This window comes from Caretta caretta, chromosome 9 (genome assembly GCF_965140235.1).
Source record: "Caretta caretta isolate rCarCar2 chromosome 9, rCarCar1.hap1, whole genome shotgun sequence".
In the NCBI taxonomy this organism is placed as follows: Eukaryota; Metazoa; Chordata; order Testudines; family Cheloniidae; genus Caretta; species Caretta caretta.
In genome coordinates this window covers 2,278,844-2,563,004 of record NC_134214.1, presented here as the reverse complement: position 1 = coordinate 2,563,004, position 284,161 = coordinate 2,278,844, and the positions used below count along the sequence as shown (strand labels likewise).

General features: G+C 49.1%; 6 protein-coding genes and 1 long non-coding RNA gene across 8 annotated transcripts; 6 read left to right on the top strand and 1 right to left on the bottom strand.

Moving 5' to 3' along the window:
* Positions 1-47,041: 47,041 nt before the first annotated feature.
* On the top strand, positions 47,042-51,549 carry LOC142073260 (zonadhesin-like). Its single transcript, XM_075132645.1, has 5 exons — positions 47,042-47,569; positions 48,598-49,162; positions 49,331-49,533; positions 49,641-50,021; positions 51,259-51,549. The coding sequence occupies exons 1-5, from the start codon at positions 47,042-47,044 to the stop codon at positions 51,547-51,549; spliced, it is 1,968 nt and encodes a 655-aa protein (XP_074988746.1).
* A 4,804-nt stretch (positions 51,550-56,353) lies between these two features.
* On the top strand, positions 56,354-63,889 carry LOC142073259 (IgGFc-binding protein-like). The gene is made up of 8 exons (XM_075132644.1): positions 56,354-56,562; positions 56,661-56,938; positions 57,303-57,901; positions 58,930-59,494; positions 59,663-59,865; positions 59,973-60,353; positions 61,591-61,877; positions 63,541-63,889. The coding sequence occupies exons 1-8, from the start codon at positions 56,354-56,356 to the stop codon at positions 63,887-63,889; spliced, it is 2,871 nt and encodes a 956-aa protein (XP_074988745.1).
* Positions 63,890-65,382: 1,493 nt separating this feature from the next.
* On the top strand, positions 65,383-66,378 carry LOC142073150 (uncharacterized). Its single transcript, XR_012669831.1, has 3 exons — positions 65,383-65,450; positions 65,581-65,670; positions 66,275-66,378. It is a non-coding gene; the product is annotated as an uncharacterized LOC142073150 (long non-coding RNA).
* Positions 66,379-66,685: 307 nt separating this feature from the next.
* On the top strand, positions 66,686-74,221 carry LOC142073258 (IgGFc-binding protein-like). Its single transcript, XM_075132643.1, has 8 exons — positions 66,686-66,894; positions 66,993-67,270; positions 67,635-68,233; positions 69,262-69,826; positions 69,995-70,197; positions 70,305-70,685; positions 71,923-72,209; positions 73,873-74,221. Exons 1-8 carry the CDS (start codon positions 66,686-66,688, stop codon positions 74,219-74,221), a joined length of 2,871 nt encoding a protein of 956 aa, XP_074988744.1.
* A 1,252-nt stretch (positions 74,222-75,473) lies between these two features.
* Positions 75,474-200,263, top strand: LOC125642702 (IgGFc-binding protein-like). Its single transcript, XM_075132642.1, has 100 exons — positions 75,474-75,596; positions 75,698-75,782; positions 75,913-76,002; positions 78,244-78,294; positions 78,875-78,925; positions 80,059-80,306; positions 80,649-80,826; positions 84,079-84,187; positions 84,748-84,839; positions 85,523-85,699; positions 87,360-87,562; positions 88,900-89,044; positions 89,750-89,800; positions 90,381-90,431; positions 91,672-91,919; positions 92,262-92,439; positions 95,692-95,800; positions 96,361-96,452; positions 97,136-97,312; positions 98,973-99,175; positions 100,506-100,650; positions 101,356-101,406; positions 101,987-102,037; positions 103,278-103,525; positions 103,868-104,045; positions 107,298-107,406; positions 107,967-108,058; positions 108,742-108,918; positions 110,575-110,777; positions 112,115-112,259; positions 112,965-113,015; positions 113,596-113,646; positions 114,884-115,131; positions 115,474-115,651; positions 118,902-119,010; positions 119,570-119,661; positions 120,335-120,511; positions 122,168-122,370; positions 123,708-123,852; positions 124,558-124,608; positions 125,189-125,239; positions 126,480-126,727; positions 127,070-127,247; positions 130,498-130,606; positions 131,166-131,257; positions 131,931-132,107; positions 133,764-133,966; positions 135,304-135,448; positions 136,154-136,204; positions 136,785-136,835; positions 138,074-138,321; positions 138,664-138,841; positions 142,092-142,200; positions 142,761-142,852; positions 143,536-143,712; positions 145,373-145,575; positions 146,913-147,057; positions 147,763-147,813; positions 148,394-148,444; positions 149,685-149,932; positions 150,275-150,452; positions 153,703-153,811; positions 154,371-154,462; positions 155,133-155,309; positions 156,966-157,168; positions 158,506-158,650; positions 159,356-159,406; positions 159,987-160,037; positions 161,276-161,523; positions 161,866-162,043; positions 165,295-165,403; positions 165,963-166,054; positions 166,728-166,904; positions 168,561-168,763; positions 170,101-170,245; positions 170,951-171,001; positions 171,582-171,632; positions 172,870-173,117; positions 173,460-173,637; positions 176,889-176,997; positions 177,557-177,648; positions 178,333-178,509; positions 179,692-179,894; positions 180,390-180,534; positions 181,267-181,508; positions 182,280-182,444; positions 183,385-183,512; positions 184,239-184,507; positions 185,458-185,666; positions 186,424-186,568; positions 188,377-188,627; positions 189,658-189,787; positions 190,829-190,997; positions 192,141-192,320; positions 195,074-195,204; positions 196,312-196,511; positions 197,634-197,772; positions 198,248-198,388; positions 199,411-199,522; positions 199,755-200,263. The coding sequence occupies exons 1-100, from the start codon at positions 75,474-75,476 to the stop codon at positions 199,882-199,884; spliced, it is 14,325 nt and encodes a 4,774-aa protein (XP_074988743.1). The 3' UTR covers positions 199,885-200,263.
* A 4,427-nt stretch (positions 200,264-204,690) lies between these two features.
* Positions 204,691-219,709, top strand: PLAAT1 (phospholipase A and acyltransferase 1). Of its 2 annotated transcripts, XM_048864900.2 has the most exons (4): positions 204,697-205,495; positions 210,226-210,364; positions 216,423-216,691; positions 217,990-219,709. In XM_048864900.2, the coding sequence occupies exons 2-4, from the start codon at positions 210,226-210,228 to the stop codon at positions 218,089-218,091; spliced, it is 510 nt and encodes a 169-aa protein (XP_048720857.2). In that variant the 5' UTR covers positions 204,697-205,495; the 3' UTR covers positions 218,092-219,709. The 2 variants fall into 2 exon arrangements, with proteins under 2 accessions (XP_048720856.2, XP_048720857.2); XM_048864899.2 differs by having other exon boundaries at positions 204,691-205,495; positions 216,423-218,083.
* Positions 219,710-220,499: 790 nt separating this feature from the next.
* On the bottom strand, positions 220,500-269,322 carry ATP13A5 (ATPase 13A5). Its single transcript, XM_048865482.2, has 30 exons — positions 269,260-269,322; positions 261,978-262,151; positions 260,705-260,851; positions 260,441-260,511; positions 260,270-260,350; positions 259,554-259,623; positions 257,590-257,724; positions 255,470-255,542; positions 254,552-254,683; positions 253,767-253,937; positions 252,868-253,025; positions 252,492-252,680; positions 251,181-251,242; positions 246,620-246,770; positions 242,829-242,915; positions 240,986-241,142; positions 239,195-239,312; positions 238,497-238,621; positions 238,006-238,169; positions 237,188-237,310; positions 235,787-235,866; positions 234,442-234,484; positions 232,250-232,359; positions 231,829-231,925; positions 230,434-230,506; positions 229,191-229,365; positions 227,790-227,992; positions 226,078-226,166; positions 223,997-224,077; positions 220,500-221,333 (listed from the first exon to the last, which is right to left on the bottom strand). The coding sequence occupies exons 1-30, from the start codon at positions 269,320-269,322 to the stop codon at positions 221,133-221,135; spliced, it is 3,603 nt and encodes a 1,200-aa protein (XP_048721439.2). The 3' UTR covers positions 220,500-221,132.
* Between the last annotated feature and the right edge of the window lie 14,839 nt (positions 269,323-284,161).

Sequence of the window (284,161 nt, the reverse complement as noted above, 5' to 3'; positions counted from 1 at the left end):
GGGAGAATGTGGGTCTGATAGGTGCCTCTCCCCCTGTTTTCCCCCAGTTCTCATGACACTCATCCCCGTGCCCCCCTTCCCAGTGTCCCATTGCTGCTACCCCACTATAATAGGCCAGTATAACTCCCCATCTGGACCAGATCCTGAAATAAAAGTTGTCATAAATATAAAGGGAAGGGTAATCACCTTTAAAATCCCTCCTGGCCAGAGGAAAAATCCTCTCACTGTAAAGGGTTAAGAAGCTAAAGGTAACCTCGCTGGCACCTGACCAAAATGACCAATGAGGAAACAAGATACTTTCAAAAGCTGGGAGGAGGGAGAAAAACAGAGGGTCTGTGTCTGTCTGTGTGATGCTTTTGCCGGGGCAGAACAGGAATGGAGTCTTAGAACTTAGAAACAGGTTTCAGAGTAGCAGCCGTGTTAGTCTGTCTTCGCAAAAAGAAAAGGAGTACTTGTGGCACCTTAGAGACTAACCAATTTATTTGAGCATGGGCTTTCGTGAGCTACAGCTCACTTCATCGGATGCATATTACCAGTAGGACAGTGGGGTGCGAGGAGGTATTGTTTCATGGTCTCTGTGTGTATATAATGTCTTCTGCAGTTTCCACAGTATGCATCCGATGAAGTGAGCTGTAGCTCACGAAAGCTCATGCTCAAATAAATTGGTTAGTCTCTAAGGTGCCACAAGTAGAACTTAGTAAGTAATCTGGCTAGGTATGTGTTAGATTATGATTTCTTTAAATGGCTGAGAAAATAGCTGTGCTGAATATAATGACTATTCCTGTCTGTGTATCTTTTTTGTAACTTAAGGTTTTGCCTAGAGGGATTCTCTATGTTTTGAATCTAATTAACCTGTAAGGTATTTACCATCCTGATTTTACAGAGGTGATTCTTTTTTACTTCTATTAAAAGTTTTCTTGTAAGAAAACGGAATGCTTTTTCATTGTTCTAAGATGCAAGGGTTTGGGTCTGTGGTCACCTATGCAAATTGGTGAGGATTTTTACCAAACCTTCCCCAGGAAGTGGGGTGCAAGGGTTGGGAGGATTTTGGGGGGAAAGACGTTTCCAAACAATGTTTTCTCAGGAACCCAGATAAAGTTTGGTGGTGGCAGTGGAAGTCCAAGGGCAAAGGGTAAAATAGTTTGTACCTTGGGGAAGTTTAACCTAAGCTGGTAAAAGTAAGCTTAGGAGGTTTTCATGCAGGTCCCCACATCTGTACCCTAGAGTTCAGAGTGGGGAAGGAACTTTAACAAACGTGATTTCATTCCATTTTGGAAGCAAATAGCTATGCCAGTCAGTTTACTTGTTTCACAAACCTTAAGCATGCAAACAGACAGACCAAAACAATAACTCTAAGGCTTACTGTCTAAACTGCTACTTATACCCATGCTAGGGAAGTATGCAGAGTATGTACTGTATATACTGCTAAAACTAGCGTGCTGTATCCATGTACCCAAAGACATCGGGATTGTACCCATTCATCTCAAAGGTGTATTAACACAGGAGTCTGATAGCATTCCACATTTCAGCATTGTTATCTTTTTTAGTTTCATAGATTCTAAGGCCAGAAGGGACCATAGAGATCATCTAGTCTGCATCCTCCTGCATAACACAGGCCAGAAAACTTCCCTAAAATAATTCCTACAGCAGAGCTTCTATACAAACATCCTATTGTTATTTAAAAATGATCAGTGATTGAGAATCCACCACAACCCTTGGTAAATTGTTCCAGTGATTAATTACTCTCCCTGTAAAACAATTTACCCCTTATTTCTAGTCTGAATTTGTCCAGATTTAACTTCCAGCCATTGGATTGTGTTATACCTTGCTCTGGTAGATTGAAGAGCCCATTATTAAATATTTGTTCATCATGTTGATACCAATAGACTAATCAAGTCACCCCTTAACCTTGTCTTTGTTAAGCTAAATAGATTGAACTTCTGGAGCCTGTCACTATAAGGCAGGTTTTCTAATCTTTTAATCATTCTCGTGGCTTTTCTGAATCCTCTCCGGTTTATCAACATCTTTCCTGAATTGTGACCACCAGAACTGAACACAGTATTCCAGCAGTGGTCACGCCAGAGCCAGATAGAGAGTTAAAATTACCTCTCTGGTTCTCCAAAATTCCCCTGTTTATGCATCTAAGGATTGCATTAGCTTTCTTGGCCACAGTGTCATGCTGGGAGCTCATATTCAGCTGATTACCCATCATAACCCCCTAGATATATATATTTACCCCTAGCTGTATTAAAAAGCATATTATTTGATTGCACCCAGTTTACCAAGCGATCCAGATTGCTCTAAACCAGTGACCTGTCCTCTTCATTATTTAACTCCCCAAATTTGTGTGTCATCTGCAAATGTTATCAGTGATGATTATGCTTTCTTCCAGGCCATTGATAAAAATGTTAAATAGCATAGGGTCAAGAACCAATCCCTGTGGGATCCCAAAGAAAATAGACCAGAATAATTAGTGATAATTCCCTGTTTACGGTTACACTGAGACCTGTCAGTTAGCCAGTTATCAATCCATTTAATGTGTGCCATGTTCATTTTATATCATTCTAGTTTTTTTTTAAATCAGAGTGTCACGTGTACCAAGTCAGATGCCTCACAGCAGTCAAGGGCTTGTCTATACTTAACATACTAGACTGATGACAACATAGCTGCTGGAGAGCTTTAGTGCAGACACCACCTATGCTGAGGGAGGGCTTCTCCCCTCGGCCCAGGTAATCCACCTCGCGGAGAGGAGGTAGGTCGGTCAACAGGAGACTTCTTCCATTGACCTAGCGCTATCTACACAGGGTCATAGGTCAGTTTAACTGCGTAGGGGTGTGGATTTTTCACATCCCTGACTGATGTAGTTAAACCACCCTAATTTTCTAGTGTAGACCAGGCTTTTATGTCAACACTGTAGGTTTTATCAGCCAAACTTGTAATCTTATCCAAAAAAGATCTCAAGTTGGTTTGACAGGATTTGTTTTCCATAAATCCATGATCAGATAAGGTGGGTAGAAAGCTGGCTAGATTGTCGGGCTCAACGGGTAGTTATCAATGGTTCCATGTCTAGTTGGCAGCTGGTATCAAGTGGAGTGCCCCAAGGGTCGGTCCTGGGGCCGGTTTTGTTCAATATCTTCATAAATGATCTGGAGGATGGTGTGGATTGCACTCTCAGCAAATTTGCGGATGATACTAAACTGGGAGGAGTGGTAGATACGCTGGAGGGGAGGGATAGGATACAGAAGGACCTAGACAAATTGGAGGATTGGGCCAAAAGAAATCTGATGAGGTTCAATAAGGATAAGTGCAGCGTCCTGCACTTAGGACGGAAGAACCCAATGCACAGCTACAGACTAGGGACCGAATGGCTAGGCAGCAGTTCTGCGGAAAAGGACCTAGGGGTGACAGTGGACGAGAAGCTGGATATGAGTCAGCAGTGTGCCCTTGTTGCCAAGAAGGCCAATGGCATTTTGGGATGTATAAGTAGGGGCATAGCGAGCAGATCGAGGGACGTGATCGTTCCCCTCTATTCGACATTGGTGAGGCCTCATCTGGAGTACTGTGTCCAGTTTTGGGCCCCACACTTCAAGAAGGATGTGGATAAATTGGAGAGAGTCCAGCGAAGGGCAACAAAAATGATTAGGGGTCTAGAACACATGAGTTATGAGGAGAGGCTGAGGGAGCTGGGATTGTTTAGCCTGCAGAAGAGAAGAATGAGGGGGGATTTGATAGCTGCTTTCAACTACCTGAAAGGGGGTTCCAAAGAGGATGGCTCTAGACTGTTCTCAATGGTAGCAGATGACAGAACGAGGAGTAATGGTCTCAAGTTGCAGTGGGGGAGGTTTAGATTGGATATTAGGAAAAACTTTTTCACTAAGAGGGTGGTGAAACACTGGAATGCGTTACCTAGGGAGGTGGTAGAATCTCCTTCCTTAGAGGTTTTTAAGGTCAGGCTTGACAAAGCCCTGGCTGGGATGATTTAACTGGGATTTGGTCCTGCTTCGAGCAGGGGGTTGGACTAGATGACCTTCTGGGGTCCCTTCCAACCCTTATATTCTATGATTCTATGATCATTTTAGCGGACACATCGAGCTTCCTGGGATCATGAGTGAAGTTTCAGCAGAATGGCAACTCACTTCTCTTTCTGAATCATGTGCATAATTACTCAGCTGTTCTTATCTGGATATCTAGGATTTCTCTTATCCAATGTGATAACCTAATAATAAAACAATAAACTACTGATATTGCATCCATTAGCTTTGTCTACATAATTCCATTGTTTCAAAACACTGCTTGTTCTGAAGGTGTCTGCCAGGCTGTCTCTGCAGGATTCAAGAGGGCCCCGTTGATGGGAAGGGAAAACCTGGAGGTAGATGAGGGTTGCAGTATTTGTACCAGCTTGTGCTGGTTTGTCTTTACCTCCTCTAGCGGGAGGTCTTGGGTTTGTGCAGCTCTCTTGAGACTGTTTAAAGTCACCCACCGTGGTTGGCAGTGGGGGCATAATTGCCTCATCTGGAGAGGAAGATGAATTGTGTACAGGAGATGTGTCCTGGTCTGTGCCCCTCTGTGTCCTCGCCCCCTTCCTGTGTCTCCCAGGGTCGTGGTGTGGGAGACTCTGGGTTAGAGCGCAGTTCATGTCTATGCACTGTGGACGGTCTAGAATGCTGACTCCTATATGAGCTCCATGGTTCCCAATGCAGCCATTGCATCCATGGGGGTCCACACCATGCTTGGGTCATCTGGTGATTTGGACCCATGTGGCTGAGGGGAGGAGTGACATGGAGATAGGGGGTATTGTCCCTGCATCACTGAAGAACCGTGCCATGTCTTGTGGGCTGTGAGCTCCTCTGGAGCCTGTGGGGGAGCCCTTGGCACCAAGTGTCATGGAGACCCTGGGCGATGCTCTCTATGAAGCCAGGCAGGACTCTGGTGAAGTCTCCTCTCTGTGAGCAGACTGTCTGCAGGGCAAGAAGCTCACACAGCTTCCACTTTCCTCGGCCTGACCTTGGAGCATTCAGCATCCTCTGCCCCGCCGTGCGCTTCCCACAGCGAGTCCGCCCAGGCGGGGTCCTGGGGAAGCCAGAGGGCCCTGTCCCCCAACTCCGCAGTCAGACGTGACTCTCAGCAGCCAGTAAAACAGAAGGTTTATTAGGTTACATGGGTTTGGTAATTAAATATTCATGGTAAATAGGCCCAATGGCCTGTGATGGGTTATTAGACGGGGTAAGATCTGAGTTACCCAGGAAAGAATTTTCTGTAGTATCTGACTGATGAATCTTGCCCATATGCTCAGGGTTTAGCTGATCGCCATATTTGGGGTCGGGAAGGAATTTTCCTCCAGGGCAGATTGGAAGGCCCTGGAGGTTTTTCGCCTTCCTCTGTAGCATGGGGCACGGGTCACTTGCTGGAGGATTCTCTGCTCCTTGAAGTCTTTAAACTACGATTTGAGGACTTCAATAGCCTAGATATAGGTGTGAGGTTTTTTTTTTTTTTGTAGGAGTGGTGGGTGAAATTCTGTGGCCTGCGTTGTGCAGGAGGTCAGACTAGATGATCATAATGGTCCCTTCTGACCTAAATATCTATGAATCTATGACAGGAACATGGTCTAACACAGAGCTTGTAGGTGCAGAGAACAGGACCCCTCAGCTGGGTCCATTTTGGGGGGGCAGTGAGCCAGACAACCACATCTGCCCTTCACTCCATGTCCCAGCCAGCCCCAAACTGAAACTCTCTCCAGCCCCTCCTCCTCTGGGCTTTGTCCCTTTCCCGGGCCAGGAGGTCACTGGATTCCTTTGTTCTCCAACCCTTTAACTCTCACCTTGCAGGCGGGAAGGGCCAGGCCATCAGTTGCCAGGGAACAGGGTGTTGGCCATTCTGTGTCCAGACCCCTGCACACACCTGCTCTCTAAGGCTCTGCAATGATCATACGCTCTTATCCCACCACCTAGATACTTAAGAACTGCATAGGGGAAACTGAGGCACCCCCACACTATTCAGAGGAAACATTAAGAACAGTCCCGCTTTGTCACAGTGAGTATCAGTGAATTTGGTGCCAATGAGATTTTAAGTCTCTCTGGTGCAGCAGAGACTGTCAGTGCCACTTTGACTAGTCAGTGCTGTGGGTGCCTTCCCTTTTGTCGACAGAGTTGGTGCCAACCAGTGTTGTTGTTTGGCAGGTGCCACTGGGGCTGATTTTGTGTTGTCCAACGGTGCCAACTGAGTTGTCAGTGCTGGGGGGGAGGCAAAAGTAAGATGGCATTGGGGGTAGCGACCTTTCAGGAGACCACCTCTGTTTTTGCAGACCTCTCTGCGGAGACGTTTGAGCCCTCTTTTTTGTTTTTTTCAGAGGGTAGGTCTCCTTTCCTATCTTGAGGAGTGCCCGGAGAGGTTGTTTGCTTGTCCGCTCAGGCTGGAGGGACTTCTCCATCAAGATCATTTTAAGTTGAAGATCCCTATCCCATCCAAACAGCCAAGTCCAATATAGAGAATTATTGAAAACCCATTCCACCATATGTGAGGTTCTTCCTAATCTCAAAGGATCAAACACTTACTCCCAGGTCAATATGAATCTCAAATCTTACCCAAATATCATCCTGTCAGCCAATCCTTAGGCAATTAAAGATTTAATTAAAAAAGGAGTTATAAATGGTTAATAGATCATATACATACAAATGATTGCACAGTCCTTATATCAGGTTTGTAGCAGTGGCGGAATAGACTGCTGGCTTGTAAAGTTTCTCTGGTAACATCCAAAAGATTGGAGGATCTTCAGTCCATAGTTCAAGATGCTCCTTTTAATTGTGAAGCCACAATCCACAGAATTTGAGCAAGAAAGAGGCAAAATGGAGGTGTCTCGTGGTCTTTTATATCCTCTGCCATATGCCTGAAAATTTACTGTCCCAAGATGGAGTCCAGGGTCACATGAGCATATCATATGCCCTTACAGGGTTTACTGTTTGACCCTGTGTCACAGGGAGTGGCCATTATCTCCTTGCTGTCTGAGACATCCTCAGGAAGAGATATCTGGGTGGGATGAGTTTATTCTATGGCCCATTGTGAGAGCTGAGTGGCTTTGATGGGCCACCAACACATAGGGTAACCAGATGTCTGGATTTTATAGGGACAGTCCCGATCTTTGGGTCTTTTTCTTATATAGGCTCCTATTACCCCCCAACCCCTGTCCCGATTTTTCACATTTGCTGTCTGGTCACGCTATCAACACATAGCTGTCTGGCCTGGATGTAAATGTATCTGGAGGATGGCACCAAGGAATACAACACAGGTTTAAAATTCAAGTACACAGCCAGTATTCATAACTTCAGACACAAAGCTAATACATGCATATAAACAGTATAATCATACTTATGAAATCATAATGTTTACATTGACACCTGACATGTGTCATCAGATGTTAGATGCGTGTGTGTGTTCTTTCTGTGTGCTGTCCCAGCTCTGCGCAGATAGTTGGCACAGCAGACCTGGATCAAACTGCCCAATAACCACAGACTCATTAGTAGTGAAGGAACTTTGTCAGGTTTATTGTTAACAAAGCACAATCCTAGTATCCCGTAGGCCAGCGGTTCTTAAACTTTAGCAACCTGAGGATCCCCATTTTGATTTAAAATTCTTCGTGGACCCCCAAGTCCCCAGGGCTAAGCCCCAGGCCCTGCCCCCACTCCACCCCTTCCCCCAAAGCCCTGCCCCACCTTTTCCTGCCCCCACTCTGCCCCTGTCTCTCCTCTTCCCTGCCTCTTTCCGCCCCCTCCCCAAGTGTGCCCCATCCCCACTCCTCCTCCTCCCTCCCAGCACCTCCTGCATGCCACTGAACAGCTGTTCTCCAGTGTGCAGGAGGTACTGGGAAGGAGTTAAGGGAGGGAGGGGGAGGAGTTGATCAGTCTGAGTCCCTCACGGACCCCCTGGAGTACGCTTGTGGACTCCCAGGTGTCCACAGACCCCAGTTTCAGAAACACTGCCATAGACTCTACCGGACCACTAACACGTGTGTGCCCGCCACAATGGACCAGCTCAGTCAGTTGTGGGACTTTCCACTGCCCCCTAGGCTGGCCAAAGACACTCCCTTTGAGACTTCATTTTATACACAAATAAAAACAAGTTATGTATTGCCCCTCTGACATGGTTAGTTGGCACCCTCTGACATGGTTAGTTGGCACCCATTCCTTGTACATGCTGGTTCAATCATGTATCCATCACACTGTCATCTGACCTTATCTTTAAGAGAAGTCAACAAGGTTATCTTTGAGGAATGTATTTGTACTAGGGCTGTCAAGAGATGAGAAAAATTGTGATTAATCACGCAGTTAATTGCACTGATAATAGAATACCATTTATTTAAATATTTGTGGCTGTTTTCTATATTTTCAAAAATATTGTATTGTGTTGTAATTGAAATCAAAGTGTACAGTGCTCACTTTATATTTATTTTTTATTACAAGTATTTGCACTGTAAAAAAACCCAAAAGAAATAGTATTTTTCAATTAACTTAATACAAGTACGGTAATGCAATCTTTATCATGAAAGTTGCACTTACAAATGTAGAATTATGTACAAAAAAGCTGCATTCAAAAACAAAACAATGTATAATTTTAGAGCCTGCAAATCCACTCAGTCCTACTTCTTGTTCAGCCAATCACTCAGATAAACAAGTGTGTTTACATTTACAGGAGATAATGCTGCCCGCTTCTTGTTTACAATGTCACCTGAAGGTGAGGACAGGCGTTCTTGTGGCACTGTTGTAGCCGGTGTCGCAAGATATTTTACGTGCCAGATGCACTAAAGATTCACATGTCCCTTCATGCTTCAACCACCATTTCAGGGGACGTGTTTCCATGCTGATGAGGGGTTCTGCTCGCTAACTATCCAAAGCAGTGCAGACTGAAGCATGTTAATTTTCGTTATCTGAGTCAGACGTCACCAGCAGAAGGTTGATTTTCTTTTTTTGGTGGTTTGGGTTCTGTATTTTCTGCATCGGAGCGTTGCTCTTTTAAGACTTCTGAAAGCAAGCTCCACACCTCATCCCTCTCAGATTTTGGAAGGCACTTCAGATTCTTAAACCTTGGGTTCAGTGCTGTAGCTATCTTTTTTGTGTTTTGTCAGATCTGCAGTGAAAGTGTTCTTAAAATGAACAACATGTGCTAGGTCATCATCTGAGACTGCTATAACAGGAAGTAGCAAGCAGAATGCAGGTAAAACAGAGCAGGGGACATAAATTTCTGACTGAACTCCTTGGGGGACAATTGTAATTAATGCTTTTTTTTTTTTAAATGAACGTCATCAGCATGGAAGCATGCCCTCTGGCATGGTGGCCGAAGCATGAAGGGGCATACGGATGTTTAGCAGATCTGGCATGTAAATACCTTGCAATGCCAGCTACAAAAGTGCCATGCAAATACCTGTTCTCACTTTCTGGTGAAATTTTAAATACAAAGCAGGCAGTATTATCTCCTATAAATGTAAACAAACTTGTTTGCCTTAGTGATTGGCTGAACAAGTAGTGGGATTGAGTGGACTTGTAGGCTCTGAAGTTTTACATTGTTTTGTTTTTGAGTGCAGTTATGTAACAAAAAAAATCTACATTTGTAAATTGCACTTTCACAACAAAGAGATTGCACTACAGTACTTGTACCAGGTGAACTGAAAAATACCATTTCTTTTGTTTATCCTTTTTATAGAGTGCAAATATTGTAAGCAAAAATAATATACCCTTTGATTTCAGTTACAACACAGAATATATACAAAAATGTAGAAAAACATCCAAAATATTTAATACATTTCAATTGGTATTCTATTATTCAACAGTGCTATTAAAACTGCAATTAATTTTTTGCGTTAATAGTGTGAGTTAACTGCAATTAATTGACAGCCCTAATTTGTACCAACTTGGCACTGATGTCTTCTGGTATCACCCTTCTGGAATGTATTTACGTGAGTGTCCTGTGCTTAGCACTTCTCAGGAATGTATGTGTTTTTGCAATACCATCCCTATTCTTGCCAGATTCTGTGAGCCTGGTCATAGCCTGTCTCTTGCTAACTTTGCTTTATATTAGCAAGGCTTGACCACTACTTTAGTATCAGAAGCCTGGCATGAGGCCTAGGCATGAACAAGTCCTTATGTCTCCGGCTCTCTTTCTACTACAACGTTATACACTTTGTATAAGATTTATGGAAATTGTGTAACAGTTGTAACAGTGATAGAAATGGTCACCTTTCTTACACAGCATCATGCTATCCCCTGTTCATTTGTGAAAATTTTGGCAAGCAGAAGATAGTAAGAAAGGGAAATTATCCGAGTGGTCACCAGGGTGTGATATAGCTTTTTCAGAGTTGAAGAAGGCTCTTGGGACTGAGCCTATCCATGTTTCAAAACCACTTTTATATTGGAAACAGATGCTGGTGCTTACAGTTGGGAAACAGAATTTCAGCTGCCCCCTGAATCAGAGAAGTTGAAGCTGGGAAAGTTGTGACAGTCATGAGTCCCCCACTTGAACAGAATGGGCTGGGTCTGCCTCAGCCAGCAAATTCCACAGAAGTAATAGGCATTTCACAGGGGCTGGCTGAAAGTGGCCTCTTCCTGGTGGGAGAAAGAAAAGTCCTAGAGAGATCTGGGTGGAAATAAAGTTCTTATGTTGGTGATGTGAAACAATCCTGGCAGAAAGACACCATATATATCTAAATAGTTAAGCTTGTATCATTTGTAATGTGTTAAATTGTATTTATTTTGTCTGCTTGGGATGGATTATGGGGTACCACCATTTTAGGTCTCCTCAGGATGATGGAGAAAGCTGGGGGGGGGCATTGTTGGGCACTTATTATGGGTTGAATTCAAGCCAATGTGTGAACAGAACCTAAAGACAGTTATAAGTAACACTTAACCACAGCACACCTAATAGAATCTGCATAGAAACTAGCACACAGAAGTAGGGGGTTCCACTGAGTATTGTGACCATGTGTGTGGATGGTGAGAGAGAACAGCCTAGGGACAGGCATGAACAGAGAGACAGAGGCAAAAAGCAAGAAAGCTGAACAGTAGCCTGTCAGCGCCATGTGACCCTAGAAAAACCTAGAGACTGAGTTTTGGGGTCTGTTGGCTACAGAGGTTGGAGCTGTAAACTTGGGGCTGCTCCTTTTGTTCAGTTCCTCCTGTGTTCGGAAGAGCAAGACTTTGTACATCCCTTGTTGGTAAACAAGATTGCTTCAAAGAAAATGTGAGACTCCATCAATTTATACTGCCATCAGGAACATCCCCAGGGCCCTAAAATTAGACTAACTGCTTGGGTCAGAAAGGGCTTGCATGAAACTTCACTAATGCAGAGCTCTGTGTAAATAAAAGTCTGCAAACATGGACAACTCAAGATCTCCGAATTCATGGAATTTTTCTTAAATGAGTTCCTCACCACTCACCTTGCTCAGCTCCTGAGACCAACGCCTTGTTTTCCTGAATATGACATAGCCCATACAATCTAAGATAAACATAAAGCCATGCAATGCAAACATCATGACACTGACTACTCCCTCTAAATTAGCCGATGAAACAAGTACACCCCATTTCAGTTCATTGGACATTGACTAGCTGTGATACTTGTAAAGCAAAGGCCAAATATCAACAGATTTTACAACCGTTTCCTAAATCCCAAGGTGAGTCTGCAGACTGAGCAAGTGGTTAATTCCCCCCCCACCTCTCAGTTTCTGCAGATACAGCATGCACGCTTGCAAAAAGTACAGCACCGCCTCACTTAAAGTCATCCCAGTTAATGTTGTTTACGTTGCTGATCAATTAGAGAACATGCTCGTTTAAAGTCACACAATGCCCCCTTATAGCATTGTTTGGCAGCCACCAGCTTTGTCCACTGCTTGCTGGAAGAGCAGCCCCTTGGAGTGAGCTGGTGGGGGCCTGGAGCCAGGGTGGACCGGCAGCCCTCACATCAGCTCCCCTAAGTTTCCTGTGCAGCAGCTGTCCAGCAGCCATCCAGCAGCTGATCAATTGCTGGGCGGTTCAGCTGTCTCTCCCCCACTGCCCTTGCTATTCCTGCCCTCTGCCTTGGAGCTGGTCCAGGGAGCATCCTGCTTCCTGTGCAGGGGGGGGAGGGGGAGAAGAGGAGGTGCTAATGTCAGGGTGTCATCCCCCCTGTTCATGTCCCCCCATCTCCATAGAGTGGGGAGCAGGAACACAACAGGGCTCAGGACAGAGGGAGCTTGCTGGCAGCAGCTGCTGTCTCAACTTGCCGATCTACTTAAAAAGGCAATATACTTAGAGTGGGGTCAGCATACTTAAAGGGGTAATGCATCTCTCTCTCTCACACAAGGTGTGTGTCTCTGTCGCTCTCTGCCATGCTGTATCCCCTCCCTCCATTTGTGCTGCCTTGTAGAGTGTGAGGCTACATTAACAACAATGTGTTAACCCTTAAGGGCTCAGCAAAGTGCTAGTTCATCATTTAGCAGTAAGGCATTCCCTGGGAAATATCCCACCCTCTTCCTTCACCACCTCAGCCAAGCTTCACAGCCATCATTGCTGTGCACAGTAATAAATTGTTTGTTTAAAACTTATACTTTGTGTGTATATATATATATATATAGTGACAACGTTTCTCCTCTATCTTGGTGGGTCCTGTGCTTATTGACGGATTTACTCACCTCAGAGATTCACAGAAGCCCTCATTTTGGCTGCTTTCATGGCTCAAATCTGCCATTCACTCAGATAACATCAACACGGGCCAGCATGGGGAAAAGGAGAAGAAAACCCCCACAGTCTCTGCTGATCCACCATGTGGGTCGGGGAACAGCCCAGAAACCTTCCCCTCTGGTGGAATCCACAGTCCAGGTCAACTCTACCTGGGTCTGATCAGGAGTTGGGAGGTTTGGGGGGAACCCAGGCCCACCCTCTTCTCCAGGGTCCAGCCCAGGGCCCTGTGGATTGCAGCTGTCTAGAGTGCTTCCTGGAACAGCTACAATTCCCTGGGCTACTTCCCCATGGCCTCCTCCCAACACATTCTTTATCCTCACCATAGGGCCTTCCTCCTGGTGTCCGATAACACTTGTCCTCCTCATTTCTCCAGCAGCACATCCTCTCACTCCCAGCTCCTTACATACCTCTCCCTAACTGAAGTAAGTTTCTTTTTAAACCCAGGTGCCCTGATTAGCCAGCCTGTCCTAATTGAGTCTAGCAGCTTCTTCTTAATTGGCTCCAGGTGTCCTAATTAGCCTGCCTGCCTTAACTGGTTCCAGCAAGTTCCTGCTTGTTCTGGAACTGTCCGTTACCTTACTGAGGAAACAGGGATATACTTAATCTGGGACTAATACATCTGCCTTCGATCATTAGTTGTCCCCCGTATTTATTTGGTGTCCAGGTCCTGTGGATCTCCCCCTTAGGCTGGGGGGGGATCCTTTAGCAGGATCCCAATAGGATCACTCTCCTGCAGCCATCTGGCCTGACCCTGTCACTGTAGCTTTAATCTAAAATGAAGGGAATTCTGGCTGGAGGTGTACTTTTTGTGGACAAAAAACAAAGACTGTTCACATTACAATTTTTCTTCCTTTGGCACTTTATGCGATATTAGATCTTAAAATTACAGCTCTGTGACTCATAGATGAGTTAACTTTCGATACATTATAGATGTTTGAAAATGTCTTGGTTGGAATTTTCTTTTACTTGAGGCTTGTCCTTGGCAGTTTAGCTAATCCTGACATTACAGAAAGGGTGATTTGGGGTGATATGTGCATGGAAGGTTACTGAAGGAAGTAACATTCAAACAATGATCAAAAGTAGAAATTAAGTTGGCAGCAAATTTGCCAATGAGCTGCATTCTCAGATTTCCTAGGAGAGTCCAGTACAGACCCATGCACAGAGTGAAAAACTCTAAGTTCATATAAAAATGTAAATCCTGCATAAATCCTGCTGTCTTGCTGGGTCAGTGTTGAAGCTCAGCTTCATGGATTACCCTGCTGTGAATGGAACATATTTCACAGCGTTTGCCTCTGAATTCAAATGTGCAGCAGAAAGGAGAGTTGAAATAAAGAGCTGAAAGCATTTTACAGTTGCAAAAAAACAAAAAACACCATTAGTTGTCCCCCGTATTTATTTGGCTTCCACGTCCTGTGGCTCCCCCACTTAGGCTGGGGTGGGAGGGGCAGGAATCCTTTAGCAGTGGGCGGGCAATTCCTGGATCCCAATAGGATCGCTCTTCTGAAGCCATCTGGCCTGACCCTGTCACAATATATATATATATATATATATACAGTCTTTTGTGTGGCGAAAAATTTTCCCTGGAACCTAACCTCCTGATTTACATTAATGCTTATGGGGAAATTGGATTTGCTTAACATCATTTCGCTTAAAGTGGCATTTTTCAGGAACATAACTACAACATTAAGTGAGGAGTTACTGTAATTCTCTTCTGCTCAGCACAGCCATATCTCAGCTGGGTTCCCTCCCAGACCTGAAAGTGAGGTGTGCAAAGCTGCGGCTGTTCTCCTTCAGGGTGAGATTTTAATTAGAAAGAAATCAAGTGAAATGGGACCCACAATGCCTCAGGAAGCAGCTGCAGTCAGTGTATGGCTGTAAGAGCTGCAATAGCAGTGGAAGTTTGAGGGGAGGGATTCCCCATTGCTGTAGAAATTAATATATCCTAGGGACCTGGGGGAGGCAAGCTTGTCCAAAAGATTGCAGATGGGAGAAGTGGCCCTCCCTGAGAAGATCCAGGAGGGGTAAGGAGGCACCTGGACTCCCACAGAGGATAAAGAATGCGGGAGGAGGCCAAACAGTCACCACCAGAAGATCTGGGATCGGCAGATGATGCCAGCTGTTCACAAAGATTTGTGCAGTTCAGGGCCCGGGTAAGTGAGGGGTCTCAGGGCCTTGGAGAGTAGAGGGACTACAGAGAGGAGGTACCAGGCAGGTTTAATCTGTTTCAGCAGAACTTACCCAACTTCAGAGATGAACTTGAAATTCAAAGCAAAACTCAGGAGTCATGAAACTGCAGAGCAAAGCCAGACTTGCTGAAATTACTGCAGCTCCACACAGAATGAACCCCTCTCACTTACACCAGGGTAAATCAAAAGCAACTCGCCTAAATTCTATGGTGTTACACTAACACATAAACGGTGTGAGATCAGAATCAGGCCCTGTGTGATAATCAATACACTGCTAGGGTGACCATATTTTCCCAAAGGGAAAACAGGAAACCCCACAGGGCCAATCTGAGGCCCCGCTTCCCCGCCGTGCATGGGACTGGCCTGAGCCTTCCCTGCCTCCAACCCACACAGGGCCAGCCTGAACCCTTTCTGCCTCCTGTTCACATGGGGCTGTCCTGAGGTCCCTCTTCCCCCGGCATATGGGGCCAGCCTGAGGCCCCTCTTTCCTCTGCACATATGGGGCTGGCCCACAACCCTGTTCTGCCCCACCTCGGGGGGCTAGCCCCACCCAAGCCACTCTCCTGAGCCCTCCCTCCCTCGCAGGGCTGGCATTGCCACTCCCCCCACCCACCCACCCACACTCATTCCTCCACACCCTGCTAGGGGTCACATCCCACTTTTTTAGCAAAACTGTGCATTTGTCTAGTTTGCTCTTGCCATCAGTTAACAAGAGCAAATAGGACAAATGCACAGTTTTGCCAAAAAAGTCAGGACGGCTGGCACAGGACTTAAAAAAAAAAGGGACTGTCCTGGCCAAAACAGGACATATGGTCACCCTAGCACTGCACCACACAACCGTTAGTACAAACTGACTTTACAAACCCTTTGAAAGAGAAAAAACAAGCAAACACACTGTCTGTGACTTTAAAGTGCAATTATGATTAGAGAAGCGACTGCTCAACAGTTTTGCTACCTAGGCATATTCAGGTTTCAGAGTAGCAGCCGCGTTAGTCTGTATCCGCAAAAGAGAAGGAGTACTTGTGGCACCTTAGAGACTAACAAATTTATTTGAGCATAAGCTTTCGTGAGCTATTTCTTGCATCCAATGAAGTGAGCTGTAGCTCATGAAAGCTTTTGCTCAAATAAATTTGTTAGTCTCTAAGGTGCCACAAGTCCTCCTTTTCTCTTTATGGATATTCAGTGTCTCATCTACTTATCTGAATGACCAAAAATAATTATGACTGCTTTTCTTTCCTGTTAGTTCTGCACAAGCCAAGACAGCTAAAAGAGAGCGCGCTAAATTCTATTCTGGTTCACATAGCTTCATCAGAACTGCTAAATTGCCATTGGAAAAATCTTTATTGCTGGCTAGTCAGAAAAAAAATCCAACTGGACTTCCCAGTCTCACCTTGAGTTTGGAGAGATGGAAGTTAGGGAAAAATCTTGTGTACTCATAAATTGAGCAAGTTTGTTCTGCAAGTCCTTGAGAGGCAGTAATCAGAAACTCCCAGAATCCCTCATTCACGGAAACCCTTTTCAGAGCAGAGCTGCACTTTATCTTTGCTGAGCAACAACATACATTTTATTCCATAGCAACAACATGCCTCTTTATGTTTTCCTTTGCCTGCCAACATGCATCTGTTCCATAGGGCAAAGGACAAGCTGGTGGCATCACTATCTTATCTAAATCTGGTGATAATGGATTTATGAGCACTGAAGGTTTATGTAATATCTAGTGCAGAGGTCTCAAACTCCAATGACCACGAGGGCCACATGAGGACTAGTACATTGGCCTGAGGGCCGCATCACTGATCCCCCACCCCCGCCCCCACTCCACCCCTTCCATGAGGCCCCGCTCCTGCCCCACCCCTTCCCTGCCCCTATTCCAACCCCTTCTCTGACAGGTGGGTTTTGCCCACATCCTCAAATTGCATAAGTTTTGGTTTTAAAAGACATAAGACAAATTGCATAAGACATTGGTTTTAAAAGCAATTTAGCTAAACAAGTGCAAACCTGTGTCTGAGCATACTTATATGGATTTAAAACTGGCTATATGAATTTAGGCCTGTTCTACACTACAGGGTTAGGTCGAATTTAGCCGCATTAGGTAGATTTAAAAATGACTGCATCCACACAACCAACCCCGTTCCGTCAACCTAAAGGGCTCTTAAAATTGACTTCTGTACTCCTCCCCGACAAGGGGAGAAGCGCTAAAATTGACCTTGCTGGGTTGAATTTGGGGTAGTGCGGACGCAAATCGACGGTATTGGCCTCCAGGAGCTATCCCAGAGTGCTCCATTGTGACCACTCTGGACAGCGCTTTGAACTCCGATGCACTAGCCAGGTACACAGGAAAAGCCCTGGGAACTTTTGAATTTCATTTCCTGTTTGGGTAGCAAGGCGAACTCAGCAGCACTGGTGACCATGCAGTCCCCCCAGAATCGCAAACGAGCTCCAGCATGGACCAAAAGAGAGACACTGGATCTGATCGCTCTATGGGGAGAAGCACCTGTGCAGGCAGAACTCCAATCAAAAAGAAGAAATGCAAATATATTTGCCAAAATCTCACAGGGCATGTTAGACAGAGGCTACAACAGGGACACACAGCAGTGCCGCATGAAAGTTAAGGAGCTCAGGCAAGCCTACCAAAAGACAACGGAGGCAAATGGTCGCTCCGGGTCAGAGCCCCATACATGCTGCTTCTATGATCAGCTGCATAGCATTCTAGGGCGGAGACCCTGCCACTATCCCACCACTGTCCATGGACATCTGCAAGGGGGAGTCTCACGCAACAGAAAGGAGGATTTTGGGGATGAGGAAGAGGAGTAGGAGAATGCGCAGCAGGCAAGCAGTGAATCCATTCTCCCTGGCAGTCAGGACCTTTTCATGACCCTGGAGCCAATGCCCTCCCAAGGCGGGATCCCCGACCCTGAAGCCGGAGAAGGCACCTCTGGTGAGTGCACATTTGTAACTACGGTACAGGGTTTAAAAACAATTGTGTTTAATGTTTTATTTGCCCTGAAGAATTGGGATGCTCTCCTGGTGGTACTCTGAAAGCCTTTGCAGAAGGTTTCTGGGGAGGGCTGCCTTATTTCATCCTCCATGGTAGGACACTTTACCACGCCAAGCCAGTAGCAAGTATTCTGGAATCACTGCAGCACAAAGCATGGCAATGAATAGTCCTGGGTTTTGGTCGTATTCAAGCAACATTCGGTCTATATCTTTCTGTGTCAGCCTCAGTAGAGTGATATTCATGGTCACCTGGTTGAAATGGGGGAATTTTTGTAAGGGAACAGTAAAAGGACCCCGTTCATGCTGGGCTGTTTGCGCTTGGCTAAAAGGGATCATCCCGGAGAAGAGCCATGCAGCGGGGTGAAGGGATCATCCCAGAGAATAGCCATGCGGCGGGGTGAAGGTAGGTGTGTGCTGCACATCCACCCGAAAACCGCAGCCCCTCCTTTTAAATGTGAAACCCAACCCATTGCTTGCTCTGGGAAAGGAGGGTGCTGCAGTTCGAAAACATTCCCACATGTTATGAAGATGTAAGAAGCCAACCCCGCATACCAAAAGACTTACCATGGCTGACTGGAAACTGAATTCTGTTGCCCAGCCATGTGTGATGTGTCACCATACCAGCAGATGCTCAATATAAAAGGCAAAATGCGACCTTGTACCTAAAGCACATGTGCTGTCTGCTGTGAATTGCTTGATTCACTGTGAAAGAATCTCCCTGTTGTTCTCAGAAATGTATAATCTTAAATTTTACTCTTCCTTTTTATCTCCCCCCAGGTGCAAATGTTTCTACGCTCCCCCTATCATCTCTGTCCCAGAGGTTATCGCAGATTAGAAGGCGGAAAAAAAACCCCCCACGCACTCGCGATGACATGTTTTCTGAGCTCATGCAGTCCTCCCGCACTGATAGGGCACAGCTTAATGCATGGAGGCATTCAGTGGCAGAGGCCAGGAAAAAATTAAGTGAGCACGAAGAGCGGAGGCAGGACGCGATGCTGAGGCTAATGGGGGAGCAAACGGACATGATGAAGCATCTGTTGGGGGAGCAAACGGAGATGATGAAGTGTCTGATGGAGCTGCAGGAAAGCCAACAAGAGCACAGACCCCCGCTGCACCCAGCCACTCCACTCCAGAGGATAGCCCAAGCAACAGAAGGCTGTCATTCAAAGAGTTTGATTTTTAGTTGTGTCTATAATAAACAATGTGGCGTTGTCCTTCCCTCCTCCCCCACCCCACCCGGGTTACCTTGTCCCTTATCTCATTTAAAAAAAATTAATAAGGAAAGAATGCATGGTTTCAAAACAATAGTTACTTTATTTCAAAGGCAGGATGGTGGTTGGCTTACAGGAAATTAAAATCAACAAAGGGGGCAGGTTTGCATCAAGGAGAAACACACACAACTGTCATACCGAAGCCTGGCCAGTCATGAAACTGGTTTTCAAAGCCTCTCTGATGCACAGCACGCCTTGCTGTGCTCTTCTAATCGCCCTTGTGTCTGGCTGCTCAAAATCGGACACCAGGTGATTTGCCTCAACCTCCCATCCCACCATAAACATCTCCCCCTTGCTCTCACAGATATTATGGAGCATACAGCAAGCAGCAACAATGGGAATGTTGGCTGTGCAGAGGTCTGACCTAGTCAGCAAACAGCGCCAGCGAGCTTTTAAATGTCCAAAGGCACATTCTACCACCATTCTGCACTTGCTCAGCCTATAGTTGAACTGCTCCTTACTACTGTCCAGGCTGCCTGTGTAAGGCTTCATGAGCCATGGGAGCAAGGGGTAGGCTGGGTCCCCAAGGATAACTATTGGCATTTCAACATCCCCAATGGTAATTTTCTGGTCTGGGAAGTAAGTCCCTTCTTGCAGCTGCTTGAACAGCCTGGAGTTCCTAAATATGTGAGCGTCATGCACCTTTCCCAGCCATCCCACACTGATGTTGGTGAAACATCCCTTGTGTTCCACCAGTGCTTGCAGCACCATTGAGAAGTACCCCTTGCAGTTCACATACTGGTTGGCAAGGTGGTCCGGTGCCAAGATGGGGATATGCGTTCCATCTATTGCCCCACTACAGTTAGGGAAACCCATTGCAGCAAAGCCACCCACTATGACCTGCATATTTCCCCAGACTCACTACCCTTGATAACAGATCATCCATGATTGCATTGGCTACTTGGATCACAGCAGCCCCCAGAGTAGACTTGCCCATTCCAAATTGATTCCTGACTGACCAGTAGCAGTCAGGCGTTGCAAGCTTCCATAGGGCTATCACCACTCGCTTCTCAACTGTCAGGGCAGCTCTCATCTTGGTATTCCTGCGCTTCAGGGTGCGGGAAAGCAACTCTCAGTTTCAGGAAAGTGGGCTTACACATGTGAAAGTTTCATAGCCACTGTGAATCATCCATACCTGCAACACTACGCAGTCCCACCAGTCTGTGCTTGTTTGCCTGGCCCAGAATCGGTGTTCCACTGTATCAACCAGCCCCACTGCCGCTATGATGTCCCAATTGCCACAGCCCGTGCTTTCAGGAACGTCTGTGTCCATGTCCTCATCAAAATCCTCCTCGTCCTGGCGTCTCTTAGCCCGGTTCTGCATATACTCCAGGATAATGCACGACATGTTTACAATGCTCACAACAGCAGCGGCAACGGTGAGCTGAGCGGGCTCCATGCTTGCCGTGGTACGGTATCTGCACAGGTAACCCAGGAAAAAAGGTGTGAAACGATTATCTGGCGTTGCTTTCATGGAGGGAGGGGAGACTGACAACATGTACCTGAAACCACCCGTGGCAGTGTTTTTGCCCCATCAGACATTGGGAGCTCAACCCAGAATTCCAATGGGCAGCAGAGACTGCAGGAACTGTGGGATAGCTACCCACAGTGCACCGCTCTGTAAGTCGATGCTAGCCACGGTAGTGAGGATGCACTCCGCCGACTTAATGCGCTTAGTGGGGACATATGCAATCGACTGTATAAAATTGATTTCTAAAAATCGACTTCTATAAAATTGACCTAATTTCATAGTGTAGACATACCTCCAGATTCCAACTTGTTGCTGAGAAGGAAGAAACTTCATAAACCATTGCTAATCCCCTGAGTCATCCAGTCTCCCCACTGTACCACTGGTTTTAGGGATATCACGTTTGGATACCATCATCACAGTTCAATGCATTTACCATTCATCAGTGATAACTTGCACTGAAGAAAATTAAAGACACAGAATTAGGTATTGGATACAATTATCAATTTTAACAGCCATTTAAAGTGTATGATAAAGTGTTAATGCATTAAAAGCATTTACTAGGATGAATAGACTGGATCTTATGTTTATTGCCTTTATTATTTTATTTTTTATTACCTGGGCCAGTTGTTTTATGCTAGCTTTTTAATTGCCCTATTTCTTTACAAGGCCTATTTGGTGAGGAAAAAAATCCTTTGAGTTTTTCACATTAGGCAACAAACAGTGATATTCTGTAAGCAGATGTATTCAAGAGCCATTTGAATATACAAATAATCCTTAGTTTACTTGTCTCTCCATTGTCCTAACTTTAAATAAAGGGTTAAACAAAAATAGCACTAGTGTCAAAATTTCAGCATATTGAGATGGACAGCCACAAGCAGATTAGACAGAACCTTCACATGTGTCACTGGTGGAACGGAAAAAATATATTGTATGTAGAGTTGGTCAAAAAGTGCTATAAATTCTCTGCAAAAGTTTTCCAATACAATGAAAATGGGCTCACATGTGGCACAAGTGCAGCCTAGGCCTCATGCTGATCCTCTGTACTATGTAAATTTCACCCAGAAAAAATATGGAACCCCTCAAATTACAGAGTCACTCTTCTGACTCCAACCAGAGGTGAGATTTATATATTTCTATATAGCCACTATCCCTTTATTCATTGTAAGGCCCTGGAATGGCTGGAACAGATGCAGATTTTATAACTTTGTTTTATTCTGTTTCAAGCAGAGGAGCTCGCATCTCCTTTGGTGCAGCTGATTGGGGAAATCTGTTTGAAATTCAATATAGGCAACTGACCCCTTTGAGCACCCCCATTGTTATAAGTGGTGTGCGCTCTGTCACCATTTTGGAGGAAAGGGGAATTTGTAATATAGGCTCCAGATGGTCTGAAATCTGTTGTCTAGTTAAAAAAACCCAAACCCAGCATGAGTTGTACTAGGTAATCATTCAGGGTAAAATTCATCCTGTGCAGAGGGCCAGGCACAAGGTCCGGACACCACTTACGTCCCTAGTTTGAGATGTAAGTGAGAAGTAGGTAGTTGATAGGCCTTTGTGCTGGCCCTCTGCGGTGGGGTGAATTTCAATTTCAGTGCATTGAAAAATCAAGCAGATTTAGGCTAAAGGCCTAACTACATTGTCTCCCAGGAAGCTTTACAAAATTATCAAGCATGCAGTAAGAGAAAGAAAATAAGAGGCGTGGCAAACTGATTGGTTAGATTCTCAGAGGTGCTGAGTACCCACAAATCCCACTGAAGTCACAGGCAGCTGCAGGTGATCAGAACGACTTCAAAAGCAGGCCAGATATTTATAGCTGGGGTTTGAAGACAGTTGGAGTCAATGAGCTGGCCTGTATTTTTCTATCTGTAAAATCTTTACAAAGACCTTTGAGACACAAGGATAAAAAGCTTTAAGTATTATTATAGTTCAGCAGAGAGCTACAGGGAGGCTGTTTCAGATGGAAGGAAGAGAAGGCTCTGAAACCAGCTGTGGCAATACAGAGGAAGAATAGGCCTATGTTATATCAGCAAAGGAAGAGCTAGATTACATGTGCCCAAATGGACTGATGGATTTACAACAGGGATAAATTTATTCAAGGAGGGTAATTTACCTTAACAAGGGAGGCCAGTGGAGCAGTTTGAGGTTAATATTGGACTCTGAAGGAAAACACTCACTGCAGGTGATGCTTCCTTGTCACTGCTCTGGGGATCAGCTTTTGCCTGGTCTGGCCCCCCTCTTCTGTCAGTTACTCAAGCTGTGACCCTTCTCTCTCTCTCTTCGTGACTAAGGGTGCTTCTTCTTCATGACTTAATCCTCTGGCCAGGTCACCATGGTCCTTCCCTTTCAGGGTAACAAAGTATTTGCAGACCAGCTGTCCGGTTGGCACCTCCAAATGCTCCTGTGCTGCTTCCTAATGGCTAGTAGGGGAACCCAGACCCACCCTTCACACTGGGTTCCAGCCCACAGACTCTATAACAAGGAGTCAAGATCTGCATAGTCCTACCCCTTGCTGCTGTTTCCCTTGGCTTCTTCTGACCTAGCCCTCTCAGGCTTCCTTTCCCCACAACTCCTCTGGGGTTGTCCCTTCTTTAAGGGCTACAATCTCAGGTTTTATTCCCCCTGTTGAGTTCTCTCCTCTCATCCTTTCTGCTCCCAGAGAGTTACTGTGGATTCTCTGCCTACAACCCCCTTCTGCTGCAAACTTCCTAGCTTTATAATCCAGCCCACTACTGCCCAGCTGGCCTTCTTGTTCAGTTAGGCCTGGCTCTCCCTCCAGGTGCAGCCAGGTGCCCTAATTAGCCCCTCAGCCACCCATTATCCCTTCAGGGCCTGTGTAGGGTACACATCCCATCAAAGGCTCAAATTGCCAATCTATTGGGACCATACTGAGTTGCTCAGCTGGCACAAAGCAGCCCTAAACAGGTTCCTGCAAGATTTTGCCTGCATAGGGGGATTTTTGGGTGGTATAGAGTTGCTTTCTTTCCTGGCTGCTGATACAGAGGCCCTGGTGAAAAGGAAATGGGGGGGCGGGCAGAGTGGGATCCTGGCACATAGCTGATACCTGGCAGCCATAATGGCCCTGAGGGTAGCTGACAGCCAATGTAGATTAAATTAATATTAGAGACTGGACCAGCATCTGGACAGCCCCCCAAAATTGGATGGAGGTTTAAGGCCACCTTTGCTCATACACCTTCCTCCTAACTTGCATTGAGTGCACCTCATCCATGCCGGAAAACTGGGGCTAATGCATTTCTCCAGTAAACAAGTCCCCTCTGTTTCTAAACCAAACAAACCCTCTTCCCAACTGGTTGGTTGATGCAAACTCAAATATTTGACATGGGAAATGACTTAGAATCATAGAATATCAGGGTTGGAAGGGACCCCAGGAGGTCATCTAGTCCAACCCCTGGCTCAAAGCAGGACCAATCCCCAATTAAATCATCCCAGCCAGGGCTTTGTCAAGCCTGACCTTAAAAACTTCTAAGGAAGGAGATTCTACCACCTCCCTGGGTAACGCATTCCAGTGTTTCACCACCCTCCTAGTGAAAAAGTTTTTCCTAATATCCAACCTAAACCTCCCCCACTGCAACTTGAGACCATTACTCCTTGTCCTGTCCTCTTCCACCACTGAGAATAGTCTAGAACCATCCTCTCTGGAACCACCTCTCAGGTAGTTGAAAGCAGCTATCAAATCCCCCCTCATTCTTCTCTTCTGCAGACTAAACAATCCCAGTTCCCTCAGCCTCTCCTCATAACTCATGTGTTCCAGACCCCTAATCATTTTTGTTGCCCTTCGCTGGACTCTCTCCAATTTATCCACATCCTTCTTGTAGTGTGGGGCCCAAAACTGGACACAGTACTCCAGATGAGGCCTCACCAATGTCGAATAGAGGGGGACGATCACGTCCCTCGATCTGCTCGCTATGCCCCTACTTATACACCCCAAAATGCCATTGGCCTTCTTGGCAACAAGGGCACACTGCTGACTCATATCCAGCTTCTCGTCCACTGTCACCCCTAGGTCTTTTTCCGCAGAACTGCTGCCTAGCCATTCGGTCCCTAGTCTGTAGCTGTGCATTGGGTTCTTCCGTCCTAAGTGCAGGACGCTGCACTTATCCTTATTGAACCTCATCAGATTTCTTTTGGCCCAATCCTCCAATTTGTCTAGGTCCCTCTGTATCCTATCCCTGCCCTCCAGCGTATCTACCACTCCTCCCAGTTTAGTATCATCCGCAAATTTGCTGAGAGTGCAATCCACACCATGCTCCAGATCATTTATGAAGATATTGAACAAAACCGGCCCCAGGACTGACCCCTGGGGCACTCCACTTGACACTTGACTTCCCAGGGAGGAGGAACAGATGTCCATTGACTGCATGTGAGCTTCAACCACTCAACCTGCTTCTGGCTGGCCTAATCCAAAGCAGATAAATGGGCTTGGAACAGTAATGGGTTGTGGCCCATCGTACACAGGTACACAGATTCATGCCTGACTGAAATGCAGTCACCACTACATTCCAGTGCAGAATCTGCTTACTCTTGCCTGTAATCCATCCATTTCTTTGGAGCAGTCTTCCTCATTACTTATTATATAAAATATCTTGTACTGAAGGGGGAAGAGGAAATAATTTCCTGTTTGGTAAAAGTACAAAGTCCAAATCACTTTAGGCATGGGAAATAACTACACAGGGAAAGTGGTCAAAAATGTGAGGTCAGGATTCCTCATAAACACCCACCATGTAATCTTCCTACAGTGTATATGCCCTAGGTTTTCCATCCAATACAGGAAACACTATACAAGTTATAGCAGACATAGACACCTGTCATGAAACCTACAAGCAGCAGCAGGAGCAGAGTGAAACTTGGCTGGCCCCAGTCAAATTAAAAGCTACAGAGAGATTACCCTGCAGCCTCCACTTAAGCAGATGCTGCAGAAAGATAATAAGGGGAGAGGCCAGGAGCCAGGGGACATGGCCTGCATGATTCATCACGCATAACCCATGTGAAGATTATTCATACAGCTCCATGTAAAAATTATTCATGCTATTGGCTCCAGTATAGCCTGTCACAGACTCAGGGCAATTGCACCTGTTTTCCCTCTCTGTGGTCCCTTGAGGGCATCCTCTGAAAAGTTTCCTGCTCCCAGCCATGACCCCCCTTGGGCATAAACCCCCATCTCACTCCTTCCTGATCAGGGATTTTAAGGCTACACAGCTCTCTCCTTACACTGGGATATCCCCAGCAAGCCAGACTGCTAAAAGGCCAGTGCCTGTGCTTTGCTTTCTTTCTGAGAGCTATGCCCAGTGTATTGCCTGTAGTTATATGTTGCCCCACAGCTCTTTCTAGGCAAGCACATTTATTCTTAGTGTAAAAGCACCATAGAGAAAATATTAAAACAATATTAAAACAATAGAACTGCTTTGAGCAGGGGGTTGGACTAGATGACCTGAGGTCCCTTCCAAGCCTGATATTCTATGATTCTAAGTTCCTACACACATACTAAAAAGCTTACCAAAGGTCACCCCCAGCTCCAACCTAGGGTTCAAAACCTACTACTGAGTTTTCCCCATGGTTACAAGTTCATCCATCTTAGATCCAAAACGTGAATAAAAGCTGGGCAGATCACCCATTTCTTTATACAGTTCAGGCCTTTGATCTTGACTTTCTGTAACAAGTGATCAGCAGACAAAAAGCCTCTCCTCAGGGTATAGCTGGGTTCTTGCACAACTGGAGTTGGATAATTTGCATTTACCTCTCCCTACGAATTCCCCAGGAAATCCACTTAACACTTACTGTTCCAAAATCCATACTTGTCTGGCACATTTTCAATATAGTCAAACTTCCAGGTCTCACATCTATGACATCTCCCCCCAGTAGAGAGGTTACATACAATCCTGACTTACAATAATAGATAAACTTAATACAGTGTCAACCTTATACTCCTATAATCCTATCCTACTTAAACCGAAAAGTCTGTCAAGGATATTGCAGGAAATTGCCCTATCTGTCACATAGGCACAGTGGTTTTGCAGCATATGCATGCCATTCCAGGAAGCTGTTGAATTTGATCCAGAAATTTCAGTAAACTGAAAGCTTGTGTTCTGGTCTGTACAATCCAAATTAATGGTTGAGAGAAAACCTGATAATCAACAGAAGCCATAGCTGTATACACTAAACATAGAAATTGGAGAGAATTTTCCTCCCATAAATGAAGAGAGAGAAAGTGGAGATGATTATCTCACCATAAAAGGAACAAGTCACCCTTTTAAAAAATATGAACCTGCTTTATCTAGAGCTCGGAACTTAATCAGGATCAGATTGCTTTCTTCACCAACCCACGGACCTAGAGGGCATGAAAGCAAGTGTTATAAAACAGAAAAGTCTCTGCTGATGTTGTAATTTGTGTTGACACCTGGCTGAAGAGACTTTTATGATTTGCTCCACCCATTACTCAATATATTCTTCCATTTTTCTCCCTTCATCCTCATTTGCTTCCTGCTAGTAAAGTTGGTGGATTAATATGTGGAGAGTATCACACAGAACATTTAACTCTCTCTTCTAGAATGTGGACACTCTGGCACTTACAATGCATTTTAATATTATTCTGTCTCTCTGTGCTGGATACCAAAGGGTAAGTAGCACAATACTGAGTGTACCTTCATGTACCTATTTTGGATAATGTTAAAGGCAAATATTCATTCTGTCCTTTTAAATGAAGGATATTATTCAAATGAATCATGTTATTTTAAAAATAATGCAATAATTTCCTTCTATTGAAACTTTTTTTGTGTTGGCTACTGGCCATGACAAAGCTCTGGGACACATCTGGATTGCTCCATGGCACATCTGGAGCGGAGGGACCTTGAACAAACCGTCCATAAAATTAACAATCTCTTTTTGACTGCTGTGAACATTAATCACCTGTCTGCCTGTCTTTCTAGCCAGATATTTCACCATGGAATCTAATTGCTATGCAACAAGTTAAAAACAGCACTGAGTGTGCTTTAACTGGCAATATTCTTCCAGCTTGGTCTTGGTCCTGGAGTTCATAGTTGGGTGGCTTTGTTTGCTTTGGTTTGTCCATCTTCAATCTTCTTCTTTCCTGCTTAGCTGTAAGGCAGCCTGCTTCAGGAAGCATCTTCCAGTTACCTTGTGTTTCTTTACTTCATGCGTCTCTGCTGAAATAGATTAAAATGAATGCCATTATTTGTTCCTATTTCTATGCATATCATTGCTTAGATTTTGATGGCAGGCAGTTTACTGCACATCTGTGGTGTATTCACTTGGGGAGAAATTCTCCACCCCACTTCAGGCCTGAATGAAGGGGCTTGAAGAAGGGGTACCATAGAGATTGGATGGAGGGAGCAGAATCCTGTCTCCCACTGGCTGTAGAGCACCAGAAGAGTCAGTTCAGAGCTGCTGTTGCAGCCTTAAGGTGTTTGCAGTCCATTTCTGCTTGTTCCACATTCCCACACTTATGTATGGGGTGTACAGCCAATGGATCTATTAATTGGAGATACAGCTTCCCTGCCGCTGCCCTGTTCTATGTTGGTGCTTGGAGCCCAGTTTTGGTTTAGGCCCATCTCTATCATGCACTGCGCTTTATTATTTCTGTAGTGCCGCCAGGCATGCATGGTACTTTATAGACAAATTGAAGGACAGGTCCCTGCCTGAAGGAGCTTTCAATGTAGTTTAGAGAAAGGGTTTCAAGTGCTGATAAACAAAGGTGATGGGACGTGTGGGGAAGGTGCAGGAAATACAAGCATTCTAGCAATAGCCATGAGATATATTCCGGCTACGTGCACATCAAAATGGTAGTATTTTACACCAGTTTGCATAGGTGTAAATGATGACACAAGGTGCGAGGTAGTGGTGAATCAGCCTGTTTATCTGAACTAAGCCTTATCCAGTTATCCCTCATCCAGATCCCAATCCTTAACCGTGAGTAGTATCCCCCACATAATGAAGATAACTCACCCCATCTCTGACACAGCCTCACAGCCTCACGACAATGAAAAAGTGAAGACACAAGGGAACTTTGTAGCACATATATGAGGGGGGCCTTTGTTCTGGCAAACAAATTAAAACGGTATATATGCAAGGAAAGGCCATCTGTTCTCCTAGTGCCATCTCCCAGGAGCACCGAGGGCTCTACCTTTCCCTTTTAATGTGTGTGGTTAAAACAATTGGTTTTTTGAATGTTTTTTAAAGTCCACAAGGATTTCACAGAGCATTTTCCTTGGCAGGCTCAAGCAAACAGATCCAACCAGTGGCTTTGGAACCTGGGATCCTGGAACAGGTACTTACCTCTCTCTCTCTCTCTTTCTTGTATTGTTAATGTCCCATAGAATCATAGGGTTAGAAGGGACTGCAAGGGTCATCTAGTCTCATCCCCTGCCAAGATGCAACATTTGTTGTGGTTAAACCATCCAAGATAGATGGCGATCCAGCCTCCTTTTGAAAACCTCCAGTGAAGGAGCTTCCCCAACTTCCATGTGAAGTTTGTTCCATTGTCCTGAGGTTTAATGTATCAGTGTTGCCCAGAAAATATTATCCTTTAATCCCACTGTGTTTCAGATTACATCACCAGATGTGATTTTAACAACAACTCGAGACCGTTTTGTGACTGGACCCAGCCCTGTACAGTGAACCAAGGAGCTTGGATAAGAACCAAACATGCCACTCCAACCAGTGGAACAGGTCCAGATGGAGACTACCCGGATGGAAGTAGGAGATCAATTATAACCTTGTTGATTTCCCTCTGAATGTAACATATGCTGGGCTTTTCTTCCTTTCTTAAAAAAATATGGTCCATTCAGCTTTTAAAAATGTTCCTTCTGCCACTAATTTGCTTTTCTATTGAGACCTGATTTTGCTAAGTGCAAAATTCTCTCACCCTGTCAATCACAGATAAATTAACCTGACTTGCCCCATGGCGGGATGGAAGTCACTGTCAATGCAGCAAAGCAGAAAAATGCTAGATACATAATACTGTAGACACCAAGGAGAGCGCAGACTTCACCATTTGTACAAAACTTTATTCAAGGGAGGTTTGGTAGCCAGATTATATTCAGATCAATTAATGGCAATAAAAGTAATGACTCTGGAGCCAGCATGGACACTACACATTATTCAGGCTGGCACAGAGTATTACAAAGATTACAAAGACTGAATTGCTAAAAATATATTTGAAAAGCAGGTCATAGGTTATGTGCGATCAGAAAAGTGAGTTTGCATGTAGTCAGATCATCAAGAGCTATGGCTTCTGGGGATCTGTCTCTATCCATTTATTGTATGCAGTGTTGTTGTAGCCATGTTGGTCCATTTATATCATCACCGTGCTATCTGATCACTTAAAAGGGATTCAGTCTCCCAGATCTTAACTGCAGCCATATTACCTAGTGCTATTCCCTTCTCAGATGTCACAGACTGAACAGCATCAAACCTAATCAGTACTTGGACTAGAATAGACCTGATTGGGAAATTATCTCTTGGAATGATTTTCTGATGAAAAATGCAGTTTGTGAAAATTTTATTTTGATTTTGCTGAAAAATTTCAATTTTCTATCAGGAAAATTAAAATAAAATATTTTATTTTGGGTCAATTCAACCTGAATCAGATGATTTTTTTTAACTGACCCAAAATGTTTAATTTCAAATCAATTAAAAAAACTCTTAACTAATTTCGCTCTGGTGCACTGTCTTATGGGAGCTGAAGTTCCACCCCCATTCTCTCCTATGGGCCAAGCTCCCTGGAGGACTACATCCCTCAAAAGGCAATGTGTTGATTTTCATCTGTCCAAGCTGTATAGTGCATCATGGGAATCACATGACCTGATGCATTATGGGAGTTGTAGTCTGGCCAGGGTACCTGGCCAATAAGTGTGATGGGGGCCAAAAATATAACTCATATAAAGCAATGTACCATAGGGAAGCAGTTTAGTGTTCAAATGAAGTGTTTTGATTTTGTAAATATTTTAAATGTTTCAATTCAATCAAAAATGTCAAAATGAAATGTTCCAACATTTTCAAATAGAATTGTTTTGGACTATCTTGTTTCATGTAAATTTCAAAATTGCAACTTTTCATCCTGTTTCAGAATGAAAACAAATGTCGTGATTTCCTGCAGGTTGCAAAATCATAATTGTGCTCAGCTGTAGGCCAGAGACCTTAAAGGAGAAACTAGGTGCTGAAGGAAGGAGTGTTCAGTAGCTGGCACTCTTCCCTCTTAGTCAGAACAAAACCAAGCATGGAATAAGGGGGAACTATGCCATCTTTTAGAAGTGACATTAAAGGTTTTGACCAAGTGTGATCATGAAAAATTCCATAGCACTGTTTTGTAAGAGATGGGGTGTTTTAGCTCTGGTCTCCAGGTTGTATTCAGGTCTGGGTAGTTGCATTTTGCCTACCAACAGCTAGAAACAATATTCTCTTTCATTTCTTGCCCGTATTTGTAATGTAGTGTTGCTCTGTGCTGTTAAATAATGCCCAAGACCCACTCTAGAAGTGGTTAACACTTCAATTTTAAATACTACCTGAGAAAACACAAGGATTTAGCAATTGATTTGTTCTTTTCACCCTGCAGATGGCTATTTTATTTACCAAGAGGCCAGTAACCTAATCCCATTCGACACCAACAGGATTGAGAGTCCTGAAATTGTGGTTTCTGGAGAGATATGCATAGACTTCTGGTATCACATGTTTGGGTCAGAGGACCTGAATGAGCTGAAAGTGATTGTTCAGAACGAGGGAGTGGAAGCTCTGAAGTGGAGTCGTAAGGGAAACCAGAGTTCTTCCTGGATCTATGGTTTCACCACTGTTACCTTTATGACTGAGAGAAGGATAAAGGTAATTATACTGAGAACACACAACTTTGTACAGTATGAAAAGGCTGCCAAGTTTTGCCTTGCCCTTGCACGCTTTAAGGGATTGTGCCAAAAATCAAGGAAATGTGGGTTACACCTTGCGATACAATGATCTTAAACAAAATGTAGTTATATTGCAATTACAGTGTAATTACAGTGGTTTTGGCCCCTCTGATTACCACTACTTCATACCATGTTAGCTGTATGGCTGAGAATAACTGAGAACTGCTTGGACAAGATACATACAAAATGATGGGGTCTACATTAGCTGTTACCATTCAAGAAAGATTTTAGTCACTGTGGATAGTTCTCTAAAAACATCCGCTCAATGTGCAGCAGCAGCCAAAAGAGCTAACAGAATGTTAGGAACCATTAGGAAAAGAATAGAGAACAAGACAGAAAATATCGTAATGCCTCTATGTAAATCCATGGCACACTCACATCTTGAATACTGTGTGCAGATCTGGTTGCCCCATCTCAAAAAAGATACGTTAGAATTGGAAAAGGTACAGAGAAGGGCAACTAAAATGATTAGGGGTATGGAACAGCTTCCGTATGAGAAGAGATTAAAAAGTCAGGGATTTTTCAGCTTGGAAAAGAGACGACTAAGGGTGGAGATATGATAGAGGTCTATAAAATGTTGAATGGTATGGAGAAAATGAACAAGGAAGTGTTATTTACTCCTTCACATAACACAAGAAGTAGGGGTGACCCAATGAAATTAATAGGCAACAGGTTTAAAATAAAGAAAAGGAAGTACTTCTTCACACAACACACAGTCAACCTGTGGAACTCTTTGCCAGGAGATGTTGGGAAGACCAAAATTATAACAGGGTTCAAAAAGAACCAAGTAAGTTCACAGAGGACAGGTCCATCAATGGCTGTTAGCCAGGATGGGATGGGATGCAACATCATGCTCTGAGTATCCCTAGCCTCTGTTTGCCAGAAGCTGGGAGTGGATGACAGGGGATGGATCACTTGATAATTCCCTGTTCTGTTCATTCCCTCTGAAGCATCTGGCATTGGCCACTGTCAGAAGACAGGATATTGGGGTAGATGGATCATTGCTCTTACCCAGTATGGCCAGTCTTATGTTTTTAATTAGGGTGTAAACACAATGTAGTTTATAAACCTGAATTCTAAAATGACATGCACTAGGAAACTAAAGAGGTGATAATGAATGATTTAGCCATGTCGTTAGCCTTCCATCTTATAAATTAGTAATAACTGTCAAAAAGCATAAGCACAATGGAGTTACATCATAACTGGACTTTAATTACATGGTAATTAAGGCCACTGTATTATAAAATATAACTAAAATATTCTGTGTACAAAAGCTGTCGTGGGAGTGGGGAGGAGTCTGGAATTATTCCCATTTTGGCATATTCCTGCCCTTGGAATTCCAGTGGCGCTGCACCGTAACTGCTTAAAATATGCATCAGATAATTGCAATCCGAGCAAAATATTTATTTCAAATGTTCTGTAACTTGTTGGCTTTTCAGATATTGCTAATCATATAGTTCTGCTATAGCACTTTGGAAACATCATTAGATTGATTCTTATGCATACTTATACATACATCATCTTATACTTAAGTTGTAAGCTTGAGACCGGAACTGTCTTTTTGTCACGTGTTTGTACAGCACCTAGTACAATGTGGCCTTGGTCTATAACTGGAGCCTATAGGCTCTGCTGCAGATCATGAATACATATAATGATCACTGCTCTTTCTGGCCCATGTTACAGAGGTCCAGATCTTGCTGCCCTTTTGGCAAGCATTTATTTCAGTTTCTCATTCTTTATATTGGTGAACCCTTCATCATGGGTTCCCTGCACAATGTGGGATCTGAACGGTGCTTTGCGAACATTTGGATCTACATTCAGATCTTAACATTACAACTTGGGCCCGCCCCTATTTTTCATGCTGATATTCGGTGTCTCTTAACAATTTGTCCCCCATACTAGTTGTTCCCAGTTAGAAATATTTCTTAGTTGTGCTTAATTCCACACTCACTTACAGTAAATTTACCATTCCCTCAAATAAAACTACTTTACACCAGTGCAACTAAGACAACAATCAGTCCCAGTTGCTTTTAGTAAGATGATATGTAAATATATATTTCTCTCCCTCATTTTGCCATGCATTTGAAGCCAGAGTCCTTCCCTAAATGTGGCTTGTTTTGTTGTGAGTCAAGTTTCAAATGCTGGATGCTACCTAAGGCTGGCCCTTAGACTTAAGTAGCATCTTAGAAAAGATTAATAATCAATAATCAGTATCACCTATCACCAGGAAAAATGGAATTGTAGTGTCTCTTCCAGTCCCTGCTTTAATACACAACGTTTTTCCAAGGACAAAAAGAAAAGGAGTACTTGTGGCACCTTAGAGACTAACAAATAAATTTTCTTTTTGCGAATATAGACTAACACGGCTGCTACTCTGAAACCTTTCCAAGGAGAGAAAGGGAACTCTCTCATATGAGCCATATAAAATAGAGTAGAAAAAGCACTTAGAAAATACAGCGAAGGGAATGATCCTGCATTGGCTGTGAGGCTGTGCCTTTTCATCTCCCAAATATGTCTGATTCTATTATTCACTTTGCATCTTGTCTAGGTCATTTTTGAGGCTGTTCGAGGATTTACAGAATATGGGGACACAGCTGTGGACAATGTAGGTGTCAGGAATGGGCCCTGTGGTAAGTCTATCCCTATGTCTCAGTGATTCCCAACCCCTTTTCCCACTTGTTTACTATACCACAGTCCAGTAGAGAATAAGGACTCCCAAAGATCCAAAGCTCATAAAAAGGAAGTGAAAAAATTCACAATGACGTACATCTAAATTTACCGGGTTTTTCCCTAGTTTCCACCCAAATCCCTCCTCGGAATCTCAATTTTGTTCCAAACGAGCTGCAAGGTTGTCTGAAAATCAGTCCATTTTTATGAAATTCAGCAAATATAGGTTTGTAATAAAACTCTAAAGCAGATGAATGTCACCTGTCTTGGGGTTTCACTGAGCTCTCTACTCAACCTGTAATAGTAAAACAAGAAAGAGCCAGAACTCTTCTCAAAGGAGCTCTGCAAAACACACTGCACTGTAATATACACAGAGGAATAACAACTAATCAGTAGAAATGAAGCACAGCCCAAACCCTCAGATCATAATATTATGGGCTTTGGGGAAATTTGATTCTGAATTGGAATTTGAGGCTGGTCCATATCTTTATAATCTACCAAAACAAAATCTTTGATCTGAACATACCTAAACTATGGAATAGTCCTGTCCTCTAAAATGCTTGGTAACCCCTCCCAGCTTGGCGTCATCTGCAAATTTTATAAGAATACTCTCCACTCCATTATCCAAGTCACTAATGAAAATATTGAATAGTACTGGGGCTAGACTGACCCCTGCAGGATTGCCATAGATACAACCTCATGGTATGACAGTGAACCACTGAAAATTAGTCTTTGGGTACCGTTTTTCAACCAGTTGTGCACCCATTTCATAGTAATCTCATCTGAAATTTTATGTATGTATGGAGCACTTTGAATATATATAACACTGTATATCTCACTAATGAACATTATTATTACTATAGAAAATATGTGTGAGAAGATATCTCCAGAAACAGGGCCTGCTTCTCTCCTATCTGTAAGATTCTTTTTCTATAATGACAATAAAATGACTCAGATTTACAGTAGCATAAAACTGCAGGGAGGTTGACAGACTACATTCTGGGCAAAGAAATCCTCAGAATGAATAGTTGTCTTTAAGATCCAATGAGTAGTGTTTTAATACTCTTGATGTTTATTGTTCTTACACTTTCTGGTTTCCCCAGGCTGTGCAGCATACTATTCAGCCACTGGATGGAGCACAAATGTAATATCAAGAGTTAGAACAAAAGTGCTGCTCTCAGTGTTCAATTTTATGGCTACTAATGAAGACAAAGGTCATGCTAGTCAATAACACTGGTGAAAAAAAATTCTCGAAACATTTTTGATAGAAAACACCTATTTAACTAAATGGAAATTTTTATGGGAAAACATCATTTTCATTGAATTTTTTTCATGCGAAAAATTTAATTTCCCACCCAGCTGTACTAACCAGCCAGGGAGTTTTATTCTTGATTTTCATTTTTTTATTTATAGATTTTTTTTTTCACTTTACATCTTTAGGGACAAAATTTTTAGACCCAGAGTCTCCTCTTCTTTCTGCACCAGCAGAACAAAATAACCCCAAAGCTAGAATAGAGGGATCTGCTGGTGGTGCAAAGTCAGTGCAACAGTTCCTAGCTCACCATTCCCGCTCTGGTTTCAGAGTAACAGCCGTGTTAGTCTGTATTCGCAAAAATAAAAGGAGTACTTGTGGCACCTTAGAGACTAACCAATTTATTTGAGCATAAGCTTTCGTGAGCTACAGCTCACTTCATCGGATGCATACTGTGGAAAGTGTAGAAGATCTTTTTATATACACACAAAGCATGAAAAAATACCTCCTCCCACCCCACTCTCCTGCTGATAATAGCTTATCTAAAGTGATCACTCTCCTTACAATAAGAAAAGGAGTACTTGTGGCACCTTAGAGACTAACCAATTTATTTGAGCATAAGCTTTCGTGAGCTACATATGTGTGGGCACATCTATTCAGGGGACACCATCACAGGGCCTAATAACATCAGCCACACTATCAGAGGCTCGTTCACCTGCACATCCACCAATGTGATATATGCCATCATGTGCCAGCAATGCCCCTCTGCCATGTACATTGGTCAAACTGGACAGTCTCTACATAAAAGAATAAATGGACACAAATCAGATGTCAAGAATTATAACATTCATAAACCAGTCGGAGAACACTTCAATCTCTCTAGTCACTCGATCTCAGACCTGAAGGTCGCAATATTAAAACAAAAAAACTTCAAATCCAGACTCCAGCGAGAAACTGTTGAATTGGAATTCATTTGCAAATTGGATACAATTAACTTAGGCTTGAATAGAGACTGGGAGTGGCTAAGTCATTATGCAAGGTAACCTATTTCCCCTTGTTTTTTCCTACCCCCCCCCCCCCCCAGACGTTTGTGTTAAACCCTGGATTTGTGCTGGAAATGGCCCACCTTGATTATCATACACATTGTAAGGAGAGTGGTCACTTTAGATAAGCTATTACCAGCAGGAGAGTGGGTTTGTGTGTGTGGGGGGGGGGTGAGAAAACCTGGATTTGTGCTGGAAATGGCCCACCTTGATTATCATACACATTGTAAGGAGAGTGATCACTTTAGATAAGCTATTACCAGCAGGAGAGTGGGGTGGGAGGAGGTATTTTTTCATGCTTTGTGTGTATATAAAAAGATCTTCTACACTTTCCACAGTATGCATCCGATGAAGTGAGCTGTAGCTCACGAAAGCTTATGCTCAAATAAATTGGTTAGTCTCTAAGGTGCCATTCCCGCTCTGCGGCTGGTGTAGGAGGCATTGTTAGAGGAAGAAGGTGTGGCCAGGCTCATCTGCCCTTTCTGGCTGCCCTTTGGGTTTGTTGGCAGCAAGCACAAATCGGAGCAGCCTAAAGCTGATCTATTGTATTCTGGGTGATCATACTGGTGCACTAAGTAAGTGTAAAGGAGAGTTAAAGACACCTTTGCACATTCCCTCCTGCATTGCAGGGCTGCATTGTGTGTTCCTCAACCACCAGCAAGGGACTTGGTCCTAGACTCAAACTTGCCTCTAGTTTTGTTCATACAATCTTTGCATGCCTACCTGTTTACACAGTTTGTGTACAAGCAAATACAAAGAGTGTGTATGCTGAATTTGAGCCCATGTTTGGAAATAAAGCATACTTTTTCAAAGAAGCCTCCACATGACCTATAAAATTGCTCATGCAATTTTTCCTGACTCAGAGTTTGTACACAGAAATTAATCAGGTATTTACATGTGCAAACTATATTTGCATGTGCAAATTCACACTTGATGTGCAAAATCAGAGATTTCATAGGAGCAGCATATTGGATGTGAAGAACTGAAAGTGCAAAAAGCCTGCACATGAAGATATGCTGGGACCATTTTGGAGTCAACTCTTTAAAATGTGTATTCGCATTTAAGGTTTAAGCTCTTTACATATCTGGAATAATTTCAGTCATTGCATAGTATTTGTTAGACCTCAAACTGGTCATTTTGTCCTCCCAGGAAATTATTTTTTTTAATAAACTATACTGCATAAAAAAGAACACATTCAATTGAGTTTGATGGGTTTCCAGTTGCATGCACAACTAGTTTATAGGCATTAATTATCATTATTGTATACAATTATTCCATCATTTTTCAAAGATTTTCATCCTGGCCATATGTGGCTTCCATTTTTGTACCACAATTTAGTGACTACAAATAATGCTGTTTGTAGATTAAGTCAGATAGATGTCTAATTCACTGATTTGTGGACTCATTCAGGTATTTATGCATCTAAATGACCTATAGTGCATCCATAAATAATTGGGGAAGAGTATATTCAGTAAACTAGTTAATCAGTCAGATGTAACTCACTCAAGGTAGGTCTCCTGGTTGCATCATGTGTTATTGCATTCTCAATTCATCATGGAATGATTTAAGGGGACTGCAACAAATGATGCTAGCTGACTTTCATTCAGCAAGGAAAAAGAGAAAGTGCTTGTGTGCTAGGAAGGATTTAGGTGTCTCTCTGTGTTGCTGCATTACCTTCACAACTGCAGAGGTTTAAATACAAACGTTACTAGGTCACCAGTGGAATGAGTTTAATGTTGGCCACCTGGTCACATTGGCCCTAGTGGCTCCTATCACACAAGGACAACGCACTATAACATCCATTTTAGGAGAAGTCCAGCTGCTAGAAGCTAGAACGTATAGCAGGCAGGAAGACATCAGCATCAGCAGAGCTTTTTAAGACACCTTGCATGGTGCCTTCACTTGTTCTGTCTGTCATTAGGCAGCTCTTTCAGTTCTTGTTTTCACACAGAGTAAATATCATTTTGGGGAAATAAAGAAAAGCAAGGACTAGAAAATTGTAACTGCATCAATATTATTTTGTTACTACTGTGCTGCATCTGCTGCCAGGCCTGCAATTCCCAGAGCTGCCAACACCTATAGATGATGTGACTTTCGCTGCTCTGACAGATAAACCAGAAGAAGCCACACATCCAACTGCAAATACATTTCCAGCAAAGGAGGTGCAGGCTGTGGCAGGCTCAGTGGCTATTACCCAGCCAGAAATCAGAAGCATTTCTAAAAACTCTTTTACTTACACCAGTTTTACACTGGGACAGTTCCACTGACTCTAGCAGAAATATTCCTGATTTACACTGGTGTAAAGGAGGGGAGAATGAAGCCTTGTGTTTTTGGTGAACACGTACAGTGATGATTCTGTAGTAATAATTAATTGTCTTTGGTGATCTTTTTTAGTGATGGTGCCATCTACCACTCCCCCAGCATCATCAACTGCAACAACAGAATCTTCTTTGCCAGTGATAACAGGTAATTGTTATTCATATACACACACTAGCCAATAGACAGCAAGAGGAATTCTGGTTTTATTCCTAGCTCTGCAACTGATTTGATTTACTTAGTCTTTCCTTGCTTCAGCATCCCTATCTGTAAAGTGGGGAGAAAAATATTTCCCTATCACACAGGTGGTGTTTTAGGGTTTACTTTGTTAATGTTGTTGAGCACTTTGAGACCTTTAAATGAAAGGTGCTGTAGAAATACAGAGCATGGTCCTTGCATGGTTCAGGAGCACTCCAGAGTCAAAGGTGTTCATATCTGTCAGCTGAACATGCCTGTGTATTAATGCAGCTATATTCCATTCTTCATCTGCAGAGGCAACCTGCAGTGTGCATAGTGACCCCCACTATTACACTTTTGACAAGCAGTCTCACACATTCATGGGAAATTGCACCTACACCCTGTCCAAGCTTTGTGATGGGAACAGTACGCTGCCCTACTTCAATGTGGAAGCAGCGAATGAACACAGAGGAGGCAACATGCGCGTGTCCTACGTCCAATATGTGGATGTTGATGTTTATGACTTCAGGATAACTCTGGGTAAAAACAGGGTTGTTAAGGTAAGAACTGGGGTCTAAAATGAAAGTCCGGATCTCTCTATTTTACCTACTGACTATATTTTTAGCCTCTTATCATGAATGTAGAATTGTGTTTATGGTACAAATCACAGGGAAACGTACAATTAAAGAAAAAAAGCAATACTAACCTTCCCTCGAAGTGCCCCGTTTAATGTATTTACTCCCAGTTTGTATGGTAGTCAGACACCTCCAGTTTAATGATGGCATAAATGCCTAGAGAGAGAGAATAATAATTACAAATTGAAAAACTACTTAAAGACACTGGGCCTCTAAGAGGTTTTGGCACAGAACTAATGGCCCAGAGGCAGTGTGAGCTATAGTTGTTTTAAGCCACGTTTGCACCCCACAATCTCAGTCTGTTCCATGGACTACAGACATGCTTAAAGGACTATGAAAAAGGGGGGGGGGAGCGAGTGTGTGTGGGGTGGTTCTATCATAATTCTAGCCAAAATTAATTTTCAGACCCTTGGTAAGACAGTGCTTAAAGTTTGCCCCCCAGTGACCCTACTCAAATTATATATTTATTTGGCCAGTTCTGTGACCCTGCCCACTTTAAGTACTGGTTAGAGAGGCCCCCTGCATAACTTAGCCTGGGAAAGGGGGTGGAGGGGCTGACTTAATTACAACAACCTCTCTGGGCTGCTCTATGGACAGCAGAACTGCATGCTGTACTCCCCACACAATTAGCCCCTTCCATCCCCACCCTTGGCACCCACCCTAAGCTAGGGTATCCAAGAGGATATTTGAAGGACAACAATCTTACAGCTGTCTACCCCTGTGCTTGCATCCCCTCAAGCCAAGACATGGCTGCAAAGGTTCTTCAGCTCTAGCACCCTCTCTGCCATTCTGGTTCAGCACCTTCCATGGCCTAGCCCTCCCACCAGGTCACCTTTCCAGTTCAGTCCCCTTCCAGGGTCATTACAGTCCAACTAGAAGTTCAACCACACATCCAAACAAACTCCTTATCTGCCCCTCTTGGGCTACTCTTCAGCCCCCCTTCTGGGCTCAGTTCTCAGCAATTCTCAGCAATAACCCTCTGGGTTAACTTTTTCACAGATCCCTACTCCCAGGCCCTGCAGCATTCTCCCTTGCTCTCTCAGATGAGCTCTGACTCCCAGGCCTTTCTCCCCAGAGGCCCTTTTTCCTCCCAGGTTCCCCCTACCTTTCCTCTGTGTGGTCTCTGGCAGCTTCTCTAGGGCCCTCTCTGCTTCTTACAGACCTCCTGCAGGGCTCCGCAACGGACCCCTGGGTTGCCACCTCTGAAGTCCACAGAAACCAGAACATGGGGTGGCCAGTCTGGGCCAGCAGAGAGTGAGCAGGGCTTGGTGCCACTCGCTCCCTCCTTGCCCTGTTTAAAATGCTGATGCACGACAGAGAGCCAGCAATGGGCCCCGCTTTTCCTTCACAGAGCCATTGAAGGACCCCCAAAGCCCTGGGCCCAGCCCCGCTTTCCCGCACCGAGCCACTGACAGACCTCACGTCTCCGGGCCCGGCCCCGCTTTCCCCCTGAGCCACTGACAGACCTCACGTCTCCGGGCCCTGCCCCACTGACAGACCTCACGTCTCCGGGCCCGGCCCCGCTTTCCCCCTGAGCCACTGACAGATCTCACATCTATGGGCCCGGCCCCACTTTCCCCACTGAGCCACTGACAGACCTCACGTCTATGGGCCCTGCCCCACTGACAGACCTGATGTCTCCGGGCCCGGCCCCGCTTTCCCCCTGAGCCACTGACAGACCTCATGTCTATGGGCCCGGCCCTGCTTTCCCCACCAAGCCACTGACAGACCTCACGTCTCTGGGCCCTGCCCCACTGACAGACCTGACGTCTCCGGGCCCGGCCCCGCTTTCCCCCTGAGCCACTGACAGATCTCACGTCTATGGGCCCGGCCCCACTTTCCCCACTGAGCCACTGACAGACCTCACGTCTATGGGCCCTGCCCCACTGACAGACCTGATGTCTCCGGGCCCGGCCCCGCTTTCCCCCTGAGCCACTGACAGACCTCATGTCTATGGGCCCGGCCCTGCTTTCCCCACTGAGCCACTGACAGACCTCACGTCTCTGGGCCCTGCCCCACTGACAGACCTGACGTCTCCGGGCCCGGCCCCGCTTTCCCCCTGAGCCACTGACAGACCTCACGTCTCCGGGCCCTGCCCCACTGACAGACCTCACATCTATGGGCCCGGCCCCGCTTTCCCCACTGAGCCACTGACAGACCTCACGTCTCTGGGCCCTGCCCCACTGACAGACCTGACGTCTCCGGGCCCGGCCCCGCTTTCCCCCTGAGCCACTGACAGACCTCACGTCTCCGGGCCCTGCCCCACTGACAGACCTGACGTCTCCGGGCCCGGCCCCGCTTTCCCCCTGAGCCACTGACAGATCTCACGTCTATGGGCCCGGCCCCACTTTCCCCACTGAGCCACTGACAGACCTCACATCTATGGGCCCGGCCCCGCTTTCCCCACCGAGCCACTGACAGACCTCACGTCTATGGGCCCTGCCCCACTGACAGACCTGACGTCTCCGGGCCCGGCCCCGCTTTCCCCCTGAGCCACTGACAGACCTCACATCTATGGGCCCAGCCCCGCTTTCCCCACCGAGCCACTGACAGACCTCACGTCTCCGGGCCTGACCCCGCTTTCCCCCTGAGCCACTGACAGACCTCACGTCTATGGGCCCGGCCCTGCTTTCCCCACCGAGCCACTGACAGACCTCACATCTATGGGCCCGGCCCCGCTTTCCCCACCGAGCCACTGACAGACCTCACGTCTATGGGCCCGGCCCCGCTTTCCCCACTGAGCCACTGACAGACCTCACATCTATGGGCCCGGCCCCGCTTTCCCCCTGAGCCACTGACAGACCTCACGTCTATGGGCCCGGCCCTGCTTTCCCCACCGAGCCACTGACAGACCTCACATCTATGGGCCCGGCCCCGCTTTCCCCACCGAGCCACCGACAGACCTCACGTCTATGGGCCCGGCCCCACTTTCCCCCTGAGCCACTGACAGACCTCACGTCTATGGGCCCGGCCCCGCTTTCCCCACCGAGCCACTGACAGACCTCACATCTATGGGCCCGGCCCCGCTTTCCCCACCGAGCCACTGACAGACCTCACGTCTCCGGGCCTGACCCCGCTTTCCCCCTGAGTCACTGACAGACCTCACGTCTATGGGCCCGGCCCCGCTTTCCCCTGAGCCACTGACAGACCTCACGTCTATGGGCCCGGCCCCTCTTTCCCCCTGAGCCACTGACAGACCTCACGTCTCCGGGCCCTGTACAGTGAGACCTTTCCAGCCTCATATAAGGAAACACAAATGAATATTTAGAACATAAGAATGACCATACTGGGTCAGACCAAAGGTCCATCCAGCCCAGTATCCTGTCTACTGACAGTGGCCAATGCCAGGAGCTCCAGAGGGAGTGAACTTAAAAAGTGATCTCTCTCCTGCCATCCATCTCCATCCTCTGACAAACAGAGGCTAGGGACACCACCCTGGGTAATAGCCAGCAGCTTCTTTTCTTATGCCTTCCTCCTTCCTTTCTTTACTGATTTCATATATGATGATGATGATGTTGATGATGTTTGGATAAAGTAAAATTAATTGAAAACTCCTTTTTATGCTTATATGTAGATTTCTTTAATTAGCAGCTAAAATGAACTTATAGGTGTAAAATATATATATTTTAATTTTACTGACTTTTGCAGCTTCTACTTGGTTTCTCTTGTTCTTTGCTGATTGTACTTCTTGACATTTCATATATATTTAAATATTTAAAGAAAATTAAAGATTTTTGTAAATCATCATATTCTGAAACTTTATCCAAAACCTCAGATTTAAAGGACCTTATTCCATAAACTTGCTCTTTCGGAATTTGAAAATGAGCCTGTAATTAGTTAATATTTGGACAGCACTTTGGGGTATGGTATGTCTACACTGCAATTAAACACCCGCGGCTGGTCCATGTCAGCAGACTTGGGTTCGCGGGCCTTAGGCTGCTGGACTTTAAAAGATGTTGGGCTCTTGGGCCTTTCCCCCTCACAGGGTCCCAGAGCCTGGGCTCTAGCCCGAGCCTGAATATCTATACTGCAGTTTTACAGGCTGGTAGCCCAAGCCCCACAAGCCCGAGTCAGCTGACATGGCCAATTGCAGGTCTTTAATTGCAGTGTAGAATACCTGAATGTGTAAAATGCTGAGTAGGTGGTAAACAGGCATTCAAGGAGCACAGCATAAATATCCACTGTCGTCAGATCTTATAGATAGTTCTGATGTGTCCACACATGCTTATTTTCTCACATGAGCAGATTCTGTGCCTGCAAATGGAGATGTGAGCTAAATTTGGAGGTACAGCTTTGGAGGCTGCATAAAAAACTTGGCCCTTTAAAGACAAATAATGAAGCCTTTTTGTTTCTTGTGCATGCAGGTGAACGGAGTCATTCAGGTACTTCCTGTGGTACTGTCATCAGGTGTAAATATTTCCTTCAGTGGTCAGTACGTCATGGTTACTACTGCCTTTGGGCTGAGAGTTAAGTTCAATGGAGATCATAGAGCTGAAGTGATTCTCTCCAGTATATACAAGTCTAAAGTCTGTGGAATGTGTGGAAATTACAACGGGTACAAAGCAGATGACTTTCTTAACCCAGATGGAGAGATGGAAGCAAATTCGGTCAGCTTGGGCAACAGCTGGCAGATTTATAATGACTCCAGGTAGGACTCCAAGTGCTATGCTAGTCCTTGGCGGATTGTCAAGATTTTCTGGATGAAAATTAATCATATCAATGCTCATATTGTTCATGTAATTATGAAGTTTCACAGCTGTTTTGATTGGGAAACAGAAAGAGTGAATTTGAGCAAAAATATCGCAAAGGTCCAAACTGGGTCTAAGAATTTTTTATCATTAATTAGAAATATGAAACTTGAAAACTTTTTTGCCTTTTATGTGCCCTTTCCGTGTGTCCTTCATGTGCAAAATCTGTTTGTAAACCCTTATCAAATCAAAACTGATTCTAACTAAGCCATTGAAAGGCACTAGGGCTATGTCTATGTTGAATTCCAAGTGTATTTTTTCCCCATTCATTTCATACCCAAAATCAGCAGAAACATTTTTTCTTAAAAATATTTCAAGCTTGGACAGGAGTAAGCCCCGGAATGTTACTAAATACGTTATGCAAAACATCTTGGGCTTCAGTGCATGCAAACTTCATTAGTGAATTTCTCTGCATCTTTTTTCCTCCTAGCTGTGTCCCAGATCTTGGCCATACCCCAAACTGCTCAGATGATGAAAAACAAATGATCCAAAGCAACAAGTACTGCGGGTTGATCACAGATCCAAGTGGCCCGTTCTGGCAGTGCCACTCAGTAGCTGATCCATTGGTTTATTTTGAAGACTGCCTGTATGATCTGTGTGAACTTCATTTGAACAATGCAGCCCTCTGCAATAACCTACAGTCATATGCTGATGTGTGCCAAGCTGCAGTCATTCCTGTGGGAACATGGAGAAATGAAACATTCTGTCGTATGTAGACTTTAGATTATTATAGGGGGGTTGGTAGCGCTCTCTGTTATTAAAGTTGCCTGACATTTCCCATTATAAGTCCCTGTTTTCAATTACTTATAAATTTGTCAAACTTTAACCATGTGGGCTGAAATTTTCCATGCTGGGTGACTGCCTCAGGCTGAATTTTCCAGGGAAAAACTTCAGCCAAAATGGTTCTTCCATTTGTGAGAAGGAGGCTAGGAAAAAAATACCTCATTTCGCCTGTATTAAAAGATTTTAAAGACTTCTTTGAAATGTTCTCACACCCCCATGCTTTGGAGTGGGAACTTGAAATGTGAAATGTGGCAGGGCATGGCTGTTGGTCAGCAATGTGCCTTTTGCAGTCCCTGTGAAAATCTGCTCAAATATGGCCAAGTCAGGAAGCCTTTGAAAAATCACATTTCACACATGCTCAGTAGAGACTTGTTTGAAGTTAACAGCTAAACTTTCTGATGATACTATCCTCACTAAGCCTGCTCCAGTCCCTCACAGCTTCCTGTGCTGACCAAACGGTGCATGCATCCTTCCCACAGAGAAAGTGAGCATGCTCCATGCAGAGGTGAAGCTCGACTTTCCCTGTAATGGCTGCTCTGGGCCGGGGTAGGGCTAGGTAACAGAACTGAGATCAAGGAGCCGGTCTCTCCTGTGCGGTCAGTGACAACCTCCTCCCCCCACATTTGGCCCAGGCAGCATGGAGAAGGATGCTGCTTGATTCAAATGCAAAGCAAGAGCTGGACCATGGGAGGGAAAGGTGTAGATTGGGACCAGGACAAGGTGCTGAGAGGGTGGAACTGGAACTGCCTGGGCAAGGAGTCTGGGACTAGGAATGAGGAGAGACTGAGAGTTGGGGATAGGGGAGAGAAAGAACTGGGACAGGGATGGGCTGGAGGGGACATGACAGCAGGAGCCAGGCTTTGGGGTAGTGGGCAGAAGAGTGCTGGCCGCCCTTCCTGCAGGCCCCATTGACCTGGAGCGGCAAACCACGGCCAGTGGGAGCCGAGATCGGCCAAACCTGTGGATGCAGCAGGTAAACAAACCGGTCCAGCCTTCCAGGAGCTTTCCCTGAACAAGCGGCAGACCAGCTTTGAGAACCACTGCATGAGAGCACATTCCCTACCCAAGTCTGGAATGGAACCCAAGACCCTAAATCGCACCATTCCTCTGCTGTCAGCAAATATCTGTGAAAGCCACTGGCAAAGTGTGTGTTTCATGCCCTGCTACTGAGGTCCTACAGAAAAAATTGGATATGATCATGTAACTAAACACGGTATCATAATGCACACATACAAGGGGCCTGGATAAAGGTTGCATGGGTAACCTTAATTCTGGCATATTTTAACTTTTGCTTGCTTGACTTTACAATTTTAATAAAGTTCTTTCAACATTAGGTGTGGGGAAGTGCGTGGTGGTGGTGATGAGGGTTTAATATATGTAAATAACCAGACATAATCTACAGCAGAACCGCTCCTCTCTCTTGATTTTCTTTTAGTGACGTTAATCAGGAGTTTGGGAAGGAAGAAAAATATAAACTAAGTGATTAACATTAATAATAAATGGAAAAATCACATTAATATAGTCCTGCCACCTAAACGAGCAGCCAAGAAGAGCAAGAAGAGTAATTTGTTTTTTCCCTTAACTCAGTTATATACAATGGAAGTTTCCCTGCAATATTCTGCAGGATAGATGGGGTTTCTTGCCGTCAAAAGGAGAAACTGAAAGTGAACTGGGAGTTTTGATGGAGAATAAAAACAGACGAAGCTCTTCAGTATTTGGCACAAAATGCTTTTAAAAGGAACAAAATATATTATTGCAAATCAGTAGTTAAAAGGATTAATGTGGATGGTTTTTCAATTTACAGCACTGATCTGTCCACGCAACAGTCACTATGAAGCATGCACGGCAGCCTGCCCTGCTACCTGTGTCAACCCGATGGCTCCTGCCAGCTGCAGCCTGCCGTGTGTGGAAGGATGCGTGTGCGACAGTGGCTATCTTCTCTACAACGACGGCTGTGTCCCCAGCAGTCAGTGCGGGTGTTGGCACAATGGCAAACACTACCCTGTTGGCTCTGAATTCTGGACCGATGACACCTGCTCCTCTAAATGCAGATGTCCCTCTCAGGGGAGCAAAGTAACGTGCTCGAACGCAGCCTGCCCAGCCGATCATTACTGTGGGGTTCAGAACGGAAAACCTGGCTGCTACCCTGAGACTTACGGGATCTGCCGCGTCCACAACGACCCTCATTACAACACGTTTGACAGAGAGACTCACCACTTCATGGGGATCTGCACCTACACGCTGGCCAAAGTGTGCGCCAACTCCAGCTCTCTGCCTTATTTCAATGTAGAAGCCAAGAACGAGCATCGAGGGAAGCCCACGGTGTCCTATGTGCAGAAAGTCCTGGTGGAGGTTTATGGACAACACATAGAAATTCTCAGAAACCGTCCAAGCCAAGTGCTGGTAAGGAGCATTTCCTCAGTAGGCGGATTCCAGATGGGGAGTGAGCTTTGCTCTGTGTCCTTCTGTAAAGGTGACCGTTTCTCACTCTCCTCTGTTGAATATGAGTCAAGAGTGTGCCCTGGTTGCCAAAAAGGCAAACGGCATTTTGGGCTGTGTAAGTAGGAGCATTGCCAGCAGATCGAGGGACTTGATCGTTCCCCTCTATTCGGCATTGGTGAGGCCTCATCTGGAGTACTGTGTCCAGTTTTGGGCCCCACACTACAAGAAGGATGTGGAAAAATTGGAAAGAGTCCAGCGGAGGGCAACAAAGATGGCTGGGGGGCTGGAGCACATGACTTATGAGGAGAGGCTGAGGGAACTGGGATTGTTTAGTCTGCAGAAGAGAAGAATGAGGGGGGATTTGATAGCTGCTTTCAACTACCCGAAAGGGGGTTCCAAAGAGGATGGATCTAGAGTGTTCTCCGTAGTAGCAGATGACAGAACAAGGAGTAATGGTCTCAAGTTGCAGTGGGGGAGGTTTAGGTTGGATATTAGGAAAACCATTTGCGCTAGGAGGGCGGTGAAGCACTGGAATGGGTTACCTAGGGAGGTGGTGGAATCTCCTTCCTGAGAGGTTTTTAAGGTCAGGCTTAAAAAAAGCCCCGGCTGGGATGATTTAGTTGGGGATTGGTCCTGCTTTGAGCAGGGGGTTGGACTAGATGACCTCCTGAGGTCCCTTCCAAGCCTGATATTCTATGATTCTGTGATCCCATGAAGGGGAATCCGTGACTCCTGATCTTTCAAACTTTATATCAAGACGGTCTAAAGGGACCGTCTGCAGCGGGCAGCAGGAGCCTTCCTGGGGTTTGGGTGTTACATCTGGACAACTTGCGCCGAGAGAAAAACAATCCGGAAATGCATGTTACTATTTCACATAGTAATTATTTGCAGAGAATGAGTCAATTTCATTGCTAATTTCTCCCTTACAAGTGTCCTAGGGCCTCACGCTGTGGAAATCACGTGGTACTTTTCCTTCCGTTTCCCATTAGGTCAATGAGGTGCTAATGACCCTTCCTGTCAGCGCAGCTGGTGGGTCAATCAGAGTGAGCAGGAGCGGACGATACGTTACCCTAGAGACAGATTTCAGACTGAGGGTTTCCTATGACACCGATCACTCGGTGGAAGTGAAGGTGCCCACCACCTATTTCAACAGGACCTGTGGCATGTGCGGTAACTTTAACGGTCGGAGACAGGATGACTATATGATGCCCGATGGGCAGCAAGCCAAGAACTCTAATGAGCTGGGAAACAGCTGGCGTGTCATGGACGACGATCCCTCTTGCGGTGGTATCCCACCACCAGACCCCTGCCCTGCAGACCGGGAGAACCTCTACAGAACAGACAGATTCTGTGGCATGATAACCCAGAGGCCTGGCCCCTTTGCGGTCTGCCACTCCGTGATCAATCCTGAGAGCATCTTTGAGAGCTGCGTCTATGACCTCTGTGCGCTGAATGGGAGTGAGGAGCTCCTGTGTAGCGCTCTGGCGACCTACGCGGATGCGTGTCAGGAAGCCGGGGTGACGCTCCCCCCCTGGAGAAATGCCACCTTCTGCGGTGAGTAGCAAATCTGGAGCAACCAGTCCTTGTTCAGCAAACAAATTTGTTCTTTATTGACCTTACATGGTTGTGAAGAACCCTTGTCACCACGTCTGTCTCCCTGTGGGGCGTGTTTCCAAGGGGGCTTTGTCGATCCTAATTCTCTTCCCCTCGTTACCCTTTCAGCTCCCACCTGCTCTGCTCCCAACAGCCACTACGAGCCTTGTATGACTGCCTGCCCTGCCACATGTCTGGACCGCCTCGCCCCCGAGAACTGCAGCAAGCCCTGTGTCGAGGGCTGCGCGTGTAATTCTGGATTCGTGCTCAGCGGAAGCGCCTGTGTGCCAGAAGCCAAGTGTGGCTGTGTGTTCCAGGACATATACTACAGTGTGAGTGAAACCACGGACCTCAGCGCCCTGGGTGGGGAACTGATCTGCCAGCATCACCCTCTTTAATGGCATCCGTTCATGCATTTCTTGTGTGTGTCTCCCGGCAGGAAGGAGAGCGCGTTGTGACGGAGAACTGCACGAGCCGTTGTGAGTGTCTTGGAAACGGCATCATGACGTGCAGTGAGCTGTCTTGTGGTCCAGATGAGATCTGCAAGATTCAAAATGGCCTGCGGGGATGTTATCCCGCCGGCACCGCGACGTGCCACATCTACGGTGACCCACATTACACCACCTTTGATGGGAAACTTCACCACTTCCAGGGTGCCTGCAACTACACCGTGGTGGAGACCTGCGATAACTCCTCTGGCAGTTTTAGGGTTACCACCCGAAATGAACACCGGGGCAGCCCCAGCTGGACAGCCATTAACTCCGTCGCTCTCACCCTGGATGGCGTCCACATTGCCCTCAGGAAGAACAGGATGGTCTACGTAAGCGCCTATCTCATCTTCATCCGGAATGTATTCCGTTGTGTGCTTTTTATGTCATGTGAATCTGCTTTAACCAACCTATAGTCTTTCTTAAACTCTCAATGCGTTACAAGAAATAGGCCCCTTGAGATCTTGGAATCCATGTCAGCAAATACTGTCTAGTGACTTGAATTAAGAGCAAGAGTCCTCATTACTTGGGTGAGCTTGGGTGACCCGCTTACCCTCTCTGTTTCTCAGTGCACCTGTCTGTACAGTCCGCATAAAAATTCATTCTCGCCTCCCAGTGATTAGTGAAGTTAAGCGATTGGAGATTTATAGTGCCTGAGAATAATGACTTTCTTTCCAGGCCATTCATAACTAGAGAAGGTGTAAAAGAGCATGTGTTGGGAGTAAACATTTTAAAATCAGCCGGCCGTGATCACTTGCACCCAAGAGTTCTCGAATGGCTGGGGGAGATCTCTGGCCCACTGAGGTTGATTTTTAATAAATCTCGGACAACCAGGGACCTCCCAGAAGACTGGAAGAGTGAGAAAGTTGTGTCAAGAGTTAAAAATGACAAGTGGTGTGACCCTGGTAATGATGTGGGGAATCGTCGTCCTTTGGGGCTACATCTATTGGGGTTCTGCGGGGATCAGTTCTAAAACGGGCACTAATCAGTATTTCTATCAATGATTTGAAAGCAAATATAAGTTGATAGCTGTGATTCAAATGGTGGATGACACAAAGACTGAGGACGTACTAAAATAATGATGAGGACAGGGCAGTCATACAGAGCCGTCTGGATCCTGGTAAGCGGGGCCCACTCAGAGAAAATGTAGTTTTGGGTACACGCACACAGGGAAGTAGTGAGTTGAAGCCGGCAGGTGATTTTACCTGTGCGTGCGGCATTCTTGAGGATGATAACAGAGTACTGCGGACACCAGTTCCGGTGCTCACCTTTTAAAAGGACTTTACCGAAAGGGGAGAGGGTGCAGAGAAGAGCCCCGAAAATGCAAGGGGGCTTGCGTGGTTTGGATGTGGCAAATATTTCCATAAATTCCAGTGCTTTTTAAAAGCCAAGACGTGTTCTACAGATGGTTTTTGTTTACACTTTACAAATGCCATGTCTGGAAAAGTCTGTGCCCCAGAATATTTTTCTTCATTCTGCACTATATGCAAGATATGAAAAAGCAAGGGTCTTTGGGAACGTGACAGTGGAGAACATACACTTTTCCTTCTGTCCTTCTTTCCCATTCAGATTAATGGTGCCCTGGCCTCTCCCCCTGAAACTCCTCTCCCTGGAGTGACCGTTTCACTCATCGGACGCTACGTACAAATTACTACCACCCTGGGCGTCCAGCTGCAGTTCAATGGGGACCACGAGCTCTTTGTAAGAGTGACTGAGAAGTACAAAGGGCGGCTGTGCGGATTGTGCGGGACGTACACCGGGACCCAGCAGGACGACTTCACGAGACCTGATGGGGTCGTGGTGGCAGACGCCAATGAATTTGGAGCCAGCTGGAGGGTGCCTGACGATGAGTGGCCGTGAGTCATTGTTGATTAACAGTCCCTAGGTAGACAGCGCACTGGAAAGTGAGACTGTTGATCTAGGTTCAGTCTGGCATTAGCAAGACTAAATGCACACGTTGACATTACCAATTATGTTACCTATTTATACGCAGAAGCGACTTCTAGATGGGCTGTCTCCTAGACCCAGTGCAAAGGAAATGTTATTTCCATCCTGACTCCACTCAGGTTATTCCGCTTTTCCCCTGCGAGAGGACGTCCTATTTTCCTTTTCTCCTGCGAATGAGAGTAGCAATATTGATTCTGACAGAGGGCTTGTCCCCATGAAGAATTACTTTGCACAAGCCAGGGTGTGAGTCTACCCTGCACTAGTCTGCCACGGGCTGACGGTCCTATTTCAAAGAGGACTAGATCAAGTCTCCGGACCAAACTGTCCCCTCCGGGCAGAGCGAGCACTCGAGCCGACCTGCCCCTGTTGCTCGGGCCGGTGTAGGTGGGAGCAGCCCCTCCCGCAGCAGAACCTGCCAGGGACACGGCTCTGCATGACATGGCAGCCTGTCTGCACAGGGCCCGAGTCCCTAACATCACCGCTTGGGCCCTACGCACTCCCTGCAGCAGCACCCCCACCCTGCAAGACTGGGCCCCTGGGTGGCAGCAGGGCAGCTGTGCTGCCCATCCCCAGGAATCTCTCTCTCCTTAGCTCCTGGTACTTCAGCAGTGTTGCTCTCCAGGGCAGCGAGTGGCTCATGTCCTCGTTCCCTTTCCTACCTGTTTGTCTCCTGGAGCTACACAATGTCTTTTAAGGGAGGTCATGGATGCCGGATAGTCTGTGTAGCAAGGAGACATTTCATCCAAAGTCAAATTTCAAACCTTTTCCGTGCATAAACTAAGAGAAGCCAAACCCAAGGTGCAAAGAGAATACAAAGGGCCTCAATACTCCCCCGGAAGGCGCCCAACTTTTAGAGAGAAATAGGAAGGTATGGCCCATTTTAAAAGAGACCCTGAACTGCGGAATCACTAACAGGGCTTCTCCATCCTCTTGTTCTGAAAGGCAATGGGACACATCCTCAGCCTCAAGCAGTGGTCCCCAAACGTTTTTGTCCATGCCTCCCCTTTTCCTGGTCCATGACTCCCTGGGAGCAACGGTTGGGAGCGGGGCTGGTGCTGCAGCTGGAGCCTCGGCTGGGAGTGGGGCCGGCAGGTGGATGCCTGAAGCCAGGGGCCGCGGCCAGGAGCGGAGCTGGGATCCAGTGTGCGAGGTCGGGGCCGGACCTGCAGCTGGGGCCGGGGAGCAGGGCTGGAGTAGCTGGGGCCGGAGCAGGACTGGGTGGCGCTACTTCCCCGCGCCCCATGGGGGCTGGTCTGGGCCTCCCTGGGCCTCCTCAAAGGTTCCTGTGCGCCCCCCTCGGGGAGCAAGACCCACAGCCTGAGGACCACTGGCCTAAAGAATAACAGACTAGAAAGTGAATAAAGGTCTCAGGATTTCAAACTCCACATGTGATAACGTGCCCTTTACTTTGTATTCATGTTGGTGGATGATTTGCAGTCCTTGGAGAGGTGCCTCAGGTTGGATTTGAGCATTTCTGGCAACGGACGCATATTTACTCTCAATTTTTAAAGAGAATTGTGTACTTTCAGATCCCCAGGCCTGCGTAAGCTTGTGTTCCTTTGCGTTCTCTAGGTGTAATACAACGATCCTGCCACCGGTAACGTGCACTCCCTCCGAGCAGCTGGCAGCCGAGGAGCGGTGTGGAATCCTAACGCACCGCGACGGCCCATTCGCACCCTGCCGTTCTGCGGTGCCACCCCACCTGTACCTTGAGAGCTGTGTCTACGACCAGTGTGCCACAGGAGGAAGCTCTGAGCAGCTCTGCAATGATCTGGAATCGTATGCGGCAGCCTGTGCAGAGGCAGGAGTCTCTCTTGGGGAATGGACGGCGGACACTATCTGCGGTAAATTTCAGCTGGTATCAGTAGATGCCTATGTGCCAAATTGTACACCCACAGCATTTGTGGGGAGGAGCATTTAGTCACTGTTCCTACAGTGCAATCACAAAGCGGGAGTTGCACGGTAGAAGGTGCCATCTTATTTGTGCAGATAAGAACATCTCTAATACCAGTACACTGGCTGTAGCCACAGGGGAGCAAGAAAAGCCCTTTACCAGTGTTTTTCCAAAGTTTCCTCTCTGACCGCAGCTTTCTTCGGAGTGCTGCTTTTCCTGGCATGTTTGTACTGGCATGTTAGCCATAACTCTTTCCACTTGGCAAATGCTATATTTTAAAATGTCTGTAGTCTGAGGGAGAAAGTCATTCGCTACCGCAGACGTGACAGGTGCGTAGGAAGTTCCTGCTCCGGGAGCTAGCGTTGGGAGACAGGAGGGAGAAGCCTCCTTTGGGATCGTCACAGGAAATATCACCTCTCTCCTGTTCCTTTTCCAATTCCTCCAGCTCCTTGTAACATGTCCTGTTCATTTGACACTGACTTCTGTGACTGGACACAGTCAGTCTCTGACAGCTTGGACTGGAAACGACACCGGGGGCCAACCTCCTCGCCAAACACGGGACCCTCGTACGACCACACGACAGGAGGTAGGGACTGCAGCCTCCACCTAGCTCTCTTGCGTAATGACGTGGTTAGTAGGAAAGGAATTCAGGAGCAGGCTGGAAGGGCCTTTGGGTCAAATACAGAGTCCAGGCCTCTCGGGGCAGATCCAGAGCCCACGGAGGTCAAGGAGAAGACTCCCATTAAGATCAACAAGCCTTGGATTACTAGAGGATGAATGGTATCCAGGGTGAAAGTATTATATCACAAAAAATCAGTGACTTTCCTCATTGGAAGAGACCGGATATCTTATTTAGCCGAAACCGGCTCTTGCAACCACAACAAAACATCTCCCTGTGGCCTGCAAAGCAACAAACCTAGATGACTGGATAAATAAATGGAAAGGAAGGAGCTGAGAGCACTGTTTGGAGTCTCTCCTGGAATTGTGTGTGCTTCCCGTAGAAACACTGGCAACAGAATTCTATATCACTTGTGTTCCATTAAGGATCGAATGTCGGCTGTGATGTTTATGCTCTTAGGAGTGTTGTCATTGTTTGTCATGTCCTATAGCTTGTACATTCCTTCGTAACACACTGTTTGTTTCAGATGGTTACTTCATCTACTTGCAAGCGAGCGAGGCCAGCTCTGGAGCTGTGGCTCACTTGCAGAGTCCTGTGTGCAGTGCCAATGGACCCCATTGTTTCCGCTTCTGGTATCACATGTACGGAGTGGCTCGCACAATGGCACTGAGAGTTTATGTCGCTGAGGATGCAGCACCACGTCTGGTCTGGTCAGAGACAGGAAATAAGGGCGATAGGTGGAACTTGGCAGAAGTCACTGTGTATAGCGGAGGAAATATGCAGGTAGGTGAAATCATTTGCCTTGACTCTCACGATGATAGGGCTTTAATGAAGAACAAATGGGTATGAAAGAAACTAACTCTGGCAACTTCCCCTTCCCCTAGATCCTCCTGGAGGGACAGCGGGGTGAAGATTTCCGCAGTGACGTAGCAGTGGATGATGTATCTCTAATAAACGGATATTGCCCAGGTACAGCGCATCATGTCAGAGTTTCTGTTTTTATGGACAGGGCTACTTGGTGATCATGGTCAGTGTTTCCTTTGTTTGGAACAAGAACAGGTGAATTACAGAACATTTCTATGACATTGTCTCCTTGTAGGAGATGTACCTCCAACAACTGTGAGCACCACATCAACCACCTCTACCCCTTCTGTAGGGACAACCACACCACCTCCGTCGCCAAGTTCAGGTGAATTTCTCTGATATAAATGACTCCTTAAAGATCTGCAATTAATTGGCATGTCACGCCGATCCTCAGGTTCTGCACAGCTCTTCTGCTCTTACTCCGTGTGAATGGGAGGGCAGAATACGTCCCAAAGCTTAGAAAGGATCCAGGCGACTAGCAGTGTTGTTGTAGCCATCTCGATCCGAGGAAATTAGAGAGACAAGGTGGATGAGGTCATATCTTTTATTCGACCAGCGTGTGTTGGAAAGAGAGCCAAGCATTTGAGCTGCCACCTTGACATTTGCAGGAACATTCTGAGTGAGTTTCCCGTACCTGAAGAAGAGCTCTGTGTAAGCTTGACACCTTGTCTCTCTCAGCAACGGAAGTTGGCCCAGTAAAAGAGATCACCTCCCCCACCTTGTCTCTTTGGTGAACAGGCTAATTCCTATCAGGAAACCCGGGAAGCAGGTGCAGTAGGAAGTATTCTAAGCGTGATGGGTGGCGGCCGGTGAACAGCTCAGGCCTGGAACGAATGTTTCCAAACCAGGTTGTCCGACTCTAACAGGACCAGAAGCCATTGTGGAAGTGATTGAAGTAAAGCTGTGATTTATTGTGCTTTGCCCCCCAGAGTCTTGTGTGGTAGCAGGGGACCCTCACTACTATACCTTTGATAAACAAACCCATCATTTCACGGGGACCTGCGCCTACACCCTGTCCAAACTGTGTGATGGGAACAGCACGCTGCCCTACTTCAATGTGGAAGCAGCGAATGAGCGCAGAGGAGGCAACACACGCGTGTCCTATGTTCAATATGTGGATGTTGATGTTCATGGCCTCAGGATAACACTAGAGAAGGGGGGAGTCGTGAAGGTAGGTGCAGGGACGGGGGCTGAGTGGCTTGTTGAGAAGGACCGTGGAAGATCATTTATTTACGTGCAGGGCTTGCCTTCTTCATGTCTAGGTAAATGGAAAGGGAGAGATTATCATCCCCTTTGCACCATCGCCGGGTGTGCAAATCTCCCCCAGTGGGCTTTACGTCATGGTCAGCACAGACTTTGGGTTGACCGTGAAGTTTGATGGGAACCATCGAGTGGAAGTGACCCTTCCGAGCTCCTTTAAAGAGAAGGTTTGTGGGATGTGTGGGAACTACAACGGGAACGCAGCGGACGACTTTCTGAATCCAGATGGGGTGCTGGAGCCAGACTCTACCAGCCTTGGCAACAGCTGGCAGGTCTCCAACCACAGCAGGTTCGTAGCTCTCAGGGCAGATCTGGAATTGTCTGAGAAATATCAAATGTCAAGGGAAAGCCACGCAACAAACCAAGGGCTTCTCTCTTTTCTCTCAGTTGTCCTCCAGGAACAGGCCATGACCCAGTCTGCGACGAGAGTGATAAGCAAATCATTGCCAGCAGTGCTTTCTGTGGTCTCCTGACAGATGTGAACGGCCCATTTAAAAAGTGCCACGGGGTGCTAGATCCTACCATTTACTTCAGCAGCTGCGTTTATGACCAGTGTGAATTGCAAATGGATCCCGACTCCCTCTGCAAGAGTCTGCAGTCTTATGCAGATGCCTGTCGGTCAAGGGGAGCTGAGATAGATGCCTGGAGGAATGCTACCTTCTGCCGTAAGTACAAGCAAACGAGAGATTTTCCACTGCGAGTTTCGTGCGCGTGTTTGGAATGGCTTTCATAGCTCAAGAAAAGAAATTGTTTGGAACCAGGACAACGTGAAAGCATTGCACGGGCTGAGGCATTGTTTTAGGTTTCATTGTGCATCGTGCTCTTCTGCAGTTGCAGTAGAACCTTGGGAGTTTCCGTTTCCGAGAAACTAACCTGGCATCAATTGGTGCGGCTGATACCGTAACTAAGTAGAACTGAAGCTGGCGTATCATCGCACTGCGTATGAAATAATTACCGGTGAACAGGTAGCAAAGAGAATTGATTAGTGTAATACTTTCTGATCTATGACAGAGCTTTTGTTTTCTCCAGCCATTGACTGTCCACGCAACAGTCACTATGAAGCATGCACGGCAGCCTGCCCTGCTACCTGTGTCAACCCGATGGCTCCTGCCAGCTGCAGCCTGCCGTGTGTGGAAGGATGCGTGTGCGACAGTGGCTATCTTCTCTACAACGACGGCTGTGTCCCCAGCAGTCAGTGCGGGTGTTGGCACAATGGCAAACACTACCCTGTTGGCTCTGAATTCTGGACCGATGACACCTGCTCCTCTAAATGCAGATGTCCCTCTCAGGGGAGCAAAGTAACGTGCTCGAACGCAGCCTGCCCAGCCGATCATTACTGTGGGGTTCAGAACGGAAAACCTGGCTGCTACCCTGAGACTTACGGGATCTGCCGCGTCCACAACGACCCTCATTACAACACGTTTGACAGAGAGACTCACCACTTCATGGGGATCTGCACCTACACGCTGGCCAAAGTGTGCGCCAACTCCAGCTCTCTGCCTTATTTCAATGTAGAAGCCAAGAACGAGCATCGAGGGAAGCCCACGGTGTCCTATGTGCAGAAAGTCCTGGTGGAGGTTTATGGACAACACATAGAAATTCTCAGAAACCGTCCAAGCCAAGTGCTGGTAAGGAGCATTTCCTCAGTAGGCGGATTCCAGATGGGGAGTGAGCTTTGCTCTGTGTCCTTCTGTAAAGGTGACCGTTTCTCACTCTCCTCTGTTGAATATGAGTCAAGAGTGTGCCCTGGTTGCCAAAAAGGCAAACGGCATTTTGGGCTGTGTAAGTAGGAGCATTGCCAGCAGATCGAGGGACTTGATCGTTCCCCTCTATTCGGCATTGGTGAGGCCTCATCTGGAGTACTGTGTCCAGTTTTGGGCCCCACACTACAAGAAGGATGTGGAAAAATTGGAAAGAGTCCAGCGGAGGGCAACAAAGATGGCTGGGGGGCTGGAGCACATGACTTATGAGGAGAGGCTGAGGGAACTGGGATTGTTTAGTCTGCAGAAGAGAAGAATGAGGGGGGATTTGATAGCTGCTTTCAACTACCCGAAAGGGGGTTCCAAAGAGGATGGATCTAGAGTGTTCTCCGTAGTAGCAGATGACAGAACAAGGAGTAATGGTCTCAAGTTGCAGTGGGGGAGGTTTAGGTTGGATATTAGGAAAACCATTTGCGCTAGGAGGGCGGTGAAGCACTGGAATGGGTTACCTAGGGAGGTGGTGGAATCTCCTTCCTGAGAGGTTTTTAAGGTCAGGCTTAAAAAAAGCCCCGGCTGGGATGATTTAGTTGGGGATTGGTCCTGCTTTGAGCAGGGGGTTGGACTAGATGACCTCCTGAGGTCCCTTCCAAGCCTGATATTCTATGATTCTGTGATCCCATGAAGGGGAATCCGTGACTCCTGATCTTTCAAACTTTATATCAAGACGGTCTAAAGGGACCGTCTGCAGCGGGCAGCAGGAGCCTTCCTGGGGTTTGGGTGTTACATCTGGACAACTTGCGCCGAGAGAAAAACAATCCGGAAATGCATGTTACTATTTCACATAGTAATTATTTGCAGAGAATGAGTCAATTTCATTGCTAATTTCTCCCTTACAAGTGTCCTAGGGCCTCACGCTGTGGAAATCACGTGGTACTTTTCCTTCCGTTTCCCATTAGGTCAATGAGGTGCTAATGACCCTTCCTGTCAGCGCAGCTGGTGGGTCAATCAGAGTGAGAAGGAGCGGACGATACGTTACCCTAGAGACAGATTTCAGACTGAGGGTTTCCTATGACACCGATCACTCGGTGGAAGTGAAGGTGCCCACCACCTATTTCAACAGGACCTGTGGCATGTGCGGTAACTTTAACGGTCGGAGACAGGATGACTATATGATGCCCGATGGGCAGCAAGCCAAGAACTCTAATGAGCTGGGAAACAGCTGGCGTGTCATGGACGACGATCCCCCTTGCGGTGGCATCCCACCACCAGACCCCTGCCCTGCAGACCAGGAGAACCTCTACAGAACAGACAGATTCTGTGGCATGATAACCCAGAGGCCTGGCCCCTTTGCGGTCTGCCACTCCGTGATCAATCCTGAGAGCATCTTTGAGAGCTGCGTCTATGACCTCTGTGCGCTGAATGGGAGTGAGGAGCTCCTGTGTAGCGCTCTGGCGACCTACGCGGATGCGTGTCAGGAAGCCGGGGTGACGCTCCCCCCCTGGAGAAATGCCACCTTCTGCGGTGAGTAGCAAATCTGGAGCATCCAGTCCTTGTTCAGCAAACAAATTTGTTCTTTATTGACCTTACGTGGTTGTGAAGAACCCTTGTCACCACGTCTGTCTCCCTGTGGGGCGTGTTTCCAAGGGGGCTTTGTCGATCTTAATTCTCTTCCCCTCGTTACCCTTTCAGCTCCCACCTGCTCTGCTCCCAACAGCCACTACGAGCCTTGTATGACTGCCTGCCCTGCCACATGTCTGGACCGCCTCGCCCCCGAGAACTGCAGCAAGCCCTGTGTCGAGGGCTGCGCGTGTAATTCTGGATTCGTGCTCAGCGGAAGCGCCTGTGTGCCAGAAGCCAAGTGTGGCTGTGTGTTCCAGGACATATACTACAGTGTGAGTGAAACCACGGACCTCAGCGCCCTGGGTGGGGAACTGATCTGCCAGCATCACCCTCTTTAATGGCATCCGTTCATGCATTTCTTGTGTGTGTCTCCCGGCAGGAAGGAGAGCGCGTTGTGACGGAGAACTGCACGAGCCGTTGTGAGTGTCTTGGAAACGGCATCATGACGTGCAGTGAGCTGTCTTGTGGTCCAGATGAGATCTGCAAGATTCAAAATGGCCTGCGGGGATGTTATCCCGCCGGCACCGCGACGTGCCACATCTACGGTGACCCACATTACACCACCTTTGATGGGAAACTTCACCACTTCCAGGGTGCCTGCAACTACACCGTGGTGGAGACCTGCGATAACTCCTCTGGCAGTTTTAGGGTTACCACCCGAAATGAACACCGGGGCAGCCCCAGCTGGACAGCCATTAACTCCGTCGCTCTCACCCTGGATGGCGTCCACATTGCCCTCAGGAAGAACAGGATGGTCTACGTAAGCGCCTATCTCATCTTCATCCGGAGTGTATTCCGTTGTGTGCTTTTTATGTCATGTGAATCTGCTTTAACCAGCCTATAGTCTTTCTTAAACTCTCAATGCATTACAAGAAATAGGCCCCTTGAGATCTTGGAATCCATGTCAGCAAATACTGTCTAGTGACTTGAATTAAGAGCAAGAGTCCTCATTACTTGGGTGAGCTTGGGTGACCCGCTTACCCTCTCTGTTTCTCAGTGCACCTGTCTGTACAGTCCGCATAAAAATTCATTCTCGCCTCCCAGTGATTAGTGAAGTTAAGCGATTGGAGATTTATAGTGCCTGAGAATAATGACTTTCTTTCCAGGCCATTCATAACTAGAGAAGGTGTAAAAGAGCATGTGTTGGGAGTAAACATTTTAAAATCAGCCGGCCGTGATCACTTGCACCCAAGAGTTCTCGAATGGCTGGGGGAGATCTCTGGCCCACTGAGGTTGATTTTTAATAAATCTCGGACAACCAGGGACCTCCCAGAAGACTGGAAGAGTGAGAAAGTTGTGTCAAGAGTTAAAAATGACAAGTGGTGTGACCCTGGTAATGATGTGGGGAATCGTCGTCCTTTGGGGCTACATCTATTGGGGTTCTGCGGGGATCAGTTCTAAAACGGGCACTAATCAGTATTTCTATCAATGATTTGAAAGCAAATATAAGTTGATAGCTGTGATTCAAATGGTGGATGACACAAAGACTGAGGACGTACTAAAATAATGATGAGGACAGGGCAGTCATACAGAGCCGTCTGGATCCTGGTAAGCGGGGCCCACTCAGAGAAAATGTAGTTTTGGGTACACGCACACAGGGAAGTAGTGAGTTGAAGCCGGCAGGTGATTTTACCTGTGCGTGCGGCATTCTTAAGGCTGATAACAGAGTACTGCGGACACCAGTTCCAGTGCTCACCTTTTAAAAGGACTTTACCGAAAGGGGAGAGGGTGCAGAGAAGAGCCCCGAAAATGCAAGGGGGCTTGCGTGGTTTGGATGTGGCAAATATTTCCATAAATTCCAGTGCTTTTTAAAAGCCAAGACGTGTTCTACAGATGGTTTTTGTTTACACTTTACAAATGCCATGTCTGGAAAAGTCTGTGCCCCAGAATATTTTTCTTCATTCTGCACTATATGCAAGATATGAAAAAGCAAGGGTCTTTGGGAACGTGACAGTGGAGAACATACACTTTTCCTTCTGTCCTTCTTTCCCATTCAGATTAATGGTGCCCTGGCCTCTCCCCCTGAAACTCCTCTCCCTGGAGTGACCGTTTCACTCATCGGACGCTACGTACAAATTACTACCACCCTGGGCGTCCAGCTGCAGTTCAATGGGGACCACGAGCTCTTTGTAAGAGTGACTGAGAAGTACAAAGGGCGGCTGTGCGGATTGTGCGGGACGTACACCGGGACCCAGCAGGACGACTTCACGAGACCTGATGGGGTCGTGGTGGCAGACGCCAATGAATTTGGAGCCAGCTGGAGGGTGCCTGACGATGAGTGGCCGTGAGTCATTGTTGATTAACAGTCCCTAGGTAGACAGCGCACTGGAAAGTGAGACTGTTGATCTAGGTTCAGTCTGGCATTAGCAAGACTAAATGCACACGTTGACATTACCAATTATGTTACCTATTTATACGCAGAAGCGACTTCTAGATGGGCTGTCTCCTAGACCCAGTGCAAAAGAAATGTTATTTCCATCCTGACTCCACTCAGGTTATTCCGCTTTTCCCCTGCGAGAGGACGTCCTATTTTCCTTTTCTCCTGCGAATGAGAGTAGCAATATTGATTCTGACAGAGGGCTTGTCCCCATGAAGAATTACTTTGCACAAGCCAGGGTGTGAGTCTACCCTGCACTAGTCTGCCACGGGCTGACGGTCCTATTTCAAAGAGGACTAGATCAAGTCTCCGGACCAAACTGTCCCCTCCGGGCAGAGCGAGCACTCGAGCCGACCTGCCCCTGTTGCTCGGGCCGGTGTAGGTGGGAGCAGCCCCTCCCGCAGCAGAACCTGCCAGGGACGCGGCTCTGCATGACATGGCAGCCTGTCTGCACAGGGCCCGAGTCCCTAACATCACCGCTTGGGCCCTACGCACTCCCTGCAGCAGCACCCCCACCCTGCAAGACTGGGCCCCTGGGTGGCAGCAGGGCAGCTGTGCTGCCCATCCCCAGGAATCTCTCTCTCCTTAGCTCCTGGTACTTCAGCAGTGTTGCTCTCCAGGGCAGCGAGTGGCTCATGTCCTCGTTCCCTTTCCTACCTGTTTGTCTCCTGGAGCTACACAATGTCTTTTAAGGGAGGTCATGGATGCCGGATAGTCTGTGTAGCAAGGAGACATTTCATCCAAAGTCAAATTTCAAACCTTTTCCGTGCATAAACTAAGAGAAGCCAAACCCAAGGTGCAAAGAGAATACAAAGGGCCTCAATACTCCCCCGGAAGGCGCCCAACTTTTAGAGAGAAATAGGAAGGTATGGCCCATTTTAAAAGAGACCCTGAACTGCGGAATCACTAACAGGGCTTCTCCATCCTCTTGTTCTGAAAGGCAATGGGACACATCCTCAGCCTCAAGCAGTGGTCCCCAAACGTTTTTGTCCATGCCTCCCCTTTTCCTGGTCCATGACTCCCTGGGAGCAACGGTTGGGAGCGGGGCTGGTGCTGCAGCTGGAGCCTCGGCTGGGAGTGGGGCCGGCAGGTGGATGCCTGAAGCCAGGGGCCGCGGCCAGGAGCGGAGCTGGGATCCAGTGTGCGAGGTCGGGGCCGGACCTGCAGCTGAGGCCGGGGAGCAGGGCTGGAGTAGCTGGGGCCGGAGCAGGACTGGGTGGCGCTACTTCCCCGCGCCCCATGGGGGCTGGTCTGGGCCTCCCTGGGCCTCCTCAAAGGTTCCTGTGCGCCCCCCTCGGGGAGCAAGACCCACAGCCTGAGGACCACTGGCCTAAAGAATAACAGACTAGAAAGTGAATAAAGGTCTCAGGATTTCAAACTCCACATGTGATAACGTGCCCTTTACTTTGTATTCATGTTGGTGGATGATTTGCAGTCCTTGGAGAGGTGCCTCAGGTTGGATTTGAGCATTTCTGGCAACGGACGCATATTTACTCTCAATTTTTAAAGAGAATTGTGTACTTTCAGATCCCCAGGCCTGCGTAAGCTTGTGTTCCTTTGTGTTCTCTAGGTGTAATACAACGATCCTGCCACCGGTAACGTGCACTCCCTCCGAGCAGCTGGCAGCCGAGGAGCGGTGTGGAATCCTAACGCACCGCGACGGCCCATTCGCACCCTGCCATTCTGCGGTGCCACCCCACCTGTACCTTGAGAGCTGTGTCTACGACCAGTGTGCCACAGGAGGAAGCTCTGAGCAGCTCTGCAATGATCTGGAATCGTATGCGGCAGCCTGTGCAGAGGCAGGAGTCTCTCTTGGGGAATGGACGGCGGACACTATCTGCGGTAAATTTCAGCTGGTATCAGTAGATGCCTATGTGCCAAATTGTACACCCACAGCATTTGTGGGGAGGAGCATTTAGTCACTGTTCCTACAGTGCAATCACAAAGCGGGAGTTGCACGGTAGAAGGTGCCATCTTATTTGTGCAGATAAGAACATCTCTAATACCAGTACACTGGCTGTAGCCACAGGGGAGCAAGAAAAGCCCTTTACCAGTGTTTTTCCAAAGTTTCCTCTCTGACCGCAGCTTTCTTCGGAGTGCTGCTTTTCCTGGCATGTTTGTACTGGCATGTTAGCCATAACTCTTTCCACTTGGCAAATGCTATATTTTAAAATGTCTGTAGGCTGAGGGAGAAAGTCATTCGCTACCGCAGACGTGACAGGTGCGTAGGAAGTTCCTGCTCCGGGAGCTAGCGTTGGGAGACAGGAGGGAGAAGCCTCCTTTGGGATCGTCACAGGAAATATCACCTCTCTCCTGTTCCTTTTCCAATTCCTCCAGCTCCTTGTAACATGTCCTGTTCATTTGACACTGACTTCTGTGACTGGACACAGTCAGTCTCTGACAGCTTGGACTGGAAACGACACCGGGGGCCAACCTCCTCGCCAAACACGGGACCCTCGTACGACCACACGACAGGAGGTAGGGACTGCAGCCTCCACCTAGCTCTCTTGCGTAATGACGTGGTTAGTAGGAAAGGAATTCAGGAGCAGGCTGGAAGGGCCTTTGGGTCAAATACAGAGTCCAGGCCTCTCGGGGCAGATCCAGAGCCCACGGAGGTCAAGGAGAAGACTCCCATTAAGATCAACAAGCCTTGGATTACTAGAGGATGAATGGTATCCAGGGTGAAAGTATTATATCACAAAAAATCAGTGACTTTCCTCATTGGAAGAGACCGGATATCTTATTTAGCCGAAACCGGCTCTTGCAACCACAACAAAACATCTCCCTGTGGCCTGCAAAGCAACAAACCTAGATGACTGGATAAATAAATGGAAAGGAAGGAGCTGAGAGCACTGTTTGGAGTCTCTCCTGGAATTGTGTGTGCTTCCCGTAGAAACACTGGCAACAGAATTCTATATCACTTGTGTTCCATTAAGGATCGAATGTCGGCTGTGATGTTTATGCTCTTAGGAGTGTTGTCATTGTTTGTCATGTCCTATAGCTTGTACATTCCTTCGTAACACACTGTTTGTTTCAGATGGTTACTTCATCTACTTGCAAGCGAGCGAGGCCAGCTCTGGAGCTGTGGCTCACTTGCAGAGTCCTGTGTGCAGTGCCAATGGACCCCATTGTTTCCGCTTCTGGTATCACATGTACGGAGTGGCTCGCACAATGGCACTGAGAGTTTATGTCGCTGAGGATGCAGCACCACGTCTGGTCTGGTCAGAGACAGGAAATAAGGGCGATAGGTGGAACTTGGCAGAAGTCACTGTGTATAGCGGAGGAAATATGCAGGTAGGTGAAATCATTTGCCTTGACTCTCACGATGATAGGGCTTTAATGAAGAACAAATGGGTATGAAAGAAACTAACTCTGGCAACTTCCCCTTCCCCTAGATCCTCCTGGAGGGACAGCGGGGTGAAGATTTCCGCAGTGACGTAGCAGTGGATGATGTATCTCTAATAAACGGATATTGCCCAGGTACAGCGCATCATGTCAGAGTTTCTGTTTTTATGGACAGGGCTACTTGGTGATCATGGTCAGTGTTTCCTTTGTTTGGAACAAGAACAGGTGAATTACAGAACATTTCTATGACATTGTCTCCTTGTAGGAGATGTACCTCCAACAACTGTGAGCACCACATCAACCACCTCTACCCCTTCTGTAGGGACAACCACACCACCTCCGTCGCCAAGTTCAGGTGAATTTCTCTGATATAAATGACTCCTTAAAGATCTGCAATTAATTGGCATGTCACGCCGATCCTCAGGTTCTGCACAGCTCTTCTGCTCTTACTCCGTGTGAATGGGAGGGCAGAATACGTCCCAAAGCTTAGAAAGGATCCAGGCGACTAGCAGTGTTGTTGTAGCCATCTCGATCCGAGGAAATTAGAGAGACAAGGTGGATGAGGTCATATCTTTTATTCGACCAGCGTGTGTTGGAAAGAGAGCCAAGCATTTGAGCTGCCACCTTGACATTTGCAGGAACATTCTGAGTGAGTTTCCCGTACCTGAAGAAGAGCTCTGTGTAAGCTTGACACCTTGTCTCTCTCAGCAACGGAAGTTGGCCCAGTAAAAGAGATCACCTCCCCCACCTTGTCTCTTTGGTGAACAGGCTAATTCCTATCAGGAAACCCGGGAAGCAGGTGCAGTAGGAAGTATTCTAAGCGTGATGGGTGGCGGCCGGTGAACAGCTCAGGCCTGGAACGAATGTTTCCAAACCAGGTTGTCCGACTCTAACAGGACCAGAAGCCATTGTGGAAGTGATTGAAGTAAAGCTGTGATTTATTGTGCTTTGCCCCCCAGAGTCTTGTGTGGTAGCAGGGGACCCTCACTACTATACCTTTGATAAACAAACCCATCATTTCATGGGGACCTGCGCCTACACCCTGTCCAAACTGTGTGATGGGAACAGCACGCTGCCCTACTTCAATGTGGAAGCAGCGAATGAGCGCAGAGGAGGCAACACACGCGTGTCCTATGTTCAATATGTGGATGTTGATGTTCATGGCCTCAGGATAACACTAGAGAAGGGGGGAGTCGTGAAGGTAGGTGCAGGGACGGGGGCTGAGTGGCTTGTTGAGAAGGACCGTGGAAGATCATTTATTTACGTGCAGGGCTTGCCTTCTTCATGTCTAGGTAAATGGAAAGGGAGAGATTATCATCCCCTTTGCACCATCGCCGGGTGTGCAAATCTCCCCCAGTGGGCTTTACGTCATGGTCAGCACAGACTTTGGGTTGACCGTGAAGTTTGATGGGAACCATCGAGTGGAAGTGACCCTTCCGAGCTCCTTTAAAGAGAAGGTTTGTGGGATGTGTGGGAACTACAACGGGAACGCAGCGGACGACTTTCTGAATCCAGATGGGGTGCTGGAGCCAGACTCTACCAGCCTTGGCAACAGCTGGCAGGTCTCCAACCACAGCAGGTTCGTAGCTCTCAGGGCAGATCTGGAATTGTCTGAGAAATATCAAATGTCAAGGGAAAGCCACGCAACAAACCAAGGGCTTCTCTCTTTTCTCTCAGTTGTCCTCCAGGAACAGGCCATGACCCAGTCTGCGACGAGAGTGATAAGCAAATCATTGCCAGCAGTGCTTTCTGTGGTCTCCTGACAGATGTGAACGGCCCATTTAAAAAGTGCCACGGGGTGCTAGATCCTACCATTTACTTCAGCAGCTGCGTTTATGACCAGTGTGAATTGCAAATGGATCCCGACTCCCTCTGCAAGAGTCTGCAGTCTTATGCAGATGCCTGTCGGTCAAGGGGAGCTGAGATAGATGCCTGGAGGAATGCTACCTTCTGCCGTAAGTACAAGCAAACGAGAGATTTTCCACTGCGAGTTTCGTGCGCGTGTTTGGAATGGCTTTCATAGCTCAAGAAAAGAAATTGTTTGGAACCAGGACAACGTGAAAGCATTGCACGGGCTGAGGCATTGTTTTAGGTTTCATTGTGCATCGTGCTCTTCTGCAGTTGCAGTAGAACCTTGGGAGTTTCCGTTTCCGAGAAACTAACCTGGCATCAATTGGTGCGGCTGATACCGTAACTAAGTAGAACTGAAGCTGGCGTATCATCGCACTGCGTATGAAATAATTACCGGTGAACAGGTAGCAAAGAGAATTGATTAGTGTAATACTTTCTGATCTATGACAGAGCTTTTGTTTTCTCCAGCCATTGACTGTCCACGCAACAGTCACTATGAAGCATGCACGGCAGCCTGCCCTGCTACCTGTGTCAACCCGATGGCTCCTGCCAGCTGCAGCCTGCCGTGTGTGGAAGGATGCGTGTGCGACAGTGGCTATCTTCTCTACAACGACGGCTGTGTCCCCAGCAGTCAGTGCGGGTGTTGGCACAATGGCAAACACTACCCTGTTGGCTCTGAATTCTGGACCGATGACACCTGCTCCTCTAAATGCAGATGTCCCTCTCAGGGGAGCAAAGTAACGTGCTCGAACGCAGCCTGCCCAGCCGATCATTACTGTGGGGTTCAGAACGGAAAACCTGGCTGCTACCCTGAGACTTACGGGATCTGCCGCGTCCACAACGACCCTCATTACAACACGTTTGACAGAGAGACTCACCACTTCATGGGGATCTGCACCTACACGCTGGCCAAAGTGTGCGCCAACTCCAGCTCTCTGCCTTATTTCAATGTAGAAGCCAAGAACGAGCATCGAGGGAAGCCCACGGTGTCCTATGTGCAGAAAGTCCTGGTGGAGGTTTATGGACAACACATAGAAATTCTCAGAAACCGTCCAAGCCAAGTGCTGGTAAGGAGCATTTCCTCAGTAGGCGGATTCCAGATGGGGAGTGAGCTTTGCTCTGTGTCCTTCTGTAAAGGTGACCGTTTCTCACTCTCCTCTGTTGAATATGAGTCAAGAGTGTGCCCTGGTTGCCAAAAAGGCAAACGGCATTTTGGGCTGTGTAAGTAGGAGCATTGCCAGCAGATCGAGGGACTTGATCGTTCCCCTCTATTCGGCATTGGTGAGGCCTCATCTGGAGTACTGTGTCCAGTTTTGGGCCCCACACTACAAGAAGGATGTGGAAAAATTGGAAAGAGTCCAGCGGAGGGCAACAAAGATGGCTGGGGGGCTGGAGCACATGACTTATGAGGAGAGGCTGAGGGAACTGGGATTGTTTAGTCTGCAGAAGAGAAGAATGAGGGGGGATTTGATAGCTGCTTTCAACTACCCGAAAGGGGGTTCCAAAGAGGATGGATCTAGAGTGTTCTCCGTAGTAGCAGATGACAGAACAAGGAGTAATGGTCTCAAGTTGCAGTGGGGGAGGTTTAGGTTGGATATTAGGAAAACCATTTGCGCTAGGAGGGCGGTGAAGCACTGGAATGGGTTACCTAGGGAGGTGGTGGAATCTCCTTCCTGAGAGGTTTTTAAGGTCAGGCTTAAAAAAAGCCCCGGCTGGGATGATTTAGTTGGGGATTGGTCCTGCTTTGAGCAGGGGGTTGGACTAGATGACCTCCTGAGGTCCCTTCCAAGCCTGATATTCTATGATTCTGTGATCCCATGAAGGGGAATCCGTGACTCCTGATCTTTCAAACTTTATATCAAGACGGTCTAAAGGGACCGTCTGCAGCGGGCAGCAGGAGCCTTCCTGGGGTTTGGGTGTTACATCTGGACAACTTGCGCCGAGAGAAAAACAATCCGGAAATGCATGTTACTATTTCACATAGTAATTATTTGCAGAGAATGAGTCAATTTCATTGCTAATTTCTCCCTTACAAGTGTCCTAGGGCCTCACGCTGTGGAAATCACGTGGTACTTTTCCTTCCGTTTCCCATTAGGTCAATGAGGTGCTAATGACCCTTCCTGTCAGCGCAGCTGGTGGGTCAATCAGAGTGAGAAGGAGCGGACGATACGTTACCCTAGAGACAGATTTCAGACTGAGGGTTTCCTATGACACCGATCACTCGGTGGAAGTGAAGGTGCCCACCACCTATTTCAACAGGACCTGTGGCATGTGCGGTAACTTTAACGGTCGGAGACAGGATGACTATATGATGCCCGATGGGCAGCAAGCCAAGAACTCTAATGAGCTGGGAAACAGCTGGCGTGTCATGGACGACGATCCCCCTTGCGGTGGCATCCCACCACCAGACCCCTGCCCTGCAGACCAGGAGAACCTCTACAGAACAGACAGATTCTGTGGCATGATAACCCAGAGGCCTGGCCCCTTTGCGGTCTGCCACTCCGTGATCAATCCTGAGAGCATCTTTGAGAGCTGCGTCTATGACCTCTGTGCGCTGAATGGGAGTGAGGAGCTCCTGTGTAGCGCTCTGGCGACCTACGCGGATGCGTGTCAGGAAGCCGGGGTGACGCTCCCCCCCTGGAGAAATGCCACCTTCTGCGGTGAGTAGCAAATCTGGAGCATCCAGTCCTTGTTCAGCAAACAAATTTGTTCTTTATTGACCTTACGTGGTTGTGAAGAACCCTTGTCACCACGTCTGTCTCCCTGTGGGGCGTGTTTCCAAGGGGGCTTTGTCGATCTTAATTCTCTTCCCCTCGTTACCCTTTCAGCTCCCACCTGCTCTGCTCCCAACAGCCACTACGAGCCTTGTATGACTGCCTGCCCTGCCACATGTCTGGACCGCCTCGCCCCCGAGAACTGCAGCAAGCCCTGTGTCGAGGGCTGCGCGTGTAATTCTGGATTCGTGCTCAGCGGAAGCGCCTGTGTGCCAGAAGCCAAGTGTGGCTGTGTGTTCCAGGACATATACTACAGTGTGAGTGAAACCACGGACCTCAGCGCCCTGGGTGGGGAACTGATCTGCCAGCATCACCCTCTTTAATGGCATCCGTTCATGCATTTCTTGTGTGTGTCTCCCGGCAGGAAGGAGAGCGCGTTGTGACGGAGAACTGCACGAGCCGTTGTGAGTGTCTTGGAAACGGCATCATGACGTGCAGTGAGCTGTCTTGTGGTCCAGATGAGATCTGCAAGATTCAAAATGGCCTGCGGGGATGTTATCCCGCCGGCACCGCGACGTGCCACATCTACGGTGACCCACATTACACCACCTTTGATGGGAAACTTCACCACTTCCAGGGTGCCTGCAACTACACCGTGGTGGAGACCTGCGATAACTCCTCTGGCAGTTTTAGGGTTACCACCCGAAATGAACACCGGGGCAGCCCCAGCTGGACAGCCATTAACTCCGTCGCTCTCACCCTGGATGGCGTCCACATTGCCCTCAGGAAGAACAGGATGGTCTACGTAAGCGCCTATCTCATCTTCATCCGGAATGTATTCCGTTGTGTGCTTTTTATGTCATGTGAATCTGCTTTAACCAGCCTATAGTCTTTCTTAAACTCTCAATGCGTTACAAGAAATAGGCCCCTTGAGATCTTGGAATCCATGTCAGCAAATACTGTCTAGTGACTTGAATTAAGAGCAAGAGTCCTCATTACTTGGGTGAGCTTGGGTGACCCGCTTACCCTCTCTGTTTCTCAGTGCACCTGTCTGTACAGTCCGCATAAAAATTCATTCTCGCCTCCCAGTGATTAGTGAAGTTAAGCGATTGGAGATTTATAGTGCCTGAGAATAATGACTTTCTTTCCAGGCCATTCATAACTAGAGAAGGTGTAAAAGAGCATGTGTTGGGAGTAAACATTTTAAAATCAGCCGGCCGTGATCACTTGCACCCAAGAGTTCTCGAATGGCTGGGGGAGATCTCTGGCCCACTGAGGTTGATTTTTAATAAATCTCGGACAACCAGGGACCTCCCAGAAGACTGGAAGAGTGAGAAAGTTGTGTCAAGAGTTAAAAATGACAAGTGGTGTGACCCTGGTAATGATGTGGGGAATCGTCGTCCTTTGGGGCTACATCTATTGGGGTTCTGCGGGGATCAGTTCTAAAACGGGCACTAATCAGTATTTCTATCAATGATTTGAAAGCAAATATAAGTTGATAGCTGTGATTCAAATGGTGGATGACACAAAGACTGAGGACGTACTAAAATAATGATGAGGACAGGGCAGTCATACAGAGCCGTCTGGATCCTGGTAAGCGGGGCCCACTCAGAGAAAATGTAGTTTTGGGTACACGCACACAGGGAAGTAGTGAGTTGAAGCCGGCAGGTGATTTTACCTGTGCGTGCGGCATTCTTGAGGATGATAACAGAGTACTGCGGACACCAGTTCCGGTGCTCACCTTTTAAAAGGACTTTACCGAAAGGGGAGAGGGTGCAGAGAAGAGCCCCGAAAATGCAAGGGGGCTTGCGTGGTTTGGATGTGGCAAATATTTCCATAAATTCCAGTGCTTTTTAAAAGCCAAGACGTGTTCTACAGATGGTTTTTGTTTACACTTTACAAATGCCATGTCTGGAAAAGTCTGTGCCCCAGAATATTTTTCTTCATTCTGCACTATATGCAAGATATGAAAAAGCAAGGGTCTTTGGGAACGTGACAGTGGAGAACATACACTTTTCCTTCTGTCCTTCTTTCCCATTCAGATTAATGGTGCCCTGGCCTCTCCCCCTGAAACTCCTCTCCCTGGAGTGACCGTTTCACTCATCGGACGCTACGTACAAATTACTACCACCCTGGGCGTCCAGCTGCAGTTCAATGGGGACCACGAGCTCTTTGTAAGAGTGACTGAGAAGTACAAAGGGCGGCTGTGCGGATTGTGCGGGACGTACACCGGGACCCAGCAGGACGACTTCACGAGACCTGATGGGGTCGTGGTGGCAGACGCCAATGAATTTGGAGCCAGCTGGAGGGTGCCTGACGATGAGTGGCCGTGAGTCATTGTTGATTAACAGTCCCTAGGTAGACAGCGCACTGGAAAGTGAGACTGTTGATCTAGGTTCAGTCTGGCATTAGCAAGACTAAATGCACACGTTGACATTACCAATTATGTTACCTATTTATACGCAGAAGCGACTTCTAGATGGGCTGTCTCCTAGACCCAGTGCAAAGGAAATGTTATTTCCATCCTGACTCCACTCAGGTTATTCCGCTTTTCCCCTGCGAGAGGACGTCCTATTTTCCTTTTCTCCTGCGAATGAGAGTAGCAATATTGATTCTGACAGAGGGCTTGTCCCCATGAAGAATTACTTTGCACAAGCCAGGGTGTGAGTCTACCCTGCACTAGTCTGCCACGGGCTGACGGTCCTATTTCAAAGAGGACTAGATCAAGTCTCCGGACCAAACTGTCCCCTCCGGGCAGAGCGAGCACTCGAGCCGACCTGCCCCTGTTGCTCGGGCCGGTGTAGGTGGGAGCAGCCCCTCCCGCAGCAGAACCTGCCAGGGACACGGCTCTGCATGACATGGCAGCCTGTCTGCACAGGGCCCGAGTCCCTAACATCACCGCTTGGGCCCTACGCACTCCCTGCAGCAGCACCCCCACCCTGCAAGACTGGGCCCCTGGGTGGCAGCAGGGCAGCTGTGCTGCCCATCCCCAGGAATCTCTCTCTCCTTAGCTCCTGGTACTTCAGCAGTGTTGCTCTCCAGGGCAGCGAGTGGCTCATGTCCTCGTTCCCTTTCCTACCTGTTTGTCTCCTGGAGCTACACAATGTCTTTTAAGGGAGGTCATGGATGCCGGATAGTCTGTGTAGCAAGGAGACATTTCATCCAAAGTCAAATTTCAAACCTTTTCCGTGCATAAACTAAGAGAAGCCAAACCCAAGGTGCAAAGAGAATACAAAGGGCCTCAATACTCCCCCGGAAGGCGCCCAACTTTTAGAGAGAAATAGGAAGGTATGGCCCATTTTAAAAGAGACCCTGAACTGCGGAATCACTAACAGGGCTTCTCCATCCTCTTGTTCTGAAAGGCAATGGGACACATCCTCAGCCTCAAGCAGTGGTCCCCAAACGTTTTTGTCCATGCCTCCCCTTTTCCTGGTCCATGACTCCCTGGGAGCAACGGTTGGGAGCGGGGCTGGTGCTGCAGCTGGAGCCTCGGCTGGGAGTGGGGCCGGCAGGTGGATGCCTGAAGCCAGGGGCCGCGGCCAGGAGCGGAGCTGGGATCCAGTGTGCGAGGTCGGGGCCGGACCTGCAGCTGGGGCCGGGGAGCAGGGCTGGAGTAGCTGGGGCCGGAGCAGGACTGGGTGGCGCTACTTCCCCGCGCCCCATGGGGGCTGGTCTGGGCCTCCCTGGGCCTCCTCAAAGGTTCCTGTGCGCCCCCCTCGGGGAGCAAGACCCACAGCCTGAGGACCACTGGCCTAAAGAATAACAGACTAGAAAGTGAATAAAGGTCTCAGGATTTCAAACTCCACATGTGATAACGTGCCCTTTACTTTGTATTCATGTTGGTGGATGATTTGCAGTCCTTGGAGAGGTGCCTCAGGTTGGATTTGAGCATTTCTGGCAACGGACGCATATTTACTCTCAATTTTTAAAGAGAATTGTGTACTTTCAGATCCCCAGGCCTGCGTAAGCTTGTGTTCCTTTGTGTTCTCTAGGTGTAATACAACGATCCTGCCACCGGTAACGTGCACTCCCTCCGAGCAGCTGGCAGCCGAGGAGCGGTGTGGAATCCTAACGCACCGCGACGGCCCATTCGCACCCTGCCATTCTGCGGTGCCACCCCACCTGTACCTTGAGAGCTGTGTCTACGACCAGTGTGCCACAGGAGGAAGCTCTGAGCAGCTCTGCAATGATCTGGAATCGTATGCGGCAGCCTGTGCAGAGGCAGGAGTCTCTCTTGGGGAATGGACGGCGGACACTATCTGCGGTAAATTTCAGCCGGTATCAGTAGATGCCTATGTGCCAAATTGTACACCCACAGCATTTGTGGGGAGGAGCATTTAGTCACTGTTCCTACAGTGCAATCACAAAGCGGGAGTTGCACGGTAGAAGGTGCCATCTTATTTGTGCAGATAAGAACATCTCTAATACCAGTACACTGGCTGTAGCCACAGGGGAGCAAGAAAAGCCCTTTACCAGTGTTTTTCCAAAGTTTCCTCTCTGACCGCAGCTTTCTTCGGAGTGCTGCTTTTCCTGGCATGTTTGTACTGGCATGTTAGCCATAACTCTTTCCACTTGGCAAATGCTATATTTTAAAATGTCTGTAGTCTGAGGGAGAAAGTCATTCGCTACCGCAGACGTGACAGGTGCGTAGGAAGTTCCTGCTCCGGGAGCTAGCGTTGGGAGACAGGAGGGAGAAGCCTCCTTTGGGATCGTCACAGGAAATATCACCTCTCTCCTGTTCCTTTTCCAATTCCTCCAGCTCCTTGTAACATGTCCTGTTCATTTGACACTGACTTCTGTGACTGGACACAGTCAGTCTCTGACAGCTTGGACTGGAAACGACACCGGGGGCCAACCTCCTCGCCAAACACGGGACCCTCGTACGACCACACGACAGGAGGTAGGGACTGCAGCCTCCACCTAGCTCTCTTGCGTAATGACGTGGTTAGTAGGAAAGGAATTCAGGAGCAGGCTGGAAGGGCCTTTGGGTCAAATACAGAGTCCAGGCCTCTCGGGGCAGATCCAGAGCCCACGGAGGTCAAGGAGAAGACTCCCATTAAGATCAACAAGCCTTGGATTACTAGAGGATGAATGGTATCCAGGGTGAAAGTATTATATCACAAAAAATCAGTGACTTTCCTCATTGGAAGAGACCGGATATCTTATTTAGCCGAAACCGGCTCTTGCAACCACAACAAAACATCTCCCTGTGGCCTGCAAAGCAACAAACCTAGATGACTGGATAAATAAATGGAAAGGAAGGAGCTGAGAGCACTGTTTGGAGTCTCTCCTGGAATTGTGTGTGCTTCCCGTAGAAACACTGGCAACAGAATTCTATATCACTTGTGTTCCATTAAGGATCGAATGTCGGCTGTGATGTTTATGCTCTTAGGAGTGTTGTCATTGTTTGTCATGTCCTATAGCTTGTACATTCCTTCGTAACACACTGTTTGTTTCAGATGGTTACTTCATCTACTTGCAAGCGAGCGAGGCCAGCTCTGGAGCTGTGGCTCACTTGCAGAGTCCTGTGTGCAGTGCCAATGGACCCCATTGTTTCCGCTTCTGGTATCACATGTACGGAGTGGCTCGCACAATGGCACTGAGAGTTTATGTCGCTGAGGATGCAGCACCACATCTGGTCTGGTCAGAGACAGGAAATAAGGGCGATAGGTGGAACTTGGCAGAAGTCACTGTGTATAGCGGAGGAAATATGCAGGTAGGTGAAATCATTTGCCTTGACTCTTACGATGATAGGGCTTTAATGAAGAACAAATGGGTATGAAAGAAACTAACTCTGGCAACTTCCCCTTCCCCTAGATCCTCCTGGAGGGACAGCGGGGTGAAGATTTCCGCAGTGACGTAGCAGTGGATGATGTATCTCTAATAAACGGATATTGCCCAGGTACAGCGCATCATGTCAGAGTTTCTGTTTTTATGGACAGGGCTACTTGGTGATCATGGTCAGTGTTTCCTTTGTTTGGAACAAGAACAGGTGAATTACAGAACATTTCTATGACATTGTCTCCTTGTAGGAGATGTACCTCCAACAACTGTGAGCACCACATCAACCACCTCTACCCCTTCTGTAGGGACAACCACACCACCTCCGTCGCCAAGTTCAGGTGAATTTCTCTGATATAAATGACTCCTTAAAGATCTGCAATTAATTGGCATGTCACGCCGATCCTCAGGTTCTGCACAGCTCCTCTGCTCTTACTCCGTGTGAATGGGAGGGCAGAATACGTCCCAAAGCTTAGAAAGGATCCAGGCGACTAGCAGTGTTGTTGTAGCCATCTCGATCCGAGGAAATTAGAGAGACAAGGTGGATGAGGTCATATCTTTTATTCGACCAGCGTGTGTTGGAAAGAGAGCCAAGCATTTGAGCTGCCACCTTGACATTTGCAGGAACATTCTGAGTGAGTTTCCCGTACCTGAAGAAGAGCTCTGTGTAAGCTTGACACCTTTTCTCTTTGTTTCAAAGTTGCCAAAATGTTTTGCTTTGTTTTGACTCAATTTTTTTCTGCTTTCCGATTTGCTGAATTTTTTTTTAAGTCGTTTTCAGTTCAGTCAGAAACAAAATATTTTTTGATTTTTTTGGAATTTCCAGGGAATAAAAAAAATTCTTTATTTGTTCATGTCAAGATTCCTTCCCCACTCTGAACCTAGGATACAGATGTGGGGACCTGCATGAAAGACCCCCTAAGCTTATTCTTACCAACTTAGGTTAAAACTTCCCCAAGGTACAAAATTTTACCTTTTGTCCTTGGACCTCATACTGCCACCACCAAGCGTGTTAAATAAAGAACAGGGAAAAAGCCCACTTGGAGACTTCTTCCGCCCAAAATATCCCCCCAAGCCCTACACCCTCTTTCCTGGGGAAGGCTTGATAAAAATCCTCACCAATTTGCATACGTGAACACAGACCCAAACCCTTGGATCTTAAAAACAAGGAAAAAGCAATCAGGTTCTTAAATAAGAATTTTAATTTAAGAAAAAGTTAAAGAAACACCTCTGTAATCAGGATGGTGAATACCTTACAGAGTAATTAGATTCAAAACACAGAGAATCCCTCTTGGCAAAACCTTAAGTTACAAAAAGACACAAATACAGGAATATACATTCCATTCAGCACAACTTATTTACCAGCCATTTAAACAAAACAGAAATCTTACGCATCTCTAGCTAGATAACTTACTAAATTCTAAGACTCCCTTCCTTTTCTGTTCCCTGCAAAAAGCATCACACAGACAGACAGACCCTTTGTTTCCCCCCTCCTCCAGATTTTAAACTATCTTGTCTCCTCATTGGTCATTTTGGGCAGGTGCCAGCGAGGTTATCTTAGCTTCTTAACCCTTTACAGGTAAAAGGACTTTGCCTCTGGCCAGGAGGGATTTTATAGCACTGTATGCAGAAAGGTGGTTACCCTTCCCTTTATATTTATGACAGTCCAGGTCTAATGAGAATGATTACACAAAAGGGGTCTGAAGCAAGGTGGCAGAGGCAGTCTACATTCCAGCATTTTCCTAACTTTACAGTGCTTGACTTTGGGAACTTAATTTTCAAATGTTATTTACTGTGTCTAACAATTATTTATATTGCAGTAGCATTTACAGGCCCTAATTTTGTTCTGTATGCATACGTTCTAAGAGACAATCCCTATCAGAAAAATATTGTGATCAAACTTAGAAAAAAGAAGACAAAACAACTTTTAGTGGCAATTAGGTTGCACCAAGACACAGCTGTGCACAAAAAACCAGAAGAGAATGGAAGGAGATACATGAAGGGGGAAAAAGTTCCTTTCTTTCAGATTGTCTAAAACATTGTCAAAAAAACTCCAGCACTAAGTTTAACATCCATCTCCAACCAATATTAAAAAGGCAATATGCACCATGGTTTAATCAACCTTACCCTCAACATGATTCTATCTCAGTTACATCAAGGGTACGCATACCTGACTTTCACAGGTTTCAGACATTCAGGAATCAGAAGAGTTGCTGTGTTAGTCTGTATCAGCAAAAACAACAAGGAGTCCTTGAGGCATCTTAGAGACAAAAAAATTTATATGGGCATAAGCTATCGTGGGAAAACTACAAGACTGTGGCTGCGAATAAATCCTTCTGTCTACTCACAGAGGAGGCCGGGGGGGGGGTTAAAGACACGTTCCGTCTGTTTATCGTGAGGCGTTATTAGAGCTATTGCATTTTGAGATATGAAATGCGCTCAGTGTTTCTCGAATCACATTTCTCCTGATCACATGATCATTTCCAGTCCAAGAGGAAACTGTTCAAGAGTTATCCTATAGAACTTTTCATAGAACAGCATGAACAGCCTCTCAACGTGAATGTCTTTGTATCTTTTTCCAGTAGACACCTCAACGACTTCAAGTCCAACTACAGTAGGCACCAGTCCACCAGGTAAGATGGATCTCTCAGTGCTTCCTCAATCTCCTGGACATTTCCTGGTGGGCTGTGAACTCGGTGGCTGGGTGCAGATGAGGTTTCAAAGAACGTAACATCTGGGAGGCAGAACGGTTCATTTTGGAGAAGGGTCCCCAGTTCCCACCGTGTATGTTACTGAACCTCACGCTGGGTTCCTGGCCCTCACCAACCAATGCTGTGATCATCTCGTTAGAGTCTACAACAGTGCAAGGAACAAGCCCTGCTTCGGAGACCACTCCGCCCCACACAATAAGCAGCACAGGTTAATCTGCTAGGAGACTGTGGCTGAGAATAAATCCTTCTCTCTACTCACAGAGGAGGACTGGGGGTGGAGTTGGGGGGCAGGTGGTAAAGACACATTCCGTCTGTTTATCGTGAGGCGTTTTAAGAGCTATTACGTTTTGAGATTGCGCTCAGTGTTGGTCGAATCACATTTCTCCTGATCACATGATCATTTAAAGTCCAAGAGGAAACTGTTCAAGAGTCGTCCTAGACTACTCCTCACAGAACAGAGTGACCAACCTCTTCATGTTATTTCCTTTGTATATTTTGCCAGGAGAGTCCCCGACCACAGCAACTCCAACGACAGCAGAGCCCTGTCAGACAGGTAACGTGGGTTCCTCCGTGTTGGACAAAGCTCCTCCCCATTCACATGTGGGGTGAGAAATTGGTGCCTGACTGCAGATTACGTTTCCACCCTAATAGCTGTTTGAAAACTCCACATTTATGTTTTAGGAAGGCAAGTCCAACGGTAATGTGGAACTAGTGCAGGTTTGTCTAAGCCTTTGAGTCTTGCTGGAGGCTAGCCCTAGTGCTCAGGGTCAGACCGGACAGAGCAAGCTTGCAAAAACTCTTCTCAGAGGCACTTAACCACATCTTATTTGCTTCCGTTTACTACGTCTCTTCTGGGTTTGGCTCCAACTTAGAACCAAAGCCTTAGTGTTAGAGCTAAGATTCAACGTCTACCAAGAGTGCTCTTCTTTAACAATGAATTTTTGGTTCTGTGTCCTCCATTTCTAGGTAACAGAGTTTGAAAAATCCATGAGATATTTCCAGTGGGTTTCACGCAACCACAATGCTATTGTCAGTTTCCTAGGTGTTCAGAAACCACATTGCTGGGTATAGCCGAGGAACATGAACACTGTATTGGTTGTAAAAGGAAGTGGTCACTTCTGGTGAAAGCAGGATACAGGGAGTCACGTCATCTTGTTATTATTCCGTGGGATGCCACTGACTTGTAGTGGATCCTTGTGCTCGTCACTTAGCTTCTCAAGTGGCGAAATGGGTTGCGATACATGGGAGCTTCCTCTCTCGAGATCTGCTCTTACAGAAATTAATATGACCTGACGGTGACCACTCCTGCTTCTTCCCGAGGCCCACTCCCCCTGTGAGAGCAGGGTTCAGATCTTGTCCCCGATCAGAAGGGAAAATGAGTTTGGAAGGTCTCAGCCTAGTTTCCGCATCACCAGATCAAGACCCACATCAGGGAGGACGACTTCCCTGAGTTTCCAGGGAACCTCGCAGATGTCTTCCAGTTACAGCACAATGGCATTTAGGGATGGGGCAGCTTGCCTGCCTCCTCCCCACTCTGTTCCCGGTCGATGCTGTTTCTGTGAGCTCTGAAGTGGTGTGTGCAGGAAGTGCGCACCAACAGGAAGTGCTCGGTGGAGCGCAGGTGACAGGGGTGCAGTTACGTGGGAGGGATTTGCAGGGGATAAATCCACGTTTCTTCCTTTTAAGGCCGTGCCACCTGCAGTGCCTCAGGGGACCCGCATTACTACACGTTTGATGGCAGAGTTCACCATTTCATGGGAAACTGCACTTACACCCTCTCCAAAGTGTGCAACGGCTCCAGGGGGCTTCCACCCTTTGACGTGTCCACCACCAATGAGCACAGGGGCTCCAATACCAAAGTTTCCTATGTAAAGTCGGTGCACGTGGATGTCTATGGAACTCAGATTTCCTTGCTGAAGAACAGGAAAGTGACTGTAAGTGAAATGTTATTTAAAAGGAGTATTTTAATCATCTGACATGCTTAAACTGAGACCTGCAAAAATCGAGACATTTGATTGGACGTAAAGGTCACATGGTGGGTTTCTGTTTTCTCATTGGTTGGGTGTGCTTCTTAGAATGAGGCTTCCCCGGAGAATACTCAGGATTGGCAGTTGAAAATGGCTCTCTGTGAACTTTCTGTCAGATTTCCTCCAAATTCCCAGTGTGAATGAGAACATTCCTGCCAGTGAACTCGTTGGCTAGACTATTCATGGGCGATTCCCTGGGAATTATGGGGGTACCTAGTCGTGACCAGACTTTCCCTACGTGTTGTTCAGGTGAATGGCACCAGAAGGAACCTGCCCGTGGTGATTGAAAACAAGATCAAGGTCCAGATCAGCGGGCGCTACGTGCTTTTGGAAACTGATTTTGGTCTCTGGGTCAGATTTGACGGCAATCACTATGTGGAGGTCTCAGTGTCCGGTTGTTACAAGGGCCAGCTCTGTGGCCTGTGTGGTGAGTATCCCTGTTCTTGAGTACCGTCAAGTCATACGATCAGGAGCTTTTCAATGAATCATGCAGTTTGGGGATTGGTTGGGTTTTTTCGTCCCGTCTTATGTTTATCCCAGAGTAATCTAGTCTGTCTTGTATGGACTGCAATGTTGGGCACTGGATTGAAGGAACCATCATTGTCCGGGTACCTGGCAAACGTAACTTGCAAGAAATCTGGTTACCCAGGCGTTAACTCTCGTGTCAGAAATGACAACTGCAGATGTCATTTTTAACAGGAGAGGAATCTCACATTCAACACATCCATAAACCGCAGTCTAAATATTATCGCAGTCCTACCCTGGATGCCTCTGGTCCAGGTCCCCTCGTATCTTTTTTCTCTTATTTGCATCGCAGCGTGTCTGTCCCTCTTTGATTGGGACTATCCGGCCTAATCTATGCTTTTCATTTCTTTCAACTTGGAAACGAGAATAAAACTTTAAGGACCTTCTTGCGGGTCAGGACAGATTTCCAAATCCCTGTTTAGGAGCCGTCCTGAGCTTTTCTGCTCTGCTGTCTTGTTCCTTGCACTCACAGATGCATACTGTCTCCGCACTGTCGTAGTCACAGTCCGAGCACGGGCAAAGGCTTCTCTGATCACTGAGCCTTCTTTTTACAGCTGCTTTTTGTTGTCCAGCTGCAGTAGAAGGTGGGTCTGCTGCAAGACAAAGCATTAGAAAATGGTCCCCTGGGGACCAATGCTGAAGTAGCCGAGGAGATGGAGTAGATAACCCAGTGTATGTCCTTTTCATGTTTAATCTCCACAATTCTTTGGTATTCTTTGTCAAGCGTAACCAAATGTTGGGTGCTGTGCAGGACACAAATCGCAGGGAGCCCTTGAGAGTCCAGCAAGACGGAATAGAGCAGATGCCAGAGAGAGGTCAGAGACATGTATCTGATGCATGTAAGAGACCCAGTTCTGATCTAGTGACACAGCAAAGGAGACCCCAGGTTAACACACGTGGGTGATGAGTGAGAAACTCCGCTCTGAAGCAAGCAGAGACCAGTTAGATTGCCAGGAGACAAGCCTGGCAATACTTGAAGCTCAGCAGGTTCAACAGGGATGTATCAGGGCTGCTTCCCTCCTGAGCACCCCATTGTGGCTATGAGAAAAGGAGGACTTGTGGCACCTTAGAGACTAACAAATTTATTTGAGCATAAGCTTTCGTGAGCTGCAGCTCACTTCATCGGATGCATACAGTGGAAAATACGGTGGGGAGATTTTATATACACAGAGAACATGAAACAATGGGTGTTACCATACAGACTGTAACAAGAGTGGTCAGATAAGGTGAGCTATTACCAGCAGGAGAGCGGGGCCAGGGGGAACCTTTTGTAGTGATAATGAAGGTGGGCCATTTCCAGCTGTTGACAAGAACGTGTGAGGAACAGTGGGGGCGGGAGTGGAGGGGAATAAACATGGAGAAATAGTTTTACTTTGTGTAATGCCACATCCACTCCCAGTCTTTATTCAAGCCTAAGTTAATTGTATCCAGTTTGCAAATTAATTCCAATTCAGCAGTCTCTCTTTAGAGTCTGTTTTTGAAGTTTTTTTTGTTGAAGTATGGCCACATTTAGGTCTATAATCGAGTGACCAAAGAGATTGAAGTGTTCTCCGACTGGTTTTTGAATGTTATAATTCCTGACCCCTGATTTGTGTCCATTTATTCTTTTACGTAGAGCCTGTCTGGTTTGACCAATGTCCATGGTAGAGGGGCATAGCTGGCACATGATGGCATCTATCACATTGGTAGATGTGCAGGTGAACGAGCCTCTGATAGTGTGGCCGATGTGATTAGGCCCTATGATGGTGTCCCCTGATTAGATAAGCGGACACAGTTGGCAACGGGCTTTGTTGCAAGGATAGGTTCCTGGGTTGTTCTCAGTCAGCCATAAAAATGTTGGCATACTGTGGGGCCATGCGGGTACCCATAGCAGTGCCGCTGATTTGAAAGTATACATTGTCCCCAAATGTGAAATAGTTATGGGTGAGGACAAAGTCACCAAGTTCAGCCACCAGGTTTGCCGTGACGTTATCGGGGATACTGTTCCTGATGGCCTGTCGTCCATCTTTGTGTGGAATGTTGGTGTAGAGGGCTTCTACATCCAAAGTGGCCAGGATGGTGTTTTCAGAAAGATCACCGATGGATTGTAGTTTCCTCAGGAAGTCAGTGGTCTCTCGAAGATAGCTGGGAGTGCTGGTAGCATAGGGCCTGAGGAGGGAGTCTACATAGCCAGACAATCCTGCTGTCAGGGTGCCAATGCCTGAGATGATGGGCGTCCAGGATTTCCAGGTTTATGGATCTTGGGTCGCAGATAGAATACCCCTGGTCGGAGTTCTCGGGGTGTGTCTCTGCGGATTTGTTCTTGTGCTTTTTGAGGGACTTTCTTGAGCAGATGGTGTAGTTTGTGGCTATGCGCACTCCCGTCTGGGGCTAGTTTTTAAAAAGAAACAGTGCAAAGCTGAGGTCCCTTCCAACCCTGATATTCTGTGATTCTATGATTCTTCTTCCACACCCGGGGCTCTCCTTCTGTGCCCATCTGCTCCTGGGGAAGCTACCGTTCCCAGCCCTTCTCAGCTGGAGCTCAGCCTTCTTGCTTTGGCTTCCTTCTCCTGTCAGCCTCTCCCTGTTCTGAGGGAGAAGCCAGCATATGTATTGCCCTTCTAGGGAGAGCTCCTCCCAGTTGGCTGGAAGAGAGAGGAGCCCTGTCCCGCTCTGCACTACAGGAATTCCCAGGCCTGGTCCCTTACAGGGGCAGCGTCCTGGGTTTTCCCATCCAACGACTCATTCCCTAGGACCGCTTCCTTGCTTCTGGCGGAGAAGCGTGGGATCCCCGTGGGATGACGTCTCCTTGAGTGTTACCCCCAGGGCTTCGAAGCCTCGGAAATGATAGAATTTGAGTGTAAGGGTGCGGGTTAGTTCTCATTGTATTGTAACCCATTTACCCGAGTCACCGTGTGATCTGACACAATCGGAACGCCAAACCATTTGCTCCAAACACACAGACCCCTACCATTTAATCTCCCATGGAATCTTCCTCAGCTGTGAGCAGTGCGGTGTCTGAGCCGCGCAGGGAGCAGTTCGTAGTCCTTCCCGGAGCGGGCATGGTGCACATACACGCTAGCCGGTTCATTACAATGTGTTTGACAACCACACGCTAGTGTGCATTGCGGAGTTGTGAATTTCAGGTATTTTACACGGTTTTCATTTTGGATAGGTAATTACAATGGCGATGCAAAGGATGACAACCTAAAGCCGAATGGCAGCATTGCAGGAGATTCCACGGAGCTTGGAGAGAGCTGGCAGGTGGCAGAGAATAACACCATGTACGTACAGAAGGACGCTAATCAGGGGGTCTTTGCTACAAAAGCTCTAGGAAAGCGTGCTGCCTACTCAGCCACAGGGCGCCCATCCAGGGGTCCACCACCTCGGCTCCTCCTGGGGCTGAGCACAACCATCCTCTCCCGTACACCCAAGAGCCCCCTCCCCAGCTGAGCATAAGCAGGCGGTGAGTGGCTGGCCTGCTACCATCTGCCTTCGCAGGTCTGCTGTCCCCCAGTCCAGGAAGACCTGCTGGTGGGTGGGAGGTCACCTGCTGTCCCAGTCAGGAGCCGGACCGATCCACTGGTTCCCGCAGCAGCGTGTTCCACCCCTCATTCAACTCCGTATTGAGTCGTGGAGCACCCCAAGGTGCCCAGTGCGGGAATGGGAGCCCCCTCCTGTGGTGGGGGAGGTGGGGGCAGAACGCAGCCTTTCAGGGAGCCTGGATTCCGCTCTGTGGCTGGAATCGAGTCGTCCCTGCTGGGCAGATGTGGCATCGTCCTGTCCAGATCTGGCCCGGGGAGATAAAGAAACATTCATCAGAAACTTTTCTCTCTCTTGCCAGATGCTCCCCTGACCAAGTGCTGGTCTGTGACCCCCAGCTGGAGAGCGAAGCGAGGGAGGACACAGCTTGTGGCATGATCACCGACCCGACAGGTACGATGCCCGTGGCTGAGTCCTGGGCGAGCTGATTGAAGTCACTCCCAATGACAGCCTGCCCTTGCCTCCGTCCCGACCTCGCTCCCTGGGACCACGGCCCCGAGTCCCCAGGGACATGTGTATGGCCCCCAGTGCGAAAAGCTGAACTAGAAGCCCCAGGAGTTGCCCTGAGTTACCTGCTCGGACTGGATTGTGCACTGAGATGGCACCAGGATGTGACGATTATTTGGGCATTGCACTTCAAGGGCCTCGTTCTGCCGCTCCTGCCCGCACAGAGCTCCCATTAACTTGCACTCTGCTGCAGCAGAGACATAGTGTGGTGGTCCCCATTGCCCGCTTTCTTACAGGGGTATCTGAAGTGCTTTAGGCCTTGCCTCCTCCGGAAACAGTAACTACCAGGGCGTTGCTAGCTCTCTATCAAGAACAAGGGTGTCCGCTTTGAGTGACGTTGTACTTACCCTGCAAATGGTAGAGACAGGCCTAAGCCAAACTGAGCCAAATCTCATCAGTGTTTGGGTGTATTCAGCTCCAGGTTTGGTCTGGCTGAGTCTAGCGAGCTGGTCAGCCTACACTGGCCAGGGAGCACTGACTCCTTGCCATGACAGGGGATGGTTAGTGGCACCGCTCGGCTTCTTCCATCTTCCCTTCAGTGATTCTGTTTCTTTCCTGACTTAACATAGGTATCTTCAAGGACTGTCACGCCAAAGTAGCTCCAGAGATTTTCTTGGAAAACTGTGTTTACGACATGTGTCACACTAAGGAGCCGACAGTGTCCTTATGCAACGGGCTGCAGGCTTATGCAGAGTCGTGCACAAATGCTGGGATCTGCAGAGAATGGAGAAATAATACTTTGTGCCGTGAGTGTTGTAATTGATCTCTATTAAGTTCTGGAATTCAACTTTCATCATGCAAGAAGCTCTTCAAATTAGAGCTTCCTGTATTCCCTGACGGCATGCACTTTCCTCTTCTGTCATGCTTTGAGGGTGGTCTCTCCATTCTCTTGCCCTGAGTCTGGTCCAGTTCTACACTGGATCCTGCCAGGTTAGGTATAATATTCAGACTGAATCTGATCTAGCCTCACAAAGCATCTAAGTATTAATTTGTCCGAATTTAGCGCTGGTAAAATAAGAGCGCCTGAGAGGTTGAAATACTCTGTTTATCCAAAGACCGTCTCCAGTCTGGGGAGCTGCCGTGGAAGAAACAGTAGCCGCGACTCGAGTGAAACTCCCCACAGTCCCTTCTATTTGTAATTGTTAGGAAGGAATGTTAAGTCCTTGTGAAAGGTACTAGCCTGGCAGTTTTAGAGGAAGAGGGTCTGTGTCTTTGCTCACGTCCATTGGTGCAAATCAGCAGTAGCCACTGAAGTCCATGGAGGTACTCCAGTGTAAAGCTGGAGTCAGCCAGAGGAGAATCAGGGCCACCATTGCTCCATTAGCCCTTAGAACAGCTGCTGCCCAGGAGGCAGCTGGCGACCTTCCCCCACCTTGTGTGCACGGGGTGCATGAGCTCTGTTCTGGAGAGGTCCTATCGAGGCAATAAGCGGTCCCCATTGGAAGGGCCTTCTTGGAAACGAGCCATGTGCCAGCAAACTCAGGATGCTGTCTCTGACGGCCCCCATCACCAGCTGCTTCAGAGGAAGGTGCAAAAAACTCTGCAGTAGGAAGATTTGGGGCATTGTGCCCCCACTAAAGTCTCCTCCTTATCCCTAAATTGTTCATATGATTTCATCTGTATATTAGAGCAGCACCTACTCTAATATACAGATGAAATGGGGGGCCCATTTCTCTCGGTACTGTCTAAGCAACAGAGGACAGCCCCTGTTCCGAAGCCCCATTCCACTCTGTCTAGGCAAGACAGGCGCAGGCTGCGGGAGGGAGTAAGACACAAGCAGAGTGAGCAGGGGTCTGGATTGTAAATGACCTGGGCCTGCCGGGATTGGGTTGGTTGGTTTGGTTTGTCGGGAGGGGATTAGCTGCAAAGGGAGGAGGACGGGAGAGGGGACAGTGAAGGGAGGAGGTAGGGGCAGAGGGGAAGGCCAGGTGTGCAGAGGGCAAGGGAAGTGTGGAGACTGGGAGGGAGTGAACGGCCAACCAGCAGAAGGACAGGACTCTCCAGAGTCAGAGCGTGGAAAGCCACTGGACACCGATGACCCATCTCGGCTGCTTTCCACGGGCCACCAGCCAGCTCTGCGCTGCGAGAGACAAGCCACCGGAGGCGCGTTTCAGCCGACATCCACGTCAATAGGTGAAAGGCTGGACTTGTATCCTGTTGCCTATTTCCGATCCCTGGATACAACCGGTCCCCAACCAGGCATCATTAGTCTGTCTGTCTGTCTGTCATTCCCTGCACAAAGGCTTTCCACTCTGTCCCTGGAGAAAAACCTCAGCACAGAGCAGTCACCATATGCAGAGCTTTCTAACCACCCTTTGCTGTCCTGGAACAAAGAGGGGAAGTTTCAAGAGAATTGCTTTGGGATCTTTTCCTTTCAGTGATGTGGGTTTTTCTTCTCACTTGCAGCAATCTCCTGTCCGGGAGGAAGCCAGTACAAGAGCTGTGGGAGCAGGTGTCCTTCCACCTGCGTGACTCCCTCTGCGTTTAGCCCTTGCAGCTCCTTACCAGTGGAAGGCTGTTTCTGTAACGAAGGCTACGTTCTGAGTGGAGACACCTGTGTGCCGGAGAGCAGCTGCGGTTGTGTGGATGGAAACAACCACTATCATCAGGCAAGTTACCCTGCGCACCTAGACACAGATACAACAACCCCCAGATTCTTTCACTGTGACTGTAACTGATCATAATTAATGAAGAGAGACTAACTTCCTCTGGGCTCAGGTCAGTGGGTTGTGTGGATCTAATTGTTCATGTAAATAATAACCATTCCTAGCTCTTGTCAAGAGCAGATCTCAAAGCGCTTTACCAAGGAGGTCGGTATCATTCTCTCCAGTTTACAGAAGGGGAAACTGAGGCACCGAGCGGTCAAATGGCTTGCGTAAGCTCATCCAGCAGGCCAGTGCTCAGACTAGAACGCAGGTCTCAAGTGTCCCAGTCCCAGACACCTTCTCCTGGGCCACAGTGTCTCACTAGGGAGGGAGCTCGTAGCATGGAGAGTATCAAAGGCATTGAACTGTTCTCAACTCCTTTGATTATCCACTAGGGCAGGAGTTTTGAAACTCTTGTTTTTGTGACCCAGTTGAAGAAAATTGTTGATACCAGCGACGCAGCGGAGCTGGGATGAGGGGTTTGGGGTGTGGGAGGGTCTTAGGGCTTGAGCAGGGGATTGTGGTGCGGGGGTGAGGGCTGTGGGGTGGGGCCGGGAATGAGGGGTTCAGGGTGCGGGATGGGGCTCTGGCTGGGGCACGGGGTTGGGGTGCGGAAGGGGTCAGGTCTCTGAGCTGGGGGTGCAGGCTCTCGGCTGGGGCTGAGGGCTGTGGGCTGCAGCAGAGGGCTCCGGATTTGGGGGTGGCTCAGGATTGGGGCAGGGGGTTGGGGTGTGGCAGGGACTCAGGGCTCTCGGGTGGGGGTGCAGGCTCTGAGGTGGGGTCGGGGACAGAGTGTTTGGGATGCAGGGTATGGGGAGGGTGCTCAGGGCTGGGGCAGGGGATTGGGGCACGGGGTTCGGACACGGGCTTACCTCCGGAAGGTCCTGGTGAGCAGCGGAGCTGGGGTGCAGAGGAAGGCTTCCCGCCTGTCCTGGCACTGCAGACCACACTGGGCCCCAGAAACATCCAGAAGCATGTCTGGCTCCTAGGAGGAGGCACGCAGGCGGCTCTGCGTGGCTCTCGCCCACAGGCATCGCTCCCCACCCCCGCACTCAGTTTGTGGGGGTGCTGCGCAGTGGGGGAATGGGTAGGGACTAGCCGGCCTTAGCCGAAAAGCACCGCCGACGGCACTTTAACAGCCCGGTGGGGGGGCTGGCCAGAGGTGCCGCGACCCAGCGCCTTCCATTCCGTGACCCAGGACTGGGTCAGGACCCAAAGTTTGCAAAGCACCACACGTAGGTGACACTAGTCGATAGACTTTCTACGATTATCTAGTCAAGTGCTTCTCCGTTCTCTCACAGCTGGGTGAGAGCTGGTTCACCCACGACACCTGCACTGAGCGCTGCACCTGCAACAGCAATAACAACATCACCTGCACAGGCTGGGCGTGTGGATCGCTGGAGATCTGCGGTGTTCAGGACGGGGAGCTGGGCTGTTACCCCCCTGGTGAGTTCTCCCTGAAAAAAGTTCCACGTGTGAGTTCAGTAATCAGACGCTTCTGGTCCAGAAGGACTTTTTCCAGATACTTTATCCCTTATGTGATGGCACAGGAAGGAGCTGACGGCTGATTCTTGCCAGTGCAAAGAGACAGTCAAAGACAAATCCCCTATCTTGCAATCACGGAGCTCCCTCCCCTGCAGTGGGAGTGGAGCTGGCATAGACCTTTGCAGGATCACTGGAGTTTGACCTGAGTAGGGAATGCAGAATCAAGCCCCAAATCACCCAATGTCACAAATGCAAACGTTGAACTCAAAGGGGTTGATTTAGGAAAATACCAATGGGCTGCGGGGGGAAGGCAAATTAAAAACTACCAAGAGTCTAAGTTGCTCTTGCAAAGTACTCGCGCGCAGGGGTAGACACAGGTCATCTGCACGGTGCAGAGAGCCCGCAGGAGCAGGAACACGTCTCCCTTTTCTGAGAGAGCTACCAGGTCGCAGGTGTTTTGCATGACAGGCGTCTCTGAGAATGACGTGTCTCTGGATGCTGGGTGCTGTTTGGGCACATGTCATGTGCTCTGTGTTTCTAGAATCACATTTCTCACACGTGGTCATCTGCAGTCTAAAAAAGAGCTTCCGAGGGTTATCCTATAGAACTTTTCATAGAACAGCATGAACAGCCTCTCAACGTGAATGTCTTTGTATCTTTTTCCAGTAGACGCCTCAACGACTTCAAGTCCAACTACAGTAGGCACCAGTCCACCAGGTAAGGTGGATCTCTCAGTGCTTCCTCAATCTCCTGGACATTTCCTGGTGGGCTGTGAACTCGGTGGCTGGGTGCAGATGAGGTTTCAAAGAACGTAACATCTGGGAGGCAGAACGGTTCATTTTGGAGAAGGGTCCCCAGTTCCCACCGTGTATGTTACTGAACCTCACGCTGGGTTCCTGGCCCTCACCAACCAATGCTGTGATCATCTCGTTAGAGTCTACAACAGTGCAAGGAACAAGCCCTGCTTCGGAGACCACTCCGCCCCACACAATAAGCAGCACAGGTTAATCTGCTAGGAGACTGTGGCTGAGAATAAATCCTTCTCTCTACTCACAGAGGAGGACTGGGGGTGGAGTTGGGGGGCAGGTGGTAAAGTCACGTTCCGTCTGTTTATCGTGAGGCGTTTTAAGAGCTATTACGTTTTGAAATTGCGCTCAGTGTTGGTCGAATCACATTTCTCCTGATCACATGATCATTTAAAGTCCAAGAGGAAACTGTTCAAGAGTCGTCCTAGTCTACTCCTCACAGAACAGAGTGACCAACCTCTTCATGTTATTTCCTTTGTATATTTTGCCAGGAGAGTCCCCGACCACAGCAACTCCAACGACAGCAGAGCCCTGTCAGACAGGTAACGTGGGTTCCTCCGTGTTGGACAAAGCTCCTCCCCATTCACATGTGGGGTGAGAAATTGGTGCCTGACTGCAGATTACGTTTCCACCCTAATAGCTGTTTGAAAACTCCACATTTATGTTTTAGGAAGGCAAGTCCAACAGTAATGCTGACCAGTCCCCCAGGTAGAGTTATTCCATCGGTGCGACCCAAAACCTTTTCACCTTACAAATGGTAAAGCAGCTGGTAGCTCTAGCCAAGTGTGGAACTAGTGCAGGTTTGTCTAAGCCTTTGAGTCTTGCTGGAGGACAACCTGGGGCTAGCCCTAGTGCTCGGGGTCAGACCGGACAGAGCAAGCTTGCAAAAGCTCTTCTCAGAGGCACTTAACCACATCTTATTTGCTTCCGTTTACTACGTCTCTTCTGGGTTTGGCTCCAACTTAGAACCAAAGCCTTAGTGTTAGAGCTAAGATTCAACGTCTACCAAGAGTGCTCTTCTTTAACAATGAATTTTTGGTTCTGTGTCCTCCATTTCTAGGTAACAGAGTTTGAAAAATCCATGAGATATTTCCAGTGGGTTTCACGCAACCACAATGCTATTGTCAGTTTCCTAGGTGTTCAGAAATCACTTTTTGCTGGGTATAGCCGAGGAACATGAACACTGTATTGGTTGTAAAAGGAAGTGGTCACTTCTGGTGAAAGCAGGATACAGGGAGTCACGTCATCTTGTTATTATTCCGTGGGATGCCACTGACTTGTAGTGGATCCTTGTGCTCGTCACTTAGCTTCTCAAGTGGCGAAATGGGTTGCGATACATGGGAGCTTCCTCTCTCGAGATCTGCACTTACAGAAATTAATATGACCTGACGGTGACCACTCCTGCTTCTTCCCGAGGCCCACTCCCCCTGTGAGAGCAGGGTTCAGATCTTGTCCCCGATCAGAAGGGAAAATGAGTTTGGAAGGTCTCAGCCTAGTTTCCGCATCACCAGATCAAGACCCACATCAGGGAGGACGACTTCCCTGAGTTTCCAGGGAACCTCGCAGATGTCTTCCAGTTACAGCACAATGGCATTTAGGGATGGGGCAGCTTGCCTGCCTCCTCCCCACTCTGTTCCCGGTCGATGCTGTTTCTGTGAGCTCTGAAGTGGTGTGTGCAGGAAGTGCGCACCAACAGGAAGTGCTCGGTGGAGCGCAGGTGACAGGGGTGCAGTTACGTGGGAGGGATTTGCAGGGGATAAATCCACGTTTCTTCCTTTTAAGGCCGTGCCACCTGCAGTGCCTCAGGGGACCCGCATTACTACACGTTTGATGGCAGAGTTCACCATTTCATGGGAAACTGCACTTACACCCTCTCCAAAGTGTGCAACGGCTCCAGGGGGCTTCCACCCTTTGACGTGTCCACCACCAATGAGCACAGGGGCTCCAATACCAAAGTTTCCTATGTAAAGTCGGTGCACGTGGATGTCTATGGAACTCAGATTTCCTTGCTGAAGAACAGGAAAGTGACTGTAAGTGAAATGTTATTTAAAAGGAGTATTTTAATCATCTGACATGCTTAAACTGAGACCTGCAAAAATCGAGACATTTGATTGGACGTAAAGGTCACATGGTGGGTTTCTGTTTTCTCATTGGTTGGGTGTGCTTCTTAGAATGAGGCTTCCCCGGAGAATACTCAGGATTGGCAGTTGAAAATGGCTCTCTGTGAACTTTCTGTCAGATTTCCTCCAAATTCCCAGTGTGAATGAGAACATTCCTGCCAGTGAACTCGTTGGCTAGACTATTCATGGGTGATTCCCTGGGAATTATGGGGGTACCTAGTCGTGACCAGACTTTCCCTACGTGTTGTTCAGGTGAATGGCACCAGAAGGAACCTGCCCGTGGTGATTGAAAACAAGATCAAGGTCCAGATCAGCGGGCGCTACGTGCTTTTGGAAACTGATTTTGGTCTCTGGGTCAGATTTGACGGCAATCACTATGTGGAGGTCTCAGTGTCCGGTTGTTACAAGGGCCAGCTCTGTGGCCTGTGTGGTGAGTATCCCTGTTCTTGAGTACCGTCAAGTCATACGATCAGGAGCTTTTCAATGAATCATGCAGTTTGGGGATTGGTTGGGTTTTTTCGTCCCGTCTTATGTTTATCCCAGAGTAATCTAGTCTGTCTTGTATGGACTGCAATGTTGGGCACTGGATTGAAGGAACCATCATTGTCCGGGTACCTGGCAAACGTAACTTGCAAGAAATCTGGTTACCCAGGCGTTAACTCTCGTGTCAGAAATGACAACTGCAGATGTCATTTTTAACAGGAGAGGAATCTCACATTCAACACATCCATAAACCGCAGTCTAAATATTATCGCAGTCCTACCCTGGATGCCTCTGGTCCAGGTCCCCTCGTATCTTTTTTCTCTTATTTGCATCGCAGCGTGTCTGTCCCTCTTTGATTGGGACTATCCGGCCTAATCTATGCTTTTCATTTCTTTCAACTTGGAAACGAGAATAAAACTTTAAGGACCTTCTTGCGGGTCAGGACAGATTTCCAAATCCCTGTTTAGGAGCCGTCCTGAGCTTTTCTGCTCTGCTGTCTTGTTCCTTGCACTCACAGATGCATACTGTCTCCGCACTGTCGTAGTCACAGTCCGAGCACGGGCAAAGGCTTCTCTGATCACTGAGCCTTCTTTTTACAGCTGCTTTTTGTTGTCCAGCTGCAGTAGAAGGTGGGTCTGCTGCAAGACAAAGCATTAGAAAATGGTCCCCTGGGGACCAATGCTGAAGTAGCCGAGGAGATGGAGTAGATAACCCAGTGTATGTCCTTTTCATGTTTAATCTCCACAATTCTTTGGTATTCTTTGTCAAGCGTAACCAAATGTTGGGTGCTGTGCAGGACACAAATCGCAGGGAGCCCTTGAGAGTCCAGCAAGACGGAATAGAGCAGATGCCAGAGAGAGGTCAGAGACATGTATTTGATGCATGTAAGAGACCCAGTTCTGATCTAGTGACACAGCAAAGGAGACCCCAGGTTAACACACGTGGGTGATGAGTGAGAAACTCCGCTCTGAAGCAAGCAGAGACCAGTTAGATTGCCAGGAGACAAGCCTGGCAATACTTGAAGCTCAGCAGGTTCAACAGGGATGTATCAGGGCTGCTTCCCTCCTGAGCACCCCATTGTGGCTATGAGAAAAGGAGGACTTGTGGCACCTTAGAGACTAACAAATTTATTTGAGCATAAGCTTTCGTGAGCTGCAGCTCACTTCATCGGATGCATACAGTGGAAAATACGGTGGGGAGATTTTATATACACAGAGAACATGAAACAATGGGTGTTACCATACAGACTGTAACAAGAGTGGTCAGATAAGGTGAGCTATTACCAGCAGGAGAGCGGGGCCAGGGGGAACCTTTTGTAGTGATAATGAAGGTGGGCCATTTCCAGCTGTTGACAAGAACGTGTGAGGAACAGTGGGGGCGGGAGTGGAGGGGAATAAACATGGAGAAATAGTTTTACTTTGTGTAATGCCACATCCACTCCCAGTCTTTATTCAAGCCTAAGTTAATTGTATCCAGTTTGCAAATTAATTCCAATTCAGCAGTCTCTCTTTAGAGTCTGTTTTTGAAGTTTTTTTTGTTGAAGTATGGCCACATTTAGGTCTATAATCGAGTGACCAAAGAGATTGAAGTGTTCTCCGACTGGTTTTTGAATGTTATAATTCCTGACCCCTGATTTGTGTCCATTTATTCTTTTACGTAGAGCCTGTCTGGTTTGACCAATGTCCATGGTAGAGGGGCATAGCTGGCACATGATGGCATCTATCACATTGGTAGATGTGCAGGTGAACGAGCCTCTGATAGTGTGGCCGATGTGATTAGGCCCTATGATGGTGTCCCCTGATTAGATAAGCGGACACAGTTGGCAACGGGCTTTGTTGCAAGGATAGGTTCCTGGGTTGTTCTCAGTCAGCCATAAAAATGTTGGCATACTGTGGGGCCATGCGGGTACCCATAGCAGTGCCGCTGATTTGAAAGTATACATTGTCCCCAAATGTGAAATAGTTATGGGTGAGGACAAAGTCACCAAGTTCAGCCACCAGGTTTGCCGTGACGTTATCGGGGATACTGTTCCTGATGGCCTGTCGTCCATCTTTGTGTGGAATGTTGGTGTAGAGGGCTTCTACATCCAAAGTGGCCAGGATGGTGTTTTCAGAAAGATCACCGATGGATTGTAGTTTCCTCAGGAAGTCAGTGGTCTCTCGAAGATAGCTGGGAGTGCTGGTAGCATAGGGCCTGAGGAGGGAGTCTACATAGCCAGACAATCCTGCTGTCAGGGTGCCAATGCCTGAGATGATGGGCGTCCAGGATTTCCAGGTTTATGGATCTTGGGTCGCAGATAGAATACCCCTGGTCGGAGTTCTCGGGGTGTGTCTCTGCGGATTTGTTCTTGTGCTTTTTGAGGGACTTTCTTGAGCAGATGGTGTAGTTTGTGGCTATGCGCACTCCCGTCTGGGGCTAGTTTTTAAAAAGAAACAGTGCAAAGCTGAGGTCCCTTCCAACCCTGATATTCTGTGATTCTATGATTCTTCTTCCACACCCGGGGCTCTCCTTCTGTGCCCATCTGCTCCTGGGGAAGCTACCGTTCCCAGCCCTTCTCAGCTGGAGCTCAGCCTTCTTGCTTTGGCTTCCTTCTCCTGTCAGCCTCTCCCTGTTCTGAGGGAGAAGCCAGCATATGTATTGCCCTTCTAGGGAGAGCTCCTCCCAGTTGGCTGGAAGAGAGAGGAGCCCTGTCCCGCTCTGCACTACAGGAATTCCCAGGCCTGGTCCCTTACAGGGGCAGCGTCCTGGGTTTTCCCATCCAACGACTCATTCCCTAGGACCGCTTCCTTGCTTCTGGCGGAGAAGCGTGGGATCCCCGTGGGATGACGTCTCCTTGAGTGTTACCCCCAGGGCTTCGAAGCCTCGGAAATGATAGAATTTGAGTGTAAGGGTGCGGGTTAGTTCTCATTGTATTGTAACCCATTTACCCGAGTCACCATGTGATCTGACACAATCGGAACGCCAAACCATTTGCTCCAAACACACAGACCCCTACCATTTAATCTCCCATGGAATCTTCCTCAGCTGTGAGCAGTGCGGTGTCTGAGCCGCGCAGGGAGCAGTTCGTAGTCCTTCCCGGAGCGGGCATGGTGCACATACACGCTAGCCGGTTCATTACAATGTGTTTGACAACCACACGCTAGTGTGCATTGCGGAGTTGTGAATTTCAGGTATTTTACACGGTTTTCATTTTGGATAGGTAATTACAATGGCGATGCAAAGGATGACAACCTAAAGCCGAATGGCAGCATTGCAGGAGATTCCACGGAGCTTGGAGAGAGCTGGCAGGTGGCAGAGAATAACACCATGTACGTACAGAAGGACGCTAATCAGGGGGTCTTTGCTACAAAAGCTCTAGGAAAGCGTGCTGCCTACTCAGCCACAGGGCGCCCATCCAGGGGTCCACCACCTCGGCTCCTCCTGGGGCTGAGCACAACCATCCTCTCCCGTACACCCAAGAGCCCCCTCCCCAGCTGAGCATAAGCAGGCGGTGAGTGGCTGGCCTGCTACCATCTGCCTTCGCAGGTCTGCTGTCCCCCAGTCCAGGAAGACCTGCTGGTGGGTGGGAGGTCACCTGCTGTCCCAGTCAGGAGCCGGACCGATCCACTGGTTCCCGCAGCAGCGTGTTCCACCCCTCATTCAACTCCGTATTGAGTCGTGGAGCACCCCAAGGTGCCCAGTGCGGGAATGGGAGCCCCCTCCTGTGGTGGGGGAGGTGGGGGCAGAACGCAGCCTTTCAGGGAGCCTGGATTCCGCTCTGTGGCTGGAATCGAGTCGTCCCTGCTGGGCAGATGTGGCATCGTCCTGTCCAGATCTGGCCCGGGGAGATAAAGAAACATTCATCAGAAACTTTTCTCTCTCTTGCCAGATGCTCCCCTGACCAAGTGCTGGTCTGTGACCCCCAGCTGGAGAGCGAAGCGAGGGAGGACACAGCTTGTGGCATGATCACCGACCCGACAGGTACGATGCCCGTGGCTGAGTCCTGGGCGAGCTGATTGAAGTCACTCCCAATGACAGCCTGCCCTTGCCTCCGTCCCGACCTCGCTCCCTGGGACCACGGCCCCGAGTCCCCAGGGACATGTGTATGGCCCCCAGTGCGAAAAGCTGAACTAGAAGCCCCAGGAGTTGCCCTGAGTTACCTGCTCGGACTGGATTGTGCACTGAGATGGCACCAGGATGTGACGATTATTTGGGCATTGCACTTCAAGGGCCTCGTTCTGCCGCTCCTGCCCGCACAGAGCTCCCATTAACTTGCACTCTGCTGCAGCAGAGACATAGTGTGGTGGTCCCCATTGCCCGCTTTCTTACAGGGGTATCTGAAGTGCTTTAGGCCTTGCCTCCTCCGGAAACAGTAACTACCAGGGCGTTGCTAGCTCTCTATCAAGAACAAGGGTGTCCGCTTTGAGTGACGTTGTACTTACCCTGCAAATGGTAGAGACAGGCCTAAGCCAAACTGAGCCAAATCTCATCAGTGTTTGGGTGTATTCAGCTCCAGGTTTGGTCTGGCTGAGTCTAGCGAGCTGGTCAGCCTACACTGGCCAGGGAGCACTGACTCCTTGCCATGACAGGGGATGGTTAGTGGCACCGCTCGGCTTCTTCCATCTTCCCTTCAGTGATTCTGTTTCTTTCCTGACTTAACATAGGTATCTTCAAGGACTGTCACGCCAAAGTAGCTCCAGAGATTTTCTTGGAAAACTGTGTTTACGACATGTGTCACACTAAGGAGCCGACAGTGTCCTTATGCAACGGGCTGCAGGCTTATGCAGAGTCGTGCACAAATGCTGGGATCTGCAGAGAATGGAGAAATAATACTTTGTGCCGTGAGTGTTGTAATTGATCTCTATTAAGTTCTGGAATTCAACTTTCATCATGCAAGAAGCTCTTCAAATTAGAGCTTCCTGTATTCCCTGACGGCATGCACTTTCCTCTTCTGTCATGCTTTGAGGGTGGTCTCTCCATTCTCTTGCCCTGAGTCTGGTCCAGTTCTACACTGGATCCTGCCAGGTTAGGTATAATATTCAGACTGAATCTGATCTAGCCTCACAAAGCATCTAAGTATTAATTTGTCCGAATTTAGCGCTGGTAAAATAAGAGCGCCTGAGAGGTTGAAATACTCTGTTTATCCAAAGACCGTCTCCAGTCTGGGGAGCTGCCGTGGAAGAAACAGTAGCCGCGACTCGAGTGAAACTCCCCACAGTCCCTTCTATTTGTAATTGTTAGGAAGGAATGTTAAGTCCTTGTGAAAGGTACTAGCCTGGCAGTTTTAGAGGAAGAGGGTCTGTGTCTTTGCTCACGTCCATTGGTGCAAATCAGCAGTAGCCACTGAAGTCCATGGAGGTACTCCAGTGTAAAGCTGGAGTCAGCCAGAGGAGAATCAGGGCCACCATTGCTCCATTAGCCCTTAGAACAGCTGCTGCCCAGGAGGCAGCTGGCGACCTTCCCCCACCTTGTGTGCACGGGGTGCATGAGCTCTGTTCTGGAGAGGTCCTATCGAGGCAATAAGCGGTCCCCATTGGAAGGGCCTTCTTGGAAACGAGCCATGTGCCAGCAAACTCAGGATGCTGTCTCTGACGGCCCCCATCACCAGCTGCTTCAGAGGAAGGTGCAAAAAACTCTGCAGTAGGAAGATTTGGGGCATTGTGCCCCCACTAAAGTCTCCTCCTTATCCCTAAATTGTTCATATGATTTCATCTGTATATTAGAGCAGCACCTACTCTAATATACAGATGAAATGGGGGGCCCATTTCTCTCGGTACTGTCTAAGCAACAGAGGACAGCCCCTGCTCCGAAGCCCCATTCCACTCTGTCTAGGCAAGACAGGCGCAGGCTGCGGGAGGGAGTAAGACACAAGCAGAGTGAGCAGGGGTCTGGATTGTAAATGACCTGGGCCTGCCGGGATTGGGTTGGTTGGTTTGGTTTGTCGGGAGGGGATTAGCTGCAAAGGGAGGAGGACGGGAGAGGGGACAGTGAAGGGAGGAGGTAGGGGCAGAGGGGAAGGCCAGGTGTGCAGAGGGCAAGGGAAGTGTGGAGACTGGGAGGGAGTGAACGGCCAACCAGCAGAAGGACAGGACTCTCCAGAGTCAGAGCGTGGAAAGCCACTGGACACCGATGACCCATCTCGGCTGCTTTCCACGGGCCACCAGCCAGCTCTGCGCTGCGAGAGACAAGCCACCGGAGGCGCGTTTCAGCCGACATCCACGTCAATAGGTGAAAGGCTGGACTTGTATCCTGTTGCCTATTTCCGATCCCTGGATACAACCGGTCCCCAACCAGGCATCATTAGTCTGTCTGTCTGTCTGTCATTCCCTGCACAAAGGCTTTCCACTCTGTCCCTGGAGAAAAACCTCAGCACAGAGCAGTCACCATATGCAGAGCTTTCTAACCACCCTTTGCTGTCCTGGAACAAAGAGGGGAAGTTTCAAGAGAATTGCTTTGGGATCTTTTCCTTTCAGTGATGTGGGTTTTTCTTCTCACTTGCAGCAATCTCCTGTCCGGGAGGAAGCCAGTACAAGAGCTGTGGGAGCAGGTGTCCTTCCACCTGCGTGACTCCCTCTGTGTTTAGCCCTTGCAGCTCCTTACCAGTGGAAGGCTGTTTCTGTAACGAAGGCTACGTTCTGAGTGGAGACACCTGTGTGCCGGAGAGCAGCTGCGGTTGTGTGGATGGAAACAACCACTATCATCAGGCAAGTTACCCTGCGCACCTAGACACAGATACAACAACCCCCAGATTCTTTCACTGTGACTGTAACTGATCATAATTAATGAAGAGAGACTAACTTCCTCTGGGCTCAGGTCAGTGGGTTGTGTGGATCTAATTGTTCATGTAAATAATAACCATTCCTAGCTCTTGTCAAGAGCAGATCTCAAAGCGCTTTACCAAGGAGGTCGGTATCATTCTCTCCAGTTTACAGAAGGGGAAACTGAGGCACCGAGCGGTCAAATGGCTTGCGTAAGCTCATCCAGCAGGCCAGTGCTCAGACTAGAACGCAGGTCTCAAGTGTCCCAGTCCCAGACACCTTCTCCTGGGCCACAGTGTCTCACTAGGGAGGGAGCTCGTAGCATGGAGAGTATCAAAGGCATTGAACTGTTCTCAACTCCTTTGATTATCCACTAGGGCAGGAGTTTTGAAACTCTTGTTTTTGTGACCCAGTTGAAGAAAATTGTTGATACCAGCGACGCAGCGGAGCTGGGATGAGGGGTTTGGGAGGGTCTTAGGGCTTGAGCAGGGGATTGTGGTGCGGGGGTGAGGGCTGTGGGGTGGGGCCGGGAATGAGGGGTTCAGGGTGCGGGATGGGGCTCTGGCTGGGGCACGGGGTTGGGGTGCGGAAGGGGTCAGGTCTCTGAGCTGGGGGTGCAGGCTCTCGGCTGGGGCTGAGGGCTGTGGGCTGCAGCAGAGGGCTCCGGATTTGGGGGTGGCTCAGGATTGGGGCAGGGGGTTGGGGTGTGGCAGGGACTCAGGGCTCTCGGGTGGGGGTGCAGGCTCTGAGGTGGGGTCGGGGACAGAGTGTTTGGGATGCAGGGTATGGGGAGGGTGCTCAGGGCTGGGGCAGGGGATTGGGGCACGGGGTTCGGACACGGGCTTACCTCCGGAAGGTCCTGGTGAGCAGCGGAGCTGGGGTGCAGAGGAAGGCTTCCCGCCTGTCCTGGCACTGCAGACCACACTGGGCCCCAGAAACATCCAGAAGCATGTCTGGCTCCTAGGAGGAGGCACGCAGGCGGCTCTGCGTGGCTCTCGCCCACAGGCATCGCTCCCCACCCCCGCACTCAGTTTGTGGGGGTGCTGCGCAGTGGGGGAATGGGTAGGGACTAGCCGGCCTTAGCCGAAAAGCACCGCCGACGGCACTTTAACAGCCCGGTGGGGGGGCTGGCCAGAGGTGCCGCGACCCAGCGCCTTCCATTCCGTGACCCAGGACTGGGTCAGGACCCAAAGTTTGCAAAGCACCACACGTAGGTGACACTAGTCGATAGACTTTCTACGATTATCTAGTCAAGTGCTTCTCCGTTCTCTCACAGCTGGGTGAGAGCTGGTTCACCCACGACACCTGCACTGAGCGCTGCACCTGCAACAGCAATAACAACATCACCTGCACAGGCTGGGCGTGTGGATCGCTGGAGATCTGCGGTGTTCAGGACGGGGAGCTGGGCTGTTACCCCCCTGGTGAGTTCTCCCTGAAAAAAGTTCCACGTGTGAGTTCAGTAATCAGACGCTTCTGGTCCAGAAGGACTTTTTCCAGATACTTTATCCCTTATGTGATGGCACAGGAAGGAGCTGACGGCTGATTCTTGCCAGTGCAAAGAGACAGTCAAAGACAAATCCCCTATCTTGCAATCACGGAGCTCCCTCCCCTGCAGTGGGAGTGGAGCTGGCATAGACCTTTGCAGGATCACTGGAGTTTGACCTGAGTAGGGAATGCAGAATCAAGCCCCAAATCACCCAATGTCACAAATGCAAACGTTGAACTCAAAGGGGTTGATTTAGGAAAATACCAATGGGCTGCGGGGGGAAGGCAAATTAAAAACTACCAAGAGTCTAAGTTGCTCTTGCAAAGTACTCGCGCGCAGGGGTAGACACAGGTCATCTGCACGGTGCAGAGAGCCCGCAGGAGCAGGAACACGTCTCCCTTTTCTGAGAGAGCTACCAGGTCGCAGGTGTTTTGCATGACAGGCGTCTCTGAGAATGACGTGTCTCTGGATGCTGGGTGCTGTTTGGGCACATGTCATGTGCTCTGTGTTTCTAGAATCACATTTCTCACACGTGGTCATCTGCAGTCTAAAAAAGAGCTTCCGAGGGTTATCCTATAGAACTTTTCATAGAACAGCATGAACAGCCTCTCAACGTGAATGTCTTTGTATCTTTTTCCAGTAGACGCCTCAACGACTTCAAGTCCAACTACAGTAGGCACCAGTCCACCAGGTAAGGTGGATCTCTCAGTGCTTCCTCAATCTCCTGGACATTTCCTGGTGGGCTGTGAACTCGGTGGCTGGGTGCAGATGAGGTTTCAAAGAACGTAACATCTGGGAGGCAGAACGGTTCATTTTGGAGAAGGGTCCCCAGTTCCCACCGTGTATGTTACTGAACCTCACGCTGGGTTCCTGGCCCTCACCAACCAATGCTGTGATCATCTCGTTAGAGTCTACAACAGTGCAAGGAACAAGCCCTGCTTCGGAGACCACTCCGCCCCACACAATAAGCAGCACAGGTTAATCTGCTAGGAGACTGTGGCTGAGAATAAATCCTTCTCTCTACTCACAGAGGAGGACTGGGGGTGGAGTTGGGGGGCAGGTGGTAAAGTCACGTTCCGTCTGTTTATCGTGAGGCGTTTTAAGAGCTATTACGTTTTGAAATTGCGCTCAGTGTTGGTCGAATCACATTTCTCCTGATCACATGATCATTTAAAGTCCAAGAGGAAACTGTTCAAGAGTCGTCCTAGTCTACTCCTCACAGAACAGAGTGACCAACCTCTTCATGTTATTTCCTTTGTATATTTTGCCAGGAGAGTCCCCGACCACAGCAACTCCAACGACAGCAGAGCCCTGTCAGACAGGTAACGTGGGTTCCTCCGTGTTGGACAAAGCTCCTCCCCATTCACATGTGGGGTGAGAAATTGGTGCCTGACTGCAGATTACGTTTCCACCCTAATAGCTGTTTGAAAACTCCACATTTATGTTTTAGGAAGGCAAGTCCAACAGTAATGCTGACCAGTCCCCCAGGTAGAGTTATTCCATCGGTGCGACCCAAAACCTTTTCACCTTACAAATGGTAAAGCAGCTGGTAGCTCTAGCCAAGTGTGGAACTAGTGCAGGTTTGTCTAAGCCTTTGAGTCTTGCTGGAGGACAACCTGGGGCTAGCCCTAGTGCTCGGGGTCAGACCGGACAGAGCAAGCTTGCAAAAGCTCTTCTCAGAGGCACTTAACCACATCTTATTTGCTTCCGTTTACTACGTCTCTTCTGGGTTTGGCTCCAACTTAGAACCAAAGCCTTAGTGTTAGAGCTAAGATTCAACGTCTACCAAGAGTGCTCTTCTTTAACAATGAATTTTTGGTTCTGTGTCCTCCATTTCTAGGTAACAGAGTTTGAAAAATCCATGAGATATTTCCAGTGGGTTTCACGCAACCACAATGCTATTGTCAGTTTCCTAGGTGTTCAGAAATCACTTTTTGCTGGGTATAGCCGAGGAACATGAACACTGTATTGGTTGTAAAAGGAAGTGGTCACTTCTGGTGAAAGCAGGATACAGGGAGTCACGTCATCTTGTTATTATTCCGTGGGATGCCACTGACTTGTAGTGGATCCTTGTGCTCGTCACTTAGCTTCTCAAGTGGCGAAATGGGTTGCGATACATGGGAGCTTCCTCTCTCGAGATCTGCACTTACAGAAATTAATATGACCTGACGGTGACCACTCCTGCTTCTTCCCGAGGCCCACTCCCCCTGTGAGAGCAGGGTTCAGATCTTGTCCCCGATCAGAAGGGAAAATGAGTTTGGAAGGTCTCAGCCTAGTTTCCGCATCACCAGATCAAGACCCACATCAGGGAGGACGACTTCCCTGAGTTTCCAGGGAACCTCGCAGATGTCTTCCAGTTACAGCACAATGGCATTTAGGGATGGGGCAGCTTGCCTGCCTCCTCCCCACTCTGTTCCCGGTCGATGCTGTTTCTGTGAGCTCTGAAGTGGTGTGTGCAGGAAGTGCGCACCAACAGGAAGTGCTCGGTGGAGCGCAGGTGACAGGGGTGCAGTTACGTGGGAGGGATTTGCAGGGGATAAATCCACGTTTCTTCCTTTTAAGGCCGTGCCACCTGCAGTGCCTCAGGGGACCCGCATTACTACACGTTTGATGGCAGAGTTCACCATTTCATGGGAAACTGCACTTACACCCTCTCCAAAGTGTGCAACGGCTCCAGGGGGCTTCCACCCTTTGACGTGTCCACCACCAATGAGCACAGGGGCTCCAATACCAAAGTTTCCTATGTAAAGTCGGTGCACGTGGATGTCTATGGAACTCAGATTTCCTTGCTGAAGAACAGGAAAGTGACTGTAAGTGAAATGTTATTTAAAAGGAGTATTTTAATCATCTGACATGCTTAAACTGAGACCTGCAAAAATCGAGACATTTGATTGGACGTAAAGGTCACATGGTGGGTTTCTGTTTTCTCATTGGTTGGGTGTGCTTCTTAGAATGAGGCTTCCCCGGAGAATACTCAGGATTGGCAGTTGAAAATGGCTCTCTGTGAACTTTCTGTCAGATTTCCTCCAAATTCCCAGTGTGAATGAGAACATTCCTGCCAGTGAACTCGTTGGCTAGACTATTCATGGGTGATTCCCTGGGAATTATGGGGGTACCTAGTCGTGACCAGACTTTCCCTACGTGTTGTTCAGGTGAATGGCACCAGAAGGAACCTGCCCGTGGTGATTGAAAACAAGATCAAGGTCCAGATCAGCGGGCGCTACGTGCTTTTGGAAACTGATTTTGGTCTCTGGGTCAGATTTGATGGCAATCACTATGTGGAGGTCTCAGTGTCCGGTTGTTACAAGGGCCAGCTCTGTGGCCTGTGTGGTGAGTATCCCTGTTCTTGAGTACCGTCAAGTCATACGATCAGGAGCTTTTCAATGAATCATGCAGTTTGGGGATTGGTTGGGTTTTTTCGTCCCGTCTTATGTTTATCCCAGAGTAATCTAGTCTGTCTTGTATGGACTGCAATGTTGGGCACTGGATTGAAGGAACCATCATTGTCCGGGTACCTGGCAAACGTAACTTGCAAGAAATCTGGTTACCCAGGCGTTAACTCTCGTGTCAGAAATGACAACTGCAGATGTCATTTTTAACAGGAGAGGAATCTCACATTCAACACATCCATAAACCGCAGTCTAAATATTATCGCAGTCCTACCCTGGATGCCTCTGGTCCAGGTCCCCTCGTATCTTTTTTCTCTTATTTGCATCGCAGCGTGTCTGTCCCTCTTTGATTGGGACTATCCGGCCTAATCTATGCTTTTCATTTCTTTCAACTTGGAAACGAGAATAAAACTTTAAGGACCTTCTTGCGGGTCAGGACAGATTTCCAAATCCCTGTTTAGGAGCCGTCCTGAGCTTTTCTGCTCTGCTGTCTTGTTCCTTGCACTCACAGATGCATACTGTCTCCGCACTGTCGTAGTCACAGTCCGAGCACGGGCAAAGGCTTCTCTGATCACTGAGCCTTCTTTTTACAGCTGCTTTTTGTTGTCCAGCTGCAGTAGAAGGTGGGTCTGCTGCAAGACAAAGCATTAGAAAATGGTCCCCTGGGGACCAATGCTGAAGTAGCCGAGGAGATGGAGTAGATAACCCAGTGTATGTCCTTTTCATGTTTAATCTCCACAATTCTTTGGTATTCTTTGTCAAGCGTAACCAAATGTTGGGTGCTGTGCAGGACACAAATCGCAGGGAGCCCTTGAGAGTCCAGCAAGACGGAATAGAGCAGATGCCAGAGAGAGGTCAGAGACATGTATTTGATGCATGTAAGAGACCCAGTTCTGATCTAGTGACACAGCAAAGGAGACCCCAGGTTAACACACGTGGGTGATGAGTGAGAAACTCCGCTCTGAAGCAAGCAGAGACCAGTTAGATTGCCAGGAGACAAGCCTGGCAATACTTGAAGCTCAGCAGGTTCAACAGGGATGTATCAGGGCTGCTTCCCTCCTGAGCACCCCATTGTGGCTATGAGAAAAGGAGGACTTGTGGCACCTTAGAGACTAACAAATTTATTTGAGCATAAGCTTTCGTGAGCTGCAGCTCACTTCATCGGATGCATACAGTGGAAAATACGGTGGGGAGATTTTATATACACAGAGAACATGAAACAATGGGTGTTACCATACAGACTGTAACAAGAGTGGTCAGATAAGGTGAGCTATTACCAGCAGGAGAGCGGGGCCAGGGGGAACCTTTTGTAGTGATAATGAAGGTGGGCCATTTCCAGCTGTTGACAAGAACGTGTGAGGAACAGTGGGGGCGGGAGTGGAGGGGAATAAACATGGAGAAATAGTTTTACTTTGTGTAATGCCACATCCACTCCCAGTCTTTATTCAAGCCTAAGTTAATTGTATCCAGTTTGCAAATTAATTCCAATTCAGCAGTCTCTCTTTAGAGTCTGTTTTTGAAGTTTTTTTTGTTGAAGTATGGCCACATTTAGGTCTATAATCGAGTGACCAAAGAGATTGAAGTGTTCTCCGACTGGTTTTTGAATGTTATAATTCCTGACCCCTGATTTGTGTCCATTTATTCTTTTACGTAGAGCCTGTCTGGTTTGACCAATGTCCATGGTAGAGGGGCATAGCTGGCACATGATGGCATCTATCACATTGGTAGATGTGCAGGTGAACGAGCCTCTGATAGTGTGGCCGATGTGATTAGGCCCTATGATGGTGTCCCCTGATTAGATAAGCGGACACAGTTGGCAACGGGCTTTGTTGCAAGGATAGGTTCCTGGGTTGTTCTCAGTCAGCCATAAAAATGTTGGCATACTGTGGGGCCATGCGGGTACCCATAGCAGTGCCGCTGATTTGAAAGTATACATTGTCCCCAAATGTGAAATAGTTATGGGTGAGGACAAAGTCACCAAGTTCAGCCACCAGGTTTGCCGTGACGTTATCGGGGATACTGTTCCTGATGGCCTGTCGTCCATCTTTGTGTGGAATGTTGGTGTAGAGGGCTTCTACATCCAAAGTGGCCAGGATGGTGTTTTCAGAAAGATCACCGATGGATTGTAGTTTCCTCAGGAAGTCAGTGGTCTCTCGAAGATAGCTGGGAGTGCTGGTAGCATAGGGCCTGAGGAGGGAGTCTACATAGCCAGACAATCCTGCTGTCAGGGTGCCAATGCCTGAGATGATGGGCGTCCAGGATTTCCAGGTTTATGGATCTTGGGTCGCAGATAGAATACCCCTGGTCGGAGTTCTCGGGGTGTGTCTCTGCGGATTTGTTCTTGTGCTTTTTGAGGGACTTTCTTGAGCAGATGGTGTAGTTTGTGGCTATGCGCACTCCCGTCTGGGGCTAGTTTTTAAAAAGAAACAGTGCAAAGCTGAGGTCCCTTCCAACCCTGATATTCTGTGATTCTATGATTCTTCTTCCACACCCGGGGCTCTCCTTCTGTGCCCATCTGCTCCTGGGGAAGCTACCGTTCCCAGCCCTTCTCAGCTGGAGCTCAGCCTTCTTGCTTTGGCTTCCTTCTCCTGTCAGCCTCTCCCTGTTCTGAGGGAGAAGCCAGCATATGTATTGCCCTTCTAGGGAGAGCTCCTCCCAGTTGGCTGGAAGAGAGAGGAGCCCTGTCCCGCTCTGCACTACAGGAATTCCCAGGCCTGGTCCCTTACAGGGGCAGCGTCCTGGGTTTTCCCATCCAACGACTCATTCCCTAGGACCGCTTCCTTGCTTCTGGCGGAGAAGCGTGGGATCCCCGTGGGATGACGTCTCCTTGAGTGTTACCCCCAGGGCTTCGAAGCCTCGGAAATGATAGAATTTGAGTGTAAGGGTGCGGGTTAGTTCTCATTGTATTGTAACCCATTTACCCGAGTCACCGTGTGATCTGACACAATCGGAACGCCAAACCATTTGCTCCAAACACACAGACCCCTACCATTTAATCTCCCATGGAATCTTCCTCAGCTGTGAGCAGTGCGGTGTCTGAGCCGCGCAGGGAGCAGTTCGTAGTCCTTCCCGGAGCGGGCATGGTGCACATACACGCTAGCCGGTTCATTACAATGTGTTTGACAACCACACGCTAGTGTGCATTGCGGAGTTGTGAATTTCAGGTATTTTACACGGTTTTCATTTTGGATAGGTAATTACAATGGCGATGCAAAGGATGACAACCTAAAGCCGAATGGCAGCATTGCAGGAGATTCCACGGAGCTTGGAGAGAGCTGGCAGGTGGCAGAGAATAACACCATGTACGTACAGAAGGACGCTAATCAGGGGGTCTTTGCTACAAAAGCTCTAGGAAAGCGTGCTGCCTACTCAGCCACAGGGCGCCCATCCAGGGGTCCACCACCTCGGCTCCTCCTGGGGCTGAGCACAACCATCCTCTCCCGTACACCCAAGAGCCCCCTCCCCAGCTGAGCATAAGCAGGCGGTGAGTGGCTGGCCTGCTACCATCTGCCTTCGCAGGTCTGCTGTCCCCCAGTCCAGGAAGACCTGCTGGTGGGTGGGAGGTCACCTGCTGTCCCAGTCAGGAGCCGGACCGATCCACTGGTTCCCGCAGCAGCGTGTTCCACCCCTCATTCAACTCCGTATTGAGTCGTGGAGCACCCCAAGGTGCCCAGTGCGGGAATGGGAGCCCCCTCCTGTGGTGGGGGAGGTGGGGGCAGAACGCAGCCTTTCAGGGAGCCTGGATTCCGCTCTGTGGCTGGAATCGAGTCGTCCCTGCTGGGCAGATGTGGCATCGTCCTGTCCAGATCTGGCCCGGGGAGATAAAGAAACATTCATCAGAAACTTTTCTCTCTCTTGCCAGATGCTCCCCTGACCAAGTGCTGGTCTGTGACCCCCAGCTGGAGAGCGAAGCGAGGGAGGACACAGCTTGTGGCATGATCACCGACCCGACAGGTACGATGCCCGTGGCTGAGTCCTGGGCGAGCTGATTGAAGTCACTCCCAATGACAGCCTGCCCTTGCCTCCGTCCCGACCTCGCTCCCTGGGACCACGGCCCCGAGTCCCCAGGGACATGTGTATGGCCCCCAGTGCGAAAAGCTGAACTAGAAGCCCCAGGAGTTGCCCTGAGTTACCTGCTCGGACTGGATTGTGCACTGAGATGGCACCAGGATGTGACGATTATTTGGGCATTGCACTTCAAGGGCCTCGTTCTGCCGCTCCTGCCCGCACAGAGCTCCCATTAACTTGCACTCTGCTGCAGCAGAGACATAGTGTGGTGGTCCCCATTGCCCGCTTTCTTACAGGGGTATCTGAAGTGCTTTAGGCCTTGCCTCCTCCGGAAACAGTAACTACCAGGGCGTTGCTAGCTCTCTATCAAGAACAAGGGTGTCCGCTTTGAGTGACGTTGTACTTACCCTGCAAATGGTAGAGACAGGCCTAAGCCAAACTGAGCCAAATCTCATCAGTGTTTGGGTGTATTCAGCTCCAGGTTTGGTCTGGCTGAGTCTAGCGAGCTGGTCAGCCTACACTGGCCAGGGAGCACTGACTCCTTGCCATGACAGGGGATGGTTAGTGGCACCGCTCGGCTTCTTCCATCTTCCCTTCAGTGATTCTGTTTCTTTCCTGACTTAACATAGGTATCTTCAAGGACTGTCACGCCAAAGTAGCTCCAGAGATTTTCTTGGAAAACTGTGTTTACGACATGTGTCACACTAAGGAGCCGACAGTGTCCTTATGCAACGGGCTGCAGGCTTATGCAGAGTCGTGCACAAATGCTGGGATCTGCAGAGAATGGAGAAATAATACTTTGTGCCGTGAGTGTTGTAATTGATCTCTATTAAGTTCTGGAATTCAACTTTCATCATGCAAGAAGCTCTTCAAATTAGAGCTTCCTGTATTCCCTGACGGCATGCACTTTCCTCTTCTGTCATGCTTTGAGGGTGGTCTCTCCATTCTCTTGCCCTGAGTCTGGTCCAGTTCTACACTGGATCCTGCCAGGTTAGGTATAATATTCAGACTGAATCTGATCTAGCCTCACAAAGCATCTAAGTATTAATTTGTCCGAATTTAGCGCTGGTAAAATAAGAGCGCCTGAGAGGTTGAAATACTCTGTTTATCCAAAGACCGTCTCCAGTCTGGGGAGCTGCCGTGGAAGAAACAGTAGCCGCGACTCGAGTGAAACTCCCCACAGTCCCTTCTATTTGTAATTGTTAGGAAGGAATGTTAAGTCCTTGTGAAAGGTACTAGCCTGGCAGTTTTAGAGGAAGAGGGTCTGTGTCTTTGCTCACGTCCATTGGTGCAAATCAGCAGTAGCCACTGAAGTCCATGGAGGTACTCCAGTGTAAAGCTGGAGTCAGCCAGAGGAGAATCAGGGCCACCATTGCTCCATTAGCCCTTAGAACAGCTGCTGCCCAGGAGGCAGCTGGCGACCTTCCCCCACCTTGTGTGCACGGGGTGCATGAGCTCTGTTCTGGAGAGGTCCTATCGAGGCAATAAGCGGTCCCCATTGGAAGGGCCTTCTTGGAAACGAGCCATGTGCCAGCAAACTCAGGATGCTGTCTCTGACGGCCCCCATCACCAGCTGCTTCAGAGGAAGGTGCAAAAAACTCTGCAGTAGGAAGATTTGGGGCATTGTGCCCCCACTAAAGTCTCCTCCTTATCCCTAAATTGTTCGTATGATTTCTTCTGTATATTAGAGCAGCACCTATGGACCCCAGCTGAGATGGGGGCCCATTGCTCTGGGTACTGTCTAAGCAACAGAGGACAGCCCCTGTTCCGAAGCCCCATTCCACTCTGTCTAGGCAAGACAGGCGCAGGCTGCGGGAGGGAGTAAGACACAAGCAGAGTGAGCAGGGGTCTGGATTGTAAATGACCTGGGCCTGCCGGGATTGGGTTGGTTGGTTTGGTTTGTCGGGAGGGGATTAGCTGCAAAGGGAGGAGGACGGGAGAGGGGACAGTGAAGGGAGGAGGTAGGGGCAGAGGGGAAGGCCAGGTGTGCAGAGGGCAAGGGAAGTGTGGAGACTGGGAGGGAGTGAACGGCCAACCAGCAGAAGGACAGGACTCTCCAGAGTCAGAGCGTGGAAAGCCACTGGACACCGATGACCCATCTCGGCTGCTTTCCACGGGCCACCAGCCAGCTCTGCGCTGCGAGAGACAAGCCACCGGAGGCGCGTTTCAGCCGACATCCACGTCAATAGGTGAAAGGCTGGACTTGTATCCTGTTGCCTATTTCCGATCCCTGGATACAACCGGTCCCCAACCAGGCATCATTAGTCTGTCTGTCTGTCTGTCATTCCCTGCACAAAGGCTTTCCACTCTGTCCCTGGAGAAAAACCTCAGCACAGAGCAGTCACCATATGCAGAGCTTTCTAACCACCCTTTGCTGTCCTGGAACAAAGAGGGGAAGTTTCAAGAGAATTGCTTTGGGATCTTTTCCTTTCAGTGATGTGGGTTTTTCTTCTCACTTGCAGCAATCTCCTGTCCGGGAGGAAGCCAGTACAAGAGCTGTGGGAGCAGGTGTCCTTCCACCTGCGTGACTCCCTCTGCGTTTAGCCCTTGCAGCTCCTTACCAGTGGAAGGCTGTTTCTGTAACGAAGGCTACGTTCTGAGTGGAGACACCTGTGTGCCGGAGAGCAGCTGCGGTTGTGTGGATGGAAACAACCACTATCATCAGGCAAGTTACCCTGCGCACCTAGACACAGATACAACAACCCCCAGATTCTTTCACTGTGACTGTAACTGATCATAATTAATGAAGAGAGACTAACTTCCTCTGGGCTCAGGTCAGTGGGTTGTGTGGATCTAATTGTTCATGTAAATAATAACCATTCCTAGCTCTTGTCAAGAGCAGATCTCAAAGCGCTTTACCAAGGAGGTCGGTATCATTCTCTCCAGTTTACAGAAGGGGAAACTGAGGCACCGAGCGGTCAAATGGCTTGCGTAAGCTCATCCAGCAGGCCAGTGCTCAGACTAGAACGCAGGTCTCAAGTGTCCCAGTCCCAGACACCTTCTCCTGGGCCACAGTGTCTCACTAGGGAGGGAGCTCGTAGCATGGAGAGTATCAAAGGCATTGAACTGTTCTCAACTCCTTTGATTATCCACTAGGGCAGGAGTTTTGAAACTCTTGTTTTTGTGACCCAGTTGAAGAAAATTGTTGATACCAGCGACGCAGCGGAGCTGGGATGAGGGGTTTGGGGTGTGGGAGGGTCTTAGGGCTTGAGCAGGGGATTGTGGTGCGGGGGTGAGGGCTGTGGGGTGGGGCCGGGAATGAGGGGTTCAGGGTGCGGGATGGGGCTCTGGCTGGGGCACGGGGTTGGGGTGCGGAAGGGGTCAGGTCTCTGAGCTGGGGGTGCAGGCTCTCGGCTGGGGCTGAGGGCTGTGGGCTGCAGCAGAGGGCTCCGGATTTGGGGGTGGCTCAGGATTGGGGCAGGGGGTTGGGGTGTGGCAGGGACTCAGGGCTCTCGGGTGGGGGTGCAGGCTCTGAGGTGGGGTCGGGGACAGAGTGTTTGGGATGCAGGGTATGGGGAGGGTGCTCAGGGCTGGGGCAGGGGATTGGGGCACGGGGTTCGGACACGGGCTTACCTCCGGAAGGTCCTGGTGAGCAGCGGAGCTGGGGTGCAGAGGAAGGCTTCCCGCCTGTCCTGGCACTGCAGACCACACTGGGCCCCAGAAACATCCAGAAGCATGTCTGGCTCCTAGGAGGAGGCACGCAGGCGGCTCTGCGTGGCTCTCGCCCACAGGCATCGCTCCCCACCCCCGCACTCAGTTTGTGGGGGTGCTGCGCAGTGGGGGAATGGGTAGGGACTAGCCGGCCTTAGCCGAAAAGCACCGCCGACGGCACTTTAACAGCCCGGTGGGGGGGCTGGCCAGAGGTGCCGCGACCCAGCGCCTTCCATTCCGTGACCCAGGACTGGGTCAGGACCCAAAGTTTGCAAAGCACCACACGTAGGTGACACTAGTCGATAGACTTTCTACGATTATCTAGTCAAGTGCTTCTCCGTTCTCTCACAGCTGGGTGAGAGCTGGTTCACCCACGACACCTGCACTGAGCGCTGCACCTGCAACAGCAATAACAACATCACCTGCACAGGCTGGGCGTGTGGATCGCTGGAGATCTGCGGTGTTCAGGACGGGGAGCTGGGCTGTTACCCCCCTGGTGAGTTCTCCCTGAAAAAAGTTCCACGTGTGAGTTCAGTAATCAGACGCTTCTGGTCCAGAAGGACTTTTTCCAGATACTTTATCCCTTATGTGATGGCACAGGAAGGAGCTGACGGCTGATTCTTGCCAGTGCAAAGAGACAGTCAAAGACAAATCCCCTATCTTGCAATCACGGAGCTCCCTCCCCTGCAGTGGGAGTGGAGCTGGCATAGACCTTTGCAGGATCACTGGAGTTTGACCTGAGTAGGGAATGCAGAATCAAGCCCCAAATCACCCAATGTCACAAATGCAAACGTTGAACTCAAAGGGGTTGATTTAGGAAAATACCAATGGGCTGCGGGGGGAAGGCAAATTAAAAACTACCAAGAGTCTAAGTTGCTCTTGCAAAGTACTCGCGCGCAGGGGTAGACACAGGTCATCTGCACGGTGCAGAGAGCCCGCAGGAGCAGGAACACGTCTCCCTTTTCTGAGAGAGCTACCAGGTCGCAGGTGTTTTGCATGACAGGCGTCTCTGAGAATGACGTGTCTCTGGATGCTGGGTGCTGTTTGGGCACATGTCATGTGCTCTGTGTTTCTAGAATCACATTTCTCACACGTGGTCATCTGCAGTCTAAAAAAGAGCTTCCGAGGGTTATCCTATAGAACTTTTCATAGAACAGCATGAACAGCCTCTCAACGTGAATGTCTTTGTATCTTTTTCCAGTAGACGCCTCAACGACTTCAAGTCCAACTACAGTAGGCACCAGTCCACCAGGTAAGGTGGATCTCTCAGTGCTTCCTCAATCTCCTGGACATTTCCTGGTGGGCTGTGAACTCGGTGGCTGGGTGCAGATGAGGTTTCAAAGAACGTAACATCTGGGAGGCAGAACGGTTCATTTTGGAGAAGGGTCCCCAGTTCCCACCGTGTATGTTACTGAACCTCACGCTGGGTTCCTGGCCCTCACCAACCAATGCTGTGATCATCTCGTTAGAGTCTACAACAGTGCAAGGAACAAGCCCTGCTTCGGAGACCACTCCGCCCCACACAATAAGCAGCACAGGTTAATCTGCTAGGAGACTGTGGCTGAGAATAAATCCTTCTCTCTACTCACAGAGGAGGACTGGGGGTGGAGTTGGGGGGCAGGTGGTAAAGTCACGTTCCGTCTGTTTATCGTGAGGCGTTTTAAGAGCTATTACGTTTTGAAATTGCGCTCAGTGTTGGTCGAATCACATTTCTCCTGATCACATGATCATTTAAAGTCCAAGAGGAAACTGTTCAAGAGTCGTCCTAGTCTACTCCTCACAGAACAGAGTGACCAACCTCTTCATGTTATTTCCTTTGTATATTTTGCCAGGAGAGTCCCCGACCACAGCAACTCCAACGACAGCAGAGCCCTGTCAGACAGGTAACGTGGGTTCCTCCGTGTTGGACAAAGCTCCTCCCCATTCACATGTGGGGTGAGAAATTGGTGCCTGACTGCAGATTACGTTTCCACCCTAATAGCTGTTTGAAAACTCCACATTTATGTTTTAGGAAGGCAAGTCCAACAGTAATGCTGACCAGTCCCCCAGGTAGAGTTATTCCATCGGTGCGACCCAAAACCTTTTCACCTTACAAATGGTAAAGCAGCTGGTAGCTCTAGCCAAGTGTGGAACTAGTGCAGGTTTGTCTAAGCCTTTGAGTCTTGCTGGAGGACAACCTGGGGCTAGCCCTAGTGCTCGGGGTCAGACCGGACAGAGCAAGCTTGCAAAAGCTCTTCTCAGAGGCACTTAACCACATCTTATTTGCTTCCGTTTACTACGTCTCTTCTGGGTTTGGCTCCAACTTAGAACCAAAGCCTTAGTGTTAGAGCTAAGATTCAACGTCTACCAAGAGTGCTCTTCTTTAACAATGAATTTTTGGTTCTGTGTCCTCCATTTCTAGGTAACAGAGTTTGAAAAATCCATGAGATATTTCCAGTGGGTTTCACGCAACCACAATGCTATTGTAGTTTCCTAGGTGTTCAGAAATCACATTGCTGGGTATAGCCGAGGAACATGAACACTGTATTGGTTGTAAAAGGAAGTGGTCACTTCTGGTGAAAGCAGGATACAGGGAGTCACGTCATCTTGTTATTATTCCGTGGGATGCCACTGACTTGTAGTGGATCCTTGTGCTCGTCACTTAGCTTCTCAAGTGGCGAAATGGGTTGCGATACATGGGAGCTTCCTCTCTCGAGATCTGCACTTACAGAAATTAATATGACCTGACGGTGACCACTCCTGCTTCTTCCCGAGGCCCACTCCCCCTGTGAGAGCAGGGTTCAGATCTTGTCCCCGATCAGAAGGGAAAATGAGTTTGGAAGGTCTCAGCCTAGTTTCCGCATCACCAGATCAAGACCCACATCAGGGAGGACGACTTCCCTGAGTTTCCAGGGAACCTCGCAGATGTCTTCCAGTTACAGCACAATGGCATTTAGGGATGGGGCAGCTTGCCTGCCTCCTCCCCACTCTGTTCCCGGTCGATGCTGTTTCTGTGAGCTCTGAAGTGGTGTGTGCAGGAAGTGCGCACCAACAGGAAGTGCTCGGTGGAGCGCAGGTGACAGGGGTGCAGTTACGTGGGAGGGATTTGCAGGGGATAAATCCACGTTTCTTCCTTTTAAGGCCGTGCCACCTGCAGTGCCTCAGGGGACCCGCATTACTACACGTTTGATGGCAGAGTTCACCATTTCATGGGAAACTGCACTTACACCCTCTCCAAAGTGTGCAACGGCTCCAGGGGGCTTCCACCCTTTGACGTGTCCACCACCAATGAGCACAGGGGCTCCAATACCAAAGTTTCCTATGTAAAGTCGGTGCACGTGGATGTCTATGGAACTCAGATTTCCTTGCTGAAGAACAGGAAAGTGACTGTAAGTGAAATGTTATTTAAAAGGAGTATTTTAATCATCTGACATGCTTAAACTGAGACCTGCAAAAATCGAGACATTTGATTGGACGTAAAGGTCACATGGTGGGTTTCTGTTTTCTCATTGGTTGGGTGTGCTTCTTAGAATGAGGCTTCCCCGGAGAATACTCAGGATTGGCAGTTGAAAATGGCTCTCTGTGAACTTTCTGTCAGATTTCCTCCAAATTCCCAGTGTGAATGAGAACATTCCTGCCAGTGAACTCGTTGGCTAGACTATTCATGGGCGATTCCCTGGGAATTATGGGGGTACCTAGTCGTGACCAGACTTTCCCTACGTGTTGTTCAGGTGAATGGCACCAGAAGGAACCTGCCCGTGGTGATTGAAAACAAGATCAAGGTCCAGATCAGCGGGCGCTACGTGCTTTTGGAAACTGATTTTGGTCTCTGGGTCAGATTTGACGGCAATCACTATGTGGAGGTCTCAGTGTCCGGTTGTTACAAGGGCCAGCTCTGTGGCCTGTGTGGTGAGTATCCCTGTTCTTGAGTACCGTCAAGTCATACGATCAGGAGCTTTTCAATGAATCATGCAGTTTGGGGATTGGTTGGGTTTTTTCGTCCCGTCTTATGTTTATCCCAGAGTAATCTAGTCTGTCTTGTATGGACTGCAATGTTGGGCACTGGATTGAAGGAACCATCATTGTCCGGGTACCTGGCAAACGTAACTTGCAAGAAATCTGGTTACCCAGGCGTTAACTCTCGTGTCAGAAATGACAACTGCAGATGTCATTTTTAACAGGAGAGGAATCTCACATTCAACACATCCATAAACCGCAGTCTAAATATTATCGCAGTCCTACCCTGGATGCCTCTGGTCCAGGTCCCCTCGTATCTTTTTTCTCTTATTTGCATCGCAGCGTGTCTGTCCCTCTTTGATTGGGACTATCCGGCCTAATCTATGCTTTTCATTTCTTTCAACTTGGAAACGAGAATAAAACTTTAAGGACCTTCTTGCGGGTCAGGACAGATTTCCAAATCCCTGTTTAGGAGCCGTCCTGAGCTTTTCTGCTCTGCTGTCTTGTTCCTTGCACTCACAGATGCATACTGTCTCCGCACTGTCGTAGTCACAGTCCGAGCACGGGCAAAGGCTTCTCTGATCACTGAGCCTTCTTTTTACAGCTGCTTTTTGTTGTCCAGCTGCAGTAGAAGGTGGGTCTGCTGCAAGACAAAGCATTAGAAAATGGTCCCCTGGGGACCAATGCTGAAGTAGCCGAGGAGATGGAGTAGATAACCCAGTGTATGTCCTTTTCATGTTTAATCTCCACAATTCTTTGGTATTCTTTGTCAAGCGTAACCAAATGTTGGGTGCTGTGCAGGACACAAATCGCAGGGAGCCCTTGAGAGTCCAGCAAGACGGAATAGAGCAGATGCCAGAGAGAGGTCAGAGACATGTATCTGATGCATGTAAGAGACCCAGTTCTGATCTAGTGACACAGCAAAGGAGACCCCAGGTTAACACACGTGGGTGATGAGTGAGAAACTCCGCTCTGAAGCAAGCAGAGACCAGTTAGATTGCCAGGAGACAAGCCTGGCAATACTTGAAGCTCAGCAGGTTCAACAGGGATGTATCAGGGCTGCTTCCCTCCTGAGCACCCCATTGTGGCTATGAGAAAAGGAGGACTTGTGGCACCTTAGAGACTAACAAATTTATTTGAGCATAAGCTTTCGTGAGCTGCAGCTCACTTCATCGGATGCATACAGTGGAAAATACGGTGGGGAGATTTTATATACACAGAGAACATGAAACAATGGGTGTTACCATACAGACTGTAACAAGAGTGGTCAGATAAGGTGAGCTATTACCAGCAGGAGAGCGGGGCCAGGGGGAACCTTTTGTAGTGATAATGAAGGTGGGCCATTTCCAGCTGTTGACAAGAACGTGTGAGGAACAGTGGGGGCGGGAGTGGAGGGGAATAAACATGGAGAAATAGTTTTACTTTGTGTAATGCCACATCCACTCCCAGTCTTTATTCAAGCCTAAGTTAATTGTATCCAGTTTGCAAATTAATTCCAATTCAGCAGTCTCTCTTTAGAGTCTGTTTTTGAAGTTTTTTTGTTGAAGTATGGCCACTTTTAGGTCTATAATCGAGTGACCAAAGAGATTGAAGTGTTCTCCGACTGGTTTTTGAATGTTATAATTCCTGACCCCTGATTTGTGTCCATTTATTCTTTTACGTAGAGCCTGTCTGGTTTGACCAATGTCCATGGTAGAGGGGCATAGCTGGCACATGATGGCATCTATCACATTGGTAGATGTGCAGGTGAACGAGCCTCTGATAGTATGGCCGATGTGATTAGGCCCTATGATGGTGTCCCCTGATTAGATAAGCGGACACAGTTGGCAACGGGCTTTGTTGCAAGGATAGGTTCCTGGGTTGTTCTCAGTCAGCCATAAAAATGTTGGCATACTGTGGGGCCATGCGGGTACCCATAGCAGTGCCGCTGATTTGAAAGTATACATTGTCCCCAAATGTGAAATAGTTATGGGTGAGGACAAAGTCACCAAGTTCAGCCACCAGGTTTGCCGTGACGTTATCGGGGATACTGTTCCTGATGGCCTGTCGTCCATCTTTGTGTGGAATGTTGGTGTAGAGGGCTTCTACATCCAAAGTGGCCAGGATGGTGTTTTCAGAAAGATCACCGATGGATTGTAGTTTCCTCAGGAAGTCAGTGGTCTCTCGAAGATAGCTGGGAGTGCTGGTAGCATAGGGCCTGAGGAGGGAGTCTACATAGCCAGACAATCCTGCTGTCAGGGTGCCAATGCCTGAGATGATGGGCGTCCAGGATTTCCAGGTTTATGGATCTTGGGTCGCAGATAGAATACCCCTGGTCGGAGTTCTCGGGGTGTGTCTCTGCGGATTTGTTCTTGTGCTTTTTGAGGGACTTTCTTGAGCAGATGGTGTAGTTTGCGGCTATGCGCACTCCCGTCTGGGGCTAGTTTTTAAAAAGAAACAGTGCAAAGCTGAGGTCCCTTCCAACCCTGATATTCTGTGATTCTATGATTCTTCTTCCACACCCGGGGCTCTCCTTCTGTGCCCATCTGCTCCTGGGGAGCTACCGTTCCCAGCCCTTCTCAGCTGGAGCTCAGCCTTCTTGCTTTGGCTTCCTTCTCCTGTCAGCCTCTCCCTGTTCTGAGGGAGAAGCCAGCATATGTATTGCCCTTCTAGGGAGAGCTCCTCCCAGTTGGCTGGAAGAGAGAGGAGCCCTGTCCCGCTCTGCACTACAGGAATTCCCAGGCCTGGTCCCTTACAGGGGCAGCGTCCTGGGTTTTCCCATCCAACGACTCATTCCCTAGGACCGCTTCCTCTCTTCTGGCGGAGAAGCGTGGGATCCCCATGGGATGACGTCTCCTTGAGTGTTACCCCCAGGGCTTCGAAGCCTCGGAAATGATAGAATTTGAGTGTAAGGGTGCGGGTTAGTTCTCATTGTATTGTAACCCATTTACCCAAGTCACCGTGTGATCTGACACAATCGGAACGCCAAACCATTTGCTCCAAACACACAGACCCCTACCATTTAATCTCCCATGGAATCTTCCTCAGCTGGGAGCAGTGCGGTGTCTGAGCCGCGCAGGGAGCAGTTCGTACTCCTTCCCGGAGCGGGCATGGTGCACATACATGCTAGCCGGTTCATTACAATGTGTTTGACAACCACACGCTAGTGTGCATTGTGGAGTTGTGAATTTCAAGTAATCTACACGTTTTTCATTTTGGATAGGTAATTACAATGGCGATGCAAAGGATGACAACCTAAAGCCGAATGGCAGCATTGCAGGAGATTCCACGGAGCTTGGAGAGAGCTGGCTGGTGGCAGAGAATAACACCATGTACGTACAGAAGGACGCTAATCAGGGGGTCTTTGCTACAAAAGCTCTAGGAAAGCGTGCTGCCTACTCAGCCGCAGGGCGCCCATCCAGGGCTCCACCACCTCGGCTCCTCCTGGGGCTGAGCACAACCATCCTCTCCCGTACACCCAAGAGCCCCCTCCCCAGCTGAGCATAAGCAGGCGGTGAGTGGCTGGCCTGCTACCATCTGCCTTCGCAGGTCTGCTGTCCCCCAGTCCAGGAAGACCTGCTGGTGGGTGGGAGGTCACCTGCTGTCCCAGTCAGGAGCCGGACCGATCCACTGGTTCCCGCAGCAGCGTGTTCCACCCCTCATTCAACTCCGTCTGAGTCGTGGAGCACCCCAAGATACCCAGTGCGGGAATGGGAGCCCCCTCCTGTGGTGGGGGAGGTGGGGGCAGAACGCAGCCTTTCCGGGAGCCTGGATTCCGCTCTGTGGCTGGAATCGAGTCGTCCCTGCTGGGCAGACGTGGCATCGTCCTGTCCAGATCTGGCCCGGGGAGATAAAGAAACATTCATCAGAAACTTTTCTCTCTCTTGCCAGATGCTCCCCTGACCAAGTGCTGGTCTGTGACCCCCAGCTGGAGAGCGAAGCGAGGGAGGACACAGCTTGTGGCATGATCACCGACCCGACAGGTACGATGCCCGTGGCTGAGTCCTGGGCGAGCTGATTGAAATCACTCCCAATGACAGCCTGCCCTTGCCTCCGTCCCGACCTCGCTCCCTGGGACCACGGCCCCGAGTCCCCAGGGACATGTGTATGGCCCCCAGTGCGAAAAGCTGAACTAGAAGCCCCAGGAGTTGCCCTGAGTTACCTGCTCGGACTGGATCGTGCACTGAGATGGCACCAGGATGTGACGATTATTTGGGCATTGCACTTCAAGGGCCTCGTTCTGCCGCTCCTGCCCGCACAGAGCTCCCATTAACTTGCACTCTGCTGCAGCAGAGACATAGTGTGGTGGTCCCCATTGCCCGCTTTCTTACAGGGGTATCTGAAGTGCTTTAGGCCTTCCCTCCTCCGGAAACAGTAACTACCAGGGCGTTGCTAGCTCTCTATCAAGAACAAGGGTGTCCGCTTTGAGTGACGTTGTACTTACCCTGCAAATGGTAGAGACAGGCCTAAGCCAAATCTCACCAGTGTTTGGGTGTATTCAGCTCCAGGTTTGGTCTGGCTGAGTCTAGCGAGCTGGTCAGCCTACACTGGCCAGGGAGCACTGACTCCTTGCCATGACAGGGGATGGTTAGTGGCACCGCTCGGCTTCTTCCATCTTCCTTTCTGTGATTCTGTTTCTTTCCTGACTTAACATAGGTATCTTCAAGGACTGTCACGCCAAAGTAGCTCCAGAGATTTTCTTGGAAAACTGTGTTTACGACATGTGTCACACTAAGGAGCCGACAGTGTCCTTATGCAACGGGCTGCAGGCTTATGCAGAGTCGTGCACAAATGCTGGGATCTGCAGAGAATGGAGAAATAATACTTTGTGCCGTGAGTGTTGCAATTGATCTCTATTAAGTTCTGGAATTCAACTTTCATCATGCAAGAAGCTCTTCAAATTAGAGCTTCCTGTATTCCCTGACGGCATGCACTTTCCTCTTCTGTCATGCTTTGAGGGTGGTCTCTCCGTTCTCTTGCCCTGAGTCTGGTCCAGTTCTACACTGGATCCTGCCAGGTTAGGTATAATATTCAGACTGAATCTGATCTAGCCTCAAAAAGCATCTAAGTATTAATTTGTCTGAATTTAGTGCTGGTAAAATAAGAGCGCCTGAGAGGTTGAAATGCTCTGTTTATCCAAAGAGCGTCTCCAGTCTGGGGAGCTGCCGTGGAAGAAACAGTAGCCGCGACTCGAGTGAAACTCCCCACAGTCCCTTCTATTTGTAATTGTTAGGAAGGAATGTTAGGTCCTTGTGAAAGGTACTAGCCTGGCAGTTTTAGAGGAAGAGGGTCTGTGTCTTTGCTCACTTCCATTGGTGCGAATCAGCAGTAGCCACTGAAGTCCATGGAGGTACTCCAGTGTAAAGCTGGAGTCAGCCAGAGGAGAATGAGGGCCACCATTGCTCCATTAGCCCTTAGAACAGCTGCTGCCCAGGAAGCAGCAGGGCGACCTTCCCCACCTTGCGTGCACCGGCTGCATGAGCTCTGTTCTGGAGAGGTCCACTTGAGGCAATAAGCGGTCCCCATTGGAAGGGCCTTCTCGGAACCGAGCCATGTGCCAGCAAACTCAGGATCCTGCCTCTGATGGCCCCCATCACCAGCTGCTTCAGAGGAAGGTGCAAAAAACTCTGCAGTAGGAAGATTTGGGGCATTGTGCCCCCACTAAAGTCTCCTCCTTATCCCTAAATTGTTCGTATGATTTCTTCTGTATATTAGAGCAGCACCTATGGACCCCAGCTGAGATGGGGGCCCATTGCTCTGGGTACTGTCTAAGCAACAGAGGACAGCCCCTGTTCCGAAGCCCCATTCCACTCTGTCTAGGCAAGACAGGCGCAGGCTGCGGGAGGGAGTAAGACACAAGCAGAGTGAGCAGGGGTCTGGATTGTAAATGACCTGGGCCTGCCGGGATTGGGTTGGTTGGTTTGGTTTGTCGGGAGGGGATTAGCTGCAAAGGGAGGAGGACGGGAGAGGGGACAGTGAAGGGAGGAGGTAGGGGCAGAGGGGAAGGCCAGGTGTGCAGAGGGCAAGGGAAGTGTGGAGACTGGGAGGGAGTGAACGGCCAACCAGCAGAAGGACAGGACTCTCCAGAGTCAGAGCGTGGAAAGCCACTGGACACGGATGACCCATCTCGGCTGCTTTCCACGGGCCACCAGCCAGCTGTGCGCTGCGAGAGACAAGCCACCGGAGGCGCGTTTCAGCCGACATCCACGTCAATAGGTGAAAGGCTGGACTTGTATCCTGTTGCCTATTTCCAATCCCTGGATACAACCGGTCCCCAACCAGGCATCATTAGTCTGTCTGTCTGTCTGTCATTCCCTGCACAAAGGCTTTCCACTCTGTCCCTGGAGAAAAACCTCAGCACAGAGCAGTCACCATATGCAGAGCTTTCTAACCACCCTTTGCTGTCCTGGAACAAAGAGGGGAAGTTTCAAGAGAATTGCTTTGGGATCTTTTCCTTTCAGTGATGTGGGTTTTTCTTCTCACTTGCAGCAATCTCCTGTCCGGGAGGAAGCCAGTACAAGAGCTGTGGGAGCAGGTGTCCTTCCACCTGCGTGACTCCCTCTGCGTTTAGCCCTTGCAGCTCCTTACCAGTGGAAGGCTGTTTCTGTAACGAAGGCTACGTTCTGAGTGGAGACACCTGTGTGCCGGAGAGCAGCTGCGGTTGTGTGGATGGAAACAACCACTATCATCAGGCAAGTTACCCTGCGCACCTAGACACAGATACAACAACCCCCAGATTCTTTCACTGTGACTGTAACTGATCATAATTAATGAAGAGAGACTAACTTCCTCTGGGCTCAGGTCAGTGGGTTGTGTGGATCTAATTGTTCATGTAAATAATAACCATTCCTAGCTCTTGTCAAGAGCAGATCTCAAAGCGCTTTACCAAGGAGGTCGGTATCATTCTCTCCAGTTTACAGAAGGGGAAACTGAGGCACCGAGCGGTCAAATGGCTTGCGTAAGCTCATCCAGCAGGCCAGTGCTCAGACTAGAACGCAGGTCTCAAGTGTCCCAGTCCCAGACACCTTCTCCTGGGCCACAGTGTCTCACTAGGGAGGGAGCTCGTAGCATGGAGAGTATCAAAGGCATTGAACTGTTCTCAACTCCTTTGATTATCCACTAGGGCAGGAGTTTTGAAACTCTTGTTTTTGTGACCCAGTTGAAGAAAATTGTTGATACCAGCGACGCAGCGGAGCTGGGATGAGGGGTTTGGGGTGTGGGAGGGTCTTAGGGCTTGAGCAGGGGATTGTGGTGCGGGGATGAGGGCTGTGGGGTGGGGCCGGGAATGAGGGGTTCAGGGTGCGGGATGGGGCTCTGGCTGGGGCACGGGGTTGGGGTGCGGAAGGGGTCAGGTCTCTGAGCTGGGGGTGCAGGCTCTCGGCTGGGGCTGAGGGCTGTGGGCTGCAGCAGAGGGCTCCGGATTTGGGGGTGGCTCAGGATTGGGGCAGGGGGTTGGGGTGTGGCAGGGACTCAGGGCTCTCGGGTGGGGGTGCAGGCTCTGAGGTGGGGTCGGGGACAGAGTGTTTGGGATGCAGGGTATGGGGAGGGTGCTCAGGGCTGGGGCAGGGGATTGGGGCACGGGGTTCGGACACGGGCTTACCTCCGGAAGGTCCTGGTGAGCAGCGGAGCTGGGGTGCAGAGGAAGGCTTCCCGCCTGTCCTGGCACTGCAGACCACACTGGGCCCCAGAAACATCCAGAAGCATGTCTGGCTCCTAGGAGGAGGCACGCAGGCGGCTCTGCGTGGCTCTCGCCCACAGGCATCGCTCCCCACCCCCGCACTCAGTTTGTGGGGGTGCTGCGCAGTGGGGGAATGGGTAGGGACTAGCCGGCCTTAGCCGAAAAGCACCGCCGACGGCACTTTAACAGCCCGGTGGGGGGGCTGGCCAGAGGTGCCGCGACCCAGCGCCTTCCATTCCGTGACCCAGGACTGGGTCAGGACCCAAAGTTTGCAAAGCACCACACGTAGGTGACACTAGTCGATAGACTTTCTACGATTATCTAGTCAAGTGCTTCTCCGTTCTCTCACAGCTGGGTGAGAGCTGGTTCACCCACGACACCTGCACTGAGCGCTGCACCTGCAACAGCAATAACAACATCACCTGCACAGGCTGGGCGTGTGGATCGCTGGAGATCTGCGGTGTTCAGGACGGGGAGCTGGGCTGTTACCCCCCTGGTGAGTTCTCCCTGAAAAAAGTTCCACGTGTGAGTTCAGTAATCAGACGCTTCTGGTCCAGAAGGACTTTTTCCAGATACTTTATCCCTTATGTGATGGCACAGGAAGGAGCTGACGGCTGATTCTTGCCAGTGCAAAGAGACAGTCAAAGACAAATCCCCTATCTTGCAATCACGGAGCTCCCTCCCCTGCAGTGGGAGTGGAGCTGGCATAGACCTTTGCAGGATCACTGGAGTTTGACCTGAGTAGGGAATGCAGAATCAAGCCCCAAATCACCCAATGTCACAAATGCAAACGTTGAACTCAAAGGGGTTGATTTAGGAAAATACCAATGGGCTGCGGGGGGAAGGCAAATTAAAAACTACCAAGAGTCTAAGTTGCTCTTGCAAAGTACTCGCGCGCAGGGGTAGACACAGGTCATCTGCACGGTGCAGAGAGCCCGCAGGAGCAGGAACACGTCTCCCTTTTCTGAGAGAGCTACCAGGTCGCAGGTGTTTTGCATGACAGGCGTCTCTGAGAATGACGTGTCTCTGGATGCTGGGTGCTGTTTGGGCACATGTCATGTGCTCTGTGTTTCTAGAATCACATTTCTCACACGTGGTCATCTGCAGTCTAAAAAAGAGCTTCCGAGGGTTATCCTATAGAACTTTTCATAGAACAGCATGAACAGCCTCTCAACGTGAATGTCTTTGTATCTTTTTCCAGTAGACGCCTCAACGACTTCAAGTCCAACTACAGTAGGCACCAGTCCACCAGGTAAGGTGGATCTCTCAGTGCTTCCTCAATCTCCTGGACATTTCCTGGTGGGCTGTGAACTCGGTGGCTGGGTGCAGATGAGGTTTCAAAGAACGTAACATCTGGGAGGCAGAACGGTTCATTTTGGAGAAGGGTCCCCAGTTCCCACCGTGTATGTTACTGAACCTCACGCTGGGTTCCTGGCCCTCACCAACCAATGCTGTGATCATCTCGTTAGAGTCTACAACAGTGCAAGGAACAAGCCCTGCTTCGGAGACCACTCCGCCCCACACAATAAGCAGCACAGGTTAATCTGCTAGGAGACTGTGGCTGAGAATAAATCCTTCTCTCTACTCACAGAGGAGGACTGGGGGTGGAGTTGGGGGGCAGGTGGTAAAGTCACGTTCCGTCTGTTTATCGTGAGGCGTTTTAAGAGCTATTACGTTTTGAAATTGCGCTCAGTGTTGGTCGAATCACATTTCTCCTGATCACATGATCATTTAAAGTCCAAGAGGAAACTGTTCAAGAGTCGTCCTAGTCTACTCCTCACAGAACAGAGTGACCAACCTCTTCATGTTATTTCCTTTGTATATTTTGCCAGGAGAGTCCCCGACCACAGCAACTCCAACGACAGCAGAGCCCTGTCAGACAGGTAACGTGGGTTCCTCCGTGTTGGACAAAGCTCCTCCCCATTCACATGTGGGGTGAGAAATTGGTGCCTGACTGCAGATTACGTTTCCACCCTAATAGCTGTTTGAAAACTCCACATTTATGTTTTAGGAAGGCAAGTCCAACAGTAATGCTGACCAGTCCCCCAGGTAGAGTTATTCCATCGGTGCGACCCAAAACCTTTTCACCTTACAAATGGTAAAGCAGCTGGTAGCTCTAGCCAAGTGTGGAACTAGTGCAGGTTTGTCTAAGCCTTTGAGTCTTGCTGGAGGACAACCTGGGGCTAGCCCTAGTGCTCGGGGTCAGACCGGACAGAGCAAGCTTGCAAAAGCTCTTCTCAGAGGCACTTAACCACATCTTATTTGCTTCCGTTTACTACGTCTCTTCTGGGTTTGGCTCCAACTTAGAACCAAAGCCTTAGTGTTAGAGCTAAGATTCAACGTCTACCAAGAGTGCTCTTCTTTAACAATGAATTTTTGGTTCTGTGTCCTCCATTTCTAGGTAACAGAGTTTGAAAAATCCATGAGATATTTCCAGTGGGTTTCACGCAACCACAATGCTATTGTCAGTTTCCTAGGTGTTCAGAAATCACTTTTTGCTGGGTATAGCCGAGGAACATGAACACTGTATTGGTTGTAAAAGGAAGTGGTCACTTCTGGTGAAAGCAGGATACAGGGAGTCACGTCATCTTGTTATTATTCCGTGGGATGCCACTGACTTGTAGTGGATCCTTGTGCTCGTCACTTAGCTTCTCAAGTGGCGAAATGGGTTGCGATACATGGGAGCTTCCTCTCTCGAGATCTGCACTTACAGAAATTAATATGACCTGACGGTGACCACTCCTGCTTCTTCCCGAGGCCCACTCCCCCTGTGAGAGCAGGGTTCAGATCTTGTCCCCGATCAGAAGGGAAAATGAGTTTGGAAGGTCTCAGCCTAGTTTCCGCATCACCAGATCAAGACCCACATCAGGGAGGACGACTTCCCTGAGTTTCCAGGGAACCTCGCAGATGTCTTCCAGTTACAGCACAATGGCATTTAGGGATGGGGCAGCTTGCCTGCCTCCTCCCCACTCTGTTCCCGGTCGATGCTGTTTCTGTGAGCTCTGAAGTGGTGTGTGCAGGAAGTGCGCACCAACAGGAAGTGCTCGGTGGAGCGCAGGTGACAGGGGTGCAGTTACGTGGGAGGGATTTGCAGGGGATAAATCCACGTTTCTTCCTTTTAAGGCCGTGCCACCTGCAGTGCCTCAGGGGACCCGCATTACTACACGTTTGATGGCAGAGTTCACCATTTCATGGGAAACTGCACTTACACCCTCTCCAAAGTGTGCAACGGCTCCAGGGGGCTTCCACCCTTTGACGTGTCCACCACCAATGAGCACAGGGGCTCCAATACCAAAGTTTCCTATGTAAAGTCGGTGCACGTGGATGTCTATGGAACTCAGATTTCCTTGCTGAAGAACAGGAAAGTGACTGTAAGTGAAATGTTATTTAAAAGGAGTATTTTAATCATCTGACATGCTTAAACTGAGACCTGCAAAAATCGAGACATTTGATTGGACGTAAAGGTCACATGGTGGGTTTCTGTTTTCTCATTGGTTGGGTGTGCTTCTTAGAATGAGGCTTCCCCGGAGAATACTCAGGATTGGCAGTTGAAAATGGCTCTCTGTGAACTTTCTGTCAGATTTCCTCCAAATTCCCAGTGTGAATGAGAACATTCCTGCCAGTGAACTCGTTGGCTAGACTATTCATGGGCGATTCCCTGGGAATTATGGGGGTACCTAGTCGTGACCAGACTTTCCCTACGTGTTGTTCAGGTGAATGGCACCAGAAGGAACCTGCCCGTGGTGATTGAAAACAAGATCAAGGTCCAGATCAGCGGGCGCTACGTGCTTTTGGAAACTGATTTTGGTCTCTGGGTCAGATTTGACGGCAATCACTATGTGGAGGTCTCAGTGTCCGGTTGTTACAAGGGCCAGCTCTGTGGCCTGTGTGGTGAGTATCCCTGTTCTTGAGTACCGTCAAGTCATACGATCAGGAGCTTTTCAATGAATCATGCAGTTTGGGGATTGGTTGGGTTTTTTCGTCCCGTCTTATGTTTATCCCAGAGTAATCTAGTCTGTCTTGTATGGACTGCAATGTTGGGCACTGGATTGAAGGAACCATCATTGTCCGGGTACCTGGCAAACGTAACTTGCAAGAAATCTGGTTACCCAGGCGTTAACTCTCGTGTCAGAAATGACAACTGCAGATGTCATTTTTAACAGGAGAGGAATCTCACATTCAACACATCCATAAACCGCAGTCTAAATATTATCGCAGTCCTACCCTGGATGCCTCTGGTCCAGGTCCCCTCGTATCTTTTTTCTCTTATTTGCATCGCAGCATGTCTGTCCCTCTTTGATTGGGACTATCCGGCCTAATCTATGCTTTTCATTTCTTTCAACTTGGAAACGAGAATAAAACTTTAAGGACCTTCTTGCGGGTCAGGACAGATTTCCAAATCCCTGTTTAGGAGCCGTCCTGAGCTTTTCTGCTCTGCTGTCTTGTTCCTTGCACTCACAGATGCATACTGTCTCCGCACTGTCGTAGTCACAGTCCGAGCACGGGCAAAGGCTTCTCTGATCACTGAGCCTTCTTTTTACAGCTGCTTTTTGTTGTCCAGCTGCAGTAGAAGGTGGGTCTGCTGCAAGACAAAGCATTAGAAAATGGTCCCCTGGGGACCAATGCTGAAGTAGCCGAGGAGATGGAGTAGATAACCCAGTGTATGTCCTTTTCATGTTTAATCTCCACAATTCTTTGGTATTCTTTGTCAAGCGTAACCAAATGTTGGGTGCTGTGCAGGACACAAATCGCAGGGAGCCCTTGAGAGTCCAGCAAGACGGAATAGAGCAGATGCCAGAGAGAGGTCAGAGACATGTATCTGATGCATGTAAGAGACCCAGTTCTGATCTAGTGACACAGCAAAGGAGACCCCAGGTTAACACACGTGGGTGATGAGTGAGAAACTCCGCTCTGAAGCAAGCAGAGACCAGTTAGATTGCCAGGAGACAAGCCTGGCAATACTTGAAGCTCAGCAGGTTCAACAGGGATGTATCAGGGCTGCTTCCCTCCTGAGCACCCCATTGTGGCTATGAGAAAAGGAGGACTTGTGGCACCTTAGAGACTAACAAATTTATTTGAGCATAAGCTTTCGTGAGCTGCAGCTCACTTCATCGGATGCATACAGTGGAAAATACGGTGGGGAGATTTTATATACACAGAGAACATGAAACAATGGGTGTTACCATACAGACTGTAACAAGAGTGGTCAGATAAGGTGAGCTATTACCAGCAGGAGAGCGGGGCCAGGGGGAACCTTTTGTAGTGATAATGAAGGTGGGCCATTTCCAGCTGTTGACAAGAACGTGTGAGGAACAGTGGGGGCGGGAGTGGAGGGGAATAAACATGGAGAAATAGTTTTACTTTGTGTAATGCCACATCCACTCCCAGTCTTTATTCAAGCCTAAGTTAATTGTATCCAGTTTGCAAATTAATTCCAATTCAGCAGTCTCTCTTTAGAGTCTGTTTTTGAAGTTTTTTTGTTGAAGTATGGCCACTTTTAGGTCTATAATCGAGTGACCAAAGAGATTGAAGTGTTCTCCGACTGGTTTTTGAATGTTATAATTCCTGACCCCTGATTTGTGTCCATTTATTCTTTTACGTAGAGCCTGTCTGGTTTGACCAATGTCCATGGTAGAGGGGCATAGCTGGCACATGATGGCATCTATCACATTGGTAGATGTGCAGGTGAACGAGCCTCTGATAGTATGGCCGATGTGATTAGGCCCTATGATGGTGTCCCCTGATTAGATAAGCGGACACAGTTGGCAACGGGCTTTGTTGCAAGGATAGGTTCCTGGGTTGTTCTCAGTCAGCCATAAAAATGTTGGCATACTGTGGGGCCATGCGGGTACCCATAGCAGTGCCGCTGATTTGAAAGTATACATTGTCCCCAAATGTGAAATAGTTATGGGTGAGGACAAAGTCACCAAGTTCAGCCACCAGGTTTGCCGTGACGTTATCGGGGATACTGTTCCTGATGGCCTGTCGTCCATCTTTGTGTGGAATGTTGGTGTAGAGGGCTTCTACATCCAAAGTGGCCAGGATGGTGTTTTCAGAAAGATCACCGATGGATTGTAGTTTCCTCAGGAAGTCAGTGGTCTCTCGAAGATAGCTGGGAGTGCTGGTAGCATAGGGCCTGAGGAGGGAGTCTACATAGCCAGACAATCCTGCTGTCAGGGTGCCAATGCCTGAGATGATGGGCGTCCAGGATTTCCAGGTTTATGGATCTTGGGTCGCAGATAGAATACCCCTGGTCGGAGTTCTCGGGGTGTGTCTCTGCGGATTTGTTCTTGTGCTTTTTGAGGGACTTTCTTGAGCAGATGGTGTAGTTTGCGGCTATGCGCACTCCCGTCTGGGGCTAGTTTTTAAAAAGAAACAGTGCAAAGCTGAGGTCCCTTCCAACCCTGATATTCTGTGATTCTATGATTCTTCTTCCACACCCGGGGCTCTCCTTCTGTGCCCATCTGCTCCTGGGGAGCTACCGTTCCCAGCCCTTCTCAGCTGGAGCTCAGCCTTCTTGCTTTGGCTTCCTTCTCCTGTCAGCCTCTCCCTGTTCTGAGGGAGAAGCCAGCATATGTATTGCCCTTCTAGGGAGAGCTCCTCCCAGTTGGCTGGAAGAGAGAGGAGCCCTGTCCCGCTCTGCACTACAGGAATTCCCAGGCCTGGTCCCTTACAGGGGCAGCGTCCTGGGTTTTCCCATCCAACGACTCATTCCCTAGGACCGCTTCCTCTCTTCTGGCGTAGAAGCGTGGGATCCCCGTGGGATGACGTCTCCTTGAGTGTTACCCCCAGGGCTTCGAAGCCTCGGAAATGATAGAATTTGAGTGTAAGGGTGCGGGTTAGTTCTCATTGTATTGTAACCCATTTACCCAAGTCACCGTGTGATCTGACACAATCGGAACGCCAAACCATTTGCTCCAAACACACAGACCCCTACCATTTAATCTCCCATGGAATCTTCCTCAGCTGTGAGCAGTGCGGTGTCTGAGCCGCGCAGGGAGCAGTTCGTACTCCTTCCCGGAGCGGGCATGGTGCACATACATGCTAGCCGGTTCATTACAATGTGTTTGACAACCACACGCTAGTGTGCATTGTGGAGTTGTGAATTTCAAGTAATCTACACGTTTTTCATTTTGGATAGGTAATTACAATGGCGATGCAAAGGATGACAACCTAAAGCCGAATGGCAGCATTGCAGGAGATTCCACGGAGCTTGGAGAGAGCTGGCTGGTGGCAGAGAATAACACCATGTACGTACAGAAGGACGCTAATCAGGGGGTCTTTGCTACAAAAGCTCTAGGAAAGCGTGCTGCCTACTCAGCCGCAGGGCGCCCATCCAGGGCTCCACCACCTCGGCTCCTCCTGGGGCTGAGCACAACCATCCTCTCCCGTACACCCAAGAGCCCCCTCCCCAGCTGAGCATAAGCAGGCGGTGAGTGGCTGGCCTGCTACCATCTGCCTTCGCAGGTCTGCTGTCCCCCAGTCCAGGAAGACCTGCTGGTGGGTGGGAGGTCACCTGCTGTCCCAGTCAGGAGCCGGACCGATCCACTGGTTCCCGCAGCAGCGTGTTCCACCCCTCATTCAACTCCGTCTGAGTCGTGGAGCACCCCAAGATACCCAGTGCGGGAATGGGAGCCCCCTCCTGTGGTGGGGGAGGTGGGGGCAGAACGCAGCCTTTCCGGGAGCCTGGATTCCGCTCTGTGGCTGGAATCGAGTCGTCCCTGCTGGGCAGACGTGGCATCGTCCTGTCCAGATCTGGCCCGGGGAGATAAAGAAACATTCATCAGAAACTTTTCTCTCTCTTGCCAGATGCTCCCCTGACCAAGTGCTGGTCTGTGACCCCCAGCTGGAGAGCGAAGCGAGGGAGGACACAGCTTGTGGCATGATCACCGACCCGACAGGTACGATGCCCGTGGCTGAGTCCTGGGCGAGCTGATTGAAATCACTCCCAATGACAGCCTGCCCTTGCCTCCGTCCCGACCTCGCTCCCTGGGACCACGGCCCCGAGTCCCCAGGGACATGTGTATGGCCCCCAGTGCGAAAAGCTGAACTAGAAGCCCCAGGAGTTGCCCTGAGTTACCTGCTCGGACTGGATCGTGCACTGAGATGGCACCAGGATGTGACGATTATTTGGGCATTGCACTTCAAGGGCCTCGTTCTGCCGCTCCTGCCCGCACAGAGCTCCCATTAACTTGCACTCTGCTGCAGCAGAGACATAGTGTGGTGGTCCCCATTGCCCGCTTTCTTACAGGGGTATCTGAAGTGCTTTAGGCCTTCCCTCCTCCGGAAACAGTAACTACCAGGGCGTTGCTAGCTCTCTATCAAGAACAAGGGTGTCCGCTTTGAGTGACGTTGTACTTACCCTGCAAATGGTAGAGACAGGCCTAAGCCAAATCTCACCAGTGTTTGGGTGTATTCAGCTCCAGGTTTGGTCTGGCTGAGTCTAGCGAGCTGGTCAGCCTACACTGGCCAGGGAGCACTGACTCCTTGCCATGACAGGGGATGGTTAGTGGCACCGCTCGGCTTCTTCCATCTTCCTTTCTGTGATTCTGTTTCTTTCCTGACTTAACATAGGTATCTTCAAGGACTGTCACGCCAAAGTAGCTCCAGAGATTTTCTTGGAAAACTGTGTTTACGACATGTGTCACACTAAGGAGCCGACAGTGTCCTTATGCAACGGGCTGCAGGCTTATGCAGAGTCGTGCACAAATGCTGGGATCTGCAGAGAATGGAGAAATAATACTTTGTGCCGTGAGTGTTGCAATTGATCTCTATTAAGTTCTGGAATTCAACTTTCATCATGCAAGAAGCTCTTCAAATTAGAGCTTCCTGTATTCCCTGACGGCATGCACTTTCCTCTTCTGTCATGCTTTGAGGGTGGTCTCTCCGTTCTCTTGCCCTGAGTCTGGTCCAGTTCTACACTGGATCCTGCCAGGTTAGGTATAATATTCAGACTGAATCTGATCTAGCCTCAAAAAGCATCTAAGTATTAATTTGTCTGAATTTAGTGCTGGTAAAATAAGAGCGCCTGAGAGGTTGAAATGCTCTGTTTATCCAAAGAGCGTCTCCAGTCTGGGGAGCTGCCGTGGAAGAAACAGTAGCCGCGACTCGAGTGAAACTCCCCACAGTCCCTTCTATTTGTAATTGTTAGGAAGGAATGTTAGGTCCTTGTGAAAGGTACTAGCCTGGCAGTTTTAGAGGAAGAGGGTCTGTGTCTTTGCTCACTTCCATTGGTGCGAATCAGCAGTAGCCACTGAAGTCCATGGAGGTACTCCAGTGTAAAGCTGGAGTCAGCCAGAGGAGAATGAGGGCCACCATTGCTCCATTAGCCCTTAGAACAGCTGCTGCCCAGGAAGCAGCAGGGCGACCTTCCCCACCTTGCGTGCACCGGCTGCATGAGCTCTGTTCTGGAGAGGTCCACTTGAGGCAATAAGCGGTCCCCATTGGAAGGGCCTTCTCGGAACCGAGCCATGTGCCAGCAAACTCAGGATCCTGCCTCTGATGGCCCCCATCACCAGCTGCTTCAGAGGAAGGTGCAAAAAACTCTGCAGTAGGAAGATTTGGGGCATTGTGCCCCCACTAAAGTCTCCTCCTTATCCCTAAATTGTTCGTATGATTTCTTCTGTATATTAGAGCAGCACCTATGGACCCCAGCTGAGATGGGGGCCCATTGCTCTGGGTACTGTCTAAGCAACAGAGGACAGCCCCTGTTCCGAAGCCCCATTCCACTCTGTCTAGGCAAGACAGGCGCAGGCTGCGGGAGGGAGTAAGACACAAGCAGAGTGAGCAGGGGTCTGGATTGTAAATGACCTGGGCCTGCCGGGATTGGGTTGGTTGGTTTGGTTTGTCGGGAGGGGATTAGCTGCAAAGGGAGGAGGACGGGAGAGGGGACAGTGAAGGGAGGAGGTAGGGGCAGAGGGGAAGGCCAGGTGTGCAGAGGGCAAGGGAAGTGTGGAGACTGGGAGGGAGTGAACGGCCAACCAGCAGAAGGACAGGACTCTCCAGAGTCAGAGCGTGGAAAGCCACTGGACACCGATGACCCATCTCGGCTGCTTTCCACGGGCCACCAGCCAGCTCTGCGCTGCGAGAGACAAGCCACCAGAGGCGCGTTTCAGCCGACATCCACGTCAATAGGTGAAAGGCTGGACTTGTATCCTGTTGCCTATTTCCAATCCCTGGATACAACCGGTCCCCAACCAGGCATCATTAGTCTGTCTGTCTGTCTGTCATTCCCTGCACAAAGGCTTTCCACTCTGTCCCTGGAGAAAAACCTCAGCACAGAGCAGTCACCATATGCAGAGCTTTCTAACCACCCTTTGCTGTCCTGGAACAAAGAGGGGAAGTTTCAAGAGAATTGCTTTGGGATCTTTTCCTTTCAGTGATGTGGGTTTTTCTTCTCACTTGCAGCAATCTCCTGTCCGGGAGGAAGCCAGTACAAGAGCTGTGGGAGCAGGTGTCCTTCCACCTGCGTGACTCCCTCTGCGTTTAGCCCTTGCAGCTCCTTACCAGTGGAAGGCTGTTTCTGTAACGAAGGCTACGTTCTGAGTGGAGACACCTGTGTGCCGGAGAGCAGCTGCGGTTGTGTGGATGGAAACAACCACTATCATCAGGCAAGTTACCCTGCGCACCTAGACACAGATACAACAACCCCCAGATTCTTTCACTGTGACTGTAACTGATCATAATTAATGAAGAGAGACTAACTTCCTCTGGGCTCAGGTCAGTGGGTTGTGTGGATCTAATTGTTCATGTAAATAATAACCATTCCTAGCTCTTGTCAAGAGCAGATCTCAAAGCGCTTTACCAAGGAGGTCGGTATCATTCTCTCCAGTTTACAGAAGGGGAAACTGAGGCACCGAGCGGTCAAATGGCTTGCGTAAGCTCATCCAGCAGGCCAGTGCTCAGACTAGAACGCAGGTCTCAAGTGTCCCAGTCCCAGACACCTTCTCCTGGGCCACAGTGTCTCACTAGGGAGGGAGCTCATAGCATGGAGAGTATCAAAGGCATTGAACTGTTCTCAACTCCTTTGATTATCCACTAGGGCAGGAGTTTTGAAACTCTTGTTTTTGTGACCCAGTTGAAGAAAATTGTTGATACCAGCGACGCAGCGGAGCTGGGATGAGGGGTTTGGGGTGTGGGAGGGTCTTAGGGCTTGAGCAGGGGATTGTGGTGCGGGGGTGAGGGCTGAGGGGTGGGGCCGGGAATGAGGGGTTCAGGGTGCGGGATGGGGCTCTGGCTGGGGCACGGGGTTGGGGTGTGGAAGGGGTCAGGTCTCTGAGCTGGGGGTGCAGGCTCTCGGCTGGGGCTGAGGGCTGTGGGCTGCAGCAGAGGGCTCCGGATTTGGGGGTGGCTCAGGATTGGGGCAGGGGGTTGGGGTGTGGCAGGGACTCAGGGCTCTCGGGTGGGGGTGCAGGCTCTGAGGTGGGGTCGGGGACAGAGTGTTTGGGATGCAGGGTATGGGGAGGGTGCTCAGGGCTGGGGCAGGGGATTGGGGCACGGGGTTCGGACACGGGCTTACCTCCGGAAGGTCCTGGTGAGCAGCGGAGCTGGGGTGCAGAGGAAGGCTTCCCGCCTGTCCTGGCACTGCAGACCACACTGGGCCCCAGAAACATCCAGAAGCATGTCTGGCTCCTAGGAGGAGGCACGCAGGCGGCTCTGCGTGGCTCTCGCCCACAGGCATCGCTCCCCACCCCCGCACTCAGTTTGTGGGGGCGCTGCGCAGTGGGGGAATGGGTAGGGACTAGCCGGCCTTAGCCGAAAAGCACCGCCGACGGCACTTTAACAGCCCGGTGGGGGGGCTGGCCAGAGGTGCCGCGACCCAGCGCCTTCCATTCCGTGACCCAGGACTGGGTCAGGACCCAGAGTTTGCAAAGCACCGCACGTAGGTGACACTAGTCGATAGACTTTCTACGATTATCTAGTCAAGTGCTTCTCCGTTCTCTCACAGCTGGGTGAGAGCTGGTTCACCCACGACACCTGCACTGAGCGCTGCACCTGCAACAGCAATAACAACATCACCTGCACAGGCTGGGCGTGTGGATCGCTGGAGATCTGCGGTGTTCAGGACGGGGAGCTGGGCTGTTACCCCCCTGGTGAGTTCTCCCTGAAAAAAGTTCCACGTGTGAGTTCAGTAATCAGACGCTTCTGGTCCAGAAGGACTTTTTCCAGATACTTTATCCCTTATGTGATGGCACAGGAAGGAGCTGACGGCTGATTCTTGCCAGTGCAAAGAGACAGTCAAAGACAAATCCCCTATCTTGCAATCACGGAGCTCCCTCCCCTGCAGTGGGAGTGGAGCTGGCATAGACCTTTGCAGGATCACTGGAGTTTGACCTGAGTAGGGAATGCAGAATCAAGCCCCAAATCACCCAATGTCACAAATGCAAACGTTGAACTCAAAGGGGTTGATTTAGGAAAATACCAATGGGCTGCGGGGGGAAGGCAAATTAAAAACTACCAAGAGTCTAAGTTGCTCTTGCAAAGTACTCGCGCGCAGGGGTAGACACAGGTCATCTGCACGGTGCAGAGAGCCCGCAGGAGCAGGAACACGTCTCCCTTTTCTGAGAGAGCTACCAGGTCGCAGGTGTTTTGCATGACAGGCGTCTCTGAGAATGACGTGTCTCTGGATGCTGGGTGCTGTTTGGGCACATGTCATGTGCTCTGTGTTTCTAGAATCACATTTCTCACACGTGGTCATCTGCAGTCTAAAAAAGAGCTTCCGAGGGTTATCCTATAGAACTTTTCATAGAACAGCATGAACAGCCTCTCAACGTGAATGTCTTTGTATCTTTTTCCAGTAGACGCCTCAACGACTTCAAGTCCAACTACAGTAGGCACCAGTCCACCAGGTAAGGTGGATCTCTCAGTGCTTCCTCAATCTCCTGGACATTTCCTGGTGGGCTGTGAACTCGGTGGCTGGGTGCAGATGAGGTTTCAAAGAACGTAACATCTGGGAGGCAGAACGGTTCATTTTGGAGAAGGGTCCCCAGTTCCCACCGTGTATGTTACTGAACCTCACGCTGGGTTCCTGGCCCTCACCAACCAATGCTGTGATCATCTCGTTAGAGTCTACAACAGTGCAAGGAACAAGCCCTGCTTCGGAGACCACTCCGCCCCACACAATAAGCAGCACAGGTTAATCTGCTAGGAGACTGTGGCTGAGAATAAATCCTTCTCTCTACTCACAGAGGAGGACTGGGGGTGGAGTTGGGGGGCAGGTGGTAAAGACACGTTCCGTCTGTTTATCGTGAGGCGTTTTAAGAGCTATTACGTTTTGAAATTGCGCTCAGTGTTGGTCGAATCACATTTCTCCTGATCACATGATCATTTAAAGTCCAAGAGGAAACTGTTCAAGAGTCGTCCTAGTCTACTCCTCACAGAACAGAGTGACCAACCTCTTCATGTTATTTCCTTTGTATATTTTGCCAGGAGAGTCCCCGACCACAGCAACTCCAACGACAGCAGAGCCCTGTCAGACAGGTAACGTGGGTTCCTCCGTGTTGGACAAAGCTCCTCCCCATTCACATGTGGGGTGAGAAATTGGTGCCTGACTGCAGATTACGTTTCCACCCTAATAGCTGTTTGAAAACTCCACATTTATGTTTTAGGAAGGCAAGTCCAACAGTAATGCTGACCAGTCCCCCAGGTAGAGTTATTCCATCGGTGCGACCCAAAACCTTTTCACCTTACAAATGGTAAAGCAGCTGGTAGCTCTAGCCAAGTGTGGAACTAGTGCAGGTTTGTCTAAGCCTTTGAGTCTTGCTGGAGGACAACCTGGGGCTAGCCCTAGTGCTCGGGGTCAGACCGGACAGAGCAAGCTTGCAAAAGCTCTTCTCAGAGGCACTTAACCACATCTTATTTGCTTCCGTTTACTACGTCTCTTCTGGGTTTGGCTCCAACTTAGAACCAAAGCCTTAGTGTTAGAGCTAAGATTCAACGTCTACCAAGAGTGCTCTTCTTTAACAATGAATTTTTGGTTCTGTGTCCTCCATTTCTAGGTAACAGAGTTTGAAAAATCCATGAGATATTTCCAGTGGGTTTCACGCAACCACAATGCTATTGTCAGTTTCCTAGGTGTTCAGAAATCACATTGCTGGGTATAGCCGAGGAACATGAACACTGTATTGGTTGTAAAAGGAAGTGGTCACTTCTGGTGAAAGCAGGATACAGGGAGTCACGTCATCTTGTTATTATTCCGTGGGATGCCACTGACTTGTAGTGGATCCTTGTGCTCGTCACTTAGCTTCTCAAGTGGCGAAATGGGTTGCGATACATGGGAGCTTCCTCTCTCGAGATCTGCTCTTACAGAAATTAATATGACCTGACGGTGACCACTCCTGCTTCTTCCCGAGGCCCACTCCCCCTGTGAGAGCAGGGTTCAGATCTTGTCCCCGATCAGAAGGGAAAATGAGTTTGGAAGGTCTCAGCCTAGTTTCCGCATCACCAGATCAAGACCCACATCAGGGAGGACGACTTCCCTGAGTTTCCAGGGAACCTCGCAGATGTCTTCCAGTTACAGCACAATGGCATTTAGGGATGGGGCAGCTTGCCTGCCTCCTCCCCACTCTGTTCCCGGTCGATGCTGTTTCTGTGAGCTCTGAAGTGGTGTGTGCAGGAAGTGCGCACCAACAGGAAGTGCTCGGTGGAGCGCAGGTGACAGGGGTGCAGTTACGTGGGAGGGATTTGCAGGGGATAAATCCACGTTTCTTCCTTTTAAGGCCGTGCCACCTGCAGTGCCTCAGGGGACCCGCATTACTACACGTTTGATGGCAGAGTTCACCATTTCATGGGAAACTGCACTTACACCCTCTCCAAAGTGTGCAACGGCTCCAGGGGGCTTCCACCCTTTGACGTGTCCACCACCAATGAGCACAGGGGCTCCAATACCAAAGTTTCCTATGTAAAGTCGGTGCACGTGGATGTCTATGGAACTCAGATTTCCTTGCTGAAGAACAGGAAAGTGACTGTAAGTGAAATGTTATTTAAAAGGAGTATTTTAATCATCTGACATGCTTAAACTGAGACCTGCAAAAATCGAGACATTTGATTGGACGTAAAGGTCACATGGTGGGTTTCTGTTTTCTCATTGGTTGGGTGTGCTTCTTAGAATGAGGCTTCCCCGGAGAATACTCAGGATTGGCAGTTGAAAATGGCTCTCTGTGAACTTTCTGTCAGATTTCCTCCAAATTCCCAGTGTGAATGAGAACATTCCTGCCAGTGAACTCGTTGGCTAGACTATTCATGGGCGATTCCCTGGGAATTATGGGGGTACCTAGTCGTGACCAGACTTTCCCTACGTGTTGTTCAGGTGAATGGCACCAGAAGGAACCTGCCCGTGGTGATTGAAAACAAGATCAAGGTCCAGATCAGCGGGCGCTACGTGCTTTTGGAAACTGATTTTGGTCTCTGGGTCAGATTTGACGGCAATCACTATGTGGAGGTCTCAGTGTCCGGTTGTTACAAGGGCCAGCTCTGTGGCCTGTGTGGTGAGTATCCCTGTTCTTGAGTACCGTCAAGTCATACGATCAGGAGCTTTTCAATGAATCATGCAGTTTGGGGATTGGTTGGGTTTTTTCGTCCCGTCTTATGTTTATCCCAGAGTAATCTAGTCTGTCTTGTATGGACTGCAATGTTGGGCACTGGATTGAAGGAACCATCATTGTCCGGGTACCTGGCAAACGTAACTTGCAAGAAATCTGGTTACCCAGGCGTTAACTCTCGTGTCAGAAATGACAACTGCAGATGTCATTTTTAACAGGAGAGGAATCTCACATTCAACACATCCATAAACCGCAGTCTAAATATTATCGCAGTCCTACCCTGGATGCCTCTGGTCCAGGTCCCCTCGTATCTTTTTTCTCTTATTTGCATCGCAGCGTGTCTGTCCCTCTTTGATTGGGACTATCCGGCCTAATCTATGCTTTTCATTTCTTTCAACTTGGAAACGAGAATAAAACTTTAAGGACCTTCTTGCGGGTCAGGACAGATTTCCAAATCCCTGTTTAGGAGCCGTCCTGAGCTTTTCTGCTCTGCTGTCTTGTTCCTTGCACTCACAGATGCATACTGTCTCCGCACTGTCGTAGTCACAGTCCGAGCACGGGCAAAGGCTTCTCTGATCACTGAGCCTTCTTTTTACAGCTGCTTTTTGTTGTCCAGCTGCAGTAGAAGGTGGGTCTGCTGCAAGACAAAGCATTAGAAAATGGTCCCCTGGGGACCAATGCTGAAGTAGCCGAGGAGATGGAGTAGATAACCCAGTGTATGTCCTTTTCATGTTTAATCTCCACAATTCTTTGGTATTCTTTGTCAAGCGTAACCAAATGTTGGGTGCTGTGCAGGACACAAATCGCAGGGAGCCCTTGAGAGTCCAGCAAGACGGAATAGAGCAGATGCCAGAGAGAGGTCAGAGACATGTATCTGATGCATGTAAGAGACCCAGTTCTGATCTAGTGACACAGCAAAGGAGACCCCAGGTTAACACACGTGGGTGATGAGTGAGAAACTCCGCTCTGAAGCAAGCAGAGACCAGTTAGATTGCCAGGAGACAAGCCTGGCAATACTTGAAGCTCAGCAGGTTGAACAGGGATGTATCAGGGCTGCTTCCCTCCTGAGCACCCCATTGTGGCTATGAGAAAAGGAGGACTTGTGGCACCTTAGAGACTAACAAATTTATTTGAGCATAAGCTTTCGTGAGCTGCAGCTCACTTCATCGGATGCATACAGTGGAAAATACGGTGGGGAGATTTTATATACACAGAGAACATGAAACAATGGGTGTTACCATACAGACTGTAACAAGAGTGGTCAGATAAGGTGAGCTATTACCAGCAGGAGAGCGGGGCCAGGGGGAACCTTTTGTAGTGATAATGAAGGTGGGCCATTTCCAGCTGTTGACAAGAACGTGTGAGGAACAGTGGGGGCGGGAGTGGAGGGGAATAAACATGGAGAAATAGTTTTACTTTGTGTAATGCCACATCCACTCCCAGTCTTTATTCAAGCCTAAGTTAATTGTATCCAGTTTGCAAATTAATTCCAATTCAGCAGTCTCTCTTTAGAGTCTGTTTTTGAAGTTTTTTTGTTGAAGTATGGCCACTTTTAGGTCTATAATCGAGTGACCAAAGAGATTGAAGTGTTCTCCGACTGGTTTTTGAATGTTATAATTCCTGACCCCTGATTTGTGTCCATTTATTCTTTTACGTAGAGCCTGTCTGGTTTGACCAATGTCCATGGTAGAGGGGCATAGCTGGCACATGATGGCATCTATCACATTGGTAGATGTGCAGGTGAACGAGCCTCTGATAGTATGGCCGATGTGATTAGGCCCTATGATGGTGTCCCCTGATTAGATAAGCGGACACAGTTGGCAACGGGCTTTGTTGCAAGGATAGGTTCCTGGGTTGTTCTCAGTCAGCCATAAAAATGTTGGCATACTGTGGGGCCATGCGGGTACCCATAGCAGTGCCGCTGATTTGAAAGTATACATTGTCCCCAAATGTGAAATAGTTATGGGTGAGGACAAAGTCACCAAGTTCAGCCACCAGGTTTGCCGTGACGTTATCGGGGATACTGTTCCTGATGGCCTGTCGTCCATCTTTGTGTGGAATGTTGGTGTAGAGGGCTTCTACATCCAAAGTGGCCAGGATGGTGTTTTCAGAAAGATCACCGATGGATTGTAGTTTCCTCAGGAAGTCAGTGGTCTCTCGAAGATAGCTGGGAGTGCTGGTAGCATAGGGCCTGAGGAGGGAGTCTACATAGCCAGACAATCCTGCTGTCAGGGTGCCAATGCCTGAGATGATGGGCGTCCAGGATTTCCAGGTTTATGGATCTTGGGTCGCAGATAGAATACCCCTGGTCGGAGTTCTCGGGGTGTGTCTCTGCGGATTTGTTCTTGTGCTTTTTGAGGGACTTTCTTGAGCAGATGGTGTAGTTTGTGGCTATGCGCACTCCCGTCTGGGGCTAGTTTTTAAAAAGAAACAGTGCAAAGCTGAGGTCCCTTCCAACCCTGATATTCTGTGATTCTATGATTCTTCTTCCACACCCGGGGCTCTCCTTCTGTGCCCATCTGCTCCTGGGGAGCTACCGTTCCCAGCCCTTCTCAGCTGGAGCTCAGCCTTCTTGCTTTGGCTTCCTTCTCCTGTCAGCCTCTCCCTGTTCTGAGGGAGAAGCCAGCATATGTATTGCCCTTCTAGGGAGAGCTCCTCCCAGTTGGCTGGAAGAGAGAGGAGCCCTGTCCCGCTCTGCACTACAGGAATTCCCAGGCCTGGTCCCTTACAGGGGCAGCGTCCTGGGTTTTCCCATCCAACGACTCATTCCCTAGGACCGCTTCCTCTCTTCTGGCGTAGAAGCGTGGGATCCCCGTGGGATGACGTCTCCTTGAGTGTTACCCCCAGGGCTTCGAAGCCTCGGAAATGATAGAATTTGAGTGTAAGGGTGCGGGTTAGTTCTCATTGTATTGTAACCCATTTACCCGAGTCACCGTGTGATCTGACACAATCGGAACGCCAAACCATTTGCTCCAAACACACAGACCCCTACCATTTAATCTCCCATGGAATCTTCCTCAGCTGTGAGCAGTGCGGTGTCTGAGCCGCGCAGGGAGCAGTTCGTACTCCTTCCCGGAGCGGGCATGGTGCACATACACGCTAGCCGGTTCATTACAATGTGTTTGACAACCACACGCTAGTGTGCATTGCGGAGTTGTGAATTTCAGGTATTTTACACGGTTTTCATTTTGGATAGGTAATTACAATGGCGATGCAAAGGATGACAACCTAAAGCCGAATGGCAGCATTGCAGGAGATTCCACGGAGCTTGGAGAGAGCTGGCAGGTGGCAGAGAATAACACCATGTACGTACAGAAGGACGCTAATCAGGGGGTCTTTGCTACAAAAGCTCTAGGAAAGCGTGCTGCCTACTCAGCCACAGGGCGCCCATCCAGGGGTCCACCACCTCGGCTCCTCCTGGGGCTGAGCACAACCATCCTCTCCCGTACACCCAAGAGCCCCCTCCCCAGCTGAGCATAAGCAGGCGGTGAGTGGCTGGCCTGCTACCATCTGCCTTCGCAGGTCTGCTGTCCCCCAGTCCAGGAAGACCTGCTGGTGGGTGGGAGGTCACCTGCTGTCCCAGTCAGGAGCCGGACCGATCCACTGGTTCCCGCAGCAGCGTGTTCCACCCCTCATTCAACTCCGTATTGAGTCGTGGAGCACCCCAAGGTGCCCAGTGCGGGAATGGGAGCCCCCTCCTGTGGTGGGGGAGGTGGGGGCAGAACGCAGCCTTTCAGGGAGCCTGGATTCCGCTCTGTGGCTGGAATCGAGTCGTCCCTGCTGGGCAGATGTGGCATCGTCCTGTCCAGATCTGGCCCGGGGAGATAAAGAAACATTCATCAGAAACTTTTCTCTCTCTTGCCAGATGCTCCCCTGACCAAGTGCTGGTCTGTGACCCCCAGCTGGAGAGCGAAGCGAGGGAGGACACAGCTTGTGGCATGATCACCGACCCGACAGGTACGATGCCCGTGGCTGAGTCCTGGGCGAGCTGATTGAAGTCACTCCCAATGACAGCCTGCCCTTGCCTCCGTCCCGACCTCGCTCCCTGGGACCACGGCCCCGAGTCCCCAGGGACATGTGTATGGCCCCCAGTGCGAAAAGCTGAACTAGAAGCCCCAGGAGTTGCCCTGAGTTACCTGCTCGGACTGGATTGTGCACTGAGATGGCACCAGGATGTGACGATTATTTGGGCATTGCACTTCAAGGGCCTCGTTCTGCCGCTCCTGCCCGCACAGAGCTCCCATTAACTTGCACTCTGCTGCAGCAGAGACATAGTGTGGTGGTCCCCATTGCCCGCTTTCTTACAGGGGTATCTGAAGTGCTTTAGGCCTTGCCTCCTCCGGAAACAGTAACTACCAGGGCGTTGCTAGCTCTCTATCAAGAACAAGGGTGTCCGCTTTGAGTGACGTTGTACTTACCCTGCAAATGGTAGAGACAGGCCTAAGCCAAACTGAGCCAAATCTCATCAGTGTTTGGGTGTATTCAGCTCCAGGTTTGGTCTGGCTGAGTCTAGCGAGCTGGTCAGCCTACACTGGCCAGGGAGCACTGACTCCTTGCCATGACAGGGGATGGTTAGTGGCACCGCTCGGCTTCTTCCATCTTCCCTTCAGTGATTCTGTTTCTTTCCTGACTTAACATAGGTATCTTCAAGGACTGTCACGCCAAAGTAGCTCCAGAGATTTTCTTGGAAAACTGTGTTTACGACATGTGTCACACTAAGGAGCCGACAGTGTCCTTATGCAACGGGCTGCAGGCTTATGCAGAGTCGTGCACAAATGCTGGGATCTGCAGAGAATGGAGAAATAATACTTTGTGCCGTGAGTGTTGTAATTGATCTCTATTAAGTTCTGGAATTCAACTTTCATCATGCAAGAAGCTCTTCAAATTAGAGCTTCCTGTATTCCCTGACGGCATGCACTTTCCTCTTCTGTCATGCTTTGAGGGTGGTCTCTCCATTCTCTTGCCCTGAGTCTGGTCCAGTTCTACACTGGATCCTGCCAGGTTAGGTATAATATTCAGACTGAATCTGATCTAGCCTCACAAAGCATCTAAGTATTAATTTGTCCGAATTTAGCGCTGGTAAAATAAGAGCGCCTGAGAGGTTGAAATACTCTGTTTATCCAAAGACCGTCTCCAGTCTGGGGAGCTGCCGTGGAAGAAACAGTAGCCGCGACTCGAGTGAAACTCCCCACAGTCCCTTCTATTTGTAATTGTTAGGAAGGAATGTTAAGTCCTTGTGAAAGGTACTAGCCTGGCAGTTTTAGAGGAAGAGGGTCTGTGTCTTTGCTCACGTCCATTGGTGCAAATCAGCAGTAGCCACTGAAGTCCATGGAGGTACTCCAGTGTAAAGCTGGAGTCAGCCAGAGGAGAATCAGGGCCACCATTGCTCCATTAGCCCTTAGAACAGCTGCTGCCCAGGAGGCAGCTGGCGACCTTCCCCCACCTTGTGTGCACGGGGTGCATGAGCTCTGTTCTGGAGAGGTCCTATCGAGGCAATAAGCGGTCCCCATTGGAAGGGCCTTCTTGGAAACGAGCCATGTGCCAGCAAACTCAGGATGCTGTCTCTGACGGCCCCCATCACCAGCTGCTTCAGAGGAAGGTGCAAAAAACTCTGCAGTAGGAAGATTTGGGGCATTGTGCCCCCACTAAAGTCTCCTCCTTATCCCTAAATTGTTCATATGATTTCATCTGTATATTAGAGCAGCACCTACTCTAATATACAGATGAAATGGGGGGCCCATTTCTCTCGGTACTGTCTAAGCAACAGAGGACAGCCCCTGCTCCGAAGCCCCATTCCACTCTGTCTAGGCAAGACAGGCGCAGGCTGCGGGAGGGAGTAAGACACAAGCAGAGTGAGCAGGGGTCTGGATTGTAAATGACCTGGGCCTGCCGGGATTGGGTTGGTTGGTTTGGTTTGTCGGGAGGGGATTAGCTGCAAAGGGAGGAGGACGGGAGAGGGGACAGTGAAGGGAGGAGGTAGGGGCAGAGGGGAAGGCCAGGTGTGCAGAGGGCAAGGGAAGTGTGGAGACTGGGAGGGAGTGAACGGCCAACCAGCAGAAGGACAGGACTCTCCAGAGTCAGAGCGTGGAAAGCCACTGGACACCGATGACCCATCTCGGCTGCTTTCCACGGGCCACCAGCCAGCTGTGCGCTGCGAGAGACAAGCCACCGGAGGCGCGTTTCAGCCGACATCCACGTCAATAGGTGAAAGGCTGGACTTGTATCCTGTTGCCTATTTCCGATCCCTGGATACAACCGGTCCCCAACCAGGCATCATTAGTCTGTCTGTCTGTCTGTCATTCCCTGCACAAAGGGTTTCCACTCTGTCCCTGGAGAAAAACCTCAGCACAGAGCAGTCACCATATGCAGAGCTTTCTAACCACCCTTTGCTGTCCTGGAACAAAGAGGGGAAGTTTCAAGAGAATTGCTTTGGGATCTTTTCCTTTCAGTGATGTGGGTTTTTCTTCTCACTTGCAGCAATCTCCTGTCCGGGAGGAAGCCAGTACAAGAGCTGTGGGAGCAGGTGTCCTTCCACCTGCGTGACTCCCTCTGCGTTTAGCCCTTGCAGCTCCTTACCAGTGGAAGGCTGTTTCTGTAACGAAGGCTACGTTCTGAGTGGAGACACCTGTGTGCCGGAGAGCAGCTGCGGTTGTGTGGATGGAAACAACCACTATCATCAGGCAAGTTACCCTGCGCACCTAGACACAGATACAACAACCCCCAGATTCTTTCACTGTGACTGTAACTGATCATAATTAATGAAGAGAGACTAACTTCCTCTGGGCTCAGGTCAGTGGGTTGTGTGGATCTAATTGTTCATGTAAATAATAACCATTCCTAGCTCTTGTCAAGAGCAGATCTCAAAGCGCTTTACCAAGGAGGTCGGTATCATTCTCTCCAGTTTACAGAAGGGGAAACTGAGGCACCGAGCGGTCAAATGGCTTGCGTAAGCTCATCCAGCAGGCCAGTGCTCAGACTAGAACGCAGGTCTCAAGTGTCCCAGTCCCAGACACCTTCTCCTGGGCCACAGTGTCTCACTAGGGAGGGAGCTCGTAGCATGGAGAGTATCAAAGGCATTGAACTGTTCTCAACTCCTTTGATTATCCACTAGGGCAGGAGTTTTGAAACTCTTGTTTTTGTGACCCAGTTGAAGAAAATTGTTGATACCAGCGACGCAGCGGAGCTGGGATGAGGGGTTTGGGGTGTGGGAGGGTCTTAGGGCTTGAGCAGGGGATTGTGGTGCGGGGGTGAGGGCTGTGGGGTGGGGCCAGGAATGAGGGGTTCAGGGTGCGGGATGGGGCTCTGGCTGGGGCACGGGGTTGGGGTGCGGAAGGGGTCAGGTCTCTGAGCTGGGGGTGCAGGCTCTCGGCTGGGGCTGAGGGCTGTGGGCTGCAGCAGAGGGCTCCGGATTTGGGGGTGGCTCAGGATTGGGGCAGGGGGTTGGGGTGTGGCAGGGACTCAGGGCTCTCGGCTGGGGGTGCAGGCTCTGAGGTGGGGTCGGGGACAGAGTGTTTGGGATGCAGGGTATGGGGAGGGTGCTCAGGGCTGGGGCAGGGGATTGGGGCACGGGGTTCGGACACGGGCTTACCTCCGGAAGGTCCTGGTGAGCAGCGGAGCTGGGGTGCAGAGGAAGGCTTCCCGCCTGTCCTGGCACTGCAGACCACACTGGGCCCCAGAAACATCCAGAAGCATGTCTGGCTCCTAGGAGGAGGCACGCAGGCGGCTCTGCGTGGCTCTCGCCCACAGGCATCGCTCCCCACCCCCGCACTCAGTTTGTGGGGGTGCTGCGCAGTGGGGGAATGGGTAGGGACTAGCCGGCCTTAGCCGAAAAGCACCGCCGACAGCACTTTAACAGCCCGGTGGGGGGGCTGGCCAGAGGTGCCGCGACCCAGCGCCTTCCATTCCGTGACCCAGGACTGGGTCAGGACCCAAAGTTTGCAAAGCACCACACGTAGGTGACACTAGTCGATAGACTTTCTACGATTATCTAGTCAAGTGCTTCTCCGTTCTCTCACAGCTGGGTGAGAGCTGGTTCACCCACGACACCTGCACTGAGCGCTGCACCTGCAACAGCAATAACAACATCACCTGCACAGGCTGGGCGTGTGGATCGCTGGAGATCTGCGGTGTTCAGGACGGGGAGCTGGGCTGTTACCCCCCTGGTGAGTTCTCCCTGAAAAAAGTTCCACGTGTGAGTTCAGTAATCAGACGCTTCTGGTCCAGAAGGACTTTTTCCAGATACTTTATCCCTTATGTGATGGCACAGGAAGGAGCTGACGGCTGATTCTTGCCAGTGCAAAGAGACAGTCAAAGACAAATCCCCTATCTTGCAATCACGGAGCTCCCTCCCCTGCAGTGGGAGTGGAGCTGGCATAGACCTTTGCAGGATCACTGGAGTTTGACCTGAGTAGGGAATGCAGAATCAAGCCCCAAATCACCCAATGTCACAAATGCAAACGTTGAACTCAAAGGGGTTGATTTAGGAAAATACCAATGGGCTGCGGGGGGAAGGCAAATTAAAAACTACCAAGAGTCTAAGTTGCTCTTGCAAAGTACTCGCGCGCAGGGGTAGACACAGGTCATCTGCACGGTGCAGAGAGCCCGCAGGAGCAGGAACACGTCTCCCTTTTCTGAGAGAGCTACCAGGTCGCAGGTGTTTTGCATGACAGGCGTCTCTGAGAATGACGTGTCTCTGGATGCTGGGTGCTGTTTGGGCACATGTCATGTGCTCTGTGTTTCTAGAATCACATTTCTCACACGTGGTCATCTGCAGTCTAAAAAAGAGCTTCCGAGGGTTATCCTATAGAACTTTTCATAGAACAGCATGAACAGCCTCTCAACGTGAATGTCTTTGTATCTTTTTCCAGTAGACGCCTCAACGACTTCAAGTCCAACTACAGTAGGCACCAGTCCACCAGGTAAGGTGGATCTCTCAGTGCTTCCTCAATCTCCTGGACATTTCCTGGTGGGCTGTGAACTCGGTGGCTGGGTGCAGATGAGGTTTCAAAGAACGTAACATCTGGGAGGCAGAACGGTTCATTTTGGAGAAGGGTCCCCAGTTCCCACCGTGTATGTTACTGAACCTCACGCTGGGTTCCTGGCCCTCACCAACCAATGCTGTGATCATCTCGTTAGAGTCTACAACAGTGCAAGGAACAAGCCCTGCTTCGGAGACCACTCCGCCCCACACAATAAGCAGCACAGGTTAATCTGCTAGGAGACTGTGGCTGAGAATAAATCCTTCTCTCTACTCACAGAGGAGGACTGGGGGTGGAGTTGGGGGGCAGGTGGTAAAGACACGTTCCGTCTGTTTATCGTGAGGCGTTTTAAGAGCTATTACGTTTTGAAATTGCGCTCAGTGTTGGTCGAATCACATTTCTCCTGATCACATGATCATTTAAAGTCCAAGAGGAAACTGTTCAAGAGTCGTCCTAGTCTACTCCTCACAGAACAGAGTGACCAACCTCTTCATGTTATTTCCTTTGTATATTTTGCCAGGAGAGTCCCCGACCACAGCAACTCCAACGACAGCAGAGCCCTGTCAGACAGGTAACGTGGGTTCCTCCGTGTTGGACAAAGCTCCTCCCCATTCACATGTGGGGTGAGAAATTGGTGCCTGACTGCAGATTACGTTTCCACCCTAATAGCTGTTTGAAAACTCCACATTTATGTTTTAGGAAGGCAAGTCCAACAGTAATGCTGACCAGTCCCCCAGGTAGAGTTATTCCATCGGTGCGACCCAAAACCTTTTCACCTTACAAATGGTAAAGCAGCTGGTAGCTCTAGCCAAGTGTGGAACTAGTGCAGGTTTGTCTAAGCCTTTGAGTCTTGCTGGAGGACAACCTGGGGCTAGCCCTAGTGCTCGGGGTCAGACCGGACAGAGCAAGCTTGCAAAAGCTCTTCTCAGAGGCACTTAACCACATCTTATTTGCTTCCGTTTACTACGTCTCTTCTGGGTTTGGCTCCAACTTAGAACCAAAGCCTTAGTGTTAGAGCTAAGATTCAACGTCTACCAAGAGTGCTCTTCTTTAACAATGAATTTTTGGTTCTGTGTCCTCCATTTCTAGGTAACAGAGTTTGAAAAATCCATGAGATATTTCCAGTGGGTTTCACGCAACCACAATGCTATTGTCAGTTTCCTAGGTGTTCAGAAATCACTTTTTGCTGGGTATAGCCGAGGAACATGAACACTGTATTGGTTGTAAAAGGAAGTGGTCACTTCTGGTGAAAGCAGGATACAGGGAGTCACGTCATCTTGTTATTATTCCGTGGGATGCCACTGACTTGTAGTGGATCCTTGTGCTCGTCACTTAGCTTCTCAAGTGGCGAAATGGGTTGCGATACATGGGAGCTTCCTCTCTCGAGATCTGCACTTACAGAAATTAATATGACCTGACGGTGACCACTCCTGCTTCTTCCCGAGGCCCACTCCCCCTGTGAGAGCAGGGTTCAGATCTTGTCCCCGATCAGAAGGGAAAATGAGTTTGGAAGGTCTCAGCCTAGTTTCCGCATCACCAGATCAAGACCCACATCAGGGAGGACGACTTCCCTGAGTTTCCAGGGAACCTCGCAGATGTCTTCCAGTTACAGCACAATGGCATTTAGGGATGGGGCAGCTTGCCTGCCTCCTCCCCACTCTGTTCCCGGTCGATGCTGTTTCTGTGAGCTCTGAAGTGGTGTGTGCAGGAAGTGCGCACCAACAGGAAGTGCTCGGTGGAGCGCAGGTGACAGGGGTGCAGTTACGTGGGAGGGATTTGCAGGGGATAAATCCACGTTTCTTCCTTTTAAGGCCGTGCCACCTGCAGTGCCTCAGGGGACCCGCATTACTACACGTTTGATGGCAGAGTTCACCATTTCATGGGAAACTGCACTTACACCCTCTCCAAAGTGTGCAACGGCTCCAGGGGGCTTCCACCCTTTGACGTGTCCACCACCAATGAGCACAGGGGCTCCAATACCAAAGTTTCCTATGTAAAGTCGGTGCACGTGGATGTCTATGGAACTCAGATTTCCTTGCTGAAGAACAGGAAAGTGACTGTAAGTGAAATGTTATTTAAAAGGAGTATTTTAATCATCTGACATGCTTAAACTGAGACCTGCAAAAATCGAGACATTTGATTGGACGTAAAGGTCACATGGTGGGTTTCTGTTTTCTCATTGGTTGGGTGTGCTTCTTAGAATGAGGCTTCCCCGGAGAATACTCAGGATTGGCAGTTGAAAATGGCTCTCTGTGAACTTTCTGTCAGATTTCCTCCAAATTCCCAGTGTGAATGAGAACATTCCTGCCAGTGAACTCGTTGGCTAGACTATTCATGGGTGATTCCCTGGGAATTATGGGGGTACCTAGTCGTGACCAGACTTTCCCTACGTGTTGTTCAGGTGAATGGCACCAGAAGGAACCTGCCCGTGGTGATTGAAAACAAGATCAAGGTCCAGATCAGCGGGCGCTACGTGCTTTTGGAAACTGATTTTGGTCTCTGGGTCAGATTTGACGGCAATCACTATGTGGAGGTCTCAGTGTCCGGTTGTTACAAGGGCCAGCTCTGTGGCCTGTGTGGTGAGTATCCCTGTTCTTGAGTACCGTCAAGTCATACGATCAGGAGCTTTTCAATGAATCATGCAGTTTGGGGATTGGTTGGGTTTTTTCGTCCCGTCTTATGTTTATCCCAGAGTAATCTAGTCTGTCTTGTATGGACTGCAATGTTGGGCACTGGATTGAAGGAACCATCATTGTCCGGGTACCTGGCAAACGTAACTTGCAAGAAATCTGGTTACCCAGGCGTTAACTCTCGTGTCAGAAATGACAACTGCAGATGTCATTTTTAACAGGAGAGGAATCTCACATTCAACACATCCATAAACCGCAGTCTAAATATTATCGCAGTCCTACCCTGGATGCCTCTGGTCCAGGTCCCCTCGTATCTTTTTTCTCTTATTTGCATCGCAGCGTGTCTGTCCCTCTTTGATTGGGACTATCCGGCCTAATCTATGCTTTTCATTTCTTTCAACTTGGAAACGAGAATAAAACTTTAAGGACCTTCTTGCGGGTCAGGACAGATTTCCAAATCCCTGTTTAGGAGCCGTCCTGAGCTTTTCTGCTCTGCTGTCTTGTTCCTTGCACTCACAGATGCATACTGTCTCCGCACTGTCGTAGTCACAGTCCGAGCACGGGCAAAGGCTTCTCTGATCACTGAGCCTTCTTTTTACAGCTGCTTTTTGTTGTCCAGCTGCAGTAGAAGGTGGGTCTGCTGCAAGACAAAGCATTAGAAAATGGTCCCCTGGGGACCAATGCTGAAGTAGCCGAGGAGATGGAGTAGATAACCCAGTGTATGTCCTTTTCATGTTTAATCTCCACAATTCTTTGGTATTCTTTGTCAAGCGTAACCAAATGTTGGGTGCTGTGCAGGACACAAATCGCAGGGAGCCCTTGAGAGTCCAGCAAGACGGAATAGAGCAGATGCCAGAGAGAGGTCAGAGACATGTATCTGATGCATGTAAGAGACCCAGTTCTGATCTAGTGACACAGCAAAGGAGACCCCAGGTTAACACACGTGGGTGATGAGTGAGAAACTCCGCTCTGAAGCAAGCAGAGACCAGTTAGATTGCCAGGAGACAAGCCTGGCAATACTTGAAGCTCAGCAGGTTCAACAGGGATGTATCAGGGCTGCTTCCCTCCTGAGCACCCCATTGTGGCTATGAGAAAAGGAGGACTTGTGGCACCTTAGAGACTAACAAATTTATTTGAGCATAAGCTTTCGTGAGCTGCAGCTCACTTCATCGGATGCATACAGTGGAAAATACGGTGGGGAGATTTTATATACACAGAGAACATGAAACAATGGGTGTTACCATACAGACTGTAACAAGAGTGGTCAGATAAGGTGAGCTATTACCAGCAGGAGAGCGGGGCCAGGGGGAACCTTTTGTAGTGATAATGAAGGTGGGCCATTTCCAGCTGTTGACAAGAACGTGTGAGGAACAGTGGGGGCGGGAGTGGAGGGGAATAAACATGGAGAAATAGTTTTACTTTGTGTAATGCCACATCCACTCCCAGTCTTTATTCAAGCCTAAGTTAATTGTATCCAGTTTGCAAATTAATTCCAATTCAGCAGTCTCTCTTTAGAGTCTGTTTTTGAAGTTTTTTTGTTGAAGTATGGCCACTTTTAGGTCTATAATCGAGTGACCAAAGAGATTGAAGTGTTCTCCGACTGGTTTTTGAATGTTATAATTCCTGACCCCTGATTTGTGTCCATTTATTCTTTTACGTAGAGCCTGTCTGGTTTGACCAATGTCCATGGTAGAGGGGCATAGCTGGCACATGATGGCATCTATCACATTGGTAGATGTGCAGGTGAACGAGCCTCTGATAGTATGGCCGATGTGATTAGGCCCTATGATGGTGTCCCCTGATTAGATAAGCGGACACAGTTGGCAACGGGCTTTGTTGCAAGGATAGGTTCCTGGGTTGTTCTCAGTCAGCCATAAAAATGATGGCATACTGTGGGGCCATGCGGGTACCCATAGCAGTGCCGCTGATTTGAAAGTATACATTGTCCCCAAATGTGAAATAGTTATGGGTGAGGACAAAGTCACCAAGTTCAGCCACCAGGTTTGCCGTGACGTTATCGGGGATACTGTTCCTGATGGCCTGTCGTCCATCTTTGTGTGGAATGTTGGTGTAGAGGGCTTCTACATCCAAAGTGGCCAGGATGGTGTTTTCAGAAAGATCACCGATGGATTGTAGTTTCCTCAGGAAGTCAGTGGTCTCTCGAAGATAGCTGGGAGTGCTGGTAGCATAGGGCCTGAGGAGGGAGTCTACATAGCCAGACAATCCTGCTGTCAGGGTGCCAATGCCTGAGATGATGGGCGTCCAGGATTTCCAGGTTTATGGATCTTGGGTCGCAGATAGAATACCCCTGGTCGGAGTTCTCGGGGTGTGTCTCTGCGGATTTGTTCTTGTGCTTTTTGAGGGACTTTCTTGAGCAGATGGTGTAGTTTGTGGCTATGCGCACTCCCGTCTGGGGCTAGTTTTTAAAAAGAAACAGTGCAAAGCTGAGGTCCCTTCCAACCCTGATATTCTGTGATTCTATGATTCTTCTTCCACACCCGGGGCTCTCCTTCTGTGCCCATCTGCTCCTGGGGAGCTACCGTTCCCAGCCCTTCTCAGCTGGAGCTCAGCCTTCTTGCTTTGGCTTCCTTCTCCTGTCAGCCTCTCCCTGTTCTGAGGGAGAAGCCAGCATATGTATTGCCCTTCTAGGGAGAGCTCCTCCCAGTTGGCTGGAAGAGAGAGGAGCCCTGTCCCGCTCTGCACTACAGGAATTCCCAGGCCTGGTCCCTTACAGGGGCAGCGTCCTGGGTTTTCCCATCCAACGACTCATTCCCTAGGACCGCTTCCTCTCTTCTGGCGTAGAAGCGTGGGATCCCCGTGGGATGACGTCTCCTTGAGTGTTACCCCCAGGGCTTCGAAGCCTCGGAAATGATAGAATTTGAGTGTAAGGGTGCGGGTTAGTTCTCATTGTATTGTAACCCATTTACCCAAGTCACCGTGTGATCTGACACAATCGGAACGCCAAACCATTTGCTCCAAACACACAGACCCCTACCATTTAATCTCCCATGGAATCTTCCTCAGCTGTGAGCAGTGCGGTGTCTGAGCCGCGCAGGGAGCAGTTCGTACTCCTTCCCGGAGCGGGCATGGTGCACATACATGCTAGCCGGTTCATTACAATGTGTTTGACAACCACACGCTAGTGTGCATTGTGGAGTTGTGAATTTCAAGTAATCTACACGTTTTTCATTTTGGATAGGTAATTACAATGGCGATGCAAAGGATGACAACCTAAAGCCGAATGGCAGCATTGCAGGAGATTCCACGGAGCTTGGAGAGAGCTGGCTGGTGGCAGAGAATAACACCATGTACGTACAGAAGGACGCTAATCAGGGGGTCTTTGCTACAAAAGCTCTAGGAAAGCGTGCTGCCTACTCAGCCGCAGGGCGCCCATCCAGGGCTCCACCACCTCGGCTCCTCCTGGGGCTGAGCACAACCATCCTCTCCCGTACACCCAAGAGCCCCCTCCCCAGCTGAGCATAAGCAGGCGGTGAGTGGCTGGCCTGCTACCATCTGCCTTCGCAGGTCTGCTGTCCCCCAGTCCAGGAAGACCTGCTGGTGGGTGGGAGGTCACCTGCTGTCCCAGTCAGGAGCCGGACCGATCCACTGGTTCCCGCAGCAGCGTGTTCCACCCCTCATTCAACTCCGTCTGAGTCGTGGAGCACCCCAAGATACCCAGTGCGGGAATGGGAGCCCCCTCCTGTGGTGGGGGAGGTGGGGGCAGAACGCAGCCTTTCCGGGAGCCTGGATTCCGCTCTGTGGCTGGAATCGAGTCGTCCCTGCTGGGCAGACGTGGCATCGTCCTGTCCAGATCTGGCCCGGGGAGATAAAGAAACATTCATCAGAAACTTTTCTCTCTCTTGCCAGATGCTCCCCTGACCAAGTGCTGGTCTGTGACCCCCAGCTGGAGAGCGAAGCGAGGGAGGACACAGCTTGTGGCATGATCACCGACCCGACAGGTACGATGCCCGTGGCTGAGTCCTGGGCGAGCTGATTGAAATCACTCCCAATGACAGCCTGCCCTTGCCTCCGTCCCGACCTCGCTCCCTGGGACCACGGCCCCGAGTCCCCAGGGACATGTGTATGGCCCCCAGTGCGAAAAGCTGAACTAGAAGCCCCAGGAGTTGCCCTGAGTTACCTGCTCGGACTGGATCGTGCACTGAGATGGCACCAGGATGTGACGATTATTTGGGCATTGCACTTCAAGGGCCTCGTTCTGCCGCTCCTGCCCGCACAGAGCTCCCATTAACTTGCACTCTGCTGCAGCAGAGACATAGTGTGGTGGTCCCCATTGCCCGCTTTCTTACAGGGGTATCTGAAGTGCTTTAGGCCTTCCCTCCTCCGGAAACAGTAACTACCAGGGCGTTGCTAGCTCTCTATCAAGAACAAGGGTGTCCGCTTTGAGTGACGTACTTACCCTGCAAATGGTAGAGACAGGCCTAAGCCAAATCTCACCAGTGTTTGGGTGTATTCAGCTCCAGGTTTGGTCTGGCTGAGTCTAGCGAGCTGGTCAGCCTACACTGGCCAGGGAGCACTGACTCCTTGCCATGACAGGGGATGGTTAGTGGCACCGCTCGGCTTCTTCCATCTTCCTTTCTGTGATTCTGTTTCTTTCCTGACTTAACATAGGTATCTTCAAGGACTGTCACGCCAAAGTAGCTCCAGAGATTTTCTTGGAAAACTGTGTTTACGACATGTGTCACACTAAGGAGCCGACAGTGTCCTTATGCAACGGGCTGCAGGCTTATGCAGAGTCGTGCACAAATGCTGGGATCTGCAGAGAATGGAGAAATAATACTTTGTGCCGTGAGTGTTGCAATTGATCTCTATTAAGTTCTGGAATTCAACTTTCATCATGCAAGAAGCTCTTCAAATTAGAGCTTCCTGTATTCCCTGACGGCATGCACTTTCCTCTTCTGTCATGCTTTGAGGGTGGTCTCTCCGTTCTCTTGCCCTGAGTCTGGTCCAGTTCTACACTGGATCCTGCCAGGTTAGGTATAATATTCAGACTGAATCTGATCTAGCCTCAAAAAGCATCTAAGTATTAATTTGTCTGAATTTAGTGCTGGTAAAATAAGAGCGCCTGAGAGGTTGAAATGCTCTGTTTATCCAAAGAGCGTCTCCAGTCTGGGGAGCTGCCGTGGAAGAAACAGTAGCCGCGACTCGAGTGAAACTCCCCACAGTCCCTTCTATTTGTAATTGTTAGGAAGGAATGTTAGGTCCTTGTGAAAGGTACTAGCCTGGCAGTTTTAGAGGAAGAGGGTCTGTGTCTTTGCTCACTTCCATTGGTGCGAATCAGCAGTAGCCACTGAAGTCCATGGAGGTACTCCAGTGTAAAGCTGGAGTCAGCCAGAGGAGAATGAGGGCCACCATTGCTCCATTAGCCCTTAGAACAGCTGCTGCCCAGGAAGCAGCAGGGCGACCTTCCCCACCTTGCGTGCACCGGCTGCATGAGCTCTGTTCTGGAGAGGTCCACTTGAGGCAATAAGCGGTCCCCATTGGAAGGGCCTTCTCGGAACCGAGCCATGTGCCAGCAAACTCAGGATCCTGCCTCTGATGGCCCCCATCACCAGCTGCTTCAGAGGAAGGTGCAAAAAACTCTGCAGTAGGAAGATTTGGGGCATTGTGCCCCCACTAAAGTCTCCTCCTTATCCCTAAATTGTTCGTATGATTTCTTCTGTATATTAGAGCAGCACCTATGGACCCCAGCTGAGATGGGGGCCCATTGCTCTGGGTACTGTCTAAGCAACAGAGGACAGCCCCTGTTCCGAAGCCCCATTCCACTCTGTCTAGGCAAGACAGGCGCAGGCTGCGGGAGGGAGTAAGACACAAGCAGAGTGAGCAGGGGTCTGGATTGTAAATGACCTGGGCCTGCCGGGATTGGGTTGGTTGGTTTGGTTTGTCGGGAGGGGATTAGCTGCAAAGGGAGGAGGACGGGAGAGGGGACAGTGAAGGGAGGAGGTAGGGGCAGAGGGGAAGGCCAGGTGTGCAGAGGGCAAGGGAAGTGTGGAGACTGGGAGGGAGTGAACGGCCAACCAGCAGAAGGACAGGACTCTCCAGAGTCAGAGCGTGGAAAGCCACTGGACACCGATGACCCATCTCGGCTGCTTTCCACGGGCCACCAGCCAGCTCTGCGCTGCGAGAGACAAGCCACCAGAGGCGCGTTTCAGCCGACATCCACGTCAATAGGTGAAAGGCTGGACTTGTATCCTGTTGCCTATTTCCAATCCCTGGATACAACCGGTCCCCAACCAGGCATCATTAGTCTGTCTGTCTGTCTGTCATTCCCTGCACAAAGGCTTTCCACTCTGTCCCTGGAGAAAAACCTCAGCACAGAGCAGTCACCATATGCAGAGCTTTCTAACCACCCTTTGCTGTCCTGGAACAAAGAGGGGAAGTTTCAAGAGAATTGCTTTGGGATCTTTTCCTTTCAGTGATGTGGGTTTTTCTTCTCACTTGCAGCAATCTCCTGTCCGGGAGGAAGCCAGTACAAGAGCTGTGGGAGCAGGTGTCCTTCCACCTGCGTGACTCCCTCTGCGTTTAGCCCTTGCAGCTCCTTACCAGTGGAAGGCTGTTTCTGTAACGAAGGCTACGTTCTGAGTGGAGACACCTGTGTGCCGGAGAGCAGCTGCGGTTGTGTGGATGGAAACAACCACTATCATCAGGCAAGTTACCCTGCGCACCTAGACACAGATACAACAACCCCCAGATTCTTTCACTGTGACTGTAACTGATCATAATTAATGAAGAGAGACTAACTTCCTCTGGGCTCAGGTCAGTGGGTTGTGTGGATCTAATTGTTCATGTAAATAATAACCATTCCTAGCTCTTGTCAAGAGCAGATCTCAAAGCGCTTTACCAAGGAGGTCGGTATCATTCTCTCCAGTTTACAGAAGGGGAAACTGAGGCACCGAGCGGTCAAATGGCTTGCGTAAGCTCATCCAGCAGGCCAGTGCTCAGACTAGAACGCAGGTCTCAAGTGTCCCAGTCCCAGACACCTTCTCCTGGGCCACAGTGTCTCACTAGGGAGGGAGCTCGTAGCATGGAGAGTATCAAAGGCATTGAACTGTTCTCAACTCCTTTGATTATCCACTAGGGCAGGAGTTTTGAAACTCTTGTTTTTGTGACCCAGTTGAAGAAAATTGTTGATACCAGCGACGCAGCGGAGCTGGGATGAGGGGTTTGGGGTGTGGGAGGGTCTTAGGGCTTGAGCAGGGGATTGTGGTGCGGGGGTGAGGGCTGAGGGGTGGGGCCGGGAATGAGGGGTTCAGGGTGCGGGATGGGGCTCTGGCTGGGGCACGGGGTTGGGGTGTGGAAGGGGTCAGGTCTCTGAGCTGGGGGTGCAGGCTCTCGGCTGGGGCTGAGGGCTGTGGGCTGCAGCAGAGGGCTCCGGATTTGGGGGTGGCTCAGGATTGGGGCAGGGGGTTGGGGTGTGGCAGGGACTCAGGGCTCTCGGCTGGGGGTGCAGGCTCTGAGGTGGGGTCGGGGACAGAGTGTTTGGGATGCAGGGTATGGGGAGGGTGCTCAGGGCTGGGGCAGGGGATTGGGGCACGGGGTTCGGACACGGGCTTACCTCCGGAAGGTCCTGGTGAGCAGCGGAGCTGGGGTGCAGAGGAAGGCTTCCTGCCTGTCCTGGCACTGCAGACCACACTGGGCCCCAGAAACATCCAGAAGCATGTCTGGCTCCTAGGAGGAGGCACGCAGGCGGCTCTGCGTGGCTCTCGCCCACAGGCATCGCTCCCCACCCCCGCACTCAGTTTGTGGGGGCGCTGCGCAGTGGGGGAATGGGTAGGGACTAGCCGGCCTTAGCCGAAAAGCACCGCCGACGGCACTTTAACAGCCCGGTGGGGGGGCTGGCCAGAGGTGCCGCGACCCAGCGCCTTCCATTCCGTGACCCAGGACTAGGTCAGGACCCAGAGTTTGCAAAGCACCGCACGTAGGTGACACTAGTCGATAGACTTTCTACGATTATCTAGTCAAGTGCTTCTCCGTTCTCTCACAGCTGGGTGAGAGCTGGTTCACCCACGACACCTGCACTGAGCGCTGCACCTGCAACAGCAATAACAACATCACCTGCACAGGCTGGGCGTGTGGATCGCTGGAGATCTGCGGTGTTCAGGACGGGGAGCTGGGCTGTTACCCCCCTGGTGAGTTCTCCCTGAAAAAAGTTCCACGTGTGAGTTCAGTAATCAGACGCTTCTGGTCCAGAAGGACTTTTTCCAGATACTTTATCCCTTATGTGATGGCACAGGAAGGAGCTGACGGCTGATTCTTGCCAGTGCAAAGAGACAGTCAAAGACAAATCCCCTATCTTGCAATCACGGAGCTCCCTCCCCTGCAGTGGGAGTGGAGCTGGCATAGACCTTTGCAGGATCACTGGAGTTTGACCTGAGTAGGGAATGCAGAATCAAGCCCCAAATCACCCAATGTCACAAATGCAAACGTTGAACTCAAAGGGGTTGATTTAGGAAAATACCAATGGGCTGCGGGGGGAAGGCAAATTAAAAACTACCAAGAGTCTAAGTTGCTCTTGCAAAGTACTCGCGCGCAGGGGTAGACACAGGTCATCTGCACGGTGCAGAGAGCCCGCAGGAGCAGGAACACGTCTCCCTTTTCTGAGAGAGCTACCAGGTCGCAGGTGTTTTGCATAACAGGCGTCTCTGAGAATGACGTGTCTCTGGATGCTGGGTGCTGTTTGGGCACATGTCATGTGCTCTGTGTTTCTAGAATCACATTTCTCACACGTGGTCATCTGCAGTCTAAAAAAGAGCTTCCGAGGGTTATCCTATAGAACTTTTCATAGAACAGCATGAACAGCCTCTCAACGTGAATGTCTTTGTATCTTTTTCCAGTAGACGCCTCAACGACTTCAAGTCCAACTACAGTAGGCACCAGTCCACCAGGTAAGGTGGATCTCTCAGTGCTTCCTCAATCTCCTGGACATTTCCTGGTGGGCTGTGAACTCGGTGGCTGGGTGCAGATGAGGTTTCAAAGAACGTAACATCTGGGAGGCAGAACGGTTCATTTTGGAGAAGGGTCCCCAGTTCCCACCGTGTATGTTACTGAACCTCACGCTGGGTTCCTGGCCCTCACCAACCAATGCTGTGATCATCTCGTTAGAGTCTACAACAGTGCAAGGAACAAGCCCTGCTTCGGAGACCACTCCGCCCCACACAATAAGCAGCACAGGTTAATCTGCTAGGAGACTGTGGCTGAGAATAAATCCTTCTCTCTACTCACAGAGGAGGACTGGGGGTGGAGTTGGGGGGCAGGTGGTAAAGACACGTTCCGTCTGTTTATCGTGAGGCGTTTTAAGAGCTATTACGTTTTGAAATTGCGCTCAGTGTTGGTCGAATCACATTTCTCCTGATCACATGATCATTTAAAGTCCAAGAGGAAACTGTTCAAGAGTCGTCCTAGTCTACTCCTCACAGAACAGAGTGACCAACCTCTTCATGTTATTTCCTTTGTATATTTTGCCAGGAGAGTCCCCGACCACAGCAACTCCAACGACAGCAGAGCCCTGTCAGACAGGTAACGTGGGTTCCTCCGTGTTGGACAAAGCTCCTCCCCATTCACATGTGGGGTGAGAAATTGGTGCCTGACTGCAGATTACGTTTCCACCCTAATAGCTGTTTGAAAACTCCACATTTATGTTTTAGGAAGGCAAGTCCAACAGTAATGCTGACCAGTCCCCCAGGTAGAGTTATTCCATCGGTGCGACCCAAAACCTTTTCACCTTACAAATGGTAAAGCAGCTGGTAGCTCTAGCCAAGTGTGGAACTAGTGCAGGTTTGTCTAAGCCTTTGAGTCTTGCTGGAGGACAACCTGGGGCTAGCCCTAGTGCTCGGGGTCAGACCGGACAGAGCAAGCTTGCAAAAGCTCTTCTCAGAGGCACTTAACCACATCTTATTTGCTTCCGTTTACTACGTCTCTTCTGGGTTTGGCTCCAACTTAGAACCAAAGCCTTAGTGTTAGAGCTAAGATTCAACGTCTACCAAGAGTGCTCTTCTTTAACAATGAATTTTTGGTTCTGTGTCCTCCATTTCTAGGTAACAGAGTTTGAAAAATCCATGAGATATTTCCAGTGGGTTTCACGCAACCACAATGCTATTGTCAGTTTCCTAGGTGTTCAGAAATCACATTGCTGGGTATAGCCGAGGAACATGAACACTGTATTGGTTGTAAAAGGAAGTGGTCACTTCTGGTGAAAGCAGGATACAGGGAGTCACGTCATCTTGTTATTATTCCGTGGGATGCCACTGACTTGTAGTGGATCCTTGTGCTCGTCACTTAGCTTCTCAAGTGGCGAAATGGGTTGCGATACATGGGACCTTCCTCTCTCGAGATCTGCTCTTACAGAAATTAATATGACCTGACGGTGACCACTCCTGCTTCTTCCCGAGGCCCACTCCCCCTGTGAGAGCAGGGTTCAGATCTTGTCCCCGATCAGAAGGGAAAATGAGTTTGGAAGGTCTCAGCCTAGTTTCCGCATCACCAGATCAAGACCCACATCAGGAAGGATGACTTCCCTGAGTTTCCAGGGAACCTCGCAGATGTCTTCCAGTTACAGCACAATGGCATTTAGGGATGGGGCAGCTTGTCTGCCTCCTCCCCACTCTGTTCCCGGTCGATGCTGTTTCTGTGAGCTCTGAAGTGGTGTGTGCAGGAAGTGCGCACCAACAGGAAGTGCTCGGTGGAGCGCAGGTGACAGGGGTGCAGTTACGTGGGAGGGATTTGCAGGGGATAAATCCACGTTTCTTCCTTTTAAGGCCGTGCCACCTGCAGTGCCTCAGGGGACCCGCATTACTACACGTTTGATGGCAGAGTTCACCATTTCATGGGAAACTGCACTTACACCCTCTCCAAAGTGTGCAACGGCTCCAGGGGGCTTCCACCCTTTGACGTGTCCACCACCAATGAGCACAGGGGCTCCAATACCAAAGTTTCCTATGTAAAGTCGGTGCACGTGGATGTCTATGGAACTCAGATTTCCTTGCTGAAGAACAGGAAAGTGACTGTAAGTGAAATGTTATTTAAAAGGAGTATTTTAATCATCTGACATGCTTAAACTGAGACCTGCAAAAATCGAGACATTTGATTGGACGTAAAGGTCACATGGTGGGTTTCTGTTTTCTCATTGGTTGGGTGTGCTTCTTAGAATGAGGCTTCCCCGGAGAATACTCAGGATTGGCAGTTGAAAATGGCTCTCTGTGAACTTTCTGTCAGATTTCCTCCAAATTCCCAGTGTGAATGAGAACATTCCTGCCAGTGAACTCGTTGGCTAGACTATTCATGGGCGATTCCCTGGGAATTATGGGGGTACCTAGTCGTGACCAGACTTTCCCTACGTGTTGTTCAGGTGAATGGCACCAGAAGGAACCTGCCCGTGGTGATTGAAAACAAGATCAAGGTCCAGATCAGCGGGCGCTACGTGCTTTTGGAAACTGATTTTGGTCTCTGGGTCAGATTTGACGGCAATCACTATGTGGAGGTCTCAGTGTCCGGTTGTTACAAGGGCCAGCTCTGTGGCCTGTGTGGTGAGTATCCCTGTTCTTGAGTACCGTCAAGTCATACGATCGGGAGCTTTTCAATGAATCATGCAGTTTGGGGATTGGTTGGGTTTTTTCGTCCCGTCTTATGTTTATCCCAGAGTAATCTAGTCTGTCTTGTATGGACTGCAATGTTGGGCACTGGATTGAAGGAACCATCATTGTCCGGGTACCTGGCAAACGTAACTTGCAAGAAATCTGGTTACCCAGGCGTTAACTCTCGTGTCAGAAATGACAACTGCAGATGTCATTTTTAACAGGAGAGGAATCTCACATTCAACACATCCATAAACCGCAGTCTAAATATTATCGCAGTCCTACCCTGGATGCCTCTGGTCCAGGTCCCCTCGTATCTTTTTTCTCTTATTTGCATCGCAGCGTGTCTGTCCCTCTTTGATTGGGACTATCCGGCCTAATCTATGCTTTTCATTTCTTTCAACTTGGAAACGAGAATAAAACTTTAAGGACCTTCTTGCGGGTCAGGACAGATTTCCAAATCCCTGTTTAGGAGCCGTCCTGAGCTTTTCTGCTCTGCTGTCTTGTTCCTTGCACTCACAGATGCATACTGTCTCCGCACTGTCGTAGTCACAGTCCGAGCACGGGCAAAGGCTTCTCTGATCACTGAGCCTTCTTTTTACAGCTGCTTTTTGTTGTCCAGCTGCAGTAGAAGGTGGGTCTGCTGCAAGACAAAGCATTAGAAAATGGTCCCCTGGGGACCAATGCTGAAGTAGCCGAGGAGATGGAGTAGATAACCCAGTGTATGTCCTTTTCATGTTTAATCTCCACAATTCTTTGGTATTCTTTGTCAAGCGTAACCAAATGTTGGGTGCTGTGCAGGACACAAATCGCAGGGAGCCCTTGAGAGTCCAGCAAGACGGAATAGAGCAGATGCCAGAGAGAGGTCAGAGACATGTATCTGATGCATGTAAGAGACCCAGTTCTGATCTAGTGACACAGCAAAGGAGACCCCAGGTTAACACACGTGGGTGATGAGTGAGAAACTCCGCTCTGAAGCAAGCAGAGACCAGTTAGATTGCCAGGAGACAAGCCTGGCAATACTTGAAGCTCAGCAGGTTCAACAGGGATGTATCAGGGCTGCTTCCCTCCTGAGCACCCCATTGTGGCTATGAGAAAAGGAGGACTTGTGGCACCTTAGAGACTAACAAATTTATTTGAGCATAAGCTTTCGTGAGCTGCAGCTCACTTCATCGGATGCATACAGTGGAAAATACGGTGGGGAGATTTTATATACACAGAGAACATGAAACAATGGGTGTTACCATACAGACTGTAACAAGAGTGGTCAGATAAGGTGAGCTATTACCAGCAGGAGAGCGGGGCCAGGGGGAACCTTTTGTAGTGATAATGAAGGTGGGCCATTTCCAGCTGTTGACAAGAACGTGTGAGGAACAGTGGGGGCGGGAGTGGAGGGGAATAAACATGGAGAAATAGTTTTACTTTGTGTAATGCCACATCCACTCCCAGTCTTTATTCAAGCCTAAGTTAATTGTATCCAGTTTGCAAATTAATTCCAATTCAGCAGTCTCTCTTTAGAGTCTGTTTTTGAAGTTTTTTTTGTTGAAGTATGGCCACATTTAGGTCTATAATCGAGTGACCAAAGAGATTGAAGTGTTCTCCGACTGGTTTTTGAATGTTATAATTCCTGACCCCTGATTTGTGTCCATTTATTCTTTTACGTAGAGCCTGTCTGGTTTGACCAATGTCCATGGTAGAGGGGCATAGCTGGCACATGATGGCATCTATCACATTGGTAGATGTGCAGGTGAACGAGCCTCTGATAGTGTGGCCGATGTGATTAGGCCCTATGATGGTGTCCCCTGATTAGATAAGCGGACACAGTTGGCAACGGGCTTTGTTGCAAGGATAGGTTCCTGGGTTGTTCTCAGTCAGCCATAAAAATGTTGGCATACTGTGGGGCCATGCGGGTACCCATAGCAGTGCCGCTGATTTGAAAGTATACATTGTCCCCAAATGTGAAATAGTTATGGGTGAGGACAAAGTCACCAAGTTCAGCCACCAGGTTTGCCGTGACGTTATCGGGGATACTGTTCCTGATGGCCTGTCGTCCATCTTTGTGTGGAATGTTGGTGTAGAGGGCTTCTACATCCAAAGTGGCCAGGATGGTGTTTTCAGAAAGATCACCGATGGATTGTAGTTTCCTCAGGAAGTCAGTGGTCTCTCGAAGATAGCTGGGAGTGCTGGTAGCATAGGGCCTGAGGAGGGAGTCTACATAGCCAGACAATCCTGCTGTCAGGGTGCCAATGCCTGAGATGATGGGCGTCCAGGATTTCCAGGTTTATGGATCTTGGGTCGCAGATAGAATACCCCTGGTCGGAGTTCTCGGGGTGTGTCTCTGCGGATTTGTTCTTGTGCTTTTTGAGGGACTTTCTTGAGCAGATGGTGTAGTTTGTGGCTATGCGCACTCCCGTCTGGGGCTAGTTTTTAAAAAGAAACAGTGCAAAGCTGAGGTCCCTTCCAACCCTGATATTCTGTGATTCTATGATTCTTCTTCCACACCCGGGGCTCTCCTTCTGTGCCCATCTGCTCCTGGGGAGCTACCGTTCCCAGCCCTTCTCAGCTGGAGCTCAGCCTTCTTGCTTTGGCTTCCTTCTCCTGTCAGCCTCTCCCTGTTCTGAGGGAGAAGCCAGCATATGTATTGCCCTTCTAGGGAGAGCTCCTCCCAGTTGGCTGGAAGAGAGAGGAGCCCTGTCCCGCTCTGCACTACAGGAATTCCCAGGCCTGGTCCCTTACAGGGGCAGCGTCCTGGGTTTTCCCATCCAACGACTCATTCCCTAGGACCGCTTCCTCTCTTCTGGCGTAGAAGCGTGGGATCCCCGTGGGATGACGTCTCCTTGAGTGTTACCCCCAGGGCTTCGAAGCCTCGGAAATGATAGAATTTGAGTGTAAGGGTGCGGGTTAGTTCTCATTGTATTGTAACCCATTTACCCGAGTCACCGTGTGATCTGACACAATCGGAACGCCAAACCATTTGCTCCAAACACACAGACCCCTACCATTTAATCTCCCATGGAATCTTCCTCAGCTGTGAGCAGTGCGGTGTCTGAGCCGCGCAGGGAGCAGTTCGTACTCCTTCCCGGAGCGGGCATGGTGCACATACATGCTAGCCGGTTCATTACAATGTGTTTGACAACCACACGCTAGTGTGCATTGTGGAGTTGTGAATTTCAAGTAATCTACACGTTTTTCATTTTGGATAGGTAATTACAATGGCGATGCAAAGGATGACAACCTAAAGCCGAATGGCAGCATTGCAGGAGATTCCACGGAGCTTGGAGAGAGCTGGCTGGTGGCAGAGAATAACACCATGTACGTACAGAAGGACGCTAATCAGGGGGTCTTTGCTACAAAAGCTCTAGGAAAGCGTGCTGCCTACTCAGCCGCAGGGCGCCCATCCAGGGCTCCACCACCTCGGCTCCTCCTGGGGCTGAGCACAACCATCCTCTCCCGTACACCCAAGAGCCCCCTCCCCAGCTGAGCATAAGCAGGCGGTGAGTGGCTGGCCTGCTACCATCTGCCTTCGCAGGTCTGCTGTCCCCCAGTCCAGGAAGACCTGCTGGTGGGTGGGAGGTCACCTGCTGTCCCAGTCAGGAGCCGGACCGATCCACTGGTTCCCGCAGCAGCGTGTTCCACCCCTCATTCAACTCCGTCTGAGTCGTGGAGCACCCCAAGATACCCAGTGCGGGAATGGGAGCCCCCTCCTGTGGTGGGGGAGGTGGGGGCAGAACGCAGCCTTTCCGGGAGCCTGGATTCCGCTCTGTGGCTGGAATCGAGTCGTCCCTGCTGGGCAGACGTGGCATCGTCCTGTCCAGATCTGGCCCGGGGAGATAAAGAAACATTCATCAGAAACTTTTCTCTCTCTTGCCAGATGCTCCCCTGACCAAGTGCTGGTCTGTGACCCCCAGCTGGAGAGCGAAGCGAGGGAGGACACAGCTTGTGGCATGATCACCGACCCGACAGGTACGATGCCCGTGGCTGAGTCCTGGGCGAGCTGATTGAAATCACTCCCAATGACAGCCTGCCCTTGCCTCCGTCCCGACCTCGCTCCCTGGGACCACGGCCCCGAGTCCCCAGGGACATGTGTATGGCCCCCAGTGCGAAAAGCTGAACTAGAAGCCCCAGGAGTTGCCCTGAGTTACCTGCTCGGACTGGATCGTGCACTGAGATGGCACCAGGATGTGACGATTATTTGGGCATTGCACTTCAAGGGCCTCGTTCTGCCGCTCCTGCCCGCACAGAGCTCCCATTAACTTGCACTCTGCTGCAGCAGAGACATAGTGTGGTGGTCCCCATTGCCCGCTTTCTTACAGGGGTATCTGAAGTGCTTTAGGCCTTCCCTCCTCCGGAAACAGTAACTACCAGGGCGTTGCTAGCTCTCTATCAAGAACAAGGGTGTCCGCTTTGAGTGACGTTGTACTTACCCTGCAAATGGTAGAGACAGGCCTAAGCCAAATCTCACCAGTGTTTGGGTGTATTCAGCTCCAGGTTTGGTCTGGCTGAGTCTAGCGAGCTGGTCAGCCTACACTGGCCAGGGAGCACTGACTCCTTGCCATGACAGGGGATGGTTAGTGGCACCGCTCGGCTTCTTCCATCTTCCTTTCTGTGATTCTGTTTCTTTCCTGACTTAACATAGGTATCTTCAAGGACTGTCACGCCAAAGTAGCTCCAGAGATTTTCTTGGAAAACTGTGTTTACGACATGTGTCACACTAAGGAGCCGACAGTGTCCTTATGCAACGGGCTGCAGGCTTATGCAGAGTCGTGCACAAATGCTGGGATCTGCAGAGAATGGAGAAATAATACTTTGTGCCGTGAGTGTTGCAATTGATCTCTATTAAGTTCTGGAATTCAACTTTCATCATGCAAGAAGCTCTTCAAATTAGAGCTTCCTGTATTCCCTGACGGCATGCACTTTCCTCTTCTGTCATGCTTTGAGGGTGGTCTCTCCGTTCTCTTGCCCTGAGTCTGGTCCAGTTCTACACTGGATCCTGCCAGGTTAGGTATAATATTCAGACTGAATCTGATCTAGCCTCAAAAAGCATCTAAGTATTAATTTGTCTGAATTTAGTGCTGGTAAAATAAGAGCGCCTGAGAGGTTGAAATGCTCTGTTTATCCAAAGAGCGTCTCCAGTCTGGGGAGCTGCCGTGGAAGAAACAGTAGCCGCGACTCGAGTGAAACTCCCCACAGTCCCTTCTATTTGTAATTGTTAGGAAGGAATGTTAGGTCCTTGTGAAAGGTACTAGCCTGGCAGTTTTAGAGGAAGAGGGTCTGTGTCTTTGCTCACTTCCATTGGTGCGAATCAGCAGTAGCCACTGAAGTCCATGGAGGTACTCCAGTGTAAAGCTGGAGTCAGCCAGAGGAGAATGAGGGCCACCATTGCTCCATTAGCCCTTAGAACAGCTGCTGCCCAGGAAGCAGCAGGGCGACCTTCCCCACCTTGCGTGCACCGGCTGCATGAGCTCTGTTCTGGAGAGGTCCACTTGAGGCAATAAGCGGTCCCCATTGGAAGGGCCTTCTCGGAACCGAGCCATGTGCCAGCAAACTCAGGATCCTGCCTCTGATGGCCCCCATCACCAGCTGCTTCAGAGGAAGGTGCAAAAAACTCTGCAGTAGGAAGATTTGGGGCATTGTGCCCCCACTAAAGTCTCCTCCTTATCCCTAAATTGTTCGTATGATTTCTTCTGTATATTAGAGCAGCACCTATGGACCCCAGCTGAGATGGGGGCCCATTGCTCTGGGTACTGTCTAAGCAACAGAGGACAGCCCCTGTTCCGAAGCCCCATTCCACTCTGTCTAGGCAAGACAGGCGCAGGCTGCGGGAGGGAGTAAGACACAAGCAGAGTGAGCAGGGGTCTGGATTGTAAATGACCTGGGCCTGCCGGGATTGGGTTGGTTGGTTTGGTTTGTCGGGAGGGGATTAGCTGCAAAGGGAGGAGGACGGGAGAGGGGACAGTGAAGGGAGGAGGTAGGGGCAGAGGGGAAGGCCAGGTGTGCAGAGGGCAAGGGAAGTGTGGAGACTGGGAGGGAGTGAACGGCCAACCAGCAGAAGGACAGGACTCTCCAGAGTCAGAGCGTGGAAAGCCACTGGACACCGATGACCCATCTCGGCTGCTTTCCACGGGCCACCAGCCAGCTCTGCGCTGCGAGAGACAAGCCACCAGAGGCGCGTTTCAGCCGACATCCACGTCAATAGGTGAAAGGCTGGACTTGTATCCTGTTGCCTATTTCCAATCCCTGGATACAACCGGTCCCCAACCAGGCATCATTAGTCTGTCTGTCTGTCTGTCATTCCCTGCACAAAGGCTTTCCACTCTGTCCCTGGAGAAAAACCTCAGCACAGAGCAGTCACCATATGCAGAGCTTTCTAACCACCCTTTGCTGTCCTGGAACAAAGAGGGGAAGTTTCAAGAGAATTGCTTTGGGATCTTTTCCTTTCAGTGATGTGGGTTTTTCTTCTCACTTGCAGCAATCTCCTGTCCGGGAGGAAGCCAGTACAAGAGCTGTGGGAGCAGGTGTCCTTCCACCTGCGTGACTCCCTCTGCGTTTAGCCCTTGCAGCTCCTTACCAGTGGAAGGCTGTTTCTGTAACGAAGGCTACGTTCTGAGTGGAGACACCTGTGTGCCGGAGAGCAGCTGCGGTTGTGTGGATGGAAACAACCACTATCATCAGGCAAGTTACCCTGCGCACCTAGACACAGATACAACAACCCCCAGATTCTTTCACTGTGACTGTAACTGATCATAATTAATGAAGAGAGACTAACTTCCTCTGGGCTCAGGTCAGTGGGTTGTGTGGATCTAATTGTTCATGTAAATAATAACCATTCCTAGCTCTTGTCAAGAGCAGATCTCAAAGCGCTTTACCAAGGAGGTCGGTATCATTCTCTCCAGTTTACAGAAGGGGAAACTGAGGCACCGAGCGGTCAAATGGCTTGCGTAAGCTCATCCAGCAGGCCAGTGCTCAGACTAGAACGCAGGTCTCAAGTGTCCCAGTCCCAGACACCTTCTCCTGGGCCACAGTGTCTCACTAGGGAGGGAGCTCGTAGCATGGAGAGTATCAAAGGCATTGAACTGTTCTCAACTCCTTTGATTATCCACTAGGGCAGGAGTTTTGAAACTCTTGTTTTTGTGACCCAGTTGAAGAAAATTGTTGATACCAGCGACGCAGCGGAGCTGGGATGAGGGGTTTGGGGTGTGGGAGGGTCTTAGGGCTTGAGCAGGGGATTGTGGTGCGGGGGTGAGGGCTGAGGGGTGGGGCCGGGAATGAGGGGTTCAGGGTGCGGGATGGGGCTCTGGCTGGGGCACGGGGTTGGGGTGTGGAAGGGGTCAGGTCTCTGAGCTGGGGGTGCAGGCTCTCGGCTGGGGCTGAGGGCTGTGGGCTGCAGCAGAGGGCTCCGGATTTGGGGGTGGCTCAGGATTGGGGCAGGGGGTTGGGGTGTGGCAGGGACTCAGGGCTCTCGGCTGGGGGTGCAGGCTCTGAGGTGGGGTCGGGGACAGAGTGTTTGGGATGCAGGGTATGGGGAGGGTGCTCAGGGCTGGGGCAGGGGATTGGGGCACGGGGTTCGGACACGGGCTTACCTCCGGAAGGTCCTGGTGAGCAGCGGAGCTGGGGTGCAGAGGAAGGCTTCCCGCCTGTCCTGGCACTGCAGACCACACTGGGCCCCAGAAACATCCAGAAGCATGTCTGGCTCCTAGGAGGAGGCACGCAGGCGGCTCTGCGTGGCTCTCGCCCACAGGCATCGCTCCCCACCCCCGCACTCAGTTTGTGGGGGCGCTGCGCAGTGGGGGAATGGGTAGGGACTAGCCGGCCTTAGCCGAAAAGCACCGCCGACGGCACTTTAACAGCCCGGTGGGGGGGCTGGCCAGAGGTGCCGCGACCCAGCGCCTTCCATTCCGTGACCCAGGACTGGGTCAGGACCCAGAGTTTGCAAAGCACCGCACGTAGGTGACACTAGTCGATAGACTTTCTACGATTATCTAGTCAAGTGCTTCTCCGTTCTCTCACAGCTGGGTGAGAGCTGGTTCACCCACGACACCTGCACTGAGCGCTGCACCTGCAACAGCAATAACAACATCACCTGCACAGGCTGGGCGTGTGGATCGCTGGAGATCTGCGGTGTTCAGGACGGGGAGCTGGGCTGTTACCCCCCTGGTGAGTTCTCCCTGAAAAAAGTTCCACGTGTGAGTTCAGTAATCAGACGCTTCTGGTCCAGAAGGACTTTTTCCAGATACTTTATCCCTTATGTGATGGCACAGGAAGGAGCTGACGGCTGATTCTTGCCAGTGCAAAGAGACAGTCAAAGACAAATCCCCTATCTTGCAATCACGGAGCTCCCTCCCCTGCAGTGGGAGTGGAGCTGGCATAGACCTTTGCAGGATCACTGGAGTTTGACCTGAGTAGGGAATGCAGAATCAAGCCCCAAATCACCCAATGTCACAAATGCAAACGTTGAACTCAAAGGGGTTGATTTAGGAAAATACCAATGGGCTGCGGGGGGAAGGCAAATTAAAAACTACCAAGAGTCTAAGTTGCTCTTGCAAAGTACTCGCGCGCAGGGGTAGACACAGGTCATCTGCACGGTGCAGAGAGCCCGCAGGAGCAGGAACACGTCTCCCTTTTCTGAGAGAGCTACCAGGTCGCAGGTGTTTTGCATAACAGGCGTCTCTGAGAATGACGTGTCTCTGGATGCTGGGTGCTGTTTGGGCACATGTCATGTGCTCTGTGTTTCTAGAATCACATTTCTCACACGTGGTCATCTGCAGTCTAAAAAAGAGCTTCCGAGGGTTATCCTATAGAACTTTTCATAGAACAGCATGAACAGCCTCTCAACGTGAATGTCTTTGTATCTTTTTCCAGTAGACGCCTCAACGACTTCAAGTCCAACTACAGTAGGCACCAGTCCACCAGGTAAGGTGGATCTCTCAGTGCTTCCTCAATCTCCTGGACATTTCCTGGTGGGCTGTGAACTCGGTGGCTGGGTGCAGATGAGGTTTCAAAGAACGTAACATCTGGGAGGCAGAACGGTTCATTTTGGAGAAGGGTCCCCAGTTCCCACCGTGTATGTTACTGAACCTCACGCTGGGTTCCTGGCCCTCACCAACCAATGCTGTGATCATCTCGTTAGAGTCTACAACAGTGCAAGGAACAAGCCCTGCTTCGGAGACCACTCCGCCCCACACAATAAGCAGCACAGGTTAATCTGCTAGGAGACTGTGGCTGAGAATAAATCCTTCTCTCTACTCACAGAGGAGGACTGGGGGTGGAGTTGGGGGGCAGGTGGTAAAGACACGTTCCGTCTGTTTATCGTGAGGCGTTTTAAGAGCTATTACGTTTTGAGATTGCGCTCAGTGTTTGTCGAATCACATTTCTCCTGATCACATGATCATTTAAAGTCCAAGAGGAAACTGTTCAAGAGTCGTCCTAGTCTACTCCTCACAGAACAGAGTGACCAACCTCTTCATGTTATTTCCTTTGTATATTTTGCCAGGAGAGTCCCCGACCACAGCAACTCCAACGACAGCAGAGCCCTGTCAGACAGGTAACGTGGGTTCCTCCGTGTTGGACAAAGCTCCTCCCCATTCACATGTGGGGTGAGAAATTGGTGCCTGACTGCAGATTACGTTTCCACCCTAATAGCTGTTTGAAAACTCCACATTTATGTTTTAGGAAGGCAAGTCCAACAGTAATGCTGACCAGTCCCCCAGGTAGAGTTATTCCATCGGTGCGACCCAAAACCTTTTCACCTTACAAATGGTAAAGCAGCTGGTAGCTCTAGCCAAGTGTGGAACTAGTGCAGGTTTGTCTAAGCCTTTGAGTCTTGCTGGAGGACAACCTGGGGCTAGCCCTAGTGCTCGGGGTCAGACCGGACAGAGCAAGCTTGCAAAAGCTCTTCTCAGAGGCCCTTAACCACATCTTATTTGCTTCCGTTTACTACGTCTCTTCTGGGTTTGGCTCCAACTTAGAACCAAAGCCTTAGTGTTAGAGCTAAGATTCAACGTCTACCAAGAGTGCTCTTCTTTAACAATGAATTTTTGGTTCTGTGTCCTCCATTTCTAGGTAACAGAGTTTGAAAAATCCATGAGATATTTCCAGTGGGTTTCACGCAACCACAATGCTATTGTAGTTTCCTAGGTGTTCAGAAATCACATTGCTGGGTATAGCCGAGGAACATGAACACTGTATTGGTTGTAAAAGGAAGTGGTCACTTCTGGTGAAAGCAGGATACAGGGAGTCACGTCATCTTGTTATTATTCCGTGGGATGCCACTGACTTGTAGTGGATCCTTGTGCTCGTCACTTAGCTTCTCAAGTGGCGAAATGGGTTGCGATACATGGGAGCTTCCTCTCTCGAGATCTGCTCTTACAGAAATTAATATGACCTGACGGTGACCACTCCTGCTTCTTCCCGAGGCCCACTCCCCCTGTGAGAGCAGGGTTCAGATCTTGTCCCCGATCAGAAGGGAAAATGAGTTTGGAAGGTCTCAGCCTAGTTTCCGCATCACCAGATCAAGACCCACATCAGGGAGGACGACTTCCCTGAGTTTCCAGGGAACCTCGCAGATGTCTTCCAGTTACAGCACAATGGCATTTAGGGATGGGGCAGCTTGCCTGCCTCCTCCCCACTCTGTTCCCGGTCGATGCTGTTTCTGTGAGCTCTGAAGTGGTGTGTGCAGGAAGTGCGCACCAACAGGAAGTGCTCGGTGGAGCGCAGGTGACAGGGGTGCAGTTACGTGGGAGGGATTTGCAGGGGATAAATCCACGTTTCTTCCTTTTAAGGCCGTGCCACCTGCAGTGCCTCAGGGGACCCGCATTACTACACGTTTGATGGCAGAGTTCACCATTTCATGGGAAACTGCACTTACACCCTCTCCAAAGTGTGCAACGGCTCCAGGGGGCTTCCACCCTTTGACGTGTCCACCACCAATGAGCACAGGGGCTCCAATACCAAAGTTTCCTATGTAAAGTCGGTGCACGTGGATGTCTATGGAACTCAGATTTCCTTGCTGAAGAACAGGAAAGTGACTGTAAGTGAAATGTTATTTAAAAGGAGTATTTTAATCATCTGACATGCTTAAACTGAGACCTGCAAAAATTGAGACATTTGATTGGACGTAAAGGTCACATGGTGGGTTTCTGTTTTCTCATTGGTTGGGTGTGCTTCTTAGAATGAGGCTTCCCCGGAGAATACTCAGGATTGGCAGTTGAAAATGGCTCTCTGTGAACTTTCTGTCAGATTTCCTCCAAATTCCCAGTGTGAATGAGAACATTCCTGCCAGTGAACTCGTTGGCTAGACTATTCATGGGCGATTCCCTGGGAATTATGGGGGTACCTAGTCGTGACCAGACTTTCCCAACGTGTTGTTCAGGTGAATGGCACCAGAAGGAACCTGCCCGTGGTGATTGAAAACAAGATCAAGGTCCAGATCAGCGGGCGCTACGTGCTTTTGGAAACTGATTTTGGTCTCTGGGTCAGATTTGACGGCAATCACTATGTGGAGGTCTCAGTGTCCGGTTGTTACAAGGGCCAGCTCTGTGGCCTGTGTGGTGAGTATCCCTGTTCTTGAGTACCGTCAAGTCATACGATCGGGAGCTTTTCAATGAATCATGCAGTTTGGGGATTGGTTGGGTTTTTTCGTCCCGTCTTATGTTTATCCCAGAGTAATCTAGTCTGTCTTGTATGGACTGCAATGTTGGGCACTGGATTGAAGGAACCATCATTGTCCGGGTACCTGGCAAACGTAACTTGCAAGAAATCTGGTTACCCAGGCGTTAACTCTCGTGTCAGAAATGACAACTGCAGATGTCATTTTTAACAGGAGAGGAATCTCACATTCAACACATCCATAAACCGCAGTCTAAATATTATCGCAGTCCTACCCTGGATGCCTCTGGTCCAGGTCCCCTCGTATCTTTTTTCTCTTATTTGCATCGCAGCGTGTCTGTCCCTCTTTGATTGGGACTATCCGGCCTAATCTATGCTTTTCATTTCTTTCAACTTGGAAACGAGAATAAAACTTTAAGGACCTTCTTGCGGGTCAGGACAGATTTCCAAATCCCTGTTTAGGAGCCGTCCTGAGCTTTTCTGCTCTGCTGTCTTGTTCCTTGCACTCACAGATGCATACTGTCTCCGCACTGTCGTAGTCACAGTCCGAGCACGGGCAAAGGCTTCTCTGATCACTGAGCCTTCTTTTTACAGCTGCTTTTTGTTGTCCAGCTGCAGTAGAAGGTGGGTCTGCTGCAAGACAAAGCATTAGAAAATGGTCCCCTGGGGACCAATGCTGAAGTAGCCGAGGAGATGGAGTAGATAACCCAGTGTATGTCCTTTTCATGTTTAATCTCCACAATTCTTTGGTATTCTTTGTCAAGCGTAACCAAATGTTGGGTGCTGTGCAGGACACAAATCGCAGGGAGCCCTTGAGAGTCCAGCAAGACGGAATAGAGCAGATGCCAGAGAGAGGTCAGAGACATGTATCTGATGCATGTAAGAGACCCAGTTCTGATCTAGTGACACAGCAAAGGAGACCCCAGGTTAACACACGTGGGTGATGAGTGAGAAACTCCGCTCTGAAGCAAGCAGAGACCAGTTAGATTGCCAGGAGACAAGCCTGGCAATACTTGAAGCTCAGCAGGTTCAACAGGGATGTATCAGGGCTGCTTCCCTCCTGAGCACCCCATTGTGGCTATGAGAAAAGGAGGACTTGTGGCACCTTAGAGACTAACAAATTTATTTGAGCATAAGCTTTCGTGAGCTGCAGCTCACTTCATCGGATGCATACAGTGGAAAATACGGTGGGGAGATTTTATATACACAGAGAACATGAAACAATGGGTGTTACCATACAGACTGTAACAAGAGTGGTCAGATAAGGTGAGCTATTACCAGCAGGAGAGCGGGGCCAGGGGGAACCTTTTGTAGTGATAATGAAGGTGGGCCATTTCCAGCTGTTGACAAGAACGTGTGAGGAACAGTGGGGGCGGGAGTGGAGGGGAATAAACATGGAGAAATAGTTTTACTTTGTGTAATGCCACATCCACTCCCAGTCTTTATTCAAGCCTAAGTTAATTGTATCCAGTTTGCAAATTAATTCCAATTCAGCAGTCTCTCTTTAGAGTCTGTTTTTGAAGTTTTTTTTGTTGAAGTATGGCCACATTTAGGTCTATAATCGAGTGACCAAAGAGATTGAAGTGTTCTCCGACTGGTTTTTGAATGTTATAATTCCTGACCCCTGATTTGTGTCCATTTATTCTTTTACGTAGAGCCTGTCTGGTTTGACCAATGTCCATGGTAGAGGGGCATAGCTGGCACATGATGGCATCTATCACATTGGTAGATGTGCAGGTGAACGAGCCTCTGATAGTGTGGCCGATGTGATTAGGCCCTATGATGGTGTCCCCTGATTAGATAAGCGGACACAGTTGGCAACGGGCTTTGTTGCAAGGATAGGTTCCTGGGTTGTTCTCAGTCAGCCATAAAAATGTTGGCATACTGTGGGGCCATGCGGGTACCCATAGCAGTGCCGCTGATTTGAAAGTATACATTGTCCCCAAATGTGAAATAGTTATGGGTGAGGACAAAGTCACCAAGTTCAGCCACCAGGTTTGCCGTGACGTTATCGGGGATACTGTTCCTGATGGCCTGTCGTCCATCTTTGTGTGGAATGTTGGTGTAGAGGGCTTCTACATCCAAAGTGGCCAGGATGGTGTTTTCAGAAAGATCACCGATGGATTGTAGTTTCCTCAGGAAGTCAGTGGTCTCTCGAAGATAGCTGGGAGTGCTGGTAGCATAGGGCCTGAGGAGGGAGTCTACATAGCCAGACAATCCTGCTGTCAGGGTGCCAATGCCTGAGATGATGGGCGTCCAGGATTTCCAGGTTTATGGATCTTGGGTCGCAGATAGAATACCCCTGGTCGGAGTTCTCGGGGTGTGTCTCTGCGGATTTGTTCTTGTGCTTTTTGAGGGACTTTCTTGAGCAGATGGTGTAGTTTGTGGCTATGCGCACTCCCGTCTGGGGCTAGTTTTTAAAAAGAAACAGTGCAAAGCTGAGGTCCCTTCCAACCCTGATATTCTGTGATTCTATGATTCTTCTTCCACACCCGGGGCTCTCCTTCTGTGCCCATCTGCTCCTGGGGAGCTACCGTTCCCAGCCCTTCTCAGCTGGAGCTCAGCCTTCTTGCTTTGGCTTCCTTCTCCTGTCAGCCTCTCCCTGTTCTGAGGGAGAAGCCAGCATATGTATTGCCCTTCTAGGGAGAGCTCCTCCCAGTTGGCTGGAAGAGAGAGGAGCCCTGTCCCGCTCTGCACTACAGGAATTCCCAGGCCTGGTCCCTTACAGGGGCAGCGTCCTGGGTTTTCCCATCCAACGACTCATTCCCTAGGACCGCTTCCTCTCTTCTGGCGTAGAAGCGTGGGATCCCCGTGGGATGACGTCTCCTTGAGTGTTACCCCCAGGGCTTCGAAGCCTCGGAAATGATAGAATTTGAGTGTAAGGGTGCGGGTTAGTTCTCATTGTATTGTAACCCATTTACCCAAGTCACCGTGTGATCTGACACAATCGGAACGCCAAACCATTTGCTCCAAACACACAGACCCCTACCATTTAATCTCCCATGGAATCTTCCTCAGCTGTGAGCAGTGCGGTGTCTGAGCCGCGCAGGGAGCAGTTCGTAGTCCTTCCCGGAGCGGGCATGGTGCACATACACGCTAGCCGGTTCATTACAATGTGTTTGACAACCACACGCTAGTGTGCATTGCGGAGTTGTGAATTTCAGGTATTTTACACGGTTTTCATTTTGGATAGGTAATTACAATGGCGATGCAAAGGATGACAACCTAAAGCCGAATGGCAGCATTGCAGGAGATTCCACGGAGCTTGGAGAGAGCTGGCAGGTGGCAGAGAATAACACCATGTACGTACAGAAGGACGCTAATCAGGGGGTCTTTGCTACAAAAGCTCTAGGAAAGCGTGCTGCCTACTCAGCCACATGGCGCCCATCCAGGGGTCCACCACCTCGGCTCCTCCTGGGGCTGAGCACAACCATCCTCTCCCGTACACCCAAGAGCCCCCTCCCCAGCTGAGCATAAGCAGGCGGTGAGTGGCTGGCCTGCTACCATCTGCCTTCGCAGGTCTGCTGTCCCCCAGTCCAGGAAGACCTGCTGGTGGGTGGGAGGTCACCTGCTGTCCCAGTCAGGAGCCGGACCGATCCACTGGTTCCCGCAGCAGCGTGTTCCACCCCTCATTCAACTCCGTCTGAGTCGTGGAGCACCCCAAGGTGCCCAGTGCGGGAATGGGAGCTCCCTCCTGTGGTGGGGGAGGTGGGGGCAGAACGCAGCCTTTCAGGGAGCCTGGATTCCACTCTGTGGCTGGAATCGAGTCGTCCCTGCTGGGCAGACGTGGCATCGTCCCGTCCAGATCTGGCCCGGGGAGATAAAGAAACATTCATCAGAAGCTTTTCTCCCTCTTGCCAGATGCTCCCCTGACCAAGTGCTGGTCTGTGACCCCCAGCTGGAGAGCGAAGCGAGGGAGGACACAGCTTGTGGCATGATCACCGACCCGACAGGTACGATGCCCGTGGCTGGGTCCTGGGCGAGCTGATTGAAATCATTCCCAATGACAGCCTGCCCTTGCCTCCGTCCCGACTTCGCTCCCTGGGGCCACGGCCCCGAGTCCCCAGGGACATGTGTATGGCCCCCAGTGCGAAAAGCTGAACTAGAAGCCCCAGGAGTTGCCCTGAGTTACCTGCTCGGACTGGATCGTGCACTGAGATGGCACCAGGATGTGACGATTATTTGGGCATTGCACTTCAAGGGCCTCGTTCTGCCGCTCCTGCCCGCACAGAGCTCCCATTAACTTGCACTCTGCTGCAGCAGAGACATAGTGTGGTGGTCCCCATTGCCCGCTTTCTTACAGGGGTATCTGAAGTGCTTTAGGCCTTCCCTCCTCCGGAAACAGTAACTACCAGGGCGTTGCTAGCTCTCTATTCAAGAACAAGGGTGTCCGCTTTGAGTGACGTTGTACTTACCCTGCAAATGGTAGAGACAGGCCTAAGCCAAACTGAGCCAAATCTCATCAGTGTTTGGGTGTATTCAGCTCCAGGTTTGGTCTGGCTGAGTCTAGCGAGCTGGTCAGCCTACACTGGCCAGGGAGCACTGACTCCTTGCCATGACAGGGGATGGTTAGTGGCACCGCTCGGCTTCTTCCATCTTCCCTTCAGTGATTCTGTTTCTTTCCTGACTTAACATAGGTATCTTCAAGGACTGTCACGCCAAAGTAGCTCCAGAGATTTTCTTGGAAAACTGTGTTTACGACATGTGTCACACTAAGGAGCCGACAGTGTCCTTATGCAACGGGCTGCAGGCTTATGCAGAGTCGTGCACAAATGCTGGGATCTGCAGAGAATGGAGAAATAATACTTTGTGCCGTGAGTGTTGTAATTGATCTCTATTAAGTTCTGGAATTCAACTTTCATCATGCAAGAAGCTCTTAAAATTAGAGCTTCCTGTATTCCTGACGGCATGCACTTTCCTCTTCTGTCATCCTTTGAGGATGGTCTCTCCGTTCTCTTGCCCTGAGTCTGGTCCAGTTCTACACTGGATCCTACCAGGTTAGGTATAATATTCAGACTGAATCTGATCTAGCCTCACAAAGCATCTAAGTATTAATTTGTCTGAATTTAGTGCTGGTAAAATAAGAGCGCCTGAGAGGTTGAAATGCTCTGTTTATCCAAAGAGCATCTCCAGTTTGGGGAGCTGCCGTGGAAGAAACAGTAGCCGCGACTCGAGTGAAACTCCCCACAGTCCCTTCTATTTGTAATTGTTAGGAAGGAATGTTAGGTCCTTGTGAAAGGTACTAGCCTGGCAGTTTTAGAGGAAGAGGGTCTGTGTCTTTGCTCACTTCCATTGGTGCGAATCAGCAGTAGCCACTGAAGTCCATGGAGGTACTCCAGTGTAAAGCTGGAGTCAGCCAGAGGAGAATCAGGGCCACCATTGCTCCATTAGCCCATAGAACAGCTGCTGCCCAGGAAGCAGCAGGGTGACCTTCCCCCACCTTGTGTGCACGGGGTGCATAAGCTCTGTTCTGGAGAGGTCCTATCGAGGCAATAAGCGGTCCCCACTGGAAGGGCCTTCTTGGAAACGAGCCACGTGCCAGCAAACTCAGGATGCTGTCTCTGACGGCCCCCATCACCAGCTGCTTCAGAGGAAGGTGCAAAAAACTCTGCAGTAGGAAGACTTGGGGCATTGTGCCCCCACTAAAGTCTCCTCCTTATCCCTAAATTATTCGTATGATTTCTTCTGTATATTAGAGCAGCACCTACGGACTCCAGCTGAGATGGGGGCCCATTGCTCGGGGTACTGTCTAAGCAACAGAGGACAGCCCCTGCTCCGAAGCCCCATTCCACTCTGTCTAGGCAAGACAGGCGCAGGCTGCGGGAGGGAGTAAGACACAAGCAGAGTGAGCAGGGGTCTGCATTGCACAGAGCAGTCACCATATGCAGAGCATTCTAACCACCCTTTGCTGTCCTGGAACAAAGAGAGGAAGTTTCAAGAGAATTGCTTTGGGATCTTTTCCTTTCAGTGATGTGGGTTTTTCTTCTCACTTGCAGCAATCTCCTGTCCGGGAGGAAGCCATTACAATAGCTGTGGGAGCAGGTGTCCTTCCACCTGCGTGACTCCCTCTGCGTTTAGCCCTTGCAGCTCCTTACCAGTGGAAGGCTGTTTCTGTAACGAAGGCTACGTTCTGAGTGGAGACACCTGTGTGCCGGAGAGCAGCTGCGGTTGTGTGGATGGAAACAACCACTATCATCAGGCAAGTTATCCTGAGCATCTTGAAACTGATTGAAAGAATTTGGGGTTTGTTCTCTGTCACTGTAACTAGTAACAATTAATACAGATTCACTTCATCTGATTTTAGATCAGTGGGTTCTGTGGATGTATTTGTTTCTGTAAATAATAACAATTCCTAGCTTTTACTGTGTAAAGCACTTTTCAAGATCAGGTCTCAAAGCACTTTTCAAAGGAGGTCAATTTTGTGTAACAGATGAGGAAACTGAGGCACAGAGTGATCAAGTGATTTGTTTAAGATCAACCAGCAACAGAGCCAAGACTGGAACCTATGTCTCAGGAGGCCTGGGCCTGGGTACCATCTCCTCGGCCACACTGTCTCTCTTTGGAGGCACTTAATGGCATGGAGAGTATCACGGACATTTAACTAATCCAAACTCCTTTGATTATGCACTCGGGTGACACTAGTCGATAGACTTTCTACGATTATCTAGTCAAGTGCTTCTCCTTTCTCTCACAGCTGGGTGAGAGCTGGTTCACCCACGACACCTGCACTGAGCGCTGCACCTGCAACAGCAATAACAACATCACCTGCACAGGCTGGGCGTGTGGAGTGCTGGAGAAATGCGGTGTTCAGGACGGGGAGCTGGGCTGTTACTCCCCTGGTGAGTTCTCCCTGAAAATGATTCCAGATGTGAGTTGAGTAATTAGACCTTTCTGGGCCAGAAGGGCTTTCTCCAGATACTTTGTTTGTTATGTGATGGCACAGGAAGGAGCTGACGGCTGATTCTTGCCAGTGCAAAGAGACATTCAAAGACAAATCCCCTATCTTGCAATCACAGAGCTCCCTCCCCTGCAGTGGGAGTGGAGCTGGCATAGACCTTTGCAGGATCACTGGAGTTTGACCTGAGTAGGGAATGCAGAATCAAGCCCCAAATCACCCAATGCCACAAATGCAAACGTTGAACTCAAAGGGGTTGATTTCGGAAAATACCAATGGGCTGTGAGGGGGGGAGGCAAATTAAAAACTACCAAGAGCCTAAATCGCTCTTGTCAAGTACTCGCGCGCAGGGGTAGACACAGGTGATCTGCACTGTGCAGAGAGCCTGCAGGAGCAGGAACACGTCTCCCTTTTCTGGCACAGCTACCAGTGTGTACTTTTTTGTGCAGATCAGCTGAGATGTCTCACTCAAAAAATTGGCCCTGAATGTGACTGGCATTAACCTGGAATGTCTTCAGTGGGAATTTGCCTTAGTAAGCAGGGGCAAGATCAGGCCCTTGGAGCCCACTTCAGGCCCTTTCATAGTGATGACACCTCACACTAACACAGAAGTTGTTAATTAGCCGAGGTCACTATAAAATCCTCGAAAGTCACTGGACATTTATTTAACCTTCAGGGAGAGCATCCTGTCAGGTGGCAGGAGATCCCCACTACTTCACCTTTGACCAAGTGATGCACACCTTCCTGGGCACCTGCACCTACACCCTGGTCCGAGTCTGCAACATCAGCAGTGTCGTTCCTGTGACTGTCAGTGGCAAAAACGAAGACCGAGGACAAAGAGGGGCCACATATCTCAAAGAGGTTTACATTGACATCTATGGCAACCGAATCACCCTTCAGAAGAATAAGGCAATCCTGGTACGTAGTGGGACTGTTGTATTTTGAGATCAGATAACTTAAAAGCAGCACAGAAAAACAGCCTTCGGAAAAGGGATCTTCACATTTTAGTAAGGGACAGGCATGCCTTTCGTTGATAGCCATGTGTATCACGGTCTGTGCAGCGCAGGTGTCGCTGTGTCGGTCCAGGGAAAGGTTTTGCCTCACCCATCGCGTGTATCCCAGGATGGTGACATTGAGATGTCACGTAATTTCTTGCAGCACCTATTTGCAGTATGCTGCAGCACCAATGTCCCTGCGTGAGTCATTGTCTGCAGGGCCTGATCCCAGAATCTTTGGATCCAATATCATAAATTTCCACTGCCTGAACTAGCTAAAGAACCAGGGTTCACAGTCAAAAGCTGTAGCGGACTCAAACATCTCTATATGTCTTAGACACTTGCGGTCACAGAGAGCCGCACCAGGTGAGACTGGATGACATTCTTTTGGATTAGCTAACCAGGAACCGGAGATTAAATGGAGATGTATACTCAGCCCGGCTGGTGGGGAGGGACCTGGGCCCCAACAGTGACCCTTCCAGCTGCCTGGCTAAGGCATGACATAGGAATTCTGTCCAATCCTTGGCCAGAAGTGTGGTCGCTGCAGCCCATGAGGCCTCAAAGGTTGGAATTGTGAAGGGGCTAACGTTCTGTTGGGGAATCCTCCAGATCCCCTGGAGAAAATAAACTATGAGCAGAAAAAATGTTACTAGGTGACTATGTTCTATGCTGACAAATGGTCTGTTGTCACCAGCTCAATAAGGAGAGAGTCCACACTCCGGTAAAGAACCGATTACGAGGCGTGTCCATAGGAAATGTGGGCATTTACATGGTGGTGGAAGCTGACTTTGGACTGCTAGTGAAATACGATGGAAATCAGCACTTGGAAATCAGCCTCCCAGAATCTTACTTCTCCAAGGTGAGATTCAGTGTGTTAAGAAAATAAAAGGCATCACTTCAAAGCTTGGATTTTCCTCTTCTGCTTTGCGGTTTGATTAGAATTTATTTTCTTCTCTTGCTTTATTATTACTGCTTGCAGTAATGCTGCCTGCACACACCCGTTGTTTTCTTCTCTTTTCCTTTTTACAACCAGCTACAGGTGTTTCAAAGGGATAGTTACAGGAAATGACAGAACTGGGTGCATAGCTGGCAGTTAGTTACAGAGACTACCCCCCGAGTCCCCCACAATTTGAGTGGTTTACAGAGTCCTTCCCCTCTTTGTGGCGCACAAGGAATTCTCCAGACAAAACAAACAAACAAAAAGGCCCCTGTCCCTCTCCCTCCGCGACTGAGGGAGTGAAAAAAGGTCCATCTCTCAGGCAGTCTGGCTTCTCTGCAGGCTCAGTGTCTTTCATCAGGGTTAGGGCTTGCCTCCAGCTCCGCCTTTGGGGTCACCCCTGCTTCATGCCAGGTCCATGCAGTCTCAGGGGCGGCGAGGTCTGCGAGTGCCATCCTCTTTGATGATCTGTCCCTGTAGCCAGCAATCTCTGGTCACTGCTCCTGTCGACGGCAGGCTCTCTCTTTTTAAGCTTTCTCCCTCCAGGCCGCACAAGCCTTCCAGGTGTGGCCGGTTAGTGCTGACTCAGCCCAGAAGAGCTCGTTAGCCTCCTCTCTACTGGAGGGAGTGCGTGCCCCCTCCCAAGGCAAATGCCAGGAAGTCTTAGGGAGCCACAGATATGTTGCAATATCATTTCATTTTTCCATTGGTGCACTAAGATTTTACAGTGACGGCTTGAACTGGGTAGCACTGTGCAAGTTACTAACCGATTTTTTGCAATATTTATCCATATCTTTCCTTGGTCAGCAGTGGGGATGGGATGAGAGCCCCTTGGTTATGACATTATTCTCTTCTGCTGTAGGTATGTGGCATGTGCGGTAACTATAATGGCCAGCGTGGGGATGAGCTGCTCATGCCCAATGGCATGCAGGCTAACAACGTCACACAGTTTGGAAACAGCTGGAAAGTGGAAGCCGACAGTGATGCGGGGTAAACGTGGCTCTTTTTCATTCCCCCGCTTGTGTTGATTCAGATCACATGCTCCCTTGCAGACATTTTAACCACATCCCTGCTCTAAAACATGCCAAGTAGAGGAAAATGCACTGGCCATGCTGCCTGGTGTATCTTCTGCACCTTCTTTGAGAAGCTGGCATTCTGTTGGGTCTCCAGCAAAGGCCACTGCCCCAGAAGGAAAGAGGTTCTTAAGTCTCGAAGGTCACAGAGGCATAGGGTGAAAGCTTTTTTCCCCTCTGTGATGAAAGTTAGTGAAATCTGTTATGTGTGTAGGGGTGGCTCAAGGATTTACCAATGAGCTACAGAACCACTCACCAGCATTTTGTCAGGTCAAATCCAGTCCCATTCAATAACAATCTGAAGTCACTAATATGTCTGATAGTGTAAGTGAAGTGAACTAGTGGTATCGGTTATTCCCTAATGGACATCCCAGTTAGCTTGAACGGGCAGTCCCAGCAGAAATGCCAAGGATTGCATGAGCATTGCATCTGAACAACTTAGGGAGGTTGTCCCTCTGTGTCAGGGCTGAGACACGCTGATGGGGTGGTGAAAGCCGGCAGTGCTCCTGGCATATGGTGACTAGAGAGAACACTGCAGCCTCCATCATTTGGCTCCTCTCACCAGCAGCCAACATTCCAGCCTGGGTGTCAGCCTGCACGGTCCTCTCCAAACTGAAACACGCCATGTTGTGCTTTCTTGCAGCTGCTTGCCAGACACACAAGAAGAGCTGGGCCCACCTTGCACGGCAGAGGAGAAGCCAGGCATTGAAAACCAGTGCAATGTTTTAAAGTCAGACACCTTCAAACCATGTCACCATCTGATTGAGCCTGACCTCTTCATCCAGACCTGCATCTACGACATGTGTAAATATGACGGCATGCTGTCCACTCTCTGTGCCATCACACAGGCCTATGTGGACACCTGCAAGAAGCAGGGAGTCATCATTAAATGGAGGACCAGCACATTCTGTCGTAAGTAGACTCAGCGTAAACAGCCTGGCATTTCGATGGCTGACAGTGGCGTGAGAATTAACGAGCGGTGTTAGCTGGGTGGTTAATTAACAAATCAAAGATGCCAGGAAGATACAGTGTCATTAGCTGCAGTTAGGACTCTGTTACAGCATGGGCCCTGTGTTCATAGCTGGGCCAAATCCTGAACATTTGCATTTCCCACTGAAGTCAATGGGAGTTAAAAGTGATCAACAGCATTCACAACTAGGCCCACTTCTGAGAAGCAGCTCTGTGGTGGGTTGGTTTGAGCAGCCGAGAGGACGTTGGTAGACACGGTAACAAGGCTACAATGAAGAAGGGAGATAAGGAGACTAAAGAGCATGAGCCCTTTGAGCCTAGTGCTGCCGTCCTTACATGGCTCGGACTCATTCCAAACTCCTCTTGGCATCCATGGGGGTGTTGCCGGAGGAAGGACTAAGGGTCTGTTGCATATGAAGAGCCAGATTTGCTGCCACACTCTGGCTAGCTTGTACCACTCCCGCAATGCAAGAGACAGAAATACAAATGTTGCCAGTCAGTTAAACCATGATTCTGGCTGTTTTGGGCCACCGGAGCAATGCAAAGCCGCTGGTGGATCTGGCCGTCACACTTTTCTTGTGTTTATTTTTTGAATAGTGACCAAGACTAGATGTGATACTGAACTAGACTGCTGAAAAGCACATCTCAGAGCAATGCCCAGAAACTCAGACGTGCTCATGCTAGAATTGAATTGACAGCCTCTGAGGGGCTTACCTGTTTTCAACAATAAATGAATCCATAACTATGCCATCACCATTGCATCATAAAGAAGTAACCTTTAGTGCTCTGTTGCCATCCAAGTCCTTCCAGTCAGCACCAGGCATGTCTGCTCTGGAACATCGAATAGTTCTCTGGCATTTTGTAATAATGCTGTTTTTATTCTCTTCACACAGCATTGCCTTGTCCATCCAACAGCTATTACACTGAGTGTGCTTCTCCCTGCCCAGCCACATGTAATAATATTTATGCATCGTCCCTCTGTGAAAAGCCAGCGGAATGCACGGAAGGTTGTGTTTGCAATGAGGGTTACGTGCTTAGCGATGACCAGTGTGTACTACTGAGCGATTGTGGCTGCAGGGATGATGAAGATAACTACTACAGCGTAAGTAGTTTCTGTACCAGGTGATTATCGGCTTTAACAGCTGTAAATAGCTGCTGGAGCGTCTGCCTGCTGCCCTGGTGGGTCAAATAGAAATAAATCTGCAATTACTAAACGGAGACACCTTGGATTTGATTTGCAGAGCTTCTGAGCAGCTGCAGCTCCAGATGAAGCCAGTGGAAGCTGCAGGTGCTCAGTGCTTTGGCAAATCAGAACCAAGGGATCATAGAATCATAGCAACATAGGGCTGGGTGGGACCTCCAGTGGTCATCGAGGCCATCCCCCACACTGAGTATCTTAGGTGGGTCCTCCGAAACAGAGGCCCCAGAATCAGTGGCCCCTTTTGAAAATGTGGCTGCTGGTGATTTGCCAGAGGTCTCTCTGGATGTTTGGCCCTGTCCTGTTTTATGTCTAAATTAGCACACACCAGGCAATAAGACCAGCAGGTCTTCAGCTTTGTTGTCACTGTAGTGTAGCAGGGTGGAGAAAAGACAAGAGTCTGTTGCAGTGAATCCAAAGGTAACATTGTATATGTTTGTCAGGGCACAAGCAAAGCTCTCAAAATTTCTCTGTGGCCCTAACGCAGCCAACGGAGTCTGGTATCCCCGCATGGGCTCTCCATGAGACTTGGCCTTGATTAGGCAGCCAAGGAATGGCCTGAACAGTCGATTACAGTTCACTTCCTTTGCTGCTGACCTTGTATTGCACACCTGGAGAAGAGCAGTGTCATGTATCATTAACACTGCATGCGTTCCCACAGGCTGGGGAGAGCTGGGTAAAACCCCACTGCAGCCACAAATGCAAGTGTCAGAAGGACAACGCCATCCAGTGCCAGCTCTATGGCTGTGATGCTTGGGAGATCTGTATCCTCAACAACAAGGGGAAATACCAATGTAAACCGACAGGTATGTGCGTCTAGGTCCTGGCAGGTGTGGGGGCGGGGGTGGGCACCAAGAGTCCATTCCACCCTCCAGTGTATCCAAGCCGGAGGCAGCCATTGTTTGTTTCACAAGGGAGGGCCATTTACCAGTGCAAGGGAACCTTAGAAGCAGAGGTAACAGTAACGTGTGCCACCCTGAGGCTGCTCTGCACTGCCACTGCGGTGGAAAGGGCTCCCAGTGTAAACAAGAATTGGCCCCCAGTACTTCTGTAACAGAAAATTCACTTATCATTTTCCAAACATGACAGAACACAAGGGCTCTGACCCTCTGTGGCCTTGCTCCATGTGTTGTCCTTTTCACCTGCAGAAAGTTGGGGCAAAGTGGGCATAAAATGCTCACAGACGTTCCACTGACTTTGCCCCTCTGGGTGTGATGGTGCAAGGCGTAGAGCCGCGGCAAATCAGGCCTGCATTTGCATTTGCAATAAGTATAATTCCATTTCAGTCCTGACTGTCTGAGTGATAGTATGGTACTGATCAGAGAACATGGCAAGGTCTCCGCTCTCTGAGTGATGTGTTCTCCTAACCGACACCGAATTTGTGGAGGAAAATGGAACAACAGATTGAGATGTATTTTTTTAAATAGAAACTAACCTGATATTTGGTTGGTAACAAAGATACAAAAGGCAACGAGTTCCTATGTTATCTCTGCCAAAGGTCAAATTCAGATTACAGCGGAGAATGAAGTTTAAAAAGAAGGAAAGACTAGTGCCTATGAATCCATTGGCAATTACTCCATTGTCCTCCAGTGCATGGCTAGCCTGAGAACAACAATGAAAGAAGAGAAAAAAAAATATCACCAGAGATCAGAGCTGGACAAACGTTACCTGTTGAATGTGGCTGCCAAGGGATTGGGTTGTTTCTCATCAAATAATTGATTTGATTAATCAGTTTCTCAGATGTCTGACCAGCTCTGCTAGAGATGCTCTTGTATTTCATTGCCAAGCAAATAATTCCCCAGCTGTGATTTGCAGAGCAGGGTGGCATATTTTCTGCGGTGTAGCTGGCCAGTGTGGAAGGATGATAAAACTCCAGCCTCTTGCCTTCCCCATTTGAGCTGTCCTAGCATTCCTGTGGCACCAGAAAGAAGCAGAGCCTGTGTTTAGGAGAGCACTGGGATTTGGATTGTGGCTGGCCCCTGCATGGGCGGATGGAAAAGGGGAGAAGCCTTCTTGCACCCCTGTCCTTCTCCTTTGTGCACTTTCATGGGGGTCAGCCACATCCTACCCCTTTATTGCTTTTATCCAACACATTAAAAGCTGGTTGCAAGGTCTCGCAAACAGCAATAAATACAAAGACCTCAGAGGTAGGTGAGATGCAGGTCAGAGCCAGACAAAGTGTCATTTCAAACATAGACACAAGGTGTAAAGGCCCCAACATTGTGTTGCAACTTATTGAAATTCCGCTGTTGGGCAATGACCGAACTGGCACTTCTTCGAGCCCACTTTAAGCCCACTGCATTGTCATGGTGAGACTCACCCCTCTGCAAAGGAACCGTATGTGCCATGCACATCTCACAGGGCCTGTGAACCACTCAAACCTTGCTTCAGCCCAGAGGACTTCCACAGGCTCTCAGCACAGAGATGAGTTTCACCATCTGCCTGCCGGTCTGTGTGTCCATACTGTGGTATCTGAGCACCTATCGTAGCTTTCACAGGAAAGCATGTCATAACCCTCCAGCCCTTTATTAAAACTGAGCCACAGCACAGACTCGGCCCTGTTCGACTGGGCTCTGCATACACGCTGGAGGCTAATGTGACTGTTCTCTGTTAGGCTTTGGGAAGTGCCTCATCACTGGAGATCCACACTACCTGACGTTTGATGGCTTGATGCATCACTTCCAAGGCAAACATACATACATGCTGTCTCAGACTGTCTCCAGCATCCCTGACCGCCTGCCATCCTTCAGCATTGAGGGAAAGAACAAGCTTTTCCCCGGAGGGTCCCCCATTTCTTTCCTCCAGGAGATACATGTCACCGTTTACAATCACACAGTGTGGTTCAGGCAGAAGAAGCAGCTTGTGGTAAGAAGTGCATTAAGCTGCACACTCCTACTGCTGTAACATCAAAAAATGTGGAGTGACCAATAGGGATTCCTGACCATTTATAAGGTGTACTGATTATGCCACTTAGGATTTCTAGACTGCAGCAGAATGTCTCATGGTCTCTGAATGGGCCTATGAAGAACATAAATGCTGCTGTCTGGTTCCAAAATGGACTTTCAGTGTAACCACTGGAAACTCTGTCTCGTGTTTGCTCAGAGCGAAGTCTGATGCTGGCCTCAGGAACAATGCCTGAGTGCAGATGCGGGGCTGTATTTAAATAGGCATTTCACAGAATACGCATCACTATATTTGAGCCCTTTCTGCAAACTAACTAGCACACAATGCTTCTCAGTGTCTCAGCTTCTCATCATACTTTGCAAAGATTAAGCAAGTATCCCCCACAGCTGCCTTGTGAGGTAGGTAAATATGGATAATGGTCCCCACTTTATAGATGGGGAAACCGAGCCACTGAGAAGTCAAGGGACCTGCTGATGATATCAGCGTCAGAGCTGGGTTTAAAATCCCTGAGTTCCTGGCTCCCAGTCTCGCTCAGGCAGGTCAGTAAACAATATTGCACTCTGGACCCAACAAGTCAGCTATTCCCAACAATGGGTCACATTTCTGCCTGGCACAGCATGATGTGCTTTCCCAGCATGGGATCACAAATGGGGCAGCTTGGGCTGGTCTTGGGAGGCACTCCCAGAGACAGGCAGCTGCTGCTGCTAACACTTCTGGCAGTAAAACCTAGTCACTGTCTTTTCTAGCCAAACCCCAGAGGGCTCCCAGAGTGGTATGAAAATATTGAAATTCAGATCAATCTGGCTTCTTTCTACACAGCATTTAGCTACAGTGAGGAGATGAACATCAGTTGTTTATGATTATCACTGTCTGAAAATTTCATTACAAAACCTGAAAACAGGAAAGATTAGCTGGGTGTTACACACCTCTGCTGGAAGCAGGTCTGAATTTGATCTGTCCACTGAGTTATAAATAATTCTGTCTCTGTTAGCTGGATGGAGTGAAAACCATCCCCCCTGCCCAGCCTCATGAAGGTCTTCGCATATACCAGAGACCTACAAGAATTTACATGGAGACAGATTTTGGCTTATCGCTCAGCTATGATGGTGCTGAAAACTTAGGTAAGAATGACCAAGAGAACTCACTGCAGAATGCATTGAATGCCATGTCCTATCGGAGATTCCAATCCCCAAGTAAATTGTGAACTTGCATTGTCTAACCGCATGATTCTTCTCTGTAGTATGAAATCCCAGATAACCGGTGACAAATTATTTCCCGGGAACTAGAGAGACAGCAATACTTCTCTCTGGATCCCCCAGAACATCATTGCTTTGGGTAGAATGGGGCGTGGATCCAGGGTGTTTATACACGTAATCATAGTCCCAAAGCCTTAAAATCCCAGCTGTCTTGCAGGAAAGGAAGGTCTGTTTTCCAAGAACTCAATGATATTCAATAGAATGCACCTTGCAGGGTGGGAGATCCCTTAGGTTACATCTGCACTGCAATAAAAAACCCAGGGCACTGAGCTCCAGAGCCTGAGTCAGCTGACTTGGGCTCGCAGGGCTTGGGCTGCAGGGCCAAAAATAGCTGTGTAGACATTCAGGCTCAGGCTGAAGCCCCGGCTCTGAGATCCTCCCTCCTCACAGGGCCTCAGATCTCAGGCTTCAGCCCGAGCTCGAACATCTGCTCTGCTATTTTTAGCCTGGCAGCCCAAGCCCCGCAAGCCTGAGTCAGCTGGTCTGGGCAAGCCGCGGCCGTGCTGCAGGTCTTCCATTGCCGTGTAGATGTACCATTCCAGAGCAGGTGGACTGTATCGGAGAGGTGAGTCGAGGGTATATGTCAGTCTGTAGGGTGTGTGGGGGAGAAAGTGAGATGTGCGCACAAGTATGTGGGCTGTGTAGGAACCCTTGGGCAGAGGTGTCCTATAAATAAGGGTAATTATTATCAACGAGCAGCGATTCCCTTTATGTCGCCAGTATAAGTGGGCCTAGCCCTGCAGGAGTTCTGAATGCAGGTCTGTCTCCCATGCACAGGGCACCTGCCACATTCTCAGCCTGTGGCATGGCTCATGCTGGGGGGCTGCCTAACTGTCCATTCTGTGTCACCTGTGCACTTGTGGCTACGAGTTTCTTTCCATCGGCTTTTCCTTCTGGCCCCATTAGATATAACCCTGGCCAACACCTACAAGAACAAAGTCGAAGGCTTGTGCGGCAACTTTGATGGGAAGTATAAAAACGACTTTACCAAGCCAGATGGCACTCGAGTGAAGGATGTGGATGTGTTTGGGGAAAGCTGGAAAGTCCCCATCACAAGAACATTCCCCCGGCGCAGGTACTGGCCCTGCATATATACAGACCAGACTTGGCTCCTGAAAGGCAGTTCATTAAACCCTAGTTAATGTTCCAGGAGGTAATGCACTGCGTAGTGCATCTCTGATCTTTCTTCTCCCTCTCTGGGTCCACCTATGTATTTGTCCTGCTCACTGCTAAGGTGAGGAAGTGACAGCGCCCTTGTGTGTGGAGAGCATGGGCCTGAGGCATCACTGCACTGGTCCAGTTTCATGCCCATGACTTCCAAGGAGTCAACCCCATAAACCCAGAGGGATAGAGAGGTGACTCAGACCCTGTGTCCAGCTGGACTCTCAGGCCTTTCTGCAGGAAGGTGTCAATTACTCCTCCCTGCCTGTTGGGTGGGATGATCCAAGGGAGGGCAGGCTCCATTGCCAGCATCTGCCCTCCCTCTGGGATTCTGTCAGGGACTGCCGTGATCCCTGCCAAAGCAGGCTGCTGTGGCGATGGTGTCAATTCATTGCACCTCCTCGCTTCCCTACCTAGGCTCCCTTCCCAGCCACATGGACAGTGCTGACCCACCGTTAAGTCCCTGACCCAGAGGGTTTTTTCCCCTGATAGTCAAAGAGCAGATGGAATGAGTTAGAACACTGCTTGTTGCAGCAGGCTGTCTGGTAGAACATAAGCAAACAATGTACAGGCCCGGGGCGACCCAAATGTGTCCCAGGAGTCAGATACACAGAGTCAGGTTGGCCTTCAGGCACCTGGCAATGGTCCATTAGCGCTCTTGGCATTGAAAAGTGATGGTACCTTCGAGATACAATTGTCCTAGTTCAGCTGTGTCATTGTGGCCACCCCTTGAGAGGCATCTAGTGGGCTGGAGGCAGGAATTGCTGGGTGAAATCTCTGGCCTATAGTATGCAGGACATCTAACTGGAGTCGTAACGGTCCCGTCTGACTTTAAAATCCAGGAACCGGTGAGATCCTGTGGAGGCGTTCTAATACTCCTCTGATGTTGTGTTCATCCATCTCCTTCAACGTAGGTGCCAGGATCCTAGGTCTATCTGCTTAAACTTAGACCTGCCCATGGCACTGCACTAGCTCACTGTACTACCAAGAGCATATTCAGGTGAATGCTGGACATACCGAGAAAACGGATGGTCAGTCAATCTTTTATTCATTACAGGCGAGAAGTCCTTTCAGACGAGGAGCTTGACAATGTCGAGTTAAACACAGGGCTCGCTGGAGGCTGCGATCCCAGTGAGCTGAGCCTTGTGAATGCCACTTCCAAGTGTGGGATTCTTACCGATCCAAAAGGTCCCTTTGTAAAGTGTCAGTCCAATGTCTCCGTCGAGTTCTTCCAGATGTGAGTACCTTAGAGACACACACGCTGTTCTCCTGTTATTCTCTCCTGATCCTGGCAAGTGCTGCCAGTGTAGTCCTTGGAAATTGAGGGGGACTCAGGCCCAAGATTTGCATTAGCAAGTGATAAGATTCTGCTTGAGCATTTTTCAAGGGTATGTTTGTGTCTCTGTCTGATGAGGAATTCGCACTATCCCTAGCTCTGAAAGGTAGCGTAGCAAAGCGAAGACTCGCCACCGGCAGCGCCTCCTGCTGGTCGTCTGGGAATTAGCTCTTTTCCAGCCTGGGAGTGCCCTCTGCTGGCCAGTGGCTCACCTGCCTCAGGCCCAGTGTCCCTCCCAGACCCCGGTGCCCCTTTACCTCGGGGTTCTGCCCCCACAGTACCCCCACACTCTGGGTCTCCCCTCCCGGGGGAACCCCCAATCCTCTAAACCCACCTTGCCCCAATGACCAGGGCCGGCTCTACAGTTTTTGCCGCCCCAACCAGTGAAAACAACTGCCACCGCCGCGGAGAAACAGCCCCCCCTTTCAAACTGCCGCCCCAAGCACCTGCTTGGAACACTGGTGCCTGATGCCAGCCCTGCCAGTGGCTACTGCCAGCCATCATCTAGCCCCCTGTCCCTGGGGCAGACTGCAGCCTGTAACGGCCACTCATCATTGGCAAGGAGGTTGGACCTGCTGCCTTTGCCCATCCCCGGGCTGCCCCTCTGCAGCCCCAGTACCTTCTTGGGCCTTTAACAAGGCCTCAGCCTGGGGGTTTACCAGGCTGGAGCTCCCCAGCTCCTCTTGCCCTTTTCCCCAGCACTGCTCTGCTTCAGATACCCTGCTCCCAGGCAGCCAGCCCTTCCCACACCAGGGCTAGAGAGAGACACTTCCAGCTCCTGGCCCCCAGCCCTCTTTTCAGGGCCAGCTGGGCCTGGACTAAGCTGGCCACAGCTGTGGTCAGCTACTCCCTCAGCTGCTCTCACTGCTTTTCCCAGCCGCAGCCCTCGTCAGGGCTGCCTTGAACCCCTGTTCTGCCGTAGTGGGCAGCTGCCCCACCACAGGTAGCTTTTCCCTTTTGTTGCACAGCCATGTTTGCACTGGTAACCCTTACACTTGCAAGCTAGATTTCTGAGAGACAAGGTGGGGAAGGGAATATTTTTTATTGGACCAACGTATTTTGGTGAGAGAGACAAGCTTCTGAGCCACACACTTCTTCTTCAGCTCTGTGTGGCTCAAGAGCTTGTCTCTCTCACTAACAGGGATTTGGCCAATAAAAGATACTACCTCCCCCACCTTGTCTCTCTAGTAACTTGGGCCCGACACGGCCAAAACTACACGGCATACAAGCTGGATTCTTCAAAGGAGCCTAAGGAATTTAGGAATCCAACACCCATTAAAATTCAGTGAGATTTGGGTGTCTAACTCCCATAGGCTCCTTTGGAAATTCCAGCTGTAATGTTTAGTGACTTGTAAAATGCAGCCTTTATGCTCCTGCCAAAAAGGCTGAAACTGTCAGTGCCACTTCTTGCCTGCACCACGCAGGCGTCTCCCAAGGACCATAGTCATTTGCCCTGTTGGCTTCAATGAGAACTTCCTCGGTTATGTTTCGGGCCTCTGCTAGCATCCTGCAGTTTGCAGGTAACTCACTTGAAACCTCTGGGGATCCCATTGATGCATCCCATCACAGGCACGGACACAGGCCTGCCAAGGCTCCTGCACTTAGCAGGCTGCACCTGCAGTTGGGATCCTTCCGTCAGCGTGTAAATGTCATGGGACCCACATCTACCACAACACTGCATACACTGGATGTGCAAACACAGTTAACACCCACTGTGTGGCCCCTTTATGCTGCCAGAGTTGTGTGAAGGGAAAGGAGTCAGGCCCCCTATTCATTCGCCAACAAATAATGAAACTCCTCACTCGACACCTCAGAACTTCCCTGGATGGTCTGCTCTGTCTTCTCAGTAAGGGCCTGATTTTTAGAGGGGCTTAGCACCTGCCCCCCCGTCTCTCCCCACACACACACACACTGAAGTCAGAGGAATGTTACAGACATTAGACAGCTCCAAAAATCCGGCCAATGTTCAAGATGATGAGGTCAGGTGACAGGGTCACAATGGATCAATGTTAATGGTGAGTGTGCATATGGGACGGGTCTGGGGGGGTGGTATGAGGCCAGGTCTACACTATAAACTTAGATCAATACAATTACACACCCTGAGCAATGTCATTATACTCACCTAACCCCCGTGTAGACAGCGCGATATTGACGGGAGAGTGTCTCAAGTTGACATAGCTACAGCCTGTCTGGGAGGTGGATTAACAGCGCTGAAGGGAGACGCTCTCCCGTCCCGTCCCGTCGGTATAGTAGCATCTTCACTGAAGCCCTCCACTGCGCCGATGCAGCATTTAGACCTGCCCGGAGTGTGTGTATGGGTGTGTGCTCTCAAACATAGCTGCACTAGGATATCCTTCGCCTCCTAGCAATATGCCGCCCATTATCAATCTGAAACAGCTCTGTCACCAAACAGGAACAGAGAGACCGAAGGAATGGCCCTGCTCTGAAATACTCATGTCCCTGCTTCTTGCGTGGGCGTATGTGCATATGCTGCATGTTAGCTGCAGCCACTGTAGAATAAATGGCCTCATCTTCCCAAGGACCCACAACTGTTTCCTCTCTCGCTACTCAGTCAGCAAAGGGCCCCATGTGGAAGCAGGGGAAAAGCAGTAACTATTGTATTCGGCATGAATGCCTTCTCATGTTGCACACAGGGGCTGTGCCTTTGACCTGTGTGCGGAAGCCGAGAACAATGCTGTGCTGTGTCGGCACCTGGAGCAGTACGCGCTGGTCTGTCAGGAGAATGGGATCACTTTGGAAAACTGGAGAGCACAGACGCCTTGTGGTGAGAATAGAAGAGCCCTTTATAGGACCCAGAAATCAGGGTTTGCCGCTGGGAAGATCCCCCAGGATCTGAGTTCTGATTCTTTACCCGGAAGCTGCCAAGAGTCAACTCTTTACTGGGCTTTAAAAATAACCCTAACCCCATCCTCCCCTCAGCTCTTGTGGTGTCTTTGCATGGATCCAGGGGCACAGGCCAGTTGGCATGCTGGCTCAACCAGCCCTCTCCTGCTCTCCCTCTTCTGAATTGTCTTACTGAGTCCTAGGCTGGCTTGTCTCACCTAGGCCCTGTTTCAGCCAGCTACTCAACAGAGCTAGGAGAGAAACCGTTTTTCTGTCCTACGAACATTCTTTAAGAGACTGTGTAATTTTCCCATCCCAAATCTGAATGAAAAGCCAAATCTTGAAAATTTTCACCAATCAAAAATCTGAAAAGAAAAAAAAACAATCTGTTTGGGTCAATTGAATCCCTGCCATTTGATAATTTGGAAATGCTTTGCTTCAGCCTTGGCCTTTTTTTAGTCCATATTTACTACCATTTTGGAACAGAAAGTCATTTTGCCTTGAAAAAACAAATCTTTTCACTTTGAAAATCCCATTTTAACAATTTTGAAACTTTTCCCCCAAACTTTTTGGGTCAGAAGATTCAACAGAACAACCTGGGCTTTGCAAACAGGGCTGGTTTCAATCAATCCACCTTTTTTGGTGAAAAACCTGATCACCAAAAAATTCTCGATCACCAGCTCTAGTACTTAAGCACACGGCTGACTTTAAGCATGTGAACAGTCGCACCGAGATCACTGATCCGCAGACCTGAGAGCAGGAAGCATGTGCAAGATTAATTCTGCCATTTCCTAACTCTCGAGTGCTTGAATTGCAACTTGAATGTTCTTCTAAAACATATATGGACCATTTCACCTACCCCTGAAATGCAGCCACCTCTGGGGTAGGAAGGGCAATATATAAATAACACCCAGCAGTGGTTCAGGACTGCGGAGGAAGGACGCCTTCTCCAGCTGAAAGCACAGTGGGGATTTTCATGAGGCTCAGCGTATGTCCCCATGTGTAGTAGCGCCCTGATTCATTTTGGCTCTCCCAATTTTTCTTGCAGAGATGCAGTGTCCCCCAAACAGCAAGTACAGCAGCTGCATGACTGCGTGCCCAGATTCCTGCGGCAACCTGGCAGCCTCCTCCGAGTGCGAGTCGCCCTGTGTCGAAGGCTGCGAATGCCTCCCTGGATACGTTCTCAGTGGCTATGACTGCGTGCCCTACAAGGAGTGTGGCTGCAGCTTCCTCAACACATATTATAAGGTATGGTAGGAAGTGCCTGAAGAACGCCAGCCTGGCACACTCTGAGAGGTGATCAGCACCTGGTGTCGAGTATTACTCTCCCCATTAGTGATTTCCTTTCCTTCCCGTTCTCGTCAGCATGCTGCTCTTGGTTAGCAGCCAACAGCAGTTCATGCCCTGACATCCTGGGCCCTCAAGAGAGGGAAGGCAAAGGAAGGGAACAGCATACACTGCCAGTGAATCTCTGACACGCTGTCTGCGGGAAGCATGCAGAGCAGTGCAGTAAGAGCATGCTCTCTGGGATCCCATGTGCTTGCCCTGTGAAGTCCATGTTCATTCTGTCCCATCGTTGCTCTGAATAATTACACATGGGAATCCGAGAGTAAGATTATACTCTGGGGTTCCAAAGATGTAAAAATCCAGTTACAAAAGTCCGGATTAGTACCCTCGCTGTGGGCCCAATCCTATGAGGTGGCGCTAACATGGGATGTGCTCAAAATCTTGCAGAACTAGACCCTGCATGAAGATTTCTGCAAATAGGGCCTGACCCTGCAAACTGAGGCGCACCCTGAGGCAGGCTCAGACTTCATGGAAGCAGCTTCATGGCTTGAGGTTTAAATGCTATAGCTCCGATGTGCACAAGCACTAAACCTGAACAGATCACTATTCAAGACAGCTCTCTGTGATGATCAGAGGAACATGCCAGGTGTTTGCCAGAGGTGTGGCACGTGGCACAGAGCTACGTGGCCAGAAGCCCCCATAGGATGGGAGTGCAGCGGGCTGCAGCTGCTGCTGTCTCTGGTCCCAAGCTCTAATTGGACATTGCCTGGCTGCACAGGGCACTGAGCTGGGGTGAGGATCCATCACTCATTCTCAAACCCTTGGGTGACCTTTTTACTTGGGCTCTCCTTTAGTCTTTAGGAGCAGGCCTAGGGCTTCCCAGGCTACTGGGGTCCCTAGGCTGCTGGTTTGCTTTCTCTACGTACCTTACCCAACTGCAAAGGGCCCACTCCTGCTCCCACTGAAGTGAACAGGACATTTGGTATAGACTTAGTGGGAACAGGATTGGGTCCCTAGTGCATCCTTCATATTGTCCTGGCTGATTTGATTAGATGCCTTTACACCTTAGCTGTTCTCTTCCAGACTGGAGAAACGTTTGTGACCGATGACTGCTCTCAGACTTGTGAGTGCACAACTAGTTCCAGCGTTGCCTGTACTAGGGCAGCGTGTTCCAGCCGAGAGATCTGTGCCGTCGCTAACTTCACACGCGGATGCTACACGCGTGAGTCACTTCCTAACCATGGTGCTTGGGCTCTGGGGCTGTGAAGTCTTTGCTGTGGGTTTGTCTACCAGCGAAATGCATCACCGTGGAGGGTCTTGTAGCTGTGTTGGTCCCAGGATGTTAGAGAGACAAGGTGGGTGAGGTCATATATGGGAAGAAGACCTGAGGAAGAGCTCTGAGTGGCCCAAAGCTCACCTCCCTCACCAACAGAAGCTGGTCCAATAAAAGCTATCCTCTCCCACACCTTGTTGTGTTATGTGGGGACAGTGGCACCAGCCTTGTACAGAAAAACCATTGACTGGAGCACAGGACGAGCATCCTGAATTGAGCTGATATGGGATGGCAAGCACCAAAGGGAAGTGCCCTAAAAATACAGGGCTGGTCCAGTATGACTGGTTACTGGAACCTACAGCAGAAAGCATCACCGGGGTAGGCAATTCTGAGATGCTGACCTGTTTCTCTCTCATTTCTCTAGCTGGCCCATGTCTGCAGAATCTTTGTGAGAATGGTGGGACTTGTATTGAGGATACAAGCGAATCCAGCAACAGCTCTTCCAACTTCACTTGTGTGTGCCCTGACGGATACGAGGGGTCTCTCTGTGAGGCTGAAACACCAGGTAAAAAAGCTATTTTGAATGTCATTCGAAAGTTAAGTGCTGCAGCAGCAAAAACCTTGTGCGCTGAGTATGTACAGTGTGGCCCAAAGGTCACAGAAAGGCTACGTGACCAGGACATACAGAACCTGATTCTGCTCTCGGTTACACTTGTGCAAATCAGGAGTTGCTCTGCTGAAGGCAGTGGAGTGAGGCCAATGAGAGAGCAGAATCAGGCCCATGCCATGTTTTAGGGCACTAGATTTAACCACACTGGTCTAAGGGTCCGATCCTGCAAACCCTTGATCGTGTGAGTAGTCCCACTGAAGCCCTTTAGAGTACTCCTGTGTGTAAGGGCCTGCAGGGCCAGCGTCGTGGTCCCCTTGAGGTCAATGGAAGGTCTACCCTGGCGCGGAGCAGGACGCATGCTCTGCAGTGCTTGACGGAGGCGTTCCAGCCAAATGGCATATTCACATTAACAAACGGCTGCTTAGTAGAACGGCCTGCCGCCATTAGCGGGGCTCGCAGCTCCACACCCTGCAGGAGTTAGGAGGGGCCTTGGCACACCTGTTTCTGGGTGGCATCACAGAGACGGGGCTCTGATGCTCCCTGCCCGAGGAGCAGTTCACATCACGCCCAGGTACCTGTGCGTCCGCACTGGGTTATGCCATAGGACAGCCTCCTGCAGCGCCCTACCCTTGTGGCTGCAGAAGGGGCGTGCGCCAGATTACCGTGGCGCACATGGGGTGCTCTGTTTGGAGGGAAGAAAGTTAGACCTCCAAATGGGGAACAGCTGTTAGCTCTGGTAGCTCGCTGGAGAGATGGTCCAGCCCAGTGCTGGGCGGCACTGGGGCCTGGATCTGTCCCAGGCTTGCATTCCAGAAGCCCATCTGCACAATGTCAGTCAGTCAGTTAGACAGACAGGCACATTTGCTGTTTGGATCATGGAGCTAGCAGTTCCATAGTAAGTCTGAGATGGCATTTCCAGCACTTTTCCCTTGCACTCATCTCCTGTGTACTAAACCAGGCTCCTATTTCTCACTCAGTTGTCCCACTGAAACATGTCAGCTCTCTGGTCTACATCATTGTGGGAGTTTCAGCAGGAATCATCGTCCTCGCTGTGATCATCTCCCTGGTTGTGTGGCGATCCAGGTTAAGGTACGGCATTTCCCAACTGCTGCAGCTCAGCAGGGCTGAGGGGCATCTCCCCCAGTTCAGGGTTTGTCAGCTCTCAGAGCATTCACACTACGTACATCATGCCTCAAACCCAGAACAGCCAGGAGTGGGCCAGACTATTCAAGGCACCATTTTAAACAGTGTCTGATCTCTGTTGCACTGCCGGTAAGAAGAGGAGTGCAGCTTTTTATTTCTTGTTAACTTTTCTTTACAGAATTAACAGGAAAAAGTCACGGGAATTCCCCAGAAGGAGGAATTTGTCTTTGACCCAATCAAGAGATGCGCTGGACCAGAACTCACATGTGCCAGACTACAGCTCCGTTACCAATGCTGCATTTGAGTAGGATGAAAATCAGTCACGTTTTAATTACTGGCATTTTTTTCTTCCATCTGTTTGTTTTTGTTTTTGTTTTTTTTTTGCTGTTGTATTCTAACAAGTGTTTCTAACCCTTTCCTAAACAATAATAATGTCTAATAAACCACTGTACTTCTGAATGCTCTACTATGCTCTGTTCTTCCTAATGTCTCCTGCAAACCCTTGTTGAAGCCACTTCGTCCTGACTCACACTAGAGATCTCATTGACTTCAGGTGCACTGCTCGTTTGAGTCGGGACTGGATGGAATTCACCCCGCACAAGGCTTAGCAACAATTACTTCCCACATGGCCTAGACACCACTAACGCCCCACGTCAGCCCAGAGAGCCCAGTGCTGGCTCTGTACAATTATCCACTGACATGGGTGGGTTTCCTTGACTACGCTAGGAGGTTTGGATCAGGATCTCTTTGCTGGTCTTCCATTGAATTTCAGGTTTGCTGTCAATTATATAGGGGATGAACAATAATTAAGTCTCTCCTTTGTTCCTGCTGGAATATTACTTACTATTACTCTAAAAACCATTACGCTGCCCCCTTATGTGTATGCACACTCCCTTAAGTGCTGATTCATTCACATCCCATCAGCAGGGCTGGATTTCCAATTAGGCACAGTGAGTACGTGCCTAGGGGCGCTGGCATTCTAGGGGCACCTTACCTCTCTGAAACGGTGTGCAACACTAAGGTCAGCTGTAGGCGGGGGGGGCACTAAAGATGCGGTGCCTAGGGGCACGTAAAGTGTAAATCCGCCCTGCCCGTCAGCCAGGAGAGTATTTGGAAGCTACGTGAATGGTTGGGTGGATGAAAAGTGCATTGTTCTGCCAGCGCATTCAAGAACATGGCCTTTGTCTGTACATTCAGAATGTGCAGCTATTGAGGAGAGAAGTGGATGTAAATGGGGGGGGAAGGCTTTATATTTCTTATCTAATGAAAATAAAACCAAACAGGGTTAGGGACCGGCTCTGGCAAACAAGCACTGTTGCCATTGGAATTTCGTGGCAGTTATAAAAGCCTCGTTTTCACCTGCTCCAAACTAGCTGCCTGTTAACAATGATCTTTCTCCTACATGCTAAAAGCCCAATTCTGCATAGTTCAGAGAGCTTTCATCAGGCGCTGAGCACACTCAGTGCCCATTGCAGCCAGCGGGAGCTGAGGGAACTCAGGATCCTGCAGGATCCAACCACAGGCCTCCCTGAGCTGCCAGGCCCGTATTTGCACATTTAGAGCAGATTCCTGGGTTTCCATGGATTTGTACCTTTTCCCACTTGATTGCAGTGAGGATTCCCTCACTTCCCCACTGAAAACCTTGTCAACAATTCAGGCCTGAACCGATGCCAAACGAAGCGCACAGCAGCGTTCTGTGGCACGGAATGAACTAGTCCGTGTCAGCAGTGCCCCTTCAGAATGACACCGTGTAAAAAGTATAATTGTTCTCCCTCTCCTATGGGTCCCATGATCCTCTGACATGAGCTGCCAGAGGCTTCGTACTTGTGTCGCTCCGAACTGTTTTCTTTTAATCTCTGATCACACCAGAGCGAGCCGGATGCCGGGTGCAAAGCCAGCTTCCCCCATGCAGCTTCCCGCTGTGTCCACAGGGAACCTGTTCCCATGCCACTGTCCCAGGCCACAGATACCTGCTGGACACAATCAGCTGAGAGCATCAGACTCACCTCACTAGTAGGACTTACCTGACATTACAAAAACCAAGCACTGAACATGTGGCTGCAGGGGAGGAGATTCTGTGCAGTTCCCCTGCCAGAATTCCCCCCAGATCGTTCCATCACGGGGTGAAGGGGAGGGTGGAACGGCAGCACCCACGGATCCCTGGAAAGCCCCCTAGGGATTAGAATCATAGAATCATAGAATATCAGGTTTGGAAGGGACCTCAGGAGGTCATCTAGTCCAACCCCCTGCTCAAAAGCAGGACCAATCCCCAATTAAATCATCCCAGCCAGGGCTTTGTCAAGCCTGACCTTAAAAACTTCTAAGGAAGGAGATTCCACCACCTCCCTAGGTAACGCATTCCAGTGTTTCACCACCCTCCTAGTGAAAAAGTTTTTCCTAATATCCAACCTAAACCTCCCCCACTGCAACTTGAGACCGTTACTCCTTGTCCTGTACTCTTCTAACAATGAGAATAGTCTAGAACCATCCTCTCTGGAACCACCTCTCAGGTAGTTGAAAGCAGCTATCAAATCCCCCCTCATTCTTCTCTTCTGCAGACTAAACAATCCCAGTTCCCTCAGCCTCTCCTCATAAGTCATGTGTTCCAGACCCCTAATCATTTTTGTTGCCCTTTGCTGGACTCTTTCCAATTTATCCACATCCTTCTTGAAGTGTGGGGCCCAAAACTGGACACAGTACTCCAGATGAGGCCTCACCAATGTCGAATAGAGGGGGACGATCACGTCCCTCGATCTGCTCGCTATGCCCCTACTTATACATCCCAAAATGCCATTGGCCTTCTTGGCAGCAAGGGCACACTGCTGACTCATATCCAGCTTCTCGTCCACTGTCACCCCTAGGTCCTTCTCTGCAGAACTGCTGCCTAGCCATTCGGTCCCTAGTCTGTAGCTGTGCATTGGGTTCTTCCGTCCTAAGTGCAGGACCCTGCACTTATCCTTATTGAACCTCATCAGATTTCTTTTGGCCCAATCCTCCAATTTGTCTAGGTCCCTCTGTATCCTATCCCTGCCCTCCAGCGTATCTACCACTCCTCCCAGTTTAGTATCATCCACAAAATTTTGCTGAGAGTGCAATCCACACCATCCTCCAGATCATTTATGAAGATATTGAACAAAACCGGCCCCAGGACTGATCCTTGGGGCACTCCACTTGACACCGGCTGCTAACTAGACATGGAGCCATTGATCACTACCAGTTGAGCCCGACAATCTAGCCAACTTTCTACCCACCTTATAGTGCATTCATCCAGCCCGTACTTCTTTAACTTGCTGACAAGAATACTGTGGGAGACCGTGTCAAAAGCTTTGCTAAAGTCAAGAAACAATACATCCACTGCTTTCCCTTCATCCACAGAACCAGTAATCTCATCATAGAAGGCAATTAGATTCGTCAGGCATGACCTTCCCTTGGTGAATCCATGCTGACTGTTCCTGATCACTTTCCTCTCATGTAAGTGCTTCAGGATTGATTCTTTGAGGACCTGCTCCATGATTTTTCCGGGGACTGAGGTGAGGCTGACTGGCCTGTAGTTCCCAGGATCCTCCTTCTTCCCTTTTTTAAAGATTGGCACTACATTAGCCTTTTTCCAGTCATCCGGGACTTCCCCCGTTCGCCACGAGTTTTCAAAGATAATGGCCAATGGCTCTTAACCCCCCACTCTTTATCTCCCTGCGGCAGAGGTGGAAAGCACTGAACCAATGTCACCCTCGCCCTCCCAGGGCTCCTGAATCCCAATTCCGCAACAAGGAAAAGAGCTTTCCCCACCCCACCCGGCTGGGACAGCTGTCCCCACTCCCCACGCCTGAATCAGTGCCAGAGAGTCCGACACAGAGAGCGTGCTGCAGGGGTGATTGTGTCCCACTGACTCCCTAAGGAGGGAGTGTTTGTCCAGTGTGACATGAGGAACAGCTGAGCTGTCCTGGAGTGAACGCACAGGATCACGTGTGTGCACGGCATTGTGTCTCCTTGTAATCCCAGGGAGGCACTCGGGGGGCCATGTGGACAGGATTGACGAGCTTAGATAACGTCCCCTGGTGCCATGTCACTGTTTCCAGTGGAGTCACTGGGCCCTGCGGTGGGATACTGCATGTAAAAGTATGACGTGCGCAGCAAAAAGCCTCATTAAATAACCCTGGGGGGAATCTCCTCCTGGCCAACCTTCCACGGGCAGGAACCTCCAACCGGTACAGAACAGGGCAGCCCCCCTGCTCTGCCCCGCCAGCACATCACCCCTGCCCTCCGCGGCCTCCCCCGCCTCCCGGCCGGCAGACTCAAGGGCGAGGTCTGGGCCCTGATCCTGGTATCCGACAGATCCACGAAAGCTCCGGGACGGAGACCGTGGGCCAGGCGTGGGGGCACCAGGGCAAAACACCCAGCAATGGGGCAGCCCATGAGGCCCCGCGGCAGCATTACTGGGGCGGGGGCGCGGTGGGGGCCGGTCTGGGATGGAGGCAGGGCTGGAGCAGGAAAGCAAGATCCCAGGTTTCCCTCCAGCCCCAGCTTTGCCAAGGGGGCCAGTCCCAGCTTCCTTCCCGCGCAGGTGTGACCCACACGCCGTCGGGGGGAGCTGGTCTGTCCCCTCAAGTGGCACCGGGACCTCTCGGAAAGCGATTAATCCGTTTGCTCCAGCCTCGGGGAACAGCCTGTCGGAGTCACCGGGGGGGGCTTGTCCCGGACCCAGCCGGGCCTGGGCTGACAGCCAGGGCTGCGGGGCGGCCTCTAAGGGGTCTGGGTGCCCCTAGACGGCGCAGGGCCCCACTCCCCGGCGGGTGCGGGTCGCCCACCTGCGCCCTGTGCGGGGGCGAGCGGGGAAAGGTCCGAGCCAAGCCCCCGGCCCGGCTCCCCGGCCCCCGGCCCCAGCACGGAGCGAGCCCGGACCTGCGCCTGCCTGGCGCCCGCGGGGCCGAGCCCGCTCCCCGCGCCGCGCTGCCCCCCGGGCCGGGCGCCGCAAGGCGAGCCTCGGACCCCGCCAGGCCCGGCCCGGCCCGGCCCGTGATGGGGGGCTGCCCCCCCTCCAGCCGGCTCCCCCCCCGGGCTCTGGGGCCGCTGCCGGCGGGGGGCGCCTGGGGCGCGTGGCAGCGGCCGCCGGCAACAGGCCGCTTGTGTCGCAGAGAGAGTCAGTGTGTGTGAGTGTGAGTTCGCGGCGTGAGTGTGAGGCAGCTGGCGGTGAGTGATGGCAGCGTGTGTGTGAGTGTGTGTGTGTGAGTGTGAGTGTGAGGCAGCTGGCGGTGAGTGGTGGCAGCGTGTGTGTGTGTGTTCGCGGCGTGTGTGTGTGTGAGTGTGTGTGAGTGTGAGGCAGCTGGCGGTGAGTGATGGCAGCGTGTGTGTGAGTGTGTGTGTGTGTTCGCGGCGTGTGTGTGTGTGAGTGTGTGTGAGTGTGAGGCAGCTGGCGGTGAGTGATGGCAGCGTGTGTGTGAGTGTGTGTGTGTGTTCGCGGCGTGTGTGTGTGAGTGTGAGTGTGAGGCAGCTGGCGGTGAGTGATGGCAGCGTGTGTGTGAGTGTGTGTGTGTGTTCGCGGCGTGTGTGTGTGTGAGTGTGTGTGAGTGTGAGGCAGCTGGCGGTGAGTGATGGCAGCGTGTGTGTGAGTGTGTGTGTGTGTTCGCGGCGTGTGTGTGTGAGTGTGAGTGTGAGGCAGCTGGCGGTGAGTGGTGGCAGCGTGTGAGTGTGTGTTCGCGGCGTGTGTGTTTCATCTTGGATGCATGCTTTCCGTGTGTCTGTGTGTGAGTCCGTGCCCCTGGCAGCCAGCCGCCGGGCCGGGCCGAGCCGAGCCGAGCCGGGCCGGGCTGACGCGGGGGCTCTCCGGGTCACACACGTGTCGGGGCTGGGACCGGAGCCCGGGGGCCGCTCGCGGGGCCGCCCCAGCTGCTCCGGGCACCATCCCCGCAGCGCTCCCCCCGGGTAAGGGCCCCGGCCCCGGCCCGAGGCGGACCGGGTCTGTTTGGGGAAGGTCCTGCCCCGGCGCCGCTGGGAACAGTCGCCCCCGCTTTGCCTGGGGGCCGAGAGGGGGGCGTCGTGACAGCCCCGGGCCAGGGCCCTTGCTGCCTGGGCTGCTGCTGTGGATGATTCTCCGGCTGCCCCGGCGCTAAGGCAGGACTGGGGGGTCAGGGTGCTGAGCACCGTGGGTACTGCGTGGCGTGGGTGCTGAGCCCTAGGTGCTGCGTGGCGTGGGTGCTGAGCACCGTGGGCACTGCGTGGAATGGGTGCTGGGTGGCGTGGGTGCTGAGCACCGTGGGCGCTGCATGGCGTGGGTGCTGAGCCCTAGGTGCTGGGTGGCGTGGGTGCTGAGCACCATGGGCACTGCATGGAATGGGTGCTGCATGGCATGGGTGCTGAGCCCTAGGTGCTGAGCACCGTGGGCGCTGCATGGCGTAGGTGCTGAGCACCGTGGGCGCTGCATGGCGTGGGTGCTGAGCACCATGGGCACTGCGTGGCGTGGGTGCTGAGCTCTGGGTGCTGGGTGGCGTGGGTTTTGCGTGGCGTGGGCGCTGAGCACCGTGGGCGCTGCATGGCATGGGCGCTGAGCACCGTGGGCGCTGCATGGCGTGGGCGCTGAGCACCGTGGGCGCTGCGTGGTGTGGGCGCTGAGCACCGTGGGCGCTGCGTGGCGTGGGCGCTGAGCTCTGGGTGCTGGGTGGCGTGGGTGTTGCGTGGCGTGGGCACTGAGCACCGTGGGCAGTCGCTGCAGGCAAAGAGACGAGCAGCACTTGTGAGCCAAGGCGGTAGGAGGGAGTGAAGAGTAAAGACCAAACGTGCTGAATGTGGGTCCTCTCCACCGGCGTTACTGTTTTATCCTGGTGGCCGTCACCGCAGTACCTGGGAAGCCCAGAGAGGATTACGCGGTTGCTGAGGGGGGCTTATTCAGCAGGCTGCTAAACAAGGTGGCAAACAGTCATGGCAAAACATTAAGGAAGGGGAAATTAGGCTGATTAGCAAGACCACCCTTATTGCTCCTGTAATTGCCAGAGCTGCTCTCCCCCGTGAGGCCTGCTTCCCAATGCAGCCAGGAGGCGCAGGGTTTCTGAAATGATTTGTATCAAACAGAGGAGAAGCCCCACAAAATGGATTTGAATAATTGTTCTGCAGAAACATTTGCAAAGCTGAGCTTGGAGAATTTGACCTCCTTGTTCCAGCGAGCAAAACAGATCCAATGGGCATCGCCATTTGGATATATGTGGAGACCGCACTGCTATTACTCCGGCTTGTTCTGGGTTCGAATTCCTCCTCTTGTAGCCTTAGTCCCACCGGTCCTGGCTGGCTTCTTTGAGTCCTTTTGCTCCCCCATTCCAGTCTGTCTTGGAGCAATTCCTTGGGAAGTCCGCGGCTAATCAGATCCTGGCCCGTGACATCCATCCATCTAATGCTGTGTCTTCCAACCCTTCTCTGACCCTCCATTCCTAAATGTAACCCTGTTTTTGGCACTTGCCTAAAGCCACCTAAGCCTGGATTTCCTCAGCCTTTCTGTAGTTGGTGCCATCTTCCCACTTCCCCTGATTTGTTCATTCTGAACATGTGGCTAAGTCATTATGCAAGGTAGCCTGTTTCCTCTTGTTTTTTCCTACCCCCCCCCCCAGATGTTCTGGTTTAACTTGGATTTAAACTTGGAGAGTGGTCAGTTTAGATGAGCTATTACCAGCAGGAGAGTGAGTTTGTGTGTGTATGCGGGTGGGGGGGATGTGAGAAAACCTTGATCTATGCAGGAAATAGCCCGACTTGATTATGCAAAGAGTTGTCACTTTGGATGGGCTAGCACCGGCAGGAGAGTGAATTTGTGTGGGGGGTGGAGGGTGAGAAAACCTGGATTTGTGCTGGAAATGGCCCACCTGTTGATCACTTTAGATAAGCTATTACCAGCAGGACAGTGGGGTGGGAGGAGGTATTGTTTCATATTCTCTGTGTGTATATAAAGTCTGCTGCAGTTTCCACGGTAAACATCTGATGAAGTGAGCTGTAGCTCACGAAAGCTCATGCTCAAATAAATTGGTTAGTCTCTAAGGTGCCACAAGTACTCCTTTTCTTTTTGCGAATACAGACTAACACGGCTGTTCCTCTGAAAAATGGTCCATCAGTGTAGCTCCAGGCATCCATCCAGCTCTTTCATTTCCACGTTCTTCAAGATCTGCCCCTGATTCTTCCCCAATGCCCAGCATTCGGAGCCAGGCACCAGTACAGGCCTAATTACTGCCCTGTAGAGCTTACGTTTCAGTTTGAGACATTCTTCTACTGCTGCTCACTTCTCTTCATTTAGTCCATTGTAATTGAATCTTCCCAGCTACAAATCCATCAGGCGGAAATCCTCACCTCTCTGTGCCTGAGTTTCTCCTGCTTGAAATGGGGATAATGACATTGACCTGCTTTGTAAAGTGCTTTGAGATCCACAGATGAACTGTGCTAGGTAGGCGGTAGGTGGTGTTATTCTCTTCATCCTGCTCGCAATCTCACCAACCCCAAATGATAGTGTGATGTGCCTGGTCCCACATCCTGAAGTTGGCTTAAGAATCATGATAGGTTAAAAGTAAAATAATTTTAAGGTCTTTTTATTTGCCTTCTGAGTTTGGAGTGTTTCAGGGCCACATTTTCCAGCTTTTCTCTGCAATCATGAGGGCTAAAACTTACTTTTTCTCTTAAATAACACCGGAGATTCTCATGGAGGGACTCGAGCAGGTTTGCAGTTTTTCAACACAACTTTCTTTTGTTGGAAAAAGCGGATTTGTCAAAACTGAAACTTTTCATGGCAGTGTATTGGTTTCAAGGAGACGTTCCTCGGGAAGGTCTCTCAGGTCCAGGGTGAAATTGAGAGTGACCCCAGAGCAGCCAATAGCTCATTGTTCAGGGCAAGTGCCTAGGATGCGGGAGATGAGGGTTCAGGGCTGGGCCACACCCCTGCTGGTGCCCTAATTGCTTGGCTATAGTGTGCTTGGGTGGGCTCTTTCAGTGCCTCCTGATGAAGCCATTCCATTGTGGATACTGAGGGAGGGAAGGAATAACTCTCTAGCCTGAGGGAGGGAAGGAATAACAGCCTCTAGCCACTAGCAGGCACCTGTAACTTCACAGAGTTTCCCATGTGAGAGGAGGGAGAATCTGGCCTGCAGCCACTTAGGGGTAGAAGCTACTCTTGGGGGAATTCTGCATCACTGCACATGTGCAGAATTCATGTCGCCCGCAGATTTCTTTGCTTCCCTGTCAGAAGTCAGATGATTTAGTTGGGGATTGGTCCTGCTTTGAGCAGGGGGTTGGACTAGATGACCTCCTGAGCTCCCTTCCAACCCTGATATTCAATGATTCTATTCTATGATTCTATGAAGCCATTTTTCTGTGGGGACGCAAAGGGAAGCCCGCAAGAGTGGTCATGCACCTCTCCCTGGCAGTGCAGGCAGGTTGGTTTGGGCGCCTGGAGTAGCTGGTAGAGACATAAATCACTGCTGGGATGGGGTGTGGGTGGGAGGCTGTGCAGTCGTGCGTGAGAGAGAGAGACACTCTGTCCCTCTTGCTCGCTATTGCAACACGCTCGGCATGGAGAGGAGGGCTTGGGGGTGTTTCTTAGGAGGTAGACGTGGGGCAGAGCAGAATGTAGCAGCCTGCCTGCTTAGTGAATTGTTCCCATTGTCTTTGTGAATTCCCCCAGGAATATGAAACAGGTGTAAAAGTTTTAAGGCTCCGTTACACTGCCAGAGTGGTTAAAGGACATCATGGTTTTAGAAATGCTTACAGTGTTTTAGAGATTAGAACTGGTCTAAATTTTTGGAGTGAAAAAAATTCCTATCAAAATGTGCTCCATGAACTGTTTGGTGCTGACCTTTTTGGAGATGGTCAATAGCCAATATAAATTCTCCATCCCTCATTTGCTCTTCAGTTGCCTATGATGTAACACGGAGCATATGGCTCCATATATTTGTTGCCTAATAACTGGAAATAAAGGGTCAAACCAAGCTACATTACTATTAGACAAAGGAAGTTTGGGGATTTCCTCCAATCCGCCCCACTCTAATTCTCCATCCATTGTATTGTAGTTTAAATAAATAACCAAAATAATTGAAACTGGCATGATTATATTGCATTATTTTGACAAATAAAATATGCAGAATTTTAAAATATTGTGCACAGAATTTTTAATTTTTTGGTGCAGAATTTTTATTATTTTGGTGCAGAATTCCCCCAGGAGTATAGAAGCTTGGGATGGAAAAGGCCCTGGGTGGCATCTCCTCTAGCCCATCCCCTGCTGCAGTGACTTCTTCCCCCAGCAGGTCAGTAGTGCCTTGTCCAATTCAAATTGTCCCAGTGGTGAGGGGAGGGATTGCCTTGGCAACAGCCCCCGGCAGGGTTTGCGTCCCAGACCAAAGCACAAGCTCGTTGCCACCAGAGCCAAAGGAACAGTTGTTTGAGCTGGTAGCAGTAGCAGGCTGTTACCCTCCAGCCACCGGAGGGAAGAAAGTCACATGCTTTGTAAGTATGTTGCACCTTGTCAGGAATTTATGCTAACTCTCAGTCTAAATGTTCTGTTCCTCCACTGTCTCCTGATACCTGCCTAAGTGGTTCCCTGTCCACACTCCAGACCCCTCCTGCATTGTGCGTGTTGAGCAGAACAGGGAGGGACACGTTCAGAGTTGGTGTCTCTGTCTGTCCCATTGCAGATGGCGGCTAATGACAGCTTCAGTCTGGCGTATCTGGGCAACCCCCAGCCCGGGGACCTGATCGAGATTTTCCGGCCGGCTTATCAGCACTGGGCTCTGTATCTGGGGGATGGGTACATCATCAATGTGGCGCCTGTCGGTAAGAGCTGCCCCATGTTGATTCATTGGGGGGAGGAGCCGTTCCCGGCCAGCCAGAGCGGCTGTGCGCATGCAGGGTGAATGCCGCGGCTCTCGGATAAAAGGGGCAGAGGGTGCGCGCTCTGGCAGTCCTGGCCTGGTCTGTCCCTCGGAAAGGGCTGTGAGTTGGGAATAGCGGGTGGCTTTGGGAGTCTTGTACAGGACTGTGATACAGATGGGACTGGGGGCAGGAAGTGGGGCTCAGTGGCCAGTGTAACGGATGTTCCTAGTTCTGCTACTGGCCGCTGGGTGACCTCAGGCACGTCACTTAACGTCACCTCTTTAAAACCGTAACGCTTCCTGGGGCGTGGGGACTCCGGTGACATTCACAATGGGGCCCTGCGATGCTGGGTGAATGGCTGTGCCCCAGGCTGTGAACGGGGTGTGGCTGCTCAGTTACCTGGCTCAGCGGGGTCTGGACGGTGGGAGTGGGACTCACTGCCCTACAGGCGCTGTCCCATGGTGGGGGTAGAGCAGAGCTGCCCTGCGGGAGGCGCTGTGCCTCAGCATGCTCTCAGCAGCCGGGGCATGGCCAGGCTCCCAGTCCCCCTTGAGAGGGTCTCTCCAGAGCCGCTGGCTGGTGCCAAGGGACCACGTGTCCAGGGCTTAATTTGTAATGCAAGAGGTACCGGGGCTCAAGCCATTTTTTTATTCAGAACTAAGGGCTGCGAGTCTTTCACGGAGGTCACAGATTCTGGGACTGTCTGGAACCTCTGTGATTTCTGCAGCAGCCGGTGTGGTGGCCCCGGGGCCAGCTGCACCTCCCGATGCTTGGGCGGCCACAGGCAGCTGGTCCCGGACACTGCTCTGGAGTGGTTCCCTGTCCACACTCGGGCCACTCCAGAGCAGCGGTAGGGCCCTGGGTCACCCCCCACCCCCAAGCAGGGCCGGATTAACCCAGAGGCTAATAAGGCTGTAGCCTTAGGCCCTCTATTTTTAGGCCCTACTGTAGCCCTCCTTTCCATATTGAAGTAACATCTAGTAGCGGGGCCCTCAGATATTTTTTGTCTCTTTAGATATTGCTTTGTACAAATGAATCCATCCAGATTGTGAATTCAATGGATGGTGGTTGTGATTTTGTCTTTGTGGGCTAAGGAAGTGTTTGTGGGCCCAAGCCAGACTGAACTTTGTACACAGTAGGCCTACACTGGCCAACAGAAACCATGCAGAGGAAAGGAGGACGGCAGAAATGGAAGGAGGCCGAAGAAAGAAGGCAGAGACAAGACGCAGTGCTGGAAGGAACTCCTTCTCTCCTAATGTTTTTTCCTCCTACTAAGTCTGGTGGCGGGGAAGTCCAGGCGAATACCAGCCCAAGTGAACCTGCCAGGCCTGCCCCTGATGAAAAGGAGCAGCTTGACTTCTGTGACTTCTCTGGCTGAAGTCTCATTCCCCCCCCCCTCCCCCCCGCCACGAAGACTTTCCCAGTGATGGTAATACAAACACATCCTTCTCCAGCGATCCAGGCAAGTGGGACACCACTTCTCAAGAGCTCATGGCACACTGGACTGAGACGGGCCCACAGAAATGCCACATTCTAGCTGCTGACTTTTCATTGACAACGCGAGACTACACCAATCAGAATCATTATCTGACCAAACCAATGTTTGACTATGGGAAGCCTAACAAACAGACTGGCAAGCGAGAATGGCTCATCTATTTGCCTTCTCAGAAGAAAGTGAAGTGTTTTTATTGCCACCTGTTTTCTGATACCAAAAAGTGGGGAACGTTCTGCGAAGGCTTCAGGGATTGGAAGAACGCTGCATACGTTACCAGTCATGCAATGAGTGAGCAGCATACATTGTCCATTAGCAGCTACCATACCCCAAAGAAAGTTAGTGGCAGAATTGATACCCAAATGGAAAACCAGTTTTTGGAAGAACGTTCTCAGACACGTAGTTGAAACCATAGTTTTTCTTGCTGAACGTGGTCTGCCATTCTGAGGCTCAGATGGGACTGTTGGATCGAAACACAATGGCAATTACCTTGGTGTTCTAGAGCTAATCGCTAAGTTCCACCCTTTCTTAGCTCAGCACATCAATGAACATGCAGATTGTGGAAAAGGCCGTACATCATATCTATCAAAGACTATTTGTGATTAATTCATTGCACTGCTGGGAAAGACGACGCTCTCAGCCATTGTAGATGAGATCAAAGTTTGGTGGGGGGGAGGGATAGCTCAGGGGTTTGAGCATTGGCCTGCTAAACCCGGGGTTGTGAGTTCAGTCCTTGAGGGGGCCATTTAGGGATCTGGGGCAAAAACTGGGGATTGGTCCTGCTTGGGGTCGCTCTCAATTTCACCCTGGACCTGAGAGACCTTCATAGAATCATAGAATAGAATCATTGAATATCAGGGTTGGAAGGGACCTCAGAAGGTCATCTAGTCCAACCCCCTGCTCAAAGCAAGACCTAATCCCCAACTAAATCATCTGACTTCTGACAGGGAAGCAAAGAAATCTGTGGGCGACATGAATTCTGCACATGTGCAGGGGGCTGGACTAGATGACCTCCGAGGTCCCTTCCAACCCTGATATTCTATGATTCTGTGTGGGATTTTTTTTCAATGTCCATCGACATATGACAGGTTTGAGCCCTTTGTGGTGTCACCGGATGTGCTGGGATGCCACTGAGTCAGCCTCTTCTGCCGGCCTGGGTCCCCTTTACCCGGCCTTGCTGGGCTCGGCTCACAGGCCTCTTCCTGCCAAGCACACAGGCAGGGCCACACCCAGCTGCACAGAGAGACAGGGATCCGCTCTGGAATGATTCAGCCTTAGGGGCTTGCCCCAACACTCTGGTGCCCACTTCCTTTAAGGGGTACAAACCCAAAGGTTTTATGAAATTCACCCCCTCCCTCAATGTGGAGGGAGATACACACAACTTCTTCCCCCCCCCCCAGTTAGAAATTACATAAACGGGGTTATATTAATAAAACAAAACAAATTTTATTAACTGCAAAAGGTGAATTTTAAGTGAATATAAGAGATGACGGACAGAACAAAGCAGATTACTGATCAAATAAAGCAAAATATGCAAGCCAAGCTCAATATACTTAAGAAACAGGTTACAAAATGTACATTCTCACCCTAAATGTTATTTTAGGCAGGTTGCAAAGTTTCTGTGGTTCAGAGTTCCAGTTATATTCTTTTTCAGACTGGACCCTATCTCAGTCTGGACTCTCCCGTGCCTTCCCTTCAGGTGGCTTTTGCAGTCTTTCTTCTTGGGCAGACAGGCCATGGAGAGGAGGAGTCCTGTTTGCCTTCCTCCCCACCCTTAAATTGGATTTACATAAGGCAGAAATCCTTTGTTTCCCAAACTTGACTCCCCTTCCCTTCCAGTGGGAAGTTACAAGAAGTCCCAGGTAATGTTTTAGTATCAGGTGACAAGACCACCTGACCCTGTAGTATCGCAGTGTCCATGAGTCAATGGCAGTATGGAGCATTCACAGGAAGGCCAAGCTTTTCACAGCCCATTGTCCTTGCTGATGGGTCATCCACCCTGTCTGGCTTTTCTACTGTTGTACCTGAGGTGTTAGCAGTGGGCGTCACCCAAAGTAGCATAGTTGAAATACAGATAATAGTCAATATTCCTAACTTCAGATATAGAAATGATACAGGCATACAAATTGGATAATCACATTCAGTAAATTATAATCTTTCCAATGATCTTACAAGACCCATCTTGCATAAAGTACATCTCAGTTATGTCATATTCATATCATAAGCATATTTTCATAAAGAATATGGAGTGAAACATCACATGACTCAACAGATGGATGTGTCTCATGTGTATCAGCTGACTGTCATCTTGCATTATGTGCTACCTAGTGGAGCAGCTGAGCATTTCGAGACCTTCATAAACATCATCAGCCACACAGGGGAGAAACTTGCCTCGTACCTATTCGATTTCCTCACCGAAAATGGGATTGACATCAGCCTTTGTCGTGACCAAAGCTATGACAATACAAGCAGTATGAGTGGCAAATATTCAGGGAGGCAGGCAAAGCTAAAAGAGCGCAATGCTTTGGTTGGTTACATGCCAGGTGCTGCCCACTCGCTCACCCTTGCTGGCCAGTCTGCCATGGATTGTTGTATTGAAGCAGTTTCGTTTTTTGGATTTGTCCAAGAATTTTACAGTTTTTTCTCTGCATCAACCAGTCATTGGACAATTCTTAGAGATTCGCTACCAAAGGGATGCTCAGTGCCCAAATCATTCTCAGGGACGTGGTGGAATGCCAGCACTGAAGCTGTGCCTGCAGCTGTTCTGGGATACCCCAACATCCTTGAAGCACTAAAGAGCATCAGGGATGATGAATCTCAAAAATCAGCAACAAGAAAAGATGCGAAGATCCTGAGTGATGCAATGCACACTTTGGAAACTGGTATTTTGTGTGAGGTCTGGAATGATACACTTCAGCCATTCAGCAGGTGCAGTCTAAGCTTGCAAAGTGCTCAGATTGACTTTTCCATTGCTGTAAATCTAATGAGGAGTCTTGGAACTGTTCTTCAACAATTGCGGGATAGTTTTGATGAGTATGAAATTCAGGAGTCAGCCAAACGCCGGAAAAGACAGAAGACATGTGACAATGTAACTGCCCACTCATTCAGTGACAAGGAGGCCTCCAGAGTTAATACCTTCATCACAATCATCAACAAACTGAAGAGTTCATTAGAATATTGGACCGAGGCATATGAAAATATTGACAAAACCTTTAGTGTACGGACACATTTTTCGCCTAACATTTCAAGTTCTGAAGTCAGTGAAGGTATCACACGTCTGTGTCAGAAGTCCCCAGACAATGTCCCAGTAGATTTTACTAAAGAGTTTCTCCAGTTTGTTGAATTCACATCACATCACTCTCAGAAAGAGAGAGAAAAGATGACGAAAGCAAATCTATTTGGATGTACCGAGTTATCACTGAGCCCAATGTGATCGAATGGTTCCCGAATGTTGAAACTGCCTTACGGCTGTATTTGTCACTAATGATCACTAGCTGTAGTGGAGATTGTTCCATCTCTTCTCACAAGGGTCAGAAATGTCCTCGATCCACCATGACTCGAGAGCTCTCAGTGTTTTGTCCCTCTTGAGCACTGAGAATGAAATCGTCAGGTCTTTGGATTATGATGACATCATTCGTGACTTTGCCACAGCTAAAGCTAGGGGGAAAAATTGTTTGTTTGAAGAATTGAGTGTAGTGAGAGTAGAATAAACTTGTTAATTTGTCGTAAATAAATAGTATGTAAATATGTACGTAGATAAATGTTTGATGACTTCATACTTGTTTTTGCAATACGTAATTCATACTTAGGCCCTTCCCTCCCATTAGCCGTAGACCCCTCATAACCCTAGTCCGGCCCTGCCCCGGAGCAGCAGCAATGGGGCCTGGGGCAGACCCCCTACCCGTGCCGCTCCCCCACCCCCCAGAGCACCTAGGATTTAGTCAGGGGTGTTTATAGTACAAGTCGTGGACAGGTCATGGGCCGTGAATTTTTGTTTATTGCCCGTGACCCGTCCATGACTTCTACTAAAAATACCTGTGACTAAATCGTAGCCTTATCCATAACTGATGTGGTAAGCCCGGAGGTGCCAGGGCTCTGAACTGCTAGGCCCAGAGGTGCTGGGGCTCAGCCCTGGCACAAATCAAGCCCTGCCTGTGTCCCTTTCTCTGGGTGGCTCATGCAGTCCTTGTGCTCAGGTGAGAGGAAGACTAGGACTGCCCTCCACAGTGCATGAGGGTCGAGAGGAGGATGGCCCCTTCTCCCACCCCTTCCCCCTAGGGGCAGCCCCTTTCTGTCATTATCGTTCGACTCGGAAGGACTGACTACCAGTTGGTCGCGAGGGGCCAGATTCTGGTCTCATTTCCCCCCGCCCCGCAAGGCAGCCACCCCAGGGCAGGCTCTGGGTTCCCCCCCTTGGCCCCAGGGGAAGTACCCCTGAGTGAGCCGAGCGTGGCCAGCGGGACGGCTGGTGCTGTGGCTGTCCTGCACTCCTGCCAGCCGGCTCAGCCTTGTCTCTGCCTTTCCCAGAGGAAGGGGCCGCGTCGTCGCTGGCGAGTGCCAAGTCTGTGTTCAGTAGGAAGGCCCTGGTGAAGATGCAGCTCCTGAAGGACGTGGTGGGGAGCGACACGTACAGAATCAACAACAAGTACGACGACGCCTACACCCCGCTGCCCGTGGAGGAGATCATCCAGCGCTCGGAGTTCCTCATCGGCCAGGAGGTGTCCTACGACCTCCTCGGCAACAACTGCGAGCACTTTGTGACGCTGCTGCGCTATGGGGAGGGGGTCTCCGAGCAGGTAGGGGTGCCGTGGGCATGCAGCTGCGTTGAGTATGGGGCAGACAGGCTGCTGTCTCCTGCACGGGGCGCGCTACTCCCCTCTCCTCCCGAGTGTCCCGCAGGATCTGCACCGTGTCCACACGGCACCAGCTTGACCAGCCCTGCAGCAAGCTCTGTGCAAAGAGGCCATCACCTAGGGCTTTTCTCGCTCAGTTTGCAGCAAGGTCCTCCCTCCGAGGGGAAGGGCTGGTGGGGTGGGACGCAGGGCATGCTGCAAACTCCGAGCTGCTGAGCCTTGCCTGGCTTGGCCGGCTGCTCTGCCTTGATTGCAGGACTTGCCCAGCCGCACAGCTTGCTAAGGAGTCCCACTTCCTCTGGCTGAACCCCCCCTGTTTGCAGCGAGTGAGGTTCTCTGCTCAAAGCTGCATTATCCCAGGGGTAGCAGCTGCTCTCCAGCTGTGATCCCAGCATGCCCTTGTCCAGCAGCATGCCCTTGTTCATCCACCTTGTCCAGGGGGCTGCGGGGGTGGCTTCCACAAGTTCCCAAAGCGAGGGGGGACGTTTTCTCAGTGTGGAGCTCACGCAGAATTTGGTCCTTTCTCCCTGATGCAGAGAAACCCGCGTGGACTTGGGCGAGTTTTGTTAACTGCAGGTTTTGTCAAGAACAAACCTGGTATATGGAAGTCCCAGCAATTTAAACCTGTTGTGGTGAATTCTGGGTGTGTTTTGTTGGGGGAGATTTAAACCCCGTGGCCTCTACTGGCTTTGCATTGGGGACACTGCTATCGTGCTGTGCAGAGAAACCCCTGCACACTCAACTAAAAATGTGCTTCTTAAACCCGTCCTGCCTCTGGCCACAAGGGCGAGCGATATGCCGCCTGACCACGACCCCCACTGACTTCAGTGGGCTTTGGATCAGGCCCAGGACGAGAAGCTGAGGACCAGATTCTGATAACCAGGAAGTCAATGGAATTCACTCCAGATTCACAGTGGCATAACTGAGAGCAGTGTTTGACCCCATGTACTGTCTGTGGACTGAGTGCAGAGCAGACATTGCTTTGCTCAAAGGTGAGTGACCTCCTGGCATGAGTCCTGGGCCTGATTCTGATCTCACGCTTGCATAAATCAGTAGTTACTTGGAAGTCCCTGAATTCCACAGGCAGGAAGCCAGTGTACTGTGAGATCAGCATTCGGCCGGCTCTGCTCTGTCTCGTGCATGCATCTCTTGTATCCACTGTGTTCATCACGAGAGATTGTTCAAGTGTGAAAAACCCAACGTTCGTGATGTCGTCAGGCAGTTTTGTGTTTCCTTTGCAGGCTAACAGAGCAATCAGTGCCATTGGGTTTGTAACAGCTGCTGCGGGTGCCGTCTCATTGTTGGGCTTTTTCCAGAACAAATCCAGGGAGCAGCATTATTAACCACATACCATGGTAAACTGACAGCATGTGATGGTTGGATTCCAGATTGGAATGGAACCAGCTCAGTCCACGGATAAAGCTACAATAGACGCTCGTTGCCAAGGACGTCACTGTTGCCAAGGTCACTAGCTGTACTTTTTGTCATAGCAACTTGTATTCAATTGCAGATGATGATTTTCTTGCTAGCCTCAGTTGACTCCCTGGCAAATTCTTCATCCTCATTGGTGCTGTTTTGCTGGTGACTGGGCCCGTGAGCCAACAAAAGAGCTTTATACACAATTGCTGCTGACAGTGTTTTTATAGACTTGACTTGCTGGGTTTTTTCAGTGAATAATTTATATTTTTTTTACCTGTTTGGAGAAATGTTTTTATGTGTTTTTAAAAAGAATATTAATGAAACTTACAAATATTCTGAGGGGCCTTTTCCCCATCCCACGACCGGTGGGTTTTACAAGTGGAAAATCTCAACTGCTTAGATTGGTGGTGTGTGCTGTGTGGTGTGTCACTGTGCACCAGGGCGTATGCTGCACTTGCGATGCTGGAACCCACAGCTGCTCTCCAGGCCACAGGAGATGGGATGCAGGAGCAGGTCCCTTCTCTTGAAGAGGGAGAGAAGGGTCCCTTTTTATTTTTAAATGAGTGTTTTGTCTTGGATGAGATGCTCTTTTGCTTTAAGAAACAGACCTGTTTCCCACCTGTGAAATGATTCCTGCATGCTGTTCCTCTGGACCGGTCTAGCTCACTCTCAGACCACCAAGTGGGGGCAGAACCAAGAACGCGACCGCAGCATTTTCTGGCTACTCTGCGCTCCTGCCCAGCCCCCACTATTTTTCTAGACTGCCCGTGCTCAGACGGGCTGCTATAGTGGGTACCTGCTAGCATTGAACCCTACCTCTCCGGGTTCCTTAGTGACCCCTGGGGCTTGGACCTGCCGTGAGCCACGATGGGGAAAATAACTCTAAATCCTGCAAAACCAGTCCTTGGTCTGGAGCTGTTCACCCCCCAGAGCCTCAGCCAGAAACTGAGCTTGAGCCCGTGTTTAAATTCAGTTCTTGGGCGTTTCCTTCTGCTGGTTGGAGGGTAGATACAGCATTCCTGAAGTGGTGTGGGGAATGTGCCAAAGAAAGCAAGTTGCGTGTATTGCAGATTCTGTTAGCATCGGTTCACCTTCCAGTCCCATGTGGGTGACACCTGGGTTTTTTGTAATGACTCTGGTTTTGTGCTTGAGTGATTTAGCAGCGTTCTCACTGGCTAGCAGCTGGTGTAACTGGCCCATTGGTTTGGAACTGTTCTTTGAAGCCTGAAAACAAGATACTAACTCCAATGCTGGCTGTCACGCTGTGCCACTCCATGGACTGCAGTCGTGTGCAGGCCAACCCCAGGTCCGGCTCAGGGTACTTACTGCAGAGTTGTCTGCTGTTGAACACGTCCCTACTTGAATCAGAGCTTTTTTATTGACGCTTGTTTCCGTGTCTGGGGGACTGAGTCTGACGTCTGGGTGTATATTGTAGTGCACTATTGTCTAGTGTTTCCCTTTCTTCTTAAACTAAACTGGATATTAAATACAGCAAAAAACAAACAAACACCTACTTCCTATTATAATAAATCTGAAAATAAATCTGAGCGTGTGTTGTGTAGCCAAGGGCCATTTCTCGGCAGATGTTATTGGACGGGTAAACACTTTCCGAGTAAAGGAGCTGCATTTAACCAAGGTCTGTAGGCGCTCAGCCTCTCATGCATGGATGATATCTGAGCCCTGAACTGCACTGTTTCAACTTTCACCATCAGCAAGGTGGGTGTGAAAACAAAGAGGACCAGACTTTGCACTAATTCCCTTCATTTAATCCCTTGAACTCAGTGGAGAGACATGATTGTTACATGAGGGCTGAATTTGGTGCAGTATGTATACATGGTTCAGCCATATGAGTCTGAGCCAGGGAAAATCAGACTCTGGGCAGCGAAGTAACAGGTGTTTTCTCTCTGGTTCTGCCTGCAAATTCCCATTACAATGGATAGGTTTTTGCGGTTAGATTGAGAGATGACTAAAACTTGATCTTCCCTAGCCAGGCCTAAGCCTTATAAATCAAATTTACCCCACTCCACACTGAAGTCACTGGGGTTGCACTGTTGAAAAGTTGTGAGGGATGTGAATGGAGAATGTGTCTCATTCTCCTTAGTATAAATATAACTGTGCGTGACTATGCCCACCCCCAGCCCAGCCCCTAGAGGAAAATTTTCAGTGTTTTAGGCCTTCATCCGCTGCATTACAGTAGGCTACTCCTCATTGGTCCCATTTCTGCAGCCAGTACCTGTGCAAGAACTGGAGGATGCAGCTCTGGATGGGGATGATGTGGGGGTCTGGGTGGGGATAACATCAGGCTTTGTGGGGATTACGTACGTCACCTGTCGCATCTTTAGCTCCTTCAGGTAGGGAAGAAATTTTCTCTCTGAACAACACATCTTTGCCATTTGGTCTTTAGGTTTCCATATCGGGCTGGATTTTGCAAATTTACATACACATCTTTCCCCATGCCCAGAAAAGTCATGCAGTCCCAATACACCACCCAAATTCATGAAGTGCTATGCAGGGATCAAACAAACATGACCCCGAAAACTGCAGCTTGAAATTCTCCCAAAGAACTTCGAAAGCAAAACCCCAGGAAAAATCAACTGTATTTTTTTTGTAATTGTAGTTTGGCAGCTTACACAAGAGTCTTAGTAGAGTACATTGACTAGCCTGGCAGCAACAGCGGAGAATCAGATGCTCATTGTTTTACAGGGAGTTTGCAAAACTCTAATCTTCTTCAGCATATTTGTAATTGGACAGAAAAAGTGCTCAAACAGTCAATAAAGCTTCATAGAAAATGGTAATTCGCCATAAAATAATTCCTGTCAAGGGTACAGCTGTAAGAGACACTGCCTGCATCTCTCCAATGACTTTGGGTTCGTGTGTTTACACAAACCCCCCTGAATCTTTTACCAATGAAACTGAAAATATTCTAGGTTCAATATAAACAAGGAAAAGTTGTCATCTTTGGCTTCTAGTTCTCTTTGTCATGTTCATAGATTGGGTTGATGTAGATTTCATTCTTGCTGTTTTCTGCAAAGTCTTTTCTCTTCAAAGGAGGCCACTTTGGATCCTTCTCCAGCTTCCTCTGCCACTTCCGATACTGGCTGGGAGACCGGAATCGAAAGCATTTCTTAATCAGCAGCCAGAGATGTCTGTTTTGCAGGACGACATCCTGTGAAGTGAAATAGAGCTGCTAATACTGGCTCCCCTTAAAGCTCTGAAGTGAGTGGAGGAAGCCTACACCTGCCATTCCCCCTACTACTAAAGCAGCGTGGGTAAAATTCTGCCCTCACACACAGGAATATTGCCTAGCCAGGGCCTGATCCCACACTCATGTGCACCCCAAACTCTTCCAGGCTTCCAGATAGGTTCAGTCTCATGCTTCCAAAGGGAATACAAGTGAGAAGGAGCAGTGTAGTCCGCACACCAAGGTGTGCAGAAATGGGGTTTGGTTTATTTATCAGGTTACTTGCATTAGACGTGTTTAGGGTACGTAGTTTTAAAGGAAGATAATGTTGCAGCTGAAAGGGAAAGAAGAATCATAGAAAATGTTGGGCTGGAAGGGACCTCAAGAGGTCATCGAGCCCAGCCCCCTGCACTGTGGCAGGACCAAGTAAACCTGGACCATCCCTGACAGGGGTTTGTCCAGCCGGTTCTTAAGCACCTCCCTCAGAAGCCTGTCCCAGAGCTGAACTCCCCTGAGAGTTAGAAAGAGTTTCATAATACTTAACTTAAATCTCCCTGGCTGCAGACTAAGCTGTTACTGCTTGTCCTACCTTCAGTGGACATGGAGAGCGATTGATCACCATTCTCTTTAGAACAGACCTTCACATATTTGAAGACTGTCAGCAGGTCCCCCTCTCAGGGTGTTTTTCTCAGGAACAAACATGCCTGGTTTCTTGAACTTGTCCTCAGAGGCCATGTTTTCTAAACCTTTTATCATTTTGTTGCTGTGAGGCAAACCCACAGCCAGACCAGGGCTGCTCACTTAGCTAGAATGACTCATCTAGCTCATTCAAGGAGCCAGGAGCACAGATGTGTACCTGGTGCAGTTCACCCTGCTATCCAACACCTGACACTTCTGCGGCAAGAGGGAGACCCTGGCGCATATCTACCTCGAGTGTGCCAAGTTGCAGCCCCTTTTCCAGCTCCTCCAGAATCTCCTCCTCAGGTTCTGGCGGCACTTCTGAAACCCCATCTATGGCCCCACGAAGTCACCAGACCTCATCAACCTTCTCTTGCTGCTGGTCAAGGCAGCTGTCCCCCATACCAGGAGGAGGAAGCTGGACAGGGAGGTGTTCTGTGACTGTGGGGCCTATTTCTGATCCTCCCTTAGGTCACGTCTCTGGGCAGAGTTCCTCTGGGCCACGTCCACTGGCTCCCTGAACGCCTTGAGGAGCAGTGGACGGTGTTCAGGGGTCTCTGCTCAGTGTGCCCCTCTGGATCCCTGCTTTTGACTCTGTGATCCTGACTCCCGTCCCGGGGGACATATGTTGTCCCTGGAATTATTTGAGCTCTGGGTCCAGTAGCTCCTCCCCTTTGGCTGGGGGGTCGTTTAGATGTGGGCAGGCTTCTGCCCACCCATTCCCCACCCCAGATGCTCAGTACTACAATGACTCACCCCTCCAGCAGAACCTGCAGTGTCTCATCTCTCAGGTGTGCTGCAGCAGTCTATCCTGGGGCAGGGCCTGGATCAGATAACCCCGGGCACATGTATTTCACTCTCACCGCCAGAGCCACAAGTTAGTCTGTGCAACAGCAGCATTACTCGGCTACGAACCCTCCTGCTGCCTCGGGGTTTTACAGAACCCTGTGCTTATAGCCCGCCCTAGATCCTGACCCTGTTCCTGCCCCACCCTTGTTCGAGCCTTGTTCCAGCCCTCTTCAGTCTTGTCTATGCCCTATTCTGACCTTGCTCCAGCCCTGTTCCTGACCGGTTCCTGACACCCAGGCCCTTGGACTGACTCCAACCCAGCTCTGACCTTCGGTCTGCTTCCAGATTGTGACTACAATCCTGATTTGGCTTGTCTATGGACTCTGAGCCTAGTTCTGACCCACGGTGCATCCCCAGGTACCAGCATCCCCAGGTACTGCTGCTCTCAGCCTCTCTTGACTCTCAGTCCAGCTTTGGCCCTTACTGCTGTTCTAGACCGCCGTTCCAACCGCCAGGCCTGACTGCCTAGAATTCAGAGCCTGACAGTTGCTCTTCTCTGGACTCACTCCAGTTTGTCCACATCTTTTGTAAGGTGTGGTGCCCAGAACTGCACACAGGACTCCAGCTGCGGCCTCACCCGTGCTGAGCAGAGCAGGATAATTGCCTTCTATGTCATACATACACCGCTCCTCTTCAGAGGTGCCGACTTTCTTCTTTCGGGGTGGGTGCTTCTTCCCCGAGGCCCCACCCTCGCTCCCCCTCTTCCCTCCCCTGAAGCCCTGCCCCTGCTCTGCCCCCTCTCCTGAGCACACTCCACTCTCATTCCGCCTCTTTCTGCCCCCTCCCCCCAGCGCCTCCCGCCTGCTGCCGAACAGCTGATTGGCCAGTGGCTGCCCAGCATCCACCATTATTTTTTCCCCTTCGGTGCTCCAGCCCCAGAGTACCCACGGAGTCGGCACCTGTGCTCCTATTTCTACACCCCAGAGTGATATTAGCCCTTTCTGCAGCTGCATCACATTGTGGGCACACGTTCATTCTGTGTTCCACTGGACCCCCCGGATCCTCTTCAGCAGTACCTCCACCATGCCAGCTATCCCCCCTGTCGTATTTGAACAGGAAGAACTCAGCACTTCCGCTAGACTTCATGGTCCTCAGGAAAATGGGTAAACTAAAACACTCACCTCCACAAAGACCGATACACAAAATGTGACAAACAGCATGATTAAGATGTAAACCCTCCAGATCGTTGGAGTGCAGAGAAGCTGTTGGAAAAGAAATGCAAGTCATTTGATTTTGAATGTGGTTTTAAGATTCTCATGGATTTCTAACAGTCTGTAAGACCAACTAGTTTTATTTTTACATGGATCAGCACTAAAGTTAAAGAAATCTTAGTGCCATCTTATCTTCTCAGAGATCCCTGAACGGATTAAGTCATGTTAAAACACGGATCCTCTTCTTTTGCTTTCCTAGGGTGCAAATGACCTAAATGTATCTGAAGCAGCTGCTTGAAATGGGTTTAGTGACAGACAAGGCAGTTATTGCTTCAGCACTGAACATTAATGAAACCCTATTTAAGATCATGGGGTGGGGTGGGGTGGGGTGGGGTGGGGGGGAAAAGGAAGGATGAAGTGCCCACTAACTGTGTAAAGAAGGCTCCATTCTCCTCCTCGTCTGTGCTTGGAAAGGAGTTGTCAGGACTAGTGGCATACCCAGTACTCCCTCCCGCTATGGCATGCCTTTCCAGAGAGATTGGGGGAAGTTCCTCCCCAATGTTCAGGCTGTCCTTGTTTGGGGATAAGGCAGAAAGCAGCTCTCTGCACCATGCACCTGTATTCTAAGGATGAGTGCATTAAACACGGATACCTTTCCACAGAAGTTTCTGCTATATAGACACGGAGGAAAGTTAGCCAATGGTAGCATCACACCTGAAGGATGGGTGCTCGCAGGGGAGTAGTTAGGACTCCCTGCCCAGGAATATCCCATGTAGAACACAGGCCTGGTGGTTTCTATCATTTTGCTACCTGGTTGTGAGTACACCAATCGGAGCCCTGCCCTGCAGTCACTCCATGGACAAAATGTCCATTTAACAATGTGGAGTTTTTCTATCAGAGCAGGAGCATGGCCAAATCTGTCAATAAATCTGTAATACCATCAGATTCATGGATCACACTCTGCATTGCTTGTGCAAAGGTGGGTGCACAACTGGCGGAAGGATTCTGCTCCAAGAGTAGTTATCACTGGTTTGCTGTCACACTGGGAGGGTGTAGGTAGTGGAGTCCTGCCAGGCTCAATTCTGGGTCTGGAACTATTCAATATTTTCATTAATGACTTGAACAGTGGAGTGAGAGAGTGCTTATAAAATTTGTAGAAGGAGGGGTTGCAAGTACTTTGGAGGACAGGATTAGAATTCAAGATGACCTTCACAAACTGGAGAATTGGTCTGAATCCAACAAGATGAAATTCAATAAAGTCAAGTGCAAAGTACTGTGCTCAGGAAGGAAAAATAAAATACAAAACTACAGCACAGGGAATAACTGGCTAAGGGACAGTACTGCTGAAAAGGTTCTGGATGTTCTGGTGGGTCACAAACAGAATATGAGCCGACCAGGTAATGCAGTTGCAAAAAGGCTAATATTCGGGGGGGTGTTAATAGGACTATCATATGTAATACACGGAAGGCAATTGTCCTGCTTCACTAGTCACTGGCGAGGCCTCAGCTGGAGTATTGTGTCCAGTTCTGGACACGGCACTTTAGGTAAGATGTGGATAAATTGGAGAGAGTCCAGAAGAGAGCAAGAAAAATGATAAAAAGTTTTAGAAAACCGGACCTATGAGGAAAGATTAAAAAATGGGGCATGGTTAGTCTTGAGAAAAGCAGACTGGGAGGGGGACCTGATGAGTCTTCAGATATCTTAGGGGCTGTTATAAAGGACGGTGATCAATTATTCTCCATGTCCACTGAAGGTGGGAGAAGAAACAATTGGCTTAATCTGCAGCAGGGGAGATTTAGGCTCAATATTAGCAAAAGCTTTCTAACACTAAGGGCAGTGAAACTCTGGACTAGGCTTCCAAGGGAGGTTGTGAAATCCCCTTCATTGGAGGTTATTAACAACAGGTTGGGCAAACACCTGTCAGGGCTGGTCTAGATTTACATGGTCCTGCGTCAGAGAAGGGGTCCCATCCAGCCCTACATTTCTGTGATTCTATAATTGATCAAAATGCAGAGAGGGTGAAAAGGACACACAACTTCAGTTCCACTTACCAGCATTCCCTTGTATACAGCACTGATGTCAACAAAGAGGAGGAAAAGGCAAATTCCAAGCTGGATGAGCAGCAGGACTGAAAATATGTCTGGGGGAACAAAAGCATTGTGGCATTGTGAAGTGTTTTGGTAACCAGAAAAACCCCTGCTACTGGACTGGGTTATTATTTATAAAGGGCTGGCAGCTCCTGTGACGTGTTGCAGAATTGCTATGCAGCACATCTCCTTGTTTAGCAAAACTTCCCAATTCTACCAACAAACAAAGGGAGCTGCAGAACTGAAACAAGAATGAGACTCCACACCATTCTGTCACTAAAACTGCACATTGGTGTTACTGCCTGGGCGATTTGCCAAATGCAGGCTTTAACTAATTCAACCAGTGTAAACTAAAAGCCACCCTGTGGAGACACAAGCTTCTCACCAGGATAACATGGTCTCAAATGACAGGTGGTCTTATTCCCGATGTATGCTCTGATCCATATGCACAACCAGTGAGGAGAGGGTGAACTCCACACATGGACTATGGGAGCAGATGATCCTCAGTGGTGTTGTGTTACCTGGGTGAAAGTATTCCCTGAAGTAAGGGCCGGATGGCTCAGGGACTTGCTAATCAGACACAGAGCCTTACGCTTCCAGGTTGCTAATATGTATCTTGCCCATACCCTCTATGTATGAAAGCTGTTGCCATTCTGCCTACTCAAGTGCAAGGAGCTGCTGGTTGCAGAGCAATTCCATGTGGCCAGGTATCCACATCACAAAAAATGCTGTCACAGCTGACACCAAGAGGCAGCCTTGGTCATTGCCTTGGTAAAGCAGCCGAGGATGAATGGGCCATGGCGAGCAAACTGCTCTGTGACACCCTCCAGAGCAGGGTGAAGCACGTAGGAGAGGTGAGGAAGCTGGATGTCAGCAGCACCTTGCAGGAGCACTGTAACATTTGCCAAAAGGCAGCTCCCATTAAGAGCATTTGTGCCTGTTTGTCAGCATAGAAGAAGACTCTTCACCAGACTCGGCTTGGGAACTTGAAATCTGGCAGCTACCCACCGACTGCTGCTCTACAGAACACCTTGGGGCCTACTCCAGTCTAAAGTACACACTGGAATTAACCCTCCTGTGGCTGAGCAAAGCTTTCCTCTTGCTTCTCTAAGCACACAGCTGCAGACAGAAAGGAGCTATCTGTTAATCAAGAGCTACTAGGGAGTCGTTCAATCACTCTGCAGAACTCAAATGAAAGTGATCGAATTTTGTGCCTTTATCACAGACTTTTCTGCTCCTGTCCCACAGAACGTATGCCGGACAGAGCTGGGTACCTTAAAGATCACAAGGAGATCTTGTTTATGGAATTTCAGCAAATAAATCTCCCCCTTTTTGTTATCTGTCTTCAAATTTTAACAAACAGTTCTGCCATTAATTGCTGTGTCACTCTCTAAATGCCCACTTCCCAAATATGGCCAGTTCACCTCTCTCGGGTCATGCTGGTATAAAAATTAACCTTGGGGAAAAAGCCTATACTTGGGGCTTTGGCTGAGTCTGGCCTCCAGCTGGTGAAATGGGAGCTGTCTTCCATCAATAACAGCTTGCTATGCTGGTCATGGGTTCAAGTCCAGATAAATCACAAAAGGTGGAGGTAAATCAAAGCATTACTCTTAGCAAACTATTTGTCCGTGTTGAGTAAATATCTGGAAAGCACATATTAATGCAGTTATACTTACAGTTAGTATAGACGGGTTTCCTGAATGGCTTTCCCTTGGAAAAGACAAATGCTAGAATTATGCAGTTGATTGAAGTTAGTGGCCATAGAGTGGTGTCTTCGTAGCTTAGAACGCTGCTGGGGACATCTGTGGCATTTGCAGTTCCATTCCTATTTAGAATGGTGCTGACAGAAGACAAGGAGTGGTTTGCTGGACGGCACTCTCTGCAAAGAATCACCAGTATTTATGAGGACAGGTTTCAGAGAGGTAGCCATGTTAGTCTGTATCAGCAAAAACAATGAGGAGTCCTTGTTCGTTATAAAAATAAATTTGTTAGTCTCTAAGGTGCCACAAGGACTCCTCAGTATTTATGAGGCACTTGCTAAGCTGTGGCTGGCTAGAATAAAGCAGCTTTCTCTATCATAATTTATCCACTCTGTGTTTCTACTGCGCCCATCACTGTAATGTCCTGGTGTCACACACCAGAATAAAAGCTATGTTTAATTCTGTTTCAAAAAGGCCTAACCTCCCTGCTCCACCTGGTTAACGCCTGTGCTCTGGGGGCAGCGATGGTAACTGGCATCCTAGCAGCCTCCACATTCATTGGCAAGTGTTCAACCATTAAAGTACAGAACATCATCAGCAATAAAGGGGCCCAGTCATAGCCCTGTTAATCCGGGAAAGTTCCCACTGCAAACCCTTGCCATATTTTCTGCCCTGAATGTGCATTTCTCCATGATGACAGGATATAAAGGGCTCCTGGATTTGGAGAGAGATTTTAAACTAAATAACACACAGAGAAGGAGCCTGATTCCCCACTCCGTTACAACAGTCTCCCCCCTAAAGTTAATCAAATTACACTAATGAAAGAGAAGGGAGAATCAAACCCAAGGTCGTCTTATGCTCCCAGGAGAAGCCATCTCACAACAGGATACCAGGAGAGGGCAGCATGGAGGGAAGCAGAGAGCAAGAAGTGGATTTGTTTGTTGACAACATGAAACTGAGGTTTGAGTCCGTTTATCTTTTTTTCTTGCATTAGCACCAGCTTGCTTCACGGTCCTGGCTATTCACTGTTGACTACGTGCATAAGGCTAATAGCAATATTCTCACTTTGGGCTAGACGCTCCATTCTGCTGCATGCTGCAGAAAGGAACAAGTTCATAGAAGAAAGGAGATGAATAGATGAGAGGAAGAAAGTGGCTTCTGGACCTGTTCCCCATGCCAGGCCGCAGGCAGCCACTCCACAGCCGACTCTACAGTGTGCATGGGATGTGGAGTGTGACTAGCTGAAGGATGGAGAAGTCCTGGTGAGTGCCCAGTGCCCCCAGATGCTGCAGTACTGTCTTGTATTTCAGCATGCTGTCTCGGCTGGCAGCAGGATTTTGCAAGACTGGGATTAGAAATGGGAAGCAGAGGAGTTACCTGTGGTTGGCCATCTCTGAGTACCAAGGCTGCTGCTTCACAAAAAGGAAGCCACAGACCAGCATGACTGCAGTAATGCCCGTATGGAGAATGACTGAGAGCAGCAAAGGAGGAGAGATGAGCTGCCCTGGAGGTCTGTAAGGGGCCAGCTTCGGGTAGGCCTGGGTCAAACTCACTGAAAAAGAGAACACACATTTCCTCTCAGAGACAATGCAGCCCTGGCTACTCCACTGCTGGGTTGGGTGCATGACCAGTCCGAGCCTGAGGCGAAAGCCCTCTGCATGTACGGCACACTGACTTGCCCACGTGTGAAGACTGCAAGGTTTGTCCAGTATAAATGGGAAAGCTGTGGCCTTATTCGCCCTGCCATGACTGCTTCTGTGGCTACATCCTGCCCTCCAGCCCTTCAACAGATAAACTGCACCCCACTGAACAGCAAAGCAATGCATGTTACTCCACCACCACCTGCTCACTCCCATGTCCTGGCCCTCTGACACTGCTGCTTAAGTACCTGTGGGAGCCAGTGGGTTTAGTCCTATTGGCCCTTGGCCCATTGTCATTCAAAATTAGCACCGGAGTCTGAACATTGCCACAGAAAACATCACACCTCGGTGCTATGGGTTGTTGCCCTCTCAAAGGGTCTCTATAGGTCCTGCACTGTGTTTCCACGGGCCTGGTCTGACAGCCTCAGCCTGTATGATTATGAATTACTTGTTTTCCCATAGCGCCCAGTGGCCTCAGCCAAGATCAGGCCCTGCAGTGCTATGTGATGGATACACAATAAGAGCCAGCCCCTGCACAAAGAGCTTATGATCTAATAGGCAAGGGATGCAAACAGTAGGCGAAATGGTGCATTATTGTCTCCACTAACAGATAGGGCACTGAGGTACAGAGTGATTTACTCAAGGTCACACAGGGAGGCTATGGCAGAGCTAGGACTTGACCCCAGCTCATCAGAGTTCCAGCCTAGTGTCTTAATCATCAGCCCACCCTTCCTCTTCCAGCTGCCGTAGGTGTCTGAATGCTGAAGACTCTGGACAGGAGAACTGTGGTTGTGGGTTCTGGGCCAAAAGGTTCTGGGCAAAACCCTGCTCTCAGTTCCACCCAGGTAGCCCCACTGAAGTCAGTGGTTATGGTGTAAGCATCAGCAGAATGTGGCTCGCTTTTTAGATTTCTAAAAGAAAGTGAAGTCGATTGTTTACACACACAAAGACTTAAGCACACCCTGTGCTGAGCTGCTTACTTGTTAAGCAAACCAGAAGGGTGATGACAACATCTTGCATAAGGTACTGGTAGCTCCCAAAGATCTGCAGTTGCTGAAAGAAAGAAAGAAAGAAAGAAAGAAAAAAAGCCCATCCAAGGTTCCCAGGATAGCAGGTTATTTCATTGTGATACACATTTCCATGGTACCCATCAGTTGAGTATCAGCCCAGACCAGTTTATCTTTGTCCTGTCTCTACGAAAGCATAATATTTAATATGACTTCAGAGCTACATAATGCCACTCCCGGTACTCTCAAGTCGAAAGGCCCAGCCCAGTCAGTCTGATGGACCAGCTCCACAGCACAGCCCCACTGAAGTCAGTGCCAGTGTACACCAGCTAAGGAGCTGACCCTGTACAGGGTTCCATGAACTGACACAAATGACGGGGCCAATTTCAGCCCTGCCCAAAGCACATACAATTGGCAGTAACTTCAGTGGGAGTGGCCGTGCTGCCAGGCCTGCCATTGTCCAATGTGAGGGGAACGCAGACGAAGCTGTTAAGCCAAAGTTGGTGGCCGTGCATATAGGGTTAAGACTTAGTACCTGGTTTCAGCTATTCTGATATGAAAACAGATTAGTTATTTTATTTAACCAGTAAGTCCTGCAGAGCTGATTTTTTTAAATAGCAATACACTGGCTATGCACAGATTTAAATACTGCAACAGCAATCTCCTGCCATTTCTGTGCTTGCACATGAATGATCTTTGCCGGCTGTGCTTGTCTGCTCTACCTGTGACATCACCAGCGTCTGATGTTACTGTGTTTACCAACTCTGCAAACATTCATGTGCTTCACTTTACATTCGTGAGGGGCCCCACTGAGCTCCTTGACACTATGGTACCTGTGCAAAAGGAAGCACATGCATAATTCAGCAGGAGTAGAACTTGCACAAGGATTTCAGTATTTCTCCTACATAATAATAATAATAGTCTTGTGCTCAAGCAATGACACACAGAAGAAACCCCTTCCTCCTACAGCATCTTCCGTATCTTCTCTCACATAAGAGCTTTCCCCAGCATTCCTTTGTGGGGACTGGCCCTTTAAATTTGGAAAGTGAGGCAGCTGTACCCCTAAAGGAGCCATTTTGTTACCGGTCCTGCTTGCTGTGTCTCCTTCTCTTCCAGCTGGTGAGTACTCCTAACTACTCTGGTGTTTTCCCTTTCTTCTGGGGGACCGGCCCATTTTCACAGGACTCATTCTGTTGCCTCCTAACAGTAACTGTGACTGAGTTCCACTATTTGTTACCCAGCTCGTAACACCTTGACAGTCCCTTGGAGCAATGCAGAATTTTTCTTCCTAGCTATGGGCTGTGAATAAGGATTACAATCTGGAGAAAGACACAGCTCATTGATGAGAGATTGGTTTTAGACACATACCCAGTAAAGCAGAGCAGTGCCAATAAACTGAGTCAGGCCGTACAGGGTCAGGTACTTAAACACAGCAAAAGAAGCAACCAAAGCAGCACAACCTTCCCTGTTAGGAAAAAAATTCTATGGTGACTATAGAACAAGCAATTTTAAGAGCTATAGGACTCTGCCTAAGAAAAGCAGCTCAGTTTGTTTGAATTTTAGTTCACGGTGTTACAAGGAAATTTACTTTGTTTTTTCAGGACCCATTTTGGATATTTATATGTGAGTGTACTCCTGATTTTGCACTAAAGGTTTCAGGGTAGGTGGTGACTGTTGTGTGACTACAGATAACAGAAGTTGCATAGGGAACAATTCTGACGCAGTGCTTTGAAATAGCAGTGTGTAAATAACATACTAGAGCAGAAAGCCCATGGTGAGATTGCTTTACCTGATCAGCTTGGGCACACACTCTACGTTGGGGGTTTGCGAGGTGAAAGGCGAAGCCACCGATGCCTCCTGCTCTGACAATGATATCCCTGCGTGGGCCATTTTCAAAGCCTGAAATACACCAGTGTATGAGCAGGACAAGGCATTACTACAGAGTCCATCACCCTGTGCACGTGAACTTGCTCCTCACAGTATGTCCTGTATGTTTTCTGGTGTTTTGTCCAGTCTTGTTCCAAATGTCCTGACCAACTGATCAGCCTCTATTCCAAAGTCTAGTGTAACCTCATTGTCAGGAGGTTTTTCCTTCCCTTCCTTCTTTTCATCTCATGATTCCTATTTGTATCCGTTTGAACCCTAATTCCTTGCCTGCTTTGTTTACACCCTTCCAAAATCTGTAGGCTGTTACCTCCCTTCTTAGGGCTTGTCTTCACATACAGTGCTGGAGTGGCGCAGCTGCAGGGGTGAAGCCGCTACTATGCTACGCTACACCTGTCAGGGATGGTCTCGATAATACTTAGTCCTGCCTTGAGTGCAGGGGACTCTCGAGGCCCCTTCCAGTTCTATGATTCTATGCCAACAGGAGAGCTGCTTCCGTTGGCATAGTTACTCCACCTCCCTGAGAGGCGGTAGCTCTCCCGTTGACATAGCCCCGTCTGTTCGGGGGGTTAGGTCAATATAACTACGTCACTCAGGGGTGTGGATTTTTCACACCTCTGAGCGACATAGTTATAGTGACACAGATCTGTAGTGTAGATCTGGCTTAAGTAGCCTCTTGGCCAAGGTGTTGTATCTAATCTTTTCTCTTAGATCAACCCCTCCCGTCCCCTACTCATTTTTTTTTACTGTCTGTGAACTCCCTTGAATTTATTAATACCTTCAGACTTCCTGTTCAGTACCCTTAGAATATGTGAGTGATTTGTGAGCCAAGCTGTGTAAAGCCAGTTAACATATTTCATAGTTAGAGCCCTACCAAATTCGCGGCTGTGAAAAACACGTCCTGGGCTGTGAAATCTGATCTCCCCGGTGAAATCTGGCTAATGCAAGGGAGATCAGATTTCAGAGTTGGGTGACTGGGGAATAGCGGCTGCTGGCGGGGAGCCCAGCGCCGAAGGTAGTACCCCCACCAGAAGCAGCGCAGAAGTGAGGGTGGCCTGGTTTGTGGGGGGTCGTCACTTTGGACTGGGGCAGGGCTGGCCTTACAGGTGGGTGAGCGGGTGACCACCCAGGGCCCCGTGGTCAGGGTGGTGCTGTGGTCACACACGCCCCATACACACACAGCCAGCCCAAGGCCCCTTTAACTCCCAAGCGCTGGGCCTGGAGCTGGGGAGGGTCAGGGCTGGGGGCACCTCAGCCAGGGGCTCCTACTGCATGCTGGGCTACAGCTGCTAGTCCCGGACGGGCTGCAGAGGGCCAGGACTTCCCTTTCCTCCGCAGGGGCCGCTTCCGATGCCACTCCAGGAACCTCCCCCAGCTGCAGGAAGCCCTGAGGCTATCCGCCGGAAGTCCAGCTCTGAAGGCAGTGCGGCTGCCAGCAGCAGCGCAGAAATGCGGGTGGCACGGTACGGTGTTGCCACCCTTACCTCTGCGCGGCTGCTGGCGGGGTGCTGCCTTCAGGGCTGGGTGCCTGGCCAGCAGCCGCCCTCCGGCTGCCAAGCTCTGAAGACAGCAGCACAGAAGTAAGGGTGGCAACACTGTGATCCCCCTACAAGAGCCTTGCGATCCCCCCCAGGACCCCGTTTTGGGTCGGGATTCCCACCGTTACAATACTGTGACATTTCATATTTATCTGAAACCATGAAATTTACAATTTTTAAAATTCTGTGATCGTGAAATTGACCAAAATGGACCATGAATTTGATAGGGCCCTATTTATAGTTAATGACTAGGCTATTCCACCATGCATCCCAGAAGATTACACTGTAAAAATATAAGAAAGGAACATTCCTATCCAATGTTTTTCATCATACTGAATAACTCTAGTTGGATTTACATTTACATGAAGAATTCCATAAAAGAATGTTTCTAAAAGGGACACATTGAAGGATATATTGTATGTTCTGACAACCTCATTTGGACAGTGCTGTTAGAATGTTTCATGGCAGTAGATTAAGCTACTCTTTTCATGGCACTTGGCAGAAAGACAAAAGGAAGGACACCATTTCAGGAGAATGAGGGATTTTTGTTTCTACGTACCCCGCAATCATTGGCTCCATCTCCGCACATACCCACATAGTAACTGAGAGGGACAAAGAAAAAAATTAATAGGTGAACTTTGTTTTATCATTTAACATACTCTCTCATACATTCATTTAGGATCTTCAAATATGTCACATCAGAAAGAAGAGGTGACTGACTACACTTCACCTACTGCCCTTCTGCAGGAGAGTGTGTTGGTCGGGTTAGAGGTGGCTGTTTTCATATGGTACTTACTCCAATTTTGTGTTTTGTTTTTAACTTGCCTACATTTTAACTTTCCCAGATCGTTTATGCATATGTCAAACAGCACAGATCTCAGTACAGCTCCTTGGGGGGCCCCGCTATTTGCCTATCTCCAAACTGACCATTTGTTCCGACCCTTTGGTTCCTATGTTTTATCTGGTTACTGCTCCATGAGAGGACCTTCCCTCTTATCCCATGACTGCTTAGTTTGCTTAAGAGCCTTTGCTGAGGGACTTTGTCAAAGGCTTTCTGAAAGTCCAGTTACACTATACCATAGTTTTATCATTGAGTGCGGCTGGAAAGAGGCAGACCCATCACCATGTGACCAGTCAATTCTTCACAGACAAGTTTGGGAACCTCTCCACTAATATCTATACAACATGCTAGAAAGTGGTTTTGAGAGTTCAGTCGTGTGACCCATTACTGAGTAACAAAGGAGGCTGCAGTGTTCAGCACGGGGAAACCTACGCTGTCTTTGGCCCTGCTCTGCACTACCTCAACAGTGTATAAGCAGGGTTTTCAATCTCCAGAGTGGTCATTGCATCAGAAGCAATCATTTTACCTTAAAAAAGTTACAAAAAGTATTTCTCTTGCTTCTGCATTGCAGACAGTGTTTACAAACAGTGTGACATCTGGCCATGGGAAACATTAATTTCAACATTAATGCCTGAATGAGCCAGTTTCAGTCCAGTATCATGTGCCAGATTCTGACCTGCTTTTCGCAGCCTGGGGTAACTCCACTCAGCTCAGTTGGAGCTACGCTGTGGTAACTGAAATTAGAATCTGACCCATGGACTTTTATTTCATCCTGCCACTCGTGCTTAATGGTGCCTTTTATATATTATACTGTAGAGTGTAGTGGCTAATATTGGTCTAAGGCTAAAGTCACTACAGTTGTGTATAGATAGATTAGATGTGAATTTGGGTGGAAGGGGACCATACACTGTGAGCTCAGAGGGTACATAGAGGTTTTAAGCCTGGAGAAAGGGAGGGGGAGAAAGCTGAGTTCGTAATCAAACGTAAAGATACGCTGTGCTTTACTTCTCTGTGTGGCACTATCTGTTGTAATTATGGTTACAAAACGTTCTACTGAGCCTACTTCAGTTTTTGAAATTCTTCAACGAGGCTGGATTTCTGCCCAGGAGACATTCTAGCAAAAACAGTCCCATTCACTAGTATCTGTAGAGAGAAGAACGTTGAGGTACTAGATTGAAAAAAAAAACCCAAATATTTTTAGCGCTGTTAGGAATCCAGTGTCCCTTGTATGATATTTAGCAGCATAAGGGAGAATTCAGCCCTGCTTCATTATTGAATCAGCTGCAATAGCATCTTATTGCTTTTTATAAAACCGTTCACTTTTCTTCTTTGATCTACAGACGGCATTGGACCAAACCCCCCACTCTGAACCTCCCCCCACATGTTGGAGTTTTTGTAATCTGAACCTGAATTCTGAATTCTTCTCATAAAAAGCTGTACCAAAACCCAGGGTCACAAGACCCACAAACTTCGAAGTGTTAAAAATCCAGTTCCAAAATAAGGGCATGACACCAAGTCCACTGAGGTCAATGGGAATCTTTCCCATGACTTTAATAGACTTTGGATCAGCCTGTAGGAGTTTGCAATGTGATCCCATCTCTGTGTGATCATTTTCCTGCTCCATGAACAGTATCCCTTTAAATTTAGCTCAACTCTTCAGGATCAAGTAGGATCGCCAGTCTATGTGATCCTTTTATCATTCACCAATAGCGCTAGTGACCAGTTTTATTAGTTACTACCACAGCTCTAGAAATGCTGATTCATGCCTGTGTGTTTCCCTAATTAGACTGTTACAATTAAATGAATTCTGTGCTTCCTCTTATCTCCTTGTGAGACAGATGAACATTCAAAATGCCCTAAATGGGCCATTTTTATACACTGCTCATGTGAAACCATGATGTTATAATAGGATTTTCGAACTGCACAACAGACAGTGACAAATTCTCAGCTGGTGTAAATTGGAGTGTCGCTTCATCAAAGTCAATGGCACTACAATGAATTCCAACAGCTGAGAATCTGGCTCAGAGATTTTAAAAGAGCACTTCTGTGGTCACTGCATGTATCATGGGATGGGCAGCAGGAGGTGAAGATTTTTGCTTTTGAGTTCAAATGTTCACAGTTCAAATGCAGCCCAGGTTGATAGTGGCCACTAGTCAATGGCTGTGTTGGTGGCCGACAAGAAATGAGTTGATGTTCTTAATTAAATTCTAAAGGAAAGTGGTAATTCCATTATACAGCTCACCCCACAATTTTCACTCTTATTTGAATCCTCAGCAGAATGAACACTGAGACCAGCTAAGAGCAGAACATTCAGGATAAATTTGGGGAACATGGGGGCCATTGCATGGTCATGGTCTCTTTGTTGAGAATGAGCTGAGTGACTCTCACACCTGTTTATCAGTATAGCACCTTTGAAATTCAAAGTTTTTGTAAGAAACAGCTCTTTGTTTCCTCGCAAACTTACTTTTGGCAGCAAACTCTTGAAATGCTTCACTATAACCTGATAGGATTTTCCATTCAAGGCAAAATGGTAATTGTTGCTTTCCCTTTCAGGAATGGTCCTTTCCTCAATATTAACACATGTGTCCTAGAAATCAGACAAGAGTTACTCCTAGACTGGGATCATAATGTCTTAACATATGATTAATGAAGGGGACAAATGTAACTGCTCAAACCACAACTGTATTGCGGTCTTAGTGGCTAGAGAAAAGGAATCTAGAAACCTGGGTTACACTGTCTTGTAATAGACCTTGGAAAAGACATTTAACCACCTTGTGCCTCAGTTTTCATCAGTAAAATGGGGAAAATATTTACCTCACCTACCACCCCTTTGTAAAACTTTGTGGCTCTGTCTCCATGTGACTACTTAGTTGTGATCTAACACTTGTTAATTACTACATGTTAACCAACGTGATTGTCAGTTATGCTATAGAAATTACACTGAAATTTTTTCCAGACACAACATATGTTTCTAGTTGTATTTAACCATAGAGCCCTACTGGGTGAATGAGACATGCTATATATCTGCAGAGAACTATTATTATTTACTATTATATTTTATGAGTTGTTCTGAGCTGATGGCTATATCAAATATCACTCCCCCAGCTGATGGAAGATTTAAAAAAAAATCCTTCATGTTTCCTCAGTCCCTTCATGTCACAGCAACTTCAAGCCTATTGGGCAAAGCAGTAAGAAAACCACTTTTCACATGTTAAAAGCCTCAAGGCTTCATTAAATCCCATCAGCATTTGAAAAGTGACCAACACCCCCAGTTGTGCTTACAGTGATTCCAGATGCATTTAGTTTGCTATCTTCCACAAGTTGCCAGGTAATGGATGCTGGGGTGGGTCCTTCTGGTTCACTTGCTTCAATGAGAATCACTTTGCTGGTCTTGGAAATCATTTCAGAATTTTTGGCCACAGTAACAGCTGTCTGAAGGTTGTCACCTGGAAAACAAACAAGTGAGGCAGACTGTGGCAACAAATCTGCTCTTCGGTCTACTGTAACTTTACTGTGCTACACACTCTGCCCACCCCCACTTTTCTCTCCCCAGTTTTTTCTAGAGACCAGAGGGCTGATTCTCCACTGTTACACCAGGGGTATGCTGCTGTAACTGTTTAATTCAGTGGTGTTGCACTAATCTAGAGCTAATGTAACAGGGGCAGCAAGTCCATGGACCAGATCCTGCGAGCCATCGGCTCATGGAACTCCTACTGTCCAATGTGGGAGTTCTGCACCTGGAGGGCTACAAGGATCAGGCCCAGAGATAATACCTGTGACCATAACGCTCCTGATGCGGGCAGCGCTGAGTTCTTCCAGGACAGGCTTGGTCTCTGCCTTCAGCCGATTTTCCATTATCAGAAGGCCAAGGAACGTGAGGTCAGACTCCACCTCCTCCCTGAGAATGAAGATAAAAACACCCAGTGAGATTGTTTTGATAGTGTTTGGGTCGGGAGGAGAATCTCAGTGCAGCATTTGTTTTATATAGAATCCACATGGGAATGGCAATGCACCTTTCTTTCCAGTGAAACGTAACTCATACTGAATTTGAAGCAAAGCTGATTCATTTACATTTCTACAGCTTTCCACAGACTGCCATGCCTCCACAACATGGTTGTGTGGACTAAGCAGGAAGCGTAGCCAGGACACACACACAGACGCCAGATATCTTCAGAATCAGAAATCTGCTGTACCCCCTGGAAGACAGCGTACATGGGGAGGAGACCTGCCTCCTTTCTGCTCCCATCCCCAGCTGCTCATCATGCTGGGCTGGCAGCATGCCAACACAGAGCTAATGCAAAGATGAAGGTCATGGGGGCTGAGTTTAACCCATTAGCTTATTTGGCAATTAGCAGTGTAGGGATCATGCTGAATGGCTTAGCTATTCCCGGATCCCTCTCCACTGGCAGGTCGTGCAGAGTTGGAGTGGAGAGGTATGCAGTAGTGATAACAGGACATTAGCAAAGCTTACCTCTCTAAGTTGTCCAGTTCCACGTCCTTTCCCATGTTTAGTGCTTTATGTGCCAGTGCAATCACTCTGAAACCTTGGGTCGTGTAAACCTTAAGCTCCTTTATAAAATCAGCTGGGACTGTTTAGAGGAGAAAAGAACATGTGGACAAGTCTTATGGTTTTAGTGACTTAAAGAACATCCAGTCTTTGGTTCTTTTCTTCTATGGCTTAATCTCTGGGGAGACAAGTTGTGTGCATATTATTTTTTAAAGAAATAATGGACTTAATATAATTTTATTGTCCAGGAGAGGACTGGACAGTACAGAACATACATTTCTAGGGAAAATCTGGGACTGGGGGCATGTTGGGATCACCCTGCAGTATAACCCAGGCTGGTGAGACCCTGAATGTAGTCACTCAGGGTGTAGCATGCATATTGTTTGTGAGCAGCCCAGGGGAGAGCTACTTCAGCAAGGCATTGTAAGGCACCTAAGGTTGCAGGAATGTCACAGCCCACCCACTCCCCCCGGGTAAGGATTGTATTCTGGTATGCCACAGTAAAACCCACCTATGATCTTGCTTCCAATTAGCAGCCTCTTCATAAAATATCTCCCTTGTTTCCTGGGCCTGTCTGCCTAATTCAGTCATGTCAGGGCCAGTGTGGGGAGGCCACAGCATCACATAGCCCATCCTGGCAAACCCAGGCCAGCAGAGGGTGCCCATAGAAAGGGTGTAACGTAAGGCCTAGCAGGTCTTGAATCTGGGCATGCAGAGCTGCCAGGCATGCAACACTTCCAGTGGCAGCTGTAATTAGCTTGCGCTCCACTATTCACAACTGCTCTGGCCACAGCCCACAAGAAGTCCCACCTCAAAGAGTCTGACAAGCAGCAGCCTCATGGCTACTGATTGGCACCCAACCCTATATAAACCCACAGGACATTCTGGGAAGTGTTCAGGCAACAGTGTGGATCTTCTATGCCACCATGACCACGTCTGCCCTTGAATGCCTGGCTTTGAGCTCACCTTGATGTGGATCTCGTCTCCTTATCTGGACCCTGACTTGGACTCTGGTCCTTGGTATTGACCCCAGCCTGGAACTTGGCTATGAACTTCTCCACTAGTCTCAACCTCAGGTTTGACCCTGCTCTGCACCTTTCTAGTCTGAGTTCTTCCACTTAAATGCTGTGTAACTTTTTGGGTGAATCACCTAATATTTCTATGCCTCAGTGGGAGCTTTCTTTGATGGCAAGCAGCTGGCTTTGTGAATGGGCTGGGCTGGGTCCAGGCCAGGACAGAGACGTGAGAAGCTTCTGTTACTGCTATAGTTTACACTGGTGGGGGGAAGGCCCAGGACCAAGAGAGGCACAAAGGTGAATTAAAGCTACTTTTGCCTCTTGTCCCTCCCTCAGTTGTGCACAGTGTGAGTTGGAAGTAGCTAAGGCTCAAGCCTGCAATCTACAGTTGGATCTGATAATTCCATACAGAGATTTTAAAGGCAAATGTAACTTTAGGATGGTCTTAGAGACTTTAGGATGCATCCGATGAAGTGAGCTGTAGCTCACGAAAGCTTATGCTCAAATAAATTGGTTAGTCTCTAAGGTGCCACAAGTACTCCTTTTCTTTTTTCAGATAGAGTAAATCATCATAGCATTTGACTGTACATCAAATCAGCTACTGGACCATGCAAGAAGGCCATGGTAACTGTGTCAAAGAGATTTACAGGTGCACAGTAACTCTCAAGGGCAATTCCCTTTTGGACTGAGCAAAAATAAAGATATATATATATTTACACACATATATACGTTTCCATACCAGTTTCTGGTCTGCAAAAGCTGGTCACCATTTCTGGTGCTCCTTTCATATACAGATCATATGGGTCCTTCCCAATCTGCTGGGTAATGACAGACATCCTCTGCAGCCCGGAGGAAAATGGGAACTGATGTAGGATTGCTATCCCATCCACTGGAGTCTGAGGAAAGGTCAGGAAGGTAAGATGTTAATTAGATGCTCAATTCATTTTGCAAACAGAAAATCTATCCTTTGGCTAGACTGGTATTTGTTTCCTATTGTGAGTTCTCTCTGGAGTTGAGTTAATTAGTCTGAGGGCTTTTCACTTGCTACCTTTAGCACATGGGATCACAGGGACCAGACACAAATTGCACAACATCTAATCTATTTCCATACACTTTCCTCTAGAAAATTCAGGGCTGTTCCCTATAGCACATTCTTCAGTGCTCAGTCCCGGCTAGCTTTTAAATTGTCTCTGAAGATGGGGCTTCCTACCACTGCTTCCTGTGGCAAACTATTCCACAGCTTATAGACCTCCGTGGGTTTTTTCCTCCCTGATAGTCAGCCTATGCTTTCCATCCTGTTTTGTGCTTTGTTCTAGTCTGCCTTTCATTAGCCATTTTGCATTTATTTGTGTGAAACCCTTTGAGAGCTAAGGGAGAAACGCTTGGAGTAAAGTAATACCTGTAGTGTTCTGTTTATTTTTTTCTCAGTGTGTTACAATGCACGTCTTTTCCTATAGATTAGTTCAGTCTGGTAACCAGGGTATCTGATCCCGTTCAGGTGATTTGTTAATATCCAGTTGTGTCAGCTGTTCCCTGCACAGGTTTCACTTTGAATAGTCTAGAAAAGCACGTTTGCTTTGTCGTAATGTTAGAGTCCTCCTCTCCGAGGCGTCTGTCCTTACTTCTTAGAATGTCTATTTTTCATCTCTAAGACTCTTCCCAAGTGTGTGAAAGAAACATGCAGGAAAACTTTGCTGCTACCAGTATAGCAAATAGTTTTTGCCTCAGCCACTCAGGGAGCAGCCAGTGAGGGTCCAGCAGGCGCATATAAAAGGAGCTGCAGGGAGCGTGAGTGCACTCGGCTTGCAGGGACTGGGGAAGCAGGAGATGCCCCTGTCTGGTTGCAAGGGTTAAGGCACGTAGTTGCTGGCAGGGATGGGGAAGTGAGGGAATAGCTTTTGGCTAGCTGCCAGGACTCACTTAAGACAGGCCAGGGGGAAGGGACTATGTATGGAACTGTTACCTCCCGGAAGGGGGCTGACTAGACTGACCCAGCTGGAGAGCTGGGGTCAGAGGACTAAAGGCCAGGCAAAGAGTCCGCAGGGAGGAAGCCCTGGGAATGCTGCTCCACTCCAGAGCAGGAACTTCACATGTAAGCTGGCCAACTCAGGTATTGAGACAGGCCCTGTTGGTCAGACTGAGGACCAGGGCGGGCTACAGAGATGTTGGTGCTCAGGGAGGGCTACAGGGCATTACTGAGGACTTTGAGATAGGCCCGTTTGGACGGTGTATTCTGGAAGTGGGGGACAGTGTACGCAACTCGGCCAGAGGACTGACTCACTGAAGACCTGCCGAGACATCCATTGGTTGGAGGGGGGCGTTCGCGAGAGGTGGGTGCTGCCCTGCTGAAAAGAACTGAAAGATTGCAGGCACTGTCGGTCAGAGAAGGGGGCACTCGTGAGAGGCAGGTGCCGACCCCGTTACAGGGACACCTTTCATAAGATGCAAAAATAGCATAAAAGAACGGTTGAGGCAATTTAAAGCTGCCAGCCAATTCTCAACATCGGAGAGGTAAATGAATGTTACTTCTGCTAGAAGTTACTTACACACCATAATCTTTCTGTTAAAAACAGAGAACTCACATTTCTAGCATTCGGTCCTGGTTTAACGATTACACTTGTATCTGGTACTCCAACCTTACTAGGAGCTGTACTGGAATCTTCCATTTCCTTTGGGGGGGGAGGAAATTACACCAATAATAAAATTAGGACATTGACCAGGAAGCATTCAAATATTCAACCTACACCTATGGCCACAGGTATACTTAGGGATGTGCAAAAGTTCCAGTCTTTGAGGGGTTAAACTTTGTGCTCAAGTTTTCACCATTTCATATTGGTTTCTTTGCACTTCTAAAATGTGGTTTGCAATATTTCACAAGCGAGGTTTGTTTGGTTTTTTTTGCTGTGAGAATGCAAAAAAACAAAAGCCAACCAACCAGAAAACATACCTTTCACTCAAAATGTCACACTCACAAAACTGCCAGCAGAAGCTAGATATCTCAGCTCTCCTGGGCTGATCCCATGGGTGCTCATACATGACATCCATGCTTTCATATGTCTGTCACCAGTGTAAACACAAAGGGTGATGGAATACAGGTAAATTTAACTTTCATGGGTTTTACAAGATGTTGAAGGTAGACTCATTTAGACAATGAACCAATTGGTTATGTCATAATCCCTTGTTTAAAACAGGTTAGGTAAGTCTCTGGAAAGAGTAATACTGGACCCTTCCTGCTTCGGTCAGAGCATTTGGCTAGACACACTGGGAGGTGCCTGCCAACCACAATCTGGGGTGTCTATGGTTATGAGAGATCACATTTTTCATCGGCTCATGCTGTGAACACCTGTTCTCTGTTAGTAAGTCCCAGAGTGTAATGCCCACTTCTCCTGAGCGCTAAACAACAAAGTAACACGCTTCTATAAAAAGCACAGGTGCATCTGGAAGGCAGTGTTTAGAAAAGGGCCTTTAATGTGTCCTCACCCATGTTAGGTCAAAATTCTCCTCTCCATTATGCTCAGTGTCTCCATCATATACTGCACAGCCACAGGTCAGCCATGCTGCTATTGCTTGGGGGAAGAGGGGGCAGAAAGGACCATGAAGGAAGAGTCATGGGGCTCTGTGGCATTGAGGGTTGTCATCGTTCTGAGGTAAGTACATCTGACCCTTTCATGGCCTATTTGAGGGCACCCTAATTGGGTTTCAGGCCTGTACCCACCACCCCTCTCTGGGCAGAAACCTGCCTCCCCCTCCCTCCAGACCAGGGATTTAGGCTGCAATTTTCTCCTACAACTCACTGGTCACCTGAACAAGTCTGAGTTTTGTTCAGCATCTGCCAACCTTCTCTCTCCTGGCCACTATGGCAGGGCTAACCAATGACCAGCCAGCCGTCATACAGTGGAGTATCTATTTAGAACCAAAGCATTAGAGAGAAAACATAACTTGAAAACTATACCCAGGTGATGTGAATGCCCGTCTGAGCAGGAGTCGCCCATCTTCCACATGGAGACCCCAGTAGGTTTGAATGTCCCTCGAACCCTTTCTGTAGGCTGTCCCTCTTATCAGTTCTTGGAGCGAGTGAGAATGACTCTTCTCCCATAGCAGGCTGCCCACTTTATACAATTCTCAGTTCTTTGTCTGCTAGTCAAAACCACTGTATGCAATTTCCCCAGGGGGGTGGTACTCCTATAGCCTTGTTTACCTGTCTAAGGATTTGCATTAATTACCCCCTAATGATTTTTAGTTCCTGATATCAGAAGCATGAATAGACTAATGCATAGACATTGCATTGCTTGTTCTGTTCCAAAAAAGAAATTAACACTTTCACACCCGGCAGGTAACAAGATGAGATGGGAAACTGAGTCACAGTCTTTCATAAAAACAAATCAGATGTTTCCCAGGTCTCCATCTCTCCTTATTTTAAAAGTGGACACAGCAAGGATACTAGACCAGTATCCTAGGGAAGGCCATAGGCTTGTGACCTGGAAGACACATCTGCAAGTTATCTCTTATTTCAAATGTCTATTCATATAACACATTTTCCTAACAAGCTGGCATACTCTATTCATTAAACAGTACAGAGCTGTTTGATAACCATCCCATATTTTTTTCTTAGTACCTACTGGAGGGATATGCAGTGGGAGCGCTCTCACATGCCCCCTTAGCCATGGGTGGCAGGTATCATAGGCTGGGGGAGGCTGTGCCTCCCTAAACAGCCTGGGGTGGTTCCACCCACACTCTGCCCCAAGACCTCCCCTGCAGTTCCCAACACTCTGCCCTGGCCCATGTGGTGCTCCGGGGCTTCAGGTGCCAGGGGCACTGCAGCCGTGCCACCCAGCCATGGTGGGGGTGCTCTGGGCTTCTGGGGGGGAACAAAAAGGGAGAGGGAGGGGGGACAGGACTTGGGCAGGAGGGGAGGGGCCAGGGGCTAGCCTCCCATAATGGCCGGGTCACCGGCCGTCCATGCCTGAGCCCTGCCTCCCCAAAACCTTTGGGAGTGAACCTGAGACTTGGGCTTTCCACTCCTGCCTCCCATCCAGCCTCTGGAGAGTGAGGCTGGTGACCCTCTGCTTCTCAAAGTGTCAGCCACTCAGCAGGATCTTGGGGGTCCCCACCCATTGGGTATTATAGGAAGTAACTCTTTGGGGATGTGGGGGGAGCAAGGTAAGGCTGGCTTTCTGCAAAGCTGCTCTTAACCGTGCAGTGATTTTACTAGCTGAGGGATCCAAACCCTCTGCCGAGGAAGCATCTTCCCCACTGCCAATTCCTTTCTCTGCCCCACCTCCTGGTAGTCAGGGCTTGGGGACCGCTGTGGCATCACTCCAGGCTCTCTGGGGGAGGAGGTAGTATACTGACATCCCCACCCCACTGAGTTTCCCATGTGTTCCCCACACGCTGAGCTGAGCCACCCTGCTCAGGGTCATTCACAATTCACGGATCATCAGACAGTCAGAGTGGGGGAAGAAGTCCCTCCCCTTCTTCCTGGCTGTGGTTACCTCTGCTATCTCCTAAGCAGCTACTGTATACTTGGGCACTTCCAGCCTTTGGGTGAATACCATAGATTTGGCAATGCTCCTTAGCTGCCTCAGGTTCCCCACTTTCAGCCTGAATCTCAGCCACAACCATGCTCTGTTCCACTCAGACCTCGTTCTCAGTGTGGGAAACTCACATCTCTCTGCAGATTTAATCCAACACAATGAATAGGTTTACACTCAAACTTATTTTCACAGTCAGCACAGCTCATCCACGTTCCTTTCTTGCATCCACCATGTGGGGGAGATTTTTAAATGTCCTGTTGAAACACACTGCCAAAGCCTTCACTGCAAGCAGGGGGAGGTCGGGTTCTGCTCTGTTACACTATAGTAACTCATCTTAAATCAGCTTTGTTGCGCAAGATTCACATCAGTGTAACTGAGAACAGGATTTGGCCCAGTGACTTTAAAAAGTGCCTTGATTTTCTTTTCTTCTGATCTGGTTTTTTGTTCCAAAGATTTTGGGAAAACAAAGGTCTTTCATCAAAAGGACTGAGAACTGAGACTTGGTGGGTGCGAACAATCCACACACCTGAGCACTGTAGCTATGTCGACTCCACCCCTTGTGTGGAACCAGGTGGGTCAGTGGAAGAATACTTCTGTTACCTAGCTACTGTCACTTGGGGAGCTGGCATTCCTACAGCAATTGAAAAACCCTTTCTGTCACTGTAGCCTGCATCTACACTATGGGATTATGACAGCACTGTGTAGACATGGCACTGGAATTTCATTAGTTATTACATATTTCTTCCAGCAGGCTATGTAGTTGCTTGCCTGATGATTAAGGGAATGCTCTCAAGGATTTGCATACTGTGTACATGCAGTTAGAATAATTGTCACGTTACCCAGCAAGTGCCCTCAAACATTTTCTTGTCCAGTGGGTCTCCCTGTATCTTCTCATCCAGAACTATGAGTGAATGACAGCTCGCCATGGCTCCACACAGCAGTCCCCAAGGCAAAGGAGTACCAGAGGCAAAGCTGTGGACGTTCTGGAAACTGATTTAAAACATAGGGTTAGTGTCCAATTTCTTTACAAATAGAAATGTTTAGATTCATGGGGACAAATCCTCAACTGGTGTAAACAGGTTCCTCTCGGCTGACTTCAGTGGAGCTATGTCTATTTACAGCAGCTGAGGATCCAGGCCCCAGTCCATTTGATATACAGGCCTACTCTGCTCAATGAGCCAAAGGTGTCTTAAACATAATTAGCATGGAGCTTTACATTTGAGCTTCAGACTGTGTTATTACTGGAAAGATAATCTCTGAGGGAATCGGGTATGAATACTACCATTAACACAGGAGTTTTAGACTCCTGCTTGACAACTCCTGGTATTATTTATTAAAAGAGATATCTTGGAAACTTAAGACACAACAGAAAAGAGTGATGATGCTTCCTGTAGTCTGCTACATCTCACTGAGCGAGACAAGGTAGGTGAGGTTATATCTTTTACTGGACCAATGAAAGATAGATATTCCCTCCCCTACCTTGTCTCGTTCATATCCTGGGCCCAACACAGCTACAACACTACAAACATCCCACTGAACAGTTTCCTTTGGGAGCCCAACAGAGTGTTGGTGAAGTGTCAAAGTGACACGCTTGACTTCACTGGGCCTGATTCTCCACGGCCCTGCACTATGAGTTATTATTTACCTCGGTGTCAACACCTGTGAGGGGCCGCTGCTGGTGTGAGTGGAGAATTCTGACTTGTTAACATTTTACATCCACCCAGCACAAGTGTAAATGATGACACAAGGTGCAGTGCAGAGAATTATGTCCAACCCCTTCATTTATATAAGTGGCCTTAACATCTAAGGACCTGAGACACCTCACACTTACACCTGTTTTAAAACCTGTATTACTCCACTGATTTACACTGGGGTAAGTCAGAAGAGACTCAGGCCCCAAACATTGCAGTGTAATGCAACATTCCCTGAATATGCTCTCTCCTCCTGCCTGAGGCAGAAACGGAGCATAAATCAGTTTGGGCTGAGTGAAGTCTTTGCAATTTCATCCTGGATTATTTCTCCCCCACTATAATCTTGATTCTTCTCTCTTTCCTATGGCCCTAGGACATGCACCTACCACACAGCCTAGCACTGTCTGTTTTCTTAGAATGTATCTGCTACGTGGCATATTGAACTAACAGGAGGCCCAATAAGTTTGAGGTGAGCATGGTAAAAAGAAGCTATAATTTATTTATCCTCCTTTACTACTAAATCAGACATGGTGAAATGCAACCCATGCGGAGTTCAACAATGTTGAATATGGCAATATGAGATCAAAAGCAGCATTGCATTGTGGATCCTGTAGTCTCTGTGAGCCACCAAAATCTGTTCCATTTCAGGCAACTTAGATAAGCCCTTGGACTCTTACTGTAATTTGGCAAATTAATTAACTAATGCTTATAAAGCATTTTAAAGCAGTTAAATGCTGTATAAGCTTTCTTGCTGTTCTTTTATCTTGTTTAAAAGTACAAAGGATGTTTCACATGCTGAGTGAAATTCCTTTACTGAAGCTGCATAGGTTTCAGAGGGGTAGCCATGTTAGTCTGTATCAGCAAAAACAACAAGGAGTCCTTGTGGCACCTTAGAGACTAACAAATTTATTTGGGCATAAGCTTTCGTGGGCTACAGCCCACTTCATCAGATGCATGGACTGAAAAATACAGTGAGCAGTGTAAATATTACAGCACATGAAAGATGGGAGTTGTCTTACCAAGTGTGGGGTCAGTGCTAACGAGGCCAATGCAATCAAGATGGAAGTGGCCTATTCTCAACAGTTGACAAGAAGTGCTGAATATTAAGAGATGGAAAATTACGTTTTGTAGTAACCCATCCACTTCCAGTCTTTATTCAGGCCTATTTTGACAGTGTCCAGTTTGCAAATTAATTCCAGTTCTGCAGTTTTTCATTGAAGTATATTTTTGAAGTTCTTTTGTCGAAGAATTGCCACTTTTAAGTCTGTTATTGAGTGTCCAGGGAGACTGAAGTGCTCTCCTACTGGTTTTTGAATGTTACAATTCTTGATGTTTGATTTGTGTCCATTTATTCTTTTGTGGAGAGACTGTCTGGTTTGGTCAATGTACATGGCAGAGGGGCATTGCTGGCACATGATGGCATATATCACACTGGTAGATGTGCAGGTGAACGAGCCCCTGATGGTGTGGCTGATGTGGTTAGGTCCTATGATGGTGTCCCTTGAATAGATACGTGGACAGAGTCAGCAATGGGGTTTGTTGTAGGGATTGGTTATTGGGTTATTGTTTTTGTCGTGTGGTTTGTAGTTGCTGATGAGTATTTGCTTCAGGTTGGGGGGCTGTCTGTAAGCAAGGACTGGCCTGTCTCCCAAGATCTGTGAGAGCGATGGGTCATCCTTCAGGATAGGTTGTAGATCCTTGATGGTGCGTTGGAGAGGTTTTAGCTGGGGGCTGCAGGTGATGGCTAGTGGCGTTCTGTTACTTTCTTTGTTGGGCCTGTCTTGTAGCAGGTGACTTCTGGGTCAGCTGATACTCACATCTTCTTGTCAACTGTTGGAAATGTGTGACGTCCACCTTGATTTCAAAATCTGAAATGATGCCCCTGTTGACACCTTATAGAATTTCCTAGTACATCAATGTCAATTTTATTTGCAGATAATCTCTTTTACTGGATGTGACAAAGTTCCTCCTCTACCTTGGTGGGTCTTGCGCTTATTGGTGGATTTGCTTGCCTTGGAGCTTCACGGCAGCCCTCAGCTTCGTGGTTTTTGTGAACCCACAGTCCAGGTCAACTTCTCCTGTGTCTGACCAGGAGTTCGGAGGTTTGGGGGGAACCCGGGCCCACCCTCTACTCCGGGTTCCAGCCCAGGGCCCTGTGGATCGCAGCTGTCTAGAGTGCCTCCTGGAACAGCTGTGTGACAGCTGCAACTCCCTGGGCTACTCCTCCCAACACCTTCTTTATCCTCTCCACAGGACCTTCCTCCTGATGTCTGATAATGCTTGTACTCCTCAGTCCTCCAACAGTATGTCTTCTCACTCTCAGCTCCTAGTGCCTCTTGCTCCCAGCTCCTCACATGCCCACCACAAACTGAAGTGAGCTCCTTTTTAAACCAAAGTACTCTGATTAGCCTGCCTTAATTGATTCTAGCAGCTTCTTGATTGGCTGCAGGTGTTCTAATAAGCCTGTCTGTCTTAATTTTCTCCAGAAGGTTCCTGATTGTTCTGGAACCTTCCCTGTTACCTTACCCAGGGAAAAGGGACCTACTTAACCTGAGGCTAATATATCTGCCTTCTATCACTCTCCTGTAGCCATCTGGCCCGAACCTGTCACATGAACCAATCTCTGTTGGTGAAAGAGACACCCGGTGGCCAGAACCTGAAGAAAAGCGCTGTGTAAGCTCAAAAGCTTGTGTCTCTCACCAACAGAAGTTGCTCCAATAAAAGACATTACTTCATCCACCTTGTCTCTCTCATATCCTGGGACCAACACAGCTACAGCAACGCTGACTACACTGAACTGCACAGTTAACTCAAGTGAAATAATCATGACATTATTCAGGGCTATTTTCCTTTTTGTGGTTTCTGAGCTTTTTGCCAAAGAAAATGTTCGGTCTCTGCCCTGTGGGAGACTCTTGGGGCTTGTCTACACTGGCACTTTACAGCACTGCAACTTTCTGGCTCACTTTATCACTCATCATGATACAATTAGCTCCTCTGTGCTGAAGTACCCGAGATGTTGGCAACCACTGCTAAAGTCTGGGATGTTGATATAATGCATATGCTGATCCCCTGCGAAAGATGATGGGCAGCTAATCTCTCCTCAAATGTATTTGAGCCAAATGGAATATGCGCAGTGCAATGTGGGTTTAAAATTAATTTTAGAACCATGGTATGCACAACAAACAGCTGATTTTTGGCTGTAATAAACAAGTTGTGAAATTACACACCACTTGTCACCTCCAGCTCTCAAAAAATTTTGGAAGGGGAATTGAAATGGAATTTGTTGCAGAGGGGTGGAGTCTGAACGTTTAAGTCTGATGAGCTTGGCTGGTAAGGTATGTCCGTTGAGGGTGGTCTGGATGTTAACAGTGGCCTAAGTAGTTATTTAATTTATTTTTAAAGTTGTTTGGGGGACAGATGGTTGTCTAGACAGAACAGAACAACGAGGGAAGTGAAAGAGGCAAAGCAACTTGTCCAACAGGTGAGGGAATGAGCTGTGAGGAGAACCCAGTTCTCTTGACTCCCACGCCACTGTCCTAGTCACTAGACCGCATTGCCCCTCTCTTTACTATAGCTGGGCATATGAGGAAGCTCCCTCATGGGTAAGGTTTGGATGAACTCTTGGCTGTTTAGACAATATAGCTGAGATCTGCCAATCACTAAACACAATCCCAAAATACAAAATCCATTTGTGGACAAAGATCTTTACCAGCTTCCTTCTGAAGGGATCAGCCCCCAGAGGTCCAGTCCATCTTCTGTTAGGGTGCCAGTCTAGGTTCAAACAAACATCTGATTATTTTATTAGAAGTTCAGGCCCTGATTCTCTGACTAAAGCTAGTGTAAATCAAACTGCACTGAAGTCAGTCATGCCAGTGTAAAACTGGTGTAGTTGAGAGGAGAACCAGGAATACAAACAATACATTTACAACAAACTGCAGCAGGCTGGATACTCAGTTGTGAAAATCATCCTAGCTCTGCTGAAATGAATGGAGCTGAACTGGTTCATACCAGCCCAGGAGCTGGCCTTGTATAGCTGAAAACATGAAAATTAAATGGTATGTTATGGGCAGAGAGAGTTAAGACATCTCAGGAATTTAGAAAGGGGTGTTAGAACACAAGCGTGAACATTGGGGATAAAAGGAAATTATGGACCAAATTCCCAGCTTACCTAAACTGGCACAATTCACACAGTGCAGTGGGACTGTGCTGGTTCGTACTTGCTGTAAATTTGTCCCATTGTTTTCAGGACAGTTTCAGTGTCTGGAGTTATATTATTCACCACGTGTTAAAAGACAACAGAATTAATGTAAAAACCAAAGAAAGATCCAGAGATGAATCTGCAGGCAGTGTCTGGGGGGAACCAGGGTCTGGTCCCAGTCTGGAGGCAGTGTCCACCTGGGGGTGGGGACCACGTTTTGATCCAGTTACAGCCCTACACAGAGCCCCAGCGTTGGTTGTTTCTGCCTGAGGTGGAGTGATGTGTGTGAACTCTGTGAGGTTGGGGGACTCCACAGCAGTTGAACACCAGCCTCTTCCTGCAAACATGCACAGGAAAGAGATTCTCAGAGACCACAGGGACACTTGAGAAACTGGGCTTTCAGGAGCTAATCTGTATTGGGGCTGGGGACGGGTGTGAAATAGCAGCCACTCCATGACCTTTGTTGTGTGTGATGGTTCCTAGGCAAGCACAGATCCCAGGGTCCCTCTGCACCATGCCCCAGAGCTGGCACAGAGCATGCCTCGCTGGCAAGCAGGCTGCGTGGTGGCACTCATGCCTGTGTGGCTACTGCCCCCACCCCTTCAGCTCCCTGAAGAGGGTTCTGCCTGGAAAGCTTTGTGCTGGTCCTGGGTCCAACATACCCAGAGCAGGCAGCTTGAATTTGACTTCTTGGCTGTGAACGAGCAAGAACAAAAGTGCCAAGAACATTTATGGCATTAATAGAACAAAATCCCAAACCTGCAAAAAGCATTAAAATCTATTGTAGCAATCTTGCTTTAAAAGCCATAAGACGTTTCTTACTTTGTCAAAGCAAACCAGGTTTATTTGCCCGCATATATTGATCCTCTGGGGGCTGATGCAGAAAATTTTCTTATTCTTCAGCCTCTTTTGGGCATAAACAATCGCTGTTGTCAAAGCAGCTGGTATTGCAGGAGGGATAGAAGTAGTGAAGAGGAGTAGCGCCATTGCCACTGTTTCAGCTACTGGTTTCTGGAAAAGAAACAAACACAACAAACCTGTTGATGATCTTTTTACTCTTTGAAGGTTCAAAAGCGTGGACTGTCTGAACAGACGCTGCATGTGCAGTGTGATGTTCCAAACACCTGCCTTACTCAGGGCTCAGAAGAAAGGAATTTCAGTGGGGAAGGAATTCCATTATCACGTTACTAATACTTACCTCGTGCTGTACATACACACACACTGTATAGATCAGTCCAAGCACACCGATTAGTATAAGGATTATGATGAATTTTAAGGCATCTCTGTAGAGTCTGAAATTCATGGGCTTGGGGTAGAGGATGGACCTCACCAGATCACCTTTGGCTGTGTTGAACCCTATATTAAGACAATAACCACAAATTGTATATGTTATCTAATGGCATGCTAGGTTGAACACAATTGAATTAGGAGATGGATAGTATTATAAAGACTTTCTGAAGGCAATACAAAATATCTGGCCAGCTCATGTAGGGTGAAATTCACCAACAGTCAAAGACCCTCCATGTCATAACACCCCACTTTACACATTCACCTGGGTGGTGGTAGCAGATCCCTCAGTGCACTCTGTGCCTCTGGGAGGTGGATTTCACCCCTGCTCTGAATGCACAGGCATGGATGGGAGAGATCTGGGGAAGGATCGTTGTACCTATGCTTATAGGAACCCCTATACTGGGAGCACAGAGGGGAAGCAGGAGACACTATTCTGTAGTAGGGCTGGAATAGCAGCCACAAAGGACCTTGTCTGTGGGTTTGGGCTTTAGTCCGTAGGCTCCGTCTACACTGCATATGGGAGCAAGCTACCAGACAAGCCCCCGGAGGGTCTTGTGAGGTAGACAAACCCAGGCCCATCTACTGAGACTGCCGTCAAGGGAGCCCAGTAACACTGGTCGTCTGGAATGTGGGCCCCTGTCCATTAGGAACTAGACTGAGACCCACCAAAACACAACCATCAGATGGGAATAAATAACTTCCAGTCTCTGACATGGGCTGGATTTGAACCAGAGATGTAGCTTTACTATATGTCCCCTGGGCCATCTGGTCCCCACCACCCTGACCAGTAAAATCAAAAATAAATACCAGTTTGCAGCACAACAGCTCTCACTGGTCCTTTGCCTGTGGGCTTGGTCTGGATGACCTCTGTTCCACAGAAGAGGACATGTCTTCGGTAATCCTCTGCACTATGTGTTTTCCAGGACCTGGTGTTCTCAGTATGGGGCAAAGCGGTTTTAGAGACTGGAATACTTTCACCTAAAGATCATGTTGTACAGTTCCAGTTAGGATGTATTTAAATTCCATCAGATTCTGAATATATATTAATTGCACATTCCCTATTAGCAAGAATTTTTAATAAATAAATAAATAAATTCACTGAATGATGGCTATGATTTTTAAAATCCGAGCACTTCAGACACCTCCCTGGTAGTTTTCAATCTAAAGACTTGGGTCAAACTTTGCCCTCAGATAGACACAGTTTTATAGTGGCTAAGTGTATATGTGTGACACTGCATTCTGCTACTGAAGTGTGTGTATCATTATCTGCCCACACAGAGCACATTACAACATCCGAGCATTTAAAAACAATTTTTTTGTGTTTGTTGTATTTCCTGTTCCTGACAATACATTACATAGGTCTGGTTTCATTTTTAGTAAGAAATTGAGTTATGCTGAGCAATTTAGAACTAATCAGAAGCCCTTCCCAAGGAGACTGCAAATTATTCAGAACACTGTCTTTCCTTATTTTGCAACGACTCATTCTGACATAGGATAAACAATTTGTAATCAGAATTGATAAAAACATATCTCCAGAGAGAGAGCAAAGAACTGCATGGAGACAAAAGACAAATCAAAATCCAAGTTTATACCTGTGAGCATGCCTTCATCTACAATACAGCCTCCATCGATCAGGATAGAATCACATGGCAAAGAATGCTTCTTTCCTTCTAAAACAAGGATGTCTCCTGGGACCAAATAACGAGACTCCAGCTTTTTGCAACCTATAGTAAAATATAAAATGAAGTGAGTGTTCACTTAGACACAGGTTATGATCCACAGGAACATATTAAGGCCTGCACTACACAACCAACCTGCCTTCCTCCATTGTTTGGTTTCGGAGGAACCACACTTATGGATCTACAGTGGTACAAGTGAAGACGCTTGTCTGCCTGCCTACCTTGAAGTGATGTTCTGAGGCTTAATTAGTTAATGTCTATAAATTGCTTTGGATAAGAGAACCTGCCTAAGGTACCTATGGGCCCCATTACCATGGTATCTGAGCAACTCACAATCCCTAATGGACTCAGCCTCACAATATCGCTGGGAGGTAGAGTGTAATCCACGTTGCACAGATAGAGAACCAAGGTGCAGAGAGACAAACTGAGGTGAAGAAGTACTTGTGGCACCTTAGAGACTAACCAATTTATTTGAGCATAAGCTTTCGTGAGCTACAGCTCACTTCATCGGAAGCTTATGCTCAAATAAATTGGTTAGTCTCTAAGGTGCCACAAGTCCTCCTTTTCTTTTTGCGAATACAGACTAACACGGCTGTTACTCTGAAACTGAGGTGAGGAACCCTGTAGTAGAGCAGGGAATTGAGCCCTTGTCTCACATGTCAATAGCTAACATCCTCGTCACTGTACTATAGAATTACTTTACCCAATTTGTTCTTGATACACCTGCAAGCAGATAAGCCTAAGTATGTCTGTGTACTTCCAAATGCAGAGTTTGACCCTCTATTGAATTAGAAGGGGTAGGGGGAAGAAGGCCAACTGGACATCACTCACCTCCGTCCTTTGTGCAGGCTGTAACCTGGACTTTGTTGTGTTCCTCAACAAGGTCATGCAGCTTGACAGATTGCTGTTGATTGGGTAGCAAATTAAGTGTTGAAATACTAATACAGAACTTGTGCCAAGCAAAACATTATACTTTAGTGATCAAGAGTAAGCTTCATAATAGTGAAACTGAACTTAATTGGATTATAAGAGGTAAGATTCATACTCCTCTATGTTTTCCTTACTAATCAGGAAATGTGTTCAAAAGGTTTTCCCCTAGTTAGACAACAGAACAAGCTGTACAGTGTATTGAGGCCTGATTTTCCACTCATTCAAATTTCACAACAGTAAAGTTACTCCTGCTTTGCAACACTAAGAAATGAATCAGGCTGTTTTCAATGACATTTCCAATCCCCAAGTAGTGAATTTCCACATGTTGGTCCATTTTCTTCCCTGCTAGAAAGGGGCTCAATAGAACAACTGAGTGTAAATATACAGTTATTACAGAGGTTACTACTGCAAAAAAACAGAAACAGAATCTATACTTTTGGTCATTTTAGCTAGGTATCTCTACATGGCAGGTGGCTGCCTGTAATCCAATTTAGCAATTTGCATATCCAGAGTTCTAACCTGATGAGGTGAAGTATCACAGGTTTGGGCTGTGTACAGTATTGTAGCAGGGATATGTCACCTTAATTTAAAAGTTACTTATAAAATCTAGTCATAGGTGTGGGCTTCTTAATCAGTGTTCTTCTTATGAAAACTTCATACCAGTTGGAAGAAGACCCTGAGGCTCAAAAAGCTGTCACTCTTCATGCTAAAAGCTTGGACTTTGACCTTGCCCAAGAACACCGCCTAGCCCATTGTTTGTGTTCTGGGTGCACTGGAATGCTGGATGTGCACACCAATTGAAATGCCACACTGGGGCTTGCTTAGACCTGTGTGAGGTTTGTGCTGTGCATTTGAGCTAGGACAGTAACAAACTAGAAGTAACTCAGTGCCATAATCTACTCCAACAAGGACAGTAGATCATCTGTCTCCGGGGTGGTGGTGAACAGGGCAGAGCCCACTATCACTTGCTCTAGGATTCAATTCTTGTAAGTACGTGACTTAGTAATTCAGTGGAGGTCATATGTAAAAGATGTAGGGCCATTTTTCATTGGTGACTCACACTGTAGCTTGTTACACATGGTTTACAACCCATGTTTAAGTGATAAAGCAGTGTCCCTTGCACCAAGATGACAGTCAGTCGGAAGTCTGAAAGCTGACTTTCCCACTGCCTCCCCCTTCCACTGCCACCTCAGCAATGTATTTATGTCACTCAGTTTGCAAACCACGGAATGCCAAACTGCTGAAATTAAACTACTTTACCACCCAGCCAAACCTTGTCCCAAATGCCTGAATTGCCTGTTCCTTGAGCTTTGAAAATAGGGTTATTTTTCTTTGTATAGTTTTTTGCAGTCGGAGTTCGCTGCCTGGCCAAGATGGCTGGCAGCTCTGAATACCAGGAGAGGCTATTCTCTATTACTTTTAGCCTGACTTAAAGGCAGGAAGTGCCAGAAATGTTAGGAGTATTTGTCCTCACAAACAGCCTGGTCCTGCAAAGTGCTGAGGTCCCAGAGCAGTGGGCAAGTACCTCATCAGGTTGAACTAATAAATTCTAAGCCTGGTATGCAGACTAAATGAAGCGATTCAGGTACATCTTGGATAAGCATGTTAGCTTTGGGTGCATAGGCCAACTCGGAACATTTTTTGTGGCTTCATCTGAAAAATACAATATCCTTTTCCTCAGAGAATGACTGAGGTAAAGTGAAGCTGCTGGAAGATGTGTCTAAAAGGCAGAAATGTATTAACTCATCTGAGAATTTAAAACTACTCCCACATATTTTTTTTTATGTTAAGGCCTGTTATTTGCAGGCTCTGAACCCCCTTGCACTTTGGGGAAATCCAAGATGGATCCAAAATTCATGGATGGCCCAACTCTAATCTTCAGGTAATTTGTGGAATCTGCAATAATACCAGCTAACCAAAAGCACTGAGTGCAGAAATTGCTTCTTATTCTGTGTCTGAGAGAAATGAAAGCATTACTGCTGGCTGAACTGGGAAACTGATGACACGAATAGCAGCCTTACCTGTCTGAGGTCATACACTGTTAAGCCAATAGAAATGACTGACAAGATTATGATAGCCATGGAATACTCGATGTAACCTTGGCTCAGCCACAGAGTCAGAGTGAAGGTTTGGAACACATAAAAGGGATTTAAAATCTGCAAACACAAATGTATCACACCGTCAGGAGAAATTCACAGGTTGTTCAGCGGCCGCTTACATGTGGGACAAGATGAAAAGGTTTCACCAGAGATTTCAAGGACTCTTTTCAGTGTAATTTAAAACAAAATTGTGGTGCTCGTCACAAGCCAACACTCTCCCATGGTGGTTCAGGGGACTGATCGCTTTCACCTCCACCTTGTCGATTTGATCTGGCTCAGAACTAGTTGCCATCTGGTGGCTGTGCAGTGATTTCTCCAGAATGAATTGGTGGTCTCAAGCTGTCTAGATACTAGCCCTCTCTTCAGTCATTAAACTAAAGGCTCCATTCTGGAGAAGTCAGCATACCCACTGAAGGCAATGGGATCTTTGCCTGCATAAGGCTAGCACTGAGTAAATAATTTACTGAAAAATTTAACTCCTGAATGAAAATTATGGGAACACACTTTCACAAATATTCGCCCAGGTGTAAGGAATGAAGGGTCAGGAGCAAAACAAAGATGTACGCTCAGCCAATACAGTAGTAGCCCAGCCAATATTACCACCAGGGCACCCCTTCTCTGACACTTCCTTGTGCAAAGCACCACAGCTTTCAGAGACCTGCCTAGAGGCACAGTCCTAAAAACCGTCATGCATGAGGCTGCACACTTTGATGCCCATGTAAAGTTCAAATTAACTAGCCTGTTTTAAAGTGCTCTCCTGGAGTTCTCTTGGGCATTACAATTCCCGCACTCAATACTGAGTGCAGTCACTTCTGCAGAGAAACAGCAGCTGTTTAGCAAGGTACAGCAGTATGAATGAATAGTTTAGGATACAAAGTCAAAAATACTTTCTGTATTTCAATTGACAAGGAGAATTTAAGGAGACAGAATGTAGGACACTCGGCTAACCTCTATCCTTGCAAAACGTGCTATTGGATTATTAATGATCAAACCTGAAATTGTACACCTCGTCTTAAAGATGGTGACTCCTCACACCAGGATGGGTATCAATCTAGTACTGACCCCGAGGGAACAAGTACTAAGTCACCAACACCACTTGCTGTGAAACCTATATTTTTATTGGGGGCTGGTCACCCATCAAGGTACCGCTCATGTCTGGCTCATCGTATGAGATACAATGAGTTCCTAATCGGAAGTAGTGTGGCTACACCCTATATGGATGTGCTCATATGCAGAATAGTCCTGATTTCTCTCTTACAGAAGCTTTACACTAATGTAATTTCAGTGGATTTACTCTTGATTTATACCACAGTGACAACGAGACCAGAACAAGACCCAGCAATCGCATTTTTCTTTTTTAATGCGCCATCTATTTTTTTTTTACACTGTACATAAAGGGTCAAATTGTCCTCTGTGTTATACCCGTATAACTCCATTGTAGTTAAAGGAATGGAACTGGCATAACTGAAGGGATGACTGTACCATGTATCACTGAGTTTTTTCTACACTGCTTTGTTTTAGTAAGGATCTAGGCCATCAATTGCTGAATTCCAGGGTAGAAAAATGAAATATTACTCTCAAACGTTTCTGAGCTATCTCTTCAAGTTGCAGTGGGGGAGGTCTAGGTTGGATATTAGGAAACACTATTTCACTAGGAGGGTGGTGAAGCACTGGAATGGGTTACCTAGGGAGGTGGTGGAATCTCCTTCCTTAGAAGTTTTTAAGGTCAGGCTTGACAAAGCCCTGGCTGGGATGATTTAGTTGGGGATTGGTCCTGCTTTGAGCAGGGGGTTGGACTAGATGACCTCCTGAGGTCTCTTCCAACCCTACTCTTCTATGATTCTACGATTCAAATAACAAGACTTAAAAGTAGAGATGCAGCTTACCTCTCTAAAAAGTAACTTCCAAATAGGACGAATTTCAACTTCAATGGCATTGGGCCCACACACTAACCTCCTGTATGAGATCATGAATTGGTTAATATCAGAGAAACAAAGTTCCCTGGCATACACCCTTATAGAAGGTCCCTAGCTCTTTCAGTTCAGACCTCTGATGTAATTAAGAATTCACATACACAAAAAATGACATTATAAAATAATGGTAAAACCATATCTTAAAAGTAATATCAAGAACACAGATGGTTGATTGGGACAGAAGTCTATCAAGAAGCTATTGAATCCGAGGTGGAATTACGCTGAGACCAATGTTCACTTGTCTCATGCAATTTATGCAAGTTTTATAAAAGGCCGAAAAGAGTCTTTGATCTACCACTGACTCTTGCTGTGAGCCTGGCTTGGTAGACTGGTGAAACATGGCAGCACTTCCTCCCTTCATCTCCCATTCTTAGGGCCAATTGTAACCTCATTGAGTCAATGGCATTTCTCCAGATTTACATTACTGTAACTGAGGACATTCATGATTATGCTCCTCAGAGTGAAAGTTGCATTCATTTTTGTCCACCCTCTCAATGTCATCAGTGCACTTTACATTACTACTGAAGTAAATGGCAATAAACTGATGTGAAATGTGAGTACGGAAGAAAAGAATTGGGCCCGTAAGCGTATTTAAATCTGAAATAGCGAATAGACTAGAAATGCTGTACCTGATATTCTGTTCTTCGCACGTCAGACCAGTTCCAAACTTGTGATGTATGTCGTAACATGAGTTGTTGTCATCTAGCGATCTAGGATAACCATGAGAAAGCTCAAACAATGATGTCCTGAAAGGAGCTTTTGCTTCTTCAAAGAACTTTGTAACAAGTGGTTAAACTCACCCAACTTTCTGGAACTGCTTCACAGAGAGATCCCAAATATACCGGATTTTCTGTACCTGGATGCTTCTGACCTGCAAAACCAAATAGCACAAATGCCATTTAGAACACCCAGATTCACTGTATTACAGGGCCAGTTCTCTTCCTTGATGTGTGGATATAATTCCAGTCAAAGTTAATGGGAGCCACAGGAGGAAATTGAGATAAGAGCTTTCATCCGCCTCTTCACCTAACACCACGTATTGTATACATCCATCCATGACTTACTTTTAATTCTGGCTTCATTATGGCTCTGTTTATGACAGAATCTTTGTCAGCAACAAAGAGACTATCTGATGTATCTCTAACTGATAGATTCATTGTGGACAAGTCGATCCAGGTCACCTTCTTTCTGGTGTATTTTTGAAATTCATCCTAGAGGAATAAAGAAAAGTTCAGTGTGCTTTGAAGGAATGACATATTCTTAGTGTAGGTCTCTGTGTAAAGCCATGGCAGAGACTGGCAGTACATAATTACAGAACTTTTGGTTAGGAGCCAAGAACAGAGAGCTTCATTACGGTCTGCTTCGCCTAATGAACTCTGTCTAGGTCTAAAACATCACCCATTTTAATCATGCTTCCTGACCCTGGAAAACATGTGTTTCCCAAAATGAGGGCTGCAATATTACTAAGACCTTGCTATAGTAGAAAATGAGAACCAGTGTAACTAAATTTGATCTAATTACACAAGTGCATATGCCTAATACAAATGCACTTAAACCAGTTTAAATTGTGCTTTAATCAGTATAGCTTGGTGTGGTCAGTTATTAGTCACTATTACAACAATGCAGTAAGTTATTAATTGTTTTAAGTGCATCTATATTCAGGATGTAGTGCATATATTGGGAATCTAATGCATATTAGGTGTTTGCACTGATATAATTAGTGGAAGTCTAACATAACTCAGGCCTAAGATACAGCTCTCTAAAATTCAATCCTACAGAGTTTCTCTCATGATATTAGCCACATGCATTACACAAAAGACAGGCTCAACCATATTTGTTAGGACTGACCCCTCTGTTGTGTCCTGTCTTCTGCATTCTTGGGGGTAGGTAGGGTAAGCAAATACAGAAGAAGTTAGCATTCTGCAGTGTTATGCAGTAATCACATTGGAATGAGACCTACTCTGATGCTAGTGGTTAAGCAATGGGGATATGCAGTGTACACGAGGCATCTAATACTCAGTGGTAAAGTATCTGAATTCTAGTTAGTGTAACCCTAATCTCTGCACAATAGTTTTGAATCACTTTCCCTGAAAATGTCTGTATGGAAATGATTTGGAGTTAGTGGGCTCCTCAAATGCCTGACTTCTCCCTGCCAGTCTACATCTGAACTCGAGTATTTACACTGGAAAATACTAGAAAATTGCTATTACACACTGAGAGAGTAGGACAGGCTGCTTAAGTGTGTGTGTGTGTGTGTGTGTGTGTGTGTGTGTGTGAAAGCTTTATATGAATTAATAAGATGTCCAGTTAAAAGTACATTTTACAGTGTGCACTTACTGTTGTTCTAAGCAATATGACATCTGCTTCTTGCAAGTTACATGGGATGCAGTTTGCCCACACATCCCATGCTGGCTTCCAGTAAAACAGAAGGAGAAGAGCCCCACAGGAGAAGATATATCCAGCAATGCACATGGCTTTCCGGCAGCCTTGAGTTTTGTAGCCAAATATCTCCTGTGGGACAAAGACAAGACATTATTTTGAAATGGTTTGACATTGAGACTTGTTTTAAAGGGCAGAGCTGCAAAGACTTTCTAGCTAATACACCCCCTCTAAGCAACCCCGTTTTCAGTTTGGGAGATGAAACTGTGTATCAGCTAAACATGTCATTAAAATTAAGGCAAAATATACACCAAACCCACCAAAACCAGGCAGTATCACATATTTAATATGGAAGGAAAGGCCCATTCTCAACCTTCCATCCATGTAGCTTTGAAGAATTAGCTTGATCCTATAGTTTTCCCTGCCATAATCCAGCTGTCTGTCACAGTAATACTTCTACTTATCTAATTCATATATAGTCTCAGAGCCTTAAAACCCCAGCTATCCTGCAGCAGCGGAGTGTATTTGTACAGGAACTTTGTGTTACTGCGGGGAATCTACCCTGCAGGACAGAAACCCCCTTGAAGTTAGGAAGACTTTGCGTGGTTCTGAATAGTATATCTCTGAGTTTCTAATGTGCTATCAATGTAGTATCTGGGTGCCATATACATAATTAAGGATGCAATTTTTTTTCCTGCCTGATGTCCCATAATGTGGTTCTTAATCATACACAGAACCCTGACCACCTTTCTATGATCCTTCATTATCTTCCCTGTTTGTCCTTCCACTTCCATAACCTGGCATGCTGTTGTAGTCATAATAACATTCTATTGTTAAAAAATTATTACTGCATTTTCTAATCCCCATGTTTCTCCTCCAACTGCACCTTGGATTTTCATGTACATTAGTCTGCTTTATGTTTGGTCCACACTTCTGACAATCACCTATTATGTGTGCTGTAGCTTGTAATGCTTTTATAATGGTCCATCCCTTGCACTCAGGACCCTGGGTAGGTGTCTGTGCAATAACTCCACAACTCAACACCTACAAATCTGTCTAAAGTGAACAAACGTGTAGTGAAATCCTGGCCTCGCTGAAGCCCAACAGGAGTTTTGTCGTTGGCTTTAATAGGGCCAGGATTTTCACCCCCTGAGTCTGCTCCTTCCCCACTCCACAGTAGCTCCCAGGCTGGTGTTTTGCAAACCAACTACTGGGAAGACCTGCTGATTCACAAAGTGCCCACTTGGATTTCCACAGCCAATACTTCACCGACACTGAAAGGCCGTTTCCAAAGTGAGTACAAATGAGATCCTTTCTGCATAGTGCCAGAGGGGTCAGCCCTTCTTAGCATAGGGCCAGAAGGCCCAACCCTTCTCAGCACAGCGCTGTACGGCAGGCACAGCAGTTCCGATGAAAGTGCATGCAGCAGCCTCTGTCTGTGTCGCTCCTCAAACGCCATTTTTCCCAGATGTGGGCAAGTGAATAACTATTTTTTGCTGCCTGCCTCCACCTATCTTCACCTTCATTGCTCTCGCTCCTCCTTTCCCCTCACTGTTCAAATGTTTCCCCACTCTGCTTTGTATCTCTCCTTATTTCTTAGCCCACTTCCTGGTTCTTTCACCGCCCTGACTGAGGCTCACTGAACTCTTCCCCATCACACAAACCACGAAGGCATGTTATTCCATTGTCCCATCCCACTGCCCTTCCCCGCAGATTACTCCCCTCCCTGCATCCGTCTCTACTCCCAACACTCCTGGTTCCTTTCTTCCCTACGACTCCTGTCTGTCCTCGACACACGCCGTCCGGGCACTCCCACAATGTCCTGTGCCCAGCCCCTGTCTCTGTCACCCCACTGCCAGCATAGGGCCTGGTTCCCTACCCAACACATGCATCGTTCTCCTCTTGCCCCTGCAAGTCCTGTTTCCCTTCCCCCCGCCTCAAAAATCCCACCCAGGCCCCGTCTCTCCACCCCACACACAGTTCCCTTCCCCAAACCAGGGGCCTGTCCGTGTCCCCACCCTCCTCCCCTCCCTCACATTCTGCCCCTCCAGGGACCTGTCCCCCCCGCACCAGGTGTGGCTCTCCCACTCTTACAGACACCCTGCAGTATAACCAAGGCTGGTGAGAGCCAGGCAGGCTGGCAGGCTGCAGTTACACACAGACACTCTGGGTGTGGCATGCATTCTGGAAGGCTGTTTGTGAGCGGCCCAGATGGGAGCTAATTCAGTAAGGCATTGTAAGGCACCCCAGGTTGCAGGGCAGGGGTGACACAGTCCCCCACTGCTCTGGATTGTATCCTGGTATGTCACACATCCATCCTATTTAAATTTTTAACTAGTGAAAGGCCCAAGACATTTGATTCCAGTCTGGTTTCAAACACTCTGAATTTCTGCAGTGTGGTTCAATCTCTGTTGAGACAAGGACCAACTGCATAATTTGTATCTTGAGCCAGATGCTGAAACATCAGACAGACATATGCACATTTTGATGCTTGGATTCACGCCCATCTTTACTCTTCATCCCTCTCCCAGCTATACACAAAGTACTTACATTTCCTCTGGCATGAGCAACTGTATCTATAGACTCAAATCTTGTATAACTCTATTGTCTGTAAAGAACAAACCGCCCCAGGCAGTGGAGGAGGACTTTAAAACTGGATGGGTCATTTCCATTGCTTGTCATTATGACTTAGGGTTGTTTTTTTTTCTTCTGCTGCACCTTTACAGATCCTTCTCTTTTGCCAATATGCATTTTCCAGACTGCAAGGGTCTATTCCTCTCTCTCTCTCCCTGGGAAAATCCTCAGAGAATTACCTGGACCCACTTTAGGATTGAGTCAGCTAAGACAAGGGAGACCCCATGTTCAGAAATGACTGGAGGAAATTCACATGGGTTCAACACAGTCTGCTGCGCATGACTATAAATCCTCTTAATTCCTTTTCCCACCTTCATAATCCCTGAAAGTAATGCCTCGCTCAGGAGAGCAAATGTTGCCAGCCACCCACATTTAAAAGGCTTTGCAACTAATAATCAGGTTCTGAGAATCAAATTATGCCAGCAATATTGTGTCATCCACGCAAGCTAAATAAAATATAGGTGACTACTTAAACCACTCACAGGGCATTGAAGGTCCCCACTTGTTTGGAGGTATGTGACTCCCCAGACCCAGCCTCTGTTAATAAGTACATTTAAAAAAGAAAATTTCTATTTTATTTCATCCCGAAGGATTCTCAAACTGCTTAACAGCACTTGTAAACTTAATATACTCACTATAGTAGGGATCACATACTCCGGCACTGAAATACAACCACCTCTGTATGGGGTAGGGGAGGGAGTCTCAACTGCTTAATCTTCTACAGGATAGAAACCAAAGAAGATCATATCTGGTGGAAACCACAGGGAGTTTAGGAAAACAGAATGTAATTCCACATGCTGGAACTTGGCTAGCGAAGCCAAACTCTTAGCAAGTAGGCTTCACCGGTTTAATCTAAGGTGGGATTTTAAAATGATTTAGTTAAACAGACATAAAGAACCTGTGTAGACACTCTTAGTTCAGTTTGAGAGTGGTTTATTTGATTTAGCTTAAGCCTGTTCCTAATCAATTTAAATTAAAGCCTGGTTAAACTGAAATAAGAATATCCCATGGGAGCTGCTGGAAGCGGCACAGGCCGAGGGACGTACTGACCACCGCTTCCAGCAGCTCCCATTGGCCTGGAGCAGCGAACCGCGGCCCCTGGGAGTCGCGATCGGCCGAACCTGTGGACGCGGCAGGTAAACAAACCGGCCCGGCCCGCCAGGGGCTTTCCTTGTGCAAGCGGCGGAACAAGTTTGGGAATCACTGCTCCAGTGGAACTAGTTCGCTCATCACTTGCTAATTAGACCAAATGATGCTGAGCAATGCGAGGATGAGAAGTGAAAGGACTGGCTGTCATAAAAAAACATGGCAGCATGTCCAGCTATGTGGCCTCTCTAATTCTGTGTCCCCTGAAGCCTGATTGAACTAGTTGGACTGCAAAGGAGGAGTTCACAATTGATAGTAGATCATGCTTTTGCATTCTTAAAGTCAATGTATTATGTGCCCATCGTCGTGGCTTCTGATCTCTGAGGCACACTCAAAGACCGAATGCTGTGCAGGACAGCCCACATCCTGCCAGAGGAATGCTATTCCATCGATCAAACAGTAGTTTAGGTGGAAAGAGGAGCCATGGGCCATTCCCCATCTGAACCAGACTAGCAGGCTATCAGAGCGTGTGTGTTCTCTCCACTGAAACAGCCTGCCTCCCCTTCTTCCGAATAAATGGACTATGAACAACCCAATGGCTTCCGCTGACCTTGTCCTTTGTGATGGTGCATAAAGAGGTGGGCACTCGTAAAGGAGGTCCCAAATCTAATGGGTCTTTATAGATTAAAATTAACACCTTTTGCTGAACCTGGAAGCTGATGAGACACTAGTGTTCATCTATGCTGGTGAACTCTATGTTCTTTACTAACTGATGTAACTTCTTGGGGTTATCCCCTCGAAGTACCCAACCAGGACTTTAGAACAACCAAAGAACAGACTGCCCCCAGAGATCCCATCCCAGGTTTTACATTGAACCTAGCATAGGAGTGAGGGTATATGCCCATGCACTGCACACACAGTTGGGAAAGCTCACAATAAAGTACCTCACTGTCAAGTCTCCGTGCTTTGATTTAAGCAGCTCCCCAGTCACCTGGGACCTGACCGATGAAGCTGCTGAGTGCTCATTAAGTTGAGCCCTGAGTGGAGCCTTTGAAAGAAAACGTGCGCTAAAAACCTGAAGAAAATTGGGCAGATCTTCAGCTGATGAAGGTTCCTGCTGCAGGGCATATTAAAGGCTGGTGAAATGGGATGGAACAGGTCCAGATTCTCCTGACTTAGTGTTGACATAGCAGGTAAACACTTGCTCAGCAGCCAAAGTGGGGTTTGGTTCTACACCATGTTGTTGACCCTATGCCCTGCATCCCATCGACAGGATCATCCAACACAGATCCAGCACAAGAGGAGCCAGCTATGATAATGTATGGACAGACAGCTCTGGAAGCCAAATGCTTAACGTTCAGGCGATAAAACATATAGAAGAGAGGAACTGAGGGAAAAGACAGGACATTGATGATCATTTCTGCTGAGCCTAGGAACCTGTTTGTGGCATTAAAGATGTTGCAGGATGATGCCACCCAAAGGCAACATAATACTTGGGAATCAGGCGGCCATGGCTTTGGCAAGCAGAGCTGTGACACGTTCCCATGGCAACTCAGCCCCATTCCAGCAGCGCTTTGTCTCTTGGTCTGATGAACTGGCACAGAATGTGCTGAGCTGGAGCCTTCAACCTCCTGAGCACACGCTCTTCCCTGCCACAGATGAGTGCAACCAAAGCGCCACATTGTGCAAGGTAAAGAGAGAGTGTGTGAGAGAGAGAGAGACATCCTTTAACCCCCCACTGGGGCCAGACATGGTGTAGCTGGGGAGTACAGGCCCCGTGCCAGGCTAGGACTTGTAACAATAACCTCTCAAAGGGGTAATGAGCAAGAGGAGGATTCCTCCTGCTCCCTCTGGCACTCGTGAGCAGTCTGGCTGCCCCGTCTACAAGGGAGGGGAAAGGTGCAGGGAAGCCTTTCATCTGTGCACCACCCAGGAAACAGCCCACAACTTTGTAACAGCATTGGGACTCCCCAGAGGCCACTGTTGCAGGTGGTCTCGGCATGTCTGTTTTTCTGACTGTACAGGAATTAGAACTTTGAGAAATGCTTTTCGTTGGTTGTGGTGCAGTTATTTTCAGCTGCTGGCCATGTCACCAGCAAAGTCTGCTGACAGCCTTGATTTGGCTAAGAATCATTCTTCAGCGTAGCCGGATGATGTGCCCAGGCTAGCCAACAAGACATTAAAACATTCCACCCCCGCCGTCTTGCCCTGTATGTGATATAGGAGCCCCTGCCATTCACCAGGGACTGGATTGAGACCCTCAGCTCTCTTCAGGGATGCTGCTTAACGCCAAAAGGCACTGCTAAAATACTGTAATTTACAAAGCTCAGCAATAAGATTTATATTTCTTAGGAAGTTGGGGATGGGTAAAAAGCTACAGTTGCATCAGGGGGAAACCTGAGAAGCAGCTCCTGGGGGCATTCTGCCAGCAGAGGACAGAGGCTCAAAGGTCCTCAGGGGGCTGGGTGAGGAGAGAGTGGAAACTGCTCTACTGTCAATGGGTGTAGCACATGCCCCTCCCAGCAGCTGTCTGCAGTGGATGCAGAAGGGTTAGGGTCACGGCAACTCTCCTTTCCTAGTCCCTCAGGAGCATCTGGCACTGAGAATGCTGCTAGCATCAGAGCATGAGCACCCGGATTCTAGCTACCCCTTGCACAAGTGCCTGGGAGGAGAAAGCCCCCTTCTCTCGCTCTCCGCACCACCACTCCTTTGTGCACACTGCATGAGCTGCTAAAATGTGGAAGTAATTGTACTTCCAAAGCACTTCCCCCTGCTCCACCTTTCCCACCTCCCCCAAATGCTACAGTCACACAAGAATGCTCACCACAAAAAAGAGATAGGGCTGATTCTATGAACATTAACAAAAGCATCCTGAAGACAGAGGTTAGATTGGCAAGCACATCTGGAGAGCAATGGGATTCCACCCTGGGGGCTGCAATGGCAAAGCTTAGTCACCCCCAGACTTACAGCATGGAGGATAGGACCCCAGAAATCCTCAAGCAAAATTGCAGCAGGGTGTGCCTCAGCAGGAGTGACTCAGTCCCAGCTTGGAAGAACTATGCAGGGTTGACTTCAACCAAGGAAAAAGAAAAATGTGACCAGTTTATAAGCATCTTCCCTGTGATCTGTTCACCTGCAAGGTGGTGTCCCATGTGAAGGGGTGGAAGCCCCATTGCTAAGGATGTTACGATTAGACTGGAGAAAGCCTGAGGAAAAGTACTGGTCAGAACAGTCTTTCACTGGCAGGGGCACTAGGTCTTTTTCCTTTCTCATTTCTGTGGGTTGAATCTTGATGTTCTTACTCAGGCAAAAAACCCCAACTGACGTCAGTGAATAAATGACCTCAGGGTTTGACCCTCTGATTCAGCCTTCAACCAGAACCTATGCTGAAAACACCAAGCCCACTTTGAATGCTGAATTTAGCTGTAGAAAATACAGAGATCCATTGGAAATGGCACAGGCTGAGAGGGCTCAGTGAGGTGTAAAAGAAAACCAGAAATCACCCCCCTCCTTCGTTTACCAGCTCGTTTTCCTCTTTGGGGTTGAGCAATGCATGGTGATCCTTCCAGGACTTTTCTTCCATCAGTCTGGGTTAGTTTCTCTCCAGGTTGTTGTCTCTTGGCTGGGAAGAGAGGTCTCGGATGCTGCTACTGACTTGAACTCAGGACATCAGTTAGTTCTCACCATGGTCCTATCCACTGCCTCTAAAAATCCCTGAGCATGCACCTTTGTTGTTGAACTGGCAACACAGGAAGGAAATCCATTCTCGCTTGTAAAGCTCTCAGGTATTTACTTATGCAACTCCTGCACGCCTCTCCCATCTAGTGTTATTTTGCTCAGTCATGTGAAAATTACCATTTAAAGTGACACCACCAAAGGCAAAATGAGGGAGGGAGCAAGTGAGTCATGCCTCCTGCTGGGCCCGCCTAGAGTTCTGGGCACCTCAGAACCAAACAGAAGCTGACAAATTGAAGGGAAATCAGAGCAGATCAGTAATGACAAGGCATTGGAGGGGATTAGCGTCCATAGAGAGACACATATTTGGATCCCGAAGTTGGGAGATGTTGGGCTACTGAAGTCGGGTTCATTTCATTGGAGAGAAGTCTCCATTTGTGGTTCAAAAGAAGAGTTCCCCCAAAGTTTGAGTCTGGGATTTGGTGTGGCCCAGGCAAGGAAGCCGGGATGTGGTTATGATCCAAATTTCCCATGGTTCAGAGCACTGTACAGAACTATGGTTTTGGTACAGCTGGATGTGTTATGTGCGGTCAAGCAAACAGCCGATGACCCTCAGACCTGCAAGTGGCATTCAGTGGGAAATGTTGCAAAGCAGGGACCTGGAGGGGGGTTACCCTCCATGAGTTCTGCTGGCAAGAGAGGAGCAGCAGGGCGGCTCTGCATGTATCATTACAGTAACTCCTCACTTAACATCATCCCGGTTAATGTTGTTTCGTTGTTACGTTGATGATCAATTAGAGAACATGCTTGTTTAAAGTCGCACAATGCTCCCTTGTAACATTGTTTAGCAGCCGCCTGCTTTGTCCACTGCTTGCAGGAAGAGCAGCCCCTTGGAGCGAGCTGGTGGAGCTTGGAGCCAGGGTGGGCCGGCAGCCCCCACATCAGCTCCCCTAAGATCCCTGTGTGGCAGCCACCCAGCAGGAGATCAATTGCTGGGCAGTTCAGCTGTCCCTCCCCCACTGCCATGTGCCGCTCCTGCCCTCTGCCCTGGAGCTGCTCCCAGGAGCCTCCTGCTTGCTGTGCAAGGGTGGGGTGTCTCCCTGCCCCCCACTCCTGTACCCCTTCTCCACAGAGCTGTGGGGGGTGGAAGACACGACCGGGCTCAGGACAGAGGGAGCTTGCGGGCAGCAGCTGCTGTCTCAACTTGCTGATCTACTTAAAAAGGCAATGTACTTAGAGTGGGATCAGCATACTTAAAGGGGCAATGCGCGTCTCTCACACACGGTGTGTGTCTCTGTCTCTCTCTGTCATGCTGCCTCCCCTCCCTCCATTCCTCCTGCCTTGCCTTGTGAGGCTACATTAACAACAATGTGTTAACCCTTGAGGGCTCAGCTGAATGCTAGTTTACCATTTAGCAGTAAGGCATTCCCTGGGAAATATCCCACCCTCTTACTTCACCACCTCAACCAAGCTTCACAATCACCATTGCTGTTAAATTGTTAAATTTTACAGTGTTAAATTGTCTATTTAAAACTTATACTGTGTATATGTGCGTGTATATATATATATATATAAAATATAGTCTTTTGTCTGGCGAAAAAATTTTCCGTGGAACCTCACCCCCCTTATTTACATTAATTCTTATGGGGAAATTGGATTCGCTTAACATCATTTCGCTTCAAGTAGCATTTTTCAGGAACATAACTACAATGTTAAGTGAGGAGTTACTGTATTTTAAACAGTCTTGTCCCATTCCTACTCGCCAGCCCCGTGTTTTGCAGAGCTAGTTATTAGGTATTAGCTTGAGGCAGGAATATAAATATTATATTACTTTGTGTTCCCTGCCCATTCTCTTTCTGACACAAGGTTTGATACATGGTTGAAAACAGTCTTTTATCAAGGCAAAAATCAGAGGTCTTGGGGTTTAAAAATGTGCCAGCTTTTGTCTTGTTTCATTGCTACAAAGTACAACTTTGCATTCATTCATTAGGTGGGCCTAATCCTCCCTTGCCTGGCATGCTGGGAAATCCTTCACACTTGACTTTAGTAAGGCTTTTGATACTGTCTCTCATGACCTTCTCATAAACAAACTAGGGAAATACAACCTAAATGGAGATACTATAAGGTGGGTGCATAACTGGTTGGAAAATCGTTCCCAGAGAGTAGTTATCAGTGGTTCATAGTCATGCGGGAAGGGCATAACGAGTGGGGTCCCGCAGTGATCAGTTCTGGGTCCGGTTCTGTGCAATATCTTCAACAAAGTTTGCAGACAATACCAAGCTGCAAGTGCTTTGGAGGGTAGGATTATAATTCAAAATGATCCGGTGAAACTGGAGAAATGGTCTGAAGTAAATAGGATGAAATTCAATAAGGACAAATGCAAAGTACTCCATTTAGGAAGGAACAATCAGTTGCACACATACAAAATGGGAAATGACTGCCTAGGAAGGAGAACTGTGGAAAGGGATCTGGGGATCCTAGTGGATCACAAGCTAAATATGAGTCAACAGTGTCATGCTGTTGCAAAAAAAGCGAACTTCTTTCTGGGAGGTATTAGCAGAAGTGTTGTAAGCAAGACACAAGAAGTAATTCTTCCGCTCTACTCTGTGCTGATTAGGCCTCAACTGGAGTATTGTGTCCAGTTCTGGGTGACACATTTCAGGAAAGACGTGGACAAATTGGGAAATATTCCAGAGAAGCGCACCAAAAATTGATTAAAGGTCTAGAAAGCATGACCTCTGAGGGAAGATTGAAAAAACTGGGTTTTATGCTCAAATAAATTGGTTAGTCTCTAAGGTGCCACAAGTACTCCTTTTCTTTCTGAAAAAAATGGGTTTTTTAGTCTGGAGAAGAGAAGACTGAGAGGGGATATAATAACAGTTTTCAAGTACATAAAAGGTTGTTACAAGGAGGAGGGAGAAAATTTTTTCTTCTTAACCTCTGAGGATAGGACAAGAAGCAATGGGCTTAAATTACAACAAGGGAGGTTTAGGTTGGACATTAGGAAAAACTTTCTAACTGTCAGGGTGGTTAAGCACTGGAATAAATTGCCAGTGGAGGTTGTGGAAGCTCCATCATTGGAGATTTTTAAGAGCAGGTTAGACAGACACCTGTCAGGGATGGTCTAGATAATACTTAGTCCTGCACTCAAGGCAGGATAACCTCTAGAGGTCCCTTCCAGTCCTATGCTTCTATTCCAGGTGAGTGTAATTTGCTGCCACTGATGGGAATGGAGAGTTCTGACTTGCTAGAGATTTACATGCACTTTGCACGGATGTCTGTGACAACATAAGGTACCAGGCAGGGGAGAATCGGGCCCAGACACTATAGTGCTTCACATCCAGAGACCTCCGTGCTTCCCAAGGGATTCATCCTAGAACATACACAATCGACAGGCCGACACAATATCAGTGAATGACCTGTTAGAGAAGTGAAACCCAGGCCAGGTGCATCTTTCTTCTTTTTAAAACAGACCAGCATGGGGTCGGGTTAGCTCCAGCTGGCCCAGAGGCCACTGCCGGATCTCACTGCACCAGTGTTCTGGAAAGATTCACCCCAGTGCAGGCTCAGGGTGCTCCAGTTACTGTCCGCCCTGGAGGGCTCTGCCAGGGAGGCGGTGTCCACTGGAGTGCTGCACTGCAGCAGAGATGGGCAAATTGCTAGGGCTGCTTGACAAATTGGAATTTTTTTTTCTGTTTTAAAAAACCAATGACCTATTTTTCTTTGATAATTTTCAGTGGGGAATTTTAAAGTAAATGAAAATATTGAACTGAAATTTTAATTTAGTTTCAGTTTGGGGATTTGCCCCCCACCCCCATTTTCTCTCCCTTTTCTACTTTCCTTCCCATTTTGCCACCAGAAAAGGTGGAAAGTAGAAACAGGTGAGGAAGGGGGAACCTCCTCCCCCTCCCCCCCATCCTCTCTAAATATCTGAGAACCAAAACCAAAAATGTTTTGGGGTTTGCAAACAGACACAAACCACGGAGCTCAGTGCAGCACTAAATAGAAGATTTTGTTTTGTTGAGAAACTTCCCATGAAAAATTTAATCAAAACTCCATTTTTTGATGGGAAAATTTTTCAGCTGAAAAATTCTGACCCGCTCTAGCGAAGAGGGTTTCTCCTGGCTTCTCACCCCACCTGCCTGGGGCAAAGCCCAGGGGTACCGCTGCCGTTGCTGACTTGGGAATTAATTGGCTCCTTTGTACTGTAGCTCAGTGCTACTCAAAGTGGTGATCCGCGGACCGCTGCCGGTCTGCGAGCCATCGGCTGCCAGTCTGCGCGCACACTGGAAAATAAAATTGCCGGTCCCCCACATCAGATAGCTACAGCCGTGCTTCTCAAGCTAACAGCTCAGCTTCCCCAGTGATGGCAGCCAGGTGTGTGTCACTCAACAATAATCATGTTCAGTTCCACACGTTCACCAACAGGTGTTACCAGCAAGCTCTGGCTTGATGGATTCTGCTGCTGGCTTGCCTGTGTGCAACTCCCATTAGACCTTACACGACTTGACCCTCACAAGTTGTTCTCCTTTGTTGAACGTATAGACACCTGTTTCCAAAAGAGGCCGCAAGGTGGAGAGGCATCTTCTGTCCTTCCACCAAAACCAGTCGCCCCAGTGAGTGGTCCTATTCTGAGAGCCAAGGCTCATGAGCTAGGCAGAATTAAATCTACTTTAAGAGCAGGGAAGTTGCCTGTGACAAACTGAGGCCTATAGACTTTCCAAGGGATGAAAACGGAGTGTGTTGGAAGAATTCCGGAGGGTTTTGATGGATGCGAGGTGGAAGGAGAGGAGCTGGGTCTGATGTACATGTGACTCCAGAGGCAGCAGTTCAGTGTCATTCAAACTTACACATTAACAAAGCCACAGGCAGGAAGTCACCTGTATAGCTTGAAAAGAGATCCTGGAGTTAACAGGACTGAATTACTCCCCACACACTTTCAAGAAAGTGAGCAGGGGGACCAGTGATGCTGCAAAATTTGCAGCTGAGATAAGATTATTCTGGTTACTGCAAGTGGCAGAAGGCTGAGGTGCACTTCCAGGGAGCCAGGGATTGGGAAGCAGGGGGCAGGTGAAATCCAGTGGTAGTAAATGCAAAATACTGCATGGTGGGAGAGAGAGTTTGAACTACTCAGACCCCATACATCTTATTGGGCTCTAAATTAATTGTAACTACTTAAGAGAGGACGTGCACAGGTCAGTTGAACCTCCGCTCAGTGTGCAGGTGCAGTTAAAAAAGCAAACAGAATGTGAGTGTACATAAGGATGGGGATGGAGAATATCACCATGCCTTTATATAAATCAGTGGGGCAGCTTCATCTGGGTGCTGCATGCAAGACTGGCCACCGCAGCTCAGTAACAGTAAAGCAGGAAGAGAAAGGGTTCAGAGATAGGCTGCAAGACTGATCAGGGGTCTGGAAAAAATACCATATGAAGAGAGACTGTAAATCTTAGGACTGTGTAGAGTGTAGAGGTGAATAGAGGGGGATGAAGTGGGGCATGCAAAATGATGACTGTCAGAGAAGGTGCTCCTATTTAGCCACTCCTGATACACCATGGGGCAGGGTCAATGAAACTGAAAGGCAACAGATTTCACTGGTAAAAGGAATTTTTTTCCATAGCATGTAATTAGCTTGTGGAACTCATTGCCACTAGATATCATCGAGGCCAAGAATTTAGCAGGATTCCAAGAGGGGCCAGATGTTTATGTGGCTAATGGGAACATGCTCAGTTACCTGAAACAGTGCAAAACAAAGTCTGTAGGCAGGATCTAAACCTACAGGCTTCAGAGCATAAGGCAATTTCAAATTGTTGGGGGTTAGGAAGAAACTATGGTCAGGTTATTTCACAGCTGTCCACTAAGGGTGTCCTGCACCTTCCTCTGAAGCAGTTGGTGCTGGCCACTGTTGGAGAGAGAACATGGGCTAGATGTACATCTGGTCTGATCTGGTAGGGCTTTCCCATGTTCCTGTCTGTTCTCTGGCCGAGTACCTCCCTCACCCATGAGGTGTAAGCTCCTGGCCTTCCCACAGTATTCTGGCCTCATGCAGGGCTTCCCCAGCCTCCAGCTCTGCTCTCACTCCTTCTCACCCCTTCACCCTGCTTCACCACTCCCTCCACCTCTGTCTTGTCTCTGTGCCTCCCGTTGCCTGGGCAGCTGCCCCTCAATCCTGGAACACCCTCCCTACCCCTGTGCCAAGCCCCTGCCCTCCACACCTCCAAATCCCTCTTTGAGTCACCCCACGAGTAACATAGCGCTGAACCCTCAAAACACACCGGGGACCAGCTCAGCCAGTCTGGTCTCCTCCGATGGCAAGCCCTTTGGGCAGGGACGTGCTGTGGCCCTCAGTGACTAATCCAGGGTTGTAACCAAGAGCCAGGCGCTGAACGGCTCCCTCTGTTGTTGCTCAGACCCTCGATTTGGGCCTGTCCCTGCAGCATCTGCACGCCTGTGACATTGGGAGCAAGTTGTTTGGGTTCTGTCAGGCTCCTTTGGTAGCTGGGGGAAGGCCGACTCACTGTCCTAACAGGACCTGCTGGCTTGGCAATCAGACTCCTTGTGGCTGAGGCACGTTCCAAAGAAACATAATCAGGGGTGTAGCTGCTAAAGGAATGTGAGTACTTGGGAGTAATGAGCATTGTGCAAAACAGACTCAGAAACCCAGCACATCCCTCTCTGATGTGACTGGGCCGGATTATGATGGTGCTGTCCCAGGTGACAGCTTGGCCCGATAAAATGAGCCTCAGTTCAAAGGTAACAACTAACATCAGTGGCTGTAGAATTAACAGTCCCTTCCCCAAGGTCTATTAATCTGGCAGGAGTAGCTCACAGATTCATAACCACTGAGTGAGGAGAATAGATTGTTCCTCACAAAAATTCAGGGCATGTTTCCCTGGAGAACGTCCCCAAATGAACCTGATAAATAAATGAATTCACCCTCACCCCATCACCTCCCTCTGCCAGCAATACCAGGGCACTGGAGTGGGCATTCGCCTCTAGAGAGATCACACTGGTCCCTTTGCCGGGGCAGGCAGCTTTCGGTTCTGATGGGAGCCCTGCTGGGGTGGGGGACACAGCCCTGCAGGAGCCTTGTAATGAGCTCAGTACCCTAGTCATCGGGGAGGCCAAGGGGCACTTGCCTCCTTAAGCCACAGAAGAGCTCCCACTGCTCCCCATAGGGCATTGTCTCCAATGCCATCCAGAACCCACTGGGCATGAGCTGGCCCCTAGGTTTTAAACGTGCGGTGGCTCTAAGGCATGTCTCCATGGGGAGGTTATTGCAAAACAAGCTAGGGGTGAATTACAAGTGCACTAGCTATTCTGCAGTAACTCTCTAAGCCCTGGTCTACACTAGGACTTTAGGTCGAATTTAGCAGCGTTAAATCGATTTAAACCTGCACCCGTCCACACAATGAAGCCCTTTATTTCGACTTAAAGGGCTCTTAAAATCGATTTCCTTACTCCACCCCTGACAAGTGGATTAGCACTTAAATCGACGTTGCCGGCTCGAATTTGGGGTACTGTGGACACAATTCGATGGTATTGGCCTCCGGGAGCTATCCCAGAGTGCTCCATTCTGACCGCTCTGGACAGCGCTCTCAACTCAGATGCACTGGCCAGGTAGACAGGAAAAGAACCGTGAACTTTTGAATCTCATTTCCTGTTTGGCCAGCGTGGCAAGCTTCAGGTGACCATGCAGAGCTCATCAGCACAGGTGACCATGATGGAGTCCCAGAATCGCAAAAGAGCTCCAGCATGGACCGAACGGGAGGTACGGGATCTGATCGCTGTTTGGGGAGAGGAATCCGTGCTATCAGAACTCCGTTCCAGTTTTCGAAATGCCAAAACCTTTCTGAAAATCTCCCAGGGCATGAAGGACAGAGGCCATAACAGGGACCCGAAGCAGTGCCGCGTGAAACTGAAGGAGCTGAGGCAAGCCTACCAGAAAACCAGAGAGGCGAACAGCCGCTCTGGGTCAGAGCCCCAAACATGCCGCTTCTATGATGAGCTGCATGCCATTTTAGGGGGTTCAGCCACCACTACCCCAGCCATGTTGTTTGACTCCTTCAATGGAGATGGAGGCAATACGGAAGTAGGTTTTGGGGACGAAGAAGATGATGATGAGGAGGAGGTTGTAGATAGCTCACAGCAAGCAAGTGGAGAAACCAGTTTTCCCGACAGCCAGGAACTGTTTCTCACCCTAGACCTGGAGCCAGTACGCCCCGAACCCACCCAAGGCTGCCTCCTGGACCCAGCAGGCGGAGAAGGGACCTCTGGTGAGTGTACCTTTTAAAATGCTATACATGGTTTAAAAGCAAGCATGTGAAAGGATTACTTTGCCCTGGCATTTGCGGTTCTCCTAGATGTAGTCCTAAAGCCTTTGCAAAAGGTTTCTGGGGAGGGCAGCCTTATTTCGTCCTTCATGGTAGGACACTTTACCACTCCAGGCCAGTAACACGTACTTGGGAATCACTGTAGAACAAAGCATTGCAGTGTATGTTTGCTGGCATTCAACCAAAATCCGTTCTTTATCTCTCTGTGTTATCCTCAGCAGAGTGAGATATAATTCATGGTCACCTGGTTGAAATAGAGTGCTTTTCTTCAGGGGACACTCAGAGGAGCCCATTCCTGCTGGGCTGTTTGCCTGTGGCTAAACAGAAATGTTCCCCGCTGTTAGCCACAGGGAGGGGAGAAGGTTGAGGGGGTAGTCACGCGGTGGGAGGAGGCAAAATGCGACTTTGTAACGAAAGCACATGTGCTATGTATGTAATGTTAACAGCAAGGTTTACCCTGAAAGAGTGTAGCGACTGTTTTATAAAATGTGTCTTTTTAAATACCGCTGTCCCTTTTTTTTTCTCCACCAGCTGCATGTGTTTCAATGATCACAGGATCTTCTCCTTCCCAGAGGCTAGTGAAGCTTAGAAAGAAAAAAAAACGCACTCGCGATGAAATGTTCTCCGAGCTCATGCTGTCCTCCCACACTGACAGAGCACAGACGAATGCGTGGAGGCAAATAATGTCAGAGTGCAGGAAAGCACAAAATGACCGGGAGGAGAGGTGGAGGGCTGAAGAGAGTAAGTGGCGGGCTGAAGAGAGTAAGTGGTGGGCTGAAGACAGGGCTGAAGCTCAAAGGTGGCGGCAGCGTGATGAGAGGAGGCAGGATTCAATGCTGAGGCTGCTGCAGGACCAAACCAGTATGCTCCAGTGTATGGTTGAGCTGCAGCAAAGGCAGCTGGAGCACAGACTGCCACTGCAGCCCCTCTGTAACCAACCGCCCTCCTCCCCAAGTTCCATAGTCTCCACACCCAGACGCCCAAGAACGCGGTGGGGGGGCCTCCGGCCAACCAGCTACTCCACCACAGAGGATTGCCCAAAAAAAAGAAGGCTGTCATTCAATAAATTTTAAAGTTGTAAACTTTTAAAGTGCTGTGCTTAAAGTGCTGTGTGGCATTTTCCTTCCCTCCTCCACCACCCCTCCTGGGATACCTTGGTAGTCATCCCCCTATTTGTGTGATGAATGAATAACGAATGCATGACTGTGAAGCAGAAATGACTTTATTGCCTCTGCAAGCAATGATTAAAGGGAGGAGGGGAGGGTGGTTAGCTTACAGGGAAGTAGAGTGAACCAAGGGGCGGGGGGTTTCATCAAGGAGAAACAAACAGAACTTTCACACCGTAGCCTGGCCAGTCATGAAACTGGTTTTCAAAGCTTCTCTGATGCATACCGCGCCCTCCTGTGCTCTTCTAACAGCCCTGGTGTCTGGCTGCGCGTAACCAGCAGCTAGGCGATTTGCCTCAACCTCCCACCCCACCATAAACATCTCCCCCTTACTCTCACAGATATTGTGGAGCGCACAGCAAGCAGTAATAACAGTGGGAATATTGGTTTCGCTGAGGTCTAAGCGAGTCAGTAAACTGCGCCAGCGTGCCTTTAAACGTCCAAATGCACATTCTACCACCATTCTGCACTTGCTCAGCCTGTAGTTGAACAGCTCCTGACCACTGTCCAGGCTGCCTGTGTACGGCTTCATGAGCCATGGCATTAAGGGGTAGGCTGGGTCTCCAAGGATACATATAGGCATTTCAACATCCCCAACAGTTATTTTCTGGTCTGGGAATAAAGTCCCTTCCTGCAGCTTTTGAAACAAACCAGAGTTCCTGAAGATGCGAGCATCATGCACCTTTCCCGGCCATCCCACGTTGATGTTGGTGAAACGTCCCTTGTGATCCACCAGAGCTTGCAGCACTATCGAAAAGTACCCCTTGCGGTTTATGTACTCGGCGGCTTGGTGCTCCGGTGCCAAGATAGGGATATGGGTTCCGTCTATGGCCCCACCACAGTTAGGGAATCCCATTGCAGCAAAGCCATCCACTATGACCTGCACATTTCCCAGGGTCACTACCCTTGATATCAGCAGATCTTTGATTGCGTGGGCTACTTGCATCACAGCAGCCCCCACAGTAGATTTGCCCACTCCAAATTGATTCCCAACTGACCGGTAGCTGTCTGGCGTTGCAAGCTTCCACAGGGCTATCGCCACTCGCTTCTCAACTGTGAGGGCTGCTCTCATCTTGGTATTCGTGTGCTTCAGGGCAGGGGAAAGCAAGTCACAAAGTTCCATGAAAGTGCCCTTACGCATGCGAAAGTTTCGTAGCCACTGGGAATCATCCCAGACCTGCAACACTATGCGGTCCCACCAGTCTGCGCTTGTTTCCCGAGCCCAGAATCGGCATTCCACAGCATGAACCTGCCCCATTAGCACCATGATGCATGCATTGTCAGGGCCCATGCTTTGAGAGAAATCTGTGTCCATGTCCTGATCACTCACGGGACCGCGCTGACGTCGCCTCCTCGCCCGGTATCGCGTTGCCATGTTCTGGTGCTGCATATACTGCTGGATAATGCGTGTGGTGGTTAATGTGCTCCTAATTGCCAAAGTGAGCTGAGCGGGCTCCATGCTTGCCGTGGTATGGCGTCCGCACAGAAAAAAGGCGCGGAACGATTGTCTGCCGTTGCTCTGACGGAGGGAGGGGCGACTGACGACACGGCTTACAGGGTTGGCTTCAGGGAGCTAAAATCAACAAAGGGGGTGCCTGTACATCAAGGAGTATTTCAGGCAGGACTGCACGGAGGGTTCCAATAAGAAATGGTGCACCTAAGTTATCGTTGTTATTGGAACAAGGAGGTTAGCCTGGCCTCTGATTGATACATGGCTAGATTTACCTCGCTGCACCTTCTCTGTGAGTGACTGCAGTGTGACCTAGAGGAATGAGTCCCCTAGACAGGGGAGGAGGCAAATGAGTACAAAACAAATCTGGTCTATTTCTTGTTTTGACCCACTCCATCTATCTTTTACATCTTTGGCTGGCAGCAGACGGTGCAGAAGGACTGCATGCCATCCCCATCTCTTGCCTGCCTGGCAGAAGATGGTGCAATACGACTGCTAGCAATCCTCATCTCTTGCCTGCCTGGCAGAAGATGGTACAGTACGACTGCTAGCAGTCCGTATCGCCTGCCCGCTCACCATAAGACGGTTCAATAGGACTGACTGCAGGACTAAAGAGAATGACCTGGTCAAGTCACTCCAAATTTAGTCCCTGCACCCATGTCTGCCCAGGCGCTCCCAGCTGACGTGGCCAGGAGCACCTCGGACACGACGAGGACGACTACCAATCGTATTGCACCGTCTGCTGCCAGAAGGCAATGGGTTGCTGCTACTGTGCAGCAAAGCCGTACCGCGTCTGCCAGCACCCAGGAGACATAGGGTGACGGTTACCTGAGCGGGCTCCATGCTTGCTGTGGTATGGCGTCTGCACAGGTAACTCAGGAAAAAAGGCGCGAAATGATTGTCTGCCCTTGCTTTCACGGAGAGAGGGAGGGAACGGGGGCCTGACGATACGTACCCAGAACCACCCGCGACAATGTTTTAGCCCCATCAGAGTGCTCCATTGTGACTGCTCTGGACAGCACTCTCAGATGCCCGATTGTTTGCCATTGCTCTGACGCTGGGAGGGGCGCTTACAGGGTTGGCTTCAGGGAGCTAAAATCAACAAAGGGGGTGGCTTTACATCAAGGAGTATTTCAGGCAGGACTTCACGGAGGGTTCCAATAAGAAATGGTGCACCTAAGTTATTGTCCTTATTGGAACAAGAAGGTTAGCCTGGCCTCTGATTGATACATGGCTAGATTTACCTCGCTGCACCTTCTCTGTAAGTGACTGCAGTGTGATCTAGAAGAATGAGTCCCCTAGACAGGGGAGGGGGGGAAGCAAATGAGTACAAAACAAATCTGGTCTATTTCTTGTTTTGATCCACTCCATCTATCTTTTACATCTTTGGCTGGCAGCAGACGGTGTAGAAGGACTGCATGCCATCCACATCTCATGGCTGCTCGGCAGAAGATGGTACAGTATGACTGCTAGCAGTCCGTATCGCCGGCCCGCTCACCATAAGACAGTTCAGGACTGACTGCAGGACTAAAGAGAATGACCTGGTCAAGTCACTCCAAATTTAGTCCCTGTGCCCATGTCTGCCCAGGCGCTCCTGATCGACCTCACAGAGGTGACCAGGAGCACCTCAGACATGACGATGACGGCTACCAGTCGTACTGTACCGTCTGCTGCCACAAGGCAAGGGGTTGCTGCTACTGTGTAGCAATGCCGTACCGCGTCTGCCAGCACCCAGGAGACATAGGGTGACGGTTACCTGAGCGGGCTCCATGCTTGCCATGGTATGGCGTCTGCACAGGTAACTCAGGAAAAAAGGCGCGAAATGATTGTCTGCCCTTGCTTTCACGGGGGGAGGGAGGGAACGGGGGGCTGACGATATGTACCCAGAACCACCCGCGACAATGTTTTAGCCCCATCAGGCATTGGGATCTCAACCCAGAATTCCAATGGGCAGCGGAGACTGCGGGAACTGTGGGATAGCTACCCACAGTGCAACGCTCCGGAAGTTGACGCTTGCCTCGATACTGTGGAAGCGCTCCGCCGAGTTAATGCACTTAATGCACTTAGAGCATTTTCTGTGGGGACACACACACTCGAATATATAAAACCGATTTCTAAAAAACCGACTTCTATAAATTCAACCTAATTTCGTAGTGTAGACATACCCTAAGTGGGCACTGTTCTTCCGCACTGAGTGCCTTTGTGCTTAATCCACTTCCTAGTGCCCCTGGGGTGCTAGAGCGGACTAGCTAGCATAGAATGCCTTTTCTGGGCTATTTCCCCATACAGACATGCCCTAGGTGAGCATAAGTGGGGGGCTCTCTTCCGTAAGGCTTCTGGACATTTTGCACCTGCTGCCTGTGGCAGGCAAACAGACTAAGGTGCCCTGATGAGGTGTATTTCCTGGTGACCTGTTGCTTGTGCCCAGGATCCATGTGCTCCCGGTTGGGCAGTGAAGGAAGCAGCTGTCGTCAGACCCCCACAGCGTCACTAGTTGTAGTAGTTGGAAGGTGCGTGGTGATTGGGGCAGGGGATTGCAGAAAGAGAAGGGGATGGTCTCATGGTTAAGGCAGTTGAATGCTGTGCGGGGGAAATGGATTCTCTCCCTGCCTCCGCCTCCGCCACAGAGTTCCTGTGTGGTGCTGCTAAAGTGTCGACCGAGTGAGGCTTTCCTGGTAACCGAAGCCCTCATTCACTGTCCCTGGAGCTGGAGAAGGTGTGTAGAATGAAGACCCCACCCCCTTCTGACAATGTTTCAGGTGGTGTTAGCAGGTCGTGTTGGGGTTGAAAAGGGAGGTTTGTTGCGAAGGGCAGGGCCTGTTGTTGTTATGGTCTGAGCCCGTTGCCTTACAGAGAGGGGAAAGGAAAGAACAAAGACAGAAGATGCACTTCCTGGTGTTGGTGCTGAGTCCACCTGCAGCCTGGCTGCTGGAGAAACACAGGCCTGGCATGGCACACGGTCTGATCAGCTGCTCCGAGAGCTGGCAAACTGGTACCAGCCTCAGGCTGTCTCAGGCACTTCTTTTAGCTGCCGGACTGGTCACAGGCTCACAGCAGTGTTGCAAAATACACAGTCTTGGCCAGCTAAGCCAGACTCTTATTACACGAAAGGCAAAGGGAGGGAGAGAGGAGAGATGAAATAAGGTGGGAAAGGAAAAGGACACATGAGGGAGGTGGTGACAGCAGGAACCTGAGTCTCACATCCCAGGCAGTGTTCAGGATTTAGCTGGAGCCGGTGGTGATGGCTGGGGGATGTGGGGTTGGTGACTCCTTTTGGTACATGTGCCCAGCCTGGTGAGAGGGTGCTGTGTTAGTATAGGGACCGTGGGTCAGATGGGACGTAACGCTGGTCCTAACCAACTGCCATCCTTAAACGCCACCCTGCCTCGTTGCAGTGGCAACGACTGACCTGATGGCCTAGCTCAGTTCCAACCGACTCAGCATTGCTGAACATCCTCACACCACTTTTATTTAGGTGCCCAACTTACTTTTCCTGCCACCCCCACTGCCATTTCAATCAGTTCTTCTTCACATCCCAGCCCCAGCCATTGCACGGTGTTCCCACCTTCACCTGCTCCAGGTACAGCTGCCCCATTTCACCACGGGTACAGCCGTGTGTTGGAGGCAGGTAAAGGGATCTCTTCCTTTAGCTGGCGGAGCTGTTGAAGCCCTTTCAGTTTCCTGGGGGTGACGGTTGCTGGATGAATGTCAGTTGTGACAAATTCAGGTGCTATTGCCCAGCCTGTAGTGTTCCTGCAGCTACCTACTCACTTGACGGGGGCGGATACGTTTCTGTAC

Excerpts from the sequence above, each read along its gene's own strand:
- LOC142073260 (XM_075132645.1), top strand. The coding sequence starts at position 47,042 with ATGGCTCCTGCCAGCTGCAGCCTGCCGTGTGTGGAAGGATGCGTGTGC. Across the intron at positions 49,163-49,330 it reads GAGAAATGCCACCTTCTGCG|CTCCCACCTGCTCTGCTCCC; the intron begins GTGAGTAGCAAA and ends TTACCCTTTCAG. Across the intron at positions 49,534-49,640 it reads TCCAGGACATATACTACAGT|GAAGGAGAGCGCGTTGTGAC; the intron begins GTGAGTGAAACC and ends GTCTCCCGGCAG.
- LOC142073259 (XM_075132644.1), top strand. The coding sequence starts at position 56,354 with ATGGTCAGCACAGACTTTGGGTTGACCGTGAAGTTTGATGGGAACCAT. Across the intron at positions 56,939-57,302 it reads GAGGAATGCTACCTTCTGCC|CCATTGACTGTCCACGCAAC; the intron begins GTAAGTACAAGC and ends TGTTTTCTCCAG. Across the intron at positions 57,902-58,929 it reads ACCGTCCAAGCCAAGTGCTG|GTCAATGAGGTGCTAATGAC; the intron begins GTAAGGAGCATT and ends GTTTCCCATTAG.
- LOC142073258 (XM_075132643.1), top strand. The coding sequence starts at position 66,686 with ATGGTCAGCACAGACTTTGGGTTGACCGTGAAGTTTGATGGGAACCAT. Across the intron at positions 67,271-67,634 it reads GAGGAATGCTACCTTCTGCC|CCATTGACTGTCCACGCAAC; the intron begins GTAAGTACAAGC and ends TGTTTTCTCCAG. Across the intron at positions 70,686-71,922 it reads GGAAGAACAGGATGGTCTAC|ATTAATGGTGCCCTGGCCTC; the intron begins GTAAGCGCCTAT and ends TTTCCCATTCAG.
- LOC125642702 (XM_075132642.1), top strand. The coding sequence starts at position 75,474 with ATGGCACTGAGAGTTTATGTCGCTGAGGATGCAGCACCACATCTGGTC. Across the intron at positions 75,783-75,912 it reads AATAAACGGATATTGCCCAG|GAGATGTACCTCCAACAACT; the intron begins GTACAGCGCATC and ends GTCTCCTTGTAG. Across the intron at positions 171,633-172,869 it reads AGCAGAGCCCTGTCAGACAG|GCCGTGCCACCTGCAGTGCC; the intron begins GTAACGTGGGTT and ends CTTCCTTTTAAG.
- PLAAT1 (XM_048864899.2), top strand. The coding sequence starts at position 210,226 with ATGGCGGCTAATGACAGCTTCAGTCTGGCGTATCTGGGCAACCCCCAG. Across the intron at positions 210,365-216,422 it reads CATCAATGTGGCGCCTGTCG|AGGAAGGGGCCGCGTCGTCG; the intron begins GTAAGAGCTGCC and ends TGCCTTTCCCAG.
- ATP13A5 (XM_048865482.2), bottom strand. The coding sequence starts at position 269,322 with ATGGAAGAAAAGTCCTGGAAGGATCACCATGCATTGCTCAACCCCAAA. Across the intron at positions 259,624-260,269 it reads TGCGAAGAACAGAATATCAG|GAGGTTAGTGTGTGGGCCCA; the intron begins GTACAGCATTTC and ends GATCTCATACAG. Across the intron at positions 237,311-238,005 it reads TAAATGCATCTGGAATCACT|GACACATGTGTTAATATTGA; the intron begins GTAAGCACAACT and ends TCTGATTTCTAG.